The sequence below is a fragment of the Schistocerca piceifrons genome, chromosome 10 (genome assembly GCF_021461385.2).
Source record: "Schistocerca piceifrons isolate TAMUIC-IGC-003096 chromosome 10, iqSchPice1.1, whole genome shotgun sequence".
In the NCBI taxonomy this organism is placed as follows: Eukaryota; Metazoa; Arthropoda; class Insecta; order Orthoptera; family Acrididae; genus Schistocerca; species Schistocerca piceifrons.
In genome coordinates this window covers 104,462,236-104,750,593 of record NC_060147.1, presented here as the reverse complement: position 1 = coordinate 104,750,593, position 288,358 = coordinate 104,462,236, and the positions used below count along the sequence as shown (strand labels likewise).

General features: G+C 39.1%; 1 protein-coding gene across 4 annotated transcripts; it reads right to left on the bottom strand.

The window, feature by feature from the left end:
- Positions 1–174,997: 174,997 nt before the first annotated feature.
- LOC124719109 (V-type proton ATPase 116 kDa subunit a 1) lies at positions 174,998–288,132 on the bottom strand. 4 transcript variants are annotated; one of them, XM_047244803.1, is made up of 17 exons: positions 287,880–288,132; positions 284,734–284,910; positions 266,532–266,660; positions 253,221–253,348; positions 218,297–218,423; positions 217,860–218,036; positions 217,323–217,535; positions 212,082–212,232; positions 211,599–211,738; positions 197,000–197,233; positions 191,561–191,670; positions 185,271–185,395; positions 184,983–185,098; positions 184,694–184,801; positions 184,324–184,558; positions 178,278–178,449; positions 174,998–176,641 (listed from the first exon to the last, which is right to left on the bottom strand). In XM_047244803.1, exons 1-17 carry the CDS (start codon positions 287,994–287,996, stop codon positions 176,539–176,541), a joined length of 2,562 nt encoding a protein of 853 aa, XP_047100759.1. In that variant the 5' UTR covers positions 287,997–288,132; the 3' UTR covers positions 174,998–176,538. The 4 variants fall into 4 exon arrangements, with proteins under 4 accessions (XP_047100759.1, XP_047100761.1, XP_047100762.1 ...); XM_047244805.1 differs by having other exon boundaries at positions 253,221–253,306; XM_047244806.1 differs by lacking the exon at positions 253,221–253,348 and adding an exon at positions 238,037–238,059 and having other exon boundaries at positions 287,880–288,131.
- Between the last annotated feature and the right edge of the window lie 226 nt (positions 288,133–288,358).

Sequence of the window (288,358 nt, the reverse complement as noted above, 5' to 3'; positions counted from 1 at the left end):
TAAAGACATCGACGGCTCTTCAATTGAACTGCTTGCTTTGTTATTTCTTATCGCAGTACGTGTGTAATCAGCGGATGATAAACACTTGCGAATTTATCCCATGATGGTAGTGTGTCAACTGTTTGCACATCGATTAAAAGTCATTTATATCTGTGCTCAGGAAATGCCCTGAAAATTATTGTACTTCAGTCTTACGTCAGACAGTTGAAGTCTTTCTGTTACCCTGAAAGCTTTCGCAGCGGGCTTCATTGTAGTCATAATTGTCTAACATCTATCACTGGTGCTTTTAAATGCATCCACTCCTGTTCAACTGGCCTGGCTACACAGTATGTACAGCCCCGACATGTTGAAACAATTGTGATTATTCCTTAGTATTTCTGAATCACACGACTGGCCACACTGGGTAATTACTTGTATTGCTCTAATCATGATTTCGTCTGAACATTTTTGTTGGTCATTCCTTCGTCAATCACGTGAAATTGTTCATCTGTTTCCAGTAAACTCTTCGCAGTGCTGTCCTCTCTACGTATGTTTGTCTAACGCCTCTGATTCTCCATTTTGAAGACATCCACCGCTGTCCATTTGAACTATCTTCAATGGTATTTCTTATCGGAAAATGTGTATCAGCTATGAATGTCAAACTCGTGATAATTTCCCTGTAATTCAGGGCATTACGTACTTACGCACTGAATAACATGTCTTCATGGCAGTAATCAGTAACTACCCTACACATTTTTTAATTCATTCGTTCGTCAGTCAGATGAGGTATTTGTTCTCTTACCCAAAAATTCCTTTTAAGTTACCTTCATTGTACAAATGTTTGTGTAATTTCTCTTATTTTTCCCAATTGAACACATTATCGCTGTTCAACTGGTCTCCTGTGGTTTTCTTATGGCAGCAGCCTTTCAATATTTCAAACCCATGACATGTTTCTTAACTATTTCGGTAACCTATGTCTTTGCCCATGGACGAAAATTTTTATCTCTTGTATTGTAGATATCGCTTGAATATATTTGTAAATCTTTCTTCCGTCAGTCAGATGAAGTAATTATTCTAGTACCCAAAAATTTGACGCTGGTATATTCCTGGATTGCATTTTTCTTTAATTTCTATGATTTTCCCTTTTCAAGAATGCGCTTCAGTTAAACTGAACTACCTACTCTAGTATATTTTATTCCGTGCCTATCTCCTCATAGAGTTGCAAATTGATGTCATCATTGCTTAGGATTTCAATATCCCACATCTTTGCACATTCAAAAGAATACCTTCATTTCCGTCGTCACGAACTTTCCGGAACACCTTTGTAGATCATTCTTCTTTCAGCCATTTGAAGTATTTCTCATGAGACCAAAATTTTTTTTGCTTGCCTCCTTTGATGGACCACTGCTCTTCATTCTGTTGTACGTCTTATCGCTGTATCCACAGACTCAGAGAATTACGAAGCTGTCCTCATTTCATACTATATCAGGATACTGAACATATTTGTACTTTATTTCTTCGTCATTCTCTGAAGTATTTCTTATGTTTCTTAAACATTGCGCAGTTGTCTCTCTTGTAGGTAAGTTTCTCTGATTACTGTGATAGTCCCATTTAAAATCATCCATTCCTTCCAAAAATGGTTCAAATGGCTCTGAGCACTATGGGACTTAACTTCTGTGGTCATCAGTCCCCTAGAACTTAGAACTACTTAAACCTAACTAACCTAAGGACACCGCACACATCCATGCCCGAGGCTTGCTTTCCAACTGAACTGTTTGCTGTGGTATTACTTCTTGTACTACAGATATAATCAATGAATTTTAAACACATGTCGTTCTTCCTAGTATTTTGGTATGCCATTTCTTGCACATCGATGAAAATATTTTTATTTACTTGTTTATAAAATGTTCTGAACATTTCGTACTTCACTCTTACGTGTCACATCAAGTATTTCTCGTGTTCCGCAAATGTCTTGGCAGTTATCTTCCTTCTAGAAATGTTTGTCTAACTTTGGTCACTGTCCTTTTAGGAGACATCCAGTGCTCATCAACTGAACTGCCCGCTGTGGAATTTGTTCTCTCAGTATTTATACAACCAGCTAATTATATACACTATTCATAATCCCTCATTACATTAATATGTGTTGGCCTCTAACATGAATTAAAATACGTTTACTACTGTATTCACGAATACCCATGAACGTTGTTCTATTTCAGTCATTCGAGGATGAGCCTCAGTCTTTCTTCATTAAACCAACTGTTCTTCACTGTCTTTATTCAAGGTCGTATTTTCCTCTAGCTGCTAATATTTTTCTGTGACTTATCCCTTATAAAGACTTCCACTCCTCTTCATGAGAATGTCCCACTCTGGTATTTCTTTTCGCAGAACGTCTATATACAGTGTATTTCACACACATGTCACAAGAATTTCGCACAGATTGGATTGTTCCGTAGCATCTCGAAATTAAACGACTTTCAGCATCGTGGACGATACTTGTATATCTGTTCCGCAAAAAGTCTTGGCAGTTATCTTCTTTCGACATTGAGTGAAATGCTGTATTCATGAATACCCATGAGCATTTTTACAATTATTGTAAAGAATCCCCCTTAACTGCAAATAGAAACCGAATGTTGACCAAGGTTTCGGCGCGGATAAGCACGCCATCTTCGGAACACTCTAAAATTACAAACTATCTAAAGAGGTATGGTCCAACATTGATACAGAATGCGCAAAGGGGCGAAATACTCGCATAAAATGTGATATAAACGGTACGTGTGTCCCATGTCAATAGCTGTACTTAGCTCAAACGTCAGAAGCGTGCTTCCTCACCCCAGCCAACGTTCTGTTGGCTGCGGTCTCTCAGCGGCGCCGGCAGGTGGGCTGTGAGTGTGCCAGAAATGAACACGCATGCGCAAATTGAGAAATCGTATTATTCCATGTGAGGGTAATAAAATGTCTTACGAAAGTGATCCGATGAGCGGGTCAAAGGCGCAGCAAGTTAATGCGTGTGTATGTATAAAGTCCTAGGGCGAAGACAATTTAATATAGCTAAAGAACGTAGATATGCTGAAACTATGTATGTGGGATAACAAATTCTATGGATGGTCAAAACGCATCCACGCAGGACAGGCAAAATACCATCGGCTAAAAGCAAGTTATAAATGTGGGAGATGTATAACCCATTTTTCAATTACTTGTTGTCGGTGATTGTATTTGATGATTACGCTTGGCTAAGCGTGTAAAGTTACTGTATTAAATACTAAGCGCTATTGAACACAAAAGAGTCAAATTAGTATGACAGACTTAATGTAATTCCATGAAAGGACGTGCAACGTTGACCTCGTCGTCCTTAATATCTAATTACCGACAGAGGTCATTTGGAATTGTGATATCGGATATGTAGCAAAATACTGGAAAAAGTACCCAAAGCTAAAGTAGTTTCTTAAAATCAAGTGCTTGAAGTACTGAACCATGAAGCTTAATCAAGTGAGGTCTGTGAACGCATATAGCGTTCAACAGACAAACTACCTTTAAGTTCCAATAGCTGTTGACGTGAAAGGTCAAATAATGTAACGGGCGTAATATACAAGCTTGAAAGGACGTACAACGTCGCTTTCATCGACCTGATTATCTATTGACGGACAGAGGTCAAAGTGATTAGTGCTATCAGGTGTTACCAAAATGGTATGCAAAGTTATGTGTATATTGTGAAGTGACGTATGACTTCAAGTCAACGTTTTTTAAAAAGGCTAAGGAACTATTTATTAATTTTAGGCCAGAGCTCGGACTTGGTATGAATATGACTTCTTACAAGCTCCAATATTTCTAATATGTTCCAAATAGCCATTCCCATTTACTTATAATTATCGAAGTCGATTATGGTGATGCAAGAATGTTTTTAGTCATATTCATACCAAGTCCAGCTCTGGCCTAAAATTAGGAAGTAGATCCTTAACATTATTTTAAAAAAACAAATAACGTTTAAGTGACACGGTACGTGTCTTCACGATATACACATAACTTTGCATTTCATTTTGGTAACACTTCATAGCACTAATCACTCTGTGTCGGACAGCAGATAATAAGGGCGATGACAGCGACGTTCCTATCACGCGTCTATATTAAACCCGTTACATTATTTGACCTTTCACGTCAACAGCAGTTAGAACATAAAGGTAATTTGTCTGTTGAACGCCACATACGTTCAAAGACCTCACTTGATTACACTTCATGGTTCAGTAACTCAAGTACCTTATTTTAAGAAACTAGTTTAGCTTTAGGTTCCTTTTACACCGTTTTGCTACATATCCGATAGCACTATTCAAAATGACCTCGGCCGGTCATTAGTTATTAAGAACGATGAAGGCGACGTTGCACGTCCTTTCACGCAATTACATTAAGCCTGTTAAACTAATTTGACCCATTTCTAGTCAATAGCGCTTAGAATTTAGTATAATAACTTTCCACCCTTATCCATGCGCAGTCAACAAATACTATCACATACCCCAATTAACTGAAAAATGGGTTATTCATCCCACATATTTTTAGCCTGCTTCTAGCTGATGGTATTTTGTCTGTCCTGTGTGCATGCGTTTTGACCATCTGTGAAATTTGCCATCCCACGTATATAGTTTCCGCCTATCCACGTTCTATAGTTTTAGTAAGTTGTCCTCGAGCTAGGAAATTACACATATACACGCCTTTACATGCTGTACCTTTGACCCGGTCATCGGATCACTTTCGTAACACATTTTATGCCAATCACATGGAAGAAGACGATTTCTCAATTTCCGCATGCGAATTTCCTTCTGAAATTCTCACTTCCTGCACCACCACAGTTTTCCTGAGACCCTGGGGCTCACCGAACGTTGGCTGGTGTGAGGAAGTAAGCTTCAGACTTTTAAGCTAAATATAGCTACTGACATACCGTTAATTTTATTTATTTATTTGTGCATTTATATTACCTGCGATTCTTTGGCCCCTTTGGGAGTTCTGTATTAATATTGAACCATGCCTCTTTAGGTAGTTAGTAGTTTAAGTGTGTTCCGAAGAAGGCGTGGTGATCCGCGCAGATACCTAGGTCAACATCCGGTTTCCATTTACAAACGAGGCGGATTCTTTACAATCATTAAATTAATCACGATTGCTGACGCACTGCAATGTTAAAATTTCTCAACATTTTTATAGCCAATTCCTTCGTCAATCAGTTGAAGTAGTTCTTTGTTTCCTATAATTCTTCGCAGTGATGCTCCTTGTACGAATGCGTGTCCAGTTTCTCTGATTCCCGTTTTTGTAATATCCACTACTGTTCATTGCAACTGTGTCTTGTTGTACTGCATATCACAGTACTCAAGTAATCAGTGAATTCCAAACACATGCAATTTTTTTCCGGTATTTCAGTATGGCAGTTTTTTTTTAGACTGATTGAAGTACCTGTAATTCTGTATTCATGATTTGCGATCAACATTATTCTATGCCATTGTTTCGTCACTTATCTGAAGTACTTTCTCCGCTATCCAAAATGGCTTCACAGTTGTCATCCTTGTACCTCTGTCTTTGTACTTACTCCCACTCCCAAGTTTACAGAGAGTCAGAGCTCTTCAACTGAACCTAATGCTGTGTTATTTCTTATTGCCATACTTAAAGCCGCAGAGCTGTGATAGAGACGCGATACTGCTTCGCATTACACTTTTCTCACATTCATTAAAATACCTCAGATTCTGTATTCATGAAGCAACCTGAATGTATTTGTAGGTATTTTTTTCGTTAAATATTTGAAGCATTTCTTCGGTTTCACACAAACTGTTCGCATTTGACCTCCTAGTACGTCTGTGTTTGCAAATTCTATGATTCCCAGCTTAAAGAGGTAGACTGCTGCTCTTCAGTTGAACTGCTTACCGTGTATAACTTGTGGCAGTACATATGTAATCAGCGAATTACAAACACATGCGATTTTTCCCCATTATGACAGTGTGTCAGCTCTTTCCACACCGATAATAATACCTTTATGTCTGCACTCTGGAACTGCCGTGAACATTTTTGTACTTCAGTCTTTCGTCAGTTAGTTGAAGATCATCTTCTGTATCCCAAACATCCGTCGCAGCGCTATTCGCTGTAGGTATATTTGTCTAACATCTGTCACTACTACTTTTAACTGCATAAACTCCACTTCACTGGCATGGCTACACAGGATGTACAGCCCAGACAGTTTGAAATGTTTGTGATTATTCCTTAGTATTTCAGAATGACACGACTGGCCACATTGGTTAATTACTTGTATTCTCTAATTATGATTGCTCTGAACCCTTTTGTAGCTCATTCCTTCGTCACTCAGGTGATGTGGTTCATCTTTTTCCCGTAAACTCGTCGCTGAGATGTTCCCTCTACGTATATTTCTCTAATGCCTCTTATTCTCCATTTTCAAGACATCCACCGCTGTTCAAGAGAACTGCCTTCAATGGTATTTCTTACCGAAAAATGTGTATAAGCTAAGCCTTTCAAACACGTGATATACCCCTGTATTTCAGGACTTTACGTATTTACACACCGAATAACATATCTCTATGGCAGTAATCAGTTTTTTTCTGTTACCCAAAAATTCCGTTTAAGTTGCCTTCATTATATTCATGAACAGCTCGGAACATGTCGTGCTTCACTCTTATATGTCAGATGAATTACTTCTCCTGTTTCGCAAAAAGTCTTTGCAGTTATCTTCCTTCTAGAATTGTTTGTCGAACTTGTAAAGATCTTAGTGTAACTTCTCTTATTTTTCCCATTTGAACGCTCTATCGCTGTTCAACTTAAGGCTTTCCTGTAGTTTTCTTATGGAAGCAGCCTTTCACAATTTCAATCTCATGTCATGTTTCTTAACTATTTCGGTAACCTATGTCTTTGCACATGTACGAACATCTTTATTTACTGTATTGATGATATCGTTTGAATGTCTTTGTAATTCTTTCCTTCGTCTGTCAGATGAAGTATTTACTCTGGTACCCAAAAATTTGACGCTGGTATATTCCTAGAATCCATTTTTCTTTAATTTCTGTGATTTTCCCTTTTCAAGAATGCGGTTCAGTTAAACTAAACTACCTACTCTAGTATCTCTTATTGCGTGCCTATCTCCTCATAGAGTTACAAATTGATGTCATCATTGCTCAGGATTTTAGTATCCCACATCTTTGCATATTCAAAAGAGCTTCCGTAGTCATGAACATTCCTGAAAACTTTTGTAGATCATTCTTCCTTCAGCCATTTGAAGTATTTCTCATGAGACAAATTTATTTGCTTGCCTCCTTTGATGGACCACTGCCCTTCATACTGTTGTATGTCTTATCGCAGTATCCATAGACTCAGAGAATTACGTAGCTATCATCATTTCATACTATATCAGGATACTGAGCATATCTGTACTTCATTTCTTCGTCGTTTACTGGAATATTTCTTGTGTTTCTTGAACATTCTGCAGTTGTCTTCCTTGTACGTAAGTTTCTCTGATCACTGTGATTGTCCCATTTAAAGTCATCCACTGCTGTCCAACTGAAATGATTGCTGTTGTTTTACTTCTTGGACTACAGATATTATCAATGAATTTTAAACACATGTCGTTCTTCCCAGTATATTAGTATGCCAATCTTTGCACATCGATGAAAATATCTTTATTTGATTGTTCATGAACTGCTCTGAACATTTCGTACTTCACTCTTACGCGTCACATCAAGTACTTCTCGTGTTCCGCAAAACGTCTTGGCAGTTATCTTCCTTCTAGAAGTGTTTGTTTAACTTTTGTCATTGGCACTTTAGGAGACATCCACTACTCATCAACTGAACTGCCTGCTGTGGTTAGTGGTCTTAACTGTAGTGACTCCTGTGCTATTTCTTATTGCAATATCTATAGCAAACAAATGCGGTACTGCTTAACATATCACATTTTGCACATTGATTAAAATACCTTTGATTCGGTGTTGATGAAGCAACCTGAATGCTTTTGTAGCGCATTTTTTCGTTAAATGGTTGAAGCATTTCCTCAGTTTCCCACAAAGTGTTCGCATTTGACTTCCTTGTACGTATGTCTTTCCAACTTCTCTGATCCCAACTTAAAGACATCCACTGCTCTTCAATTGAAGTACTTGCTGTGGTATTTCTTATCGCTGTACGTATGTAATCAGCGAATTATAAACACATGCGATTTTTCCCCATTATGATAGTGTGTCAGCTCTTTGCAAATAGATTAAAAACCTTTATAATCGAGTTCAGGAAATGCCCTGCACGATTTTGTGCGTTTTCATCAGTCAAGTGAAGACCTTCTTCTGTTACCCAGAAATCTGGCGCAGTGGTCTTCCCTGTACCTTTATTAGTCTACCATCCGTTATTGGCGCTTTTAACCGCATCCACTCCTGTTCAGTTGGCATGGCTGCACAGTATCTACAGCCTATACAATTTGAGACATTTTTTATTATTACTCAGTATTTCAGAATCACACGATTGTCCACATTGGTTACCTACTTGGTTTTCTCTAATCATGATTTCTTCTGAACATTTTTGCGGGTCATTCCTCGTGAATCAGGTGACGTAGTTCATCTGTTCCCAGTAAATTCGTCGCAGTGACGTTCTCTCTACATATGTCTGTCTATCGCCTGTGATTCTCCTTTTTGAAGACATCCACCGCTCTTCAACTGAACTGCCTTCAGTGGAATTTCTTATCGGGAAATGTGTATACGCTATGAATTTCCTACTGGTGACATTTCCCCTGTGTTTCAGTACTTTATGTACTTACACATTGAAAAACATATCTTTATGGCAGTAAACAGTAACTACCCTAAAGATTTTGAACTTTATTCTTTCGTAAGTCAGATGACGTATTTGTTGTGTTACCCAAAAACTCCTTTTAAGTTACCTCCATATTAGAGATGTTTGTGTAACTTCTGTCATTTTCCTCATTTGAACACATTGGCCCTGTTCAACTGAACACTGTCCTGTCGCTGTGTACGGGAGCAGCCTTTCACAGTTTCAAACTTATGTCAAGTTTTTTGACTAATTCGGTAACCTATGTCTTTGCATATGTACGAACATCTTTAACTAGTGTAGTGATGATTCGCATGAATATTTTTGAAATTCCTTCCATCGTCAGTCAGATGGAGTAAATACTCTAGTACCCATAAATTTGACGCTGGTATATTCCTAGAATGCATTTTTCTGTGATTTCTATGATTTTCCCTTTTCAAGAATGCGCTTGAGTTAAACTGAACTACCTACTCTAGTATATTTTATTGCATGCCTATTTCCTCATAGAGTTACAAATTTATGTCATCATTGCTTAGGATTTCAATATCCCACATCTTTGCACATTCAAAAGAATACCTTCATTTCCGTAGTAATGAACTTTCCTCAACCCTTTTGTAGATCATTCTTCCTTCAGCCATTTGAAGTATTTCTCATGAGACTAAATTTTTCTTGCTTGCCTCCTTTGATGGACCACTGCTCTTCATTCTGTTGTACGTCTTATCTCAGTATCCATTGTTGTTGTTGTTGTGGTCTTCAGTCCTGAGACTAGTTTGATGCAGCTCTCCATGTTGCTCTATCCTGTGCAAGCTTCTTCATCTCCCAGTACTTGCTGCAACATCCATCCTTCTGAATCTGTTTAGTGTATTCATCTCTTGGTCTCCCTCTACGACTTTTACCCTCCACACTGTCCTCCAATACTAAATTGGCGATCCCTTGATGCCTCAGAACATGTCCTACCAAGCAATCCCTTCTTCTAGTCAAGTTGTTCCACAAACTTTTCTTCTCCCCAATCCTATTCAATACCTCCTCATCAGTTATGTGATCTACCCATCTAATCTTCAGCGTTCTTCTGTAGGACCACATTTCGAAAGCTTCTTTTCTCTTCTTGTCCAAACTATTTATCGTCCATGTTTCACTTCCATACATGGCTACACTCCATACAAATACTTTCAGAAACGACTTCCTGACACTTAAATCAATACTCGATGTTAACAAATTTCTCATTTTCAGAAAAGGTGTCCTTAATTTTCTTGTACGCAGTATCTATCTTACCCCTAGTGATATACGCCTTTACATCCTTAAATTTGTGCTCTAGCCATCCCTTCTTAGCCATTTTGCACTTCCTGTCGATCTCATTTTTGAGACGTTTGTATTCTTTTTTGCCTGCTTCATTTACTGCATTTTTATATTTGCTCCTTTCGTCAGTTAAATTCAATGTTTCTTCTGTTACCCAAGGATTTCTACTAGCCCTCGTCTTTTTACCTACTTGATTCCCTGCTGCATTCACCATTTCATATCTCAAAGCTACCCATTCCTCTTCTACAGTATTTCTTTCCCCCATTCTTGTCAGTCGTACCCTAACGCCCTCCCTGAAAGTCTCTACAACCTCTGGTTTAGTCAGTTTATCCAGGTCCCATCTCCTTATATTCCCACCTTTTTGCAATTTCTTCAGTTTTAATCTACAGTCAGAGTCCACATCTGCCCCTGGAAATGTCTTACAATTTAAAACCTGGTTCCTAAATCTCTGTCTTACCATTATATAATCTATCTGAAGCCTGTCACTGTCTTCCATGTATACAGCCTTCTCTCATGATTCTTGAACCAAGTGTTAGCTATGATTAGGTTATGCTATGTGCAGAATTCTACCAGACGGCTTCCTCTTTCATTTCTTACTCCCAATCCATATTCACCTACTATGTTTCCTTCTCTCCCTTTTCCTACTCTCGAATTCCAGTCACCCATGATTATTAAATTTTCATCTCCCTTCACTACCTGAATAATTTCTTCTATCATACATTTCATCAATCTCTTCGTCATCTGCAGTGCTTGTTGGCATATAAACTTGTACTACTGTAGTAGGCATGGGCTGCTTGTCTATCTTGGCCACAATAATGAGTTCAATATGCTGTTTGTAGTAGCTTACCCGCACTCCTATTTTTTATTCATTATTAAACCTACTCCTGAATTACCCCTATTTGATTTTGTATTTATAACCCTCTATTCACCTGACCAGAAGTCTTATTCCTCCTGCCACCGAACATCACTAATTTCCACTATATCTAACTTTAACCTATCCATATCCCTTTTTAAATTTTCTAACCTACCTGCCCGATTAAGGGATCTGAAATTCCACGCTCCAATCCGTACAACGCCAGTTTTCTACCTCCTGATAACGACGTCCTCTTGAATAGTCACCGCCTGGAGATCCGAATGGGGGACTATTTTACCTCCGGAATATTTTACCGAAGAGGACGCCATCATCATTTAACCATACAGAAAAGCTGAATGCTCACGGGAAAAATTACGACTGTAGTTTCGCTTGCTTTCAGCCGTTCGCAGTACCACCACAGCAATGCCGTTTTGGTTAGTGTTACAAGTCCAGATCAGTCAATCATCGAATCTGTTGCCCCTGCAACTACTGAAAAGGCTGCTGCCCCTCCTCAGGAACCACACATTTGTCTGGCCTCTCAACAGATACCCCTCCGTTGTGGTTGCACCTACGATACGGCCATCTGTATCGCTGAGGCTCGCAAGCCCAAAGGTCCATGGTTCGCGTTGGAGGGGTGGGGGGGGGGGCAGTATCCATAGACTCATAGAATTACGAAGCTGTCATCATTTCATACTATATCGGGATACTGAACATATTTGTACTTTATTTCTTCGTCAGTCACTGGAGTATTTCTTATGTCTCGTAAACACTCCTCAGTTGTTTTCCATGTACGTAAGTTTCTGTGATTACTGTGATTCTTTCATTTAAAGTCATCAGTTGCTCTCGAACTAAACTGATTGCTGTGGTGTTACTACTTGTACTACAGATATAATCAATGAATTTTAAACACATGTCGTTCTTCCCAGTATTTTAGTATGCCAATTCTTTGCCCATCGATGAAAATTTCTTATTTTGATTGTTCATGAACTGTTCTGAACATTTCGTATTTCACTCTTACGTGTCACAAGTACTTTTCGTGTTCCGCAAAAAGTCTTGACAGTTATCTTCTTTCTAGAAGTGTTTGTCTAACTTTTGTCTCTGTCGCCTTAGGACAGTATTCACGAATACCCAAGAACGTTGTTCTATTTCAGTCATTCGCGGACGAGCCTCAGTGTTTCTTCATTAAACCTACTGTTCTTCACTGTTTTTTCCCTATTTCGTATTTTTCTCTTGCTGATAATATTTTCCTCTTACTTATCCCTTATGATGACGTCCACTTCTCTTCATGAGAACCTCCAACTGTGGTATTTCTTTTCGCAGAACGTATATAATCAGTGTATTTCAAACATCTGTTTCAAGAATTTCGCACATATTGGAATATTCCGTAGCATTTCAAAATTGAACGACATTCAACATCGTGTAAAATGCTTGTATTTCTGTATTCATGAAATCTCATGAACATTTTTACAATTGTTATAAAGAATCCGCCTCGACTGCAAATAGAAACCGGATGTTGACCAAGGTTTCGTAGGGGATAAGCACGCCATCTTCGGAACACACTAAAACTACAAACTATGGTCCAACATTGATACAGAATGACAAAAGGGGCAAACTACTCGCATAATATGTAAAATAAACGGTACGTGTGTACCATGTCAATAGTTGTCCGTAGCTCAAACCTCAGCTGCGTGCTTCCTCACCCCAACCAACGTTCTGTTAGCCGCGGACTGTCAATTAAACTGAGGTGGCGCCGGCAGGTAGGGTGAGAGAGTGTCAGAAAGGAACACGCTTGCGGAAATTGAGAAATCGTCTTCTTCCGTGTGTGTGTCATAAAATGTGTTACGAAAGTGATCCGACGAGTGAGTCAAAGGCGCAGCAAGTTAATGCGTTTGTATGTATAATGTCCTAGCCGAAGACAATTTTATAGAACTATAGAACGTGGATATGTTGAAACTATATATGTGGGGTCTGTGATTTTGTTTGATGATTACGCTTGGATAAGCGTGTAAAGTTACTATATGAAATACTAAGCTCTATCGACCACAAAAGGGTCAAATTGGCAACTTAATGTAATTCCGTGAAAGGACGTGCAACGTTGACTTCGTCGCCTTTAATATCTAATGACCGACAGAGGTCATTCTGAATAGTGCTATCGGATATGTAGCAAAATACTGTAGAAAGTACCCAAAGCTAATCTAGTTTCTTAAAATCAAGTACTTGAAGTACTGAACCATGAAGCTTAATCAAGTGAGGTCTGTGAACGCATATAGCGTTCAACAGACAAACTACCTTTAAGTTCTAATAGCTGTTGAAGTGAAAGGTCAAGTAATGGAACGGGCTTAATATACATGCGTGAAAAGACATACAACGTCAGTTTCATCTGCCTTATTGTCTACTGACGGACAGACTTCAGAATGATAAATGGTCTCATTTGTTACCAAAATAGTATTCCATTTTATGTATGTATCGTGAAATTCGTACAACGTCACTTAAAGGTTTTTTTAAAAACCCAGAGCTCTAACTTGGAATGAATGTGACTAAAAACATCCTTACATCACGATATTCGACTTGGATAGTTATAACTAAGTGGGAATGACTATTTGGTCCATATTAGAAATATTCCTGCTTGTAAGAAGTGAGAATACTGTGAACATGTACAAGTATCACTCATTATAAGGCGTTAAATGAAAGAAAAAAATATGTGTATGGTATTAGTGTGCCCACGTTTGTAAGGGCACCCGTCATAACTAAGATTGAGGGATCCTAGAGCGTTACTGAACGAATTGCCCATCCGGGACACCAAGCAACCGCATGAATGCATCAGCTTTTGTCTATGTCGTATGGTAGAATGTGAAGCACTGAGTAAGGGGATAAAAACGTCGAATGGTTTTCTTTTCTTTTTTTTATAACTAGAGTTCGTCGTTAAGGATGCAGTCTTTGTCATACCAGACATGTTTAAAAATCTCCATTTCTACTAATATGTCTAATTTCATACCCCTAAGTTCAGATTGAAGCAACTCGGTACTGGCCGGGGGAATAGGCGCGTGAGCCATTTGTACGAGATGTTCAGAGAAGGTGGAACCTCGCGTACCGCTACCACGTCTGGTGATAATACGTTCCTTATATCTATTAGCTAGCGCTGGACCTGTTTCAGCGATATAATATTTCTGAAAGTCACAGTAAGTAATTTTGTAATTCCCAGAATGAGAAAATTTATCACCAGCGACTTGTAAAGAGTGGATTAGGTTCTTTTTCAAACTATCGTTAGTGGAGAGGGCTACTCTAAATCCAAAGGTGGATAGTTATAACTAAGTGGGAATGACTTTTTGGTCCATATTAGAAATATTCCTGCTTGTAAGAAGTGGGAGTACTGTGAACATGTACAAGTATCACTCATTATAAAGCGTTAACTGAAAGAAAAAAATATGTGTATGGTATTAGTGTGCCCACGTTTGTAAGGGCACCCGCCATAACTAAGATTGAGGGAACCTAGAGCGTGACTGAACGAATTGACCATCCGGGACACCAAGCAACCGCATGAATGTATGAGCTTTCGTCTATGTCATCCTAATTTGTAACTTATTTTACCTATGAAAGGAACAGATATAATTGGCATTGGTTCGTCATCTACTGCATCACCTGATGTGGAAGCCGTATTATTATTTTTATTTATTTTCTTACTGTACATTCGTGTTACTAAGTATGAATTGTAACCGTTATTTTTAGCGATAGTTTCCAGCGTACCTAATATACACATGTTGCTTCCGGGAAATAACTTTCTCAATTAGAGTGGATTTGCCAATATTCGTATCTCCATAAAGGTACAACTGCTTCTTACGTACCACTTTGGACCGAAAGGCCTCATTATACCACCGGACCACGCGGCCCGCCCAGCCATTATACGTAAGGTGACACTCAGTTAAGCAACGTGCAACGCACTTCTTGGCCTGAAAAGATTCAAAATACTTTTCAATGAAACGAACACGCGACCAATTATTTACAAGAAAGGGATCTGTATAATCAATGTACTCAGTACGTTCAGCCCATCGGCGTATACGTACATTAAACGAAAAAGCATCGTCTTCGTCCGAAGATATGCATACAACGTCCGCTTCGGCCTCAACGTCCGACGTGTCCGACGCCATCTCCTCCTTAACATTCAAACAATGAACTATATGGCAATCCGCGACATCGGCACGTCCCATCCGTCGTCGGATCCAAGTTGTGAAGTCTCTTCTTCGATCCCATCTGTCGTTGTGTCAGTATTTGTGTTATGTTCATGGGTTTGGGTTTGTTGTATACCACGGGAATCATCTTCATACATGCCTCTTCTGTATCCCACAGCGGGACGCAAGTGGTACGCCATCCTGCAATGTCCAAAACATAGAATAACCTAGTCAGCCACTGTGCTCGATAATGTAAACATAATTCGTAGCTGCATTTGCACTGCCATTTTTTCTTCTCCGTACTCAACTTGTGCACAAGCCTATATTTGGTGTTACCCTGCATAGGAGACCTCACTGACCGTGAGGCCATTTTCTAGGATGGCCTCCGGCTGTGTGTCTGAGAAGGACTCTGTGATAAATATTGAGGCTCTAATATGTGTACCATAGAGGTCTATATCTACCCTGGCGAAAGTCAAAATAACGCTGAGCGCACCTTATACCATTTGGCATAAATGCAAACTCTCTATATGCCTGTCTAAACTGTTCAATCAATTCTTCCAAATTGGGTTTGTAAAACCAAAGTTCTTCAAGAACAATTACAGCAGCTGAATAGTTAATTTTATTCCCATAAAATGTCAGAGCCAGGTCGTCGATACGTTGTTGATTGTTAGGTACCAGGAAGGCCAGGCGTAGGTCGTCGGGATAGTTTCGGATGTGCTCCCAATTTGAATAAAAAAACTCCAAGGCAGACATGAGCTGTAATAATAATATTTATTTAGAACGTGACCGTTCCCTTACGCTTACAAAAGGTCATATAGACTCTATTACGTACAATAAATGTTACATATTTAACTTCTGATTGAACAACATCATTTTTCTCAGGTTCGTCACCTGCAATTTCTACGCCAACATAAAATTTCCCCTCCGGGGAAAGGGGGATAGCCTTGGCAAGATGGAGACTTTAATGAAAGAAGCCCATTTTTTGGGCTTGCGGATGTGCGGAGACACCAGGATTAATGTTATCAGAGAATGTATTTTTTCGATAAATTTTAAAAAAACAATGTGGCTGTCCACTATAGTCAAGGTGAGATCCAAATAAGTTAAGGACCTGGTAGAGGAGTCAATTTCATAGGTGAAATTGATGTTTTCATGAAACTCGTGAAGTATTGAATGAATTGTGGTTTATATCATTTTGAGTGCCATTAATGACAAAGATTATATCGTAAACATATCTAACATAAAATTTTATTTTATTCAAAATCAAACTCTCTGCATTACTGGACAAAAAAATCAGATTCTATAGAGTTCTGCAAAATATCAGAAAGAATACCAGCTAGTGGATTTCAATGACAAAATTAGCTATGGGAATCCCACTAGCTGGTATTCTTTCTGAAATTTTTCTGAATTCTATAGAATCTGATTTTTTCTCCAGTAATGCAAAGATTTTGATTTTGAGTAAAATAAAATATATGCAACATGTTTTAACGATATAATCATTGTCATTAATGGCACTCCAAAAGAAATAGACCACATATTTTCAATATACAACAAGTTACAGGAAAAACATCAATTTCATGTATGGAATTGAGTCCTCTACGATGTCCTTAAATTATGTAAATCTCACCATCACTATAGTGGACAGCCACATTCCTTTTAATACACATCGAAAAAAAAACATATTCTGATAACATTATTCCTGGTGACTCTGCACATCTGCAAGCCCAAAAAGCGGCCTTGTTTCATTCAAGTCTACGTCGTGGCATGGCTATCCCGCTTCCCCGAAGGCGATAGAAACGGAATTAGTTACCCTGGAAACTATCGGTAAAAATAACGGTTACAATTCACAGATAGTAAGACGAATGTACAGTAAGAAAATACAAAAAAATAAATAATACGGCTTCCACATTAGGTGATGCAGTAGATGACGAACCAAAGGCAGTTATATCTGTTCCTTACATAGGTAAAATAAGTTGCAAATTGGGACGTTTACTTAAAACCTATGGATTTGGAGTTGCCTTCTCCACTAACAATAATTTGAAAAAGAACCTAATCCACTCTTTACAAGTCGCAGCTGATAAACTTTCTCAGTCTGGGGTTTACAAAATTACTTGCCGTGACTGTCCGAATTATTATATCGGTCAAACAGGTCGAGCGCTAGCTACTATCTTGATGCAAGGATGATTTTAGTCATATTCATTCTGAGTCCGAGCTCTGGCCTAAAATTAGGAAATAAATCCTTAACCTTTTAAAAAAAAACGTTTAAGTGACATGATACGTCTCTTCACCATATACACATAACTTTGCATTTCATTTTGGTAACACTTGATAGCACTAATCACTTTGCCCTCTGTTGATCAGTAGATAATGAGGGCGATGACAGCGACGTTCCTTTCACGCATGTATATTAAGCCCGTTACATTATTTGACCTCTCACGTCAACAGCTATTATAACATAAAGGTAGTTTGTCTGTTGAACGCCATATGCGTTCAAAGACCTGACTTGATTAAACTTAATGGCTCAGTAGTTCAACTAGTTGGCTTTAGGTTCTTTATACACCATTTTGCTACATATCCGATAGCACTATTCGTAATGACCTCGGCCGGTCATTAGATGTTAAGAACGATGAAGGCGAAGTTGCACGTCCTTTCACGCGATTACATTAAGCCTGTTATACTAATTTGACCCATTTCTCGTCAATAGCGCTTAGAATTTAGTATAGTAGCTTTACACGCTTATCCATGCGTAGTCATCAGATACTTTCACTCACCCCAATTAAATGAAAAATGCGTTATTCGTCCTCCATATTTTTGGCCTGCGTCTAGCGGATGGTATTTTCTCTGTCCTGCGTCCATGCGTTTTGACCATCCGTGCAATTTGCTATCCCACATATATAGTTTCAGTCTATCCACGTTCTATGGTCCTATATATTTGTCCTAGAGCTAGGACATTATAGATGCACACGTATTAACTCCCTGCGCCTTTGACTCGGTCATCGGCTAACTTTAGTAACTCATTTTATGCCAGTCACATGGATGAAGACGATTTCTCAACTTGGGCCAGCGCATTAGTTTCTGGCATTCTCACATTCTAGTTCCCGGCACCACCTCAGTTTACCTGAGAGCCCGCGGCCCACCAAACGTTGGCTGGGGTGACGAATGACGCCTCTGAAGTTTGTTTACGTTTTTTTGCGAGTGTTTGGCCGCTAAGTTCTCAACATTTTTATAGCCCATTCTTTCGTCAATCAGTTGGAGTAGTTCTTTTTTTCCCGTAATTCTTCGCAGTGATTTTCCTTGTACGTATGATTGTCAAGTTTCTCTTATTCACATTCTAGAAAAATCCACTCCGGTTCATTGCAATTGCCTCCTTTTATACTACTTATCGCTGTAAGCATGTAATCAGTGAAATACAAACACATGCAATTTTTCCCCGGTATTTCAGTATGGGAGGTGCTTCTACACTGATTAAAATAGCTATATGAAGTACTTCCTCCGCTATCCAAAATATCTTCACAGTTGTCTTCCTTGTACCTCTATGTTAGTACTCATTACGACAACGAAGATTAAACAGAGTTTGTGCTCTTCAACTGAACTGACTGCCGTGCTGTTTCGTATTGCAATATCTATAGCCTGAGAGAATTCAAACAGATGCAGTACTGCTTAGCATTACACTTATTACACATTAATTAAAATACCTTTGACTCAGTATTCATGAAGCAACCTGAATGTTATTGTAGCGGATTTTTTCGTTAAATGGTTGAAGCATTTCCTCAGTTTCCCAGAAAGTATTCGCATTTGACTTCATTGTACGTATATCTTTCTAACTTCTCTGATTCCACACTTAAAGACATCGACTGCTCTTCAATTGAAGTGCTTGTTGTTGTATTTCTTATCGCAGTACGTATGTAATATGCGAATTATAAAGACATGTGATTTTTCCTCCTTTTTAATAGTGTTTCAGCTCTTTGCGCAACGATTAAAAAACCTTTATATCCGTTTTCAGGAAATGCCGTGTAAATTTATGTACCTCTTCGTAAGTCATGTGAAGACCTTCTTCTGTTACCCAGAAATCTGGCGCAGTGGTCTCCCCTGTACGTATCTTTGTCTAACATCTGTCACTAGCGCTTTTAAATGCATCCACTCCTGTTCAACTGGCATGGTTGCACAGAATCTACAGCCCAGACAATTTGAGACATTTGTTATTATTTCTTAGTATTTCAGAATCAGACATCTGGTCACATTGGTTAAATTATTTCTATTTCTCCAATCATGATGTACTCTGATCATTTTTGTAGCTCATTCCTTCGTCAAACAGGTGAAGTAGTTCATCTATTTCTAGTAAATTCGTCGCAGCGATTTTCCCTCCACGTATCTTTGTCTAACGTCTCTGATTCTCCGTTTTGAAGACATCCATCACCGTTCAACTGAACTGCCTTCAATGGTATTTCTTATCGGATAATGTGTATAAGTTATGAATTTCAAGCACGTGATTTTTCCCCTATGTATCAGTAGTTTACGTACTTACACACTGAATAACATCTCTTTATGGCAGTAATCACTAACTATGCTAAACATTTTCTACTTCAGATGAAGTATAGGTTCTTTTACCCAAAAATTCCTTTTAGGTTACCTTCATTATAGAGATGTTTGTGTAATTTCTCTCATTTTTCCGATTTGAACACATTATCGCTGTTCAACTGGTCTCCCGTGAAGCAGCCTTTCACAATTTCAAACTCATGTCCTGTTTCTTAACTATTTCGGGAACCTATGTCTTCGCACATGAACGAACATTTTTAACTATTGTATTGTTGATATCGCTTGAATGTATTTGAAATTCTTTGCTTCGTCAGTCTGATGAAGTAATTACTCTAGTACCTAAAAATTTGACGTTGGTATCTTCCTCGAATGCATTTCTCTTTAATTTCTATGAATTTGTCCTTACAACAATGCGTATTAGTTAAACTTAACTACCTACTCTAGTATTTTTTATTGCGTGCCTATATCAACATAGAGTTAAAAATTGATGTCATCTTCGCTTAGGATTTCAGTGTCCCACATCTTTGCACATTCAAAAAATTACCTTCATTTCCGTAGTCATTAACTTTCCTGAACTCTTTTGTAGATCATCTTCCGACAGTCATTTGAAGCATTTCTCATGAGACCAAACTTTATTTGCTTGCCTCCTTTAATAGACCACTCCTGTTCATACAGTTGCGTGTCTTATCGCAGTATCCATAGACTCAGAGAATTACGAAGTTGTCATCGTTTCCTGCTATATCAGGAAAATTAACATTTTTGTACTTCATTTCTTCGTATTTCAGTATGCCAATTCTTTGCAGATCGATGAAAATGTTTTTATTTGATTGTTATTGAACTGCTCTGAACATTTCGTACTTCACACTTACGTGTCACGTCACGTACTTTTCGTGTTACGCAAATGTCTTGGCAGTTATCTTCCTTCTAGAAATGTTTGTCTAACTTTTCTCACTGTCTCTTTAGGAGACATCAATTCCTCATCAACTGAACTGCTTGCTGTGGAATTTGACCTCTCAGTATTTATACAACCAGCAAATTACATACACTATTCATAATCCCTCTTTACATCAATATGTGTTGCTTTCTAACATTAATTAAAATACGTTTGTTACTGTATTCACGAATACCCATGAACTTTGTTCTGTCATTCACGTATCAGCCTCAGGGTTTGTTCGTTAAATCTTCTTCACTGTCGTTTTCCTAATTCGTATTATTCTCTAGCTGCTAATACATGTAGTGCTTATCGCAGTACGCAAATAATCAGTGAATATCAAACAAATGCAGTTTTCATCAGGTATTTCATTATGGCAGGTGTTTTCACAGTGAATACAATACCTATAATTCTGTATCCATGATTTGCGCTCAACATTTGTGTACGCCGTTCTTTCGTCAATTGTTTCAAGTACTTCCTCCACTATCTAAAATGGCTTCACAGTTGTCTTCCTTGTACCTATGTGTTTGTACTGTCTCCGACACACAAGTTTGAAGAGAGTCAGTGCTCCTCAACTGAACTACTTGCTGTGCTATTTGTTATTGCAATATCTATAGCCCGAGAGATTTCAAACACATGCGATACTATTTAGCATTACAATTTTTGCACATTGATTAAAATAGCTATGATTGTGTAATAAAGAAGCAACATGAATGTTATTGTAGCGCAATTTTTCGTTTAATGGTTGAAGCTTTTTTTTCTGTTTCCCACAAACTGTTCGTATTTGAATTCCTCGTACGGATATCCTAACTTCTCCGATTCCCAAGTTAAAAACATAGACTGCTCTTCAATTGAAGTGCTTGTTGTGGTATTTCTTATCGCAGTATCTATGTAGTCAGCGGATTATAAACACAGTCCCCATTATGATGGTGTGTCAGCTCTTTTCACATCGATTAAAAAACCTTTTTATCCGTGTTCAGGAAATGCCCTGAACAGTTTTGTACTTCAGTCTTTCGTCAGTGAGTTGAAGACTTTTTTCTCTTACCCAGAAATCTTTCGAACCAGTCTTCCCTGTACGTATCTTTGTCTAACATCTGTCACTAGCGCCTTCAAATGTATCCACTTCTGTTCAATTAGCATGGCGACACAGCATGTACAGACGACACAATTTGAAGTATTTGTGATTATTCCGTAGTATTCCAGAATCACGCGAGTGGTCACATTCGTTAATTACTTGGATTTCTCAAATGATGCTGTCCTCTGCACATTTTTGTAGGTCACTCCTTCGTCAATCAGGTGAAATAGTTCATCTGTTTCCAGTAAATTCGTCGTAGTGATTTTCCCTTTACGTATAGTTGTCTAACGTCTCTGATTCTGCATTTTGAAGACATCCACCACTGAAGAACTGAACTGCCTTCAATTGTATTTCTTATCGGAAAATGTGTATTAGTTATGAATTTCAAAGACGTGGTATTATCCCTGTATTTCAGTACTTTATGTACTCACACATTGAATAATATATCTTTTTTGGCAGTAATCAGTAACTAGCCTAAAGATTTTGAACATTATTCTTTCGTAAGTCAGATGAAGTAATTGTTGTGTAACCCAAAAATTCCTTTTAAGTTACCTCCATTATAGAGATGTTTGTGTAACTTCTCTCATTTTCCCCATTTGAACCCATTGGCCCTGTTCAAATGATCTCTGTCGTGTAGTTGTGTATGGAAGAAACCTTTCACAATTTCAAACTCATGTCATGATTCCTAACTGTGTCGGTAACCTATATCTTTGCACATATACGAACATCTTTAACTAGTGTATTGATGAGATCGCTTGAATATATTTTTAATTTTTTCCGTCGTCTTTATTTGATTGTTCATGAACTGCTCTGAACATTTCGTACTTCACACTTACGTGTCACATCAAGTACTTCTCGTGTCCCGCAAATGTCTTTGCAGTTATCTTCCTTCTAGAAATGTTTGTTAACTTTTGTCACTGACCTTGTAGGAGACATCCACTCCTCTTCAACTGAACTGTCTACTGGGGAATTTGTTTTCTCAGTATTTGTACCAGCAGCAAATTACATACACTATTCATAATCCCTCACTACATAAATATGTGTTGGCTTCTAACATTAATTGAAATACGTTTATTACTGTATTCACGAATAACCATGAACATTGTTCTGTTTCAGTCATTCGCGGATGAGCCTCAGGCTTTCTTTATTAACCCAACTGTTCTTCACTGTCTTTTTCTATTTCGTATTTTTCTCTAGCTGCTAATATTTTTCTCTGACTTACCCCTTATAAAGACTTCCACTCCTCTTCATGAGAATCTCCCACTGTGGTATTTGTTTTCGCAGAACGTATTTAATCAGTGTATTTCAAACACATATTTCAAGAATTTCTCACTGATTGTATTGTACTTTAGCATTTCAGAGTTGAACGACTTTCGACATTGAGTAAAATACTTGTAATCCTGTATTCATGAATTCCCATGACCATTTCTATAGCTCATTCTTTCGTCAATCAGATGAAGTAGTTCTTTGTTTGCCGTAATTCTTCTCAATCATATTCCTGGTTCGTATGCTTGTCTAATTTCCATGATTCCCGTTTTTGAAATACCCACTTCTCTTCATTGCAACTGCCAACTGTTGTAGTGCTTACGGCAGAACACAAGTACCAGTGAATTCCAAGCACATGCAATTTTCTCCAGGTATATCATTATGGCAGGTTTTTTCACACTAAATAAAGTACCTATACATTCTGTATCCATGATTTGAACTCAACATTTTTGTACACCGTTCTTTCGTCAGTTATTTGAGGTACTTCCTCTGCTGTGTAATACGGCATCACAGTTGCCTTCCTTGTGCCTCTGTGTTTGTACTTTCTTCGACACTCAAGTTTAAAGAGCGTCAGTGCTCCTCAACTGAACCACTTGCTGTGCTATTTCTTATTGCAATACCTATGGCCTGAGAGAATTCATACACATGCGATACTGCTTAGCATTACAGTTTTTCACATTGATTTAGGTAGCTCTGATTGTGTATTACTGAAGCATCTTGAATGTTTTTGTAACGCATTTTTTCGTTAAATTGTAGGAAGCATTTCTTCTGTTTCTCGCAAACTGTTCGCATTTGACTTCCTTGTACGTATGTCTTTCTAACTTCTCTGATACCCAACTTAAAGACATCGACTGCACTTCAATTGAAGTGTTTGTTGTGGTATTTCTCATCGCAGGACGTACGTAATCAGCGGAATATAAACACATTGCGATTTAGCCCCATTATGATAGTGTGTCAGCTCTTGGAACATCGATTAAACACCTTTATATCCGTGTTCAGGAAACGCCTGAACATTGTTGTACTTCTTCTCTTACCTAGAAATCTTTCGCTACATATATTTGTCTAACATCTGTCAGTAGCGCTTTTAAATGTATCCACTCCTGTTCAACTAGCATGGCTACACAGTATTACAGCCCAGACAATTTGAAATATATATGATTATTCCTTAGTATTTCTGAATCACACGACTGGCCACATTGGTTAATTACTTGTATTTCTCTAATGACGAAAACCTCTGAACATTTTTGTGCCTCATTCCTTCGTCAATCAGGTGAAGTAGCTCATCTGTTTCCAGTAAATTCGTCGCAGTGATTTTCCCTCTACGAATCTATGTCTAACGTCTCTGATTCTCCACTTTGAAGACATCTACCACTGTTCAACTGAACTGCCTTCAATGGTATTTCTTATCGCAAAATGTGTATAAGCTATGAATTTCAAGTACATGATATGTTTCTTAACTGTTTCGGTAACCTATGTCTTTGCACATGTACGAACATCTTCGTAGAGTGTATTGATGATATCTTTTGAATTGTCTCCTATCGTTTGACTTGTCTCCTTCGTCAGACAGATGAAGTATTTACTCTAGTACCCAAAAATTTGACGGTGATGTAATCCTCGAATTCATTATTCTTTAATTTCTACGATTTTCTCTTTTCAAGAATGCGGTTCAGTAAACCTGAACTACGTACTCTAGTATTTCTTATTGTGTCCCTATTTCCTCATACAGTTACAAATTGATGAAATCATTGCTTAGGATTTCAGAATCCCACATCTTTGCACATTCAATAGAATTTCCGTAGTCATCAACATTCCTGAACACTTCTCTAGGTCATTCTTCCCTCAGCCATTTGAAGTATTTCTCATGAGACCAAATTTTTTCTTGCTTGCCTCCTTTAATGGACATCTCCTTTTCATACTGCTGTAAGTCTTATCGCTGTATCCATAGACACAGAGGATTACGAAGGTGTCATCATTCCCTACTATATCAGGACACTGAACATTTGTGAACTTCATTTCTTCGTCAGTCACTTGAGTATTTCTGCAGTTGTCTTCCTTGTACGTACGTGTCTGTGATTACTGTGATTCTCCCATTTGAAGTCATCCATTACTCTTCAACTGAACTGTTTTCTGTGGTATTACTTCTTGTACTAGAGTAAACTCAATGAATTTTAAACACATATCGATCTTCCTAGTGTTTGAGTATGCCAATTCTTTGCGCATCGATGAAAATATCATTAGTTGATTATCATGAACTGCTGTGAACAATTCGTACTTCACTCTTGCGTGTCACATCAAATACTTCTCCTGTTCTGCAAAAAGTGTTGGCAGTTATCTTCCTTACACAGATTTTTGTCTAATTTTGTCACTGTCGCTAAGAAACATCCCCTCCTTATCAACTGAACTGACTGCTTTGGAGTTTGTAATCTCAGTAATACACAATCATCAAATTACATACACTATTCATAATCCCGTAATATGTCCTAATGTGTTGTCTTCTCACATTAATTAAAATACCTTTATTACTGTATTCACAAATACCCAAGATTGTTGTTTGTTTCAGTCATTCGCGGATTAGCCTCAGTATTTCTTCATTAAATCAACTGTTCTTCACTGTCTTTTTCTTACCTAGCATTTTTCTCTGGCTGCTTATATTTTCCTCCGACTTTTCGCTTTTAACTTAATCCACTCTTCTTCATGAGATCTGCCCACTGAGGTATCTCTTATCTCGAAATGTATATAATTATTGTATTTGAGACACATGTTTCGAGAATTTCGCACAGTTTGGATTATTCTTTAGCATTTCAGAATTGAACAAGTTTCAACCTTGAGTAGAATACTTGTATTTCTGTAATCATGAATTACCATTAACATTTTTATAATGGTTGTAAAGAATCCGCTTCGATTTCAAATAGTAACCGGCTGTTGACCTAGGTGTCGACACGGATAAGTATGCCGTTTCGGAACACACTTAAGCTACAAACTGACTAAATAGGCATGTGCCAACATTAATACAGAACGCCCAAAGGGGCAATATGCTCACATAAAATGTAAAATAAACGGTACGTATGTGCCATGTCAATAGCTGTCCTTAGCTCAAACGTCAGAAGCGTGCTTCCTCACCCCAGCCAACGTTCGGTGGGCCGCGGGCTCTGAGGTAAACTCATGTGGCACCGGCAGCTAGGCCGTGAGAATGTCAGAAAGAAACGCGCATGCGCAAATTGAGAAATCGTCTTCATCCATGTGATTACCATAATATGTGTTACTAAATTGGTCCTTTGAGCGGGTCAGTGGCGCAGGGGGTTAATGCGTGTGTATGTATAATGTCCTAGCTTGAGGGCAATTTAATAGAACTTGGATAGCAAATTCCACAAATGGTCAAAAACCATGCTCGTAGGACAGACAAAATAGCATTAGCTACAAACAGGCTAAAAATATAGGTTATGAAGAACCCATTTTTCAATTACTTGGTGTCGGTGAGTGTATTTGATGATTACGCTTGGATAAGCGTGTAAGCCACTTTATTAAATTTTAGGCGTTATTGAGAGGGAAAGGGTCAAATTAGTATGACAGGCTTAATGTAATTGCGTGAAAGGACGTGCAACGTCGACCTAATCGCCCTTAATATCTCCTGACCGACAGAGGTCATTTTGAATAGTGCTATCGGATATGTAGCACAATAGCATGAAAAGAACCTAAAGCTAAATTGTTGTTGTGTTGTTGTTGTGGTCTTCAGTCCTGAGACTGGTTTGATGCAGCTCTCTATGCTACTCTATTCTGTGCAAGCTTCTTCATCTCCCAGTACCTACTGCAACCTACATCCTTCTGAATCTGCTTAGTGTATTGATCTCTTGGTCTCCCTCTACGATTTTTACCCTCCACGCTGCCCTCCAATGCTAAATTTGTGATCCCTTGATGCCTCAAAACATGTCCTACCAACCGATCTCTTCTTCTAGTCAAGTTGTGCCACAAACTTCTCTTCTCCCCCATCCTATTCAATACCTCCTCATTAGTTACGTGATCTACCCACCTTATCTTCAGCATTCTTCTGTAGCACCACATTTCGAAAGTTTCTATTCTCTTCTTGTCCGAACTGGTTATCGTCCATGTTTCACTTCCATACATGGCTACACTCCATACAAATACTTTCAGAAACGACTTCCTGACACTTAAATCTATACTCGATGTTAACAAATATCTCTTCTTCAGAAACGATTTCCTTGCCATTGCCAGTCTACATTTTATATCCTCTCTACTTCGACCATCATCAGTTATTTTACTCCCTAAATAGCAAAACTCCTTTACTACTTTAAGTGTCTCATTTCCTAATCTAATCCCCTCAGCATCACCCGATTTAATTTGACTACATTCCATTATCCTCGTTTTGCTTTTGTTGATGTTCATCTTATATCCTCCTTTCAAGACACTGTCCATTCCATTCAACTGCTCTTCCAAGTCCTTTGCTGTCTCTGACAGAATTACAATGTCATCGGCGAACCTCAACGTTTTTACTTCTTCTCCATGAATTTTAATACCTACTCCGAATTTTTCTTTTGTTTCCTTTACTGCTTGCTCAATATACAGATTGAATAACATCGGGGAGAGGCTACAAACCTGTCTCACTCCCTTCCCAACCACTGCTTCCCTTTCATCCCCCTCGACTCTTATAATTGCCATCTGATTTCTGTACAAATTGTAAATAGCCTTTCGCTCCCTGTATTTTACCCCTGCCGCCTTCAGAATTTGAAAGAGAGTATTCCAGTTAACGTTGTCAAAAGGTTTCTCTAAGTCTACAAATGCTAGAAACGTAGGTTTGTCTTTTCTTAATCTTTCTTCTAAGGTAAGTCGTAAGGTTAGTATTGCCTCACGTGTTCCAACATTTCTACGGAATCCAAACTGATCTTCCCCGAGGTCCGCTTCTACCAGTTTTTCCATTCGTCTGTAAAGAATTCGCGTTAGTATTTTGCAGCTGTGACTTATTAAACTGATAGTTCGGTAATTTTCACATCTGTCAACACCTGCTTTCTTTGGGATTGGAATTATTATATTCTTCTTGAAGTCTGTGGGTATTTCGCCTGTCTCATTCATCTTGCTCACCAGATGGTAGAGTTTTGTCATGACTGGCTCTCCCAAGGCCGTCTGTAGTTCTAATGGAATGTTGTCTACTCCCGGGGCCTTGTTTCGACTCAGGTCTTTCAGTGCTCTGTCAAACTCTTCACGCAGTATCTTATCTCCCATTTCATCTTCATCTACATCCTCTTCCCTTTCCGTAATATTGTCCTCAAGTACATCGCCCTTGTATAAACCCTCTATATACTTCTTCCACCTTTCTGCCTTCCCTTCTTTGCTTAGAACTGGGTTGCGATCTGAGCTCTTGATATTCATACAAGTGGTTCTCTTATCTCCAAAGGTCTCTTTAATTTTCCTGTAGGCATTATCTATCTTACCCCTAGTAACACAAGCCTCTACGTCCTTACATTTGTCCTCTAGCCATCCCTGCTTAGCCATTTTGCACTTCCTGTTGATCTCATTTTTGAGACGTTTGTATTCCTTTTTGCCTGCTTCATTTACTGCATTTTTATATTTTCTCCTTTCATTAATTAAATTCAATATTTCTTCTGTTACCCAAGGATTTCTATTAGCCCTCGTCTTTTTACCTACTTGATCCTCTGCTGCCTTCACTACTTCATCCCTCAGAGCTACCCATTCTTCTTCTACTGTATTTCTTTCCCCCATTCCTGTCAATTGTTCCCTTATGCTCTCCCTGAAACTCTCTACAACCTCTGGTTCTTTCAATTTATCCAGGTCCCATCTCCTTAAATTCCCGCCTTTTTGCAGTTTCTTCAGTTTCAATCTGCAGTTCATAACCAATATTTTGTGGTCAGAATCCACATCTGCCCCTGGAAATGTCTTACAATTTAAAACCTGGTTCCTAAATCTCTGTCTTACCATTATGTAATCTATCTGATACCTTTTAGTATCTCCAGGATTCTTCCAGGTATACAACCTTCTTTCATGATTCTTGAACCAAGTGTTAGCTATGATTAAGTTGTGCTCTGTGCAAAATTCTACAAGGCGGCTTCCTCTTTCATTTCTTCCCCCCAATCCATATTCACCTACTATGTTTCCTTCTCTCCCTTTTCCTACTGACGAATTCCAGTCACCCATGACCATTAAATTTTCGTCTCCCTTCACTACCTGAATAATTTCTTTTATCTCGTCATACATTTCATCAATTTCTTCATCATCTGCAGAGCTAGTTGGCATATAAAGTTGTACTACTGTAGTAGGCATGGGCTTTGTGTCTATCTTGGCCACAATAATGCGTTCACTATGCTGTTTGTAGTAGCTAACCCGCACTCCCATTTTTTTTATTCATTATTAAACCTACTCTTGCATTACCCCTATTTGATTTTGTATTTATAACCCTGTAATCACCTGACCAAAAGTCTTGTTCCTCCTGCCACCGAACTTCACTAATTCCCACTATATCTAACTTTAACCTATCCATTTCCCTTTTTAAATTTTCTAACCTACCTGCCCGATTAAGGGATCTGACATTCCACGCTCCTGATAACGACGTCCTCTTGAGTAGTCCCCGCCCGCAGATCCGAATGGGGGACTATTTTACCTCCGGAATATTTTACCCAAGAGGACGCCATCATCATTTAATCATACAGTAAAGCTGCGTGTCTTCGGGAATAATTACGGCTGTAGTTTCCCCTTGCTTTCAGCCGTTCGCAGTACCAGCACAGCAAGGCCGTTTTGGTTAATGTTACAAGCCCAGATCAGTCAATCATCCAGACTGTTGCCCCTGCAACTACTGAAAAGGCTGCTGCCCCTCTTCAGGAACCACATGTTTGTCTGGCTTCTCAACAGATACCCCTCCGTTGTGGTTGCACCTACGGTACGGCCATCTGTATCGCTGAGGCACGCAAACCTCCCCACCAACGGCAAGGTCCATGGTTCATGGGGGGAGGAAAGCTAAATTAGTTTATTAAAATCAGATTCTTGAAGTAATGAACCATGGAACTTAATGAAGTGAGGTCTGTGAACGCATATAGCGTTCAACAGACAAACTGCCTTAATGTTGTAATAGCTGTTGACGTGAAAGCTCAATTGTGTAACAAGGTTAATATACATGCGCGAAAGGACGGACAACGTCGCTTTCATCGACCTTATTATCTACTGACCGACAGAGGTCAAAGTGATTAGTGCTATCAGGTGTTACCAAAATGGTATGCAAAGTTTTGTGTATATTGTGAAGAGACGTACGACGTCACTTCAACATTTTTGAAAAAGGCTATGGAATTGTTTATTAATTTTAGGCCAGACCTCAGACTTGGAATGATAAGACTAAAAATATCCGAGCCTCACCATATTCGACTTGGATAATTATAACTAAGTGGGAATGGCTATTTGGACCATATTAGAAATATTGGAGCTTGTAAGAAGTAAGAATACTGTGAACATGTACAAGAATCACTCATTATAAGGCGTTAAATTAAGAAAAAGCGTGTGTATTGTATTAGTGTGCCCACTTTTGTAAGGGCACCCGTCATAACCAAGATTAAGGTAATCTAGAGCGTCACTGAACGAATTGACCATCCGTGACCCAAGCAACCTAATGAATCTTTCGCCTATGCTCTATGTCGTATGGTAGAATGTGAAGAGGAATTCGATAAAACGTTCGAAATTTTAGTTTTTGTTTTTTGAAGTGAACTTGGTCGTTAAGGATTTAGTCGTTATCATACCATAGATTTCATCTAATATGTCTAATTTCATACCCTTAACTTTAGAATGAAGCAGCTCGGTACAGCTTGGGTGATTAGGCGCCTGAGCCATTTGTAGTAGACGTTCAGCGAAGGTGGAACCTCGCGTAACGTCACCACTTCTGGTGCGAATATGTTCCAAATACCTAGTAGCTGGCGCTCGACCTGTTTGCCCGTTATAATATTTCGCACAATCACCGCAAGTAGTTTTGTAAACCCCAGACTGAGATTGTTTATTACCAGCCAATTGTAAAGAGTGGATTAATGTCCTTTTCAAATTATTGTTAGTTGAGAAGGCTACTCTAAATCCATAGGTTTTGAGTAAACGTCCTAATTTGTGACTTATTATACCGATGAAAGGAACAGATATAAATGACACTGGTTCGTCATCGACGGCATCATCGAATATGGAAGCCGTATTATTATTTTTATTCATTTTCTTACTATATATTCGTCTTACTAAGTGTGAATTAAACGTTATTTTTAGCGATAGTTTCCAGCGTAACTAATTCCGTTTCTAGCGCGTCCGGGGAAGCGGGATAGCCATGCCACGATGTAGATTTGAATGACAGAAGGCCATTTCTTGTCTTGCGGATGTGCAGAGTCACCAGGACTAATGTTAGCAGAATACGTATTTTTTCGATGTATTTTAAAAGCAATGTGGCTTTCCACTATAGTGAAGGTTAGATCTAAATAATTTAAGGACCTCGTAGAGGACTGACTCCATTTCGTACGTGAAATTTATGTTTTCATGAAATTCGTTAAATATTGTAAATATGTGGTCTATTTCGTTTTGAGTGCCATTAATGACAAAGATTGTATCGTAAACATATCTTCCATAAAATTTTATTTTACTCAAAATCAAAATCTATGCATTACTGGAGAAGAAATCAGATTCTATAGAGTTCAGAAAAATTTCAGAAAGAATACCAGCTAGTGGATTTCAATCAAAAATGTATTTTCAACCCTTCGGATTAGCTAAGGGAATCCCACTAGCTGGTATTCTTTCGAAATTTTTCAGAACTCTATAGAATCTAATTGTTTGTCCAGTAATGCCGAGATTTTGATTTTGAGTAAAATAAAATTTTATGCAGCTATCTTGTTTAATATAATCCTTGTCATTAATGGCACTCAAAATGATATACACCACATATTTTCAATATTTAACGTGTTTCATGAAAACATCAGTTTCGCGTATGAAATTGACTCCTCTACGAGGTCCTTACATTATTTAGATCTCACGTTGACTGTAGTGGAGAGCCACATTGCGTTAATATGTATCAAAAAATACATATTCCGATTACATTATTCCTGGTGACTCTGCATATCCGGAATCCCAAAAAATGGCCTTCTTTCATTCAAGTCTACATCGTGGCATGGGTATGTCCCTTTTCCGGAGGCGCTAGAACGGGCATTAGTTACACTGGAAACCATCGCTTAAAATAACGGTTACAATTCACTGTAAGACGAATGCTCAGTAAGAAAATAAACGAAAATAACAATATGGCCTCCACATTAGGTGATGCAGTAGATGACGCACCAATGACAATTATATCTGTTCCTTTCATAGGTAAAATACGTTACAAATTAGGACATTTACTTAAAAACTATGGATTGAGAGTGGCCTTCTCCACTAATAGTAATTTGAAAAAGAACCAAATCTACCCTTTACATTTCGCTGGTAGTAAACTTTCTCAGTCTGGGGTTTACAAAAGTACTTGCCGTGACTGTCCGAAATATAATATTGTTCAAACAGATCAATCGCTAGCTACTAGATATAAGGATCATATTATCACAAGAAGTGGTAGCGGTACGCGAGGTTACAACTTCGCTGAACGTCTCGTACAAATGGCTGACGCGCCTATTCCCCCGACCAGTAACGAGCTGCTTCATTCTGAATTTAAGGGTATGAAATTAGACATATTAGAAGAAATGGAGATTTTTAAACGTCTATGGTATGGCAAGTACTCTACCCTTATCGATCAACTACAGTTAAAAAAACAAACAAAAAATTTTTTTCGAAGGTTTATACGCATGCTTAGCGCTTCACATTCTACCAAACGACATGGAAGGTAGCCGATGCATTCATGTGGTCGCTTGGTGTCACGGATGGTCAGTACGTGCAGTCGTTCTGTATTTTTCTTTATTCTTAGTTATGACGGCTGCCGTTACAAATGTGTGCACACTACTACAATACACATGCTTTTTTCTTTCATTAAAAGCCTCAAATGAGTGATTCTTGTACATGTTCACAATATTCTCACTTCTTTCAAGCTCCAATATTACTAATATGGTCCAAATAGCCATTCCCACTTAATTATATTATCCAAGTCGAATATGGTGATGCAGTGATGATTTTAGTCATTTTCATTCCAAGTCCGATCTCTGGCCTAAAATTAGGAAATAAATCCTTAACCTTTTTAAAAAAAACGTTTAAGTGACATGGTACATCTCTTCATCATATACACATAACTTTGCATTTCATTTTGGTAACACTTCATAGCACTGCTCACTCTCTGTCGGTCAGTAGATAACAAGGGCGATGACAGCGACGTTCCTTTCACGCATGTATATTAAGTCCGTTACATTATTTGACCTTTTACGTCAATAGCTACATAAAGGTTATTTGTCTGTTGAACGCCATATGCGTTGAAAGACCTCACTTGATTAAACTTCATGGTTCAGTAACTGAAGCACCTGATTTTAAGAAACTAGTTTAGCTTTAGGTTCTTTTTACACCGTTTTTCTACATATCCGATAGCACTATTCAAAATGACCTCGGCCGGTCATTAGATATTAAGAGCGATGAAGGCGACGTTGCACGTCCTTTCACGCTATTACATTAAGCCTGTTATACTAATTTGGCCCATTTCTAGTCAATTAGCGCTTAGAATTTAAAATAGTAACTTTACACGCTTATCCATGCGTAGTCATCAAATACTATCACTGACCCCAATTAATTGAAAAATGGGTTATTCATCCCCCATATTTTTGGCCTGCGTCTATCGGATTGTATTTTGTCTGTTCTGTGTGCATGCGTTTTGCCCATCCGGGAAATTTGCCATCCCACATATAAAGGTTCAGCCTATCCACGTTCTATAGTTCTATAAAGTTGTTCTCGAGCTAGGAAATTACACATACTCACGCATTAACTTGCTGCACCTTTGACCCGGTCAACGGATCACTTTCGTAACACATTTTATGCCAATCACATTGAAGAAGACGATTTCTCAATTTGCGCTTGCTTGCTCCTTTCTGAAATTCTCACAGCCCAGCTGCCGGCACCACCTCAGTTTTCCTGAGACCTTGGGGCGCACCGACCGTTGGCTGGGGTGAGGAAGTACGCTTCAGACGTTTAAGCTAAATACAGCTACTGACATGGTACACACGTACCGTTAATTTTACTGTTTATGCGAGTCTTTGGCCCCTTTGGGCTTTCTGTATTAATGTTGAACCATGCCTCTTTAGGTAGTTTGTAGTTTTAAGTGTGTTCCGAAGATGGCGTGGTGATCCGCGCCGAAACCTAGGTCAAAATCCGGTTTCTATTTCCAATATAGGCGGATTCTTTAAAATCATTAAGTTATTCACGATTGCTGACGCACTGCAATGTTAAAAGTTCTCAACATTTTTATACCGCATTCTTTCGTCAATCAGTTGAAGTAGTTCTTTGTTTCCCGTAATTCTTCGCTATGATCTTCCTTGTACGTATGCTTGTCTAATTTCGCTGATTCCCGTTTTTGAAGTACCCACTCCTATTCATTGCATCTGCACCCTTTTATAGTGCAGCACGCATGTTATCAGTAAATTTCAAACACATGCAATTTTTTCCGGTATTTCAGTATGGCAGGTGAATTTACACTGATTAAAATACCGATAGTTGTGTATCCATGATTTGCGATCAACATTTTTCTATGTCATTGTTTCGTCAGTCATCTGAAGTATTTCCTCCGCTATCTAAATTGGCTTGAGACTTGTATTCCTTGTAACTCCGTGTTTGTACTTTCTTCGACTCCTAAGTTTAAAGAGAGTCAGTGCTCTTCAACTGAACTGCTTGCTGTGCTATATCTTATTGCAATATCTATAGCCTGGGAGATTTCAAACGGAACTGCTTGCTGTGCTTTTTATTATTGCAGTATCTATAGCCTGAGAGATTTCGAACGATGCGATACTGCTTACCTTTACACAATGATTACATCACCTCTGATTCTATACTCATGAATAACCTGAATGTTTTTGTAGCGCATTTTTTCGTTAAATGATTGAAGCATTTCTACTTTTTCCCACAAACTGTTCGCATTTGACTTCCTTGTAGGTATGTCTTTCTAACTTTTCTGATTCCCAACTTAAACACATCAACTGCTCTTCAATTGAACTGCTTGCTTTGTTATTTCCTATCGCAGTACGTATGTAATCAGCGGATTATAAACACTTGCGATTTTACCCCATGATGGTATCGTATCATCACTTTGCACATCGATTAAAAGTCCCTCATATCCGGGTTCAGGAATTGCCCTGAAAACTGTTGAACTTCAGTCTTACGTCTGTCAGTTGAAGTCCTGTTACCCAGAAAGCTTTTGCAGCGGGCTCCGTTGTACTCATATTTGTCTAACATCTATCACTGGTGCTTCTAAATGCATACACTACTGTTCCGCTGGTCTGGCTACACAGTATGTACAGCCCAGACATGTTGAAACATTTGTGATTATTCCGTAGTATTTCTGAATCACACGACTGGCCACATTGGTTAATTACTTGTATTGCTCTAATCATGATTTCGTCTGAACATTTTTGCAGGACATTCCTTCGTCAATCGCGTTAATTTGTTCATCTGTTTCCAGTAAACTCTTCGCAGTGATGTCCTCTCTACGTATGTTTGTCTAACGCCCCTGATTCTCCATTTTGAAGATATCCACCGCTGTCCATTTGAACTGTCTTCAAAGGTATTTCTTATCGGAAAATGTGTATAAGCTATGAGTTTCAAACTCGTGATATTTTTCCTGTAATTCAGGGCATTACGTACTGACGCATTGAATAACATATCTTCATGGCAGTAATCTGTAATTACCCTAAACATTTTTTAATTCATTCTTTCGTCAGTCAGATGACGTATTTGTTCTCTTACCCAAAAATTCCTTTTAAGTTACCTTCATTGTACAGCTGTTTGTATAATGTCTCTCATTTTTCCCATTTGAACACATTATCGCTGTTCAACTGGTCTCCTGTGGTTTTCTTATGGCAGTAGCCTTTCAATATTTCAAACTCATGACATCTTTCTTAACTATTTCGGTAACCTTTGTCTTTGCACATGGACGGATATTTTTATCTCTTGTATTGTAGATAACGCTTGAATATATTTGTAAATCTTTCCTCCGTCAGTCAGAAGAAGTAATTACTCTAGTACCCAAGAATTTGACGCTGGTATATTCCTGGAATGCTTTTTTCTTTAATTTATATGATTTTTGCTATTCAAGAATGCGCTTCAGTTAAACTGAACTACCTACTCTAGTATTTTTTATTTCGTGCCTGTTTCGTCACAGAGTTAAAAATTGATTTCATCATTGCTTAGGATTTCGGTATCCCACATCATTGCACATTCAAAAGAATACCTTAATTTCCGCAGTTATGAATTTTCCTAAACACTTTTTTAGATCATTCTTCCTTCAACCATTCTTTGCACATCGATGAAAATATCTTTATTTGATTGTTCATGAACTGTCTGAACATTTCGTACTTCACTCTCACGTGTCACATCAAGTACTTCTCGTGTTCCGCAAAAAGTCTTGACAGTTATCTTCTTTCTTGAAATGTTTGTCGCACTTTTGTCACTGTCCTTTTAGGCGAAATCCAGTCCTCATCAACTGAACTGTGCCTGCTGTGGAATTTGTTCTCTCAGTATTTGTACCAGCAGCAAATTACATACATCAATATGTGTTGGCTTCAAACATTAATTAAAATACGTTTATTACTGTATTCACGAATACCCATGAACGTTGTTCTATTTCAGTCATTCGCGGATGAGCCTCAGTCTTTCTTCATTAAATAAACTGTACTTCACTGTCTTTTTCCAATTTCGTATTTTTCTGTAGCTGCTAATATTTTTCCTGACTTATCCCTTATAAAGTCCACTCCTCTTCATGAGAACCTGCCACTGTCATATTAGTTTTCGCAGAACGTATATAATCAGTGTATTTCAAACACATATTAGAATAATTTAGCACTGATTGGATTGTACTTTAGCATTTCAGAGTTGAACGACTGTCGACATTGACTAAAATACTTGTAATCTTGTATTCATGAATTCCCATGACCATTTTTATAGCTCATTCTTTCGTCAATCAGATGAAGTAGTTTTTTGTTATCCGTAATTCCTTGCAATGATGTTCCTTGTAGTTATGCTTGTCAAATTTCCGTGATTCCCGTTTTTGAAATCCCCCTTCTGTTCATTGCAACTGCCAACTGTTGCAGTGCTTATCATAGTACGCAAGTATCCGTGAAGCCCAAACACATGCAATTTTCGCCAGGTATTTCATTATTTCAGGTGTTTTCACACTGATTAAAATACCAATAATTATGAATCCATGCATTGCGCTCAACATTTTTGTCCGCCATTCTTTCGTCAGTTATATCAAGTACTTCCTCCGCTATCTAATATGGCTTCAGAGTTGTCATCCTTGTAGCTCTGTATTTGTACTTTCTCAGACTCCAAAGTTTAAAGAGAGTCAGTGCATCTCTACTGAACTACTTGCTGTGCTATTTCTCATTGCAATATCTATAGCCTGAGAGATTTCAAACTGATGCGATACTGGTTAGCATTACAGTTTTTGACATTTATTAAAATAGCTCTGATCGTGTATTCATGAAGCAACCTGTATGTTTTGTAACGCATTTTTTCGTTGAATGGTTGAAGCATTTCTTCTGTTTCACACAAACTGTTCTCATTGTACGTACGTCTTTCTAACTTATCTGATTCTTAACTTAAAGCCATCGACTTCTCTTCAATTGAACTGTTTGCTGTTGTATTTCTTATCGCGGTACGTACGTAATCAGCGCATTATAAACACATGCGATTTTTCCCCATTATGTTAGTGTGTCAGCTGTTTTCACATCGACTGAAAAACCTTAATTTCTGTGTTCAGGAAATGCCCTGAACATTTTTGTACTTCAGCCTCTCGTCAGTGAGTTGAAGACGTTCTTCTCTTACGCAGAAATCTTTCGCAGCGTTTCTCCCTGTACGTATCTTTATCTAACATCTGTCACTATCGCCTTTAAATGTATCCACTCCTGTTCAACTACAATGGCCACACAGTATGTATAGCCGACACAATTTGAAATATTTGTAATTATTCCTTAGTGTTTCAGAATCACACGACTGGCCACATTGGTTAACTGCTTGTATTTCTCTAAGCATGGTGTCCTGTGAACATTTTTGTAGGTCTTTCCTTCGTCAGTCAGGTGAAGTAGTTCATCTGTTTCCAGTAAATTCGTCGCAGTGATTTTCCCTCTACTTATCTTTGTCTAACGTCGCCGAGTCTCCATTTTTAAGACGTTGTCCACTGTTCAACTGAACTGCCTTCAATGGTATTTCTTATCGGAAAATGTGTATAAGGTATGAATTTCAAAGCGTGATATTTTCCCTGTGTTTCAGTATTTTACGTACTTACACATTGAATGACATATCTGTACGGCAGTAATCCGAAACTACGCTAAACATTTTCTATCTCATTATTTCGTCAGTCAGTTGAAGTATTTGTTTCAGTTACCCAAAAATTCCTTTTAGGTTCCCTTCATTCTACAGATGTTTGTGTAACTTCTCTCATTCTTCCCATTTGATCACATTATCGGTGTTTGACGGACCTCTCTCCTTTTTGTTTTGTTATGGAAGCAGCCTTTCACAATTTCAAACTCATGTCACGATTCTTAACCATTTCGGTAACCTATGTCTTTGCACATGTACAAACATCTGTAACTAGTGTATTGATGATATCGCTTGAATATATTTGTAATTGTTTCCTTCGGGAGTCAGATGAAGTAATTCTTCTGGTACACAAAAATTTTACGCTGGTATATTCCTGGATTGCATTTTTCTTTAATTTCTATGATTTCATCTGATCTAGAATGTTCTTCAGTTAAACTGAACAACCTACTCTAGTATTTTTTATTGCGTGCCTATTTCCTCATAGAGTTACAAATTCATGTCATCATTGCTTAGGATATCAGTATCCCACATCTTTGCACATTCAAAACAATACCTTCATTTCTGTAGTCATGAACTTTTCTGAACAGATTTGTAGATCATTCCTCCTTCAGCCATTTGAAGTATTTCTCATGAGACCAAAATTTTTTTTGCTTGCCTCCTTTGATGGACCACTGCTCTTCTTCTGTTGTACGTCTTATCGCAGTATCCACAGACTCAGAGAATTTCGAAGCTGTCATAATTTCACACTATATCAGGATACTGAACATATTTGTACTTTATTTCTTCGTCATTCACTCGAGTATTTCTTATGTTTCTTAAACATTGCGCAGTTGTCTTCCTTGTACGTAAGTTTCTCTGATTACTGTGATTCTCCGTTTTAAAGTCATCCATTGCTCTCCAACTGAACTGTTTCCTGTGGTATTACATCTTGTACTACAGAGATAATCAATGAATTTTAAACACATGTCGTTCTTCCCAGAATTTTAGTATGCTATTTGTTTGCACATCGATGAAAATATCTTGATTTGATTGTTCATGAACGGTTCGTACTTCACTCTTACGTGTCACATCAAGTAATTCTCGTGTTCCGCAAAAAGTCGTGACAGTTATCTTCTTTCTTGAAATGTTTGTCTAACTTTTGTCACTGTCCTTTTAGGCGACATCCAGTCCTCATCAACTGAACTGCCTGCTGTGGACTTTGTTTTCTCATTATTTGTACCAGCAGCAAATTACATACATCAATATGTGTTGGCTTCAAACATTAATTAAAATACGTTTATTACTGTATTCACGAATACCCATGAACGTTGTTCTATTTCAGTCATTCGCGGATGAGCCTCAGTCTTTCTTCATTAAACCAACTGTTCTCCACTGTCTTTTTCGTATTTCGTATTTTTCTGTGGCTGCTAATATTTTTCTCTGACTTATCCCGTATAAAGGCATCCACTCCTCTTCATGAGAACCTCCCACTGTGGTATTTCTTTTAGCAGAACGTCTATAATCAACGTATTTCATACATATGTTACAAGAATTTCGCACAGATTGAATTATTCCGTAGCATCTCGAAATTGCACAACATCGTGGAAAGTACTTGTATTTCCGTATTCATGAATTCCCATGAACATTTTTAGAATTAATGTAAAGATTCCGCTTCGACTGCTAATAGAAACCGGATGGTGACGAAGGTTTCGGCGCGGATAAGCACGCCATCTTCGGAACACTCTAAAACTACAAACTATCTATAGAGGAATGGTCCAACATTGATACAGAATGAACAAAGGGGCGAAATACTCGCATAAAATGTAAAATAAACCTTACGTGTGTACCATGCCAATACCTGTACTTAACTCAAACGTCAGAAGCGTGCTTCCTCACACCAGCCAACGTTCTGTTGGCCGCGGGCTCTCAGTGGCTCCGGCAGGTGGGCTGTGAGAGTGTCAGAAATGAACGCGCATGCGCAAATTGAGAAATCGTCTTATTCCATGTGAGTGTCATACAATGTGTTACGAAAGTGATCCGATGAGTGGGTCAAAGGCGCAGCAAGGTAATGCGTGTGTATGTATAAAGTCCTAGGGCGAAGAGATTTTATGTAACTATAGAACGTGGATATGCTCAAACTATATATGTGAAATAGCAAATTCCACGGATGGTGAAAACGCATCCCCGCAGGCCAGGCAAAATACAGGTTATAAATGTGGGGCATGTATAACCCATTTTTCAATTACTCTGTGTCGATGATTGTATCTGATGATTACGCTTGGCTAAGCGTGTAAAGTTGCTATATTAAATACTAAACGCTATTGACCAAAAATGAGTCAAATTAGTATGACAGACTTAATGTAATTCCGTGAAAGGACGTGCAACGTTGACCTCGTCGCCCTTAATATCTAGTGACCGACAGAGGTCACTTGGAATTGTGCTATCGGATATGTAGCAAAATACTTTACAAAGTACCCAAAGCTAAAATAGTTTCTTAAAATCAAGTACTTGAAGTAGTGAACGATGAAGCTTAATCAAGTCAGGTCTGTGAACGCATATAGCGTCCAACAAACTACCTTTAAGTTCTAATAGATGTTGACGAGAAAGGTCAAATAATGTAACGGGCGTAATATACATTCGTGAAAGGACGTACAACGTCGCTTTCATCGACCTTATTATCTATTGAGTGACAGAAGTCAAAGTGATCAGTGCTATCAGGTGTTACAAAATGGTATGGAAAGTTATGTGTATATTGTGAAGAGACGTACGACGTCACTTCAACGTTTTTTAAAAAAGCTAAGGAATTATTTATTAATTTTAGGCCAGAGCTTGGAGTTGGAATCAATATGACTAAAAACATCCTTGCATCACCATATTCGACTAGAATAATTATAAGTAAATGTTAATGGCTATTTGGACCATATTAGAAATATTGGAGCTTGTAACAAGGGAGTATACTGTGAACATGTACAAGAATCCCTTATTGTAAGGCGTTAAAAGAAGAAAAAGCGATTGTATTGTATTAGTGTCCCCGCATTTAAAAGGGCAACCGCCAAAACTAAGATAATGGAAAAATAGAGCGTGACTGAACGAATTGGCCATCCCTGACATCAAACGACCGCATGAATGCATCGGCTATCCTCTATGTCGTATGGTATAATGTGAAGCACTGAGCAAGGGGATAAAACGTTCGAAATTTTATTGTTTGCTTTTTAAATGGACGTGGTCGTTAAGGATTTAGTCTTTATCATACCATAGATGTTTAAAAATCTCTATTTCATCTAATATGTCTAAAGTCATACTTTTAATTTCAGAATGAAGCAGCTCGGTACAGGCTGGTGGATTAGGCGCGTGAACCATATGTAGGAGACGTTCAGTGATGGTGGTACCTCGCGTACCGTCAACACTTCTGGTGGATATATTTTCCATATGTCTAGTAGCTGGCGCTCGACCTGTTTGCCCGTTATAATATTTTGTAAACCCCAGACTGAGAAAGTTTATCACCAGCGAATTGTAAAGGGTAGATTTGGTTCATATTCAAATTCTTGTTAGTGTAGAAAGCTACTCTTAATCCATAGATTTTGAGTAAACGTACTAAATTGTAACTTATTTTACCGCTGAGAGGAACAGATATAATTGACACTGTTTCGTCATCGACTGCATCACCTAATGTGGAAGCCGTATTATTATTTTTACGCATTTTCTTACTATTTTTCGTCATATTTTTTATCAATTTTAACTGCTATTTTTAGCGATAGTTTCCAGCGTAACTAATTCCGATTCTATCCCCTCCGTGGAAGGGGGATAGCCATGCCACTATGTGGACTTGAATGAAAGAAGGAAATTTTTTGGGCTTGCGGATGTGCAGAGTCACCAGGAATAATGTTATCAGAATATGTATCTTACGATGTATATTAAAAGTAATGTATCTGTCCACTATAGTGAAGGTGAGATCTAAATAATTTAAGGACCTCGTAGAGGACTCGATTACATACGTGAGATTGATGTTTTCATGAAATTCGTTAAATATTGTAAATATGTGGTCTATTTCGTTTTGAGTGCCATTAATGGCAAAGATTGTATCGTAAACATATCTTGCATAAAATTTTATTTTACTCAGAATCAAAATCTCTCCTATGCTGGGGAAAAAATCAAATTTTATAGAGAGCAGAAAATTTTCAGAAAGAATACCAGCTATTGGATTTCAATGATAAAATGTATTCTCAACCCTTCTGATTAGCTATGGGAATCCCACTACCTGGTATTCTTTTTGAAATTTTTCAGAACTCTATAAATCTGATTTTTTGTCCAGTAATGCAGAGATTTTGATTTTGAGTAAAATAAAATTTTATGCAGGTATGTTGTCGATATAATCTTTGTCATTAATGGCACTGAAAATGATATAGACCAAATATTATCAATATTTAACGAGTGTCATGAAAACATCAGTTTCACGTATTAAATTGAGTCCTCTATGAAGTCCTTACATTATTTAGATCTCGCCTTGCCTGTAGTGGAGAGTCACGTTGCTTTAATATATATCGAAAAAATACCTATTCCGATAACATTATTCCTGGTGACTCTGCACATCCGCAAGCCCAAAAAATGGCCTTCTTTCTTTCAATTCTATATAGTAGCATGGCTATCGTACTTTACTTGGAGGCGCTAGAATGGGAATTAGTTACGCTGGAAACTGTCGCTTAAACTAACGGTTACAATTCACACTTAGTAAGAAAAATGTATAGTAAGAAAATAAACATAAATAACAATTCGTCCTCCACATTAGGTGATGCAGTAGATGACGCACCAATGGCAATTATATCGGTTCCTTTCATAGGTAAAATAAGTTACAAATTAGGACGTTTACGTAAAACCTATGGATTTAGAGTAGCCTTCTCCACTAATAATAATTTGAAAAAGAACCTAATCCACCCTTTACAAGTCGCTGGTGATAAACATTCTCAGTCTGGGGTTTACAAAATTACTTGCCGTCACAGTCCTAAATATATCATATCGGTCAAACAGGTCGAGCGCTAGCTACTAGATACAAGGATCATATTATCACCAGAAGTGGTACCGGTACGCGAGGTCCATCTTCGCTTAACGTCTCGTACAGGTGGCTCACGCGCCTCATCCGTCGGCCTGTATCGAGCTGCTTCATTCTGAACTTAGGGGTATGAAATTAGACATATTTGAAGAAAGGATATTTTTAAACGTCTATGGTATGACAAATACTGCACCCTTTTCGATCAACTCCAGTTAAAAAAACAGAAAAAAAAGTTCGAAGGTTTTATCCCCATGCTCAGCGCTTCACATTCTACCAAACGACATAGAAGGTAGCCGATGCATTCATACGGTCGCTTGGCGTCACGGATGGTCAGTACGTACAGTTGTTCTCTATTTTTCCTTATTCTTAGTTATGACGGCTGCCGTTAGAAACGTGGCCACACTAATACCATACACATGCTTCTTTCCTTCATTTGAAGCCTTACAATGATTGATTCTTGTACAGGTTCACAGTATTCTTACTTCTTACAAGCTCCAGTATTTCTAATATGGTCCAAATAGCCATTTCCACTTAGTCATAATTATCCAAGTCGAATATGGTGATGCAAAAATGATTTTAATCATATCATTCCAAGTCCGAGCTCTGGCCTAAAATTAGGAAATAAATCCTTAACATTATTTAAAAAAAAAAAAACATTTAAGTGACATGGTACGTCTCTTCATGATATACACGTAACTTTGCATATCATTTTGGTAACACTTGATAGCACTAATCACTTTGACCTCTGTCGGTCGATAGATATAGGGGCGAAGACAGCGACGTTTCTTTCACGCTTGTGTATTTAGCCCGTTACATTATTTGACCTTTCACGTCAACAGCTATTAGAACGTAAAGGTAGTTTGTCTGTTGAACGCCATAAGCGTTCAAAGACCTCACTTGATTATACTTCATGGTTCAGTATCTCAACTACCTGATTTTAAGAAACTAGTTTAGCTTTAGGTTCTTTTTACACCGTTTAGCGACGTATCCGACAGCACTATTCAAAATGACCGCGACCGGTTATTAGATGTCAAGACGGATGAAGGCGACGTTGCATGTCCTTTCACGCAATTACATTAAGTCTGTTATACTAATTTGACCCTTTTCTAGTCAATAGCGCTTAGAATTCAGTTTAGTAACTTTACACGCTTATCAATGAGTACGCAACAAATACTATGACAGACTCTAAATAACTGAAAAATGGGTTATTCATCCCACATATTTTTAGCGGGCTTCTAGCTGATGGTATTTTATCTCTCCTGTGTACATGCGTTTTGCCCATCCGTGAAATTTGCTATCCCACATATATAGTTTCAGCGTATACTCATTCTATAGTTCTATAAACTTCCCCTCGAGCTGGTAAATTATACACATACACGCATAACTTGCTGCACCTTTGACCCGGTCATCGGATCGCTTTCGTAACACATTTTATGGCAATCACTTGGAAGAAGACGATTTCTCAATTTCCGCATGCGCATTCCTTTCTGAAATCCTCACAACCTAACTGCCGGCACCACCACAGTTTTTCTAAGACTCTGGGGCCCACCGAACGTTAACTGGGCTGAGGAAGTACGCTTCAGACGTTTAAGCTAAATACAGCTACTGACATGGTACACACGTACTGTTAATTTTACTTTTTTATGCGAGCCTTTGGCCCCTTTGGGCGTTCTGTATTAATGTTGAACCGTGCCTCTTCAGGCAGTTTGTAGTTGTGTGTTCCGAAGAAGGCGTGGTGATCCGCGCCCAAAGCGAGGTCAACATCAGTTTTCCATTTACAAACGAGGCGGATTCTTTATAATCATTAAATTATTCACGCTTGCTGACGCACTGCAATGTTAAAAGTTCTCAACATTTATATAGGTAATGTCTTCGTCAATCAGTTGAAGTAGTTCTTTTTTTCCATAATTCTCCGCAAAGATGTTCCTTGTACGTATGCTTGTGTAGTTTGTCTGTAGTCTGTAGGCAGAGCTCTTCAACTGACAGAATGCTGTGTTATTTCTTATTGCCATACTTAAAGCCGCAGAGCTATCAAAGAGATGCGATACTGCTTCGCATTACAGTTTTGCACATTCATTAAAATGAATGTATTTGTAGGTCATTATTTCGTTAAATATTTGAAGCATTTCTGCGGTTTCCCACAAACTGTTGGCATTTGACCTCCTAGTACGTCTGTGTTTGCAAATTCTCTGATTCCCAACTTAAAGACATAGACTACTCTTCAGTTTAACTGCTTACCGTGTAGAACTTGTGGCAGTACATACGTAATCAGCGAATTACAAACACATGCGATTTTTCCCCATTATGACAGTGTGTCAGCTCTTTCCACACCGATAATAATACCTTTATGTCTACACTCTGGAACTGCCGTGAACATTTTTGTACTTCAGTCTTTCGTCAGTTAGTTGAAGATCTTCTTCTGTATCCCAAAAATCCGTCGCTGCGGTATTCGCTGTAGATATATTTGTCCAACATCTGTCACTACTGCTTTTAACTGCATAAACGCCACTTCACTGGCATGGCTACACAGTATGTACAGCCCAGACAATTTGAAATGTTTGTGATTATTCCTTAGTATTTCAGAATCACACGACTGGCCACATTGGTTAATTACTTGTATTCTCTAATTATGATTGCTCTGAACCCTTCTATAGGTCATTCCTTCGTCACTCAGGTGATGTAGTTCATCTGTTTCCCGTAAACACGTCGCTGTGATGTTCCCTCTACGTATATTTGTCTAATGCCTCTGATTCACCATTTTCAAGACATCCACCGCTGTTCAACAGGACTGCCTTCAATGGTATTTCTTACCGAAAAATGTGTATAAGCTAAGAATTTCAAACACGTGATATTTCCCCTGTATTCAGAACTTAACGTAATTAGGCACCGAATAACATATCTCTATGGTAGTAATCAATTTTTTTTCTGTTGCCCAAAAATTCCGTTTAAGTTGCCTTCATTATATTCATGAATTGCTCGGAACATGTCGTGCTTCACTCTTATATGTCAGATGAATTACTTCTCCTGTTTCGCAAAAAGTCTTTGCAGTTATCTTCCTTCTAGAATTGTTTGTCGTATTTGTAAAGATGTTAGTGTAACTTCTCTTTTTTTCCCCCATTTTAACACATTATCGATGTTCAACTTAAGTCTTTCCTGTGCTTTTCTTATGGAGACAATTTCAAACTCATGTCACGATTCTTAACTATTTCGGTAACCTATGTCTTTGCACATGTACGAACATCTTTATTTATTGTATTGATAATATCGTTTGAATGTCTTTGTAATGCTTTCCTTCGTCAGTCAGATGAAGTATTTACTCTGGTACCCAAAAATTTGACGCTGGTATATTACTCGAATCCATTTTTCTTTAATTTCTATGATTTTCCCTTTTCAAGAATACGCCTCAGGTAAACTGAACTACTTACTGTAGTATTTTTTATTCCGTGCCTATTTCCTCATAGAGTTACAAATTGACGTTATCATTGCTTAGGATTTCAGTATCCTACATATTTGCATATTCAAAAGAATACCTTCATTTCCGTAGTCTCGAACTTACCTGAACACTTTTGTAGATCATTGTTCCTTCAGGCATTTGAAGTATATCTCATGAGACCAAATATTTTTCTCATTGCCTCCTTTAATGGAGCACTGCTATTCATACTTTTATGTGTCTTATCATCGCGGTATCCACAGACTCAGAGAATTACGAAGCTGTCATCATTTCATACTATAACAAGATACTTAACATATTTGTACCTTATTTATTTGTCATTCACTGGATTATATCTTATGTTTCATAAACATTCCGCAGTTGTCTTCCTTGTACGTAAGTTTCTCTGATTACTGTGATTGTGCCATTTAAAGTCATCCATTACTCTCCAACTGAACTCTTTGTTGTAGTATTACTTCTTGTACTACAGATATAATCAATGAATTTTAAACACATGTCGTTCTTCCCAGTTTTTTTGTGTGCCATTTCTTTGCATATCGATGGAAATATCTTTATTTGATTGATCATGAACTGCTCTGAGCATTTCGTACTTCACTCTTACGTGTCACATCAAGTACTGCTCGTGTTCCGCAATATGTGTTGGCTTCTAACATTAATTAAAATATGTGTATTACTGTATTCACGAATACACATGAACGTTGTTCTGTTTCAGTCATTAGCGGATGGGCCTCAGTATTTCTTCATTAAACCATATGTTCTTCACTGTCTGTTTCCTAGTTAGTATTTTTCTCGAGCTGCTAATGTTTTCCTGTGACTTATACCTTCTAAAGACGTGCACTTCTCTTCATGAGAACCCCCCACTGTGGTATTTCTTTTCGCAGAACGTATATAATCAGTGTATTTCAAACATATGTTTCAAGAATTTCGCACATATTGCATTATATCTTAGCATTTCAGAATTGAACGACTTTCGACATTGAGTAAAATACTTGTAATCCTGTAATGATGAATTCCCATGACCATTTTTATAGCTCATTCTTTCGTCAATCAGATGAAGTAGTTCTTTGTATCCCGTAATTCTCCTTAATTATGTTCCTTGTACGTATGCTTGTCTAATTTCCCTGAATCCCGTTTTTGAAATACCCACTTCTGTTCATTGCAACTGCCAACTGTTGTAGTGCTTATGGCAGAACAGAAGTACCAGTGATTTCCAAGCACATGCAAATTTCCCCAGCTATTTCATCATGGCAGGTTTTTTCCACACTGAATAAAACACCTATACATTCTGTATCCATGATTTGAACTCAACATTTTTGTACACCGTTCTTTCGTCAGTTATTTCATGTACTTCCTCATCTATCTAAAATGGCGTCACAGTTGTCTTCCTTGTACCTCTGTGATTGTGCTTTCTTCGACATGAAATTAGACATATTAGAAGAAATGGAGATTTTTAAACATATATGTGGTATGACTGAGACTGCATCCTTAACGACCAACTTCAGATAATACGACATAGAAGATAGCCGATGCAGTCTTCCGGTGGCTTCTTATCACGGATGGTCCATTCGTGCAGTCACGCCCTATTTTCCCTTTATCTTAGTTATGACGGGTGCCCTTACAAACGCGGGCACACTAATGCAATACACATGTTTTTATCTTTCATTTAACAGCTTATAATGAGTGATACATGTTTACAGTATTCTCACTTCTTACAAGCTCCAATATTTCTAATATGGTCCAAATAGCCATTCCCTTTTAGTTGTAAGTATCCAAGTCGAATGGGGTGATGCAAGGATGTTTTTAGTCATATTCATTCCAGGCCCGAGCTCTGGGCTAAAATTAAGAAATAAATCCTTAACCAATTTAAAAAAAAAAAACGTTTAAGTGACGTTGTACGTCTCTTCTCGATATACACATAGCTTTGCAAACCATTTTGGGAACAACTGATAGCACTAATCACTTTGACCTCTGTCGGTCGGTGGTTAATAAGGGCGATGAAAGCGACGTTGTACGTCCTTTCACAAATGTATGTATATTAACCCTGTTACATTATTTGACCTTTCACGTATTTCTCATGAAACCAAAACTTTTTTTTTTTTGCTTGCCTCCTTTGATGGACCACTGCTCTTAATTCTGTTGTACGTCTTATCGCAGTATATATAGACTCAGAGAATTACGAAGCTGTCATCATTTCATACTGTATCAGGATACTGAACATATTTGTACTTTATTCCTTCGTCATTCACTGGAGTATTTCTTATGTTTCTTAAACATTCCGCAGTTGTCTTCCCTGTGCGTAAGTTTCTCTGATTACTGTGATTCTCCGATTGAAAGTCATCCATTGCTCTCCAACTCAACTGATTGGTGTTGTATTACTTATTGTACTACAGATATAATGAATGCATTTTAAACACATGTCGTTCTTCCCAGTATTTTAGAATGAAAGATCTATGAACAACCATGAAAGTATCTTTCTTTGATTATTCATGAACTGTCTGAACATTTCGTACTTCACTCTTACGTGTCACATCAAGTATTTCTCGTGTTCCGCAAAAAGTGTTGACAGTAATCTTCCTTCTAGAAATGTTTGTCGAACTTTTCTGTCTGTCTCTTTAGGAGACATCCAGTGCTCATCAACTGAACTGCCTGCTGTGGAACTTGTTCTCTCAGTATGTTTTCCAGCAGCAAATTAAATACACTATTCATAATCCTCATTAAATCAATATGTGTTGGCTTCTAACATTAATTAAAATACGTTTATTACTGTATTCACGAATACCCATGAACGTTGTTCTATTTCAGTCATTCGCCGATGAGCCTCAGCCTTTCTTCATTAAATAAAATGTACTTCACTGTCTTTTTCCAAGTTCGTAATTTTCTGTAGCTGCTAATATTTTTCCTGACTTATTCCTTATAAAGACGTCCACTCCTCTTCATGAGAACCTCCCACTGTGGTATTTGTTTTCGCATAACGCATATACTCAGTGTATTTCAAACACATACTTCAAGAATTTCGAAATGATTGCTAGTACTTTAGCATTTCAGAGTTGAACGACTTTCGACATTGAGTAAAATACTTGTAATTCTGTATTCTTGAATTCCCATAACCATTTTTATAGCTCATTTTTTCTTCAATCAGATGAAGTAAATCTTTGTTTCCCGTGATTCTTCGGATTGATGTTTCTTGTACGTATGCTTGTCTAATTTCCATGATTCCCGTTTTTGAAATACCAACTTCTGTTCATTGCAACTGCCACCTGCTGCAGTGCTTATCGTAGTACGCAAGTAATCAGTGAATTCCAAACACATGCAATTTTCGCCTGGTATTTCGTTATTTCAGGTGTTTTCACACTGCTTAAAATACCTATAATTCTGTATCCATGATTTGCGCTCAACAATTTTGTACACTGTTCTTTCGTCAGTTATTTCAAGTACCTCGTCCACTATCGAAAATAGCTACACAGTTGTCTTCCTTGTACCTGTATGTTTGTACTTTCTCCGACGACCAAGTTTAAATAGAGTCAGTGCTCCTCAACTGAACTTCTTGCTGTGCTATTTCTTACTGCAATATATATAGCCTGAGAGATTTCAAACGGATGCGATACTGCTTAGCATTACACTTTTTCACATTGATTAAATTACCTCTGTTTGTGTATTCATGAAGCAACCTGAATGGTTTTGTACCGCATTTTTTCGTTAAACGGTTGAAGCATTTCCTTTGTTTCCGGCAAACTGTTCGCATTTCACTTCCTTGTGCGTATGTCTTTCTAACTACTCAGATTCCCAACTTAAAGACATCGACTGCTATTGAATTGAACTGCTTGCTATGGTATTTCTTATCGCAGTACGTATGTATTCAGCGAATTATAAACACATGCTGTTTTTCCCCATTATGATACTGTGTCAGCTCTATGCTCAACGATTAAAAAACCTTTATATCGTGTTCAGGAAATGCCCTGAACATTTTTGTACTTCAGTCTTTCGCCAGTGAGTTGAAGACTTTCTGCTCTTACCCAGAAATCTTTCGCTTCGGTCTTCCATTAACGTATCATTGACTAATATCTGTCATTAGCGCTTTTAAATATATCGACTGCTGTTCAACTAGCATGGCTACACAGTATGTACAGCCCAGACAATTTGAAATATTTGTGAGTATTCCTTAGTATTTCGGAATCACACGACTGGCCACATTGGTTAATTACTTGTATTTCACTAATGATGATGTTCTCTGAACATTATTTTAGGTCATTCCTTTGTTAATCAGGTGAAGTATTTAATCTGTTTCCACTAAATTCGTTGCAGTGATTTTCGCTCTACGTATCTTTGTCTAACGTCTCAGATTCTCCATTTTGATTACATACACCACTGTTCAACTGAACTGCCTTCAATGGTATTTCGTATCGGAAAATGTGTATAAGCTATGAATTTCAAAGACGTGATATTTTCCCTGTGTTTCAGTCCTTTACGTACTTACACATTAAATAACATATCTTTATGGCAGTAATCAGTAACTACGCTAAACATTTTCTACTACATTATTTCGTCAGTCAGTTGAAGTATTTGTTCTGTTACCCAAAAATTCATTTCAAGTTACCTTCATTGTACATATGTTAGTGTAGCCTCTCTCATTTTTCGCATTTGAACAAATTATCGCTGTATAACTGATCTCTCACCTGTGGTTTTCTTATGGGAGCAGCCTTCCACAATTTCAGACTCATGTCATGACTCTTAATTATTCCGGTAACCTATGCTTTTGCACATGTACGAGTACCTATAACTAGTGTATTGATGATATCGCTTGAATATATTTGTAATTGTTTCCTTCGTTATTTAGATGAAGTAATTACTCTAGTACCCAAAAATTTGACGTTGGTATATTCCTCGAATGCATTTTTCTTTAACTTCTATGATTTTCCCTTTTCAACAATACGCTTCAGTTAAACTGAACTACCTACTCTAGTATTTTTTATTGCGTGCCTATTTCCTCATACTGTTACAAATTGATGTCATCATTGCTTCCGATTTCAGTATCCCACATCTCTGCACATTCAAAAGAATACCTTCATTTCCGTCGTCACGAACTTTCCGGAACAGTTTTGTAAATCGTTTTTCCTTCAGCCATTTGAAGTATTTCTCATGAGACCAAGATTTTTTTGCTTGCCTCCTTTGATGGACCACTGCTCTTCATTCTGTTGTACGTCTTATCGCAGTATCCACAGACTCAGAGTATTACGAAGCTGTCCTCATTTCCTACTATATCAGGATACTGAGCATATTTGTACTATATTTCTTCGTCATTCTCTGGAGTATTTCTTACGTTTCTTAAACATTGCGCAGTTGTCTTCCTTGTAGGTAAGTTTCTCTGATTACTGTGATAGTCCTATTTAAAGTCATCCATTGCTTTCCAACTGAACCGTTTACTGTGGTATTACTTCTTGTACTACAGATATAATCAATAAATTTTAAACACATGTCGTTCTTCCTAGTATTTTGGTATGCCATTTCTTGCACATCGATGAAAATATCTTTATTTAATTGTTTATAAAATGTTCTTAACATTTCGTACTTCACTCTTACGTGTCACATCAAGTATTTCTCGTGTTCCGCAAAAAGTCTTGGCAGTTATCTTCTTTCTAGATATGTTTGTCTAACTTTGGTCACTGTCCTTTTAGGAGACATCCAGTCCTCATCAACTGAACTGCCTGCTGTGGAATTTGTTCCCTCAGTATTTATACAACCACCAAATTATATACACTATTCATAATCCCTCATTACATCAATATGTGTTGGCCTCTAACATGAATTAAAATACGTTTATTACTGTATTCACGAATACCCATGAACGTTGTTCTATTTCAGTCATTCGAGGATGAGCCTCAGTCTTTCTTCATTAAACCAACTGTTCTTCACTGTCTTTATTCAAGGTCGTATTTTCCTCTAGCTGCTAATATTTTTCTGTGACTTTTCCCTTATAAAGACTTCCACTCCTATTCATGAGAATCTCCCACTGTGGTATTTCTTTTCGCAGAACGTCAATATACAGTGTATTTCACACATATGTCACAAGAATTTCGCACAGATTGGGTTGTTCCGTAGCATCTCGAAATTGAACGACTTTCAGCTTCGTGGACGATACTTGTATATCTGTTCCGCAAAAAGTCTTGGCAGTTATCTTCTTTCGACATTGAGTGAAATGCTGTATTCATGAATACCCATGAACATTTTTACAATTATTATAAAGAATCCCCCTTAACTGCAAATAGAAACCGAACGTTGGCCAAGGTTTCGGCGCGGATAAGCACGCCATCTTCGGACCACTCTAAAATTACAAACTATCTAAAGAGGAATGGTCCAACATTGATACAGAATGCGCAAAGGGGCGAAATACTCCCATAAAATGTGATATAAACGGTACGTGTGTCCCATGTCAATAGCTGTACTTAGCTCAAACGTCAGAAGCGTGCTTCCTCACCCCAGCCAACGTTCTGTTGGCTGCGGTCTCTCAGCGGCGCCGGCAGGTGGGCTGTGAGTGTGCCAGAAATGAACACGCATGCGCAAATTGAGAAATCGTATTATTCCATGTGAGGGTAATAAAATGTCTTACGAAAGTGATCCGATGAGCGGGTCAAAGGCGCAGCAAGTTAATGCGTGTGTATGTATAAAGTCCTAGGGCGAAGACAATTTTATGTAACTAAAGAACGTGGATATGCTGAAACTATATATGTGGGATAACAAATTCCACCGATGGTCAAAACGCATCCACGCACGACAGGCAAAATACCATCGTCTAAAAGCAGGTTATAAATTTGGGGGATGTATAACCCATTTTTCAATTACTTGGTGTCGGTGATTGTATTTGATGATTACGCTTGGCTAAGCGTGTAATGTTACTGTATTTAATACTAAGCGCTATTGACCACAAATGGGTCAAATTAGTATGACAGACTTAATGTAATTCCGTGAAAGGACGTGCAACGTTGGCCTCGTCGCCCTTAATATCTAATGACCGACAGAGGTCATTTGGAATTGTGATAACGGATATGTAGCAAAATACTGGAAAAAGTACCCAAAGCTAAAGTAGTTTCTTAAAATCAAGTGCTTGAAGTAGTGAACCATGAAACTTAATCAAGTGAGGTCTGTTGACTCATATAGCGTCCAACAGACAAACTACCTTTAAGTTCTAATAGCTGTTTACGTGATGGGTCAAATAATGTAACGGGCGTAATATACATGCGTGAAAGGACGTACAACGTCGCTTTCATCGACCTGATTATCTATTGACGGACAGAGGTCAAAGTGATTAGTGCTATGAGGTGTTACCAAAATGGTATGGAAAGTTATGTGTATATTGTGAAGTGACATACGGCTTCACGTCAACGTTTTTTAAAAAGGCTAAGGAACTATTTATTAATTTTAGGCTATAGCTCGGACTTGGTATGAATATGGCTGAAAACATCCTTGCATCACCATAATCGACTTGGATAATAATAAGTAAATGGGAATGGCTATTTGGACCATATTAGAAATATTGGAGCATGTAAGAAGTGAGAATACTGTGAACATGTACAAGAATCCCTCATTGTAAGGCGTTGAATGAAGAAAAAGCGAGTGTATTGTATTAGTGTCCCCCACATTTAAAAGGGCAGCCGTCATAACTAAGATAAAGGGAAAATAGAGCGTGACTGAACGAATTGACCATCCCTGAGACCAAGCGACCGCATGAGTGCATCGGCTATCCTCTATGTCGTATGGTAGAATGTGAAGCACTGAGCAAGGGGATAAAATGTTCGAAATTTTATTTTTTGTTTTTTTAACTGGATATCGTCTTTATCATACCATAGGTGTTTAAAAATCTCTATTTCGTCTAATATGTCTAATTTCATACCTTTAACTTCAGAATGAAGTAGCTCGGTACCGGCTGGTGGATTAGGCGCGCAAGCCATATGTAGGAGACGTTTAGCGAAGGTGCAACCCCGTGTACCGCCACCACTTCTGGTGGAAATATGTTCCATATATCTATTATCTGGCGCTCTACCTGTTTGCCCGATATAATATTTCGGACAATCACCGCAAATAGTTTTGTAAACCCCAGACAGACAATGTATATTACCAGCGAATTGTAAAGGGTAGATTTGGTTCTTATTCAAATTATTGTTAGTGTAGAAAGCTACTCTTAATCCATAGGTTTTGAGTAAACGCCCTAATATGTAACTTATTTTACCGCTGACGGGAACAGATATAATTGACACTGGCTCGTCATCGACTGCATCACCTAATGTGGAAGCCGTTTTATTATTTTTATTCGTTTTCTTACTATATATTCGTCTTACTAAGTGTGAATTGTAGCCGTTATGTTTAGCGATAGTTTCCAGCGTAACTAATTCCGTTTCTATCGCCTTCGGGGAAGGGGGATAGCCATGCCACTATGTAGACTTGAATGAAAGAAGGCCATTTTTTGGACTTGCGGATGTGCAGAGTCACCAGGAATAATGTTATCAGAATACTATAAGCAATGTGGCTGATCACTATAGTGAAGGTGAGATGTAAATAATTTAAGGACCTCGTAGAGGATCCGATTACATACATGAATTTGATGTATTCCTGAAATTAGTTAAATATTGTAAATATGTGGTCTATTTCGTTTTGAGTGCCATTAATGACAAAGATTGGATCGTGAACATATCTTGCATAAAATTTTATTTTACTCAAAATCAAAGTCTCTGCTATACTGGAGTGAAATTCATATTTTATAGAGTGCAGAAGAATTTCAGAAAGAATGCCAGCTATTGCAATTCAATGATAAAATGTATTCTCAACCCTTCGGATTAGCTATGGGAATCCCACTAGCTGGTATTCTTTATGAAAGTTTTCAGAACTCTATAGAATCTGAATTTTTGTCCAGTAATGCGGAGATTTTGATTTTGATTCAAATAAAATTTTATGCAGGTATGTTGTCGATATAATCTTTGTCATTAACGGCATTCAAAATAATATCGACCAAATATTTTCAATATTTAACGAGTTTCCTGAGAACATCAGATTCACGTATGAATTGGATTCCTCTACGAGGGCCTTAAATTATTTAGATCCCACATTCAGTATAGTGGACAGACACATTGCTTTTAAAATACATCGAAAACATACATTTTCTGTCAACATAATTCCTGGTGACTCTGCACATCCGCAATCCCACAAAATGGCCTTCTTTCATTCAAGTCTACATCGTGGCATGGCTGTCACTCTTCCCCGGAGGCGCTAGAAACGGAATTAGTTACGCTGGAAACTATCGCTTAAATTAACGGTTACAATTCACACTTAGTAAGAGGAATGTACAGTAAGAAAAGTAACAAAAAATAACAATTCGGCCCCCACCTTAGGTGATGCAGTAGATGACGCACCAATGGCAATTATATCTGTTCCTTTCATAGGTAAAATAAGTAAAAAATTAGGACTTTTACATAAAACCTATGGATTTAGAGTAGCCTTCTCCACTAACAATAATTTGAAAACTAACCTAATCTAAGTCTCTGGTGATAAACATTCTCAGTCTGAGGTTTACAAAATTACTTGCCGTCACAGTCCCAAATATTATCTCGGTCCAACAGGTCGAGCGCTAGCTACTAGATACAAGGATCATATTATCACCAGAAGTGATAGTGGTACGCGATGTTCCATCTTCGCTGAACGTCTCGTACAAATGACTCACGCGCCTCATCCGCCGGCCTGTACCGAGCTGCTTTATTCTGAAGTTACGGGTATGAAATTAGACATATCTGAAGAAATGGATATTTTTAAACGTCTATGGTATGACAAACACCACACCCTTATCGATCAACTCCAGTTAAAAAATAAAAAAAAATTTCGAAGGTTTTATCCCCATGCTCAGTGCTTCACATTCTACCAAACGACATAGAAGGTAGCCGATGCATTCATGCGGTCGCTTGGTGTCGCGGATGGTCAGTACGTGCAGTCGTTCTCTATTTTTCATTATTCTTAGTTATGACGGCTGCCGTTACAAACGTGTGCATACTAATACTGTACACATGCTTCTTTCTTTCATTTAAAGCCATACAATGAGTGATTCTTGCACAGGTTCACAGTATTCTCACTTCTTACAAGCTCCAATATTTCTAATATGGTCCAAATAGCCAGACCCACTTGGTCATAATTATCCAAGTCGAATATGGTGATGTAAGGCTGATTCATATCATTCGAAGTCCGGGCTCTGGCCTAAAATTAGGAAATAGATCCTTAACATTATTTTAAAAAAAAGTTTAATTGACATGGTACGTCTCTTCACGATGTACACACAACGTTGCATATCATTTTGGTAACACTTGATAGCACTAATCACTTTGACCTCTGTCGGTCGATAGATAATGAGGGTGAAGACAGCGACGTTCCTTTCACGCATGTATATTTAGCCCGTTACATTATTTGACCTTTCACGTCAACAGCTATGAGAACGTAAAGGTAGTTTGTCTGTTGAACGCCATATGCGTTGAAAGACGTCACTTGATTAAACTTCATGGTTCAGTATCTCAAGTACCTGATTTTAAGAAACTAGTATAGTTTTAGGTTCTTTTTACACCGGTTTGCTACATATCCGACAGCACTATTCAAAATGTCGTCGGCCCATCATTAGATATTAAGAACGATGAAGGCGACGTTGCACGTCCTTTCACGCAATCACATTAATTCTGTTATACTAATTTCATCGTTTTCTAGTCAATAGCGCTTAGAATTTAGTATAGTAACTTTACACGCTTATCCATGCGTAGGCAACAAATACTATCACAGACCCCAATTACCTGAAATATGGGTTATTCATCCCACATATTTTTAGCCTGCTTCTAGCTGATGGTATTTTGTCTGTCCTCTGTGCATGCCCATCCGTGAAATTTGCTATCCCACATACATAGTTTCAGCCTATCCACGTTCTATAGTTCTACTAAGTTGTCCTAGAGCTAGGAAATTATACATACACACGCATTTACATGCTGCACTTTTGACCCGGTCATCGGATCACTTTCGTAACACATTTTATGCCTATCACATGGAAGAAGACGATTTCTCAATCTCCGCATGTGCGTTGCTTTCTGAAATTCTCACAACCTAACTGCCAGCACCACCTCAGTTTTCCTGAGACCCTGGGGCCCACCGAACGTTGGCTGTGGTGAGGAAGTAAGCTTCAGACGTTTAAGCTAAATATAGCTACTGACATAGTACACACGTACCGTTAATTTTTCTTTTTTATGCGATTCTTTGGCCCCTTTGGGCGTTCTGTATTAATGTTGAACCATGCCTCTTTAGGCAGTTTGTAGTTTAAGTGTGTTCCGAAGAAGGCGTGGTGATCAGCACATATACCTAGGTCAACATACGGTTTCCATTTATAAACGAGGCGGATTCTTTATAATCATTAAATTATTCACGATTGCTGACGCACTGCAATGTTAAAATTTCTCAATATTTTTATAGCTAATTCCGTCGTCAATCAGTTGAAGTAGCTCTTTGTTTCCCATAATTCTTCGCAATGATGTTCCTTGTACGTATGCTTGTCCACTTTCTCTGATTCCCGTTTTTCTAATATCCACTCCTGTTCATTGCAATTGTGTCCTGTTGTACTGCTTATCAGTACCCATGTAATCAGTGAATTCCAAACACATGCAATTTTCCTTCGGTATTTCATTATGGCAGGTGTTTTTACACTGATTGAAGTACCTATAATTCTGTATTCATGATTTGCGATCAACATTTTTCTATGTAATTGTTTCGTCAGTTATCTGAAGTAGTTCCTCCGCTATCCAAAACGGCTTCATAGTTGTTATCCTTGTACCTCTGTCTTTGTACTTACTCCCACTCCCAAGTTTAAAGAGAGTCAGAGCTCTTCAACTGAACCTAATGCTGTGATACTTCTTACTGCCATACTTAAAGCCGCAGAGCTGTCATAGAGACGCGATACTGCTTCGCATTACAGTTTTCTCACATTCATTAAAATACCTCCGATTCTGTATTCATGAAGCAACCTGAATGTATTTGTAGGTATTTTTTTCGTTAAATATTTGAAGCATTTCTTCGGTTTCACGTAAACTGTTCGCATTTGACCTCCTAGTGCGTCTGTGTTTGCAAATTCTCTGATTCCCAACTTAAAGACATAGACTACTCTTCAGTTTAACTGCTTAACATGTATAACTTGTGGCAGTACATATGTAATCAGCGAATTACATACACATGCGATTTTTCCCCATTATGATAGTGTGTCAGCTCTTTCCACACCGATAATAATACCTTTATGTCTGCACTCTGGAACTGCCGTGAACATTTTTGTACTTCAGTCTTTCCTCAGTTAGCTTAAGATCTACTTCTGTATCCCAAAAATCCCTCGCAGCGCTATTCGCTGTAGGTATATTTGTCTAACATCTGTCACTACTACTTTTAACTGCATAAACTCCACTTCACTGGCATGGCTACACAGGATGTACAGCCCAGACAATTTGAAATGTTTGTGATTATTCCTTAGTATTTCAGAACGACACGACTGGACACATTGGTTAATTACTTGTATTTTCTAATTATGATTGCTCTGAACCCTTTTGTAGGTCATTCCTTCGTCACTCAGGTGATGTAGTTCATCTGTTTCCCGTAAACACGTCGCTGTGATGTTCCCTCTACGTATATTTGTCTAATGCCTCTGATTCTCCATTTTCAAGATATCCACCACTGTTCAACAGAACTGCCTTCAATGGTATTTCTTACCCAAAAATGTGTATAAGCTAAGAATTTCAAACACGTGATATTTCCCCTGTATTCAGGACTTTACGTACTTACACACCGAATAACATATCTCTATGGCAGTAATCAGTTTTTTTCTGTTACCCAAAAATTCAGTTTAAGTTGCCTTCATTATATTCATGAACAGCTCGGAACATGTCGTGCTTCACTCTTATACGTCAGATGAATTACTTCTCCTGTTTCGCAAAAAGTCTTTGCAGTTATCTTTCTTCTAGAATTGTTTGTCGAACTTGTAAAGATCTTAGTGTAACTTCTCTTATTTTTCCCATTTGAACACATTATCGCTGTTCAACTTAAGTCTTTCCTGTGGTTTTCTTATGGAAGCAGCCTTTCACACTTTCAAACTCATGTCATGTTTCTTAACTATTTCGGTAACCTATCTCTTTGCACATGTACGAACATCTTTATTTAGTGTATTGATGAAATCGTTTGAATGTCTTTGTAATTCTTTCCTTCGTCTGTCAGATGAAGTATTTACTCTTATACCCAAAAATTTGGCGCATATAATCAATGAATTTTAAACACATGTCGTTCTTCCCAGTATATTCGCACGCCAATCATTGCACATCGATGAAAATATCTTTATTTGATTGTTCATGAACTTCTCTGAACATTTCGCACTTCACTCCTACGTGTGACATCAAGTACTTCTTGTATTCCGCAAAACGTCTTGGCAGTTATCTTCCTTCTAGAAGTGTTTGTTTAACTTTTGTCATTGGCACTTTAGGAGACATCCACTACTCATCAACTGAACTGCCTGCTGTGGTTAGTGGTCTTAACTGTAGTGACTCCTGTGCTATTTCTTATTGCAGTATCTATAGTCTGAGAGATTTCAAACAGATGCGGTACTTCTTATATTACACTTTTTGCACATTGATTAAAATACCTTTGATTCAGTGTTGATGAAGCAACCTGAATGCTTTTGTAGCGCATTTTTTCGTTAAATGGTTGAAGCATTTCCTCAGTTTCCCACAATGTGTTCGCATTTGACTTCCTTGTACGTATGTCTTTCTAACTTCTCTGATCCCAACTTAAAGACATCGACTGCTCTTCAATTGAACTACTTGCTGTGGTATTTCTTATCGCTGTACGCATGTAATCAGCGAATTATAAACACATGCGATTTTTTCCCATTATGATAGTGTGTCAGCTCTTTGCACATCGATTAAAAACCTTTATAATCGAGTTCAGGACATGCCCTGCACGATTATGTGCGTTTTCATTAGTCAAGTGAAGACCTTCTTCTGTTACCCAGAAATCTGGCGCATTGGTCTTCCTTGAACGTTTATTAGTCTACCACACGTTATTGGCGCTTTTAAATGCATCCACTCCTGTTCAATTGACATGGCTGCACAGTATCTACAGCCTATACAATTTGAGACATTTTTTATTATTGCTCAGTATTTCAGAATTACACGATTGTTCACATTGGTTAGCTACTTGGTTTTCTCTAATCATGACTTCTTCTGAACATTTTTGTAGGTCATTCCTCGTGAATCAGGTGAAGTAGTTCATCTGCTCCCAGTAAATTCGTCGCAGTGACGTTCCCTCTACATATGTTTGTTTATCGCCTCTGATCGTCCTTTTTGAAGACATCCACCGCTCTTCAACTGAACTGCCTTCAGTGGACTTTCTTATCGGGATATGTGTATCCGCTATGAATCTCCTACTGGTGACATTTCCCCTGTTTTTCAGTACTTTATGTACTTACACATCGAAAAACATATCTTTATGGCAGTAATCAGTAACTACCCTAAAGATTTTAAACTTTATTCTTTCGTAAGTCAGATGAAGTATTTGTTGTGTTACCCAAAAACTCCTTTTAAGTTACCTCCATATTAGGGATGTTTGTGTAACTTCTGTCATTTTCCTCATTTGAACACATTGGCCCTGTTCAACTGAACACTGTCCTGTCGTTGTGTGCGGAAGCAACCTTTCACAATTTCAAACTTATGTCATGTTTTTTGACTAATTCGGTAGCCTATGTCTTTGCATATGTATGAACATCTTTAACTAGTGTATTGATGATTCGCATGAATATTTTTGAAATTCCTTCCATCGTCAGTTTTCTGTAATTTCTATGATTTTCCCTTTTCAAGAATGCGCTTGAGTGAAATTGAACTACCTACTCTAGTTTATTTTATTGCGTGCCTATTTCCTCATAGAGTTACAAATTGATGTGATCATTGCTTAGGATTTCAATATCCCACATCTTTGCACATTCAAAAGAATACCTTCAATTCCATAGTAATGAACTTTCCTCAACCCTTTTGTAGATCATTCTTCCTTCAGCCATTTGAAGTATTTCTCATGAGACCAAATTTTTCTTGCTTGCCTCCTTTGATGGACCACTGCTCTTCATTCTGTTGTACGTCTTATCCCAGTATCCATTGTTGTTGTTGTGGTCTTCAGTCGTGAGACTGGTTTGATGCAGCTCTCCATGCTGCTCTATCGTGTGCAAGCTTCTTCATCTCCCAGTACTTGCTGCAACCTCCATCCTTCTGAATCTGTTTAGTGTATTCATCTCTTGTTCTCCCTCTACGACTTTTACCCTCCACACTGTCCTCCAATACCAAATTGGTGATCCCTTGAAGCCTCAGAACATGTCCTACCAACCGATCTCTTCTTATAGTCAAGTTGTGCCACAAACTTCTCTTCTCCCCAAACCTATTCAATACCTCCTTATTAGTTATGTGATCCACCCATCTAATCGTCAGCATTCTTCTGTAGCACCACATTTCGAAAGTTTCTTTTCTCTTCTTGTCCAAACTATTTATCGTCCATGTTTCATTTCCATACATGGCTACACTCCATACAAATACTTTCAGAAACGACTTCCTGAGACTTAAATCAATACTCGATGTTAACAAATTTCTCGTTTTCAGAAACGCTTTCCTTGCCATTGCCAGTCTACATTTTATCTCCTCTCTGCTTCGACCATCATCAGTTATTTTGTTCCCCAAATAGCAAAACTCCTTTACTACTTTAAGTGTCTCATTTCCTAACCTAATTCCCTCAGCATTCGTTTTGCTTTTGTTGATGTTCATCTTATATCCTCCTTTCAGGACACAGTCCATTCCATTCAACTGCTGTTCCAAGTCCTTTGCTGCCTCTGACACAATAACAATGTCATCGGCGAACCTCAAAGTTTTTATTTCTTCTCCATGGATTTTAATACCTACTCCGAATTTTTCTTTTGTTTCCTTTACTGCTTGCTCAATATACAGATTGTATAATATGGCGGAGAGGCTACAACCCTGTCTCACTCCCTTTCCAACCACTGCTTCCCTTTCATGTCCCTCGAGCCTTGTAACCACCATGTGGTTTCTGTACAAACTGTAAATAGCATTTCGCTCCCTGTAATTTACCCCTGCCACCTTTAGAATTTGAAAGAGAGTATTCCAGTCAACATTGTCAAAAGCTTTCTCTAAGTCTACAAATGCTGGAAACGTAGGTTTGCCTTTCCTTAATCTTTCTTCTAAGATAACCCGTAAAGTCAGAATTGCGTCACGTGTTCCAACATTTCTACGGAATCCAAACTGATCTTCTCCGAGGTCAGCTTCCACAAGTTTTTCCATTCGTCTGTAAAGAATTCGCGTTAGTATTTTGCAGCTGTGACTTATTAAACTGATAGATCGGTAATTTTAACATCTGTCAAGATCTGCTTTCTTTGTTATTTGAATTATTATATTCTTCTTGAAGTCTGAGGGTATTTCGCCAGTCTCATACATCTTGCTCACCAGTTGGTAGAGTTTTGTCAGGACTAGCTCTCCCAAGGCCGTCTGTAGTTCTAATGGAATGTTGTCTACTCCCTGGGCCATGTTTCGACTCAGGTCTTTCAGTGCTCTGTCAAGCTCTTCGCGCAGTATCGTATCTCCCATTTCATCTTCATCTACATCCTCTTCCATTTCCATAATATTGTCCTCAAGTACATCGCCCTTGTATAGACCCTCTATATACTCCTTCCACCTTTCTGCTTTCCCTTCTTTGCTTAGAACCGTGTTTCCATCTGAGCTCTTGATATTCATACAAGTGGTTCTCTTTTCTCCAAAGGTCTCTTTAATTTTCCTGTACGCAGTATCTGTCTTACCCCTAGTGATATACGCTTTTACATCCTTACATTTGTTCTCTAGCCATCCCTGCTTAGCCATTTTGCACATCCTGTCAATCTCAGTTTTGAGACGTTTGTATTCCTTTTTGCCTGCTTCATTTAGTGCATTTTTATATTTTCTCCTTTCATCAATTAAATTCAATATCTCTTCTGTTACCCAAGGATTTCTATTAACCCTCGTCTTTTTACCTACTTGATCCTCTGCTGCTTTCACTATTTCATATCTCAAAGCTACCCATTCTTCTTCTACTGTATTTCTTTCCCCCATTCTTGTCCGTCGTTCCCTAACGCTCTCCCTGAAACTCTCTACTACCTCTGGTTTAGTCAGTTTATCCAGGTCCCATCTCCTTATATTCCCACCTTTTTGCAGTTTCTTCAGTTTTAATCTACAGTTCATAAGCAATAGATTGTGGTCAGAGTCCACATCTGCCCCTGGAAATGACTTACAATTTAAAACCTGGTTCCTAAATCTCTGTCTTACTATTATATAATCTGTGTGAAACCTGTCAGTATTTCCAGGCTTCTTCCATGTATACAGCCTTCTTTCATGATTCTTGAACCAAGTGTTAGCTATGATTAGGTTATGCTCTGTGCAGAATTCTACCAGACGGCTTCCTCTTTCATTTCTTACTCCCAATCCATATTCACCTACTATGTTTCCTTCTCTCCCTTTTCCTACTCTCGAATTCCAGTCACCCATGATTATTAAATTTTCGTCTCCCTTCACTACCTGAATAATTTCTTCTATCTCATCATACATTTCATCAATCTCTTCGTCATCTGCAGAGCTAGTTGGCGTATAAACTTGTACTACTGTAGTAGGCATGGGCTGCTTTTCTATCTTGTCCACAATAATGAGTTCAATATGCTGTTTGTAGTAGCTTACCCGCACTCCTATTTTTTATTCATTATTAAACCTACTCCTGCATTACCCCTATTTGATTTTGTCTTTATAACCCTCTATTCACCTGACCAGAAGTCTTGTTCCTCCTGCCACCGAACTTCACTAATTCCCACTATATCTAACTTTAACCTATCCATATCCCTTTTTAAATTTTCTAACCTACCTGCCCGATTAAGGGATCTGACATTCCACGCTCCAATCAGTACAACGCCAGTTTTCTATCTCCTGATAACGACGTCCTCTTGAGTAGTCACCGCCTGGAGATCCGAAATGGGGGACTATTTTACCTCCGGAATATTTTACCCAAGAGGACGCCATCATTTAACCATACAGAAAAGCTGAATGCCCACGGGTAAAATTACGGCTGTAGTTTCCCTTGCTTTCAGCCGTTCGCAGTACCAGTACACCAATGCCGTTTTGGTTAGTGTTACAAGTCCAGATCAGTCAATCATCGAGACTGTTGCCCCTCCAACTACTGAAAAGGCTGCTGCCCCTCCTCAGGAACCACACGTTTGTCTGGCCTCTCAACAGATACTCCTCCGTTGTGGTTGCACCTACGGTACGGCCATCTGTATCGCTGAGGCACGCAAGCCCAAAGGTCCATGGTTCACGGCGGAGGGGGGGGGGGGGGGGGGGGGGGGGGGCAGTATCCATAGACTCTAGAATTACGAAGCTGTCATCATTTCATACTATATCAGGATACTGAACATATTTGTACTTTATTTCTTCGTCAGTCACTGGAGTATTTCTTATGTTTCGTAAACACTCCTCAGTTGTTTTCCATGTACGAAAGTTTCTCTGATTACTGTGATTCTTTCATTTAAAGTCATCCATTGCGCTCGAACTGAACTGATTGCTGTGGTATTACTACCTGTACTACAGATATAATCAATGAATTTGAAACAAATGTCGTTCTTCCCAGTATTTTAGTATGCCAATTCTTTGCACATCGATGAAAATATCTTATTTTGATTGTTTATGAAGTGTTCTGAACATTTCGTACTTCACTCATACGTGTCACATCGTGTACTTCTCGTGTTCCGCAAAAGGTCTTGACAGATATCTTCTTTCTAGAAATGTTTGTCTAATTTTTGTCACTGTCGCCTTAGGAGACATCCACTCGTCATCAACTGAACTGCCTGCTGTGGAATTTGTTCTCTCAGTATTTATGCAAACAGCAAATGATGTATACCTTTCATAGTCCCTCGTTATATCAGTATGTGTTGGCTTGTAACATTAATTAAAATTCGTGTATTACTGTATTCACGAATACCCATGAACGTTGTTCTACTTCAGTCACTCGCTAATGAACCTCAGTATTTCTTCATTAAACCAACTTTTCTTCACTGTCTTTTTCGTAGTTAGTATTTTTCTCTGGCTGCTTATATTTTCCGCTGACTTATCCCTTTTATAGATATCCACTCGTCTTGATGAGAACTGCCAGCAGTGGTATTTCTTTGCGCAGAACGTATATAATCAGTGTATTTCAAACACGCATTTCAAAAATTTCCCACAGATTATTTTATGCCTTTTGAGTAAATTACTCGTAATCCTTTATTTATGAATTCCCATCAACATTGAGTAAATTACTGTTAATCCTTTATTCTTGAATTCCCATAAACGTTTTTATAGCTCATTCTTTCGTCAATCAGTTGAAATTCTTCACAATGATGTTCCTTGTACGTATGCTTGTCTAATTTCCCTGATTTCCGTTTCTGAAATACCCACTCCTATTCATTGCAACTGCCCCTTGTAGAGGTTATCGCAGTACGCATGTTATCAGTGATTTCGAAACACATACAATTTTTTCCAGTATTTCAGTATGGCAGGTGTCTTAACACTGATTACAATACCTGTAATTCTGTATCCATGATTTGCGCTCAGCATCATTGTACGCCATTACTTCATTAGTTATTTCTTTCTCCGCTTTCCAAAATGGTTTGACAGTTGTCTTCCTTGTACCTTTGTGTTTTTACTTTTTCTGACTCGAAAGTTTAAAGAGAGTCAGTGCTCTTCAACCGAACTGCCTGCAATGCTATTTCATATTGCAATATCTATAGCCCGAGAGATTACAAACAGATGCGATACTACTTAGGATTTCAGTTTTTGCACATTGATTAAAATACCTCTGATTCCGTGTTCATGAAGCAACCTGAATGTTTTTGTAGAACATTTTTGCGTTAAGTAGTCGAACCGTTTCTTCTGTTTCGCATGATCTGTTCGTGGTTGACTTCCTTGTACGTATGTCTTTCTAACTTCTCTGATTCCCAACTTAAAGCCATCGACTGCTTTTCAAGTGAACTGCTTGGTGAGGTATTTCTTATCGCAGTACGTATGTGATCAGCGAATTATAAACACAAGTGATTTTTCCCGATTATGATAGTGTGTCAGCTGTTTGCACATCGATTACAAAACCATTATATCCGTGTTCAGGAAATGCCCTGAAAATTTTTGTACTTCAGTTTTTCGCCAGTGAGTTGAAGACTTCCTGCTCTTTCCAGGGTATCTTTCGCATCGGTCTCCTACTAACGTATCTTTGTCTAATATCTGTTACTAGCGCTTTTATATGTATCCACTCCTGTTCAACTAGCACGGCTACACAGAATGTACAGCCGATACAATTTGAAATATTTGTGATTATTCCTTAGTATTTCAGAATCACACGACTAGCCACATTGGTTAATTACTTGTATTTTTCTAATGATGATATCCTCTAAACATTATTTTAGGTCATTCCTTCGTTAATCTGGTGAAGTAGTTCATCTGTTTCCAGTAAATTCGTAGCAGTGATTTCCCCTCTACGTAACTTTGTGTAACGCCTCTGAATCTCCATTTTCAATAAATCCACCACTGTTCAACAGAACTGTCCTCAATGGTATTTCTTATCGGAAAATGTGTATAAGCAACGAATTTCAAAGACGTGATATATTTCCTGTGTTCCAGTACTTTACGTAATTACACATTGAATAACTTATCTTTATGGCAGTAATCAGTAACTACGCTAAAGATTTTCTACTCCATTCATTCGTCAGTCAGATGAAGTATTTGTTCTGTTAGCCAAAAATTCCTGTTAGATTACCTTCATTGTACAGATGTATGTGTAACTTCCCTCATTTTTCCCATTTGAACACATTATTGACCTCTCTCCTGTGGTTTTCGTGTGGAAGCAGCTTTTCACAATTCCCAACTCATGTCATGTTTCTTAACTATTTCGGTAACCTACGCCTTTGGACATGTACGAATATCTTTAACTAGCGTACTGATGATAACGCTTGAATATTTGAAATTCTTTCCATCTTCAGTCAGTTGAAGTAATTACTCTAGTACGCAAAATTTTAAGCCGGTATATTCCTCGAATGCATTTTTCTTTAATTTCTATGTTTTTCCCTTTTCAAGAATGCGCTTCAATTAAAAGTGAACTACCTACTCTAGTATTTTTTTCTGCTTGCCTATTTCCTCATAGAGTTACAAATTGATGTCATCACTGTTTAGGATATAATATCTTACATCTTTGGACATTAAAAACAATACCTTCATTTCCGTAGTCGTGAAATTTCCCGAACACTTTCATAGAACATTCTTCCTACAGCCATTTGAAGTATTTCTCATGAGACGAAAATTTTTTTTGCTTACCTCCTTTGATGGACCACTGAATTCTGTTGTACGTCTGATCGCAGTATCCACAGACTCAGAGAATTACGAAGCTGTCATCATTGCTTACTATATCAGGATACTGAACATATTTGTAATTTATTTCTTCGTCATTCACTGGAGTATATCTTTCTTAAACATTCCGCAGTTGTCTTCCTAGTACGTACGTTTCTCTGATTACTGTGATTCTCTCATTTAAACTCATCCATTGCTCTCCAGCTGACCTGACTGCTGTCGTATTACTTCTTGTACTACAGATATAATAAATGCATTTTAAAGACATGTCGTTATTCCCAGTATTTTAGTGTGCCATATCTTTGCATATCGATGAAAATATCTTTATTTGATTGTTCTTGAACTGTTCTGAACATTTCGTACTTCACTCTTACGCGTCACATCGAGTACTTGTCGTGTTCCGCAAAAAGTCTTGACAGTAATCTTCCTTCTACAAATGTTTCACTAACTTTGGTCACTGTCCTTTTGGGCGACATCCTGTCCTCATCAACTGAACTGCCTGCTGTGGAATTTGTTCTCTCAGTATTTGTACCAGCACAAATTACATACACTATTCGTCATCCCTCATTACATCGATATGTGTTGGCTTCTAACATGAATTAAAATACGTTTATTACTGTATTCACGAATACCCATGAACGTTGTTCTATTTCAGTCATTCGCGGATGAGCCTCAGTCTTTCTTCATTAAACCAACTGTTCTTCACTGTCTTTTTCCAAGTTCGTATTTTTCTGTAGCTTCTAATATTTTCCTGTGACTTATCCCTTATAAAGACAGCCACTTCTCGAGAACCTCCCACTGTGGTATTTGTTTTCGCAGAACGTATATAATCAGTGTATTTCAAACACATATTTCAAGAATTTCGCACTGGTTGCATTGTTCAAATGGCTCTGAGCACTATGGGACTCAACTTCCGAGGTCATTAGTCCCCTAGAACTTAGAACTAGTTAAACCTAAGGACATCACAAACATCCATACCCCAGGCAGGATTCGAACCTGCGACCGTAGCGGTCTGGCGGTTCCAGACTGTAGCGCCTTTAACCGCACGGCCACTTCGGCAGGCAATTGCATTGTACTTCAGCGTTTCAGTTGAACGACTTTCAACATTGAGTAAAATACTTGTAATCCTGTATTCATGAATTCCCATGACCATTTCTATAGCTCATTGTTTCGTCAATCAGATGAAGTAGTTCTTTGTTTCCCGTGATTCTTCCTAATCATGTTCCTGGTACGTATGCTTGTCTAATATCCATGATTCCAATTTTTGAAATACCCACTTCTGTTCATTGCAACTGCCAACTGTTGCAGTGCTTATCGTAGTACGCAAGTAATCAGTGAATTCCAACACATGCAATTTTCGCCAGGTATTTCATTATTTCAGGTGATTTCAGACTGATAAAAATACCTATGATTCTGTATCCATGATTTGTGCTCAACATTTTTGTCCGCCATTCTTTCGTCAGTTATTTCAAGTACTTCTTCCGCTATCTAAAATGGCTACAGTGTTGTCATCGTTGTAACTCTGTGTTTGTACTTTCTCCGACACTCAAGTTTAAAGACCGTCAGTGCTCCTCAACAGAACCACTTGCTGTGCTATTTCTTATTGCAATACCTATGGTCTGAGAGAATTCATACACATGCGATACTGCTTAGCATTACATTTCTTGCACATTGATTAAAATAGATCTGATTGCGTATTCGTGATACAACCTGAATGTTTTTGTAGCGCATGTTTTCGTTAAATGGTTGAAGCATTTCTTCTGTTTCCCTCAAACTGTTCGCATTTGACTTCCTTGTAGGCATGTCTTTCTAACTACTCTGATTCCCAACTTAAAGACATCGACTGCTCTTCATTTGAACTGCTTGCTGTGGTATTTCTCATCGCAGTACGTATGTAATCAGCGGAATATAAACACATGTGATTTTGCCCCATTATGTTAGTGTGTCAGCTCTTAGAACATCGATTAAAAAACCTTTATATCCTCGTTCAGGAAATGCCCTGAACATTTATTGTACTTCATTCTTTCGCCAGTGAATTGAGGACCTTCTTCTCTTACCGAGAAATCTTTCGGAGCAGCGTCACCTGTACGTATCTTTGTCTAACATCTGTCACTAGCGCCTTTAAATGTATCCACTCCAGTTCAACTGGCATGGCTACACAGTATGTACAGCCCAGACAATTTGAAATATATGTGATTTTTCCTTAATATTTCAGAATCACACGACTGGCCACATTGGTTAATTACTTGTATTTCTCTAATGATCATGACTTCTGAACATTTTCGTGCGTCATTCCTTCGTCAATGAGGTGAAGTAGTTCATCTGTTTCCAGTAAATTCGTCGCAGTGATGTTCCCTCTACGAATCTTTGTCTAATGTCTCTGATTCTCTATTTTGAAGACATCCACTACTGTTCAATTGAACTGCCTTCAATGGTATTTCTTATCGCAAAATGTGTGTAAGCTATGAATTTCCTACTCCTGATATTTCCCAGTGTTTCAGTACTTTACGTGCTTACACATTGAATAACATATCTTTAGTCAGTATTCTGTAACTACCCTAAACATTTTGTACTGCGTTCTTTCATCACTCATATGTCGTATTGTACTGTTCCCCAAAAATTCCCTTTAGGTTTCGTTTATTGTAAAGATGTTTGTGTGACTTCCCTTATTTTCCCATTTGAACACATTATCGCTCTTCAACTGAAGTCTTTCCTGTGGTTTTCTTATGGAAGCAGCCTTTCACAATTTCAATCTCATGTCATGTTTCTTAACTATTTCGGTAACCTATGTCTTTGCACATGGACGAACATCTTCATTTAGAGTATTGATGATATCGTTTGAATTGTCTCCTATCGTTTGACTTGTATCCTTCGTCAGACAGATGAAGTATTTAGTCTAGTACCCAAAAATTTACGTTGGTATATTCGTCGAATTCATTATTCTTTAATTTCTATGGTTTTCTCTTCTAAAGAATGCGCTTCAGTAAACCTGAACTACGTACTCTACTATTTCTTAATGTGTGCCTATTTCCTCATACAGTTACAAATTAATGTCATCATTGCATAGGATTTCAGAATCCCACAACTTTGAACATTCAAAAGAATTTCCGTAGTCATGAACATTCCTGAACACTTTTGTAGATCATTCTTTCCTGAGCCATTTGAAGTATATCTCATGAGACCAATTTTTTTCTTGCTTGCCTCCTTTAATGGACAACTCCTTTTCATACTGCTGCATATCTTATCGCTGCATCGAAATACTCAGAGAATTACGAAGTCGTCATCAGTTCCTACTATATCAGGGCACTGAACATTTGTGAACTTCATTTCTTCGTCAATCGCTTGAGTATTTCTTATGTTTCTTGAACATTCTGCAGTTGTCTTCCTTGTAGGTACGTTTCTGTGATTGCTGTGATTCTTCCGTTGAAGTCATCCATTACTCTTCAACTGAACCATATTCTGTGGTATTACTTCTTGGACTAGAGATAAACTCAATGAATTTTAAACACATGTTGATTTTCACAGTTTTTTAGTATGCCAATTCTTTGCGCATCGATGAAAATATCATTAGTTGTTTATCATGAACTGCTGTGAACAATTCGTACTTCACTCTTGCGTCTAACATCAAATACTTCTCCTGTTCTGCAAAAAGTGTTGGCAGTTACCTTCCTTCCAGAGATTTTTGTCTAATTTTGTTACTGTCGCTAAGAAACATCCACTCCTTATCAACTGAACTGACTGCTTTGGAGTTTGTAACCTCAGTATTACACAATCATCAAATTACATACACTATTCATAATCCCGTAATATGTCCTAATGTGTTGTCTAATCTCATTAATTAAAATACCTTTATTACTGTATTCTCGAATACCCATGATCGTTGTTTGTTTCAGTCATTCGCGGATTAGCCTCAGTATTTCTTCATTAAACCATCTGTTCTTCACTGCCTTTTTCGTATCTAGTATTTTTCTCTGGCTGCTTATATTTTCCTCTGACTTTTGCTTTTAACTTAATCCACACTTCTTCATGAGATCTGCTCGCTGAGGTATCTCTTTTCTCGAAATGTATATAATTAGTGTATTTGAGACACATGTTTCAAGAATTTCGCACAGTTTGGATTATTCTGTAGCATTTCAGAATTGAACAACTTTCAACCTTGAGTAGATTACTTGTATTTCCGTAATCATGAATTACCATTAACATTTTTATAATGGTTGTAAATAATCCGCTTCAATTTCAAATAGAAACCGGCTGTTGACCTAGGTGTCGACACGGATAAGTATGCCGTTTCGGAACACACTTAAACTACAAACTGACTAAATAGGCATGTGCCAACATTAATACAGAACGCCCAAAGGGGCAAAATGCTCACGTAAAACGTAAAATAAACGGTACGTATGTGCCATGTCAATAGCTGTACTTAGCTCAAACGTCAGAAGCGTGCTTCCTCACCCCAGCCAACGTTCGGTGGGCCGCGGGCTCTGAGGTAAACTGATGTGGCACCGGTAGCTAGGCTGTGAGAATATCAGAAAGAAACGCGCATGCGCAAATTGAGGAATCGTCTTCATCCATGAGATTGGCATGAAATGTGTTACGAAAGTGATCCTTTGAGCGGTTCAGTGGCGCAAGGAGTAAATGCGTGTGTATGTATAATGTCCTAGCTCGAGGGCAATTTAATAGAACTTGCATAGGCTGATGCTATATATGTGGGATAGCAAATTCCACAAATGGTCAAAACCCATGCTCGTAGGACAGACAAAATGGCATTAGCTACAAACAGGCTAAAAATATAGGTTATGAAGAACCCATTTTTCAATTACTTGGTGTCGGTGAGTGTATTTGATGATTACGCTTGGATAAGCGTGTAAGCCACTATATTAAATTTTAGGCGTTATTGAGAGGAAAATGGTCAAATTAGTATGACAGGCTTAATGTAATTGCGTGAAAGGACGGGCAACGTCACCATAATCGCCCTTAATATCTCCTGACCGACAGAGGTCATTTTCAATAGTGCTATCGGATATGTAGCACAATAATATGAAAAGAACCTAAAGCTAAATTACCTTATTAAAATCAGATTCTTGAGGTGCTGATCCATGCAACTTAATCAAGTGGGGTCTATGAATGCTTATAGCGTTCAACAGACAAACTACCTTTATGTTGTAATAGCTGTTGACGTGAAAGGTCAAATAATGTAACAAGGTTAATATACATGCGCGAAAGGACGGACAACATCGCCTTCATCGACCTTATTATCTACTGACCGACAGAGGTCAAAGTGATTAGTGCTATCAGGTGTTACCAAAATGGTATGCAAAGTTTTGTGTATATTGTGAAGAGACGTACGACGTCACTTCAACATTTTTGAAAAAGGCCATGGAATTGTTTATTAATTTTAGGCCAGACCTCAGACTTGGAATGATAAGACTAAAAATATCCGAGCCTCACCATATTCGACTTGGATATTTATAACTAAGTGGGAGTAGCTATGTGTACCATATTAGAAATATTGGAGCTTGTAAGAAGTAAGAATACTGTGAATATGTTCAAGAATCACTGATTATAAGGCGTTAAATTAAGAAAAAGCGTGTGTATTGTATTAGTGTGCCCACGTTTGTAAGGGCACCCGTCATAACTAAGGTTAAGGTAATCTAGAGCGTCATTGAACGAATTGACCATCCGTGACACCAAGCGACCTAATGAATCTTTCGGCTATGCTCTATGTCGTGTGGTAGAATGTGAATCACTGAGCAATTGAATAAAACGTTCGAAATTTTATTTTATTTTATTTTATTTTTTTTATAACTGGACTTGGTCGCTAAGGATTTAGTCATTATCATACCATAGATGTTTCAAAATCTCTATTTCATCTAATATGTCTAATTTCATACCCTTAACTTCAGAAGGAAGCAGCTTGGTACAGCTTGTGTGATTAGGCGCGAGGACCATTTGTAGTAGATGTTCAGCGAAGATGGAACCTCGCGTACCGTCACCACTTGTGGTGGAAATATGTTCCAGATATCTAGGAGCTGGCGCTCGACCTGTTTGCCCGTTATAATATTTCGTACAATCACCGCAAGTAGTTTAGTAAACCCCAAACTATGAAAGTTTATTACCAGCTTATTGTAAAGAGTGGATTAATGTCCTTTTCAAATTATTGTTAGTGGAGGAGGCTACTCTAAATCCATAGGTTTTGAGTAAACGTCCTAATTTGTAACTTATTATACCGATGAAAGGAGCAGATATAAATGACACTGGTTCTTCATCGACTGCATCATCTAATGTGGAAGCCGTATTATTATCTTTATTCATTTTCTTACTATATATTCGTCTTACTAAGTGTGAATTAACCGTTATTTTTAGCGGTGAATTAACCTTTATTTTTAGCGATTGTTTCCAGCGTAACTAATTCCGTTTCTAGCGCGTCCGGGGAAGGGGGATAGCCATGCCACGATGTAGATTTGAATGAAAGAAGGCCTATTTTTGGGCTTGCGGATGTGCAGAGTCACCAGGACTAATGTTAGCAGAATACGTATTTTTTCGATGTTTTTTAAAAGCAATGTGGCTTTCCACTATAGTGAAGGTAAGATCTAAATAATTTAAGGACCTCCTAGAGGACTCAATTTCATACGTGAAATTGATGTTTTCATGAAATTCGTTAAATATTGTAAACTTCTGGTCTATTTCGTTTTGAGTGCCATTAATGACAAAGATTATATCGTAAACATGTCTTGCATAAAATTTTATTTTACTCAAAATCAAAATGTATGCATTACTGGATAGAAAATCAGATTTTATAGAGTGCAGAATAATTTCAAAAACAATACCAGCTATTGGGTTTCAATGATAAAATGTATTTTCAACCCTTCGGATTAGCTAAGGGAATCCCACTAGCTGTTATTCTATCTGAAATTTTTCAGAATGCAGAGATTTTGATTTTGAGTAAAATAATATTTTATTCACCTATGTTCGTTAATATGATCCTTGTCATTAATGACACTCAAAGTGATATAGACCACATATTTTCAATATTTAACGTGTTTCATGAAAACATCAGCGTCACGTATGAAATTGACTCCTCTACGAGGTCCTTACGTTATTTAGATCTCACGTTGACTGTAGTGGAGAGTCACATTGCGTTAATATGTATCAATAAAATACATATTCCGATAACATTATTCCTGGTGACTCTGCATATCCGCAATCCCAAAAAATGGCCTTCTTTCATTCAAGGCTACATCGTGGCATGGGTATCTCCCTTTTCCCGGAGGCGCTAGAATGGGCATTAGTTACGCTGGAAACCATCGCTTAAAATAACGGTTACAATTCACAGTAAGAAGAATGCACTATATGAAAATAAACGAAAATAACAATACGGCCTCCACATTAGGTGATGCAGTAGATGACGCACCAATGGCAATTATATCTGTTCATTTCATAGGTAAAATAAGTTACAAATTAGGACGTTTACTTAAAACCTATGGATTGAGAGTGGCCTTATCCACTAATAATAATTTGAAAAAGAACCAAACCTACCCTTTTCAATTCGCTGGTAGTAAACTTTCTCAGTCTAGGGTTTACAAAAGTACATGCCGTGACTGTCCGAAATATTATATTGGTCAAACAGGTCGAGCGCTAGCTACTAGATATAAGGATCATATTATCACAAGAAGTGGTAGCGGTACGCGAGGTTCCACCTTCGCTGAACATCTCGTACAAATGGCTCACGCGCCTATTCCCCCGGCCAGCAGCGAGCTGCTTCATTCTGTAGTTACGGGTATGAAATTAGACATATCTGAAGAAATGGATATTTTTAAACGTCTATGGTATGACAAATACTGCACCCTTATCGATCAACTCCAGTTAAAAAACAAAAACAAAAATTTTTTCGAAGGTTTTATACCCATGCTCAGTGCTTCACATGCTACCAAACGACATAGAAGGTAGCCGATGCATTCATGCGGTCGCTTGGTGTCGCGGATGGTCAGTACGTGCAGTCGTTCTCTATTTTTCTTTATTCTTAGTTACGACGGCTCCCGTTAGAAACGTGTGCACACAAAAACGATACACATGCATTTTTCTTTCATTAAAAGCCTTACATGAGTGATTCTTGTACATGTTCACAATATTCTCACATCTTTCAAGCTCCAATATTACTAATATGGTCCAAATAGCCATTACCACTTAGTTGTAACTATCCATGTCGAATATGGTGATGCAGTGATGGTTTTAGTCATATTCATTCCAAGTCCGCGCTCTGGGCTAAAATTAGGAAATAAATCCTTAACCTTTACAGAGTAAAACGTTTAAGTGACACGGTACGTCTCTTCACGATATACACATAACTTTGCACTTCATTTTGGTAACACTTCATAGCACTACTCACTCTATGTCGGTCAGTAGATAATAAGGGCGATGACAGCGACGTTCCTTTCACGCATGTATATAAAGTCCGTTACATTATTTGACCTTTCACGTAAATAGCTATTAGAACATCAAGGTAATTTGTCTGTTGAACGCCATATGCGTTCAAAGACCTGACTTGATTAAACTTCATGGTTCAGTAACTCAACTAGTTAGCTTTAGGTTCTTTATACACCGTCTTGCTACATATCCGATAGCACTATTCAAAATGACCTCGGCCGGTCATTAGATGTTAAGAGCGATGAAGGCGACGTTGCACGTCCTTTCACGCAATTACAGTAAGCCTGTTATACTAATTTGACCCATTTCTAGTCAATAGCGCTTAGAATTTAAAATAGTAACTTTACACGCTTATCCATGCGTAGTCATCAAATACCATCAGTGATCCCATTTAATTGAAAAATGGGTTATTCACCCCACATATTTTTAGCCTGCTTCTAGCTGATGGTATCTTGTCTCTGCTGTGTGCATGCGTTTTGCCCATCCGTGAAATTTGCCATCCCACATATATAGCTTCAGCCTATCCCCGTTCTATAGTTCTATAAAGTCGTTCTCGAGCTAGGAAATTATACATACTCACGCATTAAACTGCTGCACCTTTGAGCCGGTCACCGGATTACTTTCGTAACACATTTTATGCCTATCACATGGAAGAAGACGATCTCTCAATTTGCGCATGCATGTTCCTTTCTGAAGCTGCCGGCACCACCTCAGCTTTCCTGAGACCCTGGGGCCCAACGAACGTTGGCTGGGGTGAGGAAGGACGCTTCAGACGTTTACGCTAAGTACAGCAACTGACATGGTACACACGTACCGTTAATTTTACCTTTTATGCGAGTCTTTGGCCCCTTTGGGCTTTCTGTATTAATGTTGAACCATGCCTCCTTTGTCAGTTTGTAGTTGTGTGTTCCGAAGAAGGCGTGGTTCTCCGCGCCGAAACCTAGGTCAACATCCGGTTTCTATTTCCAATAGAGGCGGATTCTTTATAATCATTAAGTTATTCACGATTGCTGACGCACTGCAATGTTAAAAGTTCTCAACATTTTTATACCTCATTCTTTCGTCAATCAGTTGAAGTAGGTCTTTGTTTCCCGTAATTCTTCGCAATGATTTTCCTTGTACGTATGCGTGTCTAATTTCCCTGATTCCCGCTTTTGAAATACCCACTCCTATTCATTGCGTCTGCACCCTTTTATAGTGCAGCACACATGTCATCAGTAAATTCCAAACACATGCAATTTTTTGCGGTATTTCAGTATGGCACGTGTATTTACACTGATTAAAATACCTATAATTGTGAATCCGTGATTTGCGATCAACATTTTTCTATGCCATTGTTTCGTCACTCATCTGAAGTACTTCCTCCGCTATCTAAAATGGCTTGAGACTTGTCTTCCTTGTAACTCTGTGTTTGTTCCTTCTCCGGCTTCCAATTTTAAAGAGAGTCAGTGCTGCTCAACTGAACTACTTGCTGTGCCCTTTCTTATTGCAATATCTATAGCCTAAGAGATTTCAAACACATGCGATACTGCTTAGCATTACAGTTCTTGCACATTGATTAAAATAGATCTGATTGTGTATTCGTGATACAACCTGAATGTTTTTGTAGCGCATGTTCTCGTTAAATGGTTGAAGCATTTCTTCTGTTTCTCACAAACTGTTCGCATTTCACTTCCTTGTAGGCATGTCTTTCTAACTACTCTGATTCCCAACTTAAAGACATCGACTGCTCTTCATTTGAACTGCTTGCTGTGGTATTTCTCATCGCAGTACGTATGTAATCAGCGAGTTATAATCACATGCGATTTTACCTCATTATGGTAGTGTGTCAGCTCTTTCCACATCGAGTAAAAGAAATGCCCTGAACATTTTTGTACTTCATTCTCTTGTCAGTGAGTTGAAGACCTTCTACTTTTACCCAGAAATCTTTCGGAGCAGTCGTCCCTGTACCTATCTTTGTCTAACATCTGTCACTAACGCCTTTAAATATATCCACTCCTGTTCGACTAGCATGGCGACACAGTATGTATAGGCGACACAATTTGAAATATTTGTGATTATTCCTGAGTATTTCAGAATCACACGACTGGCCCTATTGGTTAATTACTTGTATTTCTCTACTGATGATGTCCTCTGAACATTTTTGTAGGTCATTCCTACGTCAATCAGGTGAAGTAGTTCATCTGTTTCCAGTAAATTCGTCGCAGTGATTTTCGCTTTAGGTCTCTGATTCCCCATTTTGAAGACATCCACAACTGTTCAATTGAACTGCCATCAATGGTATTTCTTATCGGAAAATGTGTAATCAGTAACCGCGCTAAACATTTTCTAATTCATCTTTCGAGAGTCAGATGAAGTATTCGTTCTGTTACCCAAAAACTCCTTTAAAGATGTTTGTGTAACTACTCTCATTTTTTCCATTTGAACGCATTATGGCTGTTCAACTGACCTGTGGTTTTCTAATGGAAGCAGCCTTTCACAATTTCAAAGTCATGTCATGATTGTTGACAATTTCGGTAACCTATGTTTTCGCACATGTACGAACATTTTAACTAATGTATTGATAAAATCGCTTGAATATACTTTTAATTCATTCCTTCGTCATTCCAAACATTTGACGCTGGTATCTTCCTCGAATGCATTTTTCTATCATTTGTGTGATTTTTCACTTTTCAAAAATGCGCATGAGTTAAACTGAACTACCTACTCTAGTATATTTTATTGCGTGCCTATTTCTTGATAGAGTTACAAATTGATGTCATCATTGCTTAGGATTTCAGTACCCCACATCCTTTCACATTCAAAAGAATACCTTCATTTCCGTAGGCATGAACTTTCCTGAACAGTTTTGTAAATCATTTTTCCTTCAGCCATTTGAAGTATTTCTCATGATCCCAAAATTTTTTTTGCTTGCCTCCTTTAGTGGACCACTTCCCTTTGCTACTGTTATATGTCTTATAGCAGTATCCATAGACTCAGAGAATTACGAAGCTGTCATCATTTCCTACTATAGCAGCATACTGAACATATTTGTACATTATTTCTTCGTCATTCACTGGAGTATTTCTTATGTTTCTTAAATAATCCGCAGTTTACTTTCTTGTGCGTAAGTTTCTCTGATTACTGTGATTGTCCAATTTAAAGCCAACCATTGCTCTCCAACTGAACTGTTTGCCGTGTTATTACTACTTGTACTACAGATATAATTCATGAATTTTAAACACATGTCGTTCTTCCTAGTTTTTTAGTATGCGTATTCTTTGACCATATATGAACATAGCTTTATGTGATTGTTCATGAACTGCTCTGAACATTTTGTACATCACTCTTATTTGTCACATCAAGTACTTCTCGAGTTCCGCAAAAAGTCTTGGCAGTTATCTTCCTTCTAGAACTGTTGGTCTAACTTTTGTCACTGTCGTTTTAGGAGACATCCAGTCCTCATCAACCTAACTGCCTGCTGTGGAATTTCATCAATATGTGTTAGCTTTTAACATTAATTAATTTATTACTGTATTCACGATTACCGATGAACGTTGTTCTACTTCAGTCATTCGCGGATGTGCCTCAGTCTTTCTTCATTAAACCAACTGTTCTCCACTGTCTTTTCCTATTTCGTTTTTTTCTCTATCTGCTAATATTTTCCTCTGACTTATCCCTTATACGTATTTCTTTTCGCAGAACTTATATAATCATTGTATTTCAAACATATGTTACAAGAATTTCCCACAGATTGGATTATTCCGTAGCATGTCGAAATTGAACGAAAATCAACATCGTGTAAAATACTTGTATTTCTATATCCATTAATTCCCATGAACATTTTTACTGTTATTATAAAGAATCCACCTCGACAGCAAATAGAAACCGGATTATGACCAAGGTTTCGACGCGGATAAGCACGCCATCTTCGGAACACACTAAAACTACAAACTATCTAAAGAGGAATGGTCCAACATTGCTACAGAATGCCCAAAGGGGTAAAATATTCGCATAAAATGTAAAATACACGGTACATGTGTACCATGTCAATAGCTGTCCTTAGCTCAAACGTCAGATGCGTGCTTCCTCACTCCAGCCAACGTTCTGTTGGCCGCGGGCTATCAGTTAAACTGAGGTGGCGCCGGCAAGTAGGATGAGAGAGTGTTGGACAGGAACAATCTTGCGCAAATTGAGAAATCGTCTTCTCCATGCGAGTGTCATAAAATGTGTTACGAAAGTGATCGGATGATCGGGTCAAATGTGCAGAAAGTTCATGCGTGTGTATGTATGATGTCCTAAGGCGAAGACAGTGTTATATAAGTATAGAACGTTAACATGGTGAAACTATATATGTGGGATAGCAAACTCCACGGATGACCAAAACGCATCCACGCAGGACAGTTAATCATATCATTAGCTAGAAGCAGGTTATAAATGCCGGTGATGAATAACACATTTTTCAATTACTTGGGATCAGTGATAGTATTTAATGATTACGCTTGGATAAGCGTGTGAAGATACTATATTAAATACTAAGCTCTATTGACCACTAAAGGGTCAAATTAGTATGACAGACTTAATGTAATTGCGTGAAAGGACGTGCAACGTTGACTTCGTCGCCCTTAATATCTAATGACCGACATAGGTCATTTTGAATATTTCTATCGGATATGTAGCAAAATACTGTAAAAAGTACCCAAAGCTAAACTAGTTTCTTAAAATCAAGTACTTGATGTACTGAACCATGAAGCTTAATCAAGTGAGGTCTGTGAACGCATATAGCGTTCAACAGACAAACTACCTTTAAGTTCCAATAGCTGTTGACGTAAAAGGTCAAATAATCTAACAGGTTTAATGTACGTGCGTGAAAAGACGTACAACGTCGGTTTCATCTGTCTTATTGTCTACTGACGGACAGACTTCAAAATAATTTGTGGTCTCAGTTGTTACCAAAATTGTATCCAATTTTATGTATATATCGTGAAGATACGTACAATATCACTTAAGCGTTTTTTAAAAAATGGTTATGGATTTATTTCCTTATTTTGGCCCAGAGCTCGGACTTGGAACGAATATGACTAAAAACATCCTTGCATCACCATATTCGACTTGGATAGTTATAACTAAGTGTAAATGACTAATTGGACGTTATTAGAAATATTTGTGCTTGTAAGAAGCGAGAGTACTGGAACATGTACAAGTACCACTCATTATAATGCGTTAAATGAAAGAAAAAATACATTTGTATTGTATTAGTGTGCCCACGTTTGTAAGGGCACTTGTCATAACTAAGATTAAGGGAACCTAAAGCTTGACTGAACGAACTTATCGTCCGGGACACCAAGCAACCCCATGAATGCATCAGCTTTCGTCTATGTCGTATGGTAGATTGTGAAGCACTGAGCAAGGGGATAAGAACTTCGAATTTTTTTTTTTTTTTTACCTAGAGTTGGTCGTTAAGCATGCAGCCTTTGTCATACCATAGATGTTTAATAATTTCCATTTCTTCTAATATGTCTAATTTCATACCCCTAACTTAAGAATGAAGCAGGTCGGTACTGGCCGGGGGATTAGGCGCGTGAGCCATTTGTACGAGATGTTCAGCAAAGGTGGAACCTCGCGTACCGCTACCACTTCTGGTGATAATAAGTTCCTTATATCTAGTAATAGCGCTCGACCTGTTTGAACGATATACTATTTCGGACAGCCACTGCAAGTAATTTTGTAAACCCCAGACTGAGAAAGTTTATCACCAGCGTCTTGTAAATAGTGGATTAGGTTCTTTTTCAAATTATTCTTGGTGGAGAAGGCTACTCTAAATCCAAAGGTTTTAAGTAAACGTCCTAATTTGTAACTTATTTTACCTATGAAAGGAACAGAGATAATTGCCATTGGTTCGTCATCAACTGCATCACCTGATGTGGAAGCCGTATTATTATTTTTATTTATTTTCTTACTGCACATTCCTGTTAGTAAGTGGGAATTGTAACCGTTATTTTTAGCGATAGTTATCAGCGTACCTAATTCCGTTTCTACCGCCTCCGGGGAAAGGCGGATAGCCATGGCAAGATGTAGACTTCAATGAAGGAAGCCTATTTTTTGGGCTTGCTGATGTGCAGAGACACCAGGATTAATGTTATCAGAATATGAATTTTTTCGATATATGTTAAAAAGCAATGTGGGTTTCCACTACAGTCAAGGTGACATCTAAATAAGTTAAGGACCTGGTAGAGGAGTCAATTTCATACGTGAAATTGATGTTTTCATGAAAGTCGATAAATATTGAAAATATGTGGCCTATATCAATTTGTGTGCCATTAATGAGAAAGATTATATCGTAAACATATCTAGCATAAAATTTTATTTTTCACAAAATCAAAATGTCTTCATTACTGGGCAAAAGAATCAGATTCTATAGAGTTCTGAAAAATTTCAGAAAGAATACCTGCTAGTGGGATTCCCATAGCTAATCCGAAGGGTTGAAAATACGTTTTATCACTGAAATCCAATAGCTGGTATTCTTTCAGAAATTTTACTGAACCCTATAGATTCTCATTTTTTCTCCATTAATGCATAGATTTTGATTTTGAGTAAAATAAAATTTTATGTATGATGTTTTGACGATATAATCTTTGTCATTAATGGCACTCAAAAATGAAAAGACAACATATTTTCAATGTATAAGAAGTTTCAAGAAAAAATCAATTCCATGTATGATATAGAGTCCTCTACGATGTCCTCAAATTATATAAATCTCACCTTCACTATAGTGGACAGCCACATTCCTTTTAATACACATCGAAAAAAAACATATTCTGATAACATTATTCCTGGTGGCTATACATATCCGCAAGCCCAAAAAACGGCCTTGTTTCATTCAAGTCTACATTGTGGCATGGCTACCCCCGTTCCCCGGAGGCGCTAGAAACGGAATTAGTTACCCTGGAAACTATCGCTACAAATAACGGTTACAATTCTCACTTAGTAAGACGAATGGACAGTAAGAAAGTAAATATAAATAATAATACGGCTTCCACATTAGGTGATGCAATAGATGACGAACCAATGGCAGTTATAGCTGTTCCTTACATAGGTAAAATAAGTTGCAAATTCGGACGTTTACTTAAAACCTATGGATTTGGAGTAGCCCTCTCCACTAATAATAGTTTGAAAATTCGCTGGTGATAAACTTTCTCAGTCTAAGGGTTTACTAAATTACTTCCGGTGACTGTCCGAAATATTATATCGGTGAAACAGGTCGAGCGCTAGCTACTGGATATAAGGACACATTCCCATCAGAAGTGGTGACGGTACGCGAGGTTCCACCGTCGCTGAACATCTCCTACAAATGGCTCACGAGCCTATATCCCCGGCCAGTACCGAGCTGCTTCATTCTGAAGTTAAGGGTGTGAAATGAGACATATTAGAAGAAATGGAGATTTTTAAACGTATATGTGGTATGACAAAGACTGCATTCGTAACATCCACCTCCAGTTAATACGACATAGAAGATTGTCGATACGTTCTTTCGGTGGCTTGTTATCACGGATGTTCCATTCGTTTAGTCACGCTCTATTTTCCCTTTATCTTAGTTCTGACGGGTGCCCTTACAGACGTGGGCCCACTAATACAATACCCATGTTTTTATCTTTCGTTTAACACCTTATAATGAGTGATACGTGTACATGTTCACAGTATTCTCACTTCTTACAAGCTCCTTTATTTCTAATATGCTTCAAATAGCCATTCCCATTTGGTTGTAAGTATCCAAGTCGAATGTGGTGAAGCAAGGATGTTTTACGTCATATTCATTCCAAGTCCGAGCACTGGGCTAAAATTAGGAAATAAATCCTTAACCATTTTTTAAAAAAAACGTTGAAGTGACGTCGTACGTCTTTTCACAATATACACATAACTTTCCATACCATTTTGGTAACATCTGATAGCACTAATCACTTTGAACACTTTCGGTCAATAGATAATAAGGGCGATGAAAGCGACGTTGTACGTCCTTTCACGGATGTATATTAAGCCCGTTACATTATTTTACCTTTCGCGTCAACAGCAATTATAACTTAAAGGTAGTTTTTCTGGTGAACGCTATATGCGTTCACAGACCTCACTTGAATAAGCGTCGTGGTTCAGTACCTCAAGTACCTGATTTTAAGAAACTAGTTTAGCTTTTGGTTCTTTTCACACTATTTTGCTACATATCTGATAGCACTATTCAAAATGACCTCTGTCGGTCATTAGATATTAAGGGCGATTAAGGCGACGTTGCACATGCTTTCACGCAACTACATTAAGCCTGTCGAACTAATTTGACCCTTTAGTGGTCAATAGCGTTTAGAATTTAATATAGTAACTTATCAGACCATAGTCATGAAATACGATCACCGACGCTAAGTAAGTGAAAAATGGTTTATTACTCCGCAATATTTTTAGCCTGCTTCTTGCTGATGGTATTTTGTCTGTCCTGCGTGATTGCGTTTTGTCCATCCGTGGAATTTGCTATCCCACATATATAGTTCCAGCTTATCCACGTTCTCTAGTTCAATATAATTGTCCTCGAGCTAGGACATTATACATGCACACGTATTAAGCTCCTGCGCCTTTGAGTCGGTCATCGGATCACTTTCGTAACACATTTTATGCGAATCACGTGGATGAAGAAGATTTCACAAATAGGCGCATGCGCGTCCCTTCTTGACATTCTCACGTCCTAGTTGCCGGCACCACCTCAGTTTACCTGAGAGCCCGCGGCCCACCGAACGTTGGCTTCTGAAGTTTGAGCTAAGCACAGCTATTGACATGGTACACACGTACCGTTTGTTTACGTTTTTTTGCGAGGCTTTTGCCCCTAAGTTCTCATTATTTTTATATCCCATTCTTTCGTAAATCAGTGGAAATAGTTCTTTGTTTCCCGCAATTCTTCGCAATGAAATTCATTGTACGTATACTTGTCAAATTTCCCTTATTCCCATTTTAGAAATATCCACTCCTGTTCATAGCAATTGCCTCCTGTTATTCTGCTTATCGCTGTACGCATGTAACCAGTGTAATACAAACACATGCAATTTTCCCCCGGTATTTTAGTATGGCAGGTGTTTCCACACTGATTAAAATGGCTATAATTCGGTATACATGACAACATTTTTGTACTCCATCTTTCGTCAGCTTTTTGAAGTACTTCCTCCGCTATCCAAAATTGCTTCACAGTTGTCTTCCTTGTACCTCTATGTTTGTACTCTTTCCGACAACGAAGTTTAAACGGAGTTAGTGCTCTTCAATTGAACTGACTGCCGTGCTATTTCTTATTGCAATATAATAAATTAGTATGCCAATTCTTTGCACATCGATGAAAACATCTGTATATGATTGTTCATGAACCGCTCTGAACATTTCGTAAGTCACACTTACGTGTCACATCAAATATTTCTCGTGTTCCGCAAAAAATGTTTGCAGTTATCTTCCTTCTAGAAATGTTTGTCTAACTTTTGTCACTGTCGCGTTAGGAGACATCCAGTCCTCATCAACTGAACTGCCTGCTGTTGAATTTCTTCTCTCAGGATTTAAACATGCAGTAAATTACACTATTCATAATCCCTCATTACATCAATACGTGTTGCTTTCTAACATTAATTAAAATATGTTTATTACTGTATTCACGAGTACCCATGGACGTTGTTCTATTTGAGTCATTCGCGGATGAGCCTCAGTCTTCCTTCATTAAACCAACTGTTCTACATCGTCTTGCTCCTATTTCGTATTTTTCTCTATCTGCTAATATTTTTCTCTTACTTATACCTTATAAAAACGTCCACTTCTCTTCATGAGAACCTCCCACTGTGGTATATAATCGGTGTATTTCAAACATATGTGTCAAGAGTTTCGCACATATTGCATATACCTTAGCATTTCAGAGATGAACGAGTTTCGACATTGAGTAAAATACTTGTAATCCTGTATTCATTAATTCCCATGACCTTTTTTATAGCTCATTCTTTCGTAAATCAGATGTAATGGTTCTTTGTTTCGCGTAATTCTTCGCAATGATGTTCCTTGTACGTAAGCTTGTCTAATTTCCATGATTCCCATTTTTGAAATACCCACTTCTGTTCATTGTAACTGCCTCCTGTTGTAGTGCTTATGGCAGAACACAAGTAATCAATGAATTCCAAACACATGAAATGTGCCCCAGGTATTTCATTATGGCATGTGTTTTCACATTGAAGAAAATACCTATAATTCTGTATCCATGATTTGCGCTCAACATTTGTCTACGCCGTTCTTTCGTCAGTTATTTCAAGTACTTCCTCCGCTACCTAAAATGACTTCACAGTTGTCTTTCTTGTACCTCTGTGTTTGTACTTTCTCCGAATTCCAAGTTTAAAGAGAGTCAGTGCTCCTCTACTGAACTACTTGCCGTGCTATTTCGTTTGCAATATTTCTAGTCTGAGAGATTCCGAACAGATGCGATACTGCTGAGCATTACAGTTATGCACATCGATTAAAATAGCTCTGGTTGTGTATTAATGAAGCAGCCTGAATGTTTTTGTAGCGCTTTTTTTCGTTAAATGGTTGAAGCATTTCTTCTGTTTCCACAAACTGTTCGCAATTGACTTCCTTGTACGTATGTCTTTCTAACCGCTCTGAATCGCATCTTAAACACATCAACTGCTGTTCAATTGAACTGCTTCCTGTGATATTTCTTATCGCAGCACGTATGTAATCAGCGAATTATAAACACATGCGATTTTACCCCGTTATGTTAGTGTGTGAGCTGTTTTCATATCGATTGAAAAACCTTTATTTCTGTGTTCAGGAAATGCCCTGAACATTTTTGTACTTCAGTCTCTCGTCAGTGGGTTGAAGACCTTCTACCTCTACCCAGAAATCTTTCGGAGCAGTCTTCCCTGTACGTATCTTTGTCTAACATCTGTCACTAGCGCCTTTAAATGTATCCACTCCTGTTCAACTAGCATGGCGACACAGTATGTATAGCCGACACAATTTGAAATATTTGTGATTATTCCTTTGAATTTCAGAATCACAAGACTGGCCCCATTGGTCAATTACTTGTATTTCTCTACTGATGATGTCCTCTGAACATGTTTGTAGGTAATTCTTTCGTCAATCAGGAGAAGTAGTTCATCTGTTTCCAGTAAATTCGTCGCAGTGATGTTCCCTCTACGTATGTTTGTCTAACGCCTCTGATTCTCTATTTTGTCGATATCTACCACTGTTCAACTGAACTGCCCTCAATCGTATTTCTTATCGGAAAATGTGTATAAGCTATGAAATTCAAGTACGTGATATTTTCCCTGTGTTTTAGTACTTTACGTACTAACACATTGAATAACATATCTTTATGTTAGTAATTTCAAACTCATGTCATGACTCTTAACTATTTCGGTAACCTATTTGATTGCACATGTACGAACATCTTTAACATGTGTATTGATGATATCGCTTGAATATATTTGTAATTGTTTGCTTCGTGAGTCAGATGAAGTAATTACTCTAGTGCCCCATAATTTGACGCTGGTATATTCCTGGTTTGCATTTTTCTTTAATTTCTATGATTTTCCTTTTTCAAAAATGTTCTTCAGTTAAACTGAACTATCCACTCTAGTATTTTTTATTCCGTGCCACTTTCCTCATAGACTTACAAATTGATGTCGTCATTGCTTAGGATATCGGTATCCCACATCTTTGCACATTCCAAAGAATACCTAAATTTCCCTCGTCATGAACTTCTCCTAACACTTTTGTAGATCATTTTTCCTTCAGCCGTTTGAAGTATTTCTCAAGAGACCCAGTTTTTTTTTTTTTTTTTTTTTTTTTTTTTTGCTTGCCTCCTTTGATGGACCACTGCTCTTCATTCTGTTGTACGTCTTATCGCAGTATCCACAGAGAATTACGAAGCTGTCATCATTTCATACTATATCAGGATACTGAACATATTTGTACTTTATTTCTTCGTCATACACTGGTGTATTTCTTATGTTTGTTAAACATTCCGCAGTTGTCTTCCATGTACGTAAGTTTCTCTGATTACTGTGATTCTCCCATTTAAAGTCATCCATTGCTCTCCAACTGAACTGTTTTCTGTGCTATTACTACTTGTACTACAGAGATAATCAATGAATTTTAAACACATGTCGTTCTTCCCAGTATTTTGGTATTACTTCTTGTACTACAGGCATAATCAATTAATTTTAAACACGGGTCGTTCTTCCCGGTTTTTTAGTATGCCAGTTCTTTGCACATCGATAAAAATATCTTTATTTGATTGTTCATGAACATCTCTGACCATTTCTTCTCGTGTTCCGCAAATATCTTGGCAGTTATCTTCCTTCTAGAAATGTCTCTGTCGCTGTAGGAGCCATCCACTCCTCATCAACTGAACTGCCTGTTGTTAAATTTGTTCTCTCTGTATTTTCATAACCAGCAAATTACATACACTATGCATAATCCCAGATTACATCAATATGTGTTGGCTTCTAACATTATTTAAAATACGTTTGTTACTGTATTCACGAATACCCATGAACGTTGTTCTGTTTTAGTCGTTCGCGGATGAGCCTCAGTGTTTCATCTTTAAACCAACTATTCTTCACTGTCTTTTCCCCATTTCGCATTTTTATCTAGCTGCTCACATTTTCCCCTGAGTTATCCCTTATGAAGGCGTCCACTCCTCGTCATGAGAACCTCCCACTGTGGTATTTCTTTTCGCAGAACGTATATAATCAGTGTATTTCAAACATATGTTTCAAGAATTTCGCACACATTGCATTATACCTTAGCATTTCAGAGTTGAACGACTTTCGACCGTGACTAAAATACTTGTAATCCTGTATTTATGAATTCCCATGGCCATTTTTATAGCTCATTGTTTCGTCAATGAGATGAAGTAGTTCTTTGTTTTCCGTAATTCTTCGCATTGATAATCCTTTTACGTATACTTGCCTAATTTCCATGATTCCCGTTTCTGAAATACCCACTTCTGTTCGTTGCAACAGTCTCCTGTTGTAGTGCTTATCACAGTACGCAAGTAATCAGTGAATTCCAAACACATGAAATTTTCCCTAGATATTTCATTATGTCAGGTGTTTTCACACTAATTAAAATACCTATAGCTCTGTATCCATGATTTGCGCTCAACAGTTTTATACGCCTTTCTTTCGGCTGTTGTTTCAAGTACGTCGTCCGCTATCGAAAATAGCAACACCGTTGTCTTCCTTGTACCTCTGTGTTTGTACTTTCTCCGACAACCAAGTTTAAAGAGAGTCAGTGCTCCTCAACTGTACTAGATGCTGTGCTATTTCTTATTGCAGTATCTACAGCCTGAGAGATTTCATACAGATGCAATACTGCTTAGCATTTCAGTTTTTGCACATTGATTAAAATAACTCTGATTCTGTATTCACGGAGCAGCTTGAATGTTTTTGTAGCGCATTATTTCGATAAATGGTTGAAGCATATCTTCTGATTCCCGCTAACTGTTCGCATTTGACTTCCTGGTACGTATATCATTCTAACTTCTCTGATTCATAAATTAAAGACGTCGACTGCTCTTCAATTGAACTGCTTGCTGTGGTATTTATTATCGCAGTATGTATGTAATCAGCGAATTGTAAGCACATGCGATTATTCCCCATGATGATAGTGTGTCAGCTCTTTGCACATAGATGAAAAACCTTTATATCCGTGTTCAGGAAATGCCCTAAACATTTTTGTAATTCAGTCTTTCGTCAGTGAGTTGAAGATATTCTTCTGTTACCCAGAAATCTTTCGCAGCGGTCTTCCCTGTACGTATATTTGTCTATCACCTGTCACTACCGCTTTTAAATGTATCCACTCCTGTTCAACTAGCATGGCTACACAGTATGTACAGCCCAGACAATTTGAAATATTTGTGATTATTCCTTAGTATTTCAGATTCACACGACGGGCCACATTGGTTAATTACTTGTATTTTTGTAGGTCTTTCCTACATGAATGAGGTGAAGTAGTTCATATGTTTCTAGTACATTCGTCGCAGTGATGTTCCCTCTAAGTATGTGTGTCTAACGCCTCTGAATCTTCATTTTAAAGACATCCACCGCTGTTCAACTGGACTGCCTTCAATGGTATTTCTTATCGCATAATGTGTATAAGCTATGAATTTCCTACTCGTGATATTTCCCAGTGTTTCAGTACTTTATGTACTTACACATTGAATAACATATCTTTAGTCAGTATTCTGTAACTACCTGAAACATTTGTTTCCCATTTGAACACATTATCGCTCTTCAACTGAAGTCTTTCCTGTGGTTTTCTTATGGAAGCAGCTTTTCACAATTTCAAACTCATCTCATGTTTCTTAACTATTTCGGTAACCTACGTCTTTGCACATGTACGAACATCTTCATTTAACATATTGATGATATCGTTTGAATTGTCTGCTATCGTTCGAATTGTCTCGCTCGTCAGACAGATGTAGTATTTACTCTAGTACCCAAAAATTTGACGCTGGTGTATTCCTCGAATTCATTATTCTTTAATTTCTACGATTTTCTCTTTTCAAAAATGCACTTCAGGAAACCTGAACTACGAAGTCTACTATTTCTTATTGTGTGCCTATTTCCTCATACAGTTACAAACTGATGTCTTCATTGCTTAGGATTTCAGAATCCCACATCTTTGCACATTCAAAAGAATTTCCGTAGTCATGAACATTCCTGAAAACTCCTCTAGATCATTCTTCCCTCAGCCATTTGAAGTATTTCTCATGAGACCAAATTTTTTCTTGCTTGCCTTCTTTAATGGACAGCGCCTTTTCATGCTGCTGTATGTCTTATGACTCAGAGAATTACGAAGTTGTCATCATTTGCTACTATATCAATACACTGAACGTTTGTGAACTTCATTTCTTCGTCAATCACTGGAGTATTTCTTATGTTTCTTGAACATTCTGCAGTTGTCTTTCTTGTACGTACGTTTCTGTGATTACTGTGATTCTCTCGTTTAAAGTCATCCATTACTCTTCAACTGTTTTTTGTGGTATTACGTCTTGTACTAGAGATAAACTCAGTGACTTTTAAACACATGTCGTTCTTCCCAGTTTTTTAGTATGCCAATTCTTTGCGCATCGATGAAAATATCATTATTTGATTATTCATGAACTGCTGTGAACAATTCGTACTTCACTCTTGCGTGTCACATCAAATACTTCTTCTCTTCTGGAAAAAGTGTTGGCAGTTATCTTCCTTCCAAAGATTTTTGTCTAATTTTGTCAGTGTCGCTTTAAGAGACATCCACTCCTTATCAACTGAACTGACTGCATTGGAGTTTGTAATCTCAGCATTACACAATCATCAAATTACATACACTATTCATAATCCCGTAATATGTCCTGATGTGTTGGCTTCTCACATTAATTAAAATACGTTTATTACTGGACTCACGAATACCATGATCGTTGTTTGACTCAGTCATTCGCGGATTAACCTCAACATTTCTTCATTAAACCAACTGTTCTCCACTGTCTTTTTCGTATCTAGTATTTTTCTCTGGCTGCTTATATTTTCCTCTGACTTTTCGCTTTTAACTTAATCCACACTTCTTCATGAGATCTGCCCACTGAGGTATCTATTTCTCGAAATGTATATAATTAGTGTATTTGAGACACATGTTTCAAGAATTTCGCACAGTTTGCATTATTCTTTAGCATTTCAGAATTGAACAACTTTCAACCTTGAATGGAATACTTGTATTTCTGTAATCATGAATTACCATTAACATTTTTATAATGGTTGTAAAGAATCCTCTTCGATTTCAAATAGAAACCGGCTGTTGACCTAGGTGTCGACACGGATAAGTATGCCGTTTCGGAACACACTTAAGCTACAAACTGACTAAATAGGCATGTACCAACATTAATACACAACGCACAAAGGGCCAAAATGCTCACATAAAACGTAAAATAAACGGTACGTATGTGCCATGTCAATAGCTGTACTTAGCTCAAACGTCAGAAGCGTGCTTCCTCACCCGAGCCAACGTTCGGGGGGCCGTGGGATCTGAGGTAAACTGATGTGGTACCGCCAGCTAGCTGTGAGAATGTCAGAAAGAAACGCGCATACGCAAATTGAGAAATCCTCTTCATCCATGTGATTGGCATAAAATGTGTTACGAAAGTGATCCTTTGAGCGGGTCAGTGGCACAGGGAGTTAATGTGTGTATAGGTACAATGTCCTAGCTCGAGGGCAATTTAATAGAACTTGGATAGGCTGAAGCTATATATGTGGGATTGCAAATTCCACAAATGGTCAAAACCCATGCTCGTAGGACAAACAAAATAGCATTAACTAGAAACAGGCTACAAATATGGGTGATGAAGAACCCATTTTTCAATTACTTGGTGTCGGTGAGTGTATTTGATGATTACGCTTGGATACACGTGTAAGCCAGTATATTAAATTTTAGGCGTTATTGAGCGAAAAAATGGTCAAATTAGTATGACAGGCTTAATGTAATATCGTGAAACTACGTGCAACGTCGACATAATCGCTCTTAATATCTCCTGACCGACAGAGGTCATTTTGAATAGTGCTATCGTATATGTAGCACAATAATATGAAAAGAACCTAAAGCTAAATTATTTTATCAAAATCAGATTCTTGAGGTTCTGTACCATGCAACTTAATCAAGTGAGGCCTGTGAACGCATATAGCGTTCAACAGACAAACTACCTTTATGTTGTAATAGCTGTTGACTTGAAAGGTCAAATAATGTAACAGGGTCAATACACATGCGTGAAAGGACGGACAGCGTCGCTTTCATCGACCTTATTATCTATAGGCCGACAGAGGTGAATGTGATTAGCGCTATCAGGTGTTACCAAAATGGTATGCAAAGTTATGTGTATATAGTGCAGAGACGTACGACGTCACTTCAACATTTTTTAAAAAGGCTATGGAATTGTTTATTACTATTAGGCCAGACCTCTGACTTGGAATGATAAGACTAAAAATATCCGAGCCTCACCATAGTCGACTTATATAATTATAACTAAGTGGGAATGGCTATTTGGACCATATTAGAAATATGGGAACTTGTAAGAATACTGTGAACATGTACAAGAATCACTCATTATAAGGCGTTAAATGAAGAAAAAGCGTGTGTATTGTATTAGTGTCCCCACATTTAAAAGGGCAGCCGGCATAACTAAGATAAAGGAAAAATAGAGCGTGACTGTACGAATTGACCATCCGTGACACCAAGCGTCCGCATGAATGCATCGGCTGTCCTCTATGTCATATGGTAGAATGTGAAGCACTAAGCAAGGGGATAAAACGTACGAAATTTTATTTTTTGTTTTTTTAAATGGACTTGGTCGTTAAGGATTTAGTCTTTATCATACCATAGATGTTTCAAAATCTCTATTTCATCTAATATGTCTAATTGCATACCCTTAACTTCAGAATGAAGCAGCTCGGTACAGCTTGGGTGATTAGGCGCGTGAGCCATTTGTAGTAGATGTTCAGGGAAGGTGGAACCTCGCGTACCGTCACCACTTCTGGTGCGAATATGTTCCAAATACCTAGTAGCTGGCGCTCGACCTGTTTGCCCTTTATAATATTTCGCACAATCACCGCAAGTAGTTTTGTAAACCCCAGACTGAGAAAGTTTGTTACCAGCCAATTGTAAAGAGTGGATTAATGTCCTTTTCAAATTATTGTTAGTTGAGAAGGCTACTCTAAATCCATAGGTTTTGAGTAGACGTCCTAATTTGTAACTTATTATACCGATGAAAGGAACAGATATAAATGACACTGGTTCGTCATCGACGGCATCATCGAATGTGGAAGCCGTATTATTATTTTTATTCATTTTATTACTATATATTCGTCTTACTAAGTGTGAATTAACCGTTATTTTTAGCGATAGTTTCCAGCGTAACTAATTCCGTTTCTAGCGCGTCCATGGAAAGGGGATAGCCATGCCACGATGTAGATTTGAATGAAAGAAGGCCATTTTTTGGGCTTGCGGATGTGCAGAGTCACCAGGACTAATGTTAGCAGAATACGTATTTTTTCGATGTATTTTAAAAGCAATGTGGCTTTCCACTATAGTGAAGGTGAGATCTAAATAATTTAAGGACCTCCCACTCGATTTCATACGTGAAATTGATGTTTTCATGAAATTCGTTAAATATTGTAAACTTCTGGTCTGTTTCGTTTTGAGTGCCATTAATGACAAAGATTATATCGTAAACATGTCTTGCATTAAATTTTATTTTACTCAAAATCAAAATCTATGAAATACTGGAGAGAAAATCTGATTTTATACAGTGCAGAATAATATCAGAAAGAATACCAGCTATTGGGTTTCAATGATAAAATGTATTTTGAACCGTTCGGATTGGCTATGTGAATCCCACTAGCTGTTAGACTTTCTGAAATTTTTCAGAACTCTATAGAATATGATTTTTTGTCCAGGAACGCAGTGATTTTCATTTTGAGTAAAATAAAATGTTATGCAGGTATGTTGTCGATATAATCTTTGTCATCAGTGGCACCCAAAATGATAGAGACCAGATATTTTCAATATTTAACGAGTTTTATGAAAACATCAGTTTCTCGTATGAAATTGACTCCTCTACGAGGTCCATTATTTAGATCTCACGTTGACTGCAATGGAGAGCCACATTGCGTTATTATGTATCAAAAAGATACATATTCCCATAACATTATTCCTGGTGACTCTGCATATCCGCAATCCCAAAAAATAGCCTTATTTCATTCAACTCTACATCGTGTCATGACTATCTCCCCTTTTCCAGAAGGCGCTAGAATGGGCATTAGTTACGCTGGAAACCATCGCTTAAAATAACGGTTACAATTCACAGTAACACGAATGCACAGTAAGAAAATAAACGAAAATAACAATACGGCCTCCACATTAGGAGATGCGGTAGATGACGCACCAATGGCAATTATATCTGTTCCTTTCATAGGTAAAATAAGTTAGAAATTCGGACGTTTATTTAAAACCTATGGATTTAGAGTGGCCCTCTCCACTAATAATAATTTGAATAAGAACCTAATCCCCTCTTTACAAGTCGCTGGTGATAAATTTTCTCAGTCTGGGGTTTACAAAAGTACTTGCCGTTACTGTCCGAAATATTATATCGGTCAAATAGGTCGAGCGCTAGCTACTAGATATAAGGATCATATTATCACAAGAAGTGGCAGTGGTACGCGAGGTTCCACCTTCGGTGAACGTCTCGTACAAATGGCTCACGCGCCTATTCCCCCGGCCAGCAGCGAGCTGCTTCATTCTGAAGTTAAGGGTATGAAATTAGACATATCTGAAGAAATGGATATTTTTAAACGTCCATGGTATGACAAATACTGCACCGTTATCGGTCAACTCCAGTTAAAAAAAAAATATTTTCGAAAGTTTTATACCCATGCTCAGTGCTTCACATTCTTCCAAACGGCATAAAAGATAGCCGATGCATTCATGCGGTCGCTTGGTTTCACGGATCGTCAATTCGCACAGTCACGCCCTATTTTCCCTTCATCTTACCGTTAGTTACGACGGCTGCCGTTACAAACGTGGGCAATCTAATACAATACACATGCTTTTTTCTTTCATTTAATGCCTTATAATGAGTGATTCTTGTACATGTTCACAATATTCTCACTTCTTACAAGCTCCAATATTTCTAATATGGTCCAAATAGCCATTCCCACTTAGTTATAATTATCCAAGTCGAATATGGTGATGCAAGGATGATTTTAGTCACATTCATTCCAATTCCTAGCTCTGGCCTAAAATTAGGAAATAAATCCTTAACCTTTTTTTAAAAAAAACGTTTAAGTGACATGGTACGTCTCTTCACCATATACACATAACTTTGCATTTCATTTTGGTAACACTTCATAGCACTAATCCCTCTGTGCCGGACAGCAGATGATAAGGGCGATGGCAGCGACGTTCCTATCACGCATCTATATTAAAACCGTTACATTATTTGACCTTTCACGTCAACAGCAGTTAGAACATAAAGGCAATTTGTCTGTTGGACGCCATATGCGTTCAAAGACCACACTTGATTACACTTCATGGTTCAGTAACTCAAGTACCTAATTTTAAAAAACTACTTTAGCTTTAGGTTCTTTTTACACCGTTTTGCTACATATCCGATAGCACTATTCAAAATGACCTCGGCCGATCATTAGATATTAAGAACGATGGAGGCGACGTTGCACGTCCACGCAATTACATTAAGCCTGTTATACTAATTTGACCCATTTCTAGTCAATAGCGCTTAGAATTTAGTATAATAACTTTCCACCCTTATCCATGCGCAGTCAACAAATACTATCACATACCCCAATTAACTGAAAAATGGGTTATTCATCCCACATATTTTTAGCCCGCTTCTAGCTGATGGTATTTTGTCTGTCCTGTGTGGATGCGTTTTGACCATCCGTGAAATTTGCCATCCCACATATATAGTTTCCGCCTATCCACGTTCTATAGTTTTACTAAGTTGTCCTCGAGCTAGGAAATTATACATACACACGCCTTTACATGCTGCACCTTTGACCCGGTCATCGGATCACTTTCGTAACACATTTTATGCCAATAACATGGAAGAAGACGATTTCTCAATTTCCGCATGCGCATTCCTTTCTGAAATTCTCACTTTCTGCACCACCACAGTTTTCCTGAGACTCTGGGGCCCACCGAACGTTGGCTGGTGTGAGGAAGTAAGCTTCAGACTTTTAAGCTAAATATAGCTACTGACATGGTACACACGTACCGTTAATTTACTTTTTTATGCGAGACTTTGGCCCTTTTGGGCTTTCTGTATTAATGTTGAACCATGCCTCTTTAGGCAGTTAGTGGTTTAAGTGTGTTCCGAAGAAGGCGTGGGCTATCCGCTCAGATACCTAGGTCAACATCCGGTTTCCATTTACAAACGAGGCGGATTCTTTATAATCATTAAATTATTCACGATTGCTGACGCACTGCAATGTTAAAATTTCTCAACATTTTTATAGCTAATTTCGTCGTCAATCAGTCGAAGTAGTTCTTTGTTTCCCATAATTCTTCACAATGATGTTCCTTGTACGTATGCGTGTCCAGTTTCTCTGATTCCCGTTTTTGTAATATCCACTCCTGTTCATTGCAACAGTGTCCTGTTGTACTGCTTATCACAGTACTCATGTAATCAGTGAATTCCAAACACATGCAATTTTTCTCCGGTATTTCAGTATGGCAGTTGTTTTTACACTGATTGAAGTACCTGTAATTCTGTATTCATGATTTGCGATCAACATTTTTCTATGCCATTGTTTCGTCAGTTATCTGAAGTACTTCCTCCGCTATCCAAAATGGCTTCACAGTTGTCATCCTTCTACCTCTGTCTTTGTACTTACTCCGACTCCCAAGTTTAAAGAGAGTCAGAGCTGTTCAACTGAACCTAATGCTGTTTTATTTCTTATTGCCATACTTATAGCCGCAGAGCTATCAAAGAGATGGGATACTGCTTCGCATTACAGTTTTTGCACATTCTTTAAAATACCTCCGATTCTGTATTCAAGAAGCAACCTGAATGTATTTGTGGTCATTTTTTCGTTAAATATTTGAAGCATTTCTTCGGTTTCCCACAAACTGTTCGCATTTGACCTCCTAGTACGTCTGTGTTTGCAAATTTTATGATTCCCAACTTAAAGAGATAGACTGCTCTTCAGTTGAACTGCTTACCGTGTATAACTTGCGGCAGTACATATGTAATCAGCGAAGTACAAACACATGCGATTTTTCCCCAGTATGACAGTGTGTCACCTCTTCCCACACCGATAATAATACCTTTATATCTGCACTCTGGAACTGCCGTGAACATTTTTGTACTTCAGTCTTTCGTCAGTTAGTTGAAGATCTTCTTCTGTATCCCAAACATCCGTCGCAGGGCTATTCGCTATTTGTCTAACATCTGTCACTACTACTTTTAACTACATAAACTCCACTTCACTGGCATGGCTACACAGTATGTACAGCCCAGACAGATTGAAATGTTTGTGATTATTCCTTACTATTTCAGATTCACACGACTGGACACATTGGTTAATTACTTGTATTCTCTAATTACGATTGCTCTGAACCCTTTTGTAGGTCATTCCTTCGTCACTCAGGTGATGTAGTTCATCTGTTTCCCGTAAACTCGTCGCTGTGATGTTCCCTCTACGTATATTTGTCTAATATCTCTGATTCTCCATTTTCAAGACATCCACCGCTGTTCAAGAGAACTGCCTTCAATGGTATTTCTTACCGAAAATTCTGTATAAGTTAAGAGTTTCAAACACGTGATATATCCGCTGTATTTCAGTACTTCATGTACTTACACATTGAAAAACATATCTTTATGGCAGTAAACAGTAACTACCCTAAAGATTTTGAACTTTATTCTTTCGTAAGTCAGATGAAGTATTTGTTGTGTTACCCAAAAACTCCTTTTAAGTTACCTCCATATTAGAGATGTTTGTGTAACTTCTGTCATTTTCCTCATTTGAACACATTGGTCCTGTTCAACTGAACACTGTCCTGTCGTTGTGTATGGAAGCAACCTTTCACAACTTCAAACTTATGTCATGTTTTTTGACTAATTCGGTAACCTATGTCTTTGCATATGTACGAACATCTTTAACTAGTGTAGTGATGATTCGCATGAATATTTTTGAAATTCCTTCCATCGTCAGTCAGATGGAGTAAATACTCTAGTACCCATAAATTTGACGCTGGTATATTCCTAGAATGCATTTTTCTGTGATTTCTATGATTTTCCCTTTTCAAGAATGCGCTTGAGTTAAACTGAACTACCTACTCTAGTATATTTTATTGCATGCCTATTTCCTCATAGAGTTACAAATTTATGTCATCATTGCTTAGGATTTCAATATCCCACATCTTTGCACATTCAAAAGAATACCTTCATTTCCGTAGTAATGAACTTTCCTCAACCCTTTTGTAGATCATTCTTCCTTCAGCCATTTGAAGTATTTCTCATGAGACTAAATTTTTCTTGCTTGCCTCCTTTGATGGACCACTGCTCTTCATTCTGTTGTACGTCTTATCTCAGTATCCATTGTTGTTGTTGTTGTGGTCTTCAGTCCTGAGACTAGTTTGATGCAGCTCTCCATGCTGCTCTATCCTGTGCAAGCTTCTTCATCTCCCAGTACTTGCTGCAACATCCATCCTTCTGAATCTGTTTAGTGTATTCATCTCTTGGTCTCCCTCTACGACTTTTACCCTCCACACTGTGCTCCAATACTAAATTGGCGATCCCTTGATGCCTCAGAACATGTCCTACCAACCAATCCCTTCTTCTAGTCAAGTTGTTCCACAATCTTTTCTTCTCCCCAATCCTATTCAATACCTCCTCATCAGTTATGTGATCTACCCATCTAATCTTCAGCGTTCTTCTGTAGGACCACATTTCGAAAGCTTCTTTTCTCTTCTTGTCCAAACTATTTATCGTCCATGTTTCACTTCCATACATGGCTACACTCCATACAAATACTTTCAGAAACGACTTCCTGACACTTACATCAATACTCGATGTTAACAAATTTCTCATTTTCAGAAAAGGTGTCCTTAATTTTCTTGTACGCAGTATCTATCTTACCCCTAGTGATATACGCCTTTACATCCTTAAATTTGTGCTCTAGCCATCCCTTCTTAGCCATTTTGCACTTCCTGTCGATCTCATTTTTGAGACGTTTGTATTCTTTTTTGCCTGCTTCATTTACTGCATTTTTATATTTGCTCTTTTCGTCAGTTAAATTCAATGTTTCTTCTGTTACCCAAGGATTTCTACTAGCCCTCGTCTTTTTACCTACTTGATTCCCTGCTGCATTCACCATTTCATATCTCAAAGCTACCCATTCCTCTTCTACAGTATTTCTTTCCCCCATTCTTGTCAGTCGTACCCTAACGCCCTCCCTGAAAGTCTCTACAACCTCTGGTTTAGTCAGTTTATCCAGGTCCCATCTCCTTATATTCCCACCTTTTTGCAATTTCTTCAGTTTTAATCTACAGTCAGAGTCCACATCTGCCCCTGGAAATGTCTTACAATTTAAAACCTGGTTCCTAAATCTCTGTCTTACCATTATATAATCTATCTGAAGCCTGTCACTGTCTTCCATGTATACAGCCTTCTCTCATGATTCTTGATCCAAGTGTTAGCTATGATTAGGTTATGCTCTGTGCAGAATTCTACCAGACGGCTTCCTCTTTCATTTCTTACTCCCAATCCATATTCACCTACTATGTTTCCTTCTCTCCCTTTTCCTACTCTCGAATTCCAGTCACCCATGATTATTAAATTTTCGTCTCCCTTCACTACCTGAATAATTTCTTCTATCTCATCATACATTTCATCAATCTCTTCGTCATCTGCAGTGCTTGTTGGCATATAAACTTGTACTACTGTAGTAGGCATGGGCTGCTTGTCTATCTTGGCCACAATAATGAGTTCAGTATGCTGTTTGTAGTAGCTTACCCGCACTCCTATTTTTTATTCATTATTAAACCTACTCCTGAATTACCCCTATTTGATTTTGTATTTATAACCCTCTATTCACCTGACCAGAAGTCTTATTCCTCCTGCCACCGAACTTCACTAATTCCCACTATATCTAACTTTAACCTATCCATATCCCATTTAAAATTTCTAACCTACCTGCCCGATTAAGGGATCTGAAATTCCACGCTCCAATCCGTACAACGCCAGTTTTCTACCTCCTGATAACGACGTCCTCTTGAATAGTCACCGCCTGGAGATCCGAATGGGGGACTATTTTACCTCCGGAATATTTTGCCGAAGAGGACGCCATCATCATTTAACCATACAGAAAAGCTGAATGCTCACGGGAAAAATTACGACTTTAGTTTCGCTTGCTTTCAGCCGTTCGCAGTACCACCACAGCAACGCCGTTCTGGTTAGTGTTACAAGGCCAGATCAGTCAATCATCGAATCTGTTGCCCCTGCAACTACTGAAAGGCTGCTGCCCCTCCTCAGGAACCACACGTTTGTCTGGCCTCTCAACAGATAGTCCTCCGTTGTGGCTGCACCTACGGTACGGCCATCTGTATCGCTGAGGCACGCAAGCCCAAAGGTCCATGGTTCACGGGGGAGAGGGGGGGGGGGGGCAGTATCCATAGACTCATAGAATTACGAAGCTGCCATCATTTCATTTCATACTATATCAGGATACTGAACATATTTGTACCTTATTTCTTTGTCAGTCACTGGAGTATTTCTTATGTTTCGTAAACACTCCTCAGTTGTTTTCCATGTACGTAAGTTTCTGTGATTACTGTGATTCTTTCATTTAAAGTCATCAATTGCTCTCGAACTGAACTGATTGCTGTGGTGTTACTACTTGTACTACAGATATAATCAATGAATTTTAAACACATGTCGTTCTTCCCAGTATTTTAGTATGCCAATTCTTTGCCCATCGATGAAAATTCCTTATTTTGATTGTTCATGAACTGTTGTGAACATTTCGTATTTCACTCTTACGTGTCACAAATACTTTTCGTGTTCCGCAAAAAGTCTTGACAGTTATCTTCTTTCTAGAAATGTTTGTCTAACTTTTGTCACTGTCGCCTTAGGACAGTATTCACGAATACCCAAGAACGTTGTTCTGTTTCAGTCATTCGCGGCGAGCCTCAGTGTTTCTTCATTAAACCTACTGTTCTTCACTGTTTTTTCCCTATTTCCTATTTTTCTCTTGCTGATAATATTTTCCTCTTACTTATCCCTTATGATGACGTCCACTTCTCTTCATGAGAACCTCGAACTGTGGTATTTATTTTCGCAGAACGTATATAATCAGTGTATTTCAAAGATCTGTTTAAAGAATTTCGCACAAATTGGAATATTCCGTAGCATTTCAAAATTGAACGACATTCAACATCGTGTAAAATACTTGTATTTCTGTATTCATGAAATCTCATGAACATTTTTACAATTGTTATAAAGAATCCGCCTCGACTGCAAATAGAAACCGGATGTTGACCAAGGTTTCGTAGGGGATAAGCACGCCATCTTCGGAACACACTAAAACTACAAAGTATGGTCCAACATTGATACAGAATGACAAAAGGGGCAAACTACTCGCATAATATGTAAAATAAACGGTACGTGTGTACCATGTCAATAGTTGTCCTTAGCTCAAACCTCAGCTGCGTGCTTCCTCACCCCAGCCAACGTTCTGTTAGCCGCGGACTGTCAATTAAACTGAGGTGGCGCCGGCAGGTAGGGTGAGAGAGTGTCAGAAAGGAACACGCTTGCGCAAATTGAGAAATCGTCTTCTTCCGTGTGTGTGTCATAAAATGTGTTACGAAAGTGATCCGACGAGTGAGTCAAAGGCGCAGCAAGTTAATGCGTGTGTATGTATAATGTCCTAGCCGAAGACAATTTTATAGAACTATAGAACGTGGATATGCTGAAACTATATATGTGGGGTCTGTGATTTTGTTTGATGATTACGCTTGGATAAGCGTGTAAAGTTACTATATGAAATACTAAGCTCTATCGACCACAAAAGGGTCAAATTGGCAACTTAATGTAATTCCGTGAAAGGACGTGCAACGTTGACTTCGTCGCCTTTAATATCTAATGACCGACAGAGGTCATTCTGAATAGTGCTCTCGGATATGTAGCAAAATACTCTAGAAAGTACCCAAAGCTAATCTAGTTTCTTAAAATCAAGTACTTGAAGTACTGAACCATGAAGCTAAATCAAGTGAGGTCTTTGAACGCATATAGCGTTCAACTGACAAACTACCTTAAAGTTCTAATAGCTGTTGAAGTGAAAGGTCAAGTAATGGAACGGGCTTAATATACATGCGTGAAAAGACATACAACGTCAATTTCATCTGCCTTATTGTCTACTGACGGACAGACTTCAAAATGATAAATGGTCTCATTTGTTACCAAAATAGTATTCCATTTTTTGTATGTATCGTGAAGATACGTACAACGCCACTTAAAGGTTTTTTTTAAAAATGGTTAAGGATTTATTTCCTTATTTTTGCCCAGAGCTCTAACTTGGAATGAATGTGACTAAAAACATCCTTGCATCACGATATTCGACTTGGATAGTTATAACTAAGTGGGAATGACTATTTGGTCCATATTAGAAATATTCCTGCTTGTAGGAAGTGAGAGTACTGTGAACATGTACAAGTATCACTCATTATAAGGCGTTAAATGAAAGCAAAAAATATGTGTGTGGTATTAGTGTGCCCACGTTTGTAAGGGCACCCGTCATAACTAAGATTGAGGGAACCTAGAGCGTGACTGAACGAATTGCCCATCCGGGACACCAAGCAACCGAATGAATGTATGAGCTTTCGTCTATGTCATCCTAATTTGTAACTTATTTTACCTATGAAAGGAACAGATATAATTGGCATTGGTTCGTCATCTACTGCATCACCTGATATGGAAGCTGTATTATAATTTTTATTTATTTTCTTACTGTACATTCGTGTTACTAAGTGTGAATTGTAACCGTTATTTTTAGCGATAGTTTCCAGCGTACCTAATTAAGTTTCTAGCGCCTCCGGGGAAAGGGGGATAGCCATGGCAAGATGGAGACTTGAATGAAAGAAGCCCATTTTTTGGGCTGGCGGATGTGCGGAGACGCCAGGATTAATGTTATCAGAGAATGAATTTTTTCTATAAATATTAAAAAAAAACAATGTGGCTGTCCACTATAGTCAAGGTGAGATCCAAATAAGTTAAGGACCTGGTAGAGGAGTCAATTTCATAGGTGAAATTGATGTATTCATGAAACTCGTGAAATATTGAATTTATTGTGGTCTATATCATTTTGAGTGCCATTAATGACAAAGATTATATCGTAAACATATCCAACATAAAATATTATTTTATTCAAAATCAAAATCTCTGCGTTACTGGACAAAAAAATCAGATTCTATAGTTTTCTGCAAAATATCAGAAAGAATACCAGCTAGTGGGATTCCCATAGCTACTCTGAAGGGTTGGAATACATTTTGTCATTGAAATCCACTAGCTGGTATTCTTTCTGAAATTTTTCTGAGCTCTATAGAATCTGATTTTTTCTCCGGTAATGCATAGATTTTGATTTTGAGTAAAATAAAATATATGCACGATGTTTTGACGATATAATCTTTGCCATTAATAGCACTCCAAAAGAAATAGACCACATATTTTCAATATATAACAAGTTACAAGAGAAACATCAATTTCATGTATGGAATTGAGTCTTCTACGATGTCCTTAAATTATATAAATCTCACCATCACTATAGTGGACAGCCACATTCCTTTTAATACACATCGAAAAAAAACATATTGTGATAACATTATTCCTGGTGACTCTACACATCCGCAAGCCCAAGAAGCGGCCTTGTTTCATTCAAGTCTACGTCGTGGCATGGCTATCCCGCTTCCCCGGAGGCGCTAGAAGCGGAAATAGTTACCCTGGAAACTATCGGTAAAAATAACGGTTACATTTCACACTTAGTAAGACGAATGTACAGTAAGAAAATAAAAAAAATAAATAATACGGTTACCACATTAGGTGATGCGGTAGATGACGAACCAAAGGCCGTTATATCTGTTCCTTACATAGGTAAAATAAGTTGCAAATTGGGACGTTTACTTAAAACCTATGGATTTGGAGTTGCCTTCTCCACTAGCAATAATTTGAAAAAGAACCTAATCCACTGTTTACAAGTCGCAGTTGATAAACTTTCTCAGTCTGGGGTTTACAAAACTACTTGCGGTGATTGTGCGAAATATTATAACGGGCAAACAGGTCGAGCGCCAGCTACTAGATATCTGGAACATATTCGCACCAGAAGTGGTGACGCTACGCGAGGTTCCACCTTCGCTGAACATCTACTACAAATGGCTCACGCGCCTACTCACCCAAGCTGTACCGAGCAGCTTCATTCTGAGGTTAAGGGTATGAAATTAGACATATTAGATGAAATAGAGATTTTGAAACATCTATGGTATGACAAATACTGTACCCTTATCGATCAACTCCAGTTAAAAAACAAAACAAAAAAAAATTTTCGAAGGTTTATACCCATGCTTAGAGCTTGGTGTCACGGATGGTCAGTACGTGCAGTCGTTCTCTATTTTTCTTTATTTTTAGTTATAATGGCTGCCGTTACAAACGTGTGCATACTAATGCAATACACATGTTTTTTTCTTTCATTAAAAGCCTCACATGAGTGATTCTTGTACATGTTCACAATATTCTCACTTCTTTGACGCGCCAATATTACTAATATGGTCCAAATAGCCATTACCACTTAGTTATAATTATCCAAGTCGAATATGGTGATGCAATGATGATTTTAGTCATATTCATTCCAAGTCCGAGCTCTGGCCTAAAATTAGGAAATAAATCCTTAACCTTTTCAAAGTAAAACGTTTTTGTGACACGGTACGTGTCTTCACGATATACACATAACTTTGCATTTCATTTTGGTAACACTACTCACTCCCTGTCGGTCAGCAGATAATAAGGGCGATGACAGCGACGTTCCTTTCACGCATGTATATTAAGTCCGTTACATTATTTGACCTTTCACGTCAATAGCTATTAGAACATAAAGGTAATTTGTCTGTTGAACGCCATATGCGTTGAAAGACCTCACTTGATTAAACTTCATGGTTCAGTAATTCAAGTACCTGATTTTAAGAAACTAGTTTACCTTTAGGTTCTTTTTACACTGTTTTGCTACATATGCGATAGCACTATTCAAAATTACCTCGGACGGTCATTAGATATGAAGAGCGTTGAAGGCGACGTTGCACGTCCTTTCACGCAATTGCATTAAGCCCGTTATACTAATTTGACCCTTTGCTAGTCAATAGCGCTTAGAATTTAGTATAGTAATTTTACACGCTTATCAATGCGAAGTCATCAAATACTATCACTGACCCTAATTAATTGAAAAATGGGTTATTCATCCCCCATATTTTTGGCCTGCTTCTAGCGGATTGTATTTTCTCTGTCCTGTGTGCATGCGTTTTGCCCATCCGTGAAATTTGCCATCCCACATATATAGCTTCTGCCTATCCACTTTCTATAGTTCTATAAAGTTGTTCTCGAGCTAGGAAATGATACATACTCACGGATTAAATTGCTGCACCTTTGACCCGGTCGACGGATCACTTTCGTAACACATTTTACGCCAATCACATTGAAGAAGACGATTTCTCAATTTGCGCTTGCTTGCTCCTTTCTGAAATTCTCACAGCCCAGCTGGCGGCACCACCTCTTGTTTTCCTGAGACCCTGGGGCTCACCGAATGTTGGCTGGGGTGAGGAAGTACGCTTCAGACGTTTAAGCTAAATACAACTACTGACATGAAACACACGTACCGTTAATTTTACTGTTTATGCGAGTCTTTGGCCCCTTTGGGCTTTCTGTATTAATGATGAACCATGCCTCTTTAGGCAGTTTGTAGTTGTAAGTGTCTTCCGAAGAAGGCGTGGTTATTAATGTTGAACCATGCCTCTTTAGGCAGTTTGTAGTTGTAAGTGTGTTCCGAAGAAGGCGTGGTGATCCGCGCCGAAACGTAGGTCAACATCCGGTTTCTGTTTCCAATCGAGGCGGATTCTTTATAATCATTAAGTTATTCACGATTGCTGACGCACTGCAATGTTAAAAGTTCTCAACATTTTTATACCGCATTCTTTCGTCAATCAGTTGAAGTAGTTCTTTGTTTCCCGTAATTCTTCGCAATGATGTTCCTTGTACGTATGCTTGTCTAATTTCGCTGATTCCCGTTTTTGAAGTACCCACTCCTATTCATTGCATCTGCTACCTTTTATAGTGCAGCACGCATGTTATCAGTAAATTCCAAACACATGCAATTTTTTCCGGTATTTCAGTATGGCAGGTGTATTTACACTGATTAAAATACCTATAATTGTGTATCCATGATTTGCGATCAACATTTTTCTATGCCATTGTTTCGTCAGTCATCTGAAGTATTTCCTCCGCTATCTAAAATGGCTTGAGACTTGACTTCCTAGTAACTCTGTGTTTGTACTTTCTCCGACTAAGTTTAAAGATAGACAGTGCTCTTCAACTGAACTGCTTGCTGTGCTGTATCTTATTGCAATATCTATAGCCTGAGAGATTTCAAACGGAACTGCTTGCTGTGCTTTTTCTTATTGCAATATCTATAGCCTGAGAGATTTCGAACGATGCGATACTGCTTACCGTTACACAATGATTACATCACCTCTGATTCTATATTCGTGAAGAACCTGAATGTTTTTGTAGCGCATTTTTTCGTTAAATGGTTGAAGCATTTCTACTGTTTCCCACAAACTGTTCGCATTTGACTTCCTTGTAGGTATGTCGTTCTAACTTCTCTGATTCCCAACTTAAAGACATCGACTGCTCTTCAATTGAACTGCTTGCTTAGTTATTTCCTATCGCAGTACGTACGTAATCAGCGGATTATAAACACTTGCGATTTTACCCCATGATAGTAGCGTATCATCACTTTGTACATCGATTAAAAGTCCTTCATATCCGTGTTCAGGAATTGCCCTGAAAACTATTGTTACTTCAGTCTTACGTCAGTCAGTTGAAGTCGTGTTACCCGGGCTTCGTTGTACTCATATTTGTCTGACATCTATCACAGGTGCTTTTAAATGCAACACTCCTGTTCAACTGGCCTGGCTACGCAGTATGTACAGCCCAGACATGTTGAAACATTTTTGATTATTCCTTAGTATTTCTGAATCACACGACTGGCCACATTGGTTAATTACTTGTATTGCTCTAATGATGATTTCGTCTGAACATTTTTGCAGGTCATTCCTTCGTCAGTCGCGTTAAATTGTTCATCTGTTTCCAGTAAACTCTTCGCAGTGATGTCCTCTCTACGTATGTTTGTCTAATGCCCCTGATTCTCCATTTTGAAGACATCCATCGCTGTCCATTTGACCTGGTTTGAAAGGTATTTCTTATCGGAAAATGTGTATAAGCTATGAGTTTCAAACTCGTGATATTTTCCCTGTAATTCAGGGCATTACGTACTGACGCATTGAATAACATATCTTCATGGCAGTAATCTGTAATTACACTAAACATTTTTTAATTCATTCTTTCGTCAGTCAGATGACGTATTTGTTCTCTTACCCAAAAATTCCTTTTAAGTTACCTTCATTGTACAGCTGTTTGTATAATGTCTCTCATTTTTCCCATTTGAACACATTATCGCTGTTCAACTGATCTCGTGTGTTTTTCTTATGGCAGTAGCCTTTCAATATTTCAAACTCATGACATGTTTCTTAACTATTTCGGTAACCTATGTCTTTGAACATGGACGAATATTTTTATCTCTTGTATTGTAGATAACGCTTGAATATATTTGTAAATCATTCCTCTGTCAGTCAGAAGAAGTAATTACTCTAGTACCCAAGAATTTGACGCTGGTATATTCCTGGAATACTTTTTTCTTTAATTTATATGATTTTCCCTTTTCAAGAATGCGCTTCAGTTAAACTGAACTACCTACTCTAGTATTTTTTATTTCGTGCCTGTTTCGTCACAGAGTTAAAAATTGATTTCATCATTGCTTAGGATTTCAGTATCCCACATCATTGCACATTCAAAAGAATACCTTAATTTCCGCAGTTATGAATTTTCCTAGACACTTTTGTAGATCATTCTCCCTTCAACCATTATTTGCACATCGATGAAAATATCTTTATTTGATTGTTCATGAACTGTCTGAACATTTCGTACTTCACTCTTACGTGTCACATCAAGTACTTCTCGTGTTCCGCAAAAAGTCTTGACTATTATCTTCTTTCTTGAAATGTTTGTCGCACTTTTGTCACTGTCCTTTTAGGCGAAATCCAGTCCTCATCAACTGAACTGCCTGCTGTGGAATTTTTTCTCTCAGTATTTGTACCAGCAGCACATTACATACATCAATCTGTGTTGGCTTCAAACATTAATTAAAATACGTTTATTACTGTATTCACGAATACCCATGAACGTTGTTCTATTTCAGTCATTCGCGGATGAGCCTGAGTCTCCATTTTTAAGACGTCGACCACTGTTCAACTGAACTGCCTTCAATGGTATTTCTTATCGGAAAATGTGTATAAGGTATGAATTTAAAAGACGTGATATTTTCCCTGTGTTTCAGTATTTTACGTACTTACACATTGAATGACATGTCTGTATGGCAGTAATCCGAAACTACGGTAAACATTTTCTACCTCATTATTTCGTCAGTCAGTTGAAGTATTTGTTTCAGTTACCCAAAAATTCCTTTTAGGTTCCCTTCATTCTACAGATGTTTGTGTAACTTCTCTCATTTATCCCATTTGATCGCATTATCGGTGTTTAACGGACCTCTCTTCTTTGGTTTTGTTATGGAAGCAGCCTTTCACAATTTCAAACTCATGTCACGATTCATAACTATTTCGGTAACCTATGTCTTTGCACATGTACGAACATCTGTAACTAGTGTATTGATGATATCGCTTGAATATATTTGTAATTGTTTCCTTCGCGAGTCAGATGAAGTAATTCTTCTGGTACACAAAAATTTTACGCTGGTATATTCCTGGATTGCATTTTTCTTTAATTTCTATGATTTCATCTGTTCTAGAATGTTCTTCAGTTAAACTGAACAACCTACTCTAGTATTTTTTATTGCGTGCCTATTTCCTCATAGAGTTACAAATTCATGACATCATTGCTTAGGATATCAGTATCCCACATCTTTGCACATTCAAAACAATACCTTCATTTCTGTAGTCATGAACTTTTCTGAACACGTTTGTAGATCATTCCTCCTTCAGCCATTTGAAGTATTTCTCATGAGACCAAATTTTTTTTTTGCTTGCCTCCTTTGATGGACCACTGCGCTTTTTCTGTTGTACGTCTTATCGCAGTATCCACAGACTCAGAGATTTTCGAAGCTGTCATAATTTCATACTATATCAGGATACTGAACATATTTGTACTTTATTTCTTCGTTATTCACTGGAGTATTTCTTATGTTACTTAAACATTCCGCAGTTGACTTCCTTGTACGTAAGTTTCTCTGATTACTGTGATTCTCCGTTTTAAAGTCATCCATTGCTCTCCAACTGATCTGTTTGCTGTGGTATTACATCTTGTACTACAGATATAATCAATGAATTTTAAACACATGTCGTTCTTCCCAGTATTTTAGTATGCTATTTGTTTGCACATCGATGAAAATATCTTTATTTGATTGTTCATGAACGGTTCGTACTTCACTCTTACGTGTCACATCAAGTAATTCTCGTGTTCCGCAAAAAGTCTTGACAGTTATCTTCTTTCTTGAAATGTTTGTCTAACTTTTGTCACTGTCCTTTTAGGCGACATCCAGTCCTCATCAACTGAACTGCCTGCTGTGGAATTTGTTTTCTCAGTATTTGTACCAGCAGCAAATTACATACATCAATATGTGTTGGCTTCAAACATGAATTAAAATACGTTTATTACTGTATTCACGAATACCCATGAACGTTGTTCTATTTCAGTCATTCGCGGATGAGCCTCAGTCTTTCTTCATTAAACCAACTGTTCTCCACTGTCTTTTTCCTATTTCGTATTTTTCTGTGGCTCTTAATATTTTTCTCTCCTCTTCATGAGTTTGCACATCGATGAAAATATCTTTATTTGATTGTTCATGAACGGTTCGTACTTCACTCTTACGTGTCACATCAAGTAATTCTCGTGTTCCGCAAAAAGTCTTGACAGTTATCTTCTTTCTTGAAATGTTTGTCTAACTTTTGTCACTGTCCTTTTAGGCGACATCCAGTCCTCATCAACTGAACTGCCTGCTGTGGAATTTGTTTTCTCAGTATTTGTACCAGCAGCAAATTACATACATCAATATGTGTTGGCTTCAAACATGAATTAAAATACGTTTATTACTGTATTCACGAATACCCATGAACGTTGTTCTATTTCAGTCATTCGCGGATGAGCCTCAGTCTTTCTTCATTAAACCAACTGTTCTCCACTGTCTTTTTCCTATTTCGTATTTTTCTGTGGCTCTTAATATTTTTCTCTCCTCTTCATGAGAACCTCCCACTGTGGTATTTCTTTTAGCAGAACGTCTATAATCAGCGTGTTTCAAACATATGTTACAAGAATTTCGCACAGATTGAATTATTCCGTAGCTTCTCGAAATTGGACGACTTTCAACATCGTGGAAAATACTTGTATTTCTGTATTCATGAATTCCCATGATCATTTTTAGAATTAATGTAAGGATCCCGCTTCGAACGCTAATAGAAACCGGATGTTGACGAAGGTATCGACGCGGATAAGCACCCCACCTGCGGAACACACCAAAACTACAAACTATCTAAAGAGGAATGGTCCAACATTGATACAGCATGAACAAAGGGGCGAAATACTCGCATAAAATGTAAAATAAACCTTACGTGTGTACCATGCCAATACCTGTACTTAACTAAAACGTAAGAAGCGTGCTTCCTCACCCCAGCCAACGTTCTGTTGGCCGCGGACTCTCAGTGGCGCCAGCAGGTGGGCTGTGAGTGTGCCAGAAGTGAACGCGCATGCACAAATTGAGGAATCGCCTTATTCCATGTGAGTGTCATAAAATGTGTTACGAAAGTGATCCGATGAGTGGGTCAAAGGCGCAGCAAGGTAATGCGTGTGTATGTATAAAGTCCTAGGGCGAAGAGATTTTATGTAACTATAGAACGTGGATATGCTCAAACTATATATGTGAAATAGCAAATTCCAAGGATGGTCAAAACGCATCCCCGAAGGCTAGGCAAAATACAGGTTATAAATGTGGGGGATGTATAACCCATTTTTCAATTACTCTGTGTCGATGATTGTATCTGATGATTACGCTTGGCTAAGCGTGTAAAGTTGCTATATTAAATACTAAACGCTATTGACCACAAATGAGTCAAATTAGTATGACAGACTTAATGTAATTCCGTGAAAGGACGTGCAACGTTGACCTCGTCGCCCTTAATATCTAGTGACCGACAGAGGTCACTTGAAATTGTGCTATCGGATATGTAGCAAAATACTTTACAAAGTACCCAAAGCTAAACTAGTTTCTTAAAATCAAGTGCTTGAAGTAGTGAACGATGAAGCTTAATCAAGTGAGGTCTGTGAACGCATATAGCGTTCAACAGACAAACAATCTTTAAGTTCTAATAGATGTTGACGAGAAAGGTCAAATAAAGTAACGGGCGTAATATACATGCGTGAAAGGACGTACAACGTCGCTTTCATCGACCTTATTATCTATTGACTGACAAAAGTCAAAGTGATCAGTGCTATCAGGTGTTACCAAAATGGTATGGAAAGTTATGTGTATGTTGTGAAGAGACGTACGACGTCACTTCAACGTTTTTTAAAAAGGCTATGGAATTGTTTATTAACTTTAGGCCAGAGGTCGGAATCGGAATCAATATGACTAAAAACATCCTTGCATCGTCTTGAATAATTATAAGTAAATGTTAATGGCTATTTGGACCATATTAGAAATATTGGAGCTGGTAACAAGGGAGTACACTGTGAGCATGTACAAGAATCCCTTATTGTAAGGCGTTAAAAGAAGAAAAAGCGACTGTATTGTATTAGTGTCCCCACATTTAAAAGGGCAACCGTCAAAACTAAGATAAAGGAAAAATAGAGCGTGACTGAACGAATTGACCATCGCTGACATCAAACGACCGCACGAATTTCGAAATTTTATTGTTTGCTTTTTTAAATGGACTTGGTCGTTAAGGATTTAGTCTTTATCATACCATAGATGTTTAAAAATCTCTATTTCATCTAATATGTCTAATGTCATACTTTTAACTTCAGAATGAAGCAGCTCGGTACAGGCTGGGGGATTAGGCGCGTGAACCATATGTAGGAGACGTTCAGCGATGGTGAAACCTTGCGTACCGTCACCACTTCTGGTGGGAATATATTCCATATGTCTAGTAGCTGGCGCTCGACCTGTTTGCCCGTTAAAATATTTTGTAAACCCCAGACTGAGAAAGTTTGTTACCAGCGAATTGTAAAGGGTAGATTTGGTTCTTATTCAAATTATTGTTAGTGTAGAAAGCTACTCTTAATCCATAGGTTTTGAGTAAGCGTCCTAATTTGTAACTTATTTTACCGCTGAAAGGAACAGATATAATTGACACTGTTTCGTCATCGACTGCATCACCTAATGTGGAAGCCGTATTATTATTTTTACGCATTTTCTTACTATTTTTCGTCATACTTTGTATCAATTGTAACTGCTATTCTTAGCGATAGTTTCCAGCGTAACAAATTCCGTTTCTATCGCCTCCGGGGAAGGGGGATAGCCATGCCACTATGTAGACTTGAATGAAAGAAGGCAATTTTTTGTGCTTGCGGATGTGCAGAGTCACCAAGTATAATGTTATCAGAATATGTATGTATATAAAAAGTAATGTGGCTGTCCACTATAGTGAAGGTGAGATCTAAATAATTTAAGGACCTCGTAGATGACTCGATTACATACGTGAGATTGATGTTTTCATGAAATTCGTTAAATATTGTAAATATGTGGTCTATTTCGTTTTGAGTGCCATTAATGACAAAGATTTTATCGTAAACATATCTTGCATAAAATTTTATTTTACTCAGAATCAAAGCCTCTCCTATGCTGGGGAAAAAATCAGATTTTATAGAGAGCAGAAAATTTTCAGAAAGAATACCAGCTATTGGATTTCAATGATAAAATGTATTCTCAACCCTTCTGATTAGCTATGGGAATCCCACTACCTGGTATTCTTTTTGAATTTTTTCAGAACTCTATAGAATCTGATTTTTTGTCCAGTAATGCGGAGATTTTGATTTTGAGTGAAATAAAATTTTATACAGGTATGTTGTCGATATAATCTTTGTCATTAATGGCACTCAAAATGATATAGACCAAATATTATCAATATTTAACGAATGTCATGAAAACATCAGTTTCACGTATTAAATTTTGTCCTCTACGAAGTCCTTACATTATTTAGATCTCGCCTTGTCTGTAGTGGAGAGTCACGTTGCTTCAATATATATGGAAAAAATACCTATACCGATAACATTATTCCTGGTGACTCTGCACATCCGCAAGCCCAAAAAATGGCCTTCTTTCTTTCAATTCTATATAGTAGCATGGCTATCCTTCTTTACTTGGAGGCGCTAGAATGAGAATTAGTACGCTGGAAACCATTGCTTAAAATAACGGTTACAATTCACACTTAGTAAGACGAATGTACAGTAAGAAAATAAACATAAATATCAATACGGCCTCCACATTAGGTGATGCAGTAGATGACGCACCAATGGCAATTGTATCTGAACCTTTCATAGGTAAAATAAGTTACAAATTAGGACGTTTACTTAAAACTTATGGATTTAGAGTAGCCTTCTCCACTAATAATAATTTGAAAAACAACCTAATCCACTCTTTACAAGTCACTGCTGATAAACATTCTCAGTCTGGGGTTTATAAAATTACTTGCCGTCACAGTCCGAAATATTATAACGGACAAACAGGTCGAGCGCTAGCTACTAGATACAATTATCATATTATCACCAGAAGTGGTAGCGGTACGCGAGGTCCATCTTTGCTGAACAGCTCGTACAAATGGCTCACGCGCCTCATCCGCCGGCCTGTACCGAGCTGCTTCATTCTGAAGTTACAGGTATAAAATTAGACATATTTGAAGAAATGGATATTTTTAACGTTTATGGTATGACAAATACTGCACCCTTATCGATCAACTCCACTTTAGAAACAAAAAAAAAAAAAACATTCCAAGCTTTTATCCCCATGCTCAGTGCTTAACATTCTACCATACGACATAGAAGATAGCCGACGCATTCATGCGGTCGCGTGGTGTCACGTACGGTCAATTCGTACAGTCGTGCTCTATTTTCCGTTATTCTTAGTTATGACGGCTGCCGTTACAAACGTGAGCACACTAATACAATACACATGCTTCTTTCTTTCATTTGAAGCCTTTCAATGATTGATTCTTGTACAGGTTCACAGTATTCTCACTTCTTACAAGCTCCAGTATTTCTAATATGGTCGAAATAGCCATTTCCACTTAGTCATAACTATCCAAGTCGAATATGGTGATGCAAGGATGATTTTAGTCATATCTTTCCAAATCCGAGCTCTGGCCTAAAATTAGGAAATAAATCCTTAACATTATTTCAAAAAAAAACATTTAAGTGACATGGTACGTCTCTTCACGATATACACATAACTTTGCATATCATTTTGGTAACACTTGGTAGCACTAATCACTTTGACCTCTGTCGGTCGATAGATAATAAGGGCGAAGACAGCGACGTTTCTTTCACGCATGTATATTTAGCCCGTTACATTATTTGACCTTTCATGTCAACAGCTCTTGGAACGTAAAGGTAGTTTGTCTGTTGAACGCCATATGCGTTCAAAGACCTGACTTGATTAAACTTCATGGTTCAGTATCTCAAGTACCTGATTTTAAGAAACTACTTCAGCTTTAGGTTCTTTTTACACCGTTTTGCGACATATCCGACACCACTATTCAAAATGACCTCGGCTGGTCATTAGATATCAAGACCGATGAAGCCGATATTGCATGTCGTTTCACGCAATTACATTAAGCCTGTTATACTAATTTGACCCTTTTCTAGTCAATAGCGCTTAGAATTTAGTATAGCAACTTTACACGCTTATCCATGTGTAGTCAACAAATACTATCACAGACTCAACTGAAAAATGGGTTATTCATCCCACATATTTTTAGCCTGCTTTTAGCTGATGGTATTTTGTCTGTCCTGTGTGCATGCGTTTTGCCCATCCGTGAAATATGCTATCCCACATATATAGTTTCAGCCTATACTCGTTCTATAGTACTATAAACTTGCCCTCGAGCTAGGAAATTATACATACACACTCATTAACTTGATGCACCTTTGACCCGGTCGTCGGATCACTTTCGTAACACATTTTATGCCAATCACATGGAAGAAGACGATTTCTCAATTTCCGCATGCGCATTCCTTTCTGAAATTCTCGCAACCAAACTGCCGGGACCACCACAGTTTTCCTGAGACCCTGGGGCCCACCGAACGTTGGCTGGGGTGAGGAAGTACGCTTCAGACGTTTAAGCTAAATACAGCTACTGACATGGTACACACGTACGTTAATTTTACTTTTTTATGCGAGTCTTTGGCCCCTTTGGGCGTTCTGTATTAATGTTGAACCATGCCTCTTTAGGCAGTTTGTAGTTTAAGTGTGTTCCGAAGAAGGCGTGGTGATCCGCGCCGAAACCTAGGTCAACAACCGTTTGCCATTTACAAACGAGGCGGATTCTTAATAATCATAAAATTATTCACGACTGCTGACGCACTGCAATGTTCTCAACATTTTTATAGCTAATTCCTTCGTCAATCATTGAAGTAGTTCTTTGTTTCCCGTAATTCTTCGCAATGATGTTCCTTGTACGTATGCTTGTCTAGTTTCTCTGATTCCTGTTCTTGTAATATCCACTACTGTACATTGCAGCTGTGTCCTGTTGTACTGCTTATCGCAGTACGAATGTAATCAGTGATTTCCAAACACATGCAATTTTTCTCCGGTATTTCAGTATGGCAAATATTTTTACACTGATTAAAATACCTATGATTCTGTATCCATTTTTTGCGATCAACATTTTTCTATGCCATTGTTTCGTCAGTTATCTGAAGTACTTCCTCCGCTATCCAAAATGGCTTCACAGTTGTCATCCTTGTACCTCTGTGTTTGTACTTACTCCCACTCCGAAGTTTAAAGAGAGAGTCAGAGCTCTTCAACTGAACCTAATGCTGTGTTATCTCCTATTGCCATACTTAAAGCCGCACAGCTATCAAAGAGATATTGCTTCGCATCAAAGTTGTTGCAGATTGATTGAAATACCTCCGATTCTGTATTCATAAAGCAACCTGAATGTATTTGTAGGTCATTTTTTCGTTTTCCCACAAACTGTTCGCATTTGACCTCCTAGTACGTCTGTGTTTGCAAATTCTGTGATTCCCAACTTAAAGACATAGACTACTCTTCAGTTGAACTGCTTACCGTGTCGAACTTGTGGCAGTACATATGTAATCAGCGAGTTACAAACACATGCGATTATTCCTATTTTGATAGTGTGTCAGCTCTTTCCACGCCGATAATAATACCTTTATGTCTACACTCTGGAACTGCCGTGAACAATTTTGTACTTCAGTCTTTCGTCAGTTAGTTGAAGATCTTCTTCTGTATCCCAAAAATCCCTCGCAGCGGTATTCGCTGTAGGTATATTTGTCTAACATCTGTCACTACTGCTTTTAACTGCATGAACTCCACTTCACTGGCATGGCTACACAGTATGTACAGCCCAGTCAATTTGAAATGTTTCTGATTTTTCCTTAGTATTTCACAATCAGACGACTGGCCACATTGCTTAATTACTTGTATTCTCTAATTGTGATTGCTCTGACACCTTTTGTAGGTCATTCCTTCTTCACTCAGGTGAAGTAGTTCATCTGTTTCCCGTAAACTCGTCGCTGTGATGTTCCCTCTACGTATATTTGTCTAATGCCTATGATTCTCCATTTTCAAGACATCCACCGCTGTTCAACCGGACTGCCTTCAATGGTATTTCTTACCGAACAATGTGTATAAGCTAAGAATTTCAAACAGTTATCTGAAGTACTTCCTCCGCTATCCAAAATGGCTTCACAGTTGTCATCCTTGTACCTCTGTGTTTGTACTTACTCCCACTCAAAGTTTAAAGAGAGAGTCAGAGCTCTTCAACTGAACCTAATGCTGTGTTATCTCCCCTGTATTCATTACTGTACGTACTTACACACCGAATAACATATCTCTATGGCAGTAATCAGTTTTTTTCTGTTGCCCAAAAATTCCGTTTAAGTGACCTTCATCATATTCATGAACAGCTCCGAACATGTCGTGCTTCACTCTTCTATGTCAGATGAATTACTTCTCCTGTTTCGCAAAAAGTCTTTGCACTTATATTCGTTCTAGAATTGTTTGTCGTGTTTGTGAAGATGTTAGTGTAACTTCTCTTTTTTTCCCCATTTTAATACATTGTCGATGTTCAACTTAAGTCTTTCCTGTGCTTTTCTTATGGAAACAATTTCAAACTCATGTCACGATTCTTAACTATTTCGGTAACCTATGTCTTTGCACATGTACGAACGTCTTTATTTATTGTATTGATGATATCGTTCAATGTCTTTGTAATGCTTTCCTTCGTCAGTCAGATGAAGTATTTACTCTGGTACCCAAAAATTTGGCGCTGGTATATTCCTCGAATCCATTTTTCTTTAATTTCTATGATTTTCCCTTTTCAAGAATACGCCTCAGGTAAACTGAACTACCTACTGTAGTATTTTTTATTCCGTGCCTGTTTCCTCATAGAGTTACAAATTGACGTCATCATTGCTCAGGATATCAGTATCCCACATCTTTGCACATACAAAACAGTAGCTTCATTTCCGTAGTCATGAACTTTCCTGAACACTTCTGCAGATCATTGTTCCTTCAGGCATTTGAAGTATATCTCATGAGACCAATTTTTTTTCCCCTTGCCTCCTTTAATGGATCACAGCTATTCATACTGTTGTGTGTCTTGTCATCACAGTATCCATAGTGAATTACGAAGCTGTCATCATTTCATACTATAACAAGATACTGAACATATTTGTACCTTATTTATTTGTCATTCACTGGATTATATCTTATGTTTCATAAACATTCCGCAGTTGTCTTCCTTGTACGTAAGTTTCTCTGATTACTGTGATTGTGCCATTTAAAGTCATCCAATGCTCTCCAACTGAACTGTTTGTTGTAGTATTACTTCTTCTACTACAGATATAATCAATGAATTTTAAACCCATGTCGTTCTTTCCAGTTTTTTGATATGCCATTTCTTTGCGCATCGATATAAATATCATTATTTGATTATTCATGAACTGCTGTGAGCAATTCCTACTTCACTCTTGCGTGTCATAGCGAATACTTCTCCTGTTCTGCAAAAAGTGTTGGCAGTTATTTTCCTTCCAGAGATTTTTGCCTGCTTTTGTCGCTGTCGCTTTAAGAGATATCCACTCCTTATCAACTGAACTGACTGCTTTGGAGTTTGTAATCTCAGTATTACACAATCATCAAATTACATACACTATTCATAATCCCGTAATATGTCCTAATGTGTTGGCTTCTGACATTAATTAAAATACCTTTAATATTGTATTCACGAATCGATGGAAACATTTTTATTTGATTGTTCATGAACTACTCTGAACTTTCGTACTTCACTCTTACGTGTCACATCAAGTACTGCTCGTGTTCCGCAATATGTGTGGGCTTCTAACATTAATGAAAATATGTTTATTACTGTATTCACGATTACACATGAACGTTGTTCTATTTCAGTCATTAGCGGATGGGTCTCAGTATTTCTTCATTAAACCATATGTTCTTCACTGTCTGTTTCCTAGTTAGTATTTTTCTCGAGCTGCTAATGTTTTCCTGTGACTTATAACTTGTAAAGACGTGCACTTCTCTTCATGAGTACCTCCCACTGTGGTATTTCTTTTCGCAGAACGTATGTAATCAGTGTATTTCAAACATATGTTTTAAGAATTTCGCACATATTGCAGTATATCTTAGCATTTCAGAGTTGAACGACTTTCGACTTTGAGTAAAATACTTGTAATCCTATAATGATGAATTCCCATGACCATTTTTATAGCTCATTCTTTCGTCAATCAGATGAAGTAGTTCTTTGTATCCCGTAATTCATCTTAATTATGTTCCTTGTACGTATGCTTGTCTAATTTCCCTGATTCCCGTTATTGAAATACCCACTTCTGTTCATTGCAACTGCCAACTGTTGTAGTGCTTATGGCAGAACATAAGCACCAGTGAATTCCAAGCACGTGCAATTTTCCCCAGCTATTTCATCACGACAGGTTTTTTCCACACTGAGTTAAATACCTATACATTCTGTATCCATGATTTGAACTCAACATTTTTGTACACCGTTCTTTCGTCAGTTATTTCATGTACTTCCTCTTCTATCTAAAATGGCTTCGCAGTTGTCTTCCTTGTACCTCTGTGTTTGTACTTTCTTCGATACTCAAGATTAAAGAGAGTCAGTGTTCCTCAACTGAACTACTTGCTGTGCTATTTCGTATTGCAATATCTATAGCACGAGAGATTTCAAACATGCGAAACTATTTAGCATTACAGTTTTTGCACATTGATTAAAATGGCTATGATTGCGTATTAATGAGCAACCTGAATGTTTATGTAGCGCATTTTTATGTAGTCATTTTCCCTTTACGTATGTTTGTCTGATTCTGCATTTTGAAGACATCCACACTGTACTAGTGAAATGCCTTCAATGGTATTTCTTATAGGAAAATGTGTATTAGTTTTGAATTTCAAAGACGTGATATTTTCCCTGTGGTTCAATACTTTTTCGTTCTTACACATTGAATAACATATCCTTATGGCAGTAATCAGTATCTACGCTTAACATTTTCTACTTCATTCTTTTGTCAGTCAGGTAAAATGCATTTGGTCTGTTACCCAAAAATTCCTTTTAGGTTACCTTCATTCTACAGATGTTTGTGTAACGTCTCTCATTTTTCCCATTTGATCGCATTATCGCTATTCAACAGACCTCTCTCCTGCGGTTTTCTTCTGGAAGTAGCCTTTCAAATTTCAAACTCATGTCATGATTCTTAACTATTTCGGTAACCTGTCTTTGCACATGTACGAACATCTTTAACTATTGTATTGATGACATCCCTTGAATATATTTTTAGTTCCTTCCTTCGTCAGTCACGTGAGGTAATTACTCTAGTACGCAAAAATTTGATGCTGGTAAATTCCTGGAATGCATTTTTCTTTCATTTCTCTGATTTTTCCTTTTCAAGCATGCGCTTCAGTTAAACTGAACTACCTACTCTAGTATTTTTCATTGCGGGCCTATTTCCTCATGGATTTACTTATTGATATCATCAATGCTTGGGATTTCAGTATCCTACATATTTGCACATTCAAAAGAATACCTTAATTTACGTAGTCATGAACTTTCGCGAACACTTGTGCGGATATTTCTTCCTTCAGCCATTTGAAGTATTTCTCATTAAACCAAAAATTGTTTTGCATGCTTCCTTTTGTGGACCACTGCTCTTCATACTGTTGTATGTCTTTTCGCAGTATCCATAGACTCAGCGAAATACGAAGCTGTCATCATTTCATACTGTATCAGGATACTGAGCATATTTGTACTTTATATCTTCGTCATTCACTGGAGTATATGTTTCTTAAACATTCCGCAGTTTTCTTCCTTGTACGTATTTTTCTCAGATTACTGTGATTCCCCCATTTAAAGTCATCCACTGCTCTCCAACTGAACTGTTTGCTGTGGTATTACTACTTGTACTACAGAGATAATCAATGAATTTTAAACACATGTCGTAATTCCCAATACTTTAGAATGCCAGTTCTTCGCACATCGATGAAAATATTTTTATTTGATTGTTGACGAACTGCTCTGAACATTTCGTACTTCACTCTTACGTGTCACATCAAGTATTTCTCGTGTTCCGCAAAAAGTCTTGGCAATTATCTTCCTTCTAGAAATATTTGTCTAACTTTTGTCACTGTCGATTTAGGAGACATCCAGTCCTCATCAACTGAACTGCCTGCTGTGGAATTTGTTCTCTCAGTATTTATACAACCAGCAAATTATATACACTATTCATAATCCCTCATTACATCAATATGTGTTGGCTTCTAATATTAGTTAAAATACGTTTATTTCTGTATTTACGAATACCAATGAACGTTGTTCTATTTCCGTCATTCGCGAAAGAGCCTCAGGGTTTCTTCTTAAACCAACTGTTCTTCACTGTCTTTTTCCTATTTCGTATTTTTCTGTGGGTGCTAATATTTTTCTCTGACTTATCCCTTATAAAGACGTCCACTCCTCTTCATGAGTACCTCCCACTGTGGTATTTCTTTTCGCAGAACGTGTATAATCAGTGTATTTCAAACACATATTTCAAGAATTTCTTACAGTTTGCATTATGCCTTAGCATTTCAGAGTTGAACGATTTTCGACTTTCAGTAAAATACTTGTAATCCTCAACTTTCCTGAACACTTTTGTAGGTCATTCTCCTTCAGCCATTTGAAGTATTTCTCTATCTATGTATCTATATCCGAACCCCGCTCCAGTTACTGCTGGGTCTGGCTGATGATGGGTCCTCTCCATTTGGCTCGGTCCTCCCACCACTTTTCTTCCTCCACTTGCTGCCAGGTCACACCTCTCCTTTCTACAGATATTCTCACTCCCATTTTCCACCGTATTGTTGGACGCCCTCTAGATCTTTTCCCATCCATCTTTAGTTCTTCCATAATTTTGTGGTGTCTCTGCCCATTCATCCTCTTAACATGCCCATACCATCTTAATCTCTTTCTATCAATTTCTTGTCTCATACTTTCTTGTTTGAGGTCCATCTCTACAATGTTTACTCGGTCCATTCTTGTTTTTCCCTTAACTGCTCTGAGAAATTTCATTTCCCCTGCTTGCAGTCCGCTCCAGTCCCTTTCTGTCATTATCCATATTTCTCCACCATAGGTGACAATAGGGATGTAATAATTCCTATACATAAGGAGTTTTTCTCTTTCTGAAACTTCATTATTCCAAATTCAAGGTAACATTTCCGTTGCTTCCTTTCTCTCTTCCAAATACCATTACTTCTCTCTTATCTTTATTTATTTTTAATCCATACCTTTTCAGTATTTACGTGTCATAATGGGAGTGTTAAATGCTTTCCATTTATTTATTGTCACTCAATCTAAGGACGCAATTAATATTGATATTTTACATGTTGCTTCAGTACGCCAATCGGCACATAGCTCGCGACCTGAGCGCCACCTGCCCTGGCTGCAGTGCTACTACGCTGGCCGATTTTACTCAGTCGCTTATGCGCTCTCCAACTTCCATGTACTTATTTTTATTTGTCTGACAAACCCTATTCTCAGGGCTATATTTTATTTGGACTAATGGAGTTATGCAGATGTTTGTAAAAACGACGATGACATATCACTCCATGTTAATGTAATACTGTAAGTACCAGGAATCCTTCTCATGCTTTGTAATACAAGATTCTCCTAATATATGTTAAACTCTATTCTTGACTTATGTTTCATACCTTTTAATATAAATTACGATGTTCATTGTCCTCAGGCCGCCTTCTGAAGAAGATAGATTTAAATCTATCCTTTGCAACTGGTCGGCTGTTTTTAATCTTATTACCATACCTTTTCATTATTTCCTTCCACGCATCAAACTGTAACTGTACATCTACCTCTTTATCACCCCATATTACCATATCATCTGCAAAAATCATCTTTTTGTCTGTTTCTTTTACTATATCTTTAAGTGCCCTATTCATTCCCTTCATCTCAACATTAAAAAGTGCAGGACTTAGAATACTTCCTTGCTTAAGTCCTTGTCTTTTTTCGAAGTATTCATAGTTCCCCAATGATGTTCTAAATCTACAATTGTGTCCTCTGTACATTGTCTTCATGACATTAATTTATCCATCTTTTATATCTATCTTCTTCATTTCTTCCCAGAGTCTTTCGCTGTCAACTGAGTCATATGCTTTTTCTATGTCTATAAAAACCATTATCACCCTTTTGTTATACTCCCAACTTTTTTCCATCAGTTGACAGATAGAAAATATCAGGGCGATCGTGTTTCTTTCTTTCCTAAACCCATGCTGTTCTTCACTAAGCTCCTTTTCTATCTTTTCACTTATTCGATTTAGTAAAATTCTTTCAAAAATCAGGGTGTATGACTCATAAGGGTTATTCCTCTGTAGTTTTTACAAAGTCTTTTATTGCCTTTCTTGAAGATGGGGACAATGTCTCCTGTTCTCCTGTCGTCAGGTATTCTACTATTTCTCCACACGCTTGATAGTACTCTATACAGCCACTGCATTCCCACTGGACCTGCTGCTCTTGTCATGTCCACTGATACTTCCTCAGGTCCTGGGGCTTTCCCCTCATTCATCTTGTTCACAGCTTTTTCCATTTCTTCCCGTGTAATTTGTCCTAATTCTGCTTCCCAGCTTCTCTCAATTTCTCCATTATTTGTAGTTTCCTCATGTACCTGCTCCTCAGCGTTTAACAGCTTCTTAAAATGTTCTTTCCAGAGATCTTTTATATTCCTTGGATCTCCAATAATGGTACCGTCCTCTGTCTCCATCTTTACTGGTACTTCAGAACCCTTCCTTTTATTTTTCATCATTTTATAGAACATTTTCTTATTGCTCTTCACATCTTCTTCAAGTTTTTTTTGTAAACTCTTGCCATGCCATTTTCTTTGCTGTTTCCACTATTTCTTTGCACTTCTTCTTTTCCTCTATATGTCTTTCATGGTCTTCGTCATTTTTAGATTTCCACCACTATCTCCAGGCTCCCTTTTTTCTTCTATCTGCTTGGATTGTGGTATCATCCCACCAACTTTTCTGTCTTATTTTTTCTTTTCCAGATGTTCTGCCACATACTTTCTTGTGCTGCTTCGACTAAAATGCCTTTGAATAAACTCCATTCTTTTTCTACATCGCAGAAAACTTGTTTTGGAAATTTTTGTGTGATTAATTCTCTGTACTTCTCAGCAAGTTTCCAATCCCGTATCCTCATTGCTTTCTTCTGTTTTCTATTTTTCACACACTGATTCATTTTCCATTGTCCCACCAGTAATCTATGGTCTCCATCTGCACTCACACATGGAATTACCTACACATTTGTTACTTTCTCTCCCCATTCCCTATCTACTAGAATATAACCAATTACACTCTTGGTTCTTCCATCCCAACTGTATCTGGTGATAACATGACTTTCTCTCTTCATATACCAGCTGTTTGCTATTTTCATTCCATTCCTCTGGCACAAATCCAGGAGTCTTTCCCCTTCTTCATTTCTGCCTCCATATCCAAAACATCCCAATACTTGCTCAAATACCTTTCTGTCTTTGCCTACCTGAGCCTTAAAATCTCCCATCACTATATTAGCACTCTCTGTATGGTTTTCTAACACAATTTCAAAGTCCATCTTCTCTTCTTCGCTACGTCCCACTTGAGGTGCATAAATCTGGATTACTTTTAGTGTATCTTTTTGGAACCTCAGGTTTAAGAATATGATCCTGTCTGATATATATCTCACGTTTTCAATACAGCTTTGAACATTCTTATTCACCATCACTGCTACACCATTTCTTCCAGACCTGTTATTCCCACTCCAGTACAGTTTTCCTCCTCCTCTCAAATTCTTCTCACCTTTTCCTTCCACTTTGTTTCGCTAAATCCCAATATATCTAGCTTCCTCTCTGTTAGTACATCTGTCATTTCTTCCATTTTTCCATTGAGGGTTAATATATTAAGGGTGCCAAAATTTAGGTTATCTTTTAGTCCGATTGGTTTCATCTTCTTGTACTGCTGAATGTCATCAGGTCTCCCATCATTTGCACCAGTACTTGAAGAAGCAGTGGGGTCAAATCCTGAATGGTTCGTTCCGAGGCTCGTCTGTGTTTTGAAAGCAATATATGAAGACTTTCCTACTGGCTTGCTAGGCCTAACGAAAAAAAGGATTTTATTTTGGGGTTGTCTTCCTTAGCCTTTGGAGTTTCTCCTCCACCACAAGGCAGTGGTTCCCTTCTCATTTAATCCCCAGAAAGGAGGGTTGCCTTATGTGCCAGCTACGCCATTCAGAGTCTTCCTTGTCCGCCGTCGCTGCCATTAAGGTCTTCACCCGTAACCCTGGGCATGGGTTCCGTGTTATACCCCACGGGATTGGGTCCCTGCGTGAACTCAGCCATCCTAGCACTCCAGCCTACTGAAGTGTAGGATGCCCACCGAAGCGACATGGACGCGCCAGACAGAAATTATCCCAGTGGAGGAATAGGGAAGGGCACCCCACCTCCCTGGACCTGGGTTAATGATTGTGTATGGTGCTACAATCAAAGGTGAAGTATTTCTCATGAGATCAAATTTTTTTCCTCCCTCCTTTAATGGACCACTGCTTTTCATACTGTTGTATGTCTTATAGCAGTATCCATAGAGTCAGAGAATTACGAAGCTGTCATCATTTCCTACTATATCAGGATACTGAACATTTTTGTACTTTATTTCTCCGTCAGTCACTGGAATATTTCTTATGTTTCTTAAACATTCCGTAGTTGTCTCCCTTGTACGTAAGTTTCTCTGATTACTGTGATTCCTTCGATTAAAGTCATCTATTGCTCTTCAACTGAACTGTTTGCTGTGGTATTACTTCTTGTACTACAAATGTAATCAATGAATTTTAAACACGGGTCGTTCTTCCCAGGTTATTAGTATGCCAGTTCTTTGCACATCGATAAAAATATCTTCATTTGATTGTTCATGAACTGCTCTGAACATTTCGTACTTCACTCTTACGTGTCACATCAAGTACTTCTCGTGTTCGGCAAATTTCTTGGCAGTTATCTTCCTTCTAGAAACGTTTGTCTAACTTTTGTCACTGTCGCTTTAGGAGACATCCAGTGCTCATCAACTGAACTGCCTTCTGTGGAATTTGTCCTCTTAGTATTTATACAACCAGCAAATTGCATACACTGTTCATATTCGCTCATTACATCATTATGTGTTGGCTTCTAACATTAATTAAAATACGTTTATTAGTGTACTCACGAATATCCATGAAAGTTGTTCTATTTCAGTCATTCGCGGATGAGCCTCAGTCTTTCTTCATTAAACCAACTGTTCTTCACTGTCTTTTTCCTAGCTCGTATTTTACTCTAGCTGCTTCATACCTTAGCATTTCAGACTAGACCGACTTTCGACATTGAGTAAAATACTTGTAATTCTGTATTCGTGAATTCCCATGACCATTTTTACAGCTCATTCTTTCGTGAATGAGATGAAGTAGTTCTTTGTTTCCCATAATTCTTCGCAGTGATCTTCCTTTTACGTATACTAGTCTAATTTCCATGATTCCCGTTTCCGAAATACCCACTTCTGGTCGTTGCAACTGCCTACTGTTGTAGTGCTTATCGCATTACGCAAGAAATAAGTGAATTCCAAACACATGCAATTTTCCCCAGGTATTTCATTATGGCAGGTGTTTTCACACTGATCAAAACACCTATAATACCCTAACAATTATTTGCGCTCAACATTTTCATACGTCTTACTTTCGTCAGTTGTTTCAAGTACCTCGTCCGCTATCGAAAATAGCTACACAGTTGTCTTCCTTGTACCTCTGTGTTTGTACTTTCTCCGACGACCCAGTTTAAATAGAGTCAGTGCTCCTCAACTGTACTAGATGCTGTGCTATTTCGTATTGCATTATCTATAGCCTGAGAGATTTCAAACAGAAGCAATACTGCTTATCATTTCAGTTTTTGCACATTGATTAAAATGACTCTGATTCTGTATTTACGGAGCCTCTTGAATGTTTTTGTAGCGCATTATTTCGATAAATGGTTGAACCACTTCTTCTGTTTCCCACAAACTGTTCGCATTTGACTTCCTGGTACGTATGTCTTCCTAACTTCTCTGATTCATAACTTGAAGACATCGACTGCTCTTCAATTGAACTGCTTGCTGTGGTATTTCTTATCGCAGTATGTATGTAATCCGCGAATTATAAACACATGCGATTATTCCCCATGATGATAGTGTGTCAGCTCTTTGCACATAGATTTAAATACCTTTATATCCGTGTTCAGGAAATGCCCTGAACTTTTTTGTACTTCAGTCTTTCGTCAGTGAGTTGAAGACCTTCTTCTCTTACCTAGAAATCTTTCGCTAAATATATTTGTCTAACATCTGTCAGTAACGCTTTTAAATGTATCCACTCCTGTTCAACTAGCATGGCTACACAGTATGTACAGCCCAGACAATTTGAAATATATGTAATTACTCCTCAGTATTTCAGAATCACACGAGTGGCCACATTGGTTAATTGCTTGTATTTCCCTAATGATGATGACCTCTGAACATTTTTGTGCGTCATTCCTTCGTCAATCAGGTGAAGTAGTTCATCTGTTTCCAGCAAATTCGTCGCAGTGATTTTGCCTCTAAGAATCTTCGTCTAACGTCTCTGATTCTCCACTTCGAAGACATCCACCACTGTTCAACTGAACTACCTTCAATGGTATTTCTTATTGCAAAATGTGCATAAGCTATGAATTTCTTACTCGTGATATTGCCCTGTGTTTCATTACTGTACGTGCTTACACATTGAATAACATATCTTTAGTCAGTATTCTGTAACCACCCTAAACATTTTGTACTGCATTCTTTCGTCACTCAAATGTCGTATTGTACTGTCCCCTAAAAGTTCCCTTGAAGTTACCTTTATTGTAAAGATGTTTGTGTAACTTCTCTTATTTTTCCCGTTTGAACACATTATCGCTCTTCAACTGGAGTCTTTCCTGTGGTTTTCTTATGGAAGCAGCCTTTCACAATTTCAAACTCATGTCATCTTTCTTAACTATTTCGGTAACCTATGTCTTTGCACATGTACGAACATCTTCATTTAGTGTATTGATGATATCGTTTTGAATTGTCTCCTATCGTTTGAATTGTCTCCTTCGTCAGACATGAAGTGTTTACTCTAGTACCCAAAAATTTGACGCTGGTATATTCCTCGAAATCATTATTCTTTAATATCTACGATTTTCTCTTTTCAAGAATGCGGTTCAGTAAACCTGAACTACGAACTCTACTATTTCTTATTGTGTGCCTATTTCCTCATACAGTTACAAACTGATGTCATCATTGCTTAGGTTTTCAGAATCCCACATCTTTGCACATTCAAAAGAATTTCCGTAGTCATGAACATTCCTGAACACTTCTCTAGATCATTCTTCCCTCAGCAATAAGTATTTCTCATGAGACCAAATTTTTTCTTGCTTGCCTCCTTTAATGGACAACTCTTTTCGACTGCTGTATGTCTTATGACACAGAGAATTCCGAAGTTCTCATCTTTTCCTACTATATCAGGACACCGAACATTTGTGAACTTTATTTCTTCGTCAATCGCTTGAGTATTTCTTATGTTTCTTGAACATTCTGCAGTTGTCTTCCTTGTACGTACGTTTCTGTGATTACTGTGATTCTCCCGTTTGAATTCATCCATTACTCTTCAGCTGAACTATTTTCTGTGGTATTACTTCTGGTACTAGAGATAAACTCAATGAATTTTAAACACATCTTGATCTTCCCAGTTTTTTAGTATGCCAATTCTTTGCGCATCGATGAAAATATCATTATTTGATTATTCATGAACTGCTGTGAGCAATTCCTACTTCACTCTTGCGTGTCATATCAAATACTTCTCCTGTTCTGCAGAAAGTGTTGGCAGTTATTTTCCTTCCAGAGATTTTTGCCTGATTTTGTCACTGTCGCTTTAAGAGAAATCCACTCCTTATCAACTGAACTGACTGCTTTGGAGTTTGTAATCTCAGTACTACACAATCATCAAATTACATACACTATTCATAATCCCGTAATATGTCCTAATGTGTTGGCTTCTGACATTAATTAAAATACCTTTAATATTGTATTCACGAATACCCGTGATCGTTGTTTGTTTCACTTATTCGCGGATTAGCCTCAGTATTACTTCATTTCCTCTGACTTTTCCCTTTCAACTTAATCCACTCTTCTTCATGAGATCTGTCCACTGAGGTATTTCTTTTCGTGAAATGTATATAATTAGTCTATTTGAGACAAATGTTTCAAGAATTTCGCACAGTTTGGATTATTCTTTGGCCTTTCAGAAGTAAACGACTTTCGACATTGCGTTAAATACTTGTAATACTGTGATCATGAATTCCCATAACCATTTTTATAGCAATGATGTTCCTGATACGTATGCTTGTGTAATTTCACGTTTTTGAAATACCCACTTCTGTTCATTGCAACTGCCTCCATTCATAGTGATTATCGTAGTACGCAAGTAATCAGTGAATTCCAAACACATGCAATTTTCGCCAGGTATTTCATTATGGCAGGTGTTTCCACACTGATTAAAATACCTATAATTCTGTATCCATGATTTGTCCCCAACCTTTTCTACGCCATTCTTTCGTCAGTTATATCAAGTACTTCCTCCGCTGTCTAAAATGGCTTCACAATTGTCTTCCTTGTACATCGGTGTTTGTACTTTCTCCTACTCCCAAGTTTAAAGAGAGTCAGTGTTCCTCAACTGAACTACTTGCTGTGCTATTTCTTAATGCATATCTATAGCATGAGAGATTTCAAACAGATGCGATACTGCTTAGCTTTACAGTTTTTGTACCTTGATTAAAATACCTCTGATTGTATATTCATGAAGCAACCTGAATGTTTCTGTAGCGCATTTTTGCTTTAAATGGTTGAAGCATTTCTTCTGTTTCCCACAAACTGTTCGCATTTGACTGCCTTGTACATAACTCTTTCTATGTTCTCTGCTTCCTAACCTAAAGACATCGACTGCTCTTCCATTGAACTGCTTGCTGTGGTATTTCTTATTGCAGTACGTATTTAATCAGCGAATTATAAGCACATGCGATTTTTCCACATTATGATAGTGTGTCAGCTCTTTGGATATCGATTTAAAAACTTTTATATCCGTGTTCAGGAAATGCCCTGAACATTTTTGTACTTCAGTCTTTCACCAGTGAGTTGAAGACTTTCTGCTCTTACCCAGAAATCTTTCGCATCTGTCTCCCATTAACGTATCTTTGTCTAATATCTGTCACTAGCGCTTTTAAGTGTCTCCACTGCTGTTCATCTAGCATGGCTACACAGTATATACAGCCGATACAATTTGAAATATTTGTGATTATTCCTTAGTATTTTAGAATCACACGACTGGCCACATTGGTTAATTACTTGTATTTCTCTAATGATGATGTTCTCTGAACATTATTTTAGATCATTCCTTTGTTAATCAGGTGAAGTAGTTCATCTGTTTCCAGTAAATTCGTCGCAGTGATTTTCGTTCTACGTATCTTTGCGTAACGCCTCTGATTCTCCATTTTGAAGACATCAACCACTGTTTAACTGAACTGCCTTCAATGGTATTTCTTATCGGTGAATGTGTATAAGCAACGAATTTCAAAGACGTGATATATTCCCTGTGTTTCAGTACTTTACGTACTTACACACTGAATAACTTATGTTTATGGCAGTAATCAGTAACTACGCTTAACATTTTCAACTTCATTCTTTCGTCAGTCACATGAAGTATTTGTTATGTTACCCAAAAATTCCTTTTATGTCACTATCATTGCACAGATGTTTGTGTAACTTCTCTCATTTTTCCCATTTGAACACATTATCGCTGTTCAACTGACCTCTCTCCTGTGGTTTTCTTGTGTGAGCAGCCTTTCACAATTTCAAACCCATGTCATGATTCACAACAATTTCGGTAACCTATGTCTTTGCACATGTACGAACACATTTAACTAGTGTATTGATGATATCGCTTGAATATATATTTTAATTGTTTCCTTCGTCAGTCAGATGAAGTAATTACTCTTGTACCCAAGAATTTGACGCTGGTATATTCCTGGAACGCTTTTTTCTTTAATTTCTATAATTTTCCCTTTTCAAGAATGCGCTTCAGTTAAAATGAACTACCTACTCTAGTATTTTTTATTTCGTGCCTGTTTCGTCACAGAGTTAAAAATTGATTTCATCATTGCTTAGGATTTCAGTATCCCACATCATTGCACATTCAAAAGAATACCTAAATTTCCGTAGTTATGAATTTTCCTAAAAACTTTCGTAGATCATTCTTCCTTCAACCATTTAAAATATTTCTCATGAGATCAATTTTTTTTTCTTGTCCCCTTTGATGGACCACTGCTCTTCATACTGTTGTACGTCTCATCGCAGTATCCACAGACTCAGAAAATTACGAATCTGTCATCATTTCATACTATATCCGTATACTGAACATATTTGTACTTTATTTCTTCGTCATTCTCTGGAGTATTTCTTATGTTTCTTAAACATTCCGCAATTGTCATCCTTGTACGTAAGTTTCACTGATTACAGTGATTCCCGATTTAAAGTCATCCATTGCTCTCCAACTGAACTATTTGCTGTGGTATTACTACTTGTACTACAGATATAATCAATGAATTTGAAACACATGTTGTTCTCGCCAGTATTTTAGTACGCCATTTCTTTGCACATCGATGAAAATATCTTTATTTGGTTGTTCATGAACTGTTCTGAACATTTCGTACTTCAGTCTTACGTGTCACATCAAGTACTTCTCGTGTCCCGCAAAAAGTCCTGACTGTTATCTTTTTTCTAGAAATGTTTGTTTAACTTTTGTCTCTGTCCTTTTAGGAGACATCCACTCCTCATCAACTGAACTGCCTGCTGTGGAATTTGTTCTCTCAGTATTTGTACCAGCAGCAAATTACATACACTATTCATAATCCCTCATTACATCAATATGTGTTGGCCTCTAACATTAATTAAAGTACGTTTACTACTGTATTCACTAATACCCATGAACGTTGTTCTATTTCAGTCATTCGCGGATGAGCGTCAGTCTTTCTTCATTAAACCAACTGTTCTCCACTGTCTCTTTCCTATTTCGTATTTTTCTGTGGCTGCTAATATTTTTCTGTGACTTATCCCTTATAAAGACGTCCTCTCCTCTTCATGAGAACCTCCCACTGTGGTATTTCTTTTCGCAGAACGTCCATAATTAGCGTATATCACACATAAGTTACAAGAATTTCGCACGGATTGAATTATTCCGTAGCATCTCGAAATTGGACGACATTCAACATCGTGGAAAATATTTGTATTTCTGTATTCATGAATTCTCAAGAACATTTTTAGAATGAATGTAAAGATTCCGCTTCGACTGCTAATAGGAACCGGATGTTGACGAAGGTTTCGCCGCGGATAAGCACGCCATCTTCGGAACACTCTAAAACTACAAACTATCTAAAGAGGAATGGTCCAACATTGATACAGAATGCCCAAATGGGCGAAATACTCGCATAAAATGAAAAATAAACCTTACGTGTGTACCATGTCAATACCTGTATTTAGCTCAAACGTCAGAAGCGTGCTTCCTCACCCCAGCCAACGTTCTGTTGGCCGCGGGCTCTCAGTGCCGTTGGCAGGTGTGCTGTGAGAGTGTTAGAAATGAACGCGCATGCGCAAATTGAGAAATCGTCTTATTCCATGTGAGTGTCATAAAATGTGTTACGAAAGTGATCCGATGAGCGGGTCAAAGGCGCAGCAAGTTAATGCGTGTGTATGTATAAAGTCCTAGGGCGAAGAGATTTTATGTAACTATAGAACGTGGATATGCTCAAACTATATATGTGGGATAGCAAATTCCACGGATGGTCAAAACGCATCCACGCAGGACAGGCAAAATACCGTCAGCTAGAAGCAGGTTGTAAATGTGGGGGATGTATAACCCATTTTTCAATTACTTGGTGTCGGTGATTGTATTTGATGAGTCAAATTAGTATGACAGACTTAATGTAATTCCATGAAAGTACGTGCAACGTTGACCTCGTCGCCCATAATATCTAGTGACCGAAAGAGGTCATTTGGAATTGTGCTATAGGATGTGTAGCAAAATACTGGGAAAAGTACCCAAAGCTAAACTAGTTCCTTAAAATCAAGTGCTTGAAGTAGTGAACCATGAAGCTTAATCAAGTGAGGTCTGTGAACGCATATAGCGTTCAACAGACAAACTACCTTTAAGGTCTAATAGCTGTTGACGTGCAAGGTCAAATAAAGTAACGGGCGTAGTATACATGCGTGAAAGGACGCACAACGTCGCTTTCATCGACCTTATTATCTACTGACCGACAGAGCCAAAGTGAGGACTCTATTTCATACGCGAAATTGATGTTTTCATGAAATTCGTTAAATATTGTAAATATGTGGTCTATTTCGTTTTGAGTGCCATTAATGACAAAGATTGTATCGTAAACATATCTTGCATAAAATTTTATTTTACTCAAAATCAAAATCTATGCATTACTGGAGAGAAAACCAGATTTTATTGAGTGCAGAATAATTTCATAAAGAATACCGGCTATTGGGTTTCAATGATAAAATGTATTTTCAACCCTTAGGATTAGCTATGGGAATCCCACTAGCTGTTATTCTTTCTGAAATTTTTCAGAACTCTATAGAAACTGATTTTTTGTCCAGTATTGCGGAGATTTTGATTTTGAGTAAAATTAAATTTTATGCAGGTATGCTGTCGATATAATCTTTGTCATTAGTGGCATTAAAAATTATATAAACTAAATATTTTCAATATTTAACGAGTTTCATGAAAACATCAGTTTCACTTATGGAATTGACTTGTCTACGAGGTCCTTACATTATTTAGATCTCACCTTCACTATAGTGGACGGCCACATTCCTTTTAATACACATCGAAAAAAAAAACATATTCCGATAACATTATTCCTGGTGACTCTGCACATCTGCATGCCCAAGAAATTGCCTTCTTTCATTCAATTCTATATGGTAGCATGGCTATCCCCCTTTCGCTGGAGGCGCTTGAATGGGAATTAGTACGCTGGAAACCATTGCTTAAAATAACGGTTACAATTCACACTTAGTAAGACGAATGTACAGTAAGAAAATAAACATAAATAACAATACGGCCTCCACATTAGGTGATGCAGTAGATGACGCACCAATGGCAATTATATCTAAACCTTTCATAGGTAAAATAAGTTACAAATTAGGACGTTTACTTAAAACTTATGGATTTAGAGTAGCCTTCTCCACTAATAATAATTTGAAAAACAACCTAATCCACTCTTTACAAGTCACTGCTGATAAACATTCTCAGTCTGGGGTTTACAAAATTACTTGCCGTCACAGTCCGAAATATTATAACGGACAAACAGGTCGAGCGCTAGCTACTAGATACAAGGATCATATTATCACCAGAAGTGGTAGCGGTACGCGAGGTCCATCTTTGCTGAACATCTCGTACAAATGGCCCACGCGCCTCATCCGCCGGCCTCTACCGAGCTGTTTCATTCTGAAGTTACGGGTATGAAATTAGACATATTTGAAGAAATGGATGTTTTTAAACGTTTATGGTATGACAAACACTGCACCCTTATCGATCAACTCCAGTTAAAAACAAAAAACAAAAAAAACAAAATTCGAAGGTTTTATCCATATGCTCAGTGCTTCACATTCTACCATGCGACATAGAAGATAGCCGACGCATTCATGCGGTCGCGTGGTGTCACGGATGGTCAGTACGTGCAGTCGTACTCTATTTTCCCTTATTCTTAGTTATGACGGCTGCCGTTACAAACGTGAGCACACTAATACAATACACATGCTTCTTTCTTTCATTTGAAGCCTTACAATGATTGATTCTTGTACAGGTTCACAGTATTCTCACTTCTTACAAGCTCCAGTATTTCTAATATGGTCGAAATAGCCATTTCCACTTAGTCATAACTATCCAAGTCGAATATGGTGATGCAAGGATGATTTTAGTCATATTCATTCACTTGATACCGATGAACGTTGTGTATCAAAGGCGCAGCAAGTTAATGCGTGTGTATGTATAATGTCCTAGGGCGAAGGCAATTTTATATAACTATAGAACGTGGATATGCTGAAACTATATATGTGGGATAGCAAATTCTGCGGATGGTCAAAACGCATCCACGCAGGGCAGACAAAATACCAGCAGCTAGAAGCAGGCTATAAATATGTGGGATGAATAACACATTTTTCAATTACTTGGGGTCTGTGAATGTGTTTGAAGATTACGCCTGGATAAGCGTGTAAAGTTGCTATATGAAATACTAAGCTCTATCGACCACAAAAGGCTCAAATTGACAGACTTATGTAATTCCGTGAAAGGACGTGCAACGTTGACTTCGTCGCCTTTAATATCTAATGACCGACAGAGGTCATTTTGAATAATGCTATCTGATATGTAGCAAAATACTGTAGAAAGTACCCAAAGCTAAACTAGTTTCTTAAAATCAAGTACTTGAAGTACTGAACCATGAAGCTTAGTCAAGTGAGGTCTGTGAACGCTTATAGCGTTCAACAGACAAACTACCTTTAAGTTGTAATAGCTGTAGAAGTGAAAGGTCAAATAATGTAACGGGCTTAATTACGTTCGTGAAAGGACGTACAACGTCGGTTTCATCTGCCTTATTGTCTACTGACGGACAGACTTCAAAGTGATTGGTGGTCTCAGTTGTTACCAAAATGGTATGCAATTTTATGTATATATCGTGAAGATACGTACAATGCCACTTAGACGTTTTTTTAAAAATGGTTATGGATTTATTTCCTTATTTTAGCCCAGAGCTCGAACTTGGAATGAATGTGACTAAATACATCGTTGCATCACCGTATTAGACTTGGATAGTTATAACTAAGTGGGAATGACTGTTTGGACCATATTAGAAATATTCGTGCTTGCAAGAAGTGAGAGTACTGTGAACATGTACAAGTATCACTTGTTAAATGAAAGAATAAATATGTGTATTGTATTAGTGTTCCCACGTTTGTAAGGGCACCCGTCATAACTAAGATTTAGGGAACCTAGAGCGTGACTGAACGAATTGACCATCCGGGACACCAAGCAACCGCATGAATGCATCAACATTCGTCTCTGTCGTGTGGTAGAATGTGAAGCACTGAGTTTGGGGACAAAATCTTCGAATGTTTTTTTTTTAACTAGAGTTGGTCGTTAAGGATGCAGTCTTTGTCATACCAGAGATGTTTAAAAATCTCCATTTCTACTAATATGTCTAATTTCATACCCCTAAGTTCAGATTGAAGCAACTCGGTACTGGCCGGGGGAATAAGCAAGTGGGCCATTTGTACGACATGTTCAGCGAAGGTGGGACCTCGCGTACCGCTACCACTTCTGGTGATAATACGTTCCTTATATCTATTAGCTAGCGCTCGACCTGTTTGACCGATATAATATTTCGGACAGTCACAGTAAGTAATTTTGTAAATCCCCGAATGAAATAGTTTATCACCAGCGACTTGTTAAGAGTGAATTAGGTTCTTTTTCAAATTGTTGTTAGTGGAGAAGGCCACTCATAATCCAAAGGTTTTAAGTAAATGTCCTGATTTGTAACTTATTTTACCTGTGAAAGGAAAGATTAAATTGCCATTGGTTCGTCATCTACTGCATCACCTGTTGTGGAAGCCGTATTATTATTTTTATTTATTTTCTTACTCTACATTCGTCATACTAAGTGTGAATTGTAACCGTTATTTTTAGCGATAGCTTCCGGCGTACCTAATTCCGTTTCTAGCGCCTCCGGGGAAAGGGGGATAGCCATGGCAAGATGGAGACTTGAATGGAAGACCATTTTTTGGGCTTGAGGATATGCGGAGACACCAGGATTAATGTTATCAGAACATGAATTTTTTCGATATATATTAAAAAGCAATGTGACTGTCCACTACAGTCAAGGTGATATCTAAATAAGTTAAGGACCTGGTGGAGGAGTCAATTTCATACGTGAAATTGATGTTTTCATGAAAGTCGTTAAATATTGAAAATATGTGGTCTATATCATTTTAATGACAAAGACTATATCGTAAACATATCCAACATAAAATTTTATTTTACTCAAAATCGAAATCTCTGCGTTACTGGAAAAAAATCAGATTCTATAGGGTTCTGCAAAATTTCAGAAAGAGTACCAGCTAGTGAGATTCCCATAGCTAAACTGAAGGGTTGAGAATACAATTTATCATTGAAATCCACTAGCTGGTATTCTTCCCGTTATTTTTCTGAACTCAATAGAATCTGATTTTTTCTCCAGTAATGCATAGATTTTGATTTTGAGTAAAATAAAATTAGATGCAAGATGTTTTGACGATATGATCATTGTCATTAATGGCACTCAAAAAGAAATTGACCACATATTTTCAATATATAACATGTTTCAAGAAAACATCAATTTCATGTATGGTATAGAGTCCTCTACGATGTCCTTAAATTATATAAATCTCACCTTCACTATAGTGGACACCCACATTCATTTTAATACACATCGGAAAAAAAATTCTGATAACATTATTCCTGGCGACTCTGCGCATCCCCAACCCCAAAAAACGGCCTTGTATCATTCAGGTCTACACCGTGGCAAGGCTATCGCCCTTCCCCGGAGGCGCTAGAAACGGAATTACTTACCCTGGAAAACTATCGCTAAAAATAACGGTTACAATTCTCACTTAGTAAGACGAATGTACAGTAAGAAAATAAAAATAATAATACGGCTTCCACATTAGGTGATGTAGTAGATGACGAACCAATGGCAATTTAATCTTTCCTTTCACAGGTAAAATAAGTTACAAATTAGGACATTTACTTAAAACCTATGGATTTGAAGTAGCCTTCCCCACTAACAAAAATTTGAAAATAAACCTAATCCACTCTTTACAAGTCGCAGGTGATAAACTTTCTCAGTCTGGGGTTTACAAAATTACTTGCCGGCACAGTCCGAAACATTATATCGGTCAAACAGGTCGAGCGCTAGGTACTAGATATAAGGAACGTATTATCACCAGAAGTGGTAGCGGTACGCGAGATTTCACCTCCGCTGAACATCTCGTACAAATGGCTCACGCGCCTATTCCTCCGGCCAGTACCGACCTGCTTCATTCTGAACTTAGGGGTATGAAATTAGACATATTAGAAAAAAATGGAGATTTTTAAACGTCTATGGTATGACAAATACCAGTTAAAAAAAAAAAGTTATTTTCGGAGGTTTTATCCCCATGCTCAGTCCTTCGCATTCTACCAAACGACGTAGAAGATAGCCGATGCATGCATGCGGTCGCTTGATGTCACAGATGGTCAATTCGCACAGTCACGCTCTATTTTCCCTTAATCTTAGTTATGACGGCTGCCGTTACAAACGTGGGCACACTAATACAATACACATGCTTCTTTCTTTCATTTGAAGCCTTACAATGAGTGAGTCTTGTACAGGTTCACAGTATTCTCACTTCTTACAAGCTCCAATATTTCTAATATGGTCCAAATAGCCATTCCCACTTAGTTATAATTATCCAAGTCGAATATGGTGATGCAAGAATGATTTTGGTCATATTCATTCCAAGTCAGAGCTCTGGCGTAAAATTTGGAAATAAATCCTTAACCTTTTTTAAAAAGAACGTTTAAGTGACATGGTACGTTTCTTCACCATATACACATAACTTTGCATTTCATTTTAGTAACACTTGATAGCACTAATCACTTTGACCTCTGTCGGTCAGTAGATAATAATGGCGATGACAGCGACGTCCCTTTCACGCATGTATATTTAGCCCGTTACATTATTTGACCTTTCCGTCAACAGCTATTACAACATAAAGGTAGTTTGCCTGTTGAACTCCATATGCGTTCAAAGACCTGACTTGATTAAACTTCATGGTTCAGTATCTCAAGTACCTGATTTTAAGAAACTAGTTTAGCTTTAGGTTCTTTTTACACCGTTTAGCGACATATCCGACAGCACGATTCAAAATGACCTCTACCGTTTCTTAGATATCAAGACGGATGAAGGCGACGTTGCATGTTCTTTCACGCAATTACATTATGTCTGTTATACTAATTTGACCCTTTTCTAGTCAATAGCGCTTAGAATTTAGTATAGTAACTTTACACGCTTATCCATGCGTAGTCATCAAGTACTATTACTGACCCCAATTAAATGATAAATGGGTTATTCATCCCCCATATTTTTAGCCTGCGTCTAGCGGATGGTATTTTGTCTGTCCTGCGTCCATGCGTTTTGACCATCCGTGGAATTTGCTATCCCACATATATAGTTTCAGTCTATCCACGTTCTATAGTTCTACATAAATGTCCTCGAGCTGGGACATTATACATGCACACGTATTAACTTCCTGCGCCTTTGACTCGGTCATCGGATAACTTTAATAACTCATTTTATGCCAATCACATGGATGAAGATGATTTCTCAATTTGCGCCAGCGCGTTCCTTTCTGACATTCTCACATTCTAGTTCCCGGCACCACCTCAGTTTACCTGAGAGCCCGCGGCCCACCAAACGTTGGCTGGGGTGACGAATCACGCCTCTGAAGTTTGAGCTAAGCACAGCTATTGACATGGTACACATGTACCATTTGTTTACGTTTTTTTGCGTGTGTTTGGCCCCTAAGTTCTCAACATTTTTATATCCCATTCTTTCATCAATCGGTCTAAGTAGTTCTTTGTTTCCCGTAATTCATCGCAATGATTTTCCTTGTACGTTTGATTGTCAAGTTTCTCTTATTCCCATTTTAGAAATATCCACTCCGGTTCATTGCATTTGCCTCCTGTTATACTACTTATCGCTGACGCATGTATTCAGTGAAATACAAACACATGCAATTTTTCCCCGGTATTTTAGTATGGCAGGTGCTTTCACACTGATTAAAATAGCTATTTGAAGTACTTCCTCTGCTATCCAAAATTTCTTCACAGTTGTCTTCCTTATACCTCTATGTTTGTACTCTTTCCGACAACGAAGTTTAAACAGAGTTAATGCTCTTCAACTGAACTGACTGCTCTGCTATTTCTTATTGCATAATCTATAGCCTGAGAGATTTCAAACAGATGCGGTACTGCTTAGCATTACGCTTTTTGCACATTGATTAAAATATCTGTGATTCAGTATTCATGAGACAACCTGAATGTTTTTGTAGCGGATTTTTTCGTTAAATGGTTGAAGCATTTCCTCTGTTTCCCACAAAGTGGTCGCATTTGACTTCCTTGAACATATGTCTTTCTAACTTCTCTGATTCCACACTTAACGCCATCGACTGCTCTTCGATTGAAATGCTTGTTCTGGTATTTCTTATCGTAGTACGTATGTAATTTGCTAATTATAAAGACATGTGATTTTTCCTCCTTTTCAATAGTGTTTGATCTCTTTCCACATCGATTAAAAAACATTTATATCCGTGTTCAGGAAATGCCGTGAAATTTTTTGTACTTCTTCGTCAGTCAAGTGAAGACCCAGTCCAGAATGTATAAAAAGGTGTCTGCATTTATTTATTTTTATAAAGCAGTTGACATCTCAGGCCAAAGATATATTTGTTATTATGGAAATAAACAACAGTTATTTACATCCTCTGATTAACAATACCTGCTAGTAAAGTTTAAATGTAATCTTTCGTACTAAATCATAATTCTTTCGTGAGTAAATGTTTGCGTGTTGGTTTAAAATTTTTCAACTAAAATATTTTTTAACTGAAACTCTAACGTTACCTCCCCAGAAATTACGTAAAGAGTAACTTTTGCCTTTTTTAAAAAGACTCGTCATTCATTTATTTATATTATGACTGACCTCAGCGTGGTTGCTCTACTTGTTGTAAGTCAGATCATTAAACTTTCAACTTTTATTTGTTTTTACTTCCCTTTTCTAAGTTAAAAACTGGAATCATTGTCTTTCACTTTATTTAGAATAGTGGGTAAAATGATAATACGGGAACTTGGTTTTAATTTTAACGAAGCTGACATTAAAACTTTCATTTACGGTCGTATAGACGATACAAAAATACCAGTCTCCAACCTACAACACTGTACCAGCAACACTACACGAAGACCGTCACTCAGAAATCGCTTGACCGCAATTACGAGGAGCTACTTTCAAATAAAATTCATCAAACAGTTCCACTGATTGTGCACTAATAACGATACTGCATTATCTAATTTTCCACAAACCATAACTGAACCGTAATCTAGACAAACGTAGGGTGCTACCCTTATTCTTTAATAATCAGTACATAATTTCTTGTGGCTATCGTTTTGCTGTTCAGTGGCCAGCCCGACCACGATTATCTCTGGCGCGCGTTGCTGCTGTCAGCCATCGACGCATGGACACGGTCTTTGCCGCTTCTGGGTGAACACTTGTACGCCTGGTAATAATACTGGTTTTTCTAGAACATGTACACACTCACTGACTTTAGTTACATAAAGTGAAGCACCTTTACGCCCTTTATCTGCTCTACGACATTTTGTTGCTGTGATAACAGAGTCAAACGACCACATTCCTTACGTGACGACACGAAACGGTTCGAAATTAATTTTGACACGTCACAACATAATTTGCTTTTGAGAGCCCCTCATACAAATAGTATTTGTTCTATAGAATTAAGCAAGAAATACTTTTCTTTAAAAAGTTCAACATTTATTCTATGCATAAGAAATAACCAAACGTGCAATGAAATATTTATTTATTTGTCAATATGATTTCACTTCATTGACAAACGAATTAAAATTCTTTGCTAACAAAACACAGCTTAGTCTTCTAATGTAAGTGTAGGTATAGCCGATAGTGCTACCGATATATCAGTAGTTTTCATATATTAATGGCATTGTTAACTACGATAGTGCATATAAATGCGAACGGCCTTGCCGCAGAGGTAACACCAATTCCCGTCAGATCACCGAAGCTAAGTGCTGTCGGGCTGGGCTAGCACTTGGATGGGTGACCATCCGGTCTGCCGAGCGCTGTTGGCAAGCGGGATGCACTCAGCCCTCGTGAGACAAACTGAGGAACTACATGATTGAGAAGTAGCGGCTTCCTCTCGTAAACTGACATTCGACCGGGAGAGTGGTGTGCTGACCACATGCCCTTCCGTATCCGCATCCAGTGACGCCTGTGGGCTGAGGATGGCCCAGCGGGGATCCAGTGGTTTAAACAGCCGTCTCCACGAATGCGAGGATAGCGCCTGACCATTGTGGTACCGCGCTAAACCCTATCACAGAAACTACTCTCAGCGGTCGTAGAGGAAGTTTTCAGATCGTTCAACTGCTATAACGAAGGTCACGTGTTGATGAAACATATTTCAACCACATTCGTTTAGCTGATAGGGGGAGGAAAACTGCTGACAAAGAATCTTGTTGTGATCTTTAGTCCGAAGACTGATTTGATGCAGCCCTCTATGCTACTCTATCCTATGAAAACCTCTTCATGTAACTACTGCAACCCACACCCTTTTGAACCTATTTACCGTATTCACCCCTCTTCTCCCTCTACGACTTTTACTTCACCCACACACACCACCGCCGTCGCCTCTTATCTGCAATACTAAACTGGGAACTCCTTGGTGTCAACCTTCCCTTTTTTCACTCAAGCTGAGCCACAAATTTGTCTCTCCAATTCTGTTCAGTACCTACTCATTAGTGACGCGATCTACCCATCTAACCTTGAGCTGAAATTTTAAATTTACCATTTGAGAAATCTTTCACGCAGGAGGATCGTACAAACATACCGCCGTTTGAGTCTCGTACAGATTCCCATATGGACGACATAGTGATAGACATCCCTGGGGTTGTGAAGCAGCTGAATGGGTTGAAAATAAATAAATCGCCAGGTCCTGATGGGATTCTAATTCGGTTTTACAGAGAGTACTCTACTGCATTGGCTCCTTACTTAACTTGCATTTATCGCGAATCTCTTGCCCAACGTGAAGTCCCGAGCAACTGGAAAAAAGCGCAGGTGACGCTTGTATATAAGAAGGGTAGAAGGACGGATCCTCAAAATTACAGACCAATATCCTTAACATCGGTTTGTTCCAGGATTCTCGAACATATTCTCAGTTCGAATATAATGAATTTCCTTGAGACAGAGAAGTTGCTGTCCATGCATCAGCACGGCCTTAGAAAGCATCGCCTCTGCGAAACGCAACTCGCCCTTTTTTCACATGATATCTTGCGAACCATGGATGAAGGATATCAGACGGATGCCATATTCCTTGACTTCCGGAAAGCGTTTGACTCGGTGCCCCACTGCAGACTCCTAACTAAGGTACGAGCATATGGGTTTGGTTCTCAAATATGTGAGTGGCTCGAAGACGTCTTAAGGAATAGAACCCAGTGCGTTGACCTCGATGGTGAGTGTTCATCGGAGGTGAGGGTATCATCTGGAGTGCCCCAGGGAATGGTGGTAGGTCCGCTGTTGTTTTCTATCTACGTAAATGATCTTTTGGATAGTGTGGATAGCAATGTGCGGCTGTTTGCTGATGTTGCTATGGTGTACTGGAAGGTGTCGTCGTTGAGTGACTGTAAGAGGATACAAGATGACTTGGACAGGATTTGTGATTGGTGTAAAGAATGGCAGCTAACTCTAAATATAGATAAATGTAAATTAATGCAGATGAATAGGAAAAAGAATCCCGTAATATTTGAATACTCCATTAGTAATGTAGCGCTTGACACAGTCAGGTCGATTAACTATTTGGGCGTAACACTGCAGAGCGATATGAAGTGGGACAAGCATGTAATGGCAGTTGTGGGGAAGGCGGATAGTCGTCTTCGGTTCATTGGTAGAATTTTGGGAAGATGTGGTTCATCTGTAAAGGAGACCGCTTATAAAACACTAATACGACCTATTCTTGTGTACTGCTCGAGCGTTTGGGATCCCTATCAGGTCGGATTGAGGGAGGACATAGAAGCAATTCAGAGGCGGGCTGCTAGATTTGTTACTGGTAGGTTTGATCAATACGCGAGTGTTACGGAAATGCTTCAGGAACTCGGATGGGAGTCTGGTGGAGAGGAGGCGTTCTTTTCGTGAATCGTTACTGAGGAAATTTAGAGAACCAGCATTTGAGGCTGATTGCAGTACAACTTTGCTGCCGCCAACTTATATTTCGCGGAAAGACCACAAAGATAAGATAAGAGAGATTAGGGCTCGTACAGAGGCATATAGGCAGTCATTTTTCCCTCGTTCTATTTTGGAGTGGAACAGGGAGAGAAGATGCTAGTTGTGGTACGAGGTACCCTCCGCCACGCATCGTATGGTGGATTGCGGACTATGTATGTAGATGTAGCAGTCTTCTGTAGTACCACATTTCAGAAGCTTCAATTATCCTCTTGTCTAAACTGTTCATTACTCTGTTTCACTTACATACATGGCTACGCTCGAGTCAAATACCATGAAAAACACTTAAGTCTATATTCGATGTTGGCAAATTTCTCTTCTTCAGAAGCGCTTTTTTGCCATTGCTAGACTACATTTTATAATGTCTCTACTTCAGCCATCATCAGTTATTTTACTGCCCTATAATAAAACTTGTTTACTACTCTTAGTGTCTCTCTTCTCACACTAATTCCCTCAGAATCGCATGGTTTAATTCGACTACATTCAATTACCCTTGTTTTGTTTTTGTTGATGTTCATCTCATATCCTCTTTTCAAGACACTGCCCATTCCAGTGAACTGCTCTTCAAGTTTCCTGTCTCCGACGTATTAGAATGTCATCAGCAAACCATAAAGTTACTTTCTCTTCTCCCTGGAGTTTAATTCATTCTCCAAATTTTTCTATCGTTTCTTTTACTACTTGCTCAATGTACAAACTGAATAACATTGGGGATAGGCTACAGCCCTGTCTCACTCTCTTATAAACCACAGCTTCCCTTTCATATATTTCGACTCTTACACGGACCGTCTTGTTTCTGTACAAGTTGTAAATAGCCATTTGCTCCCTTTATTAAGAGTGTATTCCAGAGATCATTGGCAAAAGCTTGCTGTAAGTCTACAAATGTTATAAACGTACTTTTGCCGTTCCTTAACCTATCTTCTGAAAGAAGTCGTAGGGTCTGTACTGCCTACAGTGTTCCTACACTTCTTCGGAATCCAAGCTGATCTTCGCCGAGGTCGGCTTCTACCAGTTTTTCCCTGGAAAGAATTCGTGTTAGTATTTTGTATCCATGACTTTTGAAACCGATAGTTCGGGTAATATTAACACTTGTCAGCCCCTGCTTTGTTTGGAATTAGAATTATTACATTCTTCTTGAGGTATGAGGGTATTTCGCCTGTCTCGTACATCTTTCACTCCATGTGAAACAGTTTTTTCATGGCTGGCTCACCCAAGTATATCAGCAGTTCTGAAAGAATATCGTCTACTCCAGGGGCCTTGTTTCCAAACATGTTTCCACAACAAACAGAATAACTTAATACAGCAAGTTAGAAAGTACATCTGCATCGATACTCTGCAATCCACCCTGATAATGAATGGAATTAAGTCTAAAATAGTGTGCAATATTACCTCAAAAAGAAAATTGTTCAACAAACCCAATGAAGTAATAAAACAAGTTTTTTTCGTGTTTTGTGGGGAGTGGATGGACACCAAAATAAATAAACAAAAGAGTAAAACTAGTGGTGAACATTTTTGGTGCACCAGTCTGCTATTTCGTGATGCAGGGCACATATCTAGGCGCAGGCCCATACATATGATCTGTCGACGTCTAGGCTGAATTTGTGTTGCGGACCCTCCTGAGAAACATGTGAAACTAGCCCACGAAAACAGCATTCTGGAGTTATTTTCGAATTAAAAGCCTATATCACACCGTTTAAGGTTTTTTTAACTCGTGTGGACCCCCTGTGGACCACGGTGTTTGTATTTTAGCTGTACTGTTGTCGTCTACCACTTTTTGTGTTCTTGGTGAAGTTTAGTGGCTGTTTTCTTGTTAGTACCCTGAGCTTTTCTGTTAGCCCAGTATTCCTTCATTTCCCTGCTGAACCTTGTCTTGAATTCCTCGGACCATTTCCTGGTCTCATTGTGGCTAACTTCTGTAAGGGATGTTAGGAAGGATCTGGTTTCAATAGCTAAATGGTACTCACTCTTGTTAGTTATTATGTCTTGCCTAATGCGAAATTCCTCTGACCATTTCCTGGTCTCACTGTGGCTAACTTCTGTAAGGGATGTTAGGAAGGGTCTGGTTTCAATAGCTAAATGGTACTCACTCTTGTTAGTCATTATGTCTTGCCTAATGCGAAGTTTTGCGAGGTCTTTCTTTATTTCGTTGATCTTCTGGGATTCAGTGGCTTTAGCCTTGTTGGCTACTTTGAAGATCTTATAGGAAAGCCTACAGGGGTCAATTCTGTACTGGTCGTCTTCTTTTTCTGATGGCTTTGGTGTCGGTAGAGTTCACAATTTGATTTTTACCATCGTCTGCCATCCGGTGAGATACTTCATCCCACTATCTTTCACAGGAATTTCCTTTCTTGTAATCTGAGGCACTTAAACCATTAGACAAATTGTTTCTCACCTTATACAAGATTTTAAACAAAAAATGTACATATAACTATGTATTAGTTTGTTTTTCTTCTCGCAGTCGGTTTTAACAGAAAACAAATAAGTTGTAATTATGTCTTATCGGCTTATGAATGGAGGACTACAACGGAATCTGGGTCGTCTAAAAATTCGTAACCTCACCCGTTTGCAGATTAAAACCATGAGAAATACTGTCATTAAAGCAGACTTCATAGATCAAAGCAAGCGGGCAAAATTAGGATTTAACGTCCAGTCGACACCGCAGGCATTTCAGACAGAGCACAAACTTGGAATGTTTCAAAGATGGGGAAGGAAATAGGCCGCGCCCTTGAATTTGCGTGGATTGATTTAGGGAAGTCATGGAAAATCTAAATGAAGATGGTCGGACGTGGATCTGAACTGTCGTCTTCCCAAATGCGTGCCTGGTGTGCTGATCACTTCGCATCCTGCACCATTCACAGGTCGAGGAGGAGGAGAGGTCTTTCATATTCCATATACCAATGATTCCAACCGATTTACCCATTCATTTTAATCGACTTCAATTCCCAATCAAGGTTTCGCTCGCAATAACAACAATGTACAAGACTCGAGGTCAGAGAGAGAGAGCGGGAAAGAGGAGATGGACAACAGACGGGGGGAGGGGTGGAGAGGAGAAAGGAGGAGATGGATCCAGCGAGTGAGGAGGTGGAGAGAAATGATGATGATGAGGAGGAGGAGGAGGAGATGAACAGAAGGAGTGAGGAGGAAGTGATGGACAGGGAGAGGGAGAAGGAAGACATATCCTATTCCCATAAAATGTTTAGCAGTTGCGAAACATTGCTAATTTTGATATGTAATTAGTGATTTCATAAGTCAGTTAGAGTAAAAATTAATGGAACTGAAATTATTGAAGTATCCAAAACGTTCATTAACGTCACTAAGATAACTACATTAAAAAAGGGAAAGAGAGAGAGCGCAAAGAGTTGAGATTCATGTCCATGCAAAAATCAGTATTTTAACTTTTAAAATAAAGTATTTTGAGACAAGGAAATTTATATATTAGGTAGATGTAAAATAATAAAAGTAATGTACGAAGCAAGCAAATTTTATCTTCTTTGTATTCAAACAATTCTTTCCAAACCTTACAATGAAAGTTTCAAATAATCTTATTGGCTGATTGGTTTGCATCTGCACTTCATAGTGATGAAGCTACTATCTTCAACACATCGTTGTCTCAATATATCGAGTGTTTAAAATTGAATATGGGGGTTCTAAGGCTTTGTAGCAATCATATATTCAACTTACAATTATAAATAATACATCAACTGAGGAGCAGCTGCCGCGCGGGGTTAGCCGAGCGGTCTCAGGCGCTGCAGTCATGGACTGTGCGGCTGGTCCCGGCGGAGGTTCGAGTCCTCCCTCGGGCATGGGTGTGTGTGTTTGTCCTTAGGATAATTTATTAGGTAGTGTGTAAGCTTAGGGACTGATGACCTTAGCAGTTAAGTCCCATAAGATTTCACACACATTTCAACATTTTTTGAAAGAGCAGCTCAAACAGTTTTTCTTACATGTGTTCAATGTGAGCACTATTCGTCGTACAGAACACATCGAGTCGATAGCCAAGTCCTTCCCAAAGATTGAGCAGTGTGTCTGGACTAGTTGTTGAAACAGCTGCTGGGAGTCCTGTTTCTTAAAAGTCTAGCAAATCAGCTGGCAGCGGAGGCACATACACATGATCCTTTATGAACACCCAAAGGTAAAAATCATATATAGTCACATCGGGTGAACGTAAAGGCCATGTGAAACAAGCTTTGACATCCGGCCCCCTTGCGGTCACTACAGCGGTCATCGTTTATAAAACTACGTGCTGAGTTATGCCAGTGAAGCGGCGCATCATCTTGCTGCTAAATAAAGCCCTGTGGTTCAGCTTCTTCGAACTGGGAAAGAGCCATAGTTCTGGCGCATCACGATAAGAAACATCAGCTACAGATGCTTCACCGAAAAAGAAACGCCCATAAATTTTACCGCCAGGATATGGCACAAGAAACGTTCTATTTAGGGGAGTCTCGTTGCAATTGTACCGTCTCCTGGGAATTTACGACCCCCAGATGAGCACATTATGCGTGTTCGCCTTTCCACTTAGGTGAAACAGCGAAGACGACACGATCCAGAAAATCTTCATCGTCATGCAGCAACATTTCCTTTGCAGAGTTGGTGCATAAACTGTAGTCTGCACCCCTTAGAGGTTGTAACAGCGTAGACTAGTTGTAAGCGCCTCCATAAAAGTCTCGACGCAGACGTCACTGGAATTGCTAATATTCACGACTAGTGTTCCGAACTGATTTGCTGGGGATAAAAGCGGAAGGCTTGTCACTCGTTCAACAAGAGTTTTAGTCTCTCTTGGTCGTCCCGTACTCTACCATTTGCAAAGATAGCCTGTGTCTTCAAATTGATGGTACTATCTACGGATGTTGTCCTCACTTGGAAAATTACAATGGAACTTAACACGGAACGCACGCTGCACTGTAACAACAAATTCAGTCCTTGAAACCAGTGAAACACATGAAACTTTCTGTTCAGTGGTCGCATCTTTGTTACTTGCGCAATCTAAAGGAAGACACAGGAAACAGCATGCGAACAGGTATACATACAAAACTGTTTGAGTTGCTCTTTCATTTGGTGTTTCATTTATGATTTTAAATTGAATGTAATAATGCTACAAAGCTTTAAAACCCCGATATTAATTCTGAAACATCCGGTATGATTTTTAGTACCAAGTGATGCCAAAAAGTTTTTTCTTTATCAACTTCGCTTTCGAAAATACCTTTTTCCCGCTGCTGTTTGAGATCATAAGTGACAGGTATAGCGTCATTTTCATATTAGGAAAAAATTTTTGAATCGAACTCATTTCAGCTGTCAAAACTCCGTTAGCTACTCTCGGTTTTTCCATGTGACCGGCCGTCACTGGGGATTGGACGGGAGGGGCACGAGGCTTGAGTGGTGGAAAACTCAGCCCAATAAATTTGTATGAATAAATTACTTTTGTGTGTTATACGATGTTTTAAATGTTCGTAGTTTAGGCCTCTAGGCTGCACTTTAAATACGACTCTGTCTAGCAGCGCCCGTCTTTGGAAAGTCGATGAGCTCCTCCGTTACATTTTTGCGTTTGCCAAACGAACCCGTGACGAAACACGCTGCTCTTCTTTGGATCTTTTCTATCTCCTTTATTAGTCGTACCTGTAAGGCTCCCAGACAGGCATTCAGAACACAAGAATCGGTCGAACGTTTTTATGAAGTACCCCTTTTGGCGGTGACTCATATTTCCTCATGACATCTACAATCAGGGGTGCTCTCCGGACGGCGCGGGGAAGGGCGGTAATGGGGGCAGCTGTCTTCTAGATACAGGGTTATTACAAATGATTGAAGCGATTTCACAGCTCTGCAATAACTTTATTATTTGAGATATTTTCACAATGCTTTGCACACACATACAAAAACTCAAAAAGTTTTTTTAGGCATTCACAAATGTTCGATATGTGCCCCTTTAGTGATTCGGCAGACATCAAGCCGATAATCAAGTTCTTCCCACACTCGGCGCAGCATGTCCCCATCAATGAGTTCGAAAGCATCGTTGATGCGAGCTCGCAGTTCTGGCACGTTTCTTTGTAGAGGAGGTTTAAACACTTCACCATTAAGAAAAAATGTTGCTTCATCACTGAAAGCATCACTGAACGCATCCTCTTCCATGAGCTGTTGCAACCGCGCCGAAAATTCAAAGCGTTTGACTTGGTCATCGGGTGTCAGGGCTTGTAGCAATTTTAAACGGTAAGGCTTCTGCTTTAGCCTTTTCCGTAAGATTTTCCAAACCGTCGGCTGTGGTACGTTTAGCTCCCTGCTTGCTTTATTCGTCGACTTCTGCGGGCTACGCGTGAAACTTGCCCGCACGCGTTCAACCGTTTCTTCGCTCACTGCAGGCCGACCCGTTGATTTCCCCTTACAGAGGCATCCAGAAGCTTTAAACCGCGCATACCATCGCCGAATGGAGTTAGCAGTTGGTGGATCTTGGTTGAACTTCGTCCTGAAGTGTCTTTGCACTGTTATGACTGACTGATGTGAGTGCATTTCAAGCACGACATACGCTTTCTCGGCTCCTGTCGCCATTTTGTCTCACTGCACTCTCGAGCGCTCTGGCAGCAGAAACCTGAAGTGCGGCTTCAGCCGAACAAAACTTTATGAGTTTTTCTACGTATCTGTAGTGTGTCGTGACCATATGTCAATGAATGGAGCTACAGTGAATTTATGAAATCGCTTCAATCATTTGTAATAGCCCTGTATATAGAAGAAGGAGAAAAAGGGCTCCCCTAGTGAACATTCATTTACTTTATGAATATGAAAAAGGACCTGCGACCACAGAGTCCTGATCTTTATGATCTAAAAATACCTGAACAATTACCACTAAAATGAACAGAAAATAACGATAAAATGACATACAAATGATATGAAACATATGTAAAGAGAATAATGTAAAACTTTATAGGAAGTTGGAACCTATATTAAAAAAGGATAATTAATTTAAAATTGCAATGTTTTTCTTTAAGAAATCTCATTCTTTGAAGAAGTACGAAGATAGTTGTATTTTACTATCGTAGAGTTATTGCAGTGTACGGGAGTCAGCATGCAGAGGGTCCTTGAAAGTGAGACAATGTCTGTTGTTGGACGACACCTGCTTGTAGTTAGAAAATATTTCTAAAAAAAAAAAAAAAAAAAGTGCTTGTAGTTAGAAAATATTTCTAAAACAACTGACGCGTGGATTTGATATTTGCCTTTAGTTTCAAAAACGAATCTAAATAATCGACGAACGGATGCTATTATTTCACAAATGGACAATACGTTTGTTCCAATACTTGTAGCTAGTACAAGTTAACGACAGGAAGTGACGCGCCAGTGACAATAAGCAGATGAACCATCAGTTTATTACAGTACCTACGGATATGGACTGAGGAGACAAAAGTAATAGGATACCGATATACACATGTACAGGTGGCGCTGTACAGGTGTAAAAGGGCGGAATTATTATTTGTACTCAGGTTTCCGACGTGATGATGACGGCACGACTTGAATTAACAGACTCTGAACGTGGACTGGTTGTTGGAGCTAGACCTATGGAACATCCCGTTTCGGAAATCGTTAAGGAATCTAATATTCTGAGATCCAGAGTGTCGAGTGTGTGCTGAGAATACAAAATTTCAGGCATTACCTCTCACCAAGGACATCGCAGTGGCAACGGCCTTAACTTAAAGACTGAGAGCAGCGGCGTTTTGTGTAGAATAGTCAGTGCTACAGACAAGGAACACTGCATGAAATAACCGCAGAAATCACTGTATGACGTACGGTGAACGTATCCGCTAGAACAGTGCTGCAAAATTTGGCGTTAATGGGGTATGGCAGCAGACAACCGACGCAAGTGCCATTACTAACGGCACATAGATTAGATTAGATTAGATTAATACTAGTTCCATGTATCATGAATACGATATTTCGTAATGATGTGGAACGAGTCGAATTTTCCAATACATGACATAATTAGGTTAATTTAACAACATACTTAAGTTAATATAACAACTTTATTTTTTGTGTTTTTTTGTTTTTCTTTATTTTTTATTTTATTTTTTTTAATTTTTTTAATTTTTTTGTTAATTTATATCTAAAAATTCCTCTATGGAGTAGAAGGAGTTGTCATTCAGAAATTCTTTTAATTTCTTCTTAAATACTTGTTGGTTATCTGTCAGACTTTTGATACTATTTGGTAAGTGACCAAAGACTTTAGTGCCAGTATAATTCACCCCTTTCTGTGCCAAAGTTAGATTTAATCTTGAATAGTGAAGATCGTCCTTTCTCCTAGTATTGTAGTTATGCACACTGCTATTACTTTTGAATTGGGTTTGGTTGTTAATAACAAATTTCATAAGAGAGTATATATACTGAGAAGCTACTGTGAATATCCCTAGATCCTTAAATAAATGTCTGCAGGATGATCTTGGGTGGACTCCAGCTATTATTCTGATTACACGCTTTTGTGCAATAAATACTTTATTCCTCAGTGATGAATTACCCCAAAATATGATGCCATATGAAAGCAATGAGTGAAAATAGGCGTAGTACGCTAATTTACTAAGATGTTTATCACCAAAATTTGCAATGACCCTTATTGCATAAGTAGCTGAACTCAAACGTTTCAGCAGATCATCAATGTGTTTCTTCCAATTTAATCTTTCATCAATGGACATACCTAAAAATTTGGAATATTCTACCTTAGCTATATGCTTCTGATTAAGGTCTATATTTATTAATGGCGTCATACCATTCACTGTACGGAACTGTATGTACTGTGTCTTATCAAAATTCAGTGAGAGTCCGTTTACAAGGAACCACTTAGTAATTTTCTGAAAGACAGTATTGACAATTTCATCAGTTAATTCTTGTTTCTCAGGTGTGATTACTATACTTGTATCATCAGCGAAGAGAACTAACTTTGCCTCTTCATGAATATAGAATGGCAAGTCATTAATATACAATAAGAACAACAAAGGACCCAAGACTGACCCTTGTGGAACCCCATTCTTGATAGTTCCCCAGTTTGAGGAATGTGCTGATCTTTGCATGTTACGAGAACTACTTATTTCAACTTTCTGCACTCTTCCAGTTAGGTACGAATTAAACCATTTGTGCACTGTCCCACTCATGCCACAATACTTGAGCTTGTCTAGCAGAATTTCATGATTTACACAATCAAAAGCCTTTGAGAGATCACAAAAAATCCCAATGGGTGGTGTTCGGTTATTCAGATCATTCAAAATTTGACTGGTGAAAGCATATATGGCATTTTCTGTTGAAAAACCTTTCTGGAAACCAAACTGACATTTTGTTAGTACTTCATTTTTACAGATATGTGAAGCTACTCTTGAATACATTACTTTCTCAAAAATTTTGGATAAAGCTGCAGTGTCTCTCCTAGGCTCGTGACTATATCGGTTGGACCCTGGACGTCTGGAAAACCGTGGCCAGGTCAGTTGAGCCTCGATTTTAGTTAGCAAGAGCTGATGGTAGGGTTGGAGAGTGACGCAGACGCCACGAAGCCATGAACCCAAGTTGTCAACAAGGCACAGTGCAAACTGGTGGCGGCTCCATAATGGTGTGGGCTGTGTTTACATGGAATGGACTGAGTTCTCTCGTCCAACTGAACCGATCAATGAGTGGAAATAGTTATGTTCGGCTTCTTGGAGATCATTTGCAGCCATTCAACAGTGAAATTTTCATGGATGACAATGTGCCATTTCACCTGGCCACAGTTGTTCTGGACAATTAGAGCGAGTGATTTGTCTACCCAGATCGTCAGACAAGAATCCAGTCGAACATTTATGTGACATAATCTAGAGGTCAGTTCGTTCACAAAATCCTGCACCGGCAACACTTTCGCAATTTTGGACGGCTATAGAGGCAGTATGGTTCAGTATTTCAGCAGGGGATTTCCAACGATTTGTCGAGTCCATGCTACGTCGACTTGCTGCACTGCGTCGGGAGAAACGAAGTCTGAAATGATATTAGGAGGTATCCCATGACTTTCGTGACGTCAATGTATTCTTGAGCATCCGACAGGCACGAGCATTTTTCGTTCTCGCCAACAAAAAGAAATAATTTTTGTGTCATAAATGGATGTCACACCCAAGCATGTAAAAATGAAGTAAAACCTTGGAAATGTTATGCATTACCCCACAGATTGTGTGTGAGCAGGAACACGATATTTTCCGCATAACTCGATTTGAAAATCGATGTTGAAGCTTGTGGCAGTGATTCAAAAGCGTAAAATGTGGGAAATCGTATCCATACGAATTTCTTAATGGGAGGAGAACAATTGAGAGAATAGGCCCTACTCCGGGACAAACAGTAAATAACGTTAATAGAGGAAAAATATAAAATGTGCGAATGTAAATGCAGGTTTTACCATAATTGCCGTTTTTTTATATTTATAACATTGACCATGTTGTAAAAGTGCGCTGCAGAAACGAATAGGAGAAAATGATTAGCAGGTATGTCCTCAAAATTTCTAAATCAAATGTTTAGTGTCTACTGACATGAAAACCAGCGGGATATCTTGCCTGCAATGGATCTCAGGGTGCCATTTACTTTTCTTACAATTTGTTCCATGTGCTCTTTCAGCTTTAGATCGTTCCTTATTCCATTTCATAGGAATAAGCATGGTTACCCGATATCTTATTATATGAAGCTGTCCAGTTGTGGTTCATTAATGATGCAGTCAAAGACTGCTATATTATTACATTTCTAACTGAAGACGTCCAGAAAGCGACTTATAGACTATTGTTGTCAGTCATTCCTGTGTCTGTAGCATTCTGAACCTGAACTTCCAGCAAAGCAATCTTTTACAGAGACGGCTACATTCGCCTCAATTTGTTCCCCAAGGTCTATGTCGCCTTCAAGGACAGCCGTGACGCACGTACATTTTTTACCATATTTGCTCTTCAGAAGCTTATGGCGGTTATCTTGCATCCTGAAATAGGACGAATGGCTGCGGAATGTTTGCGTCTCGGTTGTTACGTACAGATATGCAGGGCCGTAAAAAATATTTAGTACCGTACCGGTAAAGACCCTTCCTCAATTCTTTAAAAAATCGAACTCCCATATACAGACAGCTTAAAATGTCTGAGTACTTTACAGATTTGTTAAATATTTGTCGCTAAGCACGTAATCGAGGAAAACATCAGGGAAGGTTTGAAAGGTAATGTCTGTTGGAGGTCTCTAAGTGCTCTCATTATGAATATAAACCGGGTATTTTGAGCTCCATTTTAGGCGAAAGCTAATTTGTTACGTATCTGAACGTTTATGACGTATCGACGTGTCATACAGTGTTGTAATTTTGCAGCTACATTAAGTGAAATGCGTTGACAGGCTGTTGTCTGCAAAGTGTGTTGGGAATAGAGATAATTTTTTCGGCCCGCCACGAATTCCTCACCTGTCCCAACCTCTTCATCTCAGACTAGCATTTAGAGCCTACATCCTCAGTTATTCCAATCTCTGCCTTCTATTACAGTTTTTATCCTCTACAGCTCTCTATATTACCATGGAAGTTATTTCTTTATGTCTTAACAGATGTCCCTTCTTGTCAGTTTTTTTCTTCGCCGTCATTCCTCACCTTATCTGTTCACCCAGTTTTCAACATTCTTCTGTAGAACGACATCTCAAATGCTTGTATTCTCTTCTGTTCCGATTTTCCCACATTCCATGTCTCACTGCCAAACAGTACTGTGGTCCAACATAATTTCTCACAAATTCTCCCGCCAATTAGGACCTATGTTTGATACTAATAGTCTTCTCTTGACCAGGAATGCTCCTTTTGCCTGTGCTAGTCTCCTTTTTAAGACCTTCTTGCTCCATCTGTCATTGTTTATTTTTCTGCCTAGATAGCAGAATTCCTTAACTTCATATACTTCGTGACCACCAGTTATGATGTTAAGTTCTCGCTGTTCTTATTTCTGCTACTTGTAATTACTTTCGTCTTTCTTCGATTTACTCTCAGTCCATATTCTGTATTCGTTAGACTTCATTCCATTCAACAGATACTGCAATTCTTGTTCACTTTCACAGAAGATAGCGATGTCATCAGCGAATCTTATTATTAATATCATTTCACCTTGAATAAAGATGTAATGACGTTATGCCCAATGCTGAAGATTTTACTGCAAGAATAGTGAGAATGTAGGACGCGATAAACATATTTTCCTTTCATCATTTTGTGGGGGGACATCAACAAGAAAAAGTTTCATAGAGGTTTGAAATTATGTTTAAAGTTTGTTGAAAGTCGCTAAAAAGTGCTCCGATTCTCAAATACTGGATGAATATACGTAGTCAGGGTAATTTGTGCACAGTGAGCTACGCTTCTTCAAGATGAATACACCGACTTTAAAAAAAAATGGAACAATACACACTACTCTTCAAAACTGAAGGACGAGATACATAAAGTAAGGTGACACATTAACTACTCGCTGGAAATTAATGAAAGTGAGGGAGCATATTGCCAGAGGTCTCCTAGTCGTGCACAGGAAACTGGACGTCACTTGGCGTAAGATCAGCGTGATTGTAGCGCAAAATGGGGTTGGCCCCGCAGCGCGTAATCTGGGAGCATTCCGAACCACAGACACTGCTGCCTGAAAGAGAAGAGGTTGTCGACCACGATCAGCTACAGCAACAGGTGACCACTACATTATGCAACAGGCAAGAAGGGAGCCACGTCAAACAGTGGGTGCAACCATATTTCGCTTCACGAACTGCAGGGCATTTAGTCTCACGCTCCACAGTGGCATGTCGACTGTTGGGAGCAAGGGTCATGGGGGGGGGGGGGGAGGGGGGGGGATCTCTCTGCTCTACAACCAGGAATTGTGATCCGTTGACACCCGCAAGTCGACGGCTCCGTCTGTGATGGTGCGAAAAGCATAGGGACTGGGCTGGTGAGGAGTGGCGCCGCGTGATCTTCTCAAATGAGAGCAGATTCAGTCCGAGTAGTGATTCTGGATGTAACCTCATATGGCGATGCACTCAGGAGCATTGTCTAACATGATCGTTTTGGTGATCCAGGTGCTATGGTGTAGGGAGGTGTAATGTTGTCTGGGCGTATTGACTTCCAAAATTTTGAACACGGTACACTCACCGATATTGTGACCCTGTACCCCTTTCCCCTGTGTGTCATCTTGGGAGTGCATTTGGTCCGGACTTCATTTTTACGAATGACAGTTCGGGGCTGTATCGAACTGCATAGAAGGAGGGGATCTTGGAATGAGAGGATTTTGGCGTATGGACTGGCCTGCCCGTCCCCCAGTTTGCATCCCATCGAGTATGTGTGGATTCAGTATTGTGGAGACGTATTGCAGCACATCCTCGTGCACCAACCATACGGCAGTTCACAGCCGCACTGGTCGAGGAATGGAATGCTCTACTGCAGGGCTCCTCACCAATCTTGTGGCTAGCATGTGAGCATGTTGCAGAGCACGAATTGCCGCCCATGGTGATTAGACAAACTATTAAAAACCATGCCCTGCCTTTTTTGTACAGATGACAATATAATTCACGGTGATTTCAGTGTAGTTATTGTGACTTCACTGTAGTTCTTGTCTTTCAATAGAAATGTCATTTATTTTCGTCTCATTACGTATTTCTTTCAGTTACCTTCTGTAATATACCGTAGCAGTGCTTTCTATGTATGGTTCAACTTTCATCGAGCTATGTTACTTCGCAGTGGAACATCTTGTGAAAGTTACTTCCGCCCTTAAGTTATACACGCCTCTGTACTTCTGTGGCATTCGTCATTGGTCGTTTGCATAACATTTGTTCAGATGTTGACTTCACGCGGAGGATGTCAGGATTTTTGGCCCCCTAGAGTTCAGCGTTATAAAGAAAGTTTCTCGAGAACTTGGTATTATTACACTCCTGGAAATGGAAAAAAGAACTCATTGACACCGGTGTGTCAGACCCACCATACTTGCTCCGGACACTGCGAGAGGGCTGTACAAGCAATGATCACACGCACGGCACAGCGGACACACCAGGAACCGCGGTGTTGGCCGTCGAATGGCGCTAGCTGCGCAGCATTTGTGCACCGCCGCCGTCAGTGTCAGCCAGTTTGCCGTGGCAGTCTTTAACACTGGTAGCATGCCGCGACAGCGTGGACGTGAACCGTATGTGCAGCTGACGGACTTTGAGCGAGGGCGTATAGTGGGCATGCGGGAGGCCGGGTGGACGTACCGCCGAATTGCTCAACACGTGGGGCGTGAGGTCTCCACAGTACATCGATGTTGTCGCCAGTGGTCGGCGGAAGGTGCACGTGCCCGTCGACCTGGGACCGGACCGCAGCGACGCACGGATGCACGCCAAGACCGTAGGATCCTACGCAGTGCCGTAAGGGACCGCACCGCCACTTCCGAGCAAATTAGGGACACTGTTGCTCCTGGGGTATCGGCGAGGACCATTCGCAACCGTCTCCATGAAGCTGGGCTACGGTCCCGCACACCGTTAGGCCGTCTTCCGCTCACGCCCCAACATCGTGCAGCCCGCCTCCAGTGGTGTCGCGACAGGCGTGAATGGAGGGACGAATGGAGACGTGTCGTCTTCAGCGATGAGAGTCGCTTCTGCCTTGGTGCCAATGATGGTCGTATGCGTGTTTGGCGCCGTGCAGGTGAGCGCCACCATCAGGACTGCATACGACCGAGGCACACAGGGCCAACACCCGGCATCATGGTGTGGGGAGCGATCTCCTACACTGGCCGTACACCACTGGTGATCGTCGAGGGGACACTGAATAGTGCACGGTACATCCAAACCGTCATCGAACCCATCGTTCTACCATTCCTAGACCGGCAAGGGAACTTGCTGTTCCAACAGGACAATGCACGTCCGCATGTATCCCGTGCCACCCAACGTGCTCTAGAAGGTGTAAGTCAACTACCCTGGCCAGCAAGATCTCCGGATCTGTCCCCCATTGAGCATGTTTGGGACTGGATGAAGCGTCGTCTCACGCGGTCTGCACGTCCAGCACGAACGCTGGTCCAACTGAGGCGCCAGGTGGAAATGGCATGGCAAGCCGTTCCACAGGACTACATCCAGCATCTCTACGATCGTCTCCATGGGAGAATAGCAGCCTGCATTGCTGCGAAAGGTGGATATACACTGTACTAGTGCCGACATTGTGCATGCTCTGTTGCCTGTGTCTATGTGCCTGTGGCTCTGTCAGTGTGATCATGTGATGTATCTGACCCCAGGAATGTGTCAATAAAGTTTCCCCTTCCTGGGACAATGAATTCACGGTGTTCTTATTTCAATTTCCAGGAGTGTATTCGAGAAATATGCTTTACAAATGCAGTCCACTCTACAGTATGTAAATGATAACTGTCTGCAACGTATCATGGTGGTGGAAAGGAAGTCGAGACGGACAGATTGATACATGACACTTGCAGCCTATCAAGCTGAGAAACGACCTCACACGTACAAAAGCCACTAGATTACAGTGTATGCGCGCCGTACATGATTTTCTATGTCCTCTCTGCTTAGTCGGTCATTTCCTTCATTGTTAATTTAAACTTTCCCGTGAGAATAATGAAAGCTAAAAGATTTTTGCAAACATTAAGCAACAGCTAATTACGCTAACGTCCAAAAGCGGCATGTTCATTGGCTTTTGGACCACGGGTGGAACCATTTCCGAAACGGATAAATCTGTAAACTGTCCACCTGCCGCCATGGTTGAAGTATACCCTGCTCGGCAAAATGTGGCGCATAAAAACCAAGGGGTTACCAAAAGTGTTTCCTCAACGATCGTCCAGCCAACGTTGCTATGTATGTGCCCTACTGACTGCTGTCCATCGGCGACGAAGACTGGAATTTGCAAGTCAGCATCGAAACTGGAGGTCCACTGAGTCGTGACAGATGGCCTTTTCAGATAAATCACGTTTTATGCTCTATCGGACACATGGCCATTGGCGTATACGGCGTGAAACATCTGAAAACAAACACCCTGCAACAATCGTCTTAAGGGTCCAGGTCTAGCGAGTGTTTTTTTGGTATTCCCTGCTTAATATCGTCATTCTGGAAGACAAAATGGAAGTATGCATCTATCCATGGGGGACTATGTCCACACCTACAGGCATTTTGTTTTTCCTTGGCACAATGACATCTTCCTGCAGGACAATGCAACGAGTCACGTAGCTTGCAGTGTACCTGCTTGGTTCAAAGAGCACAAGGATAATTTATCATACTCCCCTGACCACCATACTCCATGGATTTAAACCCAACCGAGAATCTGTAGGGGGCCACCTCGAACCGGTTGTTCACGCTATGGCATCTGGCCACGGCAATTGAGTTGGCATGGCACTACATCCCTGTTATCATCATCCTGAACCTAATTCACTCTCTTCCTGCATGTTGTGCAGCAGTCCGTGTTGCAAAAGATGATTATTCAGGCTTTTGCCAGGTAGTAGTTACATTGATCAGCCTGGATGGTGTAGTTGAGACTGTACACACACACACACACACACACACACACACACACGTGTGTGTGTGTGTGTGTGTGTGTGTGTGTGTGTGTGTGTGATGTGCTTGGTTTAAATCTTCAACTGGTTGTCCTGATTAAGGTTTTCTGTCGTTGCCCTGCAATTTTCCTCGCAAACGGTTCCATAAACAAAACACAAACACTAGTTTTGTCCAGTGTAAGAGTCCAATATCTGGTGATCTACATCTGCATTGATGTTTGCGTTCTAACTACAATGAAGTGTGTGGTACGGTGTGCTTCCCATTGTGATGTGTGGTTTAAAAAGGTTTATTTAAATCAAACCATTACTGATTTTGAGTTTATTACAAATCCATCTTCAGACACCTCTTACAAATTTACTTGCTTTCCTGATGGGGCCTCTTTTTGTACTCATTACTATTTTGTTGTAGTATTGTATATTCCTGCATGACAAATTTGCTCTGTATTTGTTTTGCATTTTAAAGTTAACACGTTTCCGCAAGTGCGCAATATGACTGCTGTTTAATATTCTGGACACTCCTTTGTCAAACTTATTTCATGGTTTACGGCAGCTTGCTGAGCCAGTTTTATTGTGCGAACAAAAACAGTATTGTGCCCAAGGGATTTACAGTATGTAATCAATAAGGACTCACCAACAACCAGAATTTCTTCACGTTTTGAGAGAGATCTATCAGTAAGATTCTACTATGGTAGTCATTGAATCCTTCATGTATACTCCATTTTACAGCTAAACACATTTAATTTAGCTTCTCCCCATCTATAGCCCTATGCTTTGCTTTCAGATATTGTTTAGAGCTTCTGTTCCTTTTGGAGCTTCTTTACAGAGACTGTTGTATACCATGCCCCTGCCATTACACACACACACACACACACACACACACACACACACACACACACACAGTGACCCTACTAAGAGTTGTCAGGCGTATTTTTCCCCGTGTTTCGACATATATTGCTAGTTACTTTTTTGCAATGTGTAGCTGGAATCAGCCCAAACAAATACTGCTCATTACACCTTCCGTGGGATGCCCAGTGCCAATGAAAGAAATTGGTTTGTTTTCTGTTATTAACAAGATGATTTTTTTAAAGTGAAATTTTATATACCTATTCGATAGAGCAGTCCTACAATAGCCTAGTGCAATATTAACAGGGACAGTAAAACGGAAAGAATAACCAGTATTCCAGCAGCGACTGAGCAGTGCTGCTGCATGGCAGCAGCAGTCAGTCTTTATTCTTCGTCTTTTACTGTTTCTGGTAATACATATCATGTTGTAATTAGATATAAGTACAATATGACCAGTAGTCTGAACAACTTTATTCCACAGGAGTAGTAACAACATAAATACTGTATTCAAGTACAATCCAGCAGGAACTAATTACGTACATGAGCCATAGCAGTACACGCATAAAAAAGTAGTATTCCATTTGAATCAGATGTATCACAGCACTGCACTGAACACATATTTGAATGTTGTGCAGGGACAGTGAATTTAATGAAACTAAACTTCAAATTTTTGTTGTTTATAGGTCCCCTAACTCTGACTTCAGAGCATTTCTTCTTGAGCTAGAGAGGGTTCTTGATTCACTTAATAGGAAGTACCAGAAATTAGTTGTATGTGGTGACTTCAATATAAATTTTGTATATGATAGTGCAAGAAAAAGGATGTTGGTAGATATCCTAAATTCATATGATCTGATGCAGACTGTTTTTTAAAACTATGGTGCAGTGGAACAGTAGCACAGCCATAGACAATATTTTTATTCATTCTTCATTACTAGATGGGCATTCTGTTAGTAAAAGCGTGAATGGCCTTTCAGACCATGATACACTAATTTTAACACTAAAAGACTTTTGTATTTAAACAAATGTCACATATAATTACAAAGTATGTAGGAAAGTTAATCCAACAGCAGTACAGAGTTTTTTAAACCTCGTCAAGGAACAAGAGTGACTTCCCGTGAGAATAATGAAAGCTAAAAGATTTTTGCAAACGTTAAGCAACAGCTAATTACGCTAACGTCCAAAAGCGGCATGTTCATTGGCTTTCCTTAAACACATTTCTCATGCTCTTTGAGAGTTGCTTTCCATTAGAACATTATAAACTGGGTACTACCAGTAACAGGAAACTCAGGTGACTGACCAGCGGGATAAGGATATCTTGTAGAACAAAGCGGGAATTATATCAAAATTTTAGACGTAGTCACAATCAAGCTACAGTAGCCCATTACAAACAGTATTGTAAGGTGCTTAAACATTTTATTAGGAAGGCAAAGATTATGTGGTATGCAAATAGAATAGCTAATTCACCGGATAAAATTAAAACCATATGGTCAGTTGTGAAGGAAGTGGCTGGTCAGCAGCACAAGGTCGACGATATAAAGTCAATTCGTAGTAAAAATATTTGTTACTGATAAATCAGATATATGTACTGTATTTAACAATCATTTTCTGAGCACTGCTGGTGAATTAAATAAAAATTTAGTTTCTACAAGGGAATCGTATAACTCTCGGAAAATTCCTTTCCAAGATTGATGTCTGAAATACTCCTCTGATAAGAGAGAAGAGAGGGATTGAGTCAATTAAATCACTGAAGACTATGGAGTCTCATGGATATGATAGAGTGCCTCCCAGAATATTAAAGTACTGTCCCACAAATGTTAGCCCTGTATTTAGCCATATTTTTAATTTTTCCTTTAGGAATGGTCAGTTTCCTGAACGATTGAAGCACTCAGTAGTAAAGCCGCTTTATAAAAAGGTGGAAAGGGATAATATGCATAATTTTAGACCTATTTCTATGCCGTTAGTGTTTGCAAAAGTTATTGAAAAGGCTGTGTATGTAAGGATAATTGATCATTTCATATCACACGATTTGCTATCAAATGTACAGTTCGGCTTTAGAAGTTGTTTAACAACTGAAAATGTTATATTCTCTTTTCTCTGTGATGTACTGGATGGGTTAAACGAAAAGTTTCAAATGCTAGGCATATTTTTTGATTTAACTAAGGCATTTGATTGTGTTGATCACAAACTATTGCTCCAGAAGTTGGACCATTACAGAATATGGGGAGTAGCTCACAATTGGTTCACCTCTTACTTTAGCAAAGGACAGCAAAACGTCATCATTCAGAGGGTTGAGAATGGATGTGATGGGGGGCTCTGAGTAGGGTACTGGCAGGTGAGGGGTGCCCCAGGCATCAGTGTTGGGGCCACTCTTGTTCCTTATGTATATAAATAATATGCCCTCTTGTATTATGAGTAGCTAAAATATTTGTTTGCTGATGACACTGGCTTGGTAGTAAAAGATGTGTGCAACATTTGCTCAATTTCGAATAGTGTGGTTCATGATGCGAGTTCATGGCCTGTAAAAAATAAACTAACACTAATCACACCAAGACTCCGCTTTTATAGTTTCTAACACACAATTCACCAAAACCTGACATTTTAATTTCACAGAATGGGCATATGGTTAGTGAAACTAAACAGTTCAAATGTCTAAGTGTTCAGATATAGTAAACCGTCGTGGAAGGCCCACCGTCAGGATCTTGTTCAAGGATTTAATGCTGCCATTTTTACTATTCGAACGGTATCTGAAGTGAGTGATCATCTGACAAAAACGTCTACTTTGCTTATGTCACATGGTATTATACTTTGGGGTAACTCTTCCTATTCTAAAAGGCTATTTTTAGCTCAGAGACGAGCAATAAGTCGTGTAAGTTCACAAACTTCTTTTCGACCCCTGTTCATGAGACTGGGTATTTTGACATTGGCCTCTCAACGTATCATTCCTTACTGGCATTTCTTGTTAACAATATTAGCTTATTCCCAAGAATAAGCAGCTTACACTCAGTTAATACTCAGCAGAAATCAAGCCTGCATTTGGATCATACTTCCTTAACTCTTGTGCAGAAATGTGTGCAGTATACTGCTGCATTCATTTTCGGTAATCTACCACAAGAATTCAAAAACCTTAGCAGTAATCCACACGCTTTCAAATCTAAACTGAAAGGTTTCCTCATGGGTCACTACTCCTATTTTGTCGAGGAGTTCCTTGAAAAATTAAGCTGATTCTTTTTGTATTGTCGATTGCAGTTACTTAAACTTGTGGCTTTTCTTTTTTGGGGGGGTGCATAAACATTTTATTTTTATCTGTTATCACTTTTATGTTGTAATTTCATGTACTGACACGTTCCACAACCTTTGAGATTAGCTCCTCAATTTGGTCCTAGAGAACGTCTATACATGAGCGATGTACTCGAGGACATTATTATGAAAATGAAAGAGGACACAGATGAAGATGAAATAGGAGATATGATACTACGTGAAGAGTTTGACAGAGCACTGAAAGACCTGAGTTGAAACAAGGCCCCGGGAGTAGACAACATTCCATTGGAACTACTGACAACCTTGGGAGAGCCAGCCCTGACAACATTCTACCATCTGGTGAGCAAGATATATAAAGCAGGCAAAATACCCTCAGACTTCAAGAAGAATATAATAATTCCAATCCCAAAGAAAGCAGGTGTTGACAGGTGCGAAAACTACCGAACTATCAGTTTAATAAGTTACAGTTGCAAAATACTGACACGAGTTCTTTGGAGACAAGTGGAGAAACTGGTAGAAGCCGACCTCAGGGAAGATCGGCTTGGATTCCATAGAAATGTAGGAACACTTGTGGCAACACTGACCCTACAACTTATCTTAGAAGATAGATTAAAGAAAGACAAACCTACGTCTCTAGCATTTGTAGACTTAGAGAAATGCTTTAAACAATGTTGACTGGAATACTCTCTTTCAAATTGTGAAGGTGGCAGGAGTAAAATACAGGGAGCAAAAGGACATTTACAATTTGTACAGAAACCAGATGGCAGTTACAAGTGTCGAGGGACATGAAAGGGAAGCACTGGTTAGGGAGGGAGTGAGACAGGGCTGTAGCCTCTCCCCGATGTTATTCAATCTGTATATTGAGTAAGCAGGAAAGGAAGCAAAAGAAAAATTTGGAGTTGGAACTAAAATCCATGGACAAGAATTAAAACTTTGAGGTTTTATGATGACATTGTAATTATGTCAGAGACAGCGAAGGACCTGGAAGAGCAGCTGAACGGAATGGACAGTGTCTTGAAAGGAGGATATAAGATGAACATCAACAAAAGCAAAACAAGGATAATGGGATGTAGTCTAACTGTATCGAGTGATGCTGAGGGAATTAGATTAGGAAATGAGACACTTAAAGTAGTAAATGAGTTTTGCTGAGGGAATTAGATTAGGAAATGAGACACTTAAAGTAGTAAATGAGTTTTGCTGTTTGAGAGCAAAATAGCTGATGGTTGAAATAGAAAGGATATAAAATGTAGACTAGCAATGACACGGAAAGCATTTCTGAAGAAGAGAAATTTGTTAACATCGCATACAGATTTAAGGGTCAGGAAGTCTTTTCTGAAAGAATTTGTAGGGAGTTTTGCCCTGTATGGAAGTGAAACATGGATCATAAATAGTTTAGACAACAAGAGTTAGAAGCTTTTGAAATGTGTTCCTACAGAATAATGCTGAAGATTAGATGGGTAGCTCACGTAACTAATGAGGAGGTACTGAATGGAATAGGGGAGAAGAGAAATTTGTGGCATAACTTGATTAGAAGACTGGATCGGTTGGTAGGACATGTTCTGAGGCATCACGGGACCACTAATTTAGTACTGGAGGGCAGCGTAGAGGGTAAAAATCATAGACCAAGAGATCAATACACTAAGAGGATTCAGCAGGATATAGCTTGCAGTAGGTACTGGGAGATGAAGCAGCTTGCACAGGACAGAGTAGCATGGAGAGCTGCATCAAACCAGTCTCTGGACTGAAGAAAACAACAACAACAACAACAACAACAACAACAACAGCCGCAGCAGCAGCAGCAGCTGCTGCGACATCATGCAAACTACCAAGTCTGAAGAGAAGATGTTTTTATGATGTGAAAGATTTCCGCAACATTCAGTATCAGCTGCAAGACAGAGAATTTCTAGTCACTGGGAAGAGCAGTGCTTTGCTGTAGTTCTGTCATATATACAGGTTGTAACAAAAGTGTATGGCAGAAATTGCAGGACACATTGGTCACACACAGATGAAGAAACTGTTATACAAACATTTGTCTGGAAGCACTGTATTTCCATGTTAAAACTCATTTTCTCCAATTCATTAATTACCGAAAACACACTTTAAGAGAATGCACCAGCATACCACATGCAACTGTTTCTCACTGGTGGTGCACAATGCAACCAGATGTCAACAGGAGTGCATGTTCCCCATGATTCTAATGTTCTGTTCTTGTGTGTTTCCCATGATTAATGAGTTGTAATATGTAAACAATACATTTCCAGATCCATGTTTATACAACAATTTCTCCATCTACATGTGAGTAATGTGTCCTGCAACTTGTGCTGTGCATTTTTGTTACACCCTGTATAGGTGGTAGAAAAGGAAACTATAGACATTCTTTAGATACTACTTTTAACAATTCCAGATAGTGCTAAAAGGAGACACTTATTGAACAGGATGAGAAGGAAAGGGGTGCAGTCTCCAAAAATCACTTTTTCCTTCTCATTCCATCTGGTAAGTCTCCCCTGACCAGGAACTCTGGGCCACTTCTCTGGACTCTTCCCCTTTTCCTAGACCTCACCAGTCCTTTTCCTACACCTCTTTTCCTTCCCCTATAATCCTTCTGTTGGAAGGAAGAGCCACTGGTTCTGAAACCTTTCAACCTGTAACACCTTTCAACCTGTAACACCTTTCCATATGTATGTTCTCCTGGCGTATTTTCAAAAATGGGTTATATACATTGAAAGAATGCTAAATAAATGTTTTGGGTTCTCTTAGGCATACCATCAAAATCCAGTATGGTGGTACACTGTAAACGTAGATCCTTGCTTCATTACATGTCTTGACCATCAGTATGTAAAGTGGTTGCCAGTACTGCAACAAAGTAATGCTACTAAGCTTTGACATCACACATCTGTAGTAACTGAACAGACTTGAGAAGCAAGGGAAAACATTGTCAGATAGGGCAGGTCTATTTCATTATCCAATAAACCTTACCTCAAGAATATTTATGAAGTATAGCAGACATCTATTACAGAGTACACTATCTGCACCTCATTGAAATGTGTATATCTTACAAGGTAATGAAAAGAATTCTGTGAGGTTATCAGTGGCTCCACATGATGAACCATCACCACTGCCAAGCGCTGCATCATGAAGAAAAAAGTTGGAAAATTCTGAAGGAGTATTTCTGCAACTCTTCATTGAAGGCACAGCATGACATTACCCAAAATGAAGCTAATTACTTCCCAATGATTCTCAGGAGTCCCATAAACTCTCTTCCCCTTTGTGAAATTTAAAATACAAAAACAGGACTACAATTAATTAATTGGAGGTAGTGAATGCTGTACAAAGTTCTACTGCATACCAAAAAGTGTGTACTAACGAATCTTACCTTATCGTTATACATAATTTTTCTTCTTCTGTTCTAGTTTTGCGAAAATGTGTGTTCTGTTTCGAAATTTTGTCTTGAATGTTCTGCAGCACCTACTGAAATGTATTATGATTCATTCTGTAATATGAATAAAATTTTTCAGGATAGTTCTTAAGTTCTTTGTGTAAAGAAAAAATTCTCCTAAATGTCTGTCGCTATTTATGGGATGAATCTATAACCTCATAGTTCTTTTGTACTTCAAAACTCGACGAGTTACTGCAGAGTCAAAACAATACCAGCAAAAGAGTGAAGACATTGTTCTACACGACAGCACAGACTAGCTAAAGGCGAGGATTTTTCTTCGGGGATTTTTCTAAATTTATTTATTTGGCCTCCGGCAGCTAACAGCCATTTAGCCAAAGAGTGGGGATTACCTTGACAGTGCAGCAGTAGTTTCATTATTTTTTCTGTCAAAGTGTCATAGTAGACAACGAGACTACAGAATTGCGATTCAGTTTCTGCAGTAAACGTATCGCAAATCTCCAGTTTGTGTTTGTGATTAATTTTACACCAAATTTTATCAGGCCTATGTCATTGACACTTCTACCTGTACATGTGCGCAATCGCACACACACATACAGACCATACATTTAGGTTTTTTAATGGGTTCACATTTGTATGGTGTGCGTGCGTGGTGGGGAGAGGGGTTGGGGGTGGTGGGGACTACCTGAAAGCCATTCGCGTTGCAGTCAGGCAATAGCAGGTCAACATCATTGTTCTTTGTTACGTGCTTCATATTGCTCTTGTCATTATGGATGTGGAGCAACTTGTAAATGAAGTTAAGCTGCACCCAGCTATTTGGAACCAGAGACTGGGCAAATACCACAACCGTGACGTAATTTCCAGTTTATGGAATGAAGTGGCACAGGAGTGCTGGTCAGATGGTAGGCATGAATATAAAATATCTTTCTTTATTCTTTATTTTTTTTATTTACAATCAACCAATATGCAGATATAATGTAATAAATTAGTATACATTATGAGCTATTTTGTTGTGGATTATTGAAATGTTTTAATTTCTATTTGTAAATAAATGTTCAACGAACCAGTTTCTGACTGCCTTCGAACGTAATGTAGAATTTCTGTCGATTGTGGTACCAGCAGCTAGCATACCAGCATTGTTAGCACTGATGCATCATCCTCTATCAATGATGATATTAAAAGGGCAAATGCACCCAGATATTTGATGTCAATGGGTATTTCAGTTTCCTTCTTCAGTGGTTTCCATGCATCTTTCATATTATCAGATGTGCACTGAACAAACTGACTTGCTTTGGAATGCATTTTTCTGTACAGACTCTTCCTGTTGCTCAATTTTATGCAAGGAAAAGGTATCATCAAATTCTCTAAAAATTGGATAAGCCTCATTTTCCAAAAATACATGGTGATTCATGTGACATTTCTTGAAGTTCTCCATTGGTAGGCCTCTTACACTAACAGACCTCCATCACTCTGTTTACTACAGATGCCAATATCTCTGCCTAAAAATGTGTGACCAGCAACTGCTTGGAGTACAATTTAATAACCCATTTTGTAATTTTAGAACATGCTGCCAGAATGTTTAGGACTCTCGGTACGTATGCGTTTTCCATCTAAATATCATACGTAGTTTGGGAAACCCTATTTCAGACGCATTGAAATATTTCTTTAAATCAGGATACATTCAGCATTGCTAAAATAATAAGAGTACTTGCTTACCATAAGGCCATTCAACCTTTTTTTCACAACCAATGATACAATTGACATTTCTATTCACAATTATCATGGTAGTGCATGATAGGATATCCCAGTTGAAATATACTGGAGAAGCAACTTGATGAACTTGCTACTCTAACGTGGCAAGCTTTTTAACAGTTTTATTAGAGAGTATGATACACATTTACGTAGTTAGTCTATTTTCATACTTCTGTGGTAGTAGGGAACTACAGAACCTGTTTTCTTAAACCATTTTATTGTTCTTTCAGTTAAAACAGCGAAATCTAAATGTAAACATCTGAGAGACAATTACAGAGAAGAACATAAAAAACTTGGTAACATTAGATCAGGTGACCAAGGAAAAAGCCCACAGAAACGCAATTCCACTTGGCCTTGGTTCCAACACATGCACTTTCTAAGGGATATTTTAATTCCAAGAGCAATGCAGAGTTCGTTGTCATCAGAAATAGCAAGTCAATCTCAACTATCTCCAGAATTTTCGTCTAATGACCACTCTAGTCCACAAGATGAAAGAGATCATCTCATATATCATTAGTGGCAATTGATGAAACGTCGCCACTGGCAAGAACAGTATCACAAAGGAAAAAACAGTAGTGGGCCAAATAGGCTGTGATGAAGGCACATAGTGACAGGTTCTTCAAAACAATGACTGCACTAATTAAACATCATTACAGACAACTCTGCTTTTTGTATTACATTAATGTGAAACTATTCCGGGAATAAAAACGCCGACCTCGGGGGGGGGGGGGGGGGGGGGAAAAAACGCCGACCTCGGGGGGGGGGGGGAAAAAACGCCGACCTCGGGGGGGGGGGAAAAACGCCGACCTCGGGGGGGGGGGGGGGGGAAAAAACGCCGACCTCGGGGGGGGGGGGGAAAACGCCGACCTCGGGGGGGGGGGGGGGAAAACGCCGACCTCGGGGGGGGGGGGGGAAAACGCCGACCTCGGGGGGGGAAAAACGCCGACCTCGGGGGGGGAAAAACGCCGACCTCGGGGGGGGAAAAAACGCCGACCTCGGGGGGGGAAAAACGCCGACCTCGGGGGGGGAAAAACGCCGACCTCGGGGGGGGAAAAACGCCGACCTCGGGGGGGGAAAAACGCCGACCTCGGGGGGGGAGGAAAAACGCCGACCTCGGGGGGGGGAAAAACGCCGACCTCGGGGGGGGGAAAAACGCCGACCTCGGGGGGGGGAAAAACGCCGACCTCGGGGGGGGAAAAACGCCGACCTCGGGGGGGGAAAAACGCCGACCTCGGGGGGGGAAAAACGCCGACCTCGGGGGGGGAAAAACGCCGACCTCGGGGGGGGGAAAAACGCCGACCTCGGGGGGGGAAAAACGCCGACCTCGGGGGGGGGGGGGAAACGCCGACCTCGGGGGGGGGGGAAACGCCGACCTCGGGGGGGGGGGGAAACGCCGACCTCGGGGGGGGGAAACGCCGACCTCGGGGGGGGGGAAACGCCGACCTCGGGGGGGGGGGGAAAACGCCGACCTCGGGGGGGGGGGAAAACGCCGACCTCGGGGGGGGGGGGAAAACGCCGACCTCGGGGGGGGGGGGGGGGGGGAAAACGCCGACCTCGGGGGGCGGGGGGGGGGGGGGGAAACGCCGACCTCGGGGGGGGGGGGGAAACGCCGACCTCGGGGGGGGGGGGGAAAACGCCGACCTCGGGGGGGGGGGGGGAAAACGCCGACCTCGGGGGGGGGGGGGGGAAAACGCCGACCTCGGGGGGGGAAAAACGCCGACCTCGGGGGGGGGGGAAAAACGCCGACCTCGGGGGGGGGGGGGGGGGGGGAAACGCCGACCTCGGGGGGGGGGGGGGGGGAAACGCCGACCTCGAAGGGGGGGAAACGCCGACCTCGGGGGGGGGAAAAACGCCGACCTCGGGGGGGGGGGAAAAACGCCGACCTCGGGGGGGGAAAAACGCCGACCTCGGGGGGGGAAAAACGCCGACCTCGGGGGGGGAAAAACGCCGACCTCGGGGGGGGAAAAACGCCGACCTCGGGGGGGGGGGAAAACGCCGACCTCGGGGGGGGGGGGGAAAACGCCGACCTCGGGGGGGGGGGGGGAAAACGCCGACCTCGGGGGGGGGGGGAAAACGCCGACCTCGGGGGGGGGGGGAAAACGCCGACCTCGGGGGGGAAAAACGCCGACCTCGGGGGGGGAAAAACGCCGACCTCGGGGGGGGAAAAACGCCGACCTCGGGGGGGGGAAAAACGCCGACCTCGGGGGGGGGGGAAACGCCGACCTCGGGGGGGGGGGAAACGCCGACCTCGGGGGGGGGGGGGAAAACGCCGACCTCGGGGGGGGGGGGGGAAAACGCCGACCTCGGGGGGGGGGGGAAAACGCCGACCTCGGGGGGGGGGGGGGAAACGCCGACCTCGGGGGGCGGGGGGGGGGGGGGAAACGCCGACCTCGGGGGGGGGGGGGGGGGGGAAACGCCGACCTGGGGGGGGGGGGGGGGGGGGGGAAACGCCGACCTCGGGGGGGGGGGGGGGGGAAACGCCGACCTCGGGGGGGGGGGGGGGGGAAACGCCGACCTCGGGGGGGGGGGGGGGAAACGCCGACCTCGGGGGGGGGGGGAAACGCCGACCTCGGGGGGGGGCGGGGGAAAAAACGCCGACCTCGGGGGGGGGGGGGGAAACGCCGACCTCGAAGGGGGGGAAACGCCGACCTCGGGGGGGGGAAAAACGCCGACCTCGGGGGGGGGGAAAAACGCCGACCTCGGGGGGGGGGAAAAACGCCGACCTCGGGGGGGGGAAAAACGCCGACCACTTCAAATCCTTCCGCACGCATACTCCCAAATATTTTACAGAAGTAACTGCTACCAGTGTTTGTTCTGCTATCATATAATCATACAATAAAGGATCCTTCTTTCGATGTGTCTGGATATGCTATTTCGAGCCACTTACTGATTTATCGTAAGACCAGAACTTCCTAGGATTTTCTGTCAAGTCTTTACATAGAATTTTACCAAGTGCTATCCGCTGCAGATCTTCCTGCATTTCATCAGTGTGGGATCCGTACCAGATTGGGTTGACGGAGGATATAGAGAAGATCCGAAGAAGAGCGGCGCGTTTCGTCACAGGGTTATTTGGTAACCGTGATAGCGTTACGGAGATGTTTAGCAAACTCAAGTGGCAGACTCTGCAATAGAAGCGCTCTGCATCGCAGTGTAGCTTGCTCGCCAGGTTTCGAGAGGGTGCGTTTCTGGGTGAGGTATCTAATATATTGCTTCCCCCTGCTTATACCGCCCGAGGAGATCACGAATGTAAAATTAGAGAGATTCGAGCACGTACGGAGGCTTTCAGACATTCGTTCTTCCCGCAAACCCCTACGCGACTGGAACAGAAAAGGGAGGTAATGACCGTAGCACGTAAAGTGCCCTCTGCCACACACCGTTGGGTGGCTTGCGGAGTATAAATGTAGATGTAGAAAAACGCCGACCCTCCGAGCGGGGCACACACACACACACACACACACACACACACACACACACACACACACACACACACACACACACACACACACACACACGTGTGTGTCATCTCTTGTGATGTTCATGACCGACTGAAGTCAGTAACTTGATTCATTTTTGTGTGTTGTAACTGGAATGAAATTGTTAGAACGTTACACTATGGTTTACAGAAAACAATGCAAGGTGGTGTAAGTTTAATCCATCACGAAAAATCTTGTTTTGATAATTGATACACAGAAACAGTCAAACACAAATTTAATGCAATTCTTTATAATACACGTAACATACAACTTATTTCCAGTATACTCAATACAAACTCAATCTTCCCAATTTAACAATTCATTTAGTTGCAAAAATTTTCTAAACTAGTAATCTTAAAGAACAATCTACCCTCCTACCTTTCTAAACAGTAACTGACAAGCACAGGATGATAAGTAAACATTTTTCTAAACATGTAATCAGATCTTTACTGCTGTCATGGAAATTTTAAATCGATCATTGCAATTACTTCCACGTAAGGAGCGACTTAATATTCTGAAGTGTAAATTGCAGGCACTGTCAATTTATATTTTAGAAATATTTGCTAAAAATTCCATTGTAACTACTGTCACAAATTTTATCACCTCAGAGCCCAACACACTATATCATAAATTGTGCCTTGATACAGGGAAGAGTGTACATAGACTAAGAGCGCAACACTGAAAAATATGATTTCTTTAACGAAACATAAGAGTAAACCAGGATTTCTCTCCATCCCTAAAGTAGGACTCTGATGTTTTGAATCTGCCCCTCTTATCTCATACGTATGTGAATTAACTTACTATTTGATCTTGTGCCTACCACTGGCGAAATTAGTAGTGGTCATAGAGGCAAACAATAAATATTTTCATATTCCAGAATCCACTTCTAGCAGTCCATTTGATAATATTCCAAATGAACATAAAAACAGTATGCAATATTACAGACAGACAGACTGAGCATAAACTTATCCAGTAGACTAATTATCTGGAGTATCTCAAATCTGCATCTTGTCATGTATGTGAAAAGCGTGATACATCTCTTATACCTACTGTTGCAATAAATTATGGAAACATTAGTTTAAAATTACTATGTCAACAGGACCCATAATGTGAACAAGAATGGTCTTAAGTACTTCGATCTCTTCCTGGTAGCTTGAAAGAAAAAATATTATATTCACAGTTGATGTGCTGCTACACGAGGAATGTATCAAATGAATTTGGCTATTCTCACAAACATATCTCACAGAATAGTACATTAAAACATGGTTACTCGTTCTACAGAGTTTCCAAAGAATTTGCTTGAAGAGCTTGAACTTTATCATCTTAAAGTATGTATCTTTTACAACTACTACTGATTTAGGGAGTGATCTTACTGTAGACTATCTACTGACTGGCATTACTTTTCTGAATGTATATTATGTGCAAAGTCTGCCACCAATTGAACAGGAATTCTAATACTGAGAAAGGTCAACAGAACATCAGTTTGTAGTTATTACTCAGTACCATTAATTTAACACAGACACTATTCACAATCACCATTAGTTTCTCAAAATGCAACCAAATTTGTGGTATTTATCTTTACACAAAAAATGGTCATGACAGAAAAGTCTCATTCTTTAGAAAGTTTATAATGAGATGTGCTAAATATTACAGGTAATCCATTTACAATAATCTACAAGTACTGCACAATGAGAAGAGACTGTCAACCTCAGCACTTAAAAGTAGTGCACAGCCAGGAAGACAGAGGTTGCATTGCTGTTTCTAATCCTCTGGTGCTTGAGATGCAGAATCCAGGATTGCCTCAAATGAGAACGGCTGGAATGAATATCCCACACCAGCATAGAACTTACTCTGGAACTCCACCCTGCACAGAAAATCACAAGGTACAGTTATTTCACATCATTCTCAGCAAACTACAGAAGCCTCTAATGGACATAACGACGACATCACCTCCTTCCACAGTGAAAGTTCTTAGCAGCTATTGAGGCAAGAGAAAGTGGCCAATTATTAATTTGTTCTTCAAAGCTCATTTCAGTGTATATAGGAATACTCAATGAACATCTTTAACCATCATATTTTACTGTCTAAAAGATGTCAACTTTCCAGACTATAAGTGTAAGCAGAGCTTGGTCTTTTCCATTCCAAGTTTGTTTAGAATGGGTATCACAGGAAGCAGATCCACTGGGCATTTAGAGCAACCTGCTTTAAACAACATGAGCAGGCAGTAGACACTGAGAATTTGACTGACTGTTCTCCTCCTCATGTTGGCAGTATGTTAAGTTTGTGTGTTTCTCACAAAAGAAATCATCTGGCGAAAATGCTTGAATGGGGGGTCGAAACCACAACAACCAGTACAAGCCTCATAGACTGTGTAGCACAGGATCTGTGCTTCATTTCTCTGGAAGGTGGCTGGACGTCAACTTTCCCTCCAACGACTTCACAGCACCCCTTATACTGGCACCTCACTAGCATATAAATAGGCTTGTTGGAAGTCCTCTGCACCCTTGCACCTGAAGGTGACTGGCACGCTGCCTCATTGCCAACACCGTTTAATGTAACACACATCTGTTCTCCAATCTTCTAATGTCACAGCAACAAAAGCATCAGGTTTTTTAATATGTTTTTATGACAGTTGCATATCATGCACCTCCCCCCCCCCCCCCACACACACACACACACACACACACACACACACACACACACACACACACACACACACACAACAAATTGCATTCTTGTGATAAACACATTTTTTGACGTTGTTGCACAGTCAATATAAATAGATTATTTTGTCTTTTTTTCAACCTATAGATCGGCAGTGTCAAATATATAAATATTGTAATTTATAAATATAATACAATTCACATATACAGAAAAAGAATGATACAAAGGGGAAAAAGAAGAGTACATATGAAAAAATTTACTCGGTGATTAAAATGATATGATAAAGGAAAAAAAAATAGATTTAAAACCATTAATGGAATAAAAGTAATCATGAAAGTCATTTCGATAAAAATTTAAAGCCGTTATGAGTTTCAAACGTACAACCTTACCCTATTTGTTACACCATGTAACCAGCCAATATTGTACTATTATATTTTAATTCTAGTGAGTGTCACATAAAATTCCGACTTCTTTTCCATTGATTACTCCCAGACTAGGTCCCACCGGGGTGAATAACTGGAAGTGCAATACCTGGTATCATAGCCTACATCATCATACAGATGGTTTCACAAAAAGTCAATCTCACCACTGAGTATCTCTCCTTGTAAGTGCTCATCTACTGCTGAATGCCCCTATTACACAGTGATGGGACACCTTTACTCTTTCTGCTGTTCACTGTACATTTCAACAAATTTAATAGTGGGCAGTTGTTTCAAAAATTCAATACTCATGCTGACACTTTTCAACTGCTTATGACCAATCTATGTTTGTGCTGTACAGCCATGGCTACTAACTGAACGGTTGTAGAACATTTACTCTAATGACAGGGCACTCACCAGTGAAGCCGCAATGTGTGGAGGAATGCAGATAGTCCCTCCATAAGCACCAAGATGCCCACGGTAAGCACTGCCCAGAAGGCAAATACCAGCCATAGGGCAAAGCCTCCAGTCCAGCCCTCCACTACCAATCCATTCTTCATCACCATACTCCACAGCACCTCAGACAGCTCTGGAAAACCATTTCAACATATGGAGTAAGCAATCTACTGGACATAAGATACCTGAAGACAAAGGGCAAGAACTTATTGAGAACAATGCACAGCATTTCTATAACAAATAAAAAAAAGGTACAATGAATTGTTTATACTATTCATCCCATGTTGTACAGATTTTATGAAATTATTAAATATGATAAATAATACTGAACAAAGCACAACAGTTCCATTTACAATTATGCCTAAGTTTTCATACTACAGTTTTTGCTCTCACAGTACAGTACTATCATTTGTGGTTCAGTAAGCATGTGTCTTATGTGATTTAATGGGGTGACTTGGGCCTCTGTACCAAAATTACCTAAAATATAAAAAAAACTGTCAGAAATGACTAATTCTTAACTGTGAAAACACCTAACTGCAGAAAGCTGAGCTCTCAGTAGTTCAAAATGACATCTTCCATTCTTGACACACATATCACAGTACTGTATTAGACAATACTCCGACAGGACGGAACTCCTAGTTCAAAATCACCTAACTGCATTACTTGCACAAGTTTCTTGACAGTGTGTAACTGCTGCATCAATACATTCCACAACGCGTTATTCAAAGCTGACGGGTTCTTATTAATAAATCTGTTCCCTAGTAATCTGACACCATCTCCTCAAATGCTGCTGTGCAAGTAATTCTTTGCTGAGAACCTCAGCTGTGTCGGTGGCGTTATTTATCAGCACTATTACTATTATTTATCAGCACTATTACTCACAAGGCCTCACAATGGCTTCCATAGACTTACTCCACCTGAGCCACGTACCCCTACCTTCTACCTATTACCCAAAATCCACAGAGAGAACCATCCTGGCCGTCCCATTGTAGCAGGCTTCAAAACCCCAACCGAACGTATCTCAGCTCTGGTAGACCAGCACCTACAACCTATCACCCACAGACTCCCATCCTACATCAAAGACACAAACCACTTCCCAGAACGCCTCAAATCCATTCCCACTCCTCTCCCACCTGAAACCTTTCTTGTCACCATAGATGCTACATCCCTTTACACAAACATCTCACATACCCATGGTCTCTCTGCCCTTGAGCACTACCTCTCCCAACGCCCGCCCGAACATCTTCCAAAAACCTCGTTCCTTATCGCACTTACCAACTTCATCCTCACCCATAATTACTTCACTTTTGAAGGCCAGACCTACAAACAAATCAGGGGAACGGCCATGGGAACCAGGATGGCTCCGTCCTATGCCAACCTCTTCATGGGCCGCATGGACGAGGCTTTCCTGAAGACCCAACAGCTGCTTCCCCTGGCCTGGTATAGGTTTATAGATGACATCTTTGTGGTCTGGACTCATGGTGAAGAAACACTCCTTAATTTCCTCCATAACCTCAACTCCTTTTCGAATCTGAATTTCACCTGGTCCTTCTCCAAAACCCAAGCCACCTTCCTGGATGTTGACCTTCATCTTGTTGAAGCTCACATCTACACCTCTGTCCACATCAAACCCACAAACAAACAACAGTACCTTCACTTTGATAGCTGCCATCCTTTCCACATCAAACTCTCCCTTCCCTACAGCCTAGGTATTCGTGGCAAACGTATCTGCTCCAGTGACGAATCCCTCAACAATTACACCAATAACCTGACCAGTGCTTTCCTCTCCCGCAACTATCCTGCAGACCTTGTCCACAAACAGATTTCCCGAGCAATACATTCCTCCCCGTCCAACAACAATGCTCCTACCCCCAGACCACACAGAAGCATCCCCCTTGTCACCCAATATTATCCTGGCCTCGAATACATCAACAAATTACTCCGCCAGGGATATGACTTTCTCAAGTCAAGCCCTGAAATGAGATCATCCCTTGACAAAATTCTCCCCACACCACCCAGAGTTGCCTTTCGTCGCCCCCCTAACCTCCGTAACATCCTTGTTAAACCCTACAATATTCCCAGACTACCTTCTCTACCCAGCGGTTCCTACCCCTGTAACCGACCCCGCTGCAAAACCTGCCCCATGCATCCCCCCCACAACCACCTACTCCAGCCCCGCTACTGGTAAAACATACACAATTCAAGGCAGGGCTATGTGTGAAACTACACATGTCATTTATCAACTGACATGCCTGCACTGCACAGCCTTTTACATCGGCATGACAACAACTAAACTGGCTGAGCGCATGAACGGACACAGACGAACTGTCCGCCTAGGAGATGCCCAATACCCAGTAGCAGAGCATGCCCTCCAGCATAATTCTAGGGACCTAGGAACCTGCTACACCGTATGTGCCATTTGGCTTCTCCCACCCAACACCAGTCCCTCTGAACTGCAGAGATGGGAACTTGCACTCCAACACATCCTTTCATCCCGCCATCCCCCTGGACTGAAACTACGTTAAACAACCTCACTCCCATTTACTCTTCAGTCTTCTCCTCTTTCCCTTTCCTCTTTAGCCATTCACGCATCTTTTCATCCTACATAGTTGTGTTTATACTACATACCTCTTTACTTCTGTACGCATCCTCTTTGGTTTGAAGCTGGCACAGTATTTACAGTAGAATATCTTTGGCTTCCCTCTGACAACCATGTCTCCATCCTTGCTACCCTCCCTATTTTCCTTTCCCTGTTGCTTCATAACCTGGGTTGTGAGTAACTGAATCTCCTTTCCCTTCTTCCCTTTCTCTCCCCTCTCTCCTCCCCGATGAAGGAACATTTGTTCCGAAAGCTAGGAACGTAAATTTTCAGTTCTGTTTTATGTGTATCTATCGGCTGTACTGAGCTGAGGTAAATACTGGCCAGCCCCTCTATCTCTTTGTTACTATTACTTAATTTTCATGTCACTCCATGAAAGAAATCAAAGAAAATTCTGGGAGATGAGTAACACTGCAAGATGACCTAATAACAATGCTATAGCTTATACAATCATGATCTTCCTGGCTGGAACACCTCTAATGGTATCCTGACAGGTATCAAATGTATGTTCTCCTCTTCCCTCTGCCTTTTCCCTGACCTGCTAACTGCATCCATTTTTCATGTCGTCCAGCAATCCAAATTGTCAATGTTCTTCACCCTCCCTTTCTTAGTGTATTTCTTTTCATGACCTTGTTGCAGATAATTTTTCTACAATATATACATTCTAACTGAGATATTTTCCTTACTCATATCATTCCATACCTTTTCTTTCTTCTTCTATTCCTAGAAGCACTTCTTCCTTCATCATTGTCACTCCATTTCACTTTATGTATTTTTTCCACTACCATATTTCAAAACCACCACAGGATTATTCCTCTCTCTTTCTTCCTGACTGTCCACAATTCATTGCTCTATAATACTACACTCCCGACGTGAACTTCTGAGAAAGTCGTGCTCGGATAACTCAATAACAAAGGACTTGCCCACAACAAGCAAAGTCCCGAGGTTTTAATCAGTCAGGTTGTTCCAACAATATCCTTGTCTATCACCTCTCATATGTTTCCTCACTGACAATTTTCTGTGCCTGTTCTTGCTTTTTATACAGCCCCTTTATCGCTCTTTTGTTCTTCCAGTTTGCAACTACATCTTTCAAGGTGTTCAAGGGAATACTTTAGTCAACCAAATCAAACACCTTTCCTCAATAAATAAAACACTAAAATTTAGCATTCAGGTAACTGATTTTTCAGATAACTCGTTTACAGTAACATACTGTACTATGGGCTATAGCACATATTGCAAACCTACTCATATAGCCTGATATTTACATAACTTCTAGAATCATCATATGATCACCATACCTTTAACAAGTGAAAAAGGCCACATCAGCTCCAATGCAAGACAATTTTTGAAACACAATGGATATTCCATGAAGGATTAATGTCGTAAACCACAATACCTGGCAAATTGAGACCTTCAAAGAAGAAATTCCAGTCACAGCATTTCTAATGTATATCCCCAGGGTGACGGACAGAATCGGCCACATTCTTTGAAAGCACAGCATCGAGATAGTGTAGATACTCACTGACATAAAATTAGTGAGTGCTTCAGATGAACCAAAGACAAATGGCGCCCCACTCATTGCATCAGCAGATTACACTTCTTGTATACACTGAGACGACAGAAGTCATGGGGCAGTGATGTGCACATATACAGACGGCAGCAGTACCACATACAGGAGGTATAAAAGGCCAGTGCATTGGCAGGGTCATCATCTGTACTCGGGTGATTCTTGTTAAAGAGATGTCCAATGTGATTACATCTGCATGACAGGAATTAAACTCTGAACACGGGGCAGTAGTTGGAGCTACACACATTTTTGCCAACAGATGCACAGGACCCTAAAATAAAGTATTTCATTTTTATTTGATATTTGACATTTTTGTACCTAATTTTAACTTATTGAAAATACTCTCATTTTCATGCAAGGAGTAACTAAGGGAAAAATAATTTATTAAAATAATGCTTCAACATTTGCCAATTAACATTTCCACTAAATATGAAATTAAATTGAAAGTAACGGTACTAACCAAATTCCACAACCTGTATTAAATACTTTAACAAAGTTAGACACCTGATTTGATTTACATTTGTTAAAATTAAACATGGAAAAGAGTGAGTTAATGGAGTTTAAATCAAAACAAGCAAAATTATATTATATCTAGGACAGTCACAGAAACCAGGATTTGCAGAAAGCTAACAATGTGAAATTCCTAGGAATGCAACTAGATAAAAATCTATCATGGGGATCACATATGCAGTATCTTGCAAATAAATTAAATAGCCTAGCATTTGCAATGAAGATATTGTAAAATGATACCAGTATGGGCCCAAGAAAAGTAGTATATCACAGCTACTTTGGGTCGGTAGTAAGGTCTGGAATTGTATTTTGCGTTAACACAGACAATGTGTGTCTCATACTAAAACTTCAGAAAACCATCATTACAAATACGAACAATGTAGGGCGAAGAAAATCATGCCAATGAATCCTAAAAATTCTTAGTGTATTAAGTGTTCCCTCACTGTAAATATGAGCTGATTATCTTTGTACACAGTACCCCTGATTTATTTGTAGAAAATCATTTTTAAGATGATTACAACACCAGAAATGAAAATAATTTTATGCCCACACATCATGTAAAACTGTATGCTCAACCTCTATGAAAATTTATAACAAAGTTAAAGGATGAGAATTGCTCAGCATACATTTAAAACACTGAAAAACCTTATATGAGAAACTAGTGCAAAAATGTTGCTATTCAGTAAAAGAACTCATAAATGACAATCTAAAAATTTGGTAAGCTCTTAGGACTTAATAATTTTTCTTCAAAAGTAACAAACTTTTAAAAATTAATTGCTTAATTAATTATTCAGTACCATATATTACTGATTTTATAGGGAAAAGTATAAACCAGTTTTTGTGTTTTGACAAATCTCCTGTACATTAAGTCAATAGCTTTAAACTGTATGTTAAGAGACAAACTTCTATTCTATAATAAATATGGAATTTTTAGAAAGTAAGGAAAATTGTTTCCAAAACACACAAGTCTGAAGTGATGTATTGTTCTGCGTAAGGAATTTACATCCCAACACTGACTTTCAGTCCCCTCGTAAGTTACAAAAATGCCAAATTAATGATATCATCTGGTGAAATAAGCAAGGTGCTCCCTCACCAATATGCACTGCACTGGGGAAGGCATTATGCATCTCATCTGTAGACAGTTTTCAAGTTTAATTTCATGGGTGACAATGTGAAGTGAAGGACCACTTATTTGACTAAGTGCCACCAAAGTTTACTACTTTCAGTGCCAGCTCTATGAAATATAATTTCTCCTACTCTATATTTAAAATATATTGCCATAGTGAAATAAATTATTTGAAAACAAGTAAAAGATAGCCACTTATACTTACGGGCGTGTGCCAGTGACAGCGCCCAAAGTCGCAGATACGAGGCAGTGTGAGAGACAGAGCCTAGCACGTACTCTATCGTGTGGATGCCCTGATGGATGAAGATTTCTCCCAGGTCGTGGTCTTCACTGCTCTGCGGCGCGGGAGCCCCATCTGTACTGTCCTTGTGTGCTGTCCCTGACATCGATCCCACCTCCGCATCCATGCCGTTCTCTGCAGGTACGGGATGGCTTGAAAGCTGGGGAAAGTCAGAAGATTGTCTGTTAAATGAAAGAGACAACTGACTTAACACAGTATCATCTCCTGCGAAGTATTTGCCCTCAAATGTGTCAAATGCCTCAAAACATTGCAGGGGGTACAGATTATTACTCACCGGTTGGTGGGCTTTACGGTGCCTCATTATCAAAACAATGGGTTTTGCAAGAAGCATCCAAGGAACACACAGTAGAGCAAGAACAACAAAGAACCTCTGCAAGCCTTTCTGCAATACAGAAGAAAGAAAAAATTGCATATACTAAAAGTAACGGAGAAATGCAAAACTGGTGAAATTACTTTCCAGAATAAGTTGTTTGAAAACAAAGATTAATTCTATTTGATGTAAGACTGATAATGTAGAGTGAAACCAAACAAATTCAATGAAACATTTTTCCACTCTTGCTCACCTGTCCACTATACATGAACTCATCACAACCTTTTGGAGGAACACTACCTTTGAACAATACCATATTGATGAAAGTGATTAAAATTGATGGAGCACACGCAGGGCCTGCTGTGAAACCTGAAAAAAGAAAGAAGTTGTGTTTAGTCATCTATCAAATCACAAGCTATAAATTTATTCTAATGCTCTGAAAGTGAAAACCAAGACAACTTTAACAAAACCTCCACTGTAATCACAAATGCTGTCTACTATAGTAGAATTTCAAAATGCCAAAAATTTAATTCTCACTTACCAAATGTCGGTCCATAGTTCACCCATTTGACAAACATCAAGATACACATGTAGAGGAACAAGAAGATCAAAAAAATTATCTGTGGGACGAACTCGCATATGATGTTAATGGAATTTTTGAAATACCTGGAGAACAGAAATGGAGCCATATAAATAAATTTGCCTTATCATCACCTGTTTAATAAAGATGGAGTCAATACTCTATTGTAAAACAAATTTGAGAGTGATATGTGAATTACTCAAATGGACACTGATGAAAACTAACATCAAAATTAACACATGTACACTATGTACCAAAAGGAAAATTCAATTCAGAAAATCATGACCAAAACATGGCTTCAGCTGGCAAAATACAAAGTACTGCTGATGGATAAACTTAAAAGAATAAAAAACTATTACAAGTGTGGGGAACATATGAGTTCCTTCATTAGGAATGAAAGTGGTATTAGTTTGGGAAGGCTGGAAAGGAGTGGCAGCTTGCTCAGACCCACCTATTGTAAGCGTGATAGGAGGCAGAGATGAAAGATGTTGGAGAAAGTAGGAAGTCAAAGGTAGGCACTACAGCAGCATCATATTGAAGGGAAAGTGTGAAAATCCAACACTGCTACTCACTCTACTCACTTTTACCTGCTTTCTCGCTAACCTTTGTTTCATCTTTTTCTCAACAGCTAGCTCGTTCACAACTTGGCCTCGGACACTGCCCTCACTTCAACTTTGTCCACCCTATCTAACTGCCCTCCTAAAGAAAGAATACAGAAGTTCTGGAAGTGTGTGATTTCTTCTTCTTCTTCTTCTTCTTCTTCAAGTGCTTCTATCGGCGATACTCAGAATTTCACCATCAGAAAGTAAGTGCAAGGGTGGATCAAATATATATCAGAATTTTTGTTTTGTGTGCGTTTTTCTAAACAGAAAGTGGTGTGATCTCTCCTCGTTGTTGCTTTGGTTTCCAATGGCTGTTCTCCACAGCTAGATTGACTGAAGAAACAGTAACGTCAGAGCGAAAGGTAGTGTCCTCTGTTGCACAACACATTATAATAAAATTTGTCACAATAAAGGTTGTAAAGCTGTTCAACTTTTTGGAAAGACTTGTAGCACAGTTCAGAGACAACACCCTGAGAAAGACTCAAGAGTATGCACGGCACAAACATTTGTATCAGGACAAGAAGCAATTGAGAAGGCAGCTCACCAACTTCGCACAAGGACTAGCGTGACATAACATCCACACTGTTAGCCAGCTTACTGAAGACAACCACTGAATAACAGTTGCTCAAATTGCTACTGGACCAAACAAAACATGACAATGCTTGACCGAACACAGCTGCCCAAACTCAACAAAAAAATTCAGAAACTGTTGTGGACCACAGTAGAACATGCTCTCCACATGTTTCATTTGTTTGGACACTAAAAAAAGCAGTCTGAGTGCACACATTTGACAATAACGGTGCTGTCAAAGCTTTCATGGACAACTGGCTGCTGCCACAGCCACATTCATTTTACAGAAACAGATTAAGACACTGTCCAACCACAGGGAAAAAAAGTGTTTCCAAGTCAGTTGACCTCACAGAAAAGGTGATCCATTGTTTGTTGTCCTCCACATTTTACAGTGCCATTCCACTGGAAAATTTCCATTTGACAATATTGTACCTGGATTTACAAACACCCGGTCTTAGCCTCTTTATTCATCTCGGCTGATCAATCTGAAGTACTTCCAGAAGGTAGAAACGCAGAAAGTTTACCCACCTTTGAAGTGTGTCACATCTACCTGCCCACAGTTGTTTTCTGCCAGTGCATGGAGACATATATATAGTGTGGACATTTAAGTAAAGAAACTACTTCTGGAGTTAATCCTGTATCTTGGTGGTTTATGGCCATGGAGTATATAATTTTTTTCATCATTTAACAAAAATGTATTTTGCATGTGTATCAAGTTTTATTCATTTTCACACTAACACTAATTAAATATAAAATGTTTCCCATTAGGTGGCAACAATGGTAAGTAGCAGTCGAAAGAAACAGATCGCAGACGTGAGGCAGTTAGCTTGGACCTCAGTCAACATAACCTCATTCAAACATTAGTCGATCTGTGTCTGCATCGTAAAGTTGTTCTTGATTGAAAATGTCAGTTTATGAGCATAATTCTCGTCATTTGCAGGTGGTGTTACAATTTTGCTTCAATATGAGGAAACAGAAGCTGATCATCATCGAATGCTCTCTAGTACATATGGTAAGGACGCTCTTAGTGAAAGAACATGTCCCGAGTGCTTTCAACGCTTCAAGAACGGTGATTTTAACGTCGTAGACTAGCATAGGGGTGGGAGAGAGAATGTTTTCGAAGATGCAGAAATGGAGACATTGCCGAGTGAAGACTCATGTCAAACTCAATAAGAATTGGCACGATTAACAGGAGTGACACAGAAAGCCATTTCAAAACGTCTCAAGACTATGGGCATGATTCAGAAAGAAGGAACTTGGGTCCTGTGTGAGCTGAAACCAAGAGACGTTGAATGGCATTTGTGTGTAAGCAGTTGCTTCAAGAGACAAAAACGGAAGGGATTTCTGCATCGCATTGTGACCAGGTACAAAAAATGGGTTCATTACAATAACCCTAAATGCAAAAAATCATGGGAATATCACGGCAATGGTTCCATGTCGATGGCCAAACCGAATATTCTCAACTCCAAAATCACGCTCTGCATTTGTTGGGACCAGCTCAGCGGCGTGTAGTATGAGGTGTTAAAACCAAGTGAAACAATCACAGGTGCTCGTTATCGAAAGCAATTAATGCGTCTGAGCAGAGCATTAAATGACAAACTGCCACAATACATGGAGAGGCACGATAAAGTGATTTTGCAGCACGACAACGCTTGACCCCACGTTTCAAAGGAGGTCAAAAACTTGGAAATGTTAAAATGGGAAGTCCTACCCACCTGTGGCTTCATCTAGCAGGATAACTGACGGTGTCACAAGACCAGAACAGTGCTACATTCATTTTAGGAGCACAATAGTGAATTTACATTCATGTCTCGGCACCAAATTTGCCTGATGTGAACCCACAGGAACATGTGGGGGCACTTTTTGTCACCTTTCTTGGCTTATCTTGGGTCCTACAAAGTCTAAATTTTGAAGAAGAGAGCAGACATCCTACACCTTGCAATGCTTTAGTCTCTCCCACTGAAAATAAGTATTTTAGTCACACTTGCAACAAGTAAACAACATTATACATTTCTGCTCTGAATTTTACTACTTTCTGATCCATTAGCTACACTTACTGATACTCTAAAGATAATGTTTGTGTTCTTTAAACAACATTTCTTGTGGTTCTGACATACCAGTTCCTTCTGACAAACTGATGAGCCCTTCATATTGCCATCCCACTGAAAACCATTCCAGATGATCATCTCCTGTATATTTTCAAGTTACCAGACTTCAGCAATTACTTAACAAGGCTTCAGGTCACACTATCATATCCCTTTTGCCTAATTACATACATTGCATTAAACCGGATATGTTGTTACCTACTAGTTACCCTATCAAGCATTTACAGGGTGGCTTCCTATATTCATGAGAAAGTCTTCTCTGAACATGACCGAGTCATTTCAGATAAGACTCTCAAGCTTTTAATAGTGTCTCTACCACTTGTCTTCAGGGATAAAATGAGTGTTATGGCTGGTTCTGTGTTCTGCTTCTTATACGGGCAAGCCAGCATGGTCTGAAACCTACAACAGGAGAGTGTCGCAGAACTAAATGGTGTCACATGCTGACGGACACCAACACCACATTTGAAAGTGCCAGTTCTGCCTCCCTGTAAGTGTCAGTCATTCCCTCCTGTTACCCATCTATAAACAAAGTGTCATCTTGCCCCCCCCCCCCCCCCACTATGGAATTTTCTAGATTCTGCTGATCTTCCTATATAAGCAGAATAGTGTGCCAGTCCCAAGTAAGTAACTTTATTCCTGAATATGATGGCAGAGAACTGTCGAAAGCTCAACAATTTTATTCAAAATGATGCAACTTGAATATTGAGAAGTTTTTGTTCCATTTTTCTATCAACACCTCCCCTCCCCTCCCCTCCCCTCCCCCCCCCCCCCCAAACACACACACACACACACACACACACACACACACACACACACACACACACACACACTTATGACAAAACTGCAAGAAGGTACCTGATGAGTAAAAGCTATAGAAAGAACACTGTCATGTTATCTTTCTGCTCTAAAAGCTTAAACACTCTCCCAAAACACTTCCCAATATGTACAGCTCACAATCATTTCAATTTTATTTTATTTTTATATTTAAAAACAAAGATGATGTGACTTACCATACGAAAGTGCTGGCAGGTCGATAGAAACACAAACAGACACATACATACACACAAAATTCAAGCTTTCGCAACAAACTGTTGCCTCATCAGGAAAGAGGGAAGGAGAGGGAAAGACAAAAGGAAGTGGGTTTTAAGGGAGAGGGTAAGGAGTCATTCCAATCCCGGGAGCGGAAAGACTTACATTAGGGGGATAAAAGGACGGGTATACGCGCGCGGCGCGCGCGCGCGCACACACACACACACACACACACACACACACACACACACACACACACACACACACACACACACACACACACACACACATATATATATATATATATATATATATATATATATATATATATATATATATATATACACACAAGCAGACATCTATTTTTTTGGTTATGGTTTGGAAGTGGGTTACGTATTATTGAGTACATATAGGCGGGATAAAATTGTATACCAGATTACGGTAAAAAGGAGAAGGTGAATACAGTGAAACTACTAGCAAAAACAGAAAGAGAAAATAAGACAAAAGATTTCGAAATGCAACAGTGACAATAACACTGCACTGCCATGCTATAATATTAATAATGGCTGTTTGAAACAGGTAAGGTTTTATTGTACATGGGAGTGGCAACTCATTAAATAGCGAAGGTGCAAATGAGAATGTGGATATGCAGATTGCCTTAAATGGGAGTGTCTAAATTATGGTTTCAAGTTTTCTTTCCAAGTTACATCAGAAAAACAGTCTCTTCAGTGTTGACCAACCCTAGAATCACAGTGTGATTCTATAGCATCACATCTCCAGTTTATTAGTACACAGTGTAACTGCATCTTTTACACATGTTTGAACAAACAAAAAGCTAATAAGTATTGCAATAAATTTTGCATCAGTAAGCAGTATGTGCATTATTATTCAAACAGCTGTGAGCCCTAATGCAAATGTTTTGTGCATTATATACTCATAGTTATGGGTACTAATTAACAGTGCTACTAGGCAGATATCATCCTTGTATTTGACTTCACGGCAATGCATGCTCATAGCCAACACATAATTCTTGCTTTTTGATTAATTGTCATGGTACTTAATGTTTTCATCTGTTTTGGGTTGTATGAATTTATGTACACGAAGATGCGTGTGTATTATGGAGCTACTGAGTACACTATTAACAAGTTGTGAGCTTTTTTTTTTCATGTTCCATATTACCTCATTAATTATTTACAGTGCAGGCATATACTAACTGCTCAACAATTATTCAAGATTGTCATGTTTTGTATTCTACATGCCAAATATCACAGAACCAATAAATGTGTGTTCTGTTCGAGCTAATGATGGTGGCGGCAGAGTGTGCAGAAAGTGTGCTTGCTTGTGTGAATGTGTTCATTTTCTTTGATGAAAAAGGCTTTCGCCGACAGCTGCATGTGCAACAGTCTCTTCATTGGTCTTTATGTTGTGCTTGTCTGCAACTCAATGGATCATCTTTACGTTGAGTAGCAATCTATACTATCTGTTGTATAGTTCTTATTATAAACTGGAGTTTCTACTGTTTAGTTATCATACATATGATGTCCCAGGAGGAATGGTCAATTGTCAATGGTCTACAAGGAATGATCATTTGAAGCACAAGAGTCCGCTAAACAATTCTTTTATGTTTTGTAATAAATGTGCAGAGTCTTTTTGTTTAAGTTTATTCCACAATGCTTAAAACTTGTGGCAAAAACTGAACATGATTTTATCCAGATTTAAGCTGTGTGTGTGAAAAAAAGGCACGAAAATATTACGTTGTAATTCTCACTATTGTGAACTATGTTGGGCACAATGAAGGCGCACATAAATCAATGCTTGTAACAATCTATGGGCACAATTATATCATAACCAATACTATCAATGTTTTTCAAATCACACACTAATAAAAGTTCATGAGGAAAACATTATCTGATACTTAAAGTAAATCACATAATCAGGAACTCACAAGTGATTCCAAAGACTCAGAAGAACTCCGAACAGCATGTGCAGCACACCAAGAATGATTGAAATTTTCATCTTGTAAGAGTTCATGAAGATGATTTTATTTTCAGCCAGCTGAAATGGAAGGAATGTATGTATGTATATTCAGATTTATTTCATACACAGAACAATGATTTTTCCTCTTACTATGTGCATAGACGGTACTCTAGCTATCCATACAGCAGAATAATTCTGCAATCAGCTTTAAACGCTGGTTCTCTAAATTGTCTCAATACTGTTCTCCAGAAACAATGTCACCTTCCCTTCATCACACTAACCAAAAATTCTGTCCAAGTCATCTCATATCCTCCTACAGTCACCTAATGGCAACACCTGTACACCATAGCATCATCAGTAAACAGGCACAGATTGCTGCTGACCCTATCCCTTTATGTATATAGAGAAAAATAGTGGTCCTGTCACACTTACCTCAGCAAGTATGTTAACAACATAATGGGTTTTTGACAAAATTTAAATTCTGATCTGGCACTGATATAAATTCAATGGCAGAAAGTGAAAATCTGTGCCAGACAGACTCAGCCTGGTTTTCCCACTTCCCGAGTGATCACCTTAAATGCTTCAGCTATCTGAGCACACTTCACATCCAATAATTTCTGAAAAGGTCTTCAAAATAAACAGTTTAGTTCTTAGGTTGGAAGACTTGTTCAAGTTTTTAAAGCTAGAAATAAATTTTGGACATCTGAAAAATGTAAAAACAACAATCTTTTTGACATGAACATCAGATATTTCTATGGACTGACACTTTTGTGTGCTCTAATGAATGTGTCATGTCTCCCATAGTAATGTTTTGAGAAACACTAAAAATGATTGCAGAAGTTGGTTGGTTTATTGGGATTTATGGGACCAAACAGCATGGTCATCAGTCCCTTGTTTTTAAGATGGTCCATTCGGACAGATTTACATCTCAGAAGAGTCATAACGATAAAGAGTAAAAGGCTAAAACACGTAAAAGTGCATTCGTGTCGTCAATGGTGAAAACAAAAGGAGGGAAGTCAGCAAGTGGGCAACCCCAAGGCTATGCTAGAGGCAGGAAATATCCACCTCTGATGCAGTACAGGAAGACCATCTGCTATTCAAAAGCGTTCAACTGCTAGAATGTAAAAGTGCATACTGTTAAAAGGAGTCTTCCCAAATCTAAAAAGCGATAAAAACAGAGTAAAAGGGAGAGAAAAGAGAATCTTGGCCAGGGAGGGGAGTCAGGAATCTCCAACACAGCTTACAGTGGGAGACACCCCAACCCTCACCGCCCTGCCCCTACTCCAGAGGGAGGTTAAAAACCTTAGAACTGAAAATAAAACCAACTTTCACAGAGGAAACTCAGAACCAGTTCAACCATCCAAAAATCGTCTGCCAATATTAAAGGTAAAGTGCGGGCAAGTCTGCACTTAGTACGCACAGCCAAAAGAAGGGGGCATTCCACCAAAATGTGGGCTACTGACTGGAGGGCTCCACAACCACAAAGTGGGGATGGCTCATTACGCAAAAGAAAATCATGGGTCAGCCTGGTATGGACGATGCGGAGACGACACAGTTTTTTCATTTTCATTTATTTGTTACAGAAATAAGTATTAGTTGGTGTGGCCTCATGTGACCGGAAAGTCTGTCAACTGGATGATGAGACGTACGCGATGTAGAGGCAACCTCCAATTTTTACCCAGCAACAGGTACATAGTCTTATCAACGAATCAGATACTTTCAATAAAAAAAATCATGAAATCTGAGACTTATGTTCTGTATTGAAATATTGACTTGTACGTATTGCATTAAATGATGTGCAATTAAAGAGGATCATGCCAACCTTTTTTTGATCATTTTATAGTTTTTCTGTATATAGGGTAATAACTCAAATATTGGTCTGCCTGATCCACTCTTTTCAGGTATTTGTTGTATTCTAGTACACTTTCAGGTTTTTTTTGTGTGTGTAATTGGTTCGTCTGCATTTTCTTGGAGTGTCAGTGAAAGTGGCATTATGTATTGTAGAGATCATTCGTATTGTTTTAGTTTTCGAAGCTCTCCATACCTGTGAGAGTACTTCACCTTTCCGTCATTGACAGGTTTCAAACTCATTGACTTTTGCGCGCTTTAATTTTTCCAGAAATCTATTTTGCCGTATAGTTCCACAAACTCTAATCTTCTTTTCAAGTAACTTCTCTGCAAGTTCTACACTGTTATAATAAGTATCCACGTAGAAATGATGCCATTTTCCATAAGAAGGTGTCAATAGTTTCATCACTGTTTTTGCTAAAGGCTGTCCACAGCCGGAGTATATCTTGAATGAGGTATCATTCCTTCATCGATTGAGATGTTTTGACTTAATTTAAAAGTTTCTTTAAACTTTTTGGAAAAATAATCAATTACGAATTGCACATAGTAGTAGTAGTAGTAGTAGTAGTAGTAGTTGTCGGAAAAATGTAAAATTGATAATATTTGTCTGAATCGATTGTGGGATATCATTTTGAGAAATATTGAATTCGTTGACCAACAATCATCAATCCTTGCTTTATTTACAATTCCCATAAGGATAGCAAGCCCAAACCATTTTCTAAGTTCAGGTCCCATAACGTCAACAGATTTGGCATATTTTTTTATCCACTTTCCTTCTATTGCAATTTTAACTGTAGTACTCATTGGATTCATTGCTAATATATTCAAATAGATCATTCCCAATATATAATTCTACGATATCCTCGACGCTCTGTATCTTTGGGAAATATGTTTGGACCCGTAGATCCTTCAAATTTATTATTGGTCCTCCGTAAATCCAAGTCTGACCACTGTCTTCTTCGACTGATTCATCTGAATCAGTTGGCAACCTTAGTGTTCGCTGAATTCTTCTTGGATGTATTTCACTATCTTCCAATGATTCTTCATCACTTTAATTTTTTTGATATCCAGTGTCTTCTTCCCAGTTGGCCAAGTCATCCAGAACGTCAGACAAGACATCCGCGCATTCATCATAAATAATCGTATTGTCTCTCATCTGCCATGATTAAAGGGCACAAGTACTTATAAAAACAAAAAACTTGTTGACGTGTGTAGCTTACTGTTAAAACACCAACAGAATGCAAAAGATACTGAAGTGCTGTCACCGGCCACTGTGTAATACTATGCTCATGACACCACTGTGTCGCCGGCTGTTGACCGCTATTTCGCGTACGACACCACTGTGGTGTCGCCGAATGGCAGAGTGTTTATAGTACATCACTGAATGTACAAGGTATGATTCTATATCCTGGCACAGTTTTAATACGTTTGATAACTCCTGGGAAAAGGGATGTAACGTTTCAAATTTAATATTATCAGGCTAGGGTTTTGATACCTCCCTAATTAGGGAACCTATGCTGTATGCTTGTGTCTTTGTTTACAGTCTGGAGTGGGGCACCATGTCAAATGCTTTTCAGAAATCTAGGAAGCTAAGGAAGGTGTCAATGTCAGACCTGGAAACTTACTTGTTTTCAGCTATTTCAGCTACTTCTCTATGCCAGAAATGCCTAATATTATGTCCCTCCATATTGGAGTCTGAACTCTCTCAGCCTACGACCATTCCCAACCACAGCTCATTCTACTACTCACTTTTTATGGATACTTTGCTTTATCGTGGTTCCATATCCCAAATTAAATATTTCATTCACAATACACTGAGCTCTAGGGCATTCAACTGCACTGAAACCGGCTTGTTAATTGGATGCTATAGACAGAATTTCTGAAAATAATACCTTAGGTGGAAGAGATGCTGTTAACCTTAAATAACATGGGATACATTTTCAAAGGTTATTATTTACTAACATGTATTATAAGACTGTATTTTTTTCTGTATAATGCCTCTGTATTTTCTGTAACTATTAAGATACGTAACTCCTTACATAACACCATATTTTACAAGTTTTCAACTTCTTTTATATTTTTTCCCCAAAGGGTATAATCACAATGGTGGTGTCAATTGCAGAGCACAATCTCTTTGTGAGTGATGGAATATCTGAAAGTCTAATTTAATTTTTACACTGATTTTGCTTCATCTGAAACCAGAGAATTTGTACAGCTTGCACATAGTCATCAAAGCAAAGCAAGAACTCTTAGCAAATTGTGTACATCAAACTTCAGTAATCTAGCATAAGTAAACAGTGAAGGAAAAAGGTGTCCATTCTGGAAAAGATGATTCTGTTACCAATAAGCAGCGACCAGGTGATGCTGTACACTGTTTCTCTTAAAGTACAAAAGATGGGGATTACATTTTATTTGTCATGTTCGATTAACATTAGTGGGGAAATTTGAGAAACATTTTTAAAAGGACTATTTTCCTAATGGCACCGCTGCTCTAACACCAAATTAAGTTAAGAGAACTTTTTCAGACTTTAAACAGTTTTCAATAGACTAAAGAATGACATTTACTCCCAGAAAACTTAAACAGAAATTAATTATGAAAACTTCCTGGTAGATTAAAACTGTGTGCCAGACCGAGACTCAAACTCGGGACCTTTGCCTTTCGCTGGCAGAATGTAAGGCTGTGGGGATGGGGCGTGAGTCGTGCTTGGGTAGCTCAGTTGATAGAGCACTTGCCCATGCGAAAGGCAAAGGTTCCGAGTTTGAGTCTCGGTCCGGCACACAGTTTTAATCTGCCAGGAAGTTTCACATCAGCACACACTCCGCAGCAGAGTGAAAATCTCATTCCAGAAATTAATTATGTATTGTAACAAATATGAATGATGTTCATTACCAAAATAAAGTTATTGTTTTTGATGTCAGAAAATGCTAATGCGTAGTTTCAGTCTGTACAGAGCTGCCACTGTCGTATTTTGTATTTTTAATGCATTTTCCACATCATAGCGCATATTTGCAGAATTTCTGTGCGTATTTCTAGCATATTTACTCATTAAATACATTCATACTTTGGTTATTTTAGAACATATTAATGCAATTTTTGATAACCAGAGCTTGATCATATGCTCTGATCAGACAAGAAAGAAAAATAAAACTACAGGCTTAGTCTAGTTATTGCCCTTTATTTTCTGCAAGTGAGTTTTGGAAACATAGCATATGTGAATCTGAACAACCATCTGGGGAATTGGAAATGATTCCTCCCAAATATATGTCTGTATCTTTGGCCTTGTGCTACAACAGTTGGATTAAGTTTTCTAACATTATTTTTCCAGTGATCCTATTTTCGACAAAAACCTTCATTTGTAGCTTTTCAGGTTCCATGACTCAATTAGTGAAAATAGTAACAGATTATAGCACTTTCATCACTAACAAGCCCGTGATTGACACTAAGTTAGACCTGATTAAATCAGACTAAATGGATTGTACATCAAGGAATGTCAACTTGTCTTACTTTTAGTACCTACAAGAAGAAACAGGAAATACGTGAATACACCACAGTACGTACCTGCCAAACTGGATCCATTCCAAATGGGTACGGGTATTGAAGAAACTCTTTTGCAGGATCTAGCTGTAGCTCTTTACTGTGCCTTAATGTTGATTCATTGTATTCTACTTTCCAATATGAGCCAAATATATTCAATGACTTCGAGAATACGTCATTATAGATAAGACCCGTATACATTGAAAACAGGCCCATAAGCAACACTACATATCGACCACCAAAGAAAATATTCCATATCTGAAAAATTAAGAAACACAAAATCAACTGCACTATCAATGCAAGCAGCCAGTGGTAAACTCACTTTTGTGCTTTCGAGATGTGGCGGACAGAGGAGAGGTCATCAGAAGGCAACAAAAGGGAAATTACATGAATTGTAACAAAGCTGATGTGGAACACAGAGACAAATGGCAACGAATCTAGCTAAGTATTTCTGTTGATCACTTTCTTTCAAACTTTATGTGGAAGATAGGTGGGAGGAGGGAAGAGGGGGAGGGGGGGGGGGGGGGGCATGGAAATATACAGGGTGGATCAAAAACAATCATCCGATTTGGCAGGTCTGTATTTCTGGAACTGAAATATATACAATGAATTTTTTTTTTTGATGAACAGGACTCAAGTGTTTTGTTCCCCCCCTCTCCATACCATTTCATAGGTGTTCAATATGGCCCCCTTGAGATGCACAGCATGTGTCAATGCAGTATTCAAATCGTTCCCACACTGCAGCGAGCATATCTTTTGAATTGCAGCATCCACAGCTGCTGTTATGCACATAAGCAATGTCTTTTATAAACCCCCACTAGAAAGAATCACATGCAGTCAGGTCGGGTGACCTTGGAGGCCCGTAATGTAAGGGTGAATCATTTGGCCCAGTGCGATCACAATCCATTGTTCGGTAATTCTTTGGATTAAAAATTCCCGCACTTCCATATGCCAGTGTGAAGATGCCCCATCCTGTTGGTAAATGACGTCATTCAAATACTCTCCAACTGTGGGAAAAGTTCTCAAGCATATCGAGGTATGTGTTTCCTGTAACAGTGTTCTCAGCAAATACAAATGGACCATACACCCTTTCCCGTGAAACTGCACAAAACACATTAGATTTTGGAGTCCCTCTCAAGTTGTACAACTACATGTGGTTGTTCTGTACCCCATATTCTTACATTTCATTACACACCTTTCCATTTAAATGGAATGTTGCCTCGTCACTAAGCGCGGAAGAAAACTGTCATCCTCCATCTTGCCAAGAACAAAAACACAGAACTCCACACATTGTCACCTTAACAAAGAGCTTGCAGTAGCTGAATTTTGTATAGTTTCATGTGGAAATGTCGATGCAACACACGCCAGATGGACATTGGGACAATGATGAGCTGTCGAGCTTCACAGTGAACGGATTTCTGCGGACTCCTTGTGAAACTATTGCGGATGCGTTTCACATCTGCCACTCAGGGACAGCCCAGCGGTTTGCCTTTACTCAAACAACCTGTTTCTCAGAATTGTTCATGCAATCGTCTAATGCTTTGTGCTGTAGGATGATCCACACCATACCCTGTATGGAAATCATGCTGAACAGTTATTACTGACCCGCAGTGTGCAAAACATACTGCAACACAACACTTTCTGTTATTGCTGGATGTGAGGTCCGCCAGTTATGCAAAACACCGTTTTTTCTCAGTACCCAAACATGTTTCGGCACCACTGAGCCATCACCAGTGGGTTTTTGGTTTTACTTATTCTGCAATGTGAACATTTTTGTTAAATGATTATAAAATTATGTGCAACTTTAGTTCAAACAACAGATAGTTTCTTTTTGTGAATACCTTTACATCTGGCGTGCATGAATTTTCTGGATCACTTGTGTGTTAATTACTACAGGTAGCTTTGTCACCTGCAACCAAACGATGTTGATGAGAAAGTTTTTGCTGGGAGTTAACTATCTTTTAGAATGTAATTTAATTTGTCGCGATGTTTTCGTACCTATATTCGTTTTTACTTACGTTTTCGTGCGGCAACATGTTTTCGCGTGGCAAACACTTCCCTTCTCCACATCATGCTGAGGTGTTGTGATGCACACGTAACTAGAACAAGTATTTTCCACAAATAACGTAATAAAACACTTTTCACCTCACCGAAACACAGTGTGATTGTGGTTTGCTGTGTGTCTCAGTCCAGTCCGTGTTCATTTGTTCACCAGAGAGTTCGATGCCAAATTTGAATTTTGTTTGCATTTTATATATATATATATATATATATATATATATATATATATATATATATATCTATCTCTCTCTCTCTCTCTCTCTCTCTCTCTCTCTCTCTCTCTCTCTCTCTGTGTGTGTGTGTGTGTGTGTGTGTGTGTGTGTGTGTGTGTGTGTGTGTGTGTGTGTGTGTGTGTTTTTTACTTGTAAAATTCCTTTAATGTGTTAAATACTGTAGTTGAGTGGTGACTGGAGGCTATTAGATGGTTAGCAAATGTGCAATAGGAGCTGTTGCTTTTTAAAGGTCTGAGGCGTTCTGAATATCTGGTTTTGAAGTTTCTGCATGTTTGTCCTATGTACACTGACTGGCAAGTGTTGCATGCGAGTTCATATATTCCTGATCTATTAAATTTATCCATGGCTGTTTCTTGTGTTCTGATCTTTTTTCTGTGCTGTGTTCTCCATCCTGCACCCTATTTGGAGTCCCCGTTTCTTTAATATGTTGCCTATTCTGTGAACAGTCTTGTCACTGTAGGTGGGTATGTAGCATTTCGTTTTGGTGTGTGTGTGTGTGTGTGTGTGTGTGTGTGTGTGTGTGTTTTCATTTTTGTACTGTCTGCATATTTTTTGATTTAACTTGTCTACCATATGGGTAGTATAACCATTTTCTACTGCTATTTGTTTTATTGTGTTTAGTTCTTGTGTGTAGTTCTGTTTGTTCATGGGTGTTCTGTTTAATCTGTGGAGCATGAATCTGAAGTCTGCATGCTTATGTGTCAATGGGTGGTTTGATAGGTTGTGAATGGTAGTGCTTGTGGTTGTCGGTTTCCTGAATATTGTGAAGTTGTGTGTTGTTTGTTTTATGTATGGTGAGATCTAGAAAGTGTAGTGTGTTATTAGTTTCTGTTTCTAATGTGAAGTTAATTTTTGGGTTTAAGTGTTTTATTTCATTGTGTAGCTGTTCCATGTGTGTATTTGTTTCATCAATCAGGCATAGTATGTCATCGACATAATGGTACCAGCATATAACTTTGTAGTTTTTTGGTTTTATTTTGTGTCTGAAGATCATATTCTCCAGGTTGTTCATGAATATGTAAGCTAGGAGGTCACCAATTGGTGATCCTATTGGCAGTCCATTTTGAGAATAAAATTCTTTGTTGAATACAAAATAATTTTGTGATGTTATGGTCTTGAGTATGGTTGTTATTTCATTGATGTGTGTGTGTGTGTGTGTGTGTGTGTGTGTGTGGTGTGTTTCCTTGTTGTTTTAATCTTTGTGTGACAATGATTGTTTCATTTATTGGAATGCAAGTGTATATCGATGTGATGTTGAATGATATGAGGGTTATTGTGCCCAGTATGTGTATGTTCTTGAGTCTGTCAATGAACTCCTTTGAGTTTTCCAGACTTCTGTAGTTATCAAACATGTACAGTTTTTTCAGTAGTGCGTGTGTTTGTTGGACTAGGTGGTAGGATGGAGCATTTAGGAAGTTAATGATGGGTCTTAATGGAATGTTATCCTTGTGAATCTTTGGTAGGGAATTTGGGGCAGGTGCTTCTGGATTTTTTTGTGTCATCCTCTTTACCTGGCTTTCTGAGAATGTATTATTGATGTTTTTTAGTGTGTTGTATGTTTTTCTGGTATCTTGCTGTTGGGTCACTGACCAGTTTTGTGGTGTTCTTGTCTTTGAGAAAATCTAGTGTTTTCTCTGTGTATTCTTTTTCATCCATCATTACAGTAATATTCCCTTTGTCTGCTCTTGTTACTATGGCATTGTTGTGTTTTAATTTTTGTTTTAGTTTGCTGGCTGCAATTTCCTCTGACGTTTTATGATTAGAAATAATTGTGGATTTGTGTGTTCTGGTTATCTGTGTTATTCCTGTAGCTACTAATTCTCTTGTCAAGTTTGCATTAAAATTTGGTGTGCTCAGTCTTTCTTGTTCCTGTATAATGTGTTCTGATTCCATTATGAGGTTTTCTATTATTTTGTATGATATGTTTGTGTTAATGTTGCGATTTGGCCCTTTTTCTGGTAGGCTCTTTTCTTATTTGGTAAGATTTATGTCAGTTCGGTTAACGATTCTGTTATGGAACTTATATTGTTGGTTGAAATTGTTTTTAGTGGGTGTTTTTGTGCTGTTGATTATTCTGTTGCGTTTTCTGTTGAGTTTTCTGTTTTGTTTCTCTCATTTTTCTTGCACTACTTTCTGAGTATATGCCTTTTCTCTCTCTTGTTATTTCCTCAAAGTGAGCGGGTATTGTAAATTTGTTGGCCAAATCTAAATGTGTTTGGTAAGGTTCAGTGTTGAGGAACTCTTTTTAGCATATAATTCCCTAATTTCCTGCTTTAGCCACAAAATCTCCACTTTATTTTTCACTTTTTCTTTCACAAGCACCACCATTCACAACCTATCAAACCACCCATAGACACATAAGCATGCAAACTTCAGATTCATGTTACACAGGTTAAACAGAACACCCATGAACAAACAGAACTACACACAAGAACTAAACACAATAATACAAAAAGCAGTAGAAAATAGTTATACTACCAATATGGTAGACAAGTTATACAAAAAAAAATGCAAACACACACACACACACACACACACACACACACACACAAAAAAAAATGCAAACAAAATTCAAATTTGGCACCGAAGTCTCTGGTGAATAAATGAACACTGACTGGGCTGGGACACACAACAAACCACAATCACACTGTGTTTTGGTGAGGTGAAAAGTGTTTTATGATGTTTTTTGTGGAAAACACTTGTTATAGTTACACGAGCATCACAACACCTCAGCATGATGCGGAGAATGGAAGTGCTTGCCACACGAAAACTTAAGTAAAAACGAATATAGGCACGAAAACATCGCGACAAACTAAATTACATTCTAGAAGATAGGTTAACTCCCAGCAAAAACTTCATCATCAACATCGTTTGGTTGCAGGTGACAAGCTACCTGGAGTAATTAACACACAAGTGATACAAAAAATTCATGCATGCAAAATGTAAAGGTATTTCCAAAAAGAAACTATCTGTTGTTTGAACTAAAGTTGCACATGATTTTATAATCATTTAACAAAAATGTTCACATTGCAGAACAAATAAAAACGAAACCCACTGATGATGGCACAGTGGTGCCGAAACATGTTTGGGCACTGAGAAAAAACTGTGTTTTGCCTAACTGGCAAACCTCACATCCAAAATTTTAACTGCACACGCAGTCAATACAGGGAGCTCCAAATCAAATTTATGAACTTTCTGTTTAGACACGACACCATTTTTACTAGAACTGAAGTGAGCGCACAGTACTGCTACCTACTGGGAACCATGTAAAACTCAAGAGTTTGCTCTGTCCAACAGTATGTTGTTCACACACATCTCAAACAACATAATAGTTATGGTTTTTTTTTTATGATTCTTTTAGATACACCCTGTCTTTTCATGACACATCCAACAACAGCTAAATGGATGCTGTAAGATTGATTCATACATCATTAAACATTGTGAAAATGTATGGCAATTTATCTTCACCAACTGTTCTTTACAAAATATTGTAGCTGAAGCAGCAGCCATTGACAATATCTCCACAGCAGCTGAGAATGCTGCGCGAAGCACTCCACTGTGACATATAAAATAGATTCCTTTGCCAAAATTTTGGAATCATATTCTCTGCTTCAAACAAACCTGCAGCTGACAAGTTCTATGTCAGCAAACTATTAGATAACTAGTACCAGCATGACTGTCATTCTGAATCCTCTGTGAACAGAAGTGAGCAGTGTGGATGGCAGTGACAAGCTTCACTCAAAATCTTTTCTCCACAAGGTATCTTAGGGAGTGGGGTGGAGGATACCTCATCTACTACTCCTAATTCCCACTTTTCTGTTCCAGTCATAAATAGTGCCCAGGAAGAACAACAGTTGGTATGCCTCCAAGAGAATTCAGGCCCCTGTATTTAATCTTCATGATCTTTTGCAAAATACATGAAGGAAACAATATACTGGTTGACTCACCCAGGAACATTCACTGCTGAAATTTTATGAATAAACTACAAAGTGATGTACAATGCCCCCTTTTAGTGTCTGCCACTGAAATTGAAGGAGCATCTGATTGACACTCTAAACCATGAACATTGGTCAGAATCCTGTATCATATATTCTGCAAAGGATAGATTGTTAATCACCACAGAGATGAGACTGAATTGCAGTGAGGAACAACAAAATGAATGTTACACATTGAGATGTTGGCCAGAAGTTTCTGTATAAAGGGAAACAAACACATTCACACGAGCAAGCACACCTTACACACACGTGACTGCTATCTCCAGTCACTCTGGCCACAATGCAACTGTGTCGAGTCGAACTGTTCAGCGTCACGTTATGTTCAGCGCCACATTGTGCCTCAGGGTGAAGCACTTTGGTCCTGGCCACAGTTTGGTTGCTGCTATTCATCCTGGTGGACAGCTGGTTGGATGTCATACCAATATAAAAAGCCGTGCCATGATTGCAGAAGAGCAGGCATACCCAGGTGGCCCAGCCTCTGATGGTATAAGATAACTATGACAGAACTGGATTAGGAAATGTTGGGTGGGTGAATTGCACAGGTCTTTCAGGTCGGGAGAAGAAGATGCGATTCCTGTAGCGAGGTGTGGGGCTGGGAGTGGTGTAAGGATGGACTATGATGATGTGGAGATTGGATGGGCGGCAGAACACCATTTTGGAATGGGAAGCCCTGAAGAAAAAAAAAAAATGTGGTTCAGTTGTTCCAGTCTGGGGTGATATCGGGTGACAATGGGAGCACTCCCTTACAGCTTGTTCTCAGGGGATGGAGGATTTTTTTGTGTGAAAGCAGTGGCAGGTATTTAAATACCAGGTGAAGTGAGTGGGAGAAAAGGTATTGGCATTGTGAAGGGATGAAGATAGGGTGTCTTGGCCTCAAGTCCTGAGCATGAAAATACCACCACCAATGAACCTGAACCAAACCAGAGCTTTCAGGTTTTGGAGGCTAGAAACGTTTCCTCTGGGTGGCCCATGAAAAGGTTGGCTCTCAAAGGTGCCTTGCAGGTGCCCATGGCTGTGCGATAGATTCATTTGCACATCCTCCCTTCAAAGAAGAAGCTGTGTATTAGAATATAGTTAATTATATATAAATACAAAGATGAGGTGACTTACCGAACAAAAACGCTGGCAGGTCGATAGACACACAAACAAACACAAACATACACACAAAATTCAAGCTTTCGCAACAAATTGTTGCCTCATCAGGAAAGAGGGAAGGAGAGGGGAAGACGAAAGGAAGTGGGTTTTAAAGGAGAGGGTAAGGAGTCATTCCAATCCCGGGAGCGGAAAGACTTACCTTAGGGGGAAAAAAGGACAGGTATACACTCGCACACACGCACATATCCATCCACACATACAGACACAAGCAGACATATGTCTGCTTGTGTCTGTATGTGTGGATGGATATGTGCGTGTGTGCGAGTGTATACCTGTCCTTTTTTCCCCCTAAGGTAAGTCTTTCCGCTCCCGGGATTGGAATGACTCCTTACCCTCTCCTTTAAAACCCACTTCCTTTCGTCTTCTCCCCTCCTTCCCTCTTTCCTGATGAGGCAACAATTTGTTGCGAAAGCTTGAATTTTGTGTGTATGTTTGTGTTTGTTTGTGTGTCTATCGACCTGCCAGCGTTTTTGTTCGGTAAGTCACCTCATCTTTGTATTTATATATAATTTTTCCCACGTGGAATGTTTCCTTCCATTATATTAATATAGTTAATTAGGTGTATTTGGTTTGAGGTAGTAGTTTTGTGTGTGAAGGACATTCAAGAACGTGTTAAACAGCAGTAATAGCATGGGGATGATGTATGTTGGTATATGGGGAGGTGGCATCAACAGTGACAAGTAGGGGTCCAGGAGGTAAAGTGGTGAGGATGGAGAGTCTGTGAAGGAAGTGGTTATCTTTTTCTTTGAAGTCCAGATTATGGGCAATTCATTGGAGGTGTTGGTCAAAGAGGGTCTAAATCCTTTCAGTGGGAGCACAATAACCAGCTACAATGGGGCATCTGTGTTTGTTGGGTTTGCATATTTTCAGGAGCATGTAGAAGGTGGGCGTGCTGTGTGTCATGGGGGTGAGGTGGGAAATGGGTTCAGGGGAAAGGTTCTGGAAAAGTGCTAAGGCTTTAAGCAGGGATTGGAGTTACAGTGGATTTATGGGATGGGACCACTCTGGCAGAGTTTATAGGCAGAGGAGCGAGAGAACTGCTGGAGACCTTCCACCAGGTAGTCACTGCAACTCATAACAACAGTGGTGGAAACTGTCTGCAAGGACGACGATTACATCAGGATCTGTTTTGAGGCTGTATATGCCTGTCCTTTCTCCCATTGAAAGGCTAATGTTATGAAGGGGTCTGGGGAAAGACCATGACGCCAAGTTGGAGGTAAGTTGTTTATCGAAGATGGCTGGTGGTGGTATGAACAGAGAGGCAGGATTCAATGTTGGGATTAGGTTCACTGGTTGGAGGTAAATGTGGCAAAGAGGTGGTACCATTGCAGGGAGTTTAATAACAGTGTTCTGGGATTGTTCTGACACTGAAAACATTTATTTGCCACCAATTTCTCTAACCAAGGCCAACCTAATGACAATATTGAACCCTGCCTCTCCCAGTTCATATCAAAAACCAACTGTGATCCTACCCCCACCTCACCACCACCACCACCACCACCACCAGTCACCTTCCAGTAATTCCTTAATTTCAACTTGGTCTCACCACCCTTCCCCATGCCCCTTCCTAACACCACCAACATTTCAGCAGAAGAAAGGACAGGCATACACAATGTTAAAACAAATCCTGAGCGAAAATCATACCTGCAGATAAAGGTTCCGCCACTGTAATTGAGTTCCAGTATACCTGGCGGAATACCTGTGACAACTGTAGCTCCTTCACCTAAAAATTCTGCCCAAGTGATCCCATCCCAGAAATCCACTGTAGCTCTAATCCCTGCTTAAAACCTTAGACTCTTCCCAGGACCTCACCCCTGAATCAATCTCTCCCCTCACCCCTATGACACCCCATACCCACCTACATGCTACCCAAAATCCACAAATCCAAACAAACACAGATGCCCCATTGTAGCAGGTTATTGTGCTCCCACTGAAACTATTTCTGCCCTCATTGACTGACACATCCAACCCACTGCCCGAAATCTAGCCTCCCATGTCAAAGATACCAACCACTTCCTTCACCAACTCTCCACCACCCCCATCCCTTTACCTCCTGGATCCCTACTCATCATTGCTGATGCCATTACCCTATACACCAACATCCCTCATGCCCTTGGTCTTGCCAATATTGAACACAGCCCCTCTCTATGTTCTTCAGACACCAAACACACTACATCATTCCTCATACACCTTACTAACTTTATCCCAAACACACCTGCTACTACTTTGAAAGGAAGGCGTACAAACAAATACAAGGCACAGTCATTGGCATCAGCATAGCACCCTCCTATGTCAACCTGTTAATGGGCCATCTACAGGAAATGTTCTTAGTCTCTCAAAACCCAAAAGCCCTGGTTTGGATCAGGTTCATTGATGATACCTTCACAATCTGGACTCAGCACCAACACACCATATCCTCATTCCTTCACAATGTCAACTTCATTTCCCCATCTTCTTCACGTGGTCGTCCTAAACCCAGAAAGCCACTTGCCCATATGTTTATCACTTCCTCTGATGGCTCCAACCACACTTTTGTCCACATTAAACATACCAGCTGTCAACAGTACCTGCATTTTAACATCTGGCACATCTTCCAAACATAAAATCTCTCCCATACAGCCTGATCACCTAGGGATGGCTCATCTGCAGTACCAAGAATTCCCTTGCCCAGTAAATTGACAGTCTAACAAAAGCCTTCACAGAACAGCACTATTCCTCGTCCTAGACTGCAAACAAATTTCCTGTGCCACATCCCCACACACCCACAATCCTCCCACCAATCCGAAGAACCAGCTACGAAGGAGTGCCCCCTCGTCACCCAGCACCACCCCTGACTAACAACTGAACCACATACATTGTCACAGCTTTGATTATCTATCATCATTCACAGCCCTCGTAAAGTGGTGTTCCATTGCCCACCCAACTTCCACAACATCCTAGTCTATGCCTGTGCCAATCCCAACCCCTTGCCACAAGGATCATACCCCGTGGAAGATCAAGGTGCAAGACCTGCCCAACAGACTGCCGCATGTGAAAGCAGTCGTGTCGTGTACCAGCCCTGCTACAATCATTACACAACCTTTTTTATTGGTATGACAACCTACTGTCCCCACTCCCTCCACCCAGTAGTTTCTATGCACTGTCCTATCAGCTCCTCACAATTTACATTCCCTCACCCTCATTGTGCACCACCATAGGTCACCGTACCCACCGCTTTTTTCCCTTCTCTGCTCTTCTCCTTTTCTACTGTCCATCCCTCCCTTCTGACCACCACGGCCTCCCAATGCTGCACCTGGCAGCCTTGTTCTGCCATCATCGTGTCCTTCCATTCTCCAATAGGTAGCACTGACTTCTCTCCGCCACCTATACCCTGCTATCTGCCGCCCCCCCCCCCCCCCCCCACCTTCCTCCCATCAATCCGGACTGTTGCTTCAGATCGATGCAAAACAGTTTCATTCTGGCCATAGCAGCTGAAGATAGCAGTCGTGTGCACATGAAGTGTGCTTCTTGTGTGAATGTGTATGTTCCCTTCTTTTCTGAAATCTCGGTGTGTTACAATCTTCTCGTTGTGCCTGTCCAACTCAATGTGTCAATTTTACACTATCACCGAAACCTCCAGATGTCAGACACTCAGATCGGCACCAAACATTGTGTGTCAATAGAGTATCAGCCAAAACACTGATTTAGTCCGTGCTGTCATCCAGTAGAAGATCCTTAAATGGTAATTAAAAGTAACACCAGAACTACGGATTTAAAAAAAAAAAGCATGTCTGTGGAATGCGAATGTCAAGGTCATTGGAAAGCAAGTAGGTACAGTGTCAGATTGTTGTACAAAAGTCTCAAGTTTGAAACCCATTGATGGCAAGTTTTTTTAACAGTTTACATGTGAAATTGTTATGTGGGAGAACATTTTTTCTGTCATCTGAAATGACCTTTCAAAGTTTGTAGCACTGTTCTTTTGGCAATTTGCTTTTGCTTCGTTAGTTGAAAGTAGCAAACCTATAGAGTACATTTGTATAGATAGATGTCGTAGTATCTATACAAATAGATGTCTTAGTATCTATACAAATGTACTATATAGGCTTGCTACTTTCAACTAACAAAGCGAAAGCAAACTGCCAAAAGAACAGTGCTACAAACTCAGAAATGTCCTTTTAGATGTCAGAAAATGTTCTCCCATATAACAATTCCACACGTAAACTGTTAAAAAAATTGTCGTCACTGGGTTCCGAACTCCGGAGCTTTAGTACAACACTGCGACACTCTACCGTCTCACCTACTGCTAACCTTGACATTCACATTCTGCAGATACACTTTTCGTATACCGTATTTACTCGGATCTAAGCCGCACTTGAATCTAAGCCGCACCTGAAAAATGAGACTCAAAATAAAGGGGGAAAAAAAAAAAAAAAAAAAATTCCCGAATATAAGCCGCACCGGAAATTTGAGACTGGAAATTCAAGGGGAGAGTAAAGTTTTAGGCCGCACCTCCAAATCAAAACAAAGTTGGTCCATTGTAATATGAGACACAATTTAGGTCGAATGAATGACGATACAGCTACAGTACTTTGGTTTGAGTCTTAAGCTTAGCAGTTAAGCTTTACCAGGTAGCCATTGCTATATGTCAGGCGCTCCGTCCGTATTTATACGGGTACCCTTCCTTTTTCACGTGCTTCGTCTGGTTTGAATCGATTGCTTATTTTGCTTTGATCTGATAAGTGCTGTTTTCTTTGTTATAGGTGTTTACGTCACTCAAAGCTGAAAATGCATTACTGTACTGTGTCACGCATTGTTTGTCGCATTCTGATAGTGCGTGCTTACGGCCTGTCGCCGTTCGCGGCATGGCTTGCTTTTGTGCGCGCTACCGTTGCTTACAATTAAAAAAAAAAAAGAGAGAGTAATCGTCTCATTAGCGAAACAGTGGCAAGAGACTGCTATTTGTTGTTACTTACACCGCTGCTTTCTTTGATAATGATCAACAAGAACCAAATAATAGACTGCGTATGACAGAACATGTTCTGAACAAGAGTTAGGCGAAAATGTTTCTCCGTTTGAAAATCTTTGCGGCCGCTTCTTTAGTACATCAAATTCTGCACAGAAATTAGAGTCATCTTAGAATTAAAAATCTAGTCAGTTGCTGTGCTTCATTTCTGACTGTATCACTATTAGGCATAAGAATAATACGAATATAAACATGACACGATACGTATATTATTCTGCGTTTGCTGTTGTCTCCCTAGTTTCGTAGTTTATTAGGCAGACAGGATTTAAATGAGATAGCAGCAAACACGAAAGAATACATGGCAAAATGTTGATATTCGTATTATTCTTATGGTGAAGAGAATACTGCATGTGATTCACATTTCTTCAGGTTCCTATTAGCAACCATCTCTTCTCACAGGTAGGAAAAAATTCAGAAAATAAAGTTGGCCATATTGACAAACATCCCAAACAGCCTTGCATGTCGGATTTTCGTAGTACATTGAAATTCTGCTACATTCGAAGATGAACAATATGGAATTTGTATTTACTTCATTGGATAATGTATGAAAATGTAGTGGTCGAAACTCGGGGCGGAGAAAAAAAGCTCGTATTCCACCTTTTTTTTATTTATTTACTGTCGCGGAGGTTTTGGCGCCAGTATTTATCTTTGTGCCTACAAAGCATGCATGTCTAGCGCTACATATATTGGATGGCAGAAGTTAGTTGTGGCGGCACCTACCAACATTTTTCAGAACTTCCACTTGCTTTGCACTCGATTCTAAGCCGCAGGCGGCTTTTTGGATTACAAAAACCGGAAAAAAAGTGCGGCTTAGATTCGAGTAAATACGGTACTCCATAGTTATGCTTTTACTTTTAATTACTGTTTACACATCTTCTGCTGGATGACAGCACACAGCATGAACTAAATCAGTGTTTTGGTTGATACTCTTATCAACACACAACATTTGGTACCGATCTGAGTGTCGGACACCTGGAGGTTTGGGTGCGGGTAGCAATCTATCCTTTCCATGATATTGTTGATATTCCAACTTAGACTTACCATTCATATGAATAGTAACAATCTGATTGATTCATTAGAACACAGGACACCTTACACAACTTTTGTGACTGCTATATGGTCTACGCTGCATCCAAATTTTAGCTGTCCAGCATGTTAAGTAGGGACAGTAAAGAGATAAACCACACAAAAATATCTTGCCCTCTTAGGATTCACCATAATACAGGTCTGCTAATCTGGTCTGAAACTTTTACAAAGATCACATGGTACAGGATGCAGTTAAATACCAATCTTTTAATGCCCTAGAACTGTTTCACTAGCAAATATTACACTTAAAGTAAATATAGTTAAAATGAGAGGTAAAACAGGTATCAACAAAAATGGTTTCATAAAGATCAGGTAACAACATTCCTTTCAAACTTTTCACATGCCACCTCAAGAAAGTCATTGACTCCTACTTCTAAGAAAGATGGAAAACCTTTGGAGTTCACATAAGTAGTATGACAGGAGAATTCCAGGATGGAAACCAACAAATAATAATCAATTTTTGCATTAAAAGCAGTTGATTATTAGCATCATCATTCAAGACCCCATATTAAATAAGATGCAATTAAACTTCTTGATAGATTAAAAAAAATGCATTTTTAAGGTAATGCTTTGACACTTTAACGAGCATCAGTAGTGTGGACTGTGACTAAGATCTCTCTCTTCCAGGCTGTGAGGCATCCCAAGTCACCTCTGCTGCTAAGCAAATTGGTAAAAATGCCTTTGGTGTATGGCGAGTAGCAGTCTATCCTTTCCATACTACTTTAAGGATGCAGTAGTGTTATTCAAAGAATAGCTATATATTTAAATAAAATGTTGGATGTAGTTTGTGTAAGAAAAACTGGTCTATAACTGTTCATTGTTAATTTTCTGTACAGGCTTAGTCTCTAATGTAAACCTTGGTTGCTACATAACACAAGGTTGACCTTCAGGTTAGGATCTCTGGGGCACACTGTATGAATTAACACTTTAAAAAATGAATACGTATTCTTACCCAGCATGAAATTTATTCTGTGAGCTCCGTTTGTTTGTTTCAAAGTTTTATGCTTTGACTTAATATTCTTCTAAACTTTATGAACATTACATACACAATTACAAATTTGTCAAAAAAAATTATTAAACTGGAAACTTACATCACTGTCTGACTTCTTAGCAGCTAGTGGCTTCTCCTTCAGCACCATCCAGAATCCAAATAATGCCATGATTAGCCCATGTCCAGTATCTCCAAACATTACAGCAAACAAAAACGGAAATGTGATTATGGTGTAAGGCGCTGAAACAAAGATTTTTCGTATTTATATATACAGCTTTAAGTTTTTATAAACTTAAAACTTTTGCTTCAGACCAAAATGAAATTCAGATACAGACAAAATTCACAAAGCCCAAAATGATTTTGTTCCAACTTAAGGTATGGATCCCACAGGTTTTTCATGAGCTTGTTTTTCCACATTTTTAATGCAATTATATTCCTAAGGTCCTATACTGCATTAAAAAAGATGGGAAAATTTAGAACAATTTATTCTCTCCTCTTCTGCAAATAAGACAAGCAATAACCAAGCCCATTGTTCAATTAGCTAATTACGCTTATAAAGGCTTAAGATTTTTTAAAATATTACCTGGATTTACTTCCCTATAGCTGGCAACTCCATATGCATCAACTAAAGTCTGGAATGCACTTGTAAACTTATTTGTTCTATTATACGTAGGTGGATCCTCAAATGTCTGCATCCGATTCAGAATTGGAGGAACTGAGCTGCCGCTGCGTTCCTGGAAGCAGGAAAGAATAATTTCTTTATGAGGCTCTTTCCATTTCATATTATTTGATTACAATATATATGAGGGTGATTCAAATATAAATAGTAATTGTTTTTTATACATTTACTCATTTATCTTTTGCACAAAAGGAAACTTCAGTTTTCTCTACATAGCCCTCTGCACACTCTAAATACTTTTTCCAGTGGTTTGAAAGCTTGAACATCCTTTGTCATAAAAAGATTGAGGGTACATTATCAACCAAGTGCACAATGCTCCTCATCATCTCATAGGGGACTAATCCTGATTGTGGGGAGGGTGATTGAGGGTTTCCCAGTGAATGTCCTCCATCTTGCTTCTAGTTTGGTTCATCATGTGAGGGTTAGAGTTGTCATGGGAAAGTATGGCATCTCTTTATGTGCATTCCTCATCTTGTGTTTTGGTACACAGCTTTAGCTTATTAACAAGTGGCAGCCTTAAGCTGCATTCACCTTACTTCGATCATGAACTTTTGAGGTCATCAGTCCCCTAGAACTTAAAACTACTCAAACCTAACTAACCTAATGACATCACACACATCCATGCCCGAGGCAGGATTCGAACCTGCGACCGTAGTGGTCACGCGGTTCCACACTGTAGAGCCTAGAACCGCTTGGCCACCCTGGCCAATTAAGTTTGTCCTGATTGTGTGTGTGACAATACCGAAATAATAATAATAATAATAATAATAATAATACCAAAATTGACCTACTCATTTGGAGTAGTCAAATGGAGTAGCACAGACCTAGAAGCTCTCAATACACTTACACGATCACAATGCCACAAATATAGAATACATCACATACATTCAGCAACAGAAAGATTCACATTAAGCAGAAAGGAAGGAGGAAGTGGATTCATCGACATCAAAAACCTACATTATGGACAGGTAGACAATTTAAGAAAATTCTTTATAGAACGAGCAGAAACTAGAAAATACACAAAGCAATCACTCATAAATACATCGGCTACACCACTGCAATTTTATAACCACTTCTACAACCCTTTAGATCACATAACATCAACAGATACGAAGAAAGTAAATTGGAAAAAGAAAACACTACATGGCAAGCACCCGTATCATCTAACACAGCCACACATTGATCAAGACGCATCCAACACATGGCTAAGAAAAGGCAATATATACAGTGAGACAGAAGGATTCATGATTGCAATACAGGATCAAACAATAAACACCATATATTATAGCAAGCATATTATTAAAGATCCCAATACCACAACAGATAAATGCAGACTTTGCAAACAACAAATAGAAACAGTAGATCACATCACAAGTGGATGTACAATACTAGCAAATACAGAATACCCCAGAAGACATGACAATGTAGCAAAAATAATACATCAACAACTTGCCATAAAAGATAAACTAATAAAACAACACGTTCCCACATACAAGTACACACCACAAAATGTACTGGAGAATGATGAATACAAATTATACTGGAACAGAACCATTATAACAGATAAAAGAACACCACATAACAAACCTGACATCATACTCGCCAATAAAAAGAAGAAATTAACACAACTAATCGAAATATCCATACCCAATACAACAAATATACAGAGGAAAACAGGAGAAAAAATTGAAAAATACATCCAACTGGCTGAGGATGTCAAAGACATGTGGCATCAGGATAAAGTTGACATCATACCAATTATACTATCAACTACAGGAGTCATACCACACAATATCCACCAGTACATCAACGCAATACAATACATCCAAACGTATATATACAACTACAGAAATCCGTAATTATTGATACGTGTTCAATAACCCGAAAGTTCCTAAATACAATGTAACACATACCGTACAGTTAAAAGGAAGTCACGCTTGATCAAGGTCCGCGCCACTTTCCATTTTTAACCAGACTTAACGTCTGAGAAAGTAAATAAATAATAATAATAATAATAAATTTAATTTGATTTAGATTATTTTTTGTAGTGAAATATGAATCTTAGACAATTTCATTTATTGATAATTGACAAATAATTTGGATAGTAATTTGTCAATGTGACCACATGCTGTTGTAAAGTACAGCCCTATGGTGTGACGTAACAAATGTGTTTGTGATTTTTCATTAAAAATAGTGCCAGCATCTTAATGCATACTTAGTCATACCTGGGAAGTGAAACCAATTTTTCAATGGCATTATCACATAAGTCTCAGATAGTTATTATTGTGCTACTTAACTCACTAAAAGGTTAACACTGACCGCCCCACTCAGAAAGAAATGGGCTGATTTTAAAATAAAAATTGAAATTAAACATACTTTCATCAAATCTTAAAAAATTTGATGTACTATCTTGAGGCTGCTCACCTATGTGATCCACTTTTGCCTGAGCTGCAATTAAAGCAGCTATGAAAGGAACAATTAATGGAAACTCCAGGTTAGAGTATCAATAGTATAAGGAAAGAGAGACTGCTACTTTCCATGAAGATGACTCATTAAATCGCAGACAGGCACAATGGAATGACCCTTACACGTTAGCTTTTGGCTAAACTGCCAGAGATGGCAGTCACGAGTGAATGAATGAGTGTGTGTCTTTCCTTTTCTGACAAAAGTTTTGACTGAAAGCTAGTGTGTGTCTTCTCATTGTGCCTGCCTGCAACTTAACATGTCATCTTTATGGTAAGCAGCAACCTATCTTTTGCTTATACTGTTAAACGTAAAAGAATATTTTGGTAGGAAAAGGCAAGATTTCAGGCTCAAATCTGAAACACTATTTCTTTTAAGATTGCCAGTCCCACACAATATGCAAGAGAACTGCTGAAGAGATTGGATAGTAAGAGATCAGGTACTGGTGGAAGTAAAGATGTGAGAGCAGGTGACGAGTCACAGTCTACGGCTCAGACGGTAGAGCACTTGCCCACAGAAGGCAAAGGTCCTACCGTCAAATCCTAGTCAGACACACAGTTATAATCTGCCAGGGTGTATAGCTGACAGTTTGTGCACAATTCTGTGAGCTGTAAGGTTAAAAGGGAAGGGAGGCCACTCAGACCCAAGGCCTATAGTGAAGCTGAGGGGAGAAAGGTGTAGGTACAGGGAGGGAGGGAGGGATGGATGGAGGCAGGCAGGCTGGCTTACAGATTGTACATTGGTAAGCACTGTACCAGCTTCAGTCCAGAGATAAAAATAGAGTGATACATAAAGATGACTATGGGTAGAGGAAACAACAGTGCAGTTAAGAATTAGGACACAAGTAATATAAAAAGTATAATGACGGAAGCGACCTGAGTGCTTGCTAAACCACTGGCTACTTGGAACCTCCTGCCCTCAACTCAACACATTGAAACTTGCTTTCCAACACATCTTTGCATCCCAACATCCTCCTGCATTCCTTTAACACAATCTCTTTAACATTATAAATGGAGTCCCTCTCATCCTGTGGCCTGAGTGACCAGTCCTTCTGTTTTAAACTTCCCCAGTCTGCCACTCTCACAGAAGGAGCTGTTAGTTCTAAAAGTTAGGTAATGTGTCACTTTCACTTCTATGTGGTTCACTAATATGGAGGTTTACAGGGAATGGGGGATCAGTTAGTGGTACCAAAAGTACCCTCCACAGCACAGTGGCATGTGGAATACAAATGAAGTAAACCCACATTTGAACAGCCATTACTGACCCACCACACACAACATCCATTGCAGAATGAATGCCTCCTCTGGACTTTTTGATGAGCTATAGTCTTCAGCCATAAGCAATCTCATTGTTTATGAATATTTTCTAAGCTCATGTGCCCAATTTCCAATACGTGGTTGTGACTGCCATTTCTTAACTTTTGGAATCCAGCAGCCTGGCAGCATGTCCAGTTCACCTGTATTCTATCATATCCAGTTGTAATTTCAACTTCCGCTCCAATCTGTTACCTGATCTGTCTATCTTCCTGTTACTCTCAGTAATTCCCAACCCACAGCTCTCTGCTGCCAACTGAGCAACGTCAGCCTTTTTTTACAGTTCTCATATGAAACTCCACATCTCAATGTTCTAAGCCAACACTACTATCATATATTCATTCTATAAGGGGCATAGGGGCATTCAAAGAAACAGGCCAGAGGCATAATTACAGAAACCAATACCTGTATGTTAGAAGTATTGACCCTGGCTGTTGAGACACTTGTCCCACTGTGACACGAGGTGGTGGATGGCTGTCTCATAAAATTCCCAGGGCTGTGATGTTAACCAGTACCGCACATACAGCTGGATGCCGTCATCCGAGGTGAATCGTTTGCCCCTCAGAGCCTTTTTTAAGGGGACCAAAAATGGCGTAATCACAGGGATAGAGGTCCAGACAGTATCGAGGATGGCCGAGAACCTCCCACTTGAATATCTGCAGGAATGCCATGACCAAGTTCGCCGTACGAGGCTTTGCATTGTCGTGGGACAGAATGACCCCACGGGTGAGATTGCCTGGTCATTTTGATTTGATCGCTTGGAGAAGGGTGGTCACGGTTTGCAAGTAACACTGGACATTCACTGTTGTCCCGTGCTGCAGGAAGTGAATCTGAAGGGGGCCATCTAGATCAAAGAAGAATGTCAGCATAACCTTTTCTGCACTCGTGTGGACGACAACATCCAGCTGTACGTGCGGAGCTGATTAACATCGCAGGTCCAGGAATTTTATGAGACAGCCATTCACCGCCTTGTGTCACAGTGGGAGAAGTGTCAACAGCCAGGGTTAATACTTCTAACTTACAGGTAATGGTTTCTGTAATTATGCCTCTGGTGCGTTTCTTTTTGAATGCCCCTTATGTGTCTTCCTTTTCAGGCTAATCTGAACCTTTGCAATCATCAGTTGCACAGATATTTTTATTTCTCTTTACCAAGGTTGCTGAGAAAGTGACAGCTATGAATAAAATCATAATGCTACTTAACTATTCACGTTAATTAACTGAAGTCTTGTCTCTTTCAAATAACTTCATATTTTTAAGAGAACTGTCAGTGAAACAACATTATTACCAAGGAATAATAAGGAAAGTACCCATTAGCAGACAAACTAGTAATTCTGTTAATAACTGGAGTTATTTTTCACACAGATCCTACCGTTCCACGGCGAAGAGCAAGTTGAATTGTCTCCAGGTCTAGCAGTGGAACCCAACACTCAGCAATCAGACACTTCTGGGTTACATCCAGGTTGAACAGGTTTAATGTGAAGTAGATCGCTTTTATCTTCCGCACTTTGATAAACCAGTTCTTTATATTCTTGGCAGCAGCCACGAGGACACGGTGGCGATGGTCTTGAGTCTGCCCCAGCACCTACAGAACAGGCACAATTTCAGTATAGTGAAATACCTGCACACAAAAAAATTCAAATTGAACTAAATTGGCTAACAACCAGCTGCTACTTGAAATGAAACTAGCCTCATTGGTTTAAGTGCATAGAATTTTATTACATTAAAACTGTTTGGGGGGGGGGGGGGGGGGCGGGGGGATACACAATGTGCAAGCACACGCATGCACATACATGGGCACCTCGAATTAATGTCCTATTTACGGAAGGATTGAGCAACAAAATCTGACCTGTGCAACTCCAGTGTGGCACCACACTCAAGAAAATAATGAGCAACTCTTATTACTCACTGTGTTGAGATCTTCAATCCTCGTCATGACGCCCATAGCCATTTCACGGCGGTCAGCAGGAGCTTCGGGGCACGGGTACAGAGTGGCACGGAAGCCCTCACAGATCTTTTTCACTCTTGTCTTCAACTGGTCTCCTTGGAAGAAGATGATGAATACTGATTTGTAGACTGCATCCCCCTTCAAAGAAATTGTGACATAAGCAAAGTGCATTCAGTGTCTTCAGAGAAAGTGGTAGATGGGATAGGTTTTCCAACATTTACTAGCCATGCTTCATTTTATATAGCACTGTAACTCATTTTAAACATTATTACAACTCATCTACCACCCTAATTCTTATTGTTTCTCAGGAATTGCATAACCTGATGTTTGTCCATGATATGAAAAACAATGTATTCATTTACAAAAGAACAAAAAAAAAGTACTTTCCCAACACTTACATTAGATGGGTCTTCAAGTGGTGTTTCTATCTCAGCTTGCCGAAGAAACACATTTCCACGGCATGCCCTCCACAGCATCCGCTCGAAAGCTGGAATGCGTTCTCTGAGGATAACTCCAGCTACAAACCTGGAGGTGACACAGGATCGAGAGAAAGTTGCGAAGTTGTGGAATTTTTTCTCTTAACACATTTATGGTATCCCTGTCTTACACATGGTTCTCTTGCAGTTTGTCAACAACTGACAGCAGCTGTCACAAAAAACCTTTTTTCCCCAGACAAATGTGTATTAAGAAAACAGTAAGCTCACATTTTAAAAGACTCACATTTAAATCTTACTTTGACACAGTAATTTAGATTTCCATTGTTTGCCTACACTAATAAATATAAGAATGTGTACTGCATCACAATCAAAGCAGTTGCTGTTGTCAAATTTGTGCAGCAGTCCCATTTCTAACACTATATCAATGAACGATGTAATCCAACCAACGAATCTAATAGAACGCATTTCTGACTAAAGAACGGAACTGCTTAGCAGACGATTTCCAAAGGGGGGGACAAGCAGCACACCAACTTAACAGAGTTCAGTACCCCAGAATGTTTCAAAATCTTTTTCACTGTGCTGCTGGCTATACTATGCCTCCCTTTTGTAAAATATTTAATGATTACATCAAATCATTAATAGTTCTGCCTCCACCAGTCAAAGAATTTCGTATTAGAAAATTTAACAATATTCACAGTGTTCAGTCAGTTGTGACTAATAAAGAAACCAGGCTAATGAACACATCTAAATTAAATTTGATAATAAAGAACAATTAGTCACCCTTCAACAATGTTCAGAAAGTCACTCATGTCTCATGCGAAGACAGCTCACACCAAAAGTCTGGATAAGTATTTCAGTAGCCACTAACTATTTCATAATTACAAGGAAACAGTGTACATCTCACTATTGACAGTTTTCAAGCTCTTTGTAATACAAAGGTTACTTTTCACAACAGTGGTGAAGCCCTAAACATAGACAACAGCAACTTAAACTAAGTTCCAGACAGTACTTAAGCTGAAAAATGCTTGTCTGTTGTTAAACAAATCACAAGATTACCATATTCATTAAGAGAGAATTTTAGTGTAAAATGTAAATAGACATAGCCATGAGGAATTAAAAAAATTATTTATCTTCTGATTTGATGCAAATTCCACTACACAAAAATATGTATTATACATAAAGGCACAAATTTAATTTTCTTCATGAGGCAATATCCTCCATATTAAGACTTTTTGGCATTTATCTGTTAACCAAGTGTCAGCTGTAGTCCTTTATGTCCCTCCATCTACATACTATTCAAACAGAAAACTTCAATAAAACATGTTTTGCATTTTACTGAAGATGTTACATATAATACAGATTTTCTCATCTAGTTGCTTTCGTTAATACTAAACTTAACTTTTGATGGACAAACTTACGGAAAGCTCTGTAACTGTACCTTGAAAGTAAACTAGAAAGTTTGCATGATCTAGTTTTTATATGCAGCTATTTACATATAATACAAAATAAGTCAAATTTTATTTAACAATTTTCACAACATGGTAGCAATACCAGTAAGCACTGAAAGGCAAAAACTGAATTGTCTGTAACACACAAACCACAAAAAGCATGTCCTTTGAAAGCAAACTGGACATTCCTCTGTTTTGTGGAGGCTTTACAACAATACATAACACTCAAAAAAGCTGGAAAACAGACATAATAGCTTCAAAACCAAATAACACTTATCAACCGAATGTATTATCAAGTCAATTACACAGAAAAATAATTACATTCTCATCTAGGTTTAGATTTCATGTTCTCTGTGGAAAGGAACGGTAGCTCGAGAATGAGGAAAATTATGTAAGTGAAGACAATTCAATATTTTCAAGAACTACGTATGTACAGAAGGGAAAGTTCACTAAGATATTGTTGGAATTACCTCCTACGGAAAAAATCATGCAAGAAACTAAAATTAAAGCAAACTGTTTTACTTCTACATAGCAGTTTTTCTGTTAAGTCAGACCCTACCTTCACTCAAATGCCTGAAACTTCTGCAAAATTCATGCTATTAATGCTACAAGCATGGAGTAGAACTTTGTACCTACATCACAAATTGTGGAAAAAAAAGGCTGCTTAAATCTACGATTGATTACAGTATGGTAATTTGAAAGCATGACATCTACTTTGGGGAAACAAGTGCATTTATCAGCACTGTTTCATTGTAGAAATGGTACAGGGAAGGGGAACACAATGAATTAGCATTAATGCAGACTGAGCAGATCACACATGAGCTACAGTGAAGCAAAATCAATTATAATCATCTCTCTCCACAAAGGAAGGCAATTTCTGCAGGAGAAGGTGCGTAGACACAAAAGCTTTATTTAGACTCTTACTAGAAGGAAAAATCAAGGTAAGTTTCAAAGCAGTTGTAATGGCTGTCAAGCAAATTTATTTGTATGGTGAACAATGAAATAGGCTAAAGAATAACTCAAATATAAAAAAAAAGTTTTTTCAATTAGGAAGTATAGCCACCCATATAAGTAACTGTACAAGCGCACACCTGACATGGATCACAATACTGTGGTGTGATGGAAACTGATGACTGTGGAAAGATGGTAGATACCTTGTAGGTCTAGGACAAAATATGGGGATACAATTTTTGAGTCACGAGAGTCAGCAGCCAGCAGCCATTCACCGGAGGATGAAGACAAAGTGGTGCAGGTATTCATCATCATTTCAGCAAATATACGTGCCAACGAAAGTTTAAAGTGGAGTATCAACATCAATTGACACACCACACACTGTAACTGTACCAGATGTCACAACTGAATAGATTCAATTGTATATGGCCACTGGCTAGTAGTGGAACTTTAGAAAATTGGATATTAGTAGGGTTCTGGCATTGTAATTTTAAAGTGTCGGGGCATGACAAAGTTTGTTTTGTGGATACTGCAACAACTTTGACAGAATTCAAATATCACCATTTCAGTGGCTCTAAAAACTATTACACCCTTACGAGACTGGATGAGGTAACGAACATACAATAAGATGCAGACCAACTGAACAAGTGAGCAATGGCAATGTTCATATATGCTGAAACCTGAGAAAATTAACACAGTTCTTCCAACTGGAGAAGTGAAGCTCAAGGTCTCTTGTGATTGAAAAGATTAAATTACACGAGAGGTTTCTAGATCACAGATGGGCTGTGTCAACATCTAGTTGCAAGAATTCGGCTGACAACCATTTGGCCATCTTCATACTGCTGACTATTCCTTGAGCATGCATAGGTTGTCACAAGAGGTCTTCCCCTGATGAGTTTAGTGCCATCTGGTAAATGTTGTTCCATCTGATTATGCATGCAGAATGGTGATACTTCACATAAGCATTCTTTTGAAAAGTGGGCCCATGGCCAGTGGTCATAATAATGAAATTAACTGTTACTATACATGACATTTGGCATAATATTTTGTCTTTGTGAAGAAATTAAATGAATCAGGTTTCACCCTTTATACAGTTGAAAGCCACCATCACAATCCATAAGATTTTAAGTTCCACAGATCCCTTAATTATTGAAACCCAGAAGGATCTAGTTGCGGGCAAGATTTTCACAGCAGAAAAATATGCAATGGTAAAAGAGCCAGTGATTCACTGCATGTGTGTGTGGGTGTGCACGCTCCATGCACACACACGCTATTTCAGAAGAAAGCCTTCTGGTTGAAAGCTTGTGTGTTCGGTAGTCTTTTTGTTGTGGCTGTCTGCGACTCAACATTTCCGCTATATGGTGAGTAGCAATATATCCTTTTCAAAACATTGTCAACATCTCATCCCGTGTATTCCATTACAGGTAATTTCACATCTGATGACTCCAATGTTCAGCAACCACAAGGGAATCGTCATTCCTGCAAACAAGTCTTCTGTGTCATTGGGTTTGCTCAAGTTACTGCAGACCACCAAGTTTTCAGAATCCTCACTTGCCCTACATTCACAATATTCAGCATCACTGATAGCCCACGTCTTCGAATTAGCCTTGCACCTTGTCACCTCTGTTCTCAACCTGTTGAGGGGCTTCCAGATCCTGTATTGGAAATGGCAGTCTGAAGGTACCTTCTCCTTTGCCATTCATTATTCCCTAAGTGACTGTTCTCCACAGCTGACCTCGGCAAGCTTCTGCTGAACTCTAAACTGGTGCAGCTGTAGGTAGGAAGCTTTTTCTGGATTGCAGTGATGAGGATAGGTGTGAATTCCGAACAGTCGCTGCCTCAAATCTGATTCTTGCGCCTTCTTTGCATTCTCTGCTGCTAACTTTTTACATCTGAAGGTGCTACTCCAATGAGTGGAAATATTGTCAACTGGGGTTGGTCTTAGGCACACTGACTATACAACCAGTCTCATAATGCCCATGTGATTTGTAGCTATCTTGTTTCCTCCTCACCGTGTGGGTGGAATGCACACCCTTGAGTTTTATCCGAATTGGGTTTCAAGTGATTGTCATCATAGCAGATAAGTTCTTTGAGAGCAGATGTTAGTTTCACTTATGTATCTTCAAATGTCGCTAACTGAACAGCGGCAGCTGTGTCACCCACATAGATGAAGGACTGGGTTCCAGTGTTGATTGGCTGACCATTGGTATGTATGTTATAAAGGGTGTTCAAAGAGTCTCTCTGCAGTGCCGTAAGATTGTTAGCCGCGCATGCCGCATGATTGTTCGCCTTCCTGGGTTACTTTCCTTCAAGTGGACTCTCCCAGTGATATTCTGTACCCATTCATAGGAGAACTTGTGTTAAGTCAAATACTGAAGGGTTATTTTCAACAAGATGGTGCAACCATGCATACAGCTCTCATTTCAATGTCACCGCTTGCTGATATTTTTGGTGATCACATAATTTAACAGGGACTTTGGCCTCCACGATCGCCTGACCTACCACCACCTGACTTTCTTCTGGGGTGCAGCAAAATCAACTGTCTATAAAAACCATCCAAAATCCCCTGATGAATTCAAAACTGCAATATCCACTTTCACTGCTTCTGTTACAGAAGGAATGTTACAGTTTGTGTTTGGAAACATGATTAGATGAATTGATTTGTGTATTCAACAACAGGGGGGGACACTTTCAACATTTAATGTGAGAATTTGTTAGTAAAAATGAATATTCAATAAATTAATAACTTGTATTTCATTGAGTTTCATTTCGGTATATTCACTGCGGCATATGGCACGCACGACTATCAATCACATGACACTGAGGAGAGACTTTTTAAACACCCCATATAATATTGGGGCCAGAACACTTCCCTGGGGAAAGTCATTCTTCTGAATTCTCACTGACTCTCTTTCTCATTTAAAGTGACAAAAAGTATATGATCTCCAGGAGGCAATGGATAAACTGCATCAGAAGGTAGTACTTAGTAGTTGTTTTACAGCTTATAGACTACTGTGTTTCATGTCTGAGGAGATTATGTCATTTTCTGCTCGGGATGTTGATATGGCTTGGATAACTTGTTCTCCTGTTTATATTGTGTCTTCTCAGAACGGATCATTTTTGATAAGCTGTTCATATCTGTTAAGGAGTACTTTTCAGTCTACCAAGCCCAGGTATATACAGTATTCTACGGCCTCTCAGAACATATTTACGAAAGATGTTCTTTACTAGCTCCACAAATAACTGATCCCACCAAGCTTTTTCAAAGTTAAACTGTCTTCTGAATACAACCTTTTCTGATTTAACAGCTGCTTCTGGAGGACGTATAAGAACTCAGTGTCATGTTCTTGGAAACAGTTCTGCAAAGTGCTTCTTGATCTGCAATGCGCTTCTTGATTTGATGAGCAATATATTCAGAGTGTTATAACACCTCCATAATCCACTGTTAAAGGAATACAGCAACTTTAGATCATGTATTAGTTTTACACCCAAGCATTTGGCCCATTCTTCTAGAGTATTACCATTTGTGTGTGTCTCCTTATACACCAAGGATTACTATGAAAAAGTTACCCATGATAAGCTCTGTCAGCTGAGAGCCAAAATTGCAAGTTTCTGTAAATCTTTATTGCTTATTTGGTGGCTGGTAGACAGATGATGTGTAAGACTGGGTTCATACTGTCAGGATTTCAATGTCATCAACACAGTTCATATCCACAGACAGTGTACGAGCGTCCAGTTTTGTGAAAACTGCACTGCCATATTGTCTATTAGGCCTCTCCAAGAAAGTTTTGATGATTGAAGGTATCATTTAAAGCTTGGGATTTTATTTGAATTTGACACGGCAAGGAAACAGAACTTTTTATGCAAGGACTCCTTCGTGAAAGACTTCATAGCCATGACCAAAGCTGTTTTCCATCAATTTTAACAAAAATTCTAGTGCACCTGTGACAAAGGGATATCATATGAAAATATTATGCTACATCCTGTGTTCAACAACACTTATTCTTACTGATTCTTCTAACTCAAAAGGCAGTACATTATATAAAGAAAAAATTCAATTGCAGGAACTTTTGTACCTTTAACAGAGGCAAAAAGGGCCCCCAAACCTCCAATAGGCACCCACCCCCCTTCCAATACTGCATAAGGGTACAGAAATAGAAAATAGTATTAATATTTTTCAGAACTGCACAGACAAGTTGAAATCTGAAACATAAATAGTCTTTTCGATGAAGTCCATTAAGACTACCTGGAGAAAAAAAAGGTTGCTGGGAGAGTATAACACCATTTCATCCATGGAAGAGCACAGTTCAATTATACATATATAACACCAGAGTTATTGCTTTCTAAATTATGAAGAAATCATTAAGAACCATGAGAAGAAACCAAAGGAATAAGAATGTCTCAGAATACCACACATTACAAAGCAACAAACTGAAATACTGACAGTTTTGAAGTGCAAGGCAGTGTTCAAACAATAACAGAAGAAAACTGAAAATGTTTGAATAGTACTGTAGTAAGGTATAGAAAATACTATGATCTGACCATCAAAACTGCTCTTTCAATTCTTGGTGGCTGACAAGTAAAAGATTTTTTGGCGAGTACTTGTCCATCCAAAGAAAGATCTGTTTGCTAATATAAAGTTAAACAGAAGAATAAGTTAATTCTGTCTTATTACTGATAAACAGACTGTATGCATCTGATTGAGAAAGAAACAATCAACCTGTAAGACCAGTATCTCCTACCCTTAATCAGTTCGAGTGTCACCCAAAATGAAACTAACCTTTTGTTAAGAAAATAAACACATTTAAAAAGTAAATGCTCTTATTTTGGAAATGACAAAATGTCAATAATATTTATTTAACATTCAAACAAAAATTTGCTTTGTGTTTTATCAATCCAAAAAATAACAAGTCAATGAGATGGTTTTTAATACTTCTCATATTCTGTTTGCCACTTTCACATGTGCTAGTTGTTGCAAATGGAATTTGTATTCTGAAGGCTTTCTTCAGTACCAAGAGAGAGACACCCCCAGCATTTCACCATAATATTGTGAGCACAGCTTTATCAAAACCCAGTTTCAGTGCATTGTCTTCACAGAATAAGCAATTTTACTTTGTACTTTGGTCACACTATGAATATAGGATATGTCACTGAAAATAGTCTTAGCATTAAGGCATTTATTTGTCAATTTCAATTGGGGAAAAATATTTGTCCATAGAATTTACTGCCAGTGACAACTGATTGCTTACTTCATCTGCAAATGAGAATATTTCATTGTGTGTATCAAGCATTATCATCAGTTCTTTGAACACAAACTGGTGAAACCTCAACCATGAAAGAAAACTTAACCACTGTGAAAATTTTCAGACTATTTTTGTGCAAGTTGAAGTTCAGCTTTGTTTTATAAGCAATCTCTACAATACAGCAGTTTGGAAGTAAATACATTGCCTGTTATTTATGGTACACGCAAGCTAATAACTGACTGGCAAAACCCTGACCAATGAGTGACAACTCTCTGGAATCACAGGTTGTGTTGCACAATGCAAGTAGATCACTGCTGTAAATTCACTGACTTTGCCAAATTTAAGATCCATCGTTGACACGAATGTTTTACTTAACATAGGAGGTGTGTTCAGAAAGTAAGGTGACTTTATATTTATATGAAAAAAATACTTACTTATTCATCAATATTCATGTTGTCCCCTTCAAAGAAATCCCCCTCAGATAAACACTTGTGCCAATGCTTCTTCCAATCCTCAAAGGACTTCTCATAAGCACTTTTTAGTACAGCCTTGAGTACTTCCACAATGAAGTTTTTATTTCCTCAAGCATTGAAAATCTTCGTCCTTTCATAGGTCTCTTCAGTTTTGGGAACAGGAGAAAGTTGCAGGGGGCTAAATCCAGTGAATATGGTGGCTGAGGCAAGAGTGTCATGTTTTTGGCCAAAAAATCTCACAAGCAACAATGAATGGGCAGGTGCATTCTCACGATGCAAAAGCCATGAATTGTTTTTCCACAATTCCAGATTTTTTTTGTATATTGCTTCTTGCTAATGGCGCATAATGTCAATGTAATACTTCTTATTGACAGTACTACGTTGAGGCAAAAATTCATGATGCACTACAGCACGGTAACTGAAGAAAAAACAGTGACAAACACTTTGACATTTGATCAAACTTTGCATGCTTTTCTCGGTCTTGGCTCTCTGGGATGCTCCCACTGGGACAACTGGGCTTTGGTTTTAACAACTAAAAACCAATGTCTCTTCACCAGTTATGACCCTTTTAAGCAAATCAGGATCATCATTGATGTCATTCAACAGCTCCTCGTGATGCTCATGTGACAGTTCTTCTGATCAAAACTGAGAAGTTTTGGAACAAACTTTGCCAACACACGTCTCACGCTCAACACATCCAAAAAATTTGCACGGCACTAGCTGACCGATATGCCAACATTCTCAGTTACTTCTCTTACAGCAATTTGTAAGATTCACAGCTTTGACATTATCATGTGTTGTCGATGTGCTGGAGCATTTAAAGTGAGGTTTGTCATTGGCACCTTCCTGGCCATCTTGGAAGAGCTTGTACCACTTGTAAACTTTTTTTTTTACTTACAGGAGACTCACCGTATGTCACTGTCAACACTTCACTTCAAGTTTTTTAGATCAATTTTTCACACAAAATTAGATGCAAATTCTTAGCTTCATTTTTTATAATAATCGGAAATTGCTGATTACACTAAAACACATCTAACCTTTCTATTCATCAAAAAAGAAATGAAGTATGCTGTACACTTGAAACTGTGAACATACATCCAGGACATGTGTACCAACATAACAAAAAAAGATCAATAATCAAATGCACATTGCCTGCACAATTTGAAAAGTTACCTTACTTTTTAAACAGCCCTCATATTAGAATCTAACACGAAAGTTATTTTTAAATTAATTTTGTTTGCTTACTGAATCATAACTGACCTTTGCTTTTATTCTTCAAAAAATTTCATCACCCCCTCCTCCATTAATCACTCCCAGGATGGGTACTACTCTCTCACACACAAAAAAAACAACAGGCACTACATTCAAGTCTCTGAATGGGGAAGATGTGCAGGGAAACCTATCTTGTCTAGCCAGAAGGGAAGTAGTAGTTGAGAAGGGAGCGGAACAGGATTGTAGCCTATGTCCCACATTATTCAGTCTGTACAAGAGCAAGCAATAAAGGAAAATACCAACACATTTGGAAAAAATAAAACCAAGGTTTGGCAGTGCCATTAATTTGGCCAGTGACAGCATACACACTGGAATATCATTTGAATCTAATGGATAGTGTCTGGATACACATTACGCAATTAACATAAACAGGAGTAAAGGAGAGCTCAAACTGAGTGAAGGATTACTGAGGGAATTAGAATAGGAAATGAGACACTAAGTTGTGGACAAGTTGTGGACAAGTTTTGCTATTTGGGCAGCAAAGTAACTGGTTATGGTTGAAGTTGAGAAGATATAGGATATAAAATGCAGAACGGCTATAGGAAGAAAATTTCTGAAACTCGGAAATATAATTTAAAGTCAAGTGTTAAGCTACATCAGTCAGTCTTCAGACTGCTGACAACAATAATGACAACACATTACACTGGCAGTAGTACTAACCACTAACTAAAACAGCATAAAATAATCCGTGAAGCCACTGACAAAAGAAAAAGTGCCAATTGTGGAGGACAATTTTCGTAACAAGAGAAAAAAGAGTATTCTTATCAAAGTCTGCCACTTCTCTCTTCTAGCACCTAGCAACTCTCGCCACCGTTCCTCTCCGGCCACTACTAGAAAGCCCGCTGCACTTCCGAAGTGTAATGCAGAAGCACGCTCACACCACTCGAGCGCGCCCACTTACGTACCCGAGCTGGACGGGCCCGGAGGGCGCCTGCCGTGCGATAGAGTCATCGCTTATGAGGGCCCGCGTCATTGACTCGGTCGCATTTGCTCCCCCCTCGTGCTACACAGGAAAAAACAAACAGCAGACATGGAGAGGGGGCATCACTTTACAGTATGAGCGGCCACTTCCAACTTGGAACTGTAGTAAGGAGGATTCATGTAGCACTTTTCCTCACCATAATTCACACTGCCTGTACACAAACATCTGTGACAAAGTCACTAAGTTAAACACCATTTCACAATAGTGAACATGTCACAAACATCCAATTTCTGATTTTATTCCAGCAAGACTGATACGAGACCTTTTCAGGTGTCTACCTATACTGACAATTCTACTGCCTGGCTGAAGCTAAGGCAGCAAACCCATCCTGCAATAATAACTACTGGGCCACTACACAAAATATATTTGAAGATAATGGATTTTTCAATCCATATGATCACGAAAACAGTATCAGTTATCAAAATTTATAACCTTACAGTTAATACCACTGGATTGCTTTCACGAGTTCAGGTTTTGGAAAATTTTACTACAACTGTAAAAGGAATCAGCCATTTAATAATTACTGGCAAACTTTCTCCCTTTTTTATAGAATGATTTGAATAAAAGATACATGTATATTTAACTGGCCCAAGTCTAAAAAAGTGAGTTAGTAAAATAATTTAACTCTTATCCTTTCCAGAGTGTGGCTTCCTATAGAAACAAACTTTACAACCTAATGTGTACAGTAAATATTTCTGAAGTCTAATGTGCACTTCAAGTGATATAAAACAAAAAAACATTTTACTGAAAGTTACATAAAGTGTGTTGATCAGTTCTCAAATGAATTTGAGGCACAACACATACTAAAAAAACGAATGTGTCAGTTTTATTGTAGTGCACTTCCTCAGGGTACAGATAATGCATCAGTTATTTTAGTGTTTTTAGTATTTTACGGATTTTGTAAGACAATGTGGCAGCACATGAGGATTTTAATGAAGCCTACGTATTTATAAAAATTTGAGACAATCTGGCACAGAATCAACACAAAACAGTTGCTGCTTCTACTCCAGATCCAACTGAGGATAGAATTACCTATTGTAAGATGAGAGCCTTTCATCATGAGTCTTCTATTGATATTTTCTACTGTTAACCTTCAGTTACTTCCAAGCTAAAAACCAGTGTCTTATTTCATGCAAAACCATTAAGTAGCCAACTTTCTGCAGTCCAAGTTGGAATGTGGCTCGATTTAAAATGCTGTGGAAAGGCAGAGATGACAAGAACAGTGATAACCATGCACAATGCATTACACTACAATCTCAAAATACGACACACTGGAGAGGACAGACTATACCAAGACAAAACCTACAAAACAAACAAGTAGCAATAATTCTACAGTAAGCTACAGAGTGACAGTCTTTAAAGTTAGGATGGAAAATCTGGGACTACATTACAACCCAACACCCACTATAACAACAACAAATCTAATTCCAATGCAACAATCATGGAATTACAAAAACATACTGGTCCATTTATTTTTTTTACAGGAGTATTTCTCTGCCAAGAACAGCAGTTTCTCTGCTAAAGTACATAATTTTATTTAAAAAAGCAGAACAGTTCTCAAATGTAAAATTTATAACAGCTTCAGCAAGCATTCATACCTTTAATTTCAAACGGTTAGAACATTTTTCAGCAACAGCTCACCTCACTGATACAGTTACTACGCTCCCACCACCATTCCCAGTAACAACCTACATTGAATTCTTAAAACGTAGAATTGTACTTATCACAATGATTTCACATCTGTTTACATGTCAAGAATATAAAGAATTCCGTGCACATCACCCAGTTACATACCAGACATAAATGAAATTTGAAACTGTAAATTTAGAGATTATTAGTTAACTTCACAGTTTCCGTATAGAGAGAAAGTGTACAAAATTTCTTCTACAAAAGTTCTTGCCATTCAACAAGATTCTGTCTTTCAACTAACATTAGGACCCATTAAGTTTTACATTGAAGTCGAGTGTCCAGTGTGATGAATGGCACATGTGAAGAGGAAGAGAACATGCTGCTTTCTGGAAGGCAAATAAGACATATCTCTGCCACTGGCATTCTAGCTACCAATTAAAAATCCACACTGAAGGCTTGAAATGGCAATCCTGAAAGTAAGAACAACTTAATATACTGTACACTACTGTCCAAAACAAAATTACATTCAGCTAAATATCAGAAGGGGAGATAAGATGTTTATATACCAACTTACAACAAAGATAAGGAATTACTACATGGCTAGGTGGGAGAATATAACCTGAATGCTATATCTACACTGCTGATCCACGCAACCAACAAATTCAATGGGGATATAGTGACCAAGATGGAGGCTATACAGAAAACTTAAAACACACATTACAGAATTTGGGCCTTACACCTGCTGGATAACTAATATTGCCTACAGATTTAGAGCATAACTAAATACTACTGTAGCTTTCTACAATTTCACGGATGCAGTCACTAAGGCAGTTTTTGATTTAGTCCATAATGCTACTCTCACAGGCATCTATTACATGACACTGTTCTTACGATAATGATTACAGAAATATATGAATACGCCGAAACTTAAGCAGTACTGGAATTTTTGGACATCAAATAAAAAACCTCTAACATAAAGCAACTGATGCATTTACAACAAAGACCAGAACATCTGACAAAAACAGGAGGTTGTAGAGGAACATCAGCAAGGCAAACAGACACATACAATTCAAATATGACTGTGAGGCAAGTAACCAATTGTTTTCATCATACTATCAGCACTGTTAATCACCACCTATCATTTAGAAAATTTATATTTATATAAATACTTCCCACAAGATAATTAAGCACATGAAAATAAATATGAGAAACTTCAGCACACACATTATCCATTCAGACAATCTCTGATGTATTAGTCTTATCATTTTGCTGCAGAGAAAGCGCTGAAGCTAGTATAAATTCCAATAAATTATTGCCGATATTTCACCTACAATGGACATACTAACAGCAGTTTAAGACAGATCCTAAATGTACCACAGAAATTTACTACCACCTGCACCATCTACATTTCCAACGTACCTGTGCAATTAACCTTCAACCAGCTGTTTAATTAGCCATAAATTCAAGTTACTAATTAGATCAATGACTAGTGCTGTCGTTTTTTGTTTGCAGGGTACTCAATCAGCTTCGTAGAATAAATTTTTTGGGCCACAACATTATCTTTTCATGGAGTACTGAACCACATAATTTACTACAATCTATGTCAACAACCTTTTTACTGTGTATTATTAACTAAATCTATTTCTGATATAATATCATTGTTTCCATTAGGTCTTCCAACTTTAATTCTCCTGTGTTTGTGGAAATTACCCTTCCAGCTGACTTTCCTCGACTCTGGCAACTGTTTCTTACCATTTCTCCAAATTTTCTAGCCTTTTCGGAACCCAATGAAATATTGATAAACAGATTAAGCTCTTCTAACTCAAGTAGAGAGGGTCAGTGAAACTTTGTAATATTCTGGTGATCCACCAGCAACACCATTTTCAGACAATGCTTACTGCTAAGCTAATGAATGAGAGAGAAATTACACTTCAGTGCTACAGCAACATCACACTCATTAGAAACGCACTATGACTTTATATTTTAGCAAAGCACAAAATACGAAGGCAATTACACACAGACAGAAAACAATCAAAAGTGTTTTGGTGCTCTGTGTAAGGTGACCTTTCAACAAAAGTAAGTTTCGACTGTACCAAACAGAATTTGTCACCAACGTCACTCCTGTCAAAAGGGCTTAAATGCTTGAACACACTATTTCCATGGGAAGAATCCACAGATTCAAGTCTTGTGCTGTTTTATAACCAGCTCTGCAGTTCATTTGACCTCACTACAGACATCTAGCACAACTTCAGAACAATGTAGAGGATTTGCTTGAATTTCCAACATTTGCCTAAATAGGAACTGCCAATATGATTTGAATTCCATAGTTTTCAGATATATGTCATCTGTTTATTAATACCATATCACTTCATTCAAAATTAAAAATGATTACCAGTCATTTCCCTTACTGCTTTCCATTCCCTCCTCCCGCCCCCCCCCCCCCCCCCCCTCCTAACATAGCCAATCCACTGTCATCATTCTCTCCATCTTAATCAAAGCGCTCAACTAATTCATATTACCATCATTCATTCTTGCTCGAGTATAACTGCCATTATTTGTCATCCCAAGTTTTTCTGCACCCACAGACAGTTGTCTGATGTGTTCTACTTTTCTACATTTTTTGGTAACCTGACAAATTTTCCACAAAGGTGGGGAGGGGGGGGGGGGGGGGACCATTTTCTGTAAGGTCAATAATCACAGTGTCAGCAACTACAGTGACAGTACCATTATTATTATTTCTTTACTTTCTCAGACGTTAAGTCTGGTTAAAAATGGGACGTGACGCGGACCTTGATCAAGCGTCACTTCCTTTTAACTGTAGGTATATGTTATATTGCATTTAGGAACTTTCGGGTAATTGAACATGTATCAATAATTACGGACTTCTGTAATTGTATATATAAGTTTGGATGTAGCTGTCTTGTATTGATGTAATGGTGGATATTGTGTGGTATGACTCCTGTAGTTGATAGTATAATTGGTATGATGTCAACTTCATTCTGATGCCACATGTCCTTGACTTCCTCAGCCAGTTGGATGTATTTTTCAATTTTTTCTCCTGTTTTCTTTTGTATATTTGTTGTATTGGGTATGGATATTTCGATTAGTGGTGTTAATTTCTTCTTTTTATTGGTGAGTATGATGTCAGGTTTGTTATGTGGTGTTTTATCTGTTATAATGGGTCTGTTCCAGTATAATTTGTATTCATCATTCTCCAGTACATTTTGTGGTGCATACTTGTATGTGGGAACGTGTTGTTTTATAAGTTTATGTTGTAAGGCAAGCTGTTGATGTATTATTTTTGCGACATTGTCATGTCTTCTGGGGTATTCTGTATTTGCTAGTATTGTACATCCACTTGTGATGTCATCTACTGTTTCTATTTGTTGTTTGCAAAGTCTGCATTTATCCGTTGTGGTATTGGGATCTTTAATAATATGCTTGCTGTAATACCTGGTGTTTATTGTTTGATCCTGTATTGCAATCATGAATCCTTCTGTCTCACTGTATATATTGCCTTTTCTTAGCCATGTGTTGGATGCGTCTTGATCGATGTGTGGCTGTGTTAGATGATACGGGTGCTTGCCATGAAGTGTTTTCTTTTTCCAATTTACTTTCTTCGTATCTGTTGATGTTATGTGATCTAAAGGGTTGTAGAAGTGGTTATGAAATTGCAGTGGTGTAGCCGATGTATTTATATGAGTGATTGCCTTGTGTATTTTGCTAGTTTCTGCTCGTTCTATAAAGAATTTTCTTAAATTGTCTACTTGTCCATAATGTAGGTTTTTTTATGTCGATAAATCCCGTTCCTCCTTCCTTTCTGCTTAATGTGAATCTTTCTGTTGCTGAATGTATGTGATGTATTCTATATTTGTGGCATTGTGATCGTGTAAGTGTATTTAGTGCTTCTAGGTCTGTGTTACTCCATTTCACTACTCCAAATGAGTAGGTCAATATTGGTATGGCATAAGTATTTATAGCTTTTGTCTTGTTTCTTGCTGTCAATTCTGTTTTCAGTATTTTTGTTAGTCTTTGTCTATATTTTTCTTTTAGTTCTTCTTTAATATTTGTATTATCTATTCCTATTTTTTTCTGTATCCTAGATATTTATAGGCATCCGTTTTTTCCATCGCTTCTATGCAGTCGCTGTGGTTATCCAATATGTAATCTTCTTGTTTTGTGTGTTTTCCCTTGACTATGCTATATTTCTTACATTTGTCTGTTCCAAAAGCCATATTTATACCATTGCTGAATACTTCTGTTATCTTTAGTAATTGGTTGAGTTGTTGATTTGTTGCTGCCAGTAGTTTTAGATCATCCATTTATAGCAAATGTGTGATTTTGTGTGGGTATGTTCCAGTAATATTGTATCCATAAATTGTATTATTTAGCATGTTGGATAGTGGGTTCAGAGCAAGGCAGAACCAGAAGGGACTTAATGAGTCTCCTTGGTATATTCCACACTTAATCTGTATTGGCTGTGATGTGATATTATTTGAATTTGTTTGGATATTAAGTGTGGTTTTCCAATTTTTCATTAGTATGTTTAGGAACTGTATCAATTTAGGATCTACTTTGTATATTTCCAATATTTGTAGTAACCATGAGTGGGTTACACTATCAAAAGCTTTTTGGTAATCAATGTATGCGTAGTGTAGCGACCTTTGTTTAGTTTTAGCTTGATATGTCACCTCTGCATCTATTATCAGTTGCTCTTTACATCCTCGTGCTCCTTTGCAACAGCCTTTTTGTTCTTCATTTAGAATTTTGTTCTGTGTTGTATGTGTCATTAATTTCTGTGTAATGACGGCAGTTAATATTTTGTATATTGTTGGCAGGCATGTTATGGGGCGATATTTAGCTGGGTTCGCTGTGTCTGCTTGATCTTTAGGTTTCAGATATGTTATTCCGTGTGCAAGTGTATGAGGGAATGTGTATGGGTCTGCAATGTAACTGTTAAATAATTTAGTTAAATGTGAATATGTTGAGGTGAACTTCTTTAACCAGAAATTTGCTATTTTATCATTTCCAGGGGCTTTCCAATTGTGAGTAGAATTAATTGCTTGGGTGACTTCATGTTGCAAAATTATCACTTCAGGCATTTGTGGTATCATCTTGTATGTGTCTGTTTCTGCTTGTATCCACCGTGCATGTCTTATGTTGTACCGGGTTTGACCATATGTTGCTCCAGAAGTGTTCCATGTCTGTTATGTTTGGTGGATTGTTTATTTTAATGTGTGTGTTATCTATTGTCTGGTAAAATTTCTTTTGGTTTGTGTTGAATGTTTGGTTTTGTTTCCTTCTATTTTCACTTTTTTTGTATCTTCTGAGTCGTTTGGCTAATGCTTGTAATTTCTGCTTCTTTTCGTCTAATTGCTCTGTCGCTTCTTGTTGTGAGATTTTACCTAACCTTTTTCGTTTTTTTTCCGAGATTTCATTTCTTATAAATTGTGTTAGCTGTCCGATGTCTTTTCTCAGTTTTTCTATTCTGATCTGTAGCCTGTGTTGCCATGCTGGTTTGGTGGGTTTCTCCTTTGTTGGTTTGTTCTGATCTCTGCCTAGTGTGTATATTTAGTGTAGTGAGTGCTCCTATATAAACCAGTAGTTGTAACTCTTCCATAGTTGTATTTTCATTTATTTTGTTGTGTATGATAGTGTTGATTGTTGTTGTTGTTTCGACTTGTGGGTTATTTGGTGGTCTATGCAAGAATGGTCTAATGTCTGTATTTGTGTCTTTGTATTCTATATATGTTAGCTGAAATCTTTCTTCTATATCTAACATCTGTGTCACTTCGTGTTCTATTTGTGCTTGTTCTGGTGGCTGTCTTAAGATTTCGTGTTCCTCCGATTGTTTAATTGGTGCGTGTTGTTCTTTGTTTGTTTGCTCTGGGATGTTTGAGTCCATTACTGTATTTTCTTCTTCTTCTGATTGCACATTATTTTGTTCCAGTATTTGTTGTACTTGTTGTTTGATGTTTTCTAATTCTGACTGGGGTATCCTGTTATTTTTTATTATTACACGGATCTGATCAGCTAGTCGTTGTTCTGTTAAAAATTTTAATTCTGGGTATCTGGTAATAAATGTTGTGTATACTTGTGATCTGTATCCAGTTGTGTTGGTTCCTAGGTTTGTTGCTTGGTAATAACAGAACATGAGGTGTCGATTAACTTCATCTGACCATCTCATCCTCTGTCTTTGTTTTCCTTCTAGGGTGGTTGCAGGAAGCATATCCTGCAAAACACCTCTATTTGGATTTAAATCATTTTCCAGTTGGCTAGCAGTGTCGTTACCATTGTGGGCGGGCATAGGGTTCAAGCGTCGTCCCCGACCATGACGGCGCTTGTCCGAGGCTTCTTTAGTTCTGTCCTGAACCAACTAATCACACTAAAAGGGGGGTTAGCCCTATTAGTGGTTTGTTCTTTTCGTCACCTTTTACGACTGGCAGAACATACCGGAGGCCTATTCTTTTCCCGGGCCTCCACGGGGATTATTATTATTATTATTATTATTATTATTATTATTATTATTAAGCTTTGCAAGTTACAAATGTTCTTTTCTGTATAATGAACAACATTTAAACACTTTGCTGGGGCCTCAAAAATAACATTCCTGTTTCTACTCTGTTTTAATTGTTCCCTTTGAGTATTGTCAAAGTAGCTTTTACACAGACATCCAACAAGTCTGTCTGCCAATACCAGAATCTAGTAAATATCCTGATAGTCCTGGATGGTGGTGCATTAATGACATGCCCTATTCATTGCCATTTTTTGGCTTCAATTTTTGCTATTATTTATTTATTCATCTTCAGATTTCAGATATGAAAGTTAAAAACTGATTCAATTAATGGTTTCTACATGTGCAATTTCCTAGAAAGCTGATTTTGAGGACTGCCATATGAACATAGTGGCATCAGTTAACCTTTTGAATTCTTGATTCTATTTCATCTTTTATAGAGTTATCAGAGGGTAGCGGAGTGCCAATGTCAATTTGTTTGTCTGTCCAAAAGTTACGTCACTAATATGAAGTGCATTACTGTTTGCTGGGCGGCAAGAAGTTCTGAAGTACATTGTTTCAACTGATTTTATCTGAAGACCCGTAACTTTCACAGCATTTATTCATTGTGCTGCCAGAGTTTTTAATTCGTTTTCATCGTCAGCTAACAGAACAATACCATCTGCATGTGAGGAAAGACTCCAATAAAAAAAAATTGAACACTGGTAAAAGGTTATTTTAGATATTAAATTGCTTTAAATCTGACTTAAGTGTCTCAGCATGCAACCATGCTCCTTTTTTCTTTCTGTTCCTTTTGCACCTGAAACACCACCACTGAACTTGCATTCAGGACAATGTTAGGAAATACTTTTTGAGTGCTGCACTCAGGAGCTACAGAAGGTATCACTGAAAACACTTTCCACACAACATACTATGTGCAAACATCGCAAAATCCAATTGATGCACAACAAGACAGATGCACCACAAAGCTATTAAGACAAATGTTTAAATTATGCAACTTAGTAGTCACAAACCAAATTTCCTGTCTTAATGGAATTACACCCATGCTGCCCAGCATCTTATGAACTCAACAGCTTGAAGGTTCACACACTCCATGGAAAAAGAACAGCTAGACACTTCACACTTTCTAGCACAGAAAATAAAACTGAGGTGCAAGTGATGGGCAAATGTGGCCTATGACTTTACTTACTTCAATATAACAGGCCAGCTGCTCTGTAAAAAATAAGTTTTCTCAAAGCTATTTTAATAGGCAATTATTTAGGAAACATCAGTACAGATTACAATTCAGGTGGGCAAAAAAATAATTACAGTTAGCAACTAAAAAAATTACACAGGTTGTATAGATAATGTATTAAAAATCAGTTATGTTAATATTCACTCTAAATGACACAGACATCACATTCGTATGCACAATAGTTTTTATCTCCAAGTAACAATCTAAATTAAACATCATAAACCTCTACACATTTATACTTATGTAGCCAATATGTATGAAGAGCTAACTGTAGCAACTGGGTCCAAATTTTCCATTGGAACATTTAGGATTTTAATTCTTCTAATAGGAATGAGTTATTTCAACATTACACATTTTCACTAAAGAATTAAGTCACATTTCCACAATTTCTCAAACTAATGCTGTCAATTTGTATTTACATTTCACAATACTGGTTCTTTTAAAGTACCCGTCCATCCCTTGTTATAGTTGCAAAATCATTCCACCAAACTTTGTGCACAGTTAGAGAATTTCCACCAAACCACTCACCACAAAGCTACCATTCTAAGTAAAGGGCACACAGTGCATAACGACGGTCATCAATATCATGCAGTTAGATGTGGGACATTAAGGACACAGTTAATACCTGAAGACTTTAGCATCCGTGAAAGGTATGAATTCTACATCCGAACAAGATTAAAACTTGTGCCTTCAACCACACAAAATATTGAAACTTTAGCCTTACACCTTACATATAATTCAAATTTGAAACATTTCTGTTATTTGGAAAACTCAAACTTGGATAAGTGATCTAAAAGCATAAAGAAACAAAATTAAAAATTAAGAACACTGAATTTTCACATTTAATATTTACTAACAGGACAAGTAATTTTATTAGTTACAAACATGGTCACCAAACCACACACACACAAAACATTGTGTTTATGTAAGCAATGTCTGATTCTTTTAACTATCATTAACAGGACTACAACATGTAGAAATATCAATTAAACATCAAATCTGAACAAGCCGATATACTGTATGTCCAGAAGTTTTTAGAGGATAGTATGGAGCTGTTTGTGTTGTGTATTCATCTTAGATTTAGTATAAAATACACATCACACTATTTTTTTATGTAAATAAATCAAATCACTGCCAGAGACAACTATATAATATACAGCCAATTTTTCTTCTTTCCTGTTGCAAATTACCTTTCACTCTAAAAGCTAAAATTTATCCCTTAAAATATGTATCCATTCTATAGACAATTAAGTAGATTTTTAACAATTTACTCAACACAAATTATATTTTGAGAAAAAATTACATACACTGAGAAATGGTTACGACATTTGTTCATCACTGTGCTTTAAGGTTTCAATTATTTTTAATCTAGTGTTAAGGTTTTAGTTATTTTTAATCTAGTGTCAAGGTTTCAATTATTTTTAATTGAGTGTTAAAAGGGTTAACTGGTGATCTCTACATGAACTTGCTTGAGAAGAGCTCTTGTTTATAGTTGGAAAACAGTTGCTTGTGTGAAGTACTGTCCTGTAATACACTTCATAATTCCAGTAACTGCAAAATGCTCTCCAAACCGAGACTACCATCCAAAACCAATAATGCAGGAACCTGTTGTAGAAGACAGTCTAACTTCCACAACATGTTTCCACATAATATTCCCAATAAGGATAAAATACACCATTTCAGCTGGAAACTTCACAACCATCCACCCTACAGACCCAACCATATCACCTCTGATAATAACCTGATATTCCACTTGAAATAATGTCTTTCTGATGAGTGTTGGGAAGATTAACTCTAGACTGGCGTTAAGTGATAAAATACCAGCAGGCATTTCTATGCAGAAGGGTTAACTAGTGCAATGTTATTTTCCTTAGAAGTTAACAGCGAGCATGTGGAAAAGTGAAGTAGGTTTGCAAGAAGCTCTGTGAATATGCATCATACAACAAAATTAGGTTTTACACCTGAACTCAAAGGCAGATTGCTCCATCACAGACAAATATAATACTGAAGGTATACACACCAATGCCACCCTAGAGCACTGTGCTGAATTTGTCTTGTTCATGTATCTATCTAATGTGATGCAGAAGTAAGTTACAGTAAAAAATGCAGTTCACATTTCATTAATTATTGTTTGCACTCAAAAAATAGCAGTCTTAACTGTTGCTATTAATAATATGTTAACATATTCACAATCTGGCACATGGCACCGATCAGTTTGTGTTCATATTCTACCAACGGCTCTATCCTCTTATTCATTCTTACAAGATTTTAAGAGAAGTCCCTAGACACCAATTTCATAAAGCAGTACAACACAGTTTTCAAGAACTCTAAGAAATCACCTTTGAAGATTTAAAGGTTATAGTGATGTAGAGCTGAAAACATTTCGAGTCACTCAATGAAATTACAATTAAGAGAGAGTAGTGTATAAGTTTAGTAATCACAAAGTCATTGGTTTGATTGTCACTAGTGGTAACATAAAACATTTATTTAAATTCTGTAATTATTAAAGTGGTATGTTGGTTAACAAATACTATATAACTAGGTAATAAAAATATGATATTGTCTTTAATACCTAATCTCATGAATATAATAAATTGAAATTTGGTACAAAATAATTATTCAAATAAAATTAAAATCTTAATATACCTCATTTTTAAATCTGATTAAAATGTATAAAATAATCTCTCTCTTTCCCTGTACAAATTACTAACTGCTTGCATTAGATATGGTCCACAGCGGACCATGTGGGGCTTACAGAAGCACCGTTTAGTTTGTGGGCGGTTCCTGAGAAAACCCAAAAAAAGCATTTTTCACCATTTTTTTGTCAGCAGCATTAGTTAGCTGAATAACCAACCATTGCAAACTGCTCAAATTTTACCAGTATATTCACTAGACATTTATTTAGAAGTGTGATCTTCCCATTTTCTAAAATATTTATCCATAATCAAGGAACACAGATTCTGGATACCAAAACCAAGTCACAGATTATGCACAGCAAATGGGTGTAATTTTTAAGATATATTTGCAAAATCTTTATCTCCAAAAACCTTTAAAGTTTTCTTGCTATCATTATCCATTTCTGAGATATAGAGGTTCAAAGATAGCCAACCTGTACATGTAAAATACATATGTAAAATCTAGTATGATGTGAAAACATAGTTTATAAAGCTACGAAGTACAGAGAAGTATGTTCTAATGTGTCTCCATTATAATCAGTAGGATTCTGGGAATCCCATGTTTTAATAATGAAACAATGCAAAATTTTTGTACACACAAAATCTGGTCCAAGGCATAAATTGGTTTTGCGCTATTCCAATTGCATATCAGTCACCTATCAATATTTTATTGACCCATACAGTTCCTTTCATATGAGAGACCTGCCCTGCTGTAGCAGTGAATAGAATGGAACGAGTGAAAAAATACTCTTATCTCAGCACAAAAAAGGCAAATACGCTCCTCTTTAAAAAAGACTGACTGAACAGTGGAGTACCTGGTATTTCAATGTACGTTCCTCAGGTACTTTAAAAAATTTTCCAAAGGTTTTGGCTTTCTTTTTTATGCTGACGGAGTGGGGGGGGGGGGGGGGGAGAGAGAGAGAGAGAGAGAGAGAGAGAGAGAGAGAGAGAGAGAGAGAAGAATAAGTACTAGAAGATAGTAGATAGTGGTTGTGGTATAGAATGAGTGCAGGAGACAATGGTAGTGAGAATGAGAGGGACACAGTGGAAGTGGAATGTAGTCAACAATGACAGAGCGCAAGAGAAAGGGTGAAGGAAAGAGTGTCAGTGGGAAGGGAATAAAGAGAAGGAGAAAGTGGAAGCAGGTGAGAGCCAGTGTTAATGAGAGAATATATGACAATAACAATGAGGAAGAAATAGTAACAGTGAGAAGAGAGAGCATAAGTGGGAAGAAATTAATGACATAGTAGATGTAAGGAGGAGACAGTAATAGGACAGTCAGAAATACATAAAGAGATAATGACAAAGAGTTGGGCTGAATGAGTTATTGAGAAGAAGCAATAGGAGTGGATGAGTGGGAGTGACATAGCTATAGACTAGTCGGTGTGAGCGATTTACAGTTAGGGGAGCTTGTCAGAGAGAAGTGAGTTGCATGTTAAAAAGAGATGAATACATACACAAGCGAAAACTTTGTCGAAAATTTTTGAACTTGCTGAGGAAGGTAGAATGAGGCAGGTGGTGCCCTACTTTTCAGAGTCGTTTAAACAGGAATATATCCATCTTTCTGTGCTCCAACAGCAATGTTTCTCCATAGGTACATAACTGATGGATGAGTAATTCATATCCTTAGTTTTATTTATTGATGTGTGCCACTTTTTCATTTAAGTCTTACAAGTATTTTCATACCTATCAAAAATTCATGATCACAAAATTTTCATTACTATGTGTATGGTGTTAGGAATCCATATGGGGCTAAGAGAAATTATTTTATACTTTAACTACAATTTAAAAATGTGATTTATTAAAAATTTATTTTTATTTAAATAACTATCTACTGCTTTTTAGTCTCTTGGGTGTGAAACTTTTCATAGATTTTGACCAGATTACAACACTGATATATGGAGAATTTCAGGTTTATTTCCATTTCTCTTCAACTGAGCCAACCAATATAATGCGTCTCACCTAGTACATCCCTCGATAAGACTGTGAAGGTAAATATTAGAGATTTGAGCTCACACACAGGCTTGCAGCAGTTAACCTTGCTGCAAACCATTTGTGATGAACAGGAAATGCCTGTGGTACACATAGTACTGTTCACCACACACTATGCAAGAACGCAGGTTAATACTGCATTGTCGTCATCCAGTTCTGTGCTCTGCTGAAAGTTTCAAGTCTCTAGCTTATCGGGAAAATAGTTTAAAGTCAACTGCAAAATTTGTATAACACAGACAGACATGAAAGTAACTTCTTCAAAACTCCTAAAAATATGAAAAATCAAGTACGAAATAAAATACTTCTGGTAAGAATCAAACTGGTGGCTTCACGATTCGTGATTTGTACATTATCCCCCAGGTACCAGAGATTTCAGTGCACTGCTTAAAATGTTTTGTAGTTAAATGCAAAGACTGCCTCCATAATTTAACAATTAGTTTTGCTGTCTTTGGTGTGAAAGGACTTTGGTTCGACTAACAATACCTCAGATTTTTCTGTGGTAGGGAGGTCTAGTATGGGGTCCACTCAGCACACAAGAGACTGAATGAAGAGCTGTTTGAATAAAGCAGCAGGGGCATCACCTACAGTCAGTAACAACTGGAGGAGCAGTCAGCCAGTCGGAACACACCTAAGGCCTAATCCATCAGTGGTGGTTAATTTTAAAAGTTGATCACACTAGGAAAACTATTATTCTTCAACCACTATTTCTTCAGTTTTTAAAACAGTGTTGTACTGTTTTAGGAAATATGTAAGTATATCTGGACACTTCAGAACTGACATGGGGACAAACTGATGGGAGACAGTCCATTTGTTACTTTACAACTTTTACCATCTGTGACTGAAAGCTCTCTCTTTGGCTGTTATTCAGCTTTCAATGAATGAGTGGAAAGAAACAGCATGTTTCAACAACTACCATGGCATCTGTTGTCTCTCCAGTGGCAAAGATGACAACTATATAAGTACACATTACACTAATGTTAGTGATGTGTACGAAAGTCTCTAAGATTTAACATGTGGTAGACTAACTCTCAATAAATGCTGTCACCCTCACTGGTCAATACCATCTGTCAATCAAAATGTAATTTTAATCTATCTAAAGCAGCCTATTCCACCACAATGCAGCACTTTCTAACAGGACAGCTAAAATACAAACATTTTGTGACCACTTTTCAAATCCAGGGCTCTTATATTCAGAAGCATTAGTAAGCATTGCTCTGAGCCTCGAGAAGGGACTGTCTTTCCCTAAGAAGCCTTCGCAATTAACATTCACAGAGAGTCATGCTGTGTAACTTTCAGTGACTGCTGACATGTGTAAAACTTTACGGGAGGATGCTTTGTGAAAAAAGTAAGTTAATTATCACAAAAAATAGAACTTACATTTTCAAAAATTCAGTGACTGTTTGTGCATACACATTAGGTAGAAATGTATGTGATCCTTCTGTAACACTGATATATCTAGAAAAAGATCAATTTGCTAATAAAACAGCACCCTCCTAAGTTCTTAAAAAGTCTGTCGAGATAATTATTAATTGAAGACTGAAGAGGAGCCCAAAAGACACTGCAATCAGCAGCAACATTTTGTATATTCAGTACAAATCTCTAATCACCATCAATCACACAACCCATGTCTTCCATCATCTTTTCTTCCCAGACAATAGCGTCAACAAATATTGAAGGTAACAAGTAGTGTAGCTCTAGGATACAATTTGGTTTACTCGAAGAGGGCTTTTGTACTGTGACATACCATAAACAGAACACTCACATGCAGTACTAATGGGGAAGCTGAAAACACTATGACAATAAAGACAGCAGTGAAACAGAACTTGTGCTGAGACATGAGTGACTTCTTGTGTAGCCAATGCTAAAAATAAAAAAAAAAAAAAAATGTTGGTATCAAGAGAAAATGTAAACAGGAAGAAAAAATAATGTGTGTTACACAGAACATTTACTCTGTTCATCCATCAGTTACACTGCTGTATCTTCAGTAAATTTCAAACATACAAATTTGAGTTTTTTCTTCATATTAGTAAAATATTACCTCAGTTTCAAAATAAAAATGAGATCTCCACTATCAATGTCTTTCAGAAGTTCAGTATGAATTGCAACAACCACATCTTTAAACTGGAGCTGATATGGACACATGTTACCTGTATGTAAACTTATTTACTCACTACAACGCATTTCAAGCCCTGTGTGGTATAACCAAATACGAACTCTGACATCACCACATTTAATGATAACCTGTAAGTGAAGTTTTACCAAATGCATATTTTAGATGATTCACTACTGTATACTCACAAACAAGTTCATGGGAATTAGCACTACAGTAGTCATTAAATGTAGCATAGCAACAACAATAAAATTCCAGTACAGTAATACCTTGGCTGATGCTGAATTCAGCTACCAGTTTCAATTCTAGGCCATATTTTCTACCAAAATTTTCAGTGGCATGTCCACGTAACCAAACTGCTAACATTGTAGAAACAATGGACGTCCCATGTGTTCCCTGGTCAGTGTGTCATTGATCATCATTACGTGAGTATCACACCATGCACCTGACAATTCCATAGCTTTCCACTGTCTGTGTGAGGTTTTTTAAAATTACTTATGAGCGGTGACCCCAGATAGCACACTGATACTCTAGATACTTATGGAGGTGCATTTCTCATGTGAACAAACAGTATCTCCACCTTCGATACATCGAGACGAGTCTTTAGAATGGTAAATGGCACAAACTGTGCAATTATTCTTTATATTCTCTGTAAATTAGTTTATTATTGAGTTTAGTATTAAATTCTACAATATTAACAGGGCCCACCTTCTAGAAAAACAGTTTACATTTCTGTGTGCACAAACTTCTACTACAGTCATCACAGCCTCCATAGGCTGTTATTAACTTTCTCTTTAGGCTAAATTTTGTTATTCTGCAACTGTACAAACTTCCACTGCATACCTATAGTTAGTGCAGCATTCCATTGCTGTGGTCATTGGTCTGTTCTGAGCTTCGAAAAAGAAGTTTTTTTTTTAATTCCTTAATTTGTATTAATATATCTTTTTCAATCTTGGCCGTGTTCTCCTTGTGTACTTCACTGTTTTTTGTTACAGAACTCATTTGCCAGGGAATTTCGCTGTAATTTGTGTTGTCAAATAAAAATTAATTAGGTTGTCAAATAAAAATTAATTAGCAGTAACATACATAACAGTGAACAATTTAAGCTGTAAAGGTAATAACAGTTGAGATGCTGAGTTGTCAGCAGGCACATTAAGAAGGCTGAAAACACTGCTAGTTTTCAAATGTTATGTTGAAGGTTTAGTCCCAAAGGTAGGAACATTTTCGGTTTTCTTTATGTGCTAACAGATAACTCAGCACCAACTATTCTCCTTAAATTATTTACATTCCATAAAGGACCTTTTCATTGTCATTTACATAGTACACTTTTGTTTTGCTTCAGGGCGCATAAACAATAGGGTCATATGTGCCCCTGTCAAAACTATAAAACACTAAGACAGTGAAGTTAAAAAACGAGTACACGTCAATCCCATCCCAACTGATGTAAGAGAAGACAGCTAAAAACAGGGATGTGGATAAACATCTATAAAATACACCATAGAGAAATGGAGGTCCAGAACTAAAACTTAATGTCCTTCACCATATTGCTATGACGAATAAAAAGTAAAATGCAGTCAACAGCAATTAAAAAAGGGCATTCCATTGGGAAATGGCGGAGAGTTAAAATTTGGGTGCAATGTCCACAAAGTGATGGAGTAGAGCGCCACTCAACAAATGACAATGGCTAAAGACACAGTGCCCAATACGCAACCTAGTTAAAATGATCTCACAGCGAGAGGGCTGAGAGGTGGTCTTCCAAGCCACTGGGAGAAGCTTAATAGCACGGAGCTTGTTCTCATGAAGGGAATACCATTGATGATGCCAAAGTGACACCAGGTGCTGACACATGGCAACACACAGACCACCTGAGGGATGAGGTACGAGGACTGCAGCCTTGGCGGCAGCAGCAGCAGCAGCAGCAGCAGCGGCCTCGTTTCCTGTCAGACCGGTGTGACCAGGAACCCACGTAAACACCATAGTGGCTCCATCAAGAGTGAGCAAGTGACAGCTTTCCTCGACACATTGCACTAAAGAATGGATGGTGTGCAGCATACAGATGCTTTGAAGGGCACAAAGAGTCTCAGCAGGTGACAATTGAAAAGCCTGTGTCGCCAGGTGTGTACTGGGGGTGCTGATACATGGGAGAGCTCTACTGAAAATACTGAGCAGTATTCCAGAATCTGATACCGAAAAACGTCTGTGTCAATGACGAAGGCACACCCGACACCAAGGTCAGTCCAAGAGCTGTCTGTGCACACAAAAGAACTATTGCAAAATTCCGTACGAAGCTAATGAAACAAGGCAATTGAACCAGGCTGGAGTAGTGTCCTTGGAAATGAATTAAGGCCCATGTGAACACAGGCTGCTGCACAAAGCTCAGGTGGTAAAGGCTCCACACTCATTGGGAAAGCTGCATGTAGCTACCAGAGTAGTAGCCGAAAGCAAACTCCAGCAGATCACAGACAAGAGGGACATGCCCCATACTCGTGACCAAAGGAGCCATAGAATGGGTGGCCACACATGGCAGACAAACAGCATGCATATCTGCTGAGGAGAAAGTCACAGCTGTAGGCCAGTGGTAGTTTTGCCAAACAGATGCCACAATGATGGATAGTATTGAGATGGCGTAAAGAGGGATGGACATGCAGAGGCATAAACAAAACACCCACAGTCTAGTTTTGAACACACAAGGGACCGGTACAAATGGAGAAGGGTGGTTCAATCAGTACCCCAGGAAGTACCATTGAGGACACACAGGACACTGAGGGACCACATAGAGCGGGCTACCAGGTAAGACACGTGGGAGGACCAAGATAGTTTCCTATCGAGCATGAGCCCCAGGAATTATGTAGTTTAAATGAACGGAAGGGCAACAGGCCCAAGATGTAAAGACGGTGGAAGAAACCAATTGCGCCATGACAAATTCATACAAATGGTTTTGTCAGTGGAAAAACGAAAGTCATTTTTGATCAAGACATCACTTAAGACGCTGCTCAATGAGACATTTCTGTGGAGAATGCAATAGATGGCAAAACTGTAAACGAAAAGGGAGCCATAGATGCCCAGTGGCAGACAGGCAATTATAGGGTTAATGGTGATAGCAAAGAGGATGATGCTCAGGGCAGAACCCTGAGGCACACCACTTTCCTGGATAAAGGTGTGACATGGAAGAACCTACATGTACCTTTTAAAAATGCCTGAAGGAAATGGGGCAGGTGGCCAGAAAGTCCCACATGTAGATAGTGCAGAGGATACCAGTCCTCCAGCAGCAGGTGTTGTAGGCTTTCTCCAAATCAAAGAACATGGCCACAATCTGGGATTTCTGCAGAAAACCATTCATGACATGGGTGGACAAAGTGACGAGATGATCAACTGCATAACCCCGCACTCTAAAGCCATACTGTGAAGTGGTTAGTAAGTTGCGAGACACTAGCCACCATACCAGGTACGCAGTGGAAGTTTATACAGTTGCAGAATAATAAAATTCAGCCTAAAGAGAAAGTTAATAACAGCCTATGGAGGCTGTGATGACTGTAGCAGAAGTTTGTGCACACAGAAATGTAAACTGTTTTTGTAGAAAGTGGGCCCTGTTAATATTGCCGACAATAGAAAGGTGCTGCAATATCTGAATGTGAATATCATCTGGCCCTTGGGCAAAGAATCAGGATGAAGTGAGAGCATGGTCTAGCTCCTTCATACTAAAGGCAGCATTGTAGCATTCATTATTCAGAGAAGAGAAGGGTATTGCTCGAGCCTCCTCCACTCGTTTCCAATGGAGGCAGCCAGGGTGACAGTGAGAGTAGCTCAAAATCTCCGCAAAATGGTGGCCGAAGGTGTTGGAGATAGCAACAGGGTCCACGATGACATCATCTGTCAGCCGGAAATTGGGTAATGGACGTTGGGCCCAGATAGCCGTCAGAGGTTGGTCCAAATGGTGGAAGAGGGTGTGAAACAGTAAGAAGCACTAGTGAATGAAATGCAGCTAGCTTTTTTGCTATCCCAAAGAATGTGACGACACTATGCATACATCTGTTTATAATGAATGCAGTTTGCCACCGTAGGATGATAGTTTAAAACATGGAGAGCACGTCTCCATGTGCGAATTGTGTCACAGCATGCCTCAGTCCACCAACAGACCAGGATATGGTGAGGTAAAGAGGAAGTGCGAAGAATTGAACATTCTGCAGCAGTAAGGATAACATTTTAAGATATTCCACATGGTCATCACAAGTGGAGAAATGATGTTCGTCAAAGGTTGCCAGGGAGGAGTAAAGCCTCCAGTCAGCTTTAGGAAGCTGTGATTTGGGTATGCACGTGGGTGGGATAGGAGTCAGCAAACGCATCACACATGGGAAATGGTTGCTCGATGAGTCAGAGAGAATAGACCAATCAAGACAAAGTGCAACCTGGGCAGTGCAGAATAGGTGTACATGGAGACTGAAAGGAACGTGGGTGCTCCTGTGTTAAGAGGAAAGGTTAAGTTGATTAAGGTGGTCAGCGAAGAGGGCACATCTACAACAGGTTCTGGGAGAAACCCAAGACAGATGGTGCAAATTAAAGGCACTGAGTAGCAGAAAAGGGTGAAGTAGCTGCCCTGGTGACATCAAATGACGGAGGGATGTAAACGGTACAAAGGGAAAAGGCGAACTACAACAGCTTGAAGGCAGGAAGTCAGGGAGATAGGTTGATTATGAACGTCATTTCATACGAGCAGCATGACTCCCCATGAGATGGAATGCAGACTTTTCAAAATGGAACTGGTAAGAAATGCGAGAGCTCAAAGCAATCATGAGCATGCAGTTTTGTTTCCTGAAGGCAAGAAATACGAGGACACTGATGCCAAGAGCAGCCGTATATGCTCTTTGTTGGATCAAATATCACAAACTTTCCATAGGAGAAGAGTCATGACGAGGAAAAAATGAAGGGTGTCGCCTCGGCAGCTGCCAAGTGCCAGCCTTCGAAGACTCACTGCTACAGGGCACAGAGGCAGGAGGATCCTGCTCCACGAGGTCTACAGGCATGTCTACATTCTTCTATATCGGTCTGCCAAGTCCAGTGCAGCAAAATGGTTGGAAGTGCACACTGGTGACATGTAGGTCGACTGGGCAAGGGTATCCCATGGCAACACCGTCAAAGGGGATCTCTGAGTTGGTGAAGGAGAAGACCGTGTGCTTTTGTTTGACTTCTTCGAGCCTGTCCGGTTAGGAGAGGAACACTCAGATGTAGGTTGGCTGGAGGGAAGTAGGAAGTCTTCCAAGAGTACTCTTTCTGTCCTGCCGGTTGTGTAGCTTGTGACTTCGGCCCACGAGGTGAAAGTCTGGTGACATGCTGCACAGCTGAAGAATGAAACGAGGATGCTACCAGGACACAGGGCAATTTCACAACCGCAGTGCTAAATTTGAGGTCACATGTCTGCGGCCACATCCTTCATAGATTAAGAGGTAACGTACTGTAGGTACAAGATTTCCAACTAGCCAGCAACTTGCGTGCAACCTGGTAGGCACTTTTTCCTTCATCCGAATCTCCTGGACAGCCCACTTATCAAGATACATAGGACAATCAGGGGCCCATGATAGCCAAGCACAAACCAGCCAAAGAGTGGCGAGCCTCATGGGGGGTACATAGTACAGTGAAATAGGCAAATGCAAATAGCAGAAAACTGTGGAAGAATACGAGGAAAAATATTGCCAAGATTGAAAAAGGCACATTAATACAAATCAAGAACTCTAAAAAATCTAAATCTTTCAAGATTAATAACAGGACCACTCACCAACAATGGCATTCTCCATTAGAGATCTGTGGCTGAAATGTGTAGTCTGTCACAGAACAGTTAAATGTAATCAACAAGAAAGTAAATAAAACCCACTGAGGATGGAACAACTGATGATACATTTTTGGGCGAGCACGAACTTATAACTGTTTGGCTAAAAAGCAGACCCTGTTAATTTTATTCTGTGTAGTCGTGGACACAGAGCTTGAAACTCCAACATGATTAAATACTAAATTTACTGTCTGATAAAACATGTTTTTGGTGTGTATTTTGCATGAGGTAGAACAAATTAATCTTTTACATTGTCAAAATGAGACCAAGTCTACTGCAGAGACAGCTATAATTCTGGCACTTTATCAGTTTGGTCTAGATAGCAAATATATATTTTTAATACTTCACACATGATTAGCTTCAGTTTGTTTGATCCAATCATCATGGCACCAACTATCTGACGCACCATATCTCAATGCTAGGCTTAGGTTGACAGCCTACGGTCGGTAAGTATGCACGGACCTGTGATTGGATACGTCTTATCTCATGTTTGACGTACTGAAGAAATGATGGTGGCAAACAAGCCAAAAACACAGCAGGTAAAACTTCAGGGCTGAGAGGTCATTGCTGATATATAAAGCTATTCCACAACCTTTAATCTTTCCTGCCTGACTGCCAGAGACATCTTTTGTTGACTGGTTGATTTGGGTGAGAGGACCAAACAGCGAGGTCATCGGTCCCATCAGATTAGGGAAGGATTGGGAAGAAAGCCATCCGTGCCATTTAAAAGGAATCATCCTGGCATTTGCCTAGGAAATACACGGAAAACCTAAATCAGGATGGCCGGACGTGAGTTTGAACCATCATCCTCCCAAAAGCAAGTCAAGTTTGCTAACCACTGCACCAGCTCGATCGGTAACATCTTCAGAGATCACATTGAAGTCTCAAGCCACCCCCACATTTATGGAGCTTTATAGAGGGCATTACCACTTGTTACAAGAAGCTGAATGCACAATTGACTCTGGCTGGTATAATTGTCTTTGATTAAAAGATTAAAAACACTTGTCATTATGCTTGTGCAAAGTCAGCATTCATATTTTATTAAACTTAACCTTCGATTCTTTTCTGTTAAAACTACCTTTGTGTTTGTAAATCTCTATTGTTTCCCTATGCACGTGTGCATTATAATGCATTGTCTTGTCACACAGAATTTTATCTGCCCTTTTATGCAAGTCTGCAGAAATTTGTGGCCATTGTTCCCACAGGTAAAATCTCTTGGGATGTTATGCTGTGTTATTTTCATCTTCAATTTCTTCTTCTTGATTGACATTTCAATCCCTCTGCTGGGATGATTTTCAGGATCTAGTGGTGTCCACAGCTAGTGACATCAGTCACACAGAACTATTTCGTGGTTCGTACCTCGAAAAACATGTTCCGTTACAACTGATATGTCACTATGGACAAGGCAGCAGTTCCTTTTACATACACCAGGTTTCACTAGTGTATGCAGTGGATCTTTCGCTGTTCTCAGTAACACTTTCTTTCTCAGTGGGTCAAAAAGGTGGTACATAGCAAAACTTCTGACAATGCAATGTGTAAACCTGTTATTAAAAGGCAGGAAAACTGTCCCAGTTGGCAGTCTTTGTCATTCATTAGTCTTGGCTTTCTCACTTTGGAGGGAGTGCTCCACCTCCTCAGTGGTGTAACTACTTTTTCTTGAAAGCCACTGTATGTGATTCAGCTTATCTTTTACATAAATCTACTCACAAATTTGATCAGCCCTTTTACGCAAGTCTGCAGGATTTTGTGGCCACTTTACTGCAAGTAAAATCTTTTAGTATGTCAGGCTGTGTTATTTTCATCTTCAATTTCTTTTTCTCAATTGACTTTTAAATTCCTCTGCAGAGATCATCTTCAGGATCTGGTGGTGTCCACAGATAGTGGAAAACAAAAATGATGTACCCAACATCCTAGGAGATTTTACCTGTTTATTAGCTCCGTCCACCAATGGTATACTGACACCTCTAACAGGAAAGAGAGTGTTAAGTTAAATAAAATGGGGAGGCCAATTTGCACCAACAGAATGATCGAGTCTTTTTAATCATGAATGATGACACCAGCCAGAGAATTATACATTCAGTGTCATGTGGAGAATGGTTGTGCCCTCTATACAGTTCTATAAATGAAGGGTTGTTTTGAGTCTCTGTTGAAGTTCATTTTTATCTCTGGGGATGCATCCTACAGTCAGAGATGAGCACAGCCTCCTGGCCCAGAAGTTTTGAGTGAAGTGACCACTGGCCATGAAAGCTAACATTGCAAAGCCAAAAATTGTTACATTAGAAAACATTAAAAAATAATCTTTGCAATATGGACTGAACTCTTTACACTTTACAATTATTCATCTGAAAACAACTGACTCAGTTTCACACTACAGATTTTACTAGTTAGTTTTAGGCAGATCATCGACAAAAGCCAAGGCATTGCTGTACTTTAAAGACAGGCCGAGAGGAAATAATATATTCATATTTTGTCTGTGTGTGTGTGTGTGTGTATGTATGTGTGTGTGTGTGTGTGTGACCAGAGGACTGCTAATGTAGTTACCCGAGTTTGAGAGCTTGTCCGCCGGCCCGAAGCCCTTCTTCCCCCAGAAGTGTGACCTGCTCTTCCTCGCGACTCGGGTCAGCCATCTGCGGGTACGCAAGGTAGGTGGGTTGGTAGCTCTGATCAGCCTGGCAACACAACCCTGCGAGCGTAGCGTTCACCCTCTATTCGCCTGCCGCCTGACGCAGTGGCGACAGACCTAGGGCGAATCCATCGTCAGGATTCGGGGGAGGCGGCAGTGGCGGTTCGGGGAGGTGGGAGTCCAAACAACTCACATGCAGAGCACAAGCGAGTGGTAGAGAGCCGTCAGCAAAGAAAATATACGAGGAGTACGGTCACAAATAATATTTAACGTGCAGGACAATCCTGGTCTCGTGCAGGAGTGTAACTTAGGAATATAAGGGAATTTTTTTATTCTACACAATATGAGGATCACATGCACAACAGATTCAGTCAATCCAATTTTGAAACAAGACAGAACAAGGTCACAAGTTGCTCTACATACAAACATACAACAAATTGTGTGTGTGCTGGGAACTGAAAAAGAATTATTCTTATAAAAGTTTCAAAAAATTATGAATTACAACTGCTACTGGCACTTCTTTCTGCAGAAAGACCTTTGTTGTACTCACTATGTTACTTTTACATATGCTACAATGAAATTAAAATAGCCTACTGCATACAAAATAATGCCTTATCTTGCTCAGTGCAATTATACATTACTCCCTGATGTATATACTTTCTCCTAGCAGTGTAACTCAAAACCATGAACAGTACAGTGACATCATGAAAAATTTAGTGTTTTGTAGCTAAAAACAAAGATGATGTGACTTACCAAATGAAAATGCTGGCAGGTCGACAGACACACAAACACAAACATACACACAAAATTCAAGCTTTCGCAACAAACTGTTGCCTCATCAGGAAAGAGGGAAGGAGACGGAAAGACGAAAGGAAGTGGGTTTTAAGGGAGAGGGTGAGGAGTCATTCCAATCCCGGGAGCGGAAAGACTTACCTTAGGGGGAAAAAAAAGGACTGGTATACACTCGTGCACACACACACACACACACACACACACACACACATATCCATCCACACATATACAGACACAAGCAGACGTCTGTATGTGTGTGGATGGATGGATGTGTGTGTGTGTGTGTGTGTGTGTGTGTGTGTGTGTGTGTGTGTGTGTGTGTGTGTGTGGGCGCGCGAGTGTATGCCCGTCCTTTTTTCCCCCTAAGATAAGTCTTTCCGCTCCCGGGATTGGAATGACTCCTTACCCTCTCCCTCAAAACCCACATCCTTTCGTCTTTCCCTCTCCTTCCCTCTTTCCTGATGAGGCAACAGTGTTGCGAAAGCTTGAATTTTGTGTGTATGTTTGTGTGTCGACCTGCCAGTCACATCATCTTTGTTTTTAGATATATTTTTCCTACGTGGAATGTTTCCCTCTATTATAACCATATCAGTGTTTTGTAGCATATTTTGCATCCAGTTCTATAGAATTTCTTCTACAGAGTAATTTAAAATTATTGATTTATCCATAACTTGCGGGAAAAGGGATACACAACAACAAAAGCATTTAAAGAGTTTGAACTCTCTGAGCAGTTTTGTGGGCTGAAATTAAGTTTTCATTTATGCTACACAGATTCAACGCTGCTTTCCTGCTTTACTGCAGATGGTGCTCTACCAATCTAGATCTGTTTACATCCCTGCTGTGCTTCACCAGACGCCTTTTCTTAATATGCTAGCACAAAAGTCAAGTTAACTACTCACCTATAGTCCGAGGAATCGAGCCGTTTATGAGTGCACAAAAACACCTACAACATCCCAGTGCTTCAGCTCTTTGGCTGCTGCAACTGCCAACTGATTGCTCCGATCTGCACATGCTCAGGTACGCATGGGAATAGCATCATCTTTCCAAGGTGATAAGTGAAAGAGGGTGCCCAAATGTTCTGGAGTGCTTTCTTTATTATGTGCATGCAGTGGGTACACTGCATCACCATCGGAGTCTAAGTAGATGAGTTATAAGCTCAAATATGCTGCACCTAGTGCCATCAGGAATGTCTGCACCTCTTTCATAGCCACTGAATTCACTTAGCAAGCATATCAAGGAAACAATCACGGCAAACCACAGAGCAGCATAAGTTTCCCTATCCTTACACAGGATATGATTGACAGGCCTTCTTTGATTTTCTTCTTTTAGTAGTGTAAGGTCATTGCCCAGGTGTCAGTTTCCTGAAGAAGTTCCATTGGTGGGGAAGAGAGACCTTGAAAAAATTGCCTTTGGGGATTTCTGACCTATGTCTGGTACAAAACATCAAGCTAATTTGTATAATTGTCAGTAGCCCATATCGTAGAGTGAAAGCCTAGTAACTGTAAACTCAATGGTTCAGATCTCACTACTAGCAACTTTTTTTTACTTTATATAAATTCCATGCGTATTTAAAAAATGTAATGTTTATTGATAAATACCAAATATTAATTTTTAATACAAATATGCTGCTCTGTAGAACTTAAGGGCATGATAAAGTAATGTTACATATTAACAACTAGGAGGAAAGTAATGAGCATGTGTGAACATGTTGCAACAGGCCTTACAGTCGTGCAAGGGAAGCTTGATGTAATATGAATGACAAGTGGTGCTAGCCCCCCAAAGTTAGAGAGAGAGAGAGAGAGAGAGAGAGAGAGAGAGAGAGAGAGAGAGAGAGAGAGAGAGGTGTAGCCCAGAAATTTGGTATTGTTCACAGCTTTCTTTCATGTGCATGGGGAGAGTTCTAAACCAAAGGCACTGCCTGAAGAAGAGTTGGTTGCCCACAGTCAACTACAGCAGCAGATTACCACTATATTGTACAACAGGCAGGAAATGACAAGTCAAACAGCATGTTCAGCTGCAACCACATTTAAAAGGACTGCAAGGCAAGCAATCTCACAATCCACAGTGACACGGTGACTGCATGGGAACAGTCTCTTTGCTCGATCACCAGCACATTGTGTTCCACTGACGTGCGAGCATCAGCAGCAGTATTTGTGATGATACCAAGACAATAGGACCTGAACCAACAAGGGGTGGTGTCATGTGCTCTTCTCAGATTCAGTCTGAGTAGTGATTCTGGATGTACCTTCATATGGTGAGATGAGTGAACACGTAATGCACCCATGCACATTGTCAAACATGACATTTGGTGATCCGGTTGTTACGGTGTGGGGAAGCACAGTACACCCACCAGTCAATGTAATTCTGACACTGCACACTTCCCCACGTGTGTGTGTTCAGGGATGAATTCATCCCTGACTTGCATTTTTTAGGTGACAGTGTGTGACCTCCTGGAAAAACATGCTTGGAATGATATTATAATTGGTGAATGGACTGGCCTGCCCTTAACCACCCTCCCCCCCTCGACTTAAATCCCACTGACCACATGTGGCATGCAGTAGGGAGACCTATTACTGCATGTCCACATGTACGAACAACCATCCGGCAGTAGTCAACTGAGCTGGTGAATGGAACGCCCTACCCCAAAATCTCCTTACCAATTTTGCGGCCAGCATGGGAGCACATTGCACAGCATGCACCGAGTTCTGTGATGATCACATGCCCTATTAACAACCATGTCCTCCCTGTGCAGGGGCCATTATGAATCACAGTGACTACAGTGTAATTACAGTCTAATTAGAAGTGTCATTTCTGTTTGTCTCACTGTGTATTTCTTTCAGTTACCTTCTGTACTACACCGATCAGTTGATTTTATGTAAGGTACAATTTTCATTTAGCTGTGTTACTTGACAGTGACACACACTGTGACAGTTTCATTGTTAAGTTTTGCATTCCAAAGTAATACCTTTGTATTTTCAATTAGTGGCTGTTTGATAATAAATTTATGTTTGATACAGACATGCAAAATGCCTTACTTTTTAAATGAGAAGTTATACTCATCAATAATACTGTTTGATTTCCAGAAATAATGTGTTTTGTTTTCTATTTGATTTTTCACATTTTTGTGCCAAATTTTAATTTATTGCGAATTCTTGCATTTTCATGAGATTAGTAATAAAAAAAAGATTTTTATTAAAAAATTATTATTCAATATTTGTTATTTGACGTTTCCATTTGTTGACAAATACAGAGTTTAAAAAAGCAAAAATGTTACTGCTAGAAACGTCCAGAACAGCAACTTTACAATACTTTTGTGCTACACTGTCAGCTACTGGCAAATACGTTAATAAATTTAAGGTGTTTTGTAATGCATCTCAGAAATCATCAAACACAGCTTTTTCATTGTGTTTCAGAGCACTGCATCTTACTGCTTCAGGAAATTGATTTACAGGCACTGACATTGATATCTCATGAAGTATGACAAAATTCAAAGAGGGCAGAGTGGCCCTAATACGCCTCTGTTAGACCCACTGGAGTACTATACTGAATTTAGTATCTGAGACAACAAGAATGAATTTAGTTTATTTTTGTTGCATGAGGTCTATCATAGCAAAGACACAAATATGTGGCACACCTCTCGCAACATCATCTCACCTGTAGAGTGGAGACTGCCACACCACAAACCAAGTGTCAGGTGACTTGGGTACTTGTCCCACCTAATGGCAATAATTTAATAATTTGTCCCATCTGTTTGCAGTTAGTGCTTTAATGTGGGATGTATGTACTAAAAGAGTACAACTGCACATCCATCACAGTGTGTGAAGATAACAGAAAGCAGAACTTTGAGGCTGCAAGCACACTGATTGAAAAAAAGGCTTGCAATTCTCTTCCAACAGTCACATAGCAGTATTCTAGCATATCCATGTTTGTATCATGTACAATAACTGAGCCAATAAAGAACCTTACAACTGCACAAATTGAAGTTAAGAGTCAAGTTCAGATGCCCCACATTTTTTTATGAAGTACAATTTCTATGAAATTAAATTTCCATGAGGAAAAATCAATGGTGTTAAAATACATGACAGTACAAGGGGATGTTGTGTTTCATACACAGTTACAGCACGAGTACATTGCTGACAAGTGAGATGCAGTGTAATCTGTGATAAGCCATGTAGTGCACACAGTTAAAACGTGACTGCTACACTGAATCTAATAAGGGACACCAGGGAAAGAATGTTGGTGTGATCACTTACATCTATCTTTTGTGGCTTTACATCCGTCAGCACATGCATACATTGCTGAGAGCGAGAGAGAGCGAGAGGGAGAGCGAGAGAGGCGGAGAGCGAGGGAGGCGGAGAGCGAGGGAGGCGGAGAGAGAGGGAGGGGGAGAGAGAGGGAGGGGGAGAGAGAGGGAGGGGGAGAGAGAGGGAGGGGGAGAGAGAGGGAGGGGGAGAGAGAGGGAGGGGGAGAGAGAGGGAGGGGGAGAGAGAGGGAGGGGGAGAGAGAGGGAGGGGGAGAGAGAGGGAGGGGGAGAGAGAGGGAGGGGGAGAGAGAGGGAGGGGGAGAGAGAGGGAGGGGGAGAGAGAGGGAGGGGGAGAGAGAGGGAGGGGGAGAGAGAGGGAGGGGGAGAGAGAGGGAGGGGGAGAGAGAGGGAGGGGGAGAGAGAGGGAGGGGGAGAGAGAGGGAGGGGGAGAGAGAGGGAGGGGGAGAGAGAGGGAGGGGGAGAGAGAGGGAGGGGGAGAGAGAGGGAGGGGGAGAGAGAGGGAGGGGGAGAGAGGGAGGTCTGCCTACACAACAACTATTCTGTCACACAGGAAAGGTGACCAAAACCTGCTTTCAGAATCTCAGATCATTCAGCAGATTCTCAGTTTCCTAAATAAAAATGAAAAATGCTGTAAGTTTAAGTCCACCTACACAAAACAATTACTTATACATTCCACCCTGGATTTTCCGTTGTTTGATTTTACTTGTGCTTCTGTTACAGTTCCCAACTGTATCTTTAAACAATTGTGTGACCTGTGTGGAAGATCTTGATTTAACGAGTCTTTGTGTAGGACACACAATCTTTATGGAGACCTATGTTTGTCTATCCCATTAAAAAAGGGGGTGTCTAATTAATCTGTGGCTTGAATGACAGCCCAGATGCTCTTTAACTGAAATTGTCTATTTCATGAAAGGACACTGGATGTTCAGTAGGCCAGAACCTGACATTTTGTTTATTGACTATGCCATTAGCGCGGATGTATGCTTTGTCAGAGAACCAGACATTGTGCATGAATCCTCCTCCCCCCTGAATTACTCAAGCAGCGAAGTTACACATGTCTTCTTTCTGCTGATCAAGAAGAGTATGGAGCTCTGTCATTTTGTATGGGTATAAATGAAGTCTGGATGAAGAATTTGCTGTACAGAGATGCAGGTTATTACAAGTTCAGCTGTGGTTCTCACAGCTTCCACATTTTCTTGTGATCAGATTTGAGACACACATTTCCTATTGTTTTCAAATTGCTGATACAACTTGCAGATTTTTTTCGGCAGCAACGCACCTTGCGTTAAAACGTTGACAGAAATGTCTCTGTGTAATAATCCATATTCTCTTGCTTCTATTTTCTGGCTTTCTGTTGAGCAGTCAGTGGTCCCTTGTCTGACATTTAATGAAGTGCTCTGAACCGAGTCCTAGAGAACTCTCCAGGAACCACTACACATTGACCAGTGTTTACAAATATGTTGCTTCGCTAGAACTGTGAAATAAATATCAAAGGGTTCAACATCTCCTGCAGCATGCTGTAGGTCTGTTACATCTGATACGGAAAAAAATTTCTCTTATCCCCTGAAATTACTCTTTCCATAACAACATTATACCAATTACCTAAAACTCCCTCATGCATTAAAAAACAAAGGCATGTTTTCTAATGAGATACTTATTACAAGAACCTTATTTAGCTTAGAAAGTTCCACTGATCAAAGCAGTGGTTTGCAGCGCACATGCCAAAGGCTACAGGGAAACTATTTTGAAGTGCTAAGAGTTTGTTGTCACAGACTCATCTCAGTTATTACAGCATACAATAAATTAAGAAAAGTAACTAAAAAACTGTAATAGTTTTTAAAACTGGCATGCAATTACACTATGTTTCTGTTCTCCTCCCCAAATCCATCTAACCTCATTCCAGTGTTGTCTGTACTCTTCATTAAGACTTAATGTACAACAGAAAATATATCACAAAAAGTTAACTGCCTGTGAGAAGAACCACTACCTCAAAATGTAACAAACCATAGTGTGATAAACAAGTTTCAAACAACATTACTTCACTTTTAAGCCCGCAGATTTGTTACTAGATACATGCATTTCAAAACCTACATGGAAATCAACATCTAGTGAGACCCATAAAGTTATGTGACAATGTGCAACATTGGTGCATAGTGCCAGTCAATCTTATATGAATCACCAGCTATTTTCTAACTTTGAAAAAGCTGTGCAGTGAAAACTACCATAACCTTGTTTTATTTGTTTTGTGACTAAGCACTTATAAAATCGTAATAAATGTACTTACTCCCAAATGGAAGTTGGAGGGGAAAAAGAGGGACAGATTTATTTTACTTCTGCTTTAAATTACTATAGCAAATTCTAAAGACAAAGGACAAAAGGCTTATGATGAAAATTCACTAAATAAACTTACTGACAATGTAAAAGCTTTTTAAACAATTCATAAGGGGGTAAATTGTGTCATATATTAAACGACTTTAGAATACAGTAAATCAGAATGGCAGTCTGAGACCTTATCTTTACGAAAACTAGCAGGGATTGACTATGCATTAAGGAGCATAAAAACTGAAAATTCATCTAGCAAAAGATATGGCTTTAGCAAGCACAAGCATGTGAGGAGACTTTCATAAATGAATCAACAATAAGGTTAATCCACTGATAGCAGGCCTAATAGCCCTGCGGAGTTTTATGAACCATCGGTGGGGTGGCTTGCTTGCCTCAGTGATACCGATAGCCACACCATCAGTACAACCACAACAGAGGGTTGCATGTTGAGAGGAACTTGTGGTTCCTGAACAGGGGCGGCAGCAGCCTTTTCAGTAGTTGCAGGGCAACAGTCTGGATGATTGACTGATCTGGCTTTGTAACTTTACCCAGAAAGGTCTTGCTGTTCTGGTACTGTGAACAGCTGAAAATAAGGGAAAATTATAGCCATAATTTTTCCTGGAGACATGCAGTTCTATTGTATGGTTAAATGATGATGGTGTCCTCCTGGTTAAAATATTCCAGAGGTAAAAATAGTGCTCCTTTCAGGCGTATGGGTGGTATTTTTCAGGAAGATGATGTCATCAGGAGAAACAAACCTGGCATGCTACAGATCGGAATGTTACATCCCTTAATCGGGCAGGTAGGTTAGAACATTTAAAACAGCAAATACAAAGTCCAACAGGGGTCATAAAGGAGTGCATTTTATAATGAATAACAAAATAACAATGCAGGTTAGCTACTATGACCAGCACAGTGAATGCATTATCATAACCAAGATAGACATGAAGCCCTCGGCTACCACAGTAGTGCAAGTTTGTATGCCAACAAGCTCCACAGATGAATAGATTGAAGATATACATATATGATGAAATGAAAAATTATTCAGACAGGTAAAGAAGGTGAAAATTTAATTGTGATGGGGGGGGACAGAAATTTGATGGTAGGAAAACAAAGAGAAGGAAAAATAGTAAGTGAATATGGCATGGGGAAAAGGAATCTAAGAGGAACGCACCTGGTAGAATTTTGCACAGAGCATAATTTCATCATCACTAACACTTGGTTTAAGAATCATAAGAGAAGGCTGAATATGTGGAAGAGACCTGGAGACACCAGAGGGTTTCAGATTGGTTATATAACAGAGTTTTAGGAACCAGATTTTAAATTCTAAGACATTTTCAGGGTAGAAGTGGACTGACCACAATTTATTGGTTATGAACAGTACATTAAAACTGAAGAAACTGCAAAAAGGTAGAAAATTAAGGAGATGGGACCTGGATAAGTTGAAAGAACCATAGGTTGAGAGCTTTAGGGCGAGCATTATGGAATGGTTGACTAGAATATGGGAAAGGAACACAGTAGAAGACAAATGGATAGATTTTAGCAACGAAATAGTGAAGGCAGCAGAGGTTCACACAAGTAAAAAGACAAAGCCTAGTACAAATCCTTTGATAACGCAAGAAATATTGGGCTTGAGAACATGTGTAAGGGTTTAGAAGCATGTTACACTAAGGGAAAGATAGAAAAGAATTTGACAGTGCTCTAAAAGATCTAAATTGAAACAAGGCCCTGGGAGTAGAGGATATTCCATCAGAATTACTGATAGTGTTGGGAGAGCCACCCATTACAAAACTTTTCCATGTGGTGTGCAAAATGTAGGAGACAGGCAAATACCCTCAGACTTCAAGAAGAATGTAGTAATTCCAATTCCAAAAAACGCAGTTGCTGACAGGTGTGAAAATTAGAAAACTACAGTTTATCAAGTCATGGTTACAAAATACTAACATGAATTCTTTACAGAAGAAGCTGACCTCGGGGAAGATCAGTTTGGATTCCAGAGAAATATAGGACCACATGAGGCAAAATTGAGCCTCCAACTTATCTTAGAAGATTGGTTAAGGAAAAGCAAACCTTCATTTATAGCATTTGTAGACTTAGAGAAAGGTTTTGACAATGATGACTGGAACACTCTCTGAAATTCTAAAGGCAGCAGGAGGACAATACAGGGAGCGAGAGGCTATTTACAACAGCAGTTTTAGGAGTAGAGGGGCATGAAAGAGAGGCAGTGGTTGAAAGGGAGTGAGACAGAGGCAGCCTGTCACCAAGTTTACTCAATATGTACACTGAACAAGCAGTAAAAGAAACCAAAGAAAAAATTTGGGGGAGAAGAAATAAAAACAGACGATTGCTAATTGCAATTCTGTCAGATACAGCAAACGATTTGGAAGAGCACTTGAATGGAATGGACAGTGTCTTCAAAGGCAGATAAAAAAATTATCAACAACAGAAAAACAAGGATAATGGTATGTATTTGAATTAAATCAAGCGATGCTAAGGGAATCATATTAGGAAATGTGACAAAGTAGTTGATGAGTTTTGCTATTTGGGCAACAAAATAACCAATGATGGCTGCAGTAGAGAATATAAAATGTGGACAGGCAATGGCAAGAAAAGGATTTCTGAAGAAGAGAAATTTTTTAACATTGAATATAGATTTAAGTGTGAGGAACTGTTTTCTGAAGGTATTTGTCTGGAGTGTACCCATGTACAGAAGTAAAACAGACAATAAACAGTTTACACAAGAAGAGAATAGAAGCTATCGAAATATAGTGCTACAGAAGTATGCTGAAGATTAGATGGGTCAATCACATGATAAATCAGGAAGAACTGAATAGAACTGAGAAGGCAAGAAATTTGTGGTGCAACCCAAATAGAAGAAGGGATCGGTTGACAGAACACATTCTGAGACAAAGGGATCACCAATTTAGTATTGTAGGGGAAGCATTGGGGGAGGGGGAGATGAAAAATCGAGGGGATCAAGAGATGAATACAGTAACCAGATTCAAAAAAGATTGTAGACCGCAGTAGTTACTCGGAGATGACGAAGCTCATTCACGATGGAGTAGTGTGGAGAGCTGCATAAAACCAGTCTTCAAAATGAAGAGCACAACAACATACTTTATCCTCATTTAGAGAAAAACACAACATACATTGTGAGAATAATATTGGGAAAGTTTTAGCAGCAGTAAATACAGATTCAATTCAGATGGGACGTGCTACTGAAATAATCACTAACTGTTTTGGATCAGAATTATTTGCTTTATGTCTCAAGCAATCACTATGCTGGTTAGAAGGTTTGTGGTGAAGTTATTCATCTCTAGTGCTGCAACTTACACAGTGCTCTACACTGATAATGTCATCAACAAAAAATCTATCCTTCAAACCTTTAAAGGTGTCAAAAAAAAAAAAAAAAAAAAAAAAAAAAAAAAAAAAAAAAAAAATGAAATATCTGAAGAGAATAAATTACAAACTTCACATTTCTGAAAAAATTATACTGGCACTGTTTTGCAAACTAATGATAGTAAATTATATGCCACTTTCTAAGAAACTTCAATGTCTTTGTTGATTTTTGCTTTTTTTCTGTAAGCCATCACCTAATATTTTCTACTTTGCCTTCCTTCTGCAAGTCACTGTATCTTCGGGTTTCTTGAATCATATACTGGGAATACTGTATGTCTTACAGACAATGAGAATACTGTATGTCAATGGCAACAATGTTTTCTCCGTTCCAAAGTATCAATACTTCTAAAAATACTGCAATCCACAATACCTAAATATTTACTGACTACTTTTCTATAAATACCACTGATTCCCCAAACATTCATTTTGGTTATCACACACATCAGCAACATAAAAATCTATTTTGCCTACATAGAGTACAGACATCAACATACATACATACATACATACATAAAGGGTGAGTATTTTAATACTGCACTACAATCTGCACCGATATTCCACAGTAGTCAACTTTACAAAAGAAGGAGTTAAACAACGTATATGCAAGCACTCCGAACATTAAGTACAAAAGACACTGCCAGCGCCAGAGTTCATCCTTCCTTCAAAATTTTCAGCTTTGAGGCATTCATCAAAAAGTAAAATGTACACAAAAATTAGGAATTAATATATTTCCAGGTTGTCAAATCTCAAAAACTGATAAATTCTTAAAGTCTATCTCTGTAAGTAAACAAGCTGCAACTGTATTTTAAACAAGGATATTCCCCCCCCCCTCTCTCTCTCTCTCTCTCTCTCTCTCTCTCTCTCTCTCTCTCTCTCTCTCTCTCTCTCTCTCTCATGAACTCTGTGCTGGCAGTCTCTCAAATATAAAACTAGGTTGTACAAATGCAAAGTGGACATACTCCATTTCCAAATACCATGAATGCTTTTCAATACATGGATCGAACTGCGACATTCACTAAAACGACAACACACAATACAAAACAGGGCTGTGATGTGAGCTGGATCACTGTATTGTGAGTGAGTTCCACGTTTGGACTCTACAAGATTATAGAAAAAAATTCTGAAGTCACCACGCAATACTGAGACATTCTGGGGTAACAGCTCATCTCGCTACAATGGGTTATCTGCCAGGCAATTTGTTAAAACATAACACACCTGTAATTGAGATCTTTATCAAATATATGGCCAGCAGTTGCAACAGATAAGGATTTTCACAGAATGCCACTTCTGGATTTGAAGGGCTTAACATTTTTGTATAACTAAATTTCTATCAAATAAACATCAGAATAGGGTCTTCAACATCCTTCAATTAATGAAACAATCACAGCACAAACCTTATCTGCTGCAACACTCAACTGAACAAGATAAACTTTATTTCTCCCCAGTTAAATTCATCAGTCACAAAAGACACTGAAGTGTTAGTATTCAAATAAGGTGTCATGCAATATTTTGTTATTTGAAGAATCCTTTACACAAACAGGAATTAAGTTACACACATCAATTAATAGAACAACAAGTAAAAAAATGATTTATTACTGAAGTGGCATAGACCTGTGATAAAAACCTCAGTACAAATTGACAGAATATTACATGTTACTGAATATTCCTGCTTAAGCCATAAATTGAAATTACTGTGTCTTTACAATATTTGATAACTGAGCCTGTTTTACAGAATTTAAAGAAAAATACTGCTGTGTTTGTCAGTTGTCATTCTAATATTTACTATCAAAGTGATTTAAAACCTTTAAGCTTAGCCCTTTGTTCTTTGCTTATCACAATATAACACCGTGTGATCCAAGTTCAAATGAAAGAAGCTTTCATTACAAAATGACAGTATAATCTTTATGAAAATGTTAGTGTCAATGTTGACTGCCTAATTCCTGTAATCCCAGAACCTGTCGAGATGCATAATCCTTACTGCTTTATCTCTCACTCCCAAACACTTATCAGATAACATTTTATGAATTTCTGGGAACTTCTAATGTAACATTATTAACATGCCTCAAGTAAGCTCTAGCATACTGAGCTGCATGCAGCCATATTTGTCAACAACAAGAAAGACTCACCACTTTAAGCCAAGCCCTATCATTACATAATCCCTCAATTTCACAGTCTGCAAAACATATGGCATGTCCCATTCTTATATTAAACCATCCAAAATTACCCATTTTCAGCACGCAATAACTTGAGAAATCCTAAACTAAAAACACTATCTTATATGTCTGGAACAACACCAATTTGAACTTATCTGAGTATAGTGACCCAAATATTCTCAAACATGAAACATTATAAATTTTGCAGACTTTTGAAAATTTAAAAATGTTCTGGCTATGGAAATAAGGTTTATTTTTTGAAAGTATAAAGAATGAAAACATCAAAAATTCCATTTTACCTCATCGAAGAACACTTGGGTCTTCCTCAAGATGTGCTTCAATTCTGTGAGTTCAAGGAAGTTCCGCTTCAAAGCCTCTGCATTCTGATTCACTTCACTCAGCTCATTCTCCAGCTTTTCAAATGTTGCCTGAAATGTGGTAAAAACTATTAAAGTGTCTTCAAACAACATAGTTTCAAAAGAAACACACTGAACTGAAATATGAAAGTCCTCAAACACTGACAGCAGCAGTAATAATAAGGATAAGCAGTTTATTATTAAAGAAACATTTCAAGTGCCTTTGAATGAAGCTCAAAATCATGTGCAACGAATGAGACTGCACAGTCTACAGACAAATTATGCAGAACAAATGAAACTGCATATTCTACATAATCCACCAGATTATAGTAATCTTTAGAACTCTAAGATTCTGAGTTACATATTTGATTTTAAATTTTCAATCAGCACCTTATTCACTGAACACGATTCTGAGCATCATTCAAAGGCATAACATATGTTTCTTTGATTTTTGTTACTTCTGGACCCATCATTTCACAAAGCATTTGACATTTCAGTTTTCTTTACTGACAGTTAACTATCACACCACTGTAAAAGAGCTACACCTCAAAGAGGTGGATTTTTTGACACTTGCAGCTGTTTGTGAAATATTTCAATTTTGTCTCAAATTGTTAATCAAGTTTTTCTTAGTTATCTCAATTAATTCCATACATTTAAACCATTTTCTGTAAAACTTGACCCCACACTGGTCAATTTAACCCCTCATTTATCCATTTCCATTTCTGCTTGGCTATGAAAATTCAGGAAAAGTCCACTGTGTAATTTTCCCTCAAATCACTAAGTTTTTCTTAATTACCCTGATTACTTTCAAGCAATTAAATTTTCTTTTGTGGCACTATAGCTCACACTGGTTTTTGTGATCAATTGGTCCTACCTCAGGAGGAGGAAATCTGCCATCCCTTTTTAAACTTCTGCAACCTATCCTTCTCCCCTGCCTGAGGAACAATATTTTGTTTACTTCAATAACTTTTGCTGCTACATTTCTAATGTGGTGAAAATTTCCGTGTGTGCCTCTCACAAGGTGACCTTAACGACAGACTGGCACTCTTCTATTTTCTTCATTACAAATTAAAGCAGCAGCCCTGCTAATGACCAAATTCCTGAACCAAGAGGTGGCAGAAAGTAGCAAACAACCTGGCAGCTGCAGCAAATCAGTGTGTTGGAAGATCTCCCGAGAGTCGTGTACCTGTGATAATGGTACCAGAGGTACCTGATCTGTCATTGCTCGTCCACCTGACTGCAAGTGCCGTGTCGATGATAGATTTAGACATCCTGTGCAGGATGGACAGGGACCAGGGAGGACTCAGGGCATTGTACTGACCCCTCTAACCAATAAGCTTGAGGTGCTCTCTATCACAAACTGAGCCAGTGAGACTCACTTCACCTGTTTTGGGGAAACTTATTTTGTCTGGTGTCAAGAGGAAGCAAGGAGTCTATTAAAAGTCGGCAGTTCAAACATACAGCAAATGATGGTACCCCTTAGGAAAATGGCAGCAAGGACAGGAAAAGACATCAGGTGCACTTGCACTCCGTATTTGTGCCTGGGGCACAATTTCAAAATGTTGAAGATGCTATTCCAGCAGCCACTGAGAGAACAGATTGCAACCAACAGCAAATTGTAGCACACCTTGGAAAAAAATTATTCCCGTTCTCCTGGCTTCGAGATCATACTTTCATCATTCCAGGGACTGGCAGAGAAGGATGAGAAGACCTGCCTTGCACAGGGAGTTTCAATGAAGCTCACAATTTACAGCATTGTTCCCACGACTGATCGTGACCCTTTGGTTCCAAGTTAAGTGGAAGGGCTGAACCAGACACTGTGACAGTTCTGTGGCAAGCTAGGCTGTGACTTCCTGGACTTGCAGCACAGAGCTGATACCTATACAGTCCCCCTAAATGGGCTACGTGTGCACCACACACAGGCGTTTTTTAAATTAGGCAACTCTCCATCCAACTCAAATAACGATAGCTGTAGGAAACCGAGATTATCAGTTTGAGATCGAATAAAATGGCCTCCACAAATGAGAGTATTAAAATCCTATGGTAAACTGCCAAAGCATTCACTACAAAGTGCCAAAGTTTAAGCACTCCTAAAAATCAGTGAAATTCACTTAACACTAGGTACAGACTATACAGGAACTATAGAGGGACTATACAAGGGCGATGTTCTTGAGGACAATATTACGGAAATGGAAGAGGATGTACATTAAGATGAAATGGGAGATATGATACTGCGTAGAGTGTTTGACAGCGCACTGAAAGACCTAAGTCGAAACAAGGTCCGAAGAAGTAGACAACTTTCCATTAGAACTACTGACAGCCTTGGGAGAGCCAGTCATGACAAAACTCTACCATCTGGCGAGCAAGATGTATGAGACAGGCGAAATACCGTCAGACTTCAAGAAGAATATAATAATTCCAATACCAAAGAAAGCAGGCGTTGACAGATGTGAAAATTACCGAACTATCAGTTTAATAAGTCACAGCTGCAAAATACTAACGCGAATTCTGTACAGACGAATGGAAAAACTGGTAGAAGCCGACCTAGGGGAAGATCAGTTTGGATTCCGTAGAAATATGGGAACACGTGAGGCAATACTGACCCTACGACTTATCTTAGAAAATAGATTAAGAAAAGGCAAACCTACGTTTCTAGCATTTGTAGACTTAGAGAAAGCTTTTGACAATGTTGACTGGAATACTCTCTTTCAAATTCTAAAGGTGGCAGGGGTAAAATACAGGGAGCGAAGGGCTACTTACAATTTGTACAGAAACCAGATGGCAGTTATAAGAGTCGAGGGGCATGAAAGGGAAGCAGTGGTTGGGAAGCGAGTGAGACAGTGTTGTAGCCTCTCCCCGATGTTATTCAATCTGTATATTGAGGACGCAGTAAAGGAAACAAAAAAAAATTCAGTGTAGGTATTAAAATCCATGGAGAAGAAATAACACAGCTAACCACCCGAATAACATAAAAGCATAACAATAACTTAATTGCCTAATATAATCACCCTGATAAGGAGACCTCACTCACCGTGAGGCCATTTCCTAGGATGGCCTTCAGCAGATTGTGGTGGCCTTGAAGCATTTCCAGATGCTAACATTTTGGCTTGGAAGACATGGAGTATTGCTGAGACTACAGGACTGTTGGCTGAACAGCCTTATGGTACTCTTGTTCCAAGCATGCCATTTGTTTTGACTACGAGAAGGAAGAAGAAGTTAAATGCTGATGAGTACCTATTTTTATGGTACTAAGTCAGCAATGGCAACTGTAAAATAAAGATCAATGGTGATTGTATGATTTATTATAGACAAATTGATTGGAGGTCCGATGACATCGTAATTCTGTCAGAGACAGCAAAGGACTTGGAAGAGCAGTTGAACTAAATGGACAGTGACTTGAAGGGAGGATATAAGATGAACACCAACAAAAGCAAAACGAGGATAATGGAATGTAGTCGAATTAAGTCAAGTGATGCTGAGGGAATTAGATTAGGAAATGAGACACAAAGTAGTAAAGGAGTTTTGCTATTTGGGGAGCAAAGTAACTGCTGATGGTCGAAGTAGAGAGGATATAAAATGTAGACTGGCAATAGCAAGGAAAGTGTTTCTAAAGAAGAAAAATTGAAGAAGAAGAGACTAGAAGGTTTCAAAATGTGGCGCTACAGAAGATACTGAAGAGTAGGTGGGTAGATCACATAACTAATGAGGAGGTATTAAATAAAATTGGGGAGAAAAGGAGTTTGCAGCACAACTTGACTACAAGAAGGGATCGATTGGTAGGACATGTTCTGAGGCATCAAGGGATCACCAATTTAGTATTGGAGGGCAGCGTGGAGGGTAAAAATCGTAGAGGGAGACCAAGAGATGAATACACTAAACAGATTCGGAAGGATGTAGGCTGCAGTACATATTGGGAGATGAAGCTTGCACAGGATAGAGTAGCATGGAGAGCTGCATCAAACCAGTCTCAGGACTGAAGACCACAACAACAACTAGGTACAGAAAGCTGGTTGCAACCTGTAATTGATAGCAGTGAGATTTTTGGGGCAAATTTAAATGCATATCAAAAGGATACACAAATGGGAAGTGGAGGTGCTGTATTTGTCACAGTAGACAAACTCAAATCCACCAAGATAGACATTGAAGCTGCATGTGAGATTGATTGGACAAGACTCAGTATCAGGGGTGGACATAAAATGATAACTGGATCCTTCTATCGTCCACGAGCTCGTCTCTTGATGTAATCAAGAACTTTAGGGAAACCTCAGTTCACTTGTACATAAGGTCCCCAATCACATTGTAATCATTGGTGTAGACTTTAATCATCCAACAATTAATTGTGAAAATTACAGTTTTGTTAGTGGTGGGCGTGATAAGGCATCTCGCCTTCTCCAGAAACTACCAACAAAGTACAAAGGGCAACTAAATCAAGCAGAAAGATATGCAAGTTCAGTAAACTAGATAAAAAAATCAGTAGTATCACATCTCATTGAGGAATTTGAAACTTCCAGCACAGGGCAGGAGCATGTAGAGGAAATATGGCTCAAGTTTAAAAGAATGGGCTGGTATGTATGTAGTAGAAAGTTTATAATGGATGGGCCCCATGGCATATTGTCACTGTAAAGACACTTCTAAAGAAACAGATTACTGTAAATAATGTAGTGCTGCAGATAGATGCTGAGTGAAACGCATTTGGCTGTGTAGAGAGCAATGTGTGATGGCTTAAATTTGGTTTTGTTTTACTTCAGGGCACAAAAAGCAACTAGGGTCATATGCACGCAAGTCAAAACACACAGACAGAGGAGTTAAAAAATGACTAAACGTCAATCCCAACCAACAAGAGAGAAGGTAGCTAAAAACAAGGACATGGAGAAAGGACTACCAAAGACACCAATAGAAACAGAGGTCCAAAACTAATAATTAAATGGCATTCGCCATATTGTTTTGGCACATGAAAAGTAAAACGCGGTCGACAGCCCGCACGTCATTTACTAAAACAACCAATAACTCAGACGACAAACCTAGGTGGGAATGTAAACAGGTAAAAATGTACATTCTGTAGGGAAGTGGCAGACAGTTAAAAGTTGTGCGCAATGTGCACAAAGTGGTGGGGGAGTGCCGCTTATCAAATGACGATGGCTAAAAAGGCAGTGCCCAATACGAAGCCTAGTTAAAATGACCTCCTCCCAGCAGGAGGGCAGAGAGGAGGCCGTCCAAGCTGCTGGGAGAGGCTTAATAAGCCAGAGCTTATTCCCGTGAAGGGAGAACCATCGGCGATGCCAAAGGAACACCACCTTCTGAGAGACGGCAACACAGAGATCATCGAAGAGAACAAAGGAACTAGCAGACTGAGGTACGAGCACTGCAGCCTTGGCAGCAGTGTCAGCAGCCTCATTTCCTGGCAGGAACCCACAGAAGCATCACACTGATTCCACCAAGAGTGAGCAAGTGACAGTTTTCCTGGACCTGCTGCACTAAGGAATGGACAGTGTACAGCGCACCTAGACTTTGAAGGGTGCTGAGCAAGTCTGAGCAGAGGACACAATTGAAAAGGTTGTGACGCCGGATGTACTCCGTGGCCTGATATAGGTCAAAGAGCTCAACTGTAAATACTGAGAAGTGTGTCGAAAGCAGATATCAAAAGACATGGATGCCAATGACAAAGGCACACCCGACCCCACGGTCAGTCCACGAGCCATCAGTGTACACAAAGGTACTATCGTGAAGATCATGAAACTGAAGGCGATAGAGTGAGGTTGGAGTAGTGTCCTCAGGAAGTGAATGAAGGCCAAAGTTAACATGGGCCACTTCACAAAACTGAGGTGGTGAACGGGTCACACCCACCGGGAAAGTCACAGGTATTGTGAAGATAAGCCACCGTAGCAAGTGCCGAAAGTGGACTCCAGGAGATAACAGGGAAGAGGGAAGCGCCCCATACTGGTGACCAAAGAAAACATCAAAGAAGGAGGCATAGAATGGGTGGCTACGCGTGGCAGAAACAGTATGCATACTTGCTGAGGAGGAAGTCGCGGCAGTACGACAGTGGTACTACAGCAGCTTCAGCACACATACACTCAACTGGGCTAGTGTAAAAGCTGCCAGTGACCAAATGAATGCCACGATCGTGGATAGTGTTAAGACGGCATAAGAGGGATGGATGTGCAGATGCATAAACAAATCACCCATAGTCGAGTTTCGAACGGGCAAGGGACTGGTACAAATGGAGGAGGGTGGTTCAATTGGCACCTCAGGGAGTACCACTGAGGACACGTAGGACATTGAGGAACTGCATACAGTGGGCTGCCAGGCAAGACATGAGAGGACCAAGAGTGTTTCCCTTTGAGCACAAGCCCCAGAAATTTCATAGTTTCAATTAACGGAAGGGCAACAGGCCCAAGATGTAAAGATGGGGGGAGAAACCAATGGCATTACCAGGAATTCATGCAGACTGTTTTGTTAGTGGAAAAGCGAAAGCCACTGTCGAGGCTCCAGGAGTAGAAATGATCAAAACATCACTGCTCAATGAGACAGGTCCATGGAGAACTGCAATAGATGGCAAAATAGTCAACAAAATGGGCACCGGGGTTGACCGGCAGGAGACAGGCCATTATAGGATTAATGATAATAGCAAATAGGATGATGCTCAGGATGGAACCCTGAAGCACATCGTTTTCCTGGATAAAGGTGTCCAACAAGGCAGAACCAACACACAACTTGAAAACTCTGTCTTTTAAACATTCCTGAAAGAGACAGGGCAAGCAGTCACGGAAGCCCCACATGTAAAGAGTACGGAGGATACCATTTCTCCAGCAGGTAGGCCTTCTCCAAATCAAAAACCACACCCACAGTCTGGGATTTCCACAGTAAACCATTCATGATATGGGTGGACAAAGTAACGAGATGGTCAACTGCAGAAAGCTGTGCTCGAAATCCGTAATGTGCATTCGTCATTAAATTGAGAGACTCGAGCCACCACATCAGCAAGGCAAGAATCCTACGTTCCATCACCTTGCAAACGCAGCTGGCGAGAGAGGTGGGGCAGTAGCTACAAGGAAGGTTTTTGTCCCTACCGGGCTTAGGTATGGGCATGACAATGTCTTCACGCCAATGTCCAGGAAATGTGCCCTCTGAACAGATGCGGTACGTGTGAAGCAGAAAATGCTTGCCTGCAAGAGAAAGGTACTGCAACATCTGAATGTGGACGGCGTCTGGGCCTGGGGCAGAGGATCGGGATGAACTCAGCATGATCCAGCTCCCTTATAGTAAAGGAGGCATTGTAGCACTCACGACTCGGAGAAGAGAAGGATATTGCCTGAGCCTAATCCACTTGTTTCCGATGGAGAAAGGCAGGGTCATAGTGGGAAGAGCTCAAAATGTCCTAAAATGACGGTTCAAGGTGCTGGAGATAGCAATAGGGTCCACGATGACCGTCTGCTACTGTCAGGCCAGGAATTGGGGAATGGATCTTTATCCCAGACAACCATCGGAGGTTGGCACAAACACAGATGGAAGAAAGGAGAAAACCACAATAATGATAGAACGGTAACAAACACTGTTATGGACAAAATCGGACAAGAAAATGAGAGCCACAAGAAACATGTAGAAGAGATTAAAACAAGACAGCAGATTACCATGGCTGGCTGACCATGAGGAGAAAAAGGAGAAGCCAGCCACTCTGCAACACATGAAAACCTCCACTCTAAAAGCACTTGGGTGGAGGACACAGAGGGACAAATGACATGAGCTAAAATTTAGATCAAATGCAAAAATCCACCCTCACGAATAAAATGTAAAACTAAAGCTGCTGTTGAGGCATTGTCGCCCAACACCCAAAGGCAGGGTGCTGGGAAAGTTAAAACACCACCACAGAGTGGCTAGAAGCAGGAAGTCCAGGGAGAGGTGGACGACCGTCATTTGTGAGCCACAGCGACACTGAGGTGGGTCCTCGCAACGGAGGAGGTAACCATGCAATAGCCACGTATGGCCAATGTGGAGCCGACAGAGGCCAACCGATTCCCTGCGAGAGGACCGCATGGAAGGCTTCCACACATTCATTGTCTCCTTAATGACACACAGTTTGTTGTGCATACTGTTGTGCCATTCCACCTCCCAAAGCAGAAAAACCCCTGTGGTTTAAGACACAATGCAGGTCAGTTTCAGAGATGCCTACCTCTAGAAGCAGTTTCCACGTGGCCTGTTTGGCCAGCCTGTCGGCAAGTTCATTGCCAGAGATTCCAACATGTCGTGGGATCCACACAAACACCACGGAACGATGGAACCATTCCACGGCAAAGATGGACTCCTGAATGGATGCTACCAAAGGATGGGGAAGGTAGCACTGGTTGATAGCTTGTAGGCTACTCAAGGAGTCAGTACACAGGAGAAATGACTCTTCAGGGCTTGAGCGGATGTGCTCAAGAGCACAATGTATGGTCCCCAGCTCTGCACAGCCACCTAGCAAGGAGTTCTGTTCAATATGTCCTCCATGAACATACACAAATCCTACATGACCATCAGCCATCAAGCCATCAGACTAAACCACTTCATGGCCCCAGTACAAGTCATAAATCGAGAGGAAGTGATTGCGGATAGTTCTACATCTACATTTTTCTCCGCAAGCCACCCAACGGTGTGTGGCGGAGGGGTTAACGGAGTCCTTAGGGCTATGCAAAATGCCTAGAGGAATCTGTGGCCTAGATGTACACCGTGGAGGTGTACGTGAATGGACCTCGAGGAGAGGTGATAACGAGAAGGACTCCAGTTCAGACAGAAGGGACTGGACACGAACCACAATCTTAAGCCCTGAACTGGACTGTCGGTGCAGGAGATGAACCGCTGTGGTTGGGAAAAGGGGACGGTAATTCGGATGCGTAGAACTATGAATGTGTGCAACATAACTTGCAAGCAGATGTGCACACGTAACCTTCAATGGAGGGACACCAGTCTCCTCCACGACGCCGCTGAACCATAAACCAGACTCCCATAGTCAAGGTGGGATTGAACAAGGGCTTCATAGAGCTGCAGCAGTGTGGAGTGATCTGCACACCAGTTGTGTTGCTCAGGCAGTGGAGGGCACTGAGGTGCTGCCAGCACTTTCGCATAAGTTGATGAAGGTGAGGAAGTCAAGTCAATCGGGCGGCAAAAACCAGTCCTAAGAATCGATATGTCTCCACTACGGTGAGTGGACTGTCATTAAGGTAAAGTTCTGGTTCTGAATGAACGGTGCGACACTGACAGAAATGCATGACACACGACTTCGCGGCTAGAAACTGGAAGCCATCAGCGAGAGCTCATGACTGCCTTGTGAATGGCTCCCTGTAAGCACCACTCAGCTACATCGATACTGGAGGAGCAATACGAAGTGCAGAAGTCATCCACATACAGAGAAGGTGAGACCGATGGCCTTACAGCTGCTCCTAGACCGTTAATAGCCACTAAAAATAGAAACACTCAATACAGAGCCCTGCAGAACGCCATTCTGCTGGATACAGGGGGGGGGGGGGGGGGGGGGGGGGAATCTATGGGAGGCACCGACTTGGACACAGAAAGTACGGAGCAACAGGAAGTTTTGGATAAAAATCAGGAGCGGGCCCCAGAGGCCCCACTCATACAATCTGGCAAGGATATGTCATCGCCAGGTCGTGTCGTACGCTTTACGTATGTAAAAAAAGATGGCAACCACGTGTTGGCATCTGGGGGCACCCTAAAGAATGTGGGATCATTTTTTCCGCAGCGGAAACGATCCTTGTAATGACCTGCTCAACGACAACATTGATGGCACCATGTGCGGGAGATTCAGTGGTGAAGGCTTCCCAGTCTGCCTTGTTTAAAGCCCATCTGGGTAGGCGTCCGTGGGCATGACACCAGGGGAGTGACAGGAAGACGGAGAAGTGGTCACTACCACACAGGTCGTCATGTGATATCCAATGGATAGACGGGAGAAGGCCAGGACTGCAAACCGACACATCAATGGCCGAATATGTGTCATGTGCCACAATGAAATGTGTGGGGGCACCTGTATTTATGAGGCAGAGGTCGAGTTGTGACAGTAAATTTTCGACCTCCCTACCTCAGCCAGTAAGCATTACGCCACCACACAAAGGGTTATGGGCATTAAAATCTCCCGAAAGTAGGAAAGGTTTAGGGAGTTGATCAATCAGTGCAGCCAATACACTCAAGGGTACTGCACCATCTGGAGAAAGATGTATGTTGTACACAGTTGTTTCCTGCGTCCTTATCCTGGCAGCCACAGCTTCAAGTGGGATTTGAAGGGGCACAGGCTCACTACATACCGAGTTCAGGACAGACACAAACTCCACCTGACACACTACTATAGTCGCTATGGTTCCTGTAATATCCCTTATAGCCATGGGGGGCAGGGATCCGTTTTCCTGGGAACCCGGTTTCCTCGAGAGCAATGCAGAAAGCAGGTGTAAAGCTTAACAGTTGCTGTAACTCAGCCAGCTGGAGTAAAAAAACTGCCACGATTCCACTGGAGGTTTACATGATAGTAAGACTAAGAAGCAATGAAACAATGAGGCAGTCTGCACAGCAGGGTCACCTGCTGCCACCAGACAATTACCTGTGCGATCGACATCCATTTTGTCTGAGGGCCCATCAAGATCTAGGTCCTCAGCAGATGCCAGAATCTCCACCTCATCCTCAGACACAGAGCTTGTAGTTAGTGGTGGAGTGGGTGCCACTGGAGTGCCTTAGTTCTGGGGGGGGGGGGGGGGGTCTTTTTCTTTTTAGGTTTCTCTCACTGCTCCTTAGGTTTTTCGGGCTGGGAGGGCTTCACTGATTCAGTCTCAGGGACTGAAGAGGACCATGAAGCCCTACGACCAGCTACATGTGGTTGCTTCAGCCACTGGCGGATGTCAGCTTTGCCACTGGTAGGAACCTGGGAAGTGAGTGGCCCAAGGGATCCCTTCGTGATGAGAGGGGCCGAAGAAGACTTACACATCTCCGACTGAGAAGTGGGGACTGACATCCTCGATGGTTGGGTGTGGGGTGTTACTCCTGAAGAAGGTTGTGCAAGAGCAACAGGGAGGGAAGTGCCCCCACACCACCACCACCACCACCACCACCACCACCAAGGGGACACGTGGAGTCTGACAGTTCAGAGCCAACTGTACATGGCGGAACGGAAGACGGTAGAACCGTTGTCGTAGCTGCGGCATAGGTTGACGTCATATGCACAGGATGTAGCCTTTCATATTTTCTCTTTGCCTCAGTGTAGGTATGTCGGTCCAGGGTCTTTTATTCCATTGTTTCTCTTTCTTTCTGGAGAATCCTGCAGTCTGGCGGACAAGGTGAATGGTGCTCCCCGCAGCTGACACAGATGGGAGGCGAGGCACAGGGAGTATTGGGAAGTGAAGGACATCCAAAACCCCGACAGGTGATGCTGGAAGTACAGCAGGAAGACATATGGCTGAACTTCCAGCACTTAAGGCACAGCATTGGGGGAGTGATATATGGCTTTACGTCATAGCAGTAGACCATCACCTTCACCTTCTCAGGTAATTTGTCACCCTCAGAGTCCATTATAGTGAGTGGATTGTCATTAAGGTAGGGAGAAGGAGGCGGACAATCACCCTCATGCACATCACTACCACAAGTTACACATTTGGCTGGACATCAATAAGACGATCTAGTGTGGTTGAAACAATGACACTGGTAGCAGTGCGTCGGGTTCGGAATGTACGGTCGAACTGTGATTATTTGATGACCTGTTTTGATCTTGGATGGAAGCACCACTCTATCAAGGATGAGAAAAAAGTGCCAGTGGGCACTAAGGAGGAATCTACCTTTTTCTTCACCCAATGGACAGCAAAGACACCCTGATCAGAGGGGCAAGATTGAATTTTAACCTCAGTCAGACCATCGTCAGCCTAGTGTAAATCACACTACGGAAAGAAATAAGAGTTCTATGGGCCTCAACACGAACAGGGTAGCCATGGATAAGCAAGGCAGCAAGCAGTTGTGCTTGAGAATCAGTAGTTGTCTCCAAAAGCAAAGTGCCATTCCGTAAACAAGAGCAGGATTTCACAGGACCGCAACTGCATCAACACATTTCTGAATAATAAACAGATTTACCATGGTAAATGACTGACCATCTTCTGTACGTGAGACCATGAGGAACCGTGGTGCAGCTGGAAGGGCCTTTAGTGACTGTTCACACCTCAGGTCACACCTCTCGAACATTTGACAGAGGAACGAATCGGCAATTTGGGGAGGTTGCAGCTCAGGCAATCATCCCTCCCTGGGCCTGGCCTGTACTAGGGAGTACGTGCAAACCCTACCTGTTGACCCAGGGTTGGGAAATACATGTTATCCTGTCACCTGGTACATGTCAGACATGTGGGCTGCTCTTCAGGAGGGCACAGAAAGGAGGAAGAAAAAGAGGATTCTCAAACACCGAAGCAGAGGAATGAGAGGAGAAGGGAAACAAAGAAAGGAAAAGGGAACTAAAAACAGTGGTGAGAGTATCCTTGTCAGCGACAGACGATGCGGAACATTCCCAGTACACCCCAGATATGTTCCCAAGGGAGGGGAAAAAGAATAGCAAAAGAACAGATACACCGCACAGAAGGGAAGAGATACTGCAAAGGCTGGGGCCCCGTGGTAGCCAAGCACGAACCCGCCAAAGAGTGGCGAGCCCCCTGGGGAAAGGAAGCATTTTGTTTTACATCAGTACGTATCGTATGACAGCTGATATTGTTTTACAGATAAGCGAGTTTACACAGATACCTGGACTGCCACCAACCTCTCCTGATTCTTCTGCTCATACCCAAGCCCTTCCACATTTTTTTTTGTCTTCTGTAACTATGCAAATCACTGAAGCACATGGTGGAGGGTACATCCCACTGCCCCAGTTGGAGTTTCTTCCCATTCCATTCACATATGGTGTGCAGAAAAAATGATTGTTGACAAGCCCCCTGTGCATGCTGTAGTTATTCTAATCTTGTCCTCACGATCCCCATGTAATACACAGGGTGGTGGTGTGTATTTCTAGCATCATTAAAAGCCCCTTCTTAGGATATTTTATGTCTATCTTCAAGAATCTGTCAGTTCATTCAGCTTCCCTGAGACATTCTCCCACAGCACAAACAAACCTTTGATCATATGTGCTCACCTTCTCTATGTACATTAAGTCTCTCCTGTTAGTCCTACTTGGTATGGATCCCACACACTTGAGCATCATTCTAGTATGTGCCGCATGAGTGATTTTTATGCAATCCCCTTTGTTGACTCATTGCATTTCCTCAGCATTCATTCAATAAATCTAAGTATAACACCTGCTTCACCTATGACTGAGTGTGTAATCATTCCAGTTCATATACTTACGAAGTGTTACACCCAGGTATTCGTACAAGTAGGACGATTCCAACTGTGACTCTTCAATATTATCACCATAAGATCATTTTTTTTGTTTGTTTTGTAAAGTATATGATTTCTTCTGGTGTTCTCGAAAGGAGGCTTACCCAGCAACTGCCTTTGTACAAGCAAACTATGAATTTTCCTCCATTCTTCCTTCCTTACTATATCTCCTCATTTGTGAGTCTGTATTCTTGACATTAAATGTGCCAACAGAGATCCATCTGTCAATTTCAGCCTATGTCATCTCCCACATTCATGAACCACACAGTGCTACACTACACACAAATCCTTACCAGGCATTTTATTTATTTGTACACATGCTTTAACTACGAAAGCGAGTCTAGAAACATTTTGTTCAAAAATGGCTCTAAGCACTATGGGACATAACATCTGAGGTCATCACTCCCCTAGACTTAGAACTACTTAAATCTAACTAACCTAAGGACATCACACACATCCATGCCAGAGGCAAGATTCGAACCTGCGACCGCAGCAGCAGCAGCAGCTCGGTTCTTTACTGAAGCACCTAGAACCGCTCATACACAGCGGCCGGCTAAACATTTTGTCCAGTTTCATTTTTTCAGCATGTTATTTCTGCTTCACTAACACCTCACCTTTATTTACAAGCATAATGCATGCAATACTTGACAATACTCTCTTTTCAAGGAATGTATTGGGGTCCACTCTGGTAGATTATTAATTTTTGCACGAACAGTTTCACTTTTAGATCTATCTACTCACATATAACATATCTTCTGCATCAGACACATTAAATTACATGAAGCATCTACTGTCTTGAATTAGACCTTATAACCAACCCAATATCTGAATAGCAATTCTCCCAAAATAAGAATCACTTGTGTATATTTTCAAATGGATTTATGAACAGTCTTGTTCATACCTTCAAAAGTTTTAATATTTGCGGATAATTTTCTCTGTAAACTGATTTTGATCTTAGATACTGCATAACAATTTCAAAGTGGAAATATATTTAATTTTAATGTAGGTATTATCCAGTGAAACTGTAACATTTACGTTTCCTAAGTCAATAAATGTGTAATTCCTGCTCCACTGCCATCAGTTCCTTAATATTATGTTTTATGGCACATATTAATTTTTATTACAATGCTTTTAAACTTTTTTTCCAGTAAGTTGTAGCCCATTTGGACATTTCTTTATTAACTAGCCAATGCAGTATCCTTTTAACCACAGCAAAACACATACCCCCGTAGTTTTTGTCCTTTTTCGAGCCTTCTTGAAAAAGGGTATTAAATTCACAAGTTTCAATTCCTTTGCAGCCTGAGAACGTTCTTTTTAAAACTTTTAAAGGGCTTCGAGTGAGATCTATTTTTTATTGCATTTATGATAAATGACAGCATTGTAATAACTGTGACAAAAATATCTCAGTTTCACTAAGGCCCCATCACGTCAGTCCTCCAAATACAAAGAACAAGCAAACGCAGGTCCTAATAGCCACTAACTCCCAATGCTCGCAGCTTGCGTAATGGTGGCCTTCGCACCAGACTGATCCTGACCCCAATACTCTAAAAGCTGGCCTTCCAAATCTATTCTCCACATTCAGTGTCCTGGTACACTATTTCACAAAATATTCCAGATGAAAATGAAATGAATCCCTGCCACCACTGGCAACAGCATTCTCTCCATGAACTTATGAGAGCGATCCTTGTAATGTGTCAGTTTATTACAAGGACACTGAGTTTTGAGGCACAAATGATTCATCATGATTTTTTTACTACTTACAATAATACACTTGCCTATATTCCACATGCTGAGAGTAAACAGCGAGCCCTTCAAACTCCAGTATATAGTCCTGCTGAACAAAATCATCACCTGACTTAATTCTAAAAAATTCTTGACGGAAAGTAAGTAATGGATGGATGAAATGTAACAAATCATCACACAGTTGCGTTACTGATAAGGCCATCAACAACACTGAAAACGTTGCTGCATGTTGGACAAATTTCCCTTTCAGGGCAATAAATTGACACACACACACACACACACACACACACACACACACACACACACACACACACACGCACGGAAGGATATAGATTCTACTTACATCTAGAATTTGCGGTGTTATTCCTCCACCTTATTTTCACCATCAATCTGTAGCATATTAGTAGAAGCATTGAACTACTAGACTGAGGCAGCAAGTCGCAATAGGATGTTTATTCCATAAGAATAGACCCCACAGAAGCCAAAATTCCATGTTTAATCTTAATCCAGTACATGTTCCAATAAGTCAAAGTTTCACAACAGCTACAGATTATAGTATTCATTCAAGATTCCTTATACTCTATCAATTTGGCAAATCTGAAAATGCCAATCAGCAGTCAAAATTTTACGTACTGTAGATACATATAAAAACGCTAACTTTTGAAGTTATTAATTCCTTCCTCAGAAATAAACTTGGGATGGATTCCGGAATGTTAGGAGAAAGCACAGGTTGGTCACACCTGTGGATGAGAAGCACCTACTTGTATGCACCCACCCAGTGGGACTGTGCGGCACAGAGGACAAACACTTGGGCAACATACTAATACAGGTCACACAAGAGTATTGTAATTAATCTCCTTTGTAGACTGACATTTTCTCAGTCCCACCAATGTACTGACATCTACAGCAACAACAGGAATAAAGTTTTGGAACAAATAGGGAACTAATCACAGCCAAACAATGTTCATGTAGCAAAACATGAGTGGAAGATGAACATCCCCGATCTCACAAAACCACAAATTAGGGAAAGAAACAGTTCCATACTGTTAGCTGACTTGGTTGTAACATGCTGACTGATCAAAAAGCAACAGTTACTTCATTACTGATGAGCAGAGTAGAATTTACAACTATGCAAGAGCTCGCATCATGTGAGGGTACAAAAACCAAGGTGCAATGATTTAATAAGAAATGTGTAAAATTATATCCAGGAAGTAGCTTCTATATTGCAGAACACAGACTTAGCAGCGCTGTCATACAGAAAAGGAAATCTCACAGAGGTGAGTTACAAATGTTTAAGAGGCATGTATCTTTAATAACAATGCAGGTTTTGAAAGATTTAATGACAAAAGTATTGGAAAGTAAAATTTTATTTTGATTACAATTATCAGAGCTAGTTCAAAATAAAGGGCATTGTTGGCAATTACAGGATGCAGTTTCATTCCATAGTTTCACAACTCCCACTGTTGTGTCGATAGTTAGTTCAATAGTAAGGTAGATCTACATAGTTTTGTACTCCCCATTGATTACTCATACCTACAACAGAAATGGCATCAAAAAATCCTAACCAAATAGGAAAAAAACTTATGAGCACATCTCTTACATCTGATTAAAGCCAATGACTAGTATCGAATATTCCTCTTTATACGCACAGTCATAGTGGGCAGTAATTAATTACAAAAGAATGCCAACTTCTTGTTTCACACAATCTATAAAAAAAGTAAATACCCTGATATTCTCAAGTAGTAACATTAATTTCAACCTAATTGGTAGTGATCTGAAACTAGATACTCTCTGCAACAAACCAACACTGCTACAATTTGTTTAAGTACAGTAGTGTTCTCAGTTATTTTTTTCGTAGATGAATGTACTCCACAGTACAATGATCCCATACCGATTTAAGTCAAAAATAGGCCACTCAGCAACCACACACAAAAAAAAAGCAATGATCTGCTGTAATGGAAAGCATAAGGTTTAGATGGCATCTGGCCTGATACTGTATTAAATTCACAGGTGATACAGAGCAGCCATTATCACTGAGATGATGAAGGAAAACCATCTATGATGGTACAGACAAGTACTTTGAGCAGACTAAGAAACAACTGCACAACTCAGGTTTCCATCAAAAGTACACTAACTACTTATTTGTGCACCAAATCAATATTATAGTAATTAATGGTAACACCTTCATCCATTTGTTTAAATCTCTTTATTCAAATGCAAACTGTTTCTGTGACTTGCTGCACCGTCATCACACCCCTCTACTGGCAAAAACTGGACCTATAACCAACTTTGCTCATTGCCGTAACAGGGGATAACCATGAAACTTATCCCATTATGGCAGTACAGGCAGTGAACAGTTGGTTATACATCCAATTCTTGCCAATAGAGGGTCCTTATGATTGAGCAGTGTCACTGAAATTGTTCACATTTGAATAAGAGACACACAGCTGAAAGAGTTATGCTGACCAGCCATTGTCCCACTCCCCACCTAAAATAGAAGATGTATATACAAAAGTTTGAAGCAATGTTGCCTTGGTAAACTCTGCATATACCTCAAGATAGCAGGTCTTCACCCTGAACAAGCAAAAGATTAAGCCAGCTGGAGACAACCAAAGGTCAGACCTCATTACACTGTGGGACAAACACTAAGGGAAAAGAAGAATCTTAAAATATATGTGAACCAAATTTTTACACGATATATTAAAAACTGTTTTTAAGACCTCTACAATTTCTTTTATTTTTTATTTTGTGTGTGTGTGAATGATGCCGCTCTCACCACCCAGGTTATATGGATTCTAGTAACAGTGGTCCTATGCTGATAGCCATAACACAGTTTTATTATGTTTCCATCTGTTGTTCATACCTATCTTGGATACAAATTTGTGCTTTATATACTTGTTTAGCAAGACAGACATCTGATGATTAACACAAAGCTCAAAGCCAGTTTCAAATTAATTTAATTTTTTGCAAACTAATATTGCTTTAAGTCAAGTTCTACAGATTCCAGCAAAGTTCTACTAACCTCCAAGTCTATCATCTCCCTAGGCTGAGGAGCCTCTGGACTCTCCCCCGTGTCCAACATCGGAATGCCATCCTTCCGAATCTCTTTCTCCAAGTAACGCAGCTTTCGCTCCATCTCGTCACATCTTCGGACTTCATTGACAAATTTCCTTTGAAATGCATTAACATCAGGATTCAACTGCAATAAAAAGAAACACTGATCATTACACGGAATAAATTAACAAACACTAAACTACTGACAGTTTCTTGTAGCTTTAACTGTGTACAGAAGATAGTCAATAATTTACATGATATACGTATCCTAATTACAGTCTTTCATGACAACAGAACAAGAGACTTAGTATTCAATTACAATACATTTTTCATTGAAAAATATGGCAATATGCTGACCATTAAAACTTTCTATTTTTTATAATATTTTAGTACCAATTTTGATTTGTAATGGTGAATAGCTTTCCTACAGCCAATTAAGGGAACTGTGAGGCTGTCTACAAGAATTTTTAGAGTGGGCAGGACAACACCATTACATACTTATGTGCTATGAACATTTTCTTCCTCATTGAAGAGTTACCACAGAATGTCATGAGCCATTAGTGAATGCAAACACAAAAAATACATCAACTTCGACATTTTCATCTAGAAAACATGCTATTATATTTAAAGCAAAAGTTGCAGAGCTTAGACATTAATGGAGATTTGAAACCTGTGACTTGCAATAAATGTGCTTGTAAATAGAGTCAAGAAATATTGTGGGGCAAGGAAAGTTTCAGATTCCATCTGTCTGCTTCAGTTCATGGTGTAAATAAATGACATCGGGGTGGCGCAGTGTTTTCAAGTCGAATCATGTTTGTAGATTTCTCGTTATTGCATGTGGTGGCGTGCTCTTGAGTTGGATGTTCACATTTGAAGATGGTTGTGCTGTGTGTGGGAGTGAGTCACTGAATTTTGTGTGATTCTTCTGCTGTACTGTATTTGCAAGAGTGTGTGGCTTCATTAGTGTGTTAGTTTTATTTCTTGTCTTGGTGTCATCAGTTCGTGTCTGCATTAGGTATTATTAGTGTTGGAAGTTTTCGGGGTGGGTAGAGGAGTTATTTAGTTGTGTTTCCTGAGGACTGGTTTGGTATTTTTCTTGTTATCTCATAAGGTTTGAATGTTGTTAATTTTTCCATTCTATTTTTATGTGGGTATTGTGTTTATTTGTGGTATTGGATGGATTGGGGAGGATAGTTTGGGAAATTGGAATTGTTTGGAGGCTTTTGTTTTGTGTTTATAGTTGTTTATGCGTATTTTATATGGTGAAGTGCTCCTGGGTTTTCAGTTTTCAAGTTGCATCTGGGTTTTAGATATCGAGGGCTTTGAACTACGCAGGTCAAAAGAAATTTATGATACCAGATATTTGAATTGTGGGGGGATTCCTAGGATCGAGGGCTTTGCTTGCATTACATAAGGTCACGTGAAATATGCTGTACCGCATTTTCCAGTTGTAAAGGTTTTTTGTTATTGAGGGCACTGTTTCAACTATACAAGTAAGTGAAATGTATGATTCCTATGGTTTTAATTTTTTTGTGTTGTACTGAGCATATTTGTGCTGATTTTATGGATATTTGTTTAGGGATGGTGCCGTTACTGGTGTTGTCATATGTTTAGCTTGTCCCTGCCCTAAACCCCTACTTCCCAAAGATGTCCCATTAGTTTTTTTTTATTGCTAGAGTGAAACAGTCCATGTCATATTTATTTTTGTTCGCATTTGTATGTAGTGATATTATGGTGGTCACATTATATATGCTGGAGTTGCGGGTTTCTGCCATCTTGATGGTCAGAGCAGGTGCATGGAATCAGAAATTTCCCTATGTTTCATGCACTGATTTTCCTTTATTTACTATTTCTCACAGCTTTCTTAAGGAAGGAAGGAAGGGAAAATGCCAGATAAAAGTATTCATATTCCTGTTCCCAATAAAGAAACAAGCAGTTACATGAAAGAAGAATACCCTTTGCCTACTTTTTAATGTGTGTTTCTCTAAGCTATAACTACAATTCTCTCTCTTGCTTGAGGTCATTATAAATGGAGCTCAAACTGGACATGAGTGGGGCACGAATTTGCTACATCATCATCGAAGGAGTCATCATAGCATTCAGCTTAAGAAACCACAAAAACCTTCATTATGACTTCTGGATGTGCACTTGAATCCACCTCCTTCAAAATGTGCACCCACTATCCCGTTCTTTAGTTTGTTGCAATATGAGCAATAATGTTTCTCAAATTATCTAGTAAAATAAGAGATGTAGGAGACAATGGCTTTACTGCCACAATTCCCCAGGAAATGTCTGTGCACGAAGAAAGACCTAACAGAACATCGTGAATGAAATATCAGACGTATGTAGCCAAGACTTCATGATAACTTTCTATAAAACACACTACAGTGAAGCATGTGGTTGTATAAAATTCCTGAAAATTAAGTAGGCCTATTGTGTTCCCATTACACTAAATAGGTTTCCGATGAATGAAGTTCTCGTTTAGCGACAATTGGCAGACGTCATGAGTACAGTAACGACACCGAAGGGCAGAACCTTCAAATCCATCGACCAGTTACCTCTGAACTTTTGTACAACAATCTGCACTCGCAGCTCACTGTAGAACTTAATTTCTAATTAATTACTCACAATGAATTTAAATGTCAAATTCTGACTTTTTACCAACTCTCAACATTCCACCACCAACTGACAAAAAATATGGATTTTTTGGAAGGAAACAACTAAAATTACACACGACAGTGGCGATCACAATTGCCAAGCCTCAAAGAAAAACGAAGCAGATGAAATGTCATTCGAGAAGATGTAAATCGAATAATATATCTTGTACGAAACCGACTTTGCAATGGAACGAGCAAGAGGGGGGGGGGGGGGTCTGGCTTAGTAAACGACGGCCCCTCCTGTTTGTTTCTTCATTTAGTAATACAAGCAAAGTACTACTTCGATTACGGCATCCTTCAGATATTAAATACTTCATGCTACATTATTCAAAAGGCACTGCCAATAACATTACATCTAAAATTCTATAATCCAAATCGATTTCGCGAATAAATCAAATTAATCCCTACATTAAAACGTACAGACATGACATTAACAGTAAGTTTGTCTCATACTTACATCACGAAACTGGACCAATCCTAATTCTCCCAATTCAGAAACACATGCATAGGCTGCTTCACTTTGAAGAAACAATTGACATAGAGTCATTTCTTCGCTTCTAAATAACGACCCCATGTTGTTGCTTTACCTTTAGGTTCCTCAAACAAAATGCACTTCAAATATCTCTCAACGCGGCTACGCCTCCATCAGTTTCCACAACAAGTCAGGTGACTACTTCTTGACGTCACGACAGGATCGAAGCAATGTTCAGACTGACGTCTCTCTGCTGCAAAGATTGGTATTGATGCGAGATACGGAAGTTCACACCTAAACAGATAAGAGAACGTGTATCAGATTAGATATTAAATTTACGTAAAGAGCTATTCTTACACATTCTCTTTGAAGAAAATGTGTGCTAGTGATAACAGATTAACGGATTCGAGCAATCTAGTAAGTATAATAGCTCCTGTAGTTACTGTAGTCTTGTAGGGATATTT

Excerpts from the sequence above, each read along its gene's own strand:
- LOC124719109 (XM_047244803.1), bottom strand. The coding sequence starts at position 287,996 with ATGGGGTCGTTATTTAGAAGCGAAGAAATGACTCTATGTCAATTGTTT. Across the intron at positions 266,661-284,733 it reads GGGAGATGATAGACTTGGAG|GCAACATTTGAAAAGCTGGA; the intron begins GTTAGTAGAACT and ends ACCACATTTCAG. Across the intron at positions 217,536-217,859 it reads GGATTGAAGATCTCAACACA|GTGCTGGGGCAGACTCAAGA; the intron begins GTGAGTAATAAG and ends CCTGTTCTGTAG.